Source organism: Tursiops truncatus, chromosome 6 (genome assembly GCF_011762595.2).
Source record: "Tursiops truncatus isolate mTurTru1 chromosome 6, mTurTru1.mat.Y, whole genome shotgun sequence".
NCBI classification, from domain to species: domain Eukaryota; kingdom Metazoa; phylum Chordata; class Mammalia; order Artiodactyla; family Delphinidae; genus Tursiops; species Tursiops truncatus.
In genome coordinates, this window is record NC_047039.1 from 2,580,482 (window position 1) to 2,815,855 (window position 235,374).

At 46.1% G+C, this 235,374-nt stretch overlaps 1 protein-coding gene, 1 long non-coding RNA gene and 1 other non-coding gene across 10 annotated transcripts; 1 reads left to right on the forward strand and 2 right to left on the reverse strand.

Annotated features, from left to right (window-relative positions):
* Positions 1-253: 253 nt before the first annotated feature.
* Positions 254-161,499, reverse strand: SH3RF1 (SH3 domain containing ring finger 1). 8 transcript variants are annotated; one of them, XM_033857515.2, is made up of 12 exons: positions 161,362-161,499; positions 159,537-160,011; positions 56,709-56,984; positions 55,799-55,894; positions 39,640-39,942; positions 34,820-34,930; positions 27,011-27,153; positions 25,815-25,985; positions 23,271-23,527; positions 22,192-22,496; positions 12,813-13,123; positions 254-4,896 (listed from the first exon to the last, which is right to left on the reverse strand). In XM_033857515.2, the coding sequence occupies exons 2-12, from the start codon at positions 159,927-159,929 to the stop codon at positions 4,728-4,730; spliced, it is 2,535 nt and encodes an 844-aa protein (XP_033713406.1). In that variant the 5' UTR covers positions 159,930-160,011; positions 161,362-161,499; the 3' UTR covers positions 254-4,727. The 8 variants fall into 8 exon arrangements, with proteins under 8 accessions (XP_033713406.1, XP_019787897.2, XP_033713408.1 ...); XM_019932338.3 differs by having other exon boundaries at positions 2,920-4,896; positions 161,411-161,492; XM_033857517.2 differs by lacking the exon at positions 161,362-161,499 and adding an exon at positions 160,344-160,716 and having other exon boundaries at positions 2,920-4,896.
* Positions 161,500-171,853: 10,354 nt separating this feature from the next.
* Positions 171,854-171,960, forward strand: LOC117312869 (U6 spliceosomal RNA). The gene has a single exon (XR_004527273.1). It is a non-coding gene; the product is annotated as a U6 spliceosomal RNA (small nuclear RNA).
* A 30,317-nt stretch (positions 171,961-202,277) lies between these two features.
* LOC141278854 (uncharacterized) lies at positions 202,278-203,639 on the reverse strand. The gene is made up of 2 exons (XR_012332244.1): positions 203,514-203,639; positions 202,278-202,466 (listed from the first exon to the last, which is right to left on the reverse strand). It is a non-coding gene; the product is annotated as an uncharacterized lncRNA (long non-coding RNA).
* Between the last annotated feature and the right edge of the window lie 31,735 nt (positions 203,640-235,374).

Genomic DNA, 235,374 nt, shown 5'->3' on the forward strand with positions numbered 1-235,374 from the left:
AGAGCCCCACCGATGGACACTTAGGCTGTTGCCGGTATTTTGCTGTGATAAACAACACTGCAATGGATAAGGTACGGGCATTTTACACCTGATGAATAAGTGCCTCTGGAAGACAGATTCTTAGAATGGGTGAATGCATTTGCAATTTTGATATTTTCTAGAATGCTCTCCCTAGATGTTTTATCAAATCACGTTCTCATCAGTAAAATAAGTGCTCCTAATTTCTAATTTTTAAAATTTATTATTTTATTTATTTTCTTTTTTTTGGCTGCGTTGGGTCTTAGTTGTGGCACACGGGATCTTTCGTTGCGGCGAGTGGGTTTCTCTCTAGTTGCGGTGGGCAGGTTTTCTCTTCTCTAGTGGCGCACAGGCTGCGGGGTGTGTGGGCCCTGTAGTTTGCGGCATGCGGGCTCTCTCACTGAGGCGTGCGGGTTTAGTTGCCCTGCAGCATGTGGGATCTTAGTTCCCCAACCAGGAATCGAACCCATGTTCCCTGCATTGGAAGGCGGATTCCCTTTCTAACTTTTTTTAAAGTTTCCAACTTTATAGGTGAAAAATATTTCACAGTTATTAAGTGCATCTACATTAGAAATATGGTAGAACACCTTTTAATATATTGGCATTTCTTTTTTGAGGAACTGCCAGTTAATACTGGCATCAGGTTGGTGTGGGTGAGAGAGCAGACTACAGTCAAGGGGTTTATTCTCACACAGATCATGTCTGGAGACGAGTAGTTCAGGCCGGCATGAAGGCTGCAAGGTTATCAGGGTCTCAAGCTCCTCGTTTCTTTCCCCCCATCATATTAAAATGTGGCTTTGGTCTTAAAGGTCACCTAGGCTCAAGATAGCTGCTGGAGTACCAGCTAACGTGTCTACACTGTCTACACTGCAGGCTACAAGAAGGAAAAAGAAAACGGCCACAGGGTGTGTGCCTCCTTCCTTTTAAGAAGCCTCACAGAAGCCCCCTTTGACATTTAGCTTCTGTTTCAGCAACAACTCAGTAACGTGGCTGTGTCTGAAGGAAACTGGAAAATGGGGCTTTTTAACTGAGGGCGTTGCCCGGGAATCAGTTAATAAGGGAGAAGAGGGCACTGGGTATTGGGAGGGCACTGGCAGTTTCTGTCCCATATTCTTGGTCAGTTTTACTTTTGGATTTTCATTCTTACTCTTATTGAGTCCCAGGAGCTCTTTATATATGAAGGAAATTCTCCTTGCCTGTCACAGGAGTTACAAAAATTTTTTCTATTATTTTCTTTTGACTTTGATTAAGGTCTTTTGTCACGTAGGTATTTTTTCTGTAGTTGAAGGTATCCGTGTTTTCCTTTTTACGGCTTCTGGTTTTTGAGTCACATATAGGAAGGTCTCTCCTGGTTCCTTCTGGGACTTTTACAAAGGTCTCATACCCGGAAAGATTCAACTCAAGGTCAAAGCCTTCTGGAACCGAATTTCCTCTCTACGTTGTGGGCCATAGCAGTGGCAGCTGGCTCACTGACCATTCTGCTACCTCTGGAGACTTAAGGACATCACTCAAGTAGTCTGACCTGTAACCATAGTATGGTGACTTGAAGACCACTGCCACATGCAGGTCTTTCCATCAAGGTTCCTGGGGTCTGGGTGGCTGCAGAGCAACAAGAATTTGCATTCAGTGAGATTAAGGTGCTGTTTAGGATGGAAATTTAAATAGCCAAGTCAGAAAGTTATTACAAGTTATTAACAGAAAGACAAGAGAAATGAGAGAAACATTCCTCTGTAAAAGAGGGAGGGTATTTTAAGGCATTTGTAGTTCACACAGGCCACCCCAACAGTTCCTTCTGGTCTCTGGTGAGAATCACTTACCACCAAGAACAGAGCCGGGCGTTCACAGGAGTCAGGGAAGGGCCAGCCTGTGCTCAGCTGGACACGGCGAGTCTTGTGTGACACCCCCTCTGTCACTGCGGTTGGTTGGCATATTCTTTTTCTTGGAAAAAAGCAATTCAAATAGGATGCTACCTCGCTAAGAACATAGCTTAACTGGTTCAAAACAGTTTTTAAAAAGTTCACATGGATACACACAACAAGTTGTACAACTTAGTCTAACCTCTACTAAAAGCGCTTTCCAAACTTGTATCCTAATGTGTGGAGCTCTGGATTGAAATGTTCACCTGAGCTTCTCTGGAGGCAGGAAAACACTGTCCTGTTCTCATTAGGAATAGAAAATTACATGCACCGCAGTTGGAAACACCACCTTAACTTGTCCTTTCTAAATCTGATTAGACACAGCAAAGGCTCGTGCATACACCCCAGGAGAGTGTAGTGAAACATCTGAAAGCAGAGGTGAAAATAGTGCACGTGTTAAAATAGCGCTTTTCACAGGGGGAAACTAAATGATCACCGACTTGCCCAGGTGGTTACAAAGGTAGCTTCCGGCAAAAGCTCTCATACAACCTACAATTCCTGATTCTTAATTCTGACAATTTGATAGCAACTAAAAGTTAAATTAGGAAAATACTTTTTTAACCCGATAGACGCAATCTTTTTAAACTTACGACTTGCTGGCTTTCCGTGGGGGTTAAAATCACAGCGAGTGTGAAGATGATGGGCCCACGCCTTGCGAGACCTGCAGGCTACGGCACGGCTGGTTTAGGTCTGGTACTCCCTTCTGTGGCCAAGAAGAAACTTCCAGAGTCACCGGACGGTTTAGCCACCGTGAAGGGGGAAAGCAGTGCAGCCCCTGGTTGAGACTCCACACGCTCTCCTTTAAGACTGTAAACTCTCTGGGGAAACCTTAATAAACAAGGTTTGTTGGCTGGAGAGGTAAACTGTGGATTATTGTAGATGCCATCTGTCTGAGGAACATGCAAAGAATTTTTATGCCGTAGAAACTATGCCATGTTTAAAACAAAAAAAGAAAAACTTTAAGGATGGACACAATGGATGCATAAAGGCTGAACATCAAATTTTAATCTTGAACCTTTTCTCCAGTCTTCAAATGATTAACATGAAAAGGAACAATAAATTGCAATTTTATCATTACCTCAATCGCCGTGTAACAAGCCCTTGTTACAAAATCTCCATCTACAGTGCCCCAAAAACCAACAGAAAACCCATACATTATATTATCTAAGTGATCTATTAACAGATGAAATTTTAACCAACTTCATACCAGGAAACTATTAACAGAGGTACTTCAATCACATAGCTTAAAATATGGAGAAAAGACAGGTAAAAAAATGATCTTATCCTGGAGTAGTAGTCTTCTTACTTTTTAAAATTTTTATAAAATACACTAATTTCCCAAAATAAAGAATATTATGACACATTGGTGTCAACTTACACAGATGAAAGCTGATGGCAGCTTTGTTTCTAGCTAAATTTCATTTCACCAAAACTTTATATATTACATGAATATCCCAGTAAAGTATTTTTTAAAAAAATTCAATACACAGGAACATAATATACAGTGTCTTATAAAAACAAATGGTTAATTTAGGAATGATTTCGTTTCAACCACGTAATGGATCTCTTTAAGATCATGAAGCCGCTAGCTACTGCGAGAAGACGCGCAGGCCATGTTTTGATTCCCCAGCTGCAATTCTTAAAAGTAAAAAATGAAAAAGGGTTTTGCGTCTGCTTGTTCATGAGAAAACTGTGGCCACGGTCTCTGACATCGCCAAGCCCAATTCCCTGGTTCTGTTTGGAGGGCGGCCCTGACCCAGGCTGCGGGGCCCGACAGGGTGAAGGTGGGCTGTCAGGGCGGGGCTGCAGGATGCGGGCTCTGCCCACCTGCACCCACCACCCTGCAAGGGGGGCGCCGCCCTGAGGCCCCGCCTGCAGCCACCTGGAGGGACAGGGAGCCCGGGTCACAGCCGGAGAGGGCCTGGTTTGGGGCAGAGGAGGGGCTGCCCAGTCCAGCCCAGGCGCGTGGGCATCACCCGTGGCCTCTGTGCGGGGGGTCCACCACCCTCGGGGGCGGGGGTGTGGGAAGCGCCACACGGACGCCTGGGCCGCCTCGCAGGGTCCCTCCTGCATGACTGCACAGGCAGGTCCCCAGGGTGACAGCGCGATGACATTCAGAGCCATCCTCAGACAGCTGGCAACCTCGGTTCTTCAACTTCCAGCCACCGAGCTGAGCTGCTCCGTTATGAAACTAAATCTATTTCTGAACACATGCTGTCCAAGGGCTGTGCTTTATTCTTCCTTATTCTAGGGAATCAGAGACCTTCAAGGTTAAACTGAGGACCAGGTCTTGGAGTGATTCCCGACCCCAACCAGAGAGAGAGGCTCCTGCCTCGCTACCCCGGGGTCCCTCAGCGACACGGACTCACTTGCGTGTCCTGGTTTCCCAAAGAGACAACCAAACCCGAGAACGGGCATCTCTGACTCTAAGAAGCCGAGGTGAAGCCCGGGGGGGCAGGGGCTGCCTCTGCGTCAAGGACACGCTTTTGCTCCCGACAGGGGATCCTCCAGCTTCTCCTTGGCTATCATTTCATAAATTAATAATTTCTTAAAATCATAATCCAAAGAATTTATCTATTACAAGAAAAATTCAAGTTTAAAAAAGCAAATAAATTAGTTAAGCCTTGTAAACAGGTGTCTGTCTCAGCTAGATATCTCTTTAGGAAAGGTTCCTCTGTGGAGTGAATCGGACAGGACCAGGCACACGGCACGCACCCTGGTCCTGCCGCCCCGGGGCCCTGTGGGCCTTGTGACGGATGCCGTGATAGGCCAGGTCCAGCCCCCGGCGGCTCCTCAGATGTTTTCCACGAAGCTCCCGGGGAAAAGGCCCGTCTTCCCGTTCCGCTGCAGCGTGCCCTTGAACCAGCCGTCCTCCCGCTTCCTGTGCACAAACACGATGTCGCCCTCCTTGAGTTCCAGTTCTGCCTCACTCTGCGGGGGGTAGGAAACCACCACCCGGTGCCTGCAAGAGAGGGGGGGGAGTGAGGGAGAAAGAGATGGAGCGGGGAAGAGAGATGGGGGGGAGAGAGAGATGGGAGGAGATGGGGGGGAGAGAGAGAGAGAGATGGGGGGGAGATGGGGGAGAAAGAGAGAGATGGGGGAGAGAGAGGAGAAGGAGGGAGGGGAAGCAAGGAGGAGTGGGGGGAGAGACAGAGTGGGCTTAGTCACAGCTGCTCAGAGTTGAGCAAAGCCAGGGCACACGCCTGAGACGCTGACGGAACAGGACGGAGCACAAGTCTGCCTATAATGTTGGTAAAATGACTCAAAATGCCACCGTCCCCTGTTGAGTAGAGACTTGGCATGAACAATGTTTGGATGTGCATAATGGTCCACAACTGCCCAGGGGCTGATTGAGGAAATCCTGCCCTAAACACCCCAATTCTCCCTGGGGCAGGTTGTCTCAAGGTCCACACAGGGAGGGGAGGACGGAGACCACCAGTTCAATCCACCACCACCGGCAAGGAGGCCGGCATTCAGAACTCAGTTGGTCTGACATCTGTGTCTGTTTCTCCACTGGTCTCAACTCAGGTATCAGTGGAAAAATATGTAGTTATTACGGAAAGATTCCAGAAGCCTTGCTGGTTTAAGGTCATCTACCCCCTGCTTCCATGCTTCTTCGTATCCTTCTGCAAAATTATGGTTAAGAGCCAGGGAAGCCAGAGGGAGGTGAGCTGTTTTTCACAGTCTGTGTGGTCTCCGCCCACCTGTGTGACCAACAGAATCCCGTGAAAATGATGGTCTCTGGTCCTGAGGTGAGGTCCTAACGGGCGTGCGGCTCCCACCCCGCTGTCTCCCGGGAAACCAGTCCCACACTGTCAGCTGACTCATCACCCTGTGGACAGGACCACACGCCGGGTAACAGACGTCTCTTCCCATAAGCCAGCGGGACCACCTTGAAAGGGGTCTTCCAGCCCCAGTCAAACCTTTACACAACTGCAGCTCAGGCTGCCATCTGGACACTCATCCTAACACACAGCGTAAGCCAGAATCACCCAGGCAAGCTATCCCCAAATTCTCAACCCACAGCACCATGAAATAATACATACTTACAGTTATTCTAAGCCACTGAGTTTAGGGGGTAACGTGTTATACAGCAAAAGATAACGAATCATCTCTCCCTGTCTCACGCTAATTAGTCAGTCTTCAGCTACAAAAGTGGTTGGGTTTCTACTCTCCTTTGGGCCTCAAAGTCAGAAAATGAATTTAGAGCCTCACAGGAATTACTCTTAACGGCAAGTAGAGAACGTCATGGGTGAAGAGTTGGTCCTCAGAACCGATTCTACAGAACTGCCCCAAACTCATGAAAGCCATCTGAGCCCGGGCCTTTTGAAAGATTGCTAGTTTCACCAGCCTCCATTCCATAAAACCCAGAATCCACTCATGTTAAGACCTGAGGAAGAGCCCCAGGCTATGACTCTATTAAAAAAAGGCATCTCTGCAAAGGCCCAGGGGCCACCCACCCCATTTCCGAGCAACCCTGGGCTCGGGAGCCAAACCATCCTCCAGGGTCTGGAGCAGAAGCGTGGCATGGAGGCTGCCCAATCATCTCCAAGAAAGGTGCAGAGAACTGCAACGTGAGTACCGACAGGCTTCAGTCAAGCTTGGAGGAGGTGGGAGAGGCCTGGCCCCGTGGGAGAAGTGGGCCTGGGGTCCACGCAGCCTTTGAGGCCCCTCGGAGCAGCCTCACCGCGGGCGGCCATCTCCGCGTGGGCCTCGGTGCTCTCATCTGTGGACTAGGGCCGCAGGGGCCAGAGCAGGTGGCATCAGGTGATGCATGGAGAACACAGGTGGGACGCACCCAGGATGGTGTCTGTCACAGAGCTGACACCCCAAGTGCCAGCCCGCAGCACGATCGTGGGGCTCCGGCTAGGGCGGGCGGGGGCCTGGCGCTGCAAGGAGGCGACCGACAGCCGCCTCCACCCAGGAACGACTCAGACCACACCCTGAAGGAGAACGTCCTGACAACACACTGACAAACTTTAGAACGGCAGAGTTAGGGCTCTGGAACCCCTTCTCTGACAGCTTCCCACTGTGGACTAACCTGAAGGAAGGAACCCAGATGAGAAGACTTCTCAACTCTGATGCCAACAGGCTGAAGATCCACGTGAAAGCTCATGCCGCCGGGACTTCCCTGGCGGCCCAGTGGTTAAGACTCTGCCCTTCCAGGGCAGGGGACGCGGGTTCGATCCCTGGTCGGGGAACTAAGATCCCACGTGCCGTGGAGCAACTAAGCCCGCGCGCCACAACTACTGAGCTTGTGTGCTCTGGAGCTCTGGAACCCGCGCACCACAGCGAGAGAGGAGCCTGCACGACACAACGAAGAGCTCGTGTGCCGCAACTAAGACCCGATGCAGCCAAATAAATAAATATTTAAAAAAATTAAAAAAATCCAAGCTGCCACTTGGGGCAAGTTGAAATTTGAGCAAAGCTTTATAATTATGGAAAGTAGCGTACAAGTGACTCAAATCATATTCACAGTAGCTCTCTGATGAAACGTATCCCCACCGGTCCTCTGCCAGCTGCCTTACAGGTGAAATGGAACAAAAACATTTCTTGAAAAAAGTGAATAGTTCCAATATGTGCATTTTAAAAACGGTACTAAACCAATTTTGTCAAACGTTTCCTGAACTAGAATCGCTGCTAGGCTAAGACCACGATCTTCCTGCCAAGCCCCCAGGGCAGTGGATTTTCACCGCTAAGGGACGGGCCTCCAGGGCTGATATGAGTGGGAACTGCGACCTCGGGGTGTAGGGAGACCAGCCGGTGCAGCGGAGACTCTGCTCAGATGCTGGATGTGCCTCGAGGGTGTCTGCACCAGGTTTCCAATGCAGCCGCTCAAGGCCAACAATGGGCCCAGCCGGCCACCGTCTCAGGTGTGGAGGAGCTTTGCCAAGTGGACGTTCAGCAACCCCCGGCAGATGAGAGCACAGCCGTCGGGCCCCCGGATGACGCTCGGCTGGATCTGAGCAGGGACGCTGGGCAGCCCTGAGCCTCAGGGGCCACACTTCTTTCCCGTGGCCGCCGCGGGACCTGGGGTCCACCTGCAAGTCTGCACTCCGGCCACGCCGCTGCGTCCCCTCCCACCTGACCAAACAGCCTGCCTGTCCTCCCGCCTCAATCTCCTCCTGTCCCCATTCCATTTTGCAAAGAAGCGAAATACTAACTTTAACTGCCAGCTCTATTTGTAGCTATTTCTGGCTCAAAACTCCTTTCGGCTTCCCAGCGCCTCTCAGTTAGGTTATTCCTCAGCCTGGTGTGTGAAGCCCTCAGTGACCGGCCTCAGTCTCTCTTTATAGCTACAGCTACTATTATCCCCACAAATGTGCCAAGCACGCCTCCACACGGGGACACTCCCCCAGGCGTGGCCTCTCTCCCCACCCCATGTCTTGGCTCATGTGGTCCCCTGGGGACTCTCTCAGACAACCTCCGCGCCCGCCCACGCCTGACAGGCCTCTCAAAGCCTGGCTCCCACCTGCCCCGCGGCTGCAGGTAACTTCACACCTGACCAGATTCCAGAAGCCTCGGCACTTCGCACTGGCATCCCGGCCTCATGCATTCGGCCAAAACATGAGCTGCTTCAGGGGCGAAGTGATGGTAAACTCACCGTATACACCTCATACCACCGAACACAGTACATACACATGGTCATTCTTTTTTTTTTTTTTTTTTTTTTTTTGCTGTACGCGGGCCTCTCATTGTTGTGGCTTCTCCCGTTGCGGAGCACAGGCTCCGGACGCGCAGGCTCAGCGGCCATGGCTCACGGGCCCAGCCGCTCCGCGGCATGTGGGATCTTCCCGGACCGGGGCACGAACCCGTGTGCCCTGCATCGGCAGGCGGACTCCTAACCACTGCGCCACCAGGCAAGCCCCATATGGTCATTCTTAATAAGCATGCCGAATGACAAAAATAAAAGTCCTGATCGTATAGGAAGACTACTTTTTAAATGGACAAAGCTCCTCAAAAAGGAATGAAATTCTGACATTCAGAGGTTACAACGTGGATGAATCTTAAAAACATTATGCTAAGTGAAATAAGCCGCACGCAAAGGAACAAATATACGATTTCACTTGTGAGGTTTGCAGAACAAACTCATGCAGTCAGAAAGTAGAATGGGGGCTGTCAGGGGCCGAGAGAGGAGGGAACGGGGAGTTAGTGCTGAATGGGATGATGGATAGTGGTGATGGTTCTACAACAATGTGAACGTACTTAACGCTACTGAATTGTACACTTGGAAAAAATGGTAAAAATGGTATTTGATCACAATTTAAAAATTAAGATAAGTGAATTTAAAACTTAATGGAAAGATGAAAGAAAGCAAAGAAAGAAAGAAAAGGAAGGAAGGAAGGAAGGGAGGGTGGAACGGAGGAAGGGAAAGGGAGAGAGAAAGCAAGAAAGGAAAGCGAGAAAGAGGAAAAACCACCCAAACCTGCACAGTGCTTGGCTGCGGGGACGCATCTCCTGCCCCCTCTGGACAGAGCCCTGGGGTCACTGCGGGACGTACAGAGTGGCTCACAGACCTGGCCCTGAATAGGCCTCGGCCTCTTGGTGGCTGTGTGACACTAAATGAATTTTTGGTGATAATGACCAGGGTGGAATTTGAGAAAAAGACGCTTGCTGTATCAAGAAGCTTCGCTGACATCCCAAGGGCAGTCCTCCCGCTCTGGGCTAAGGCATCTGGCTTCTGACTAGATGAGCACTTGCAGTCTTTTAGTAGCACGAATTTTCTATTTCCTTAATTTTTCTGGTCTCTCTCGTGTTCTCTGTAGTTGGTGCATTTTTGTTCCTAACCTCTCCTGGTTTAGCCCAAATTGCACCCCGTGACTCTGGGAAGCACCCTGTCCAGCTCCCTGGCCTGGGGGTGTCCTTCACTGCTTTCTGCCAGTTGCGACAGCAAACTGCTCTCCAATTAAGTACTTCGCTGGCAAAACCAAACTCACTCGCTTTGTAGTTTGCTTGAAGTCCGAGTGAATTATGTCCATTGCTTCACCCAGTGGATTCACTGTCACGGGCTCAAATTAATCATGCTGTTTAAGCCCGACTGCCTTTCTGTAAATCTCTCTCTACCCAATTTGTATGTTTCTAACCATTCTAGCAAAATCCCTCATCAAAGATCAGAGGTTCTTTGCCAATTCAGCAGATGGGCTTATAGGTATGTGGTTTTATCAGTTTAATTCCTAAACTTAAAAATATACAGAGATGACCTGCTGTGTCTCCTTAAGCCCTTTATCTGTAATTTTTCTTTTTAGTAGGAAAAAAAACTGTCACATGCCCTTTCTTTTATTTGTCGTCCCTTCTGAAATATTTTATTTCTGCTTTCTCTTTGCCATTTCCTAATTATATTTTTCCCAGTCCCTCCAAAAGAGAGCCTAAAACATCTGTTCTATTATTTCCACTGTCATCGATTCTATTCTGCCTCCAGGATATAACATTTCTTGCTTGTTTTCTTCAGTCTCTCCAACAAACACTGAAGAATCCTTTTGTTCCTCAGAGAACAGTCTCAGCTGACACCAAGATCTGTCAACACACCTCCAGGCTCCTCCTTCCTTATTGTGAGATGCTTATGTCTTTCTCTCCTGAGAACGCTTCTTCCGCCTGACAGCACTGGGCACCCTGGTCCCATTCTTTCATTTGAGATTTATGGGGCAGGGTCATGGTTTGAGAGGAAATTTTATTCCTGTTCTCATTCTCATCCGTAGATGAATTCTATCTCATACTGGACCGATGTTAGACACTGACAAATATTTCAGTGAAATTCTACCAGGAAAAATTCTACCAAAAGAACCTCAGGCTTCTGCGCTTTGTGGGGGCTGGAGTCGTGAGTTTTTAGATTGTGAATCGAGGACTCTGAGATCATGAAATGCTTCCTGAATTAGACTAATGTGATAGTTAATCTTCCCTGCATTTTTAGCATGAAGTACTTTTTATGATGTTGAAAGTTCTGAAATACTGAAACAGGCAATCCCTAAATGATGTCCTCGGTAGCTTCTGAGTAACCAAAAAATTTCATTCCCAGTGGACAACAGGATAATAGACTGTTTTCCTCTTCTGCTTGTTTCCGCACATTTTCCTGTTGTTTTTATAGTCAGGCAGAGCTAAGAATCCAAGTCAGATTCATAACATCAGCCGCGCTGTATGAACACAGAAGGGCTGGGAGAAGTCGGTCAGGCTGGCTATTACATTCAATATTCCAGTGAATACATGGATTATAAAAATATAAACGCGGGGCAGACATTCTCTCCCAAGAGCACTTTCCCACTTGTAAAGAGGGAAATGGTGCTATACAACACCCGGAAGAGGATTCCAGCACACCGTGCCCCCTCCGTCCCACCAGTAAATCCTCTCCGCTCCCCGTCTGAGGGGCAGCCTGCCCCTGAACCGCTGTCACCTGCCTGCACCGGCGGCCCCTCCTTTGCAGATGCTCTGGACAGCAGCATCCTGCTGTGAGCAAGGAGGAAGGAGCTGGGATGCAGAAGCTCACAGACTGGGCACATGTGGCATCTGGAAAGGAATGTGTGCTCGGGGAAGAAAAGTGTCACTTGGAACAGTCACGCCGCCACCACAAATGACAGGGGAGGGGAGAGGCTCACGGCTCGGAGGGAAACTGCACATCAGTGCCCGAGACTGAAAGAAAGCAAGCAAGCTGCCGGACTGGCACACAGGTGCGATCCCTGGAAAGCAGAGAAACACCGCAGAGAAGAGCGAGACTCTCGGAATAAAGGATGACGTGAATTTGGGGCAGGATTTCAAAGCTTTACTGAGAGCCCAACAGATGAGGGGAAAGACACAACGATTTTATTGGCGGGACAGAAACACTTTTTAGGGTGACGTCTCATTTCATAACTCGTTTCATAAGGGTCAGAAATACATGAAGTTATTTCACTTCACTGTAAAAGTACACAGTAAATTGTGTACCTTGTACTCAAGGCGTGTAGGTTGTTTGACGAATTCTTTCCCAGGTTATTTTTGAGTAATAAAGTGTGCCCCCCCGCAAGTTGTCTGAATGAAAGCCTCAGATTTTGGTGGGTACAAGTGTTCACCTGAAATAGAGTTAAGGTGAATTTAAGTCATTTGAAAGTATAACACTTTCTAGTAGTTTTTGAATGAGTAACAGAAAATGCTGCCCCAAAGGCAACACCTCCACAAACTAGAAATTTGCTTTATTTATGAGATGCAGGGACAGAGGGAATAAAGCTTACAGAGACAGATGGCACCTTTTAAAGCACGTATTTATATATTACTGCATTATGGGAAAACAGTCCTCTATTTTTAATGTACTGTGCCGTGTTTCTAATTCATACGATCCTAGTAGGTTTTTGTCTTATTTACTCGATTTTCTCTCCTAATGCGCCCCTAAGAGCCCCAGCAGCGGAATCAGAAAGGGTGGCTCCCGTGTGTAAATTACGGTGACTCAGGGCCACAGTCACGGAACGGGGCTCGTCGTCCTGCGGGTATTGGAACCCACTCAGCGGGTCAGGAGGGGGTCAGGCGGGGAGAACTCGGCCGCCCTCTGGCTCAGGAAGCACCCAAAGTGAGTGGGCAGATGCTCCAGGTGCTTCACAACTAGCAGGTGTGACGTGAACCTCTGATGAAAATGCCAAACATGAAATGAGGGCGGAGGGCTGGCCCTGAACGAGGAACGAGAAGGAGCGGCACCAGGGCGGCGGTGACCCACAGCCCCGTTGGGGACAGTGCTGGAGACACGGACGGAAAGGGGGTCACAGCCCCGCGGGGCGAGAACACAGAGCGAACGGCAGAGGGGGAGCCCGTCACCCCAGGGGGGCCAGGCTGGCCGTCAGCACGGACCCAGTGAAGGAGACGTGAGGCCCCTCGGACGCCACAGACCTGCCAGCTCCCCGGCAGCCGTGACCATGGACTCACCTTTCACAGACCGCAGGCCTCGCGTCACCGGCCGCCGGGCCCAGGGACGAGCAGGGCTGCCGCGGCGGTGGGGCCACCGGGGCCGAGTCCAGGGAGCAGGTCCGGCGCTGCGGGGCAGGGGCAGGGGCCGGGGCCGGGGCCGGGGTGTCGGCATCACAGGGCCCGGGGCAGGCGCAGGGGGCGCCAGGGGCCCCGGGCAGCAGCTCAGCCCCCGGCTCGACGTCCAGGGTGGGCGATGCCGGCGGCGACCCACGCGGCTTGCGCTTGGTGGAGGCCCCGGAGAGCAGCTTCAACAGCCCCTTTCTCTCTTTCTAGAAAAAAGAAAAAAGCACGAGAGTCGAAGACATGGTTCTGTTGCTGCAGTTTCAAGCTCTGATGTGAGCTTTCGAGGGGCGCCTGTGGGTGTCTGCGGACTCTCGGTCTGGATCCCGGGGGCGTGTGTTCACCTGCCCTTGGCCTCCCCCGCACCTGCCTGGGCATTTTCCCTAGTTCTGGACATTCCACTGCTCATCGGCATCCTCCACGGAGGAGGTAAGACAAGCAGAGAAAAATGATGTGAAACCCAAATCCCACCAATTCACCTCTCAGGCTTGGTGAAGGCAAAGTAGCACTTTGGGACAAAATGGAAATTTCAGATTATGGCTTTAATTTCCTGAAATTCTGCCTACCCTAGCTCTAATTCTTGTGTGCTGAATTAGCATAAACCTGTTCCCATTTCTACAGCCACAGACCTGACACTTATCATTTATAGGGGTGATGTCTGTTTTTTTTTGTCCGTGCCGCGCGGCACGCGGGATCTTAGTCCCCCAACTAGGGATCGAACTCGCGCCCCCTGCAGTGGAAGCGCGGAGTCTTAACCACCGGGCCGCCAGGGAAGTCCATGGAGGGGATGGGTGACGTTTTGATCGAAGTGTTCACTTGTCACCAGCTTGATGAAATTAAACAAACCAATAGTAACAGAAGTCAAACCATTTCTATTACGCAAGTACTTCCTTGATCAAAAAGCCAAAAACAAACTCCACAAAATTAGAAAAAAGCGCTTCAGTATAAGAAAAGCCATTGTTATGTCTCTTTTTTGCAAGCAACCATACAAGTAAGAACTTTTCCTAACCGTCTCACAGAAGCCGCCTCGTGGCTCGACAGCTTTGCTCTGCTAGGAAACCAGAGAGAGGGCTGGCTCTCCTCCGTGCCCAGACCCCAAGTGCCCGTGTTCTTCTGCTGCCCAAGCACAGGTTAACCATCATCACTTTAAACTGTTTTACTACGATGTCAACTACACCATCAGGTCCTCTGACTCAAAACATGGCCTGAGAATAAAACACTTCAGAGAAATGATTCTTTGGAACACTCTCCAGGCAAGCTGGGATTATTAAGGTCCACTAACAGGGAAGCAGAATTATGAGACAGAACACTGAGGAATTTTTCCTGAACACTGAGTTAGTTCAGACTCAGTAGAAGTCCCTTAGGGGGAGGCATAATAACACAGTTTCATTTGAGGCAGGCTGGCAGAAAGAGGAAGAAACAAAAGTAATCATGTATCAGATGAACAAGTGTCCCACGGGGTCTGCACCCCCAGGCCCCATTTAGCTATTGCTACCCACAGCACCTGTAACTCCCGGGGCAGGAATGAAGGGGGGAGGGGCAGGCTGTGCTGGACCATTTCTGTTTGTCGGGGGCTCAGGCTGCAGAGCTGGCGCATCAGCCCCCCAACCCTTCCCCTCCCTCCTGAGGAAGGTTCTCTTGCATCTTTAGTCAGGCCGGGCCTCAGCCACACCTCTCTGGCTTCTGCTTCACCCCTTCACCTTCCGTAGGGCCATGTGTGCACTGCAGTGAACGGTCCCACATTCCTTGGCCAGGTACCCGAGCCTGCATGTCCTACGGCGCCAGTGCCGAGAGCAGGACACAGATGAGCTGGCAGAGGACGGGGGATGGGAAGCAAGCTGGCCGGACCCAGGGCTGAGGAAGGAGAGGACAGTCTGCACTCCACAGGGCAGTGGTGATTCCATCTACACGGCAGCCTGTGAGGGGGAAGTACACACCTGCTGGCACATCTGCCCCTCCTCTGAGGGAGCCTGGGGTCTTGGGGCTGATACGTGAGCTGGGAAGAACGTCCAGCCTTGCAGGTCCTCAGCGGTTCCCGCTGGGACATCAGGAGGCACATGAGAGCCCCGGGGCCCCACAGGTCTACTGAGAACACAGTCTGGTGATAAACTCAATCTCAGGAAACCACGGCTAAAGACTCTTCCTAAAAGCTCAGTCCTCATGGCAGGAAAACAGTTAACTGGATGCCTCTCGGGGAACAGCCTCGAAAGTGATTAAGAAGAAAGATGACTCTGTTCCTCTAAAGGGTCACACACATGAAGTGCAGCTCCAGTGACTTCCAGGGGATATGTGGGGATGGGCTGGGGGATGGGGTGCGGATGGGGGTGGGGATGGGGGAGGGGAGGGGATGGGGTGGGGGTGGGGTGCGGATGGGGGAGGGGGAGGGGATGGGGTGGGGAGGGGATGGAGGTGGGGGTGAGGATGGGGGTGGGGTGGGGTGCGGATAGGGTGGGGGTGGGGAGGGGATGGGGATGGGGGAGGGGATGGGGTGGGGTGGGGATGGAGGTGGGGGTGAGGATGGGGGTGGGGTGGGGGGTGCGGATGGGGTGGGGGTGGGGAGGGGATGGGGAGGGGGAGGGGATGGGGAGGGGGAGGGGATGGGGTGGGGTGGGGCTGGGGCTGGGGATGGGGTGGGAGTGGGGATGGGGTGGGGGTGGGGATGCGAGGATTGGGATGGGGGGATGTGGGCAGGGATGGGGCACTGGCATGGAGGGTCCAGTAGCCAGGCTGTGAATACCATATTCCAGTGTTTCCATGTTAGCAGAACACTGAGCCCCTTGAGAGAATTTTGCAAACTCAGACATGTATCATTAAGGGCACCTTTGTTTCTCAAAACACAACAGCAGAAATGAAAACTACCGATGAATTAATAACAGATACACTTCAGCAAAGCAATTTTTAAAATGTCATGTTAGCATGCACGGAAAAGGGCATATCTTTTAACATAAATCTTAATAATTCTTCTCCTGTGGGTTTTTCCAAGAAACTATTCCTAGATGTATAATGTTTTTGCTGTCATAATTCCTCTTCAGAAGATTTCGTCATTTAAAATCACATCTCATATGAAAACAAAAAGCTATTTGGGTCAGGAAATCATCACCAGATAGCCAGAAAGAGTTTCACATATAAACATAATGTCTGAACATAAAGTCAGTAAGTCTGTATTAGTCACACAGCAGAGGCTGGGGACACTATGGAAACGCCACGTCAGAGCTCCTTCCCAAGCAGAAATGAATCGCACTTGAACTACCCACCATTACCCACACCCGAGCCTGTCTTCTTCTCTGGTCTGCTGTGCCCTGAGATGCACAGGGAACGTTGCAAGAGGGAGGCTTCTGGGCCTTTGGTATCAAAAATCTACGTCGTCAGGCTCCCAACGATAAGAGGTGCTGTTCACAGGAAAGCCACCTCCGACACTTAATTCACACCATCGTCTGATGATAATCACTCGTTTCTTAAGCGAGTATTTACTGAGCATCGAATACGATGCCTCAGTGCCCTGGGCTCTGGGATCACAGCAGTGAATCTGCAGCAAGAAGCTCACACCATCCGGCAGAGACGCAGCCCTGCGGGCACACAGGTGCTCACAGGAAACACAGCAGGGCCGGGGGAGGACGACGGGGTGCTGGCCCCAGTGGACGCGCGGCTCAAGAGGCATCGTGCATGGAGAGAGGGAAAGGCCACGTGAGATTCCAGATGTGGTTAAACACCAATGGGCTCAAGAACCTTGCTCAGTGCGTCCGCAAGTCTCCATGTTTGTTCCTGACACCAACCTGATGGAACAGGAATCAGTACTGTCCTCATCGCCTAAGGCTCATCAATGGTCATCACTGTCAGGGGTGACGTGGGCTTTCATCCGAGCCCACCCTCTGCTCTGAGCTCAGTGTGGCCACATCTCTGGAAGCACCTCTGCTCTGGGGACCGTCCACCAGGGCTGCAGGCCACAGAGGCCAGGGGGCCGAGCTCTGCGGACGGGTCTGGACCTTCCAGACCCGGCTCGGCAGGAACTTCTCCTTAAGACAACGAAACAGTTTCAGATGAAACTGTTTCAACGAAACAGCCAAGCCACAGACTCCCTTGTTTCTGACAGTGAAACACGAGCTGGGAGGAAGGAAGATCGCGGGGCAAAGGAAGCCATGAGCAGGGACTTCAGGATGAATGTTCAGGAGAGAAGGAAACGGGCACTTAAACCCCAGATGGATGCTCCAGTCAAGAAACCCAAGAATGGGCCTTCCCTGGTGGGCAAGTGGCTGAGACTCCGCGCTTCCAATGCAGGGGCCGTGGGTTTGATCCCTGGTCGGAGAACTAAGATCCAGAGGGCAAAACAAAAAATTTTAAAAAAGGAAAAAAAAAAAAAAAGAAACCCAAGAATAACAGCAAGGGTCCTCAAGCATCAGCCAGCACAGTGACAAAGAAGGGGACAGTCGTTAGGGATCTGGGGCACTGAAGTGGACGTGTAGGAAAGCCACCTTCCAGGAAGGTGTTCCAGGAGCCTGGGGCCCAGCACCACTCGGCTGGGGGGCTTGGGAACAAAGGACAATATGGGGACGATGCTCCCAGCGCCTGAGGGACTGGGGAGGTGGGCCGAAGAGGAGGGCGTCAGAGATGGATTCTTCTCTTCTCCTGTTGTGCGATCAGGACAGTTGAGTTAATTAAACCATCAGGCTTTAATCAGAGACCATTAGACAAGCTCTAAGCAAACCAGGCCTCCGCCTGCAGACGCCTCAGGGTTGAGAAATCCACACCCAGGACAACCAGTCACAGAGGGCTAACCCTCCCCAAATAAGGTGACACTTAACCTGTAGCCAATCACGTAATTTCCCTGCTTTGTTTCTGCATCTCCTCTATAAAAGCCTGGCGCTCAGCTCCTGGCTGGTGTCTCCCGGCCACTCCCACTTGTGGCACTGCCTGATTTGAACAAACTTTTGCTCAAATCAAACTGTTACATTTTTTAAATGCCTCAGTTATATTTCAACAGAACTCAGAGTTTATAAGAACAGCCGATTACATAATTGGTGCTAATGAAAAAGATTATATTTCTAGATGAACGCTTAATAGACCAAAATAATATTTGCTATATTTTGGTATCTAGGGGAAAAAAGCATGTATACACCACCATATTAGTGGTTTTCTTTGAAACCCTGGATCACATTTAGGTTTTAGATGTCTGGATCTTCTCTAACTTCTAAATAAATATGCAGAAGTTAAAAGAGTTTATAATTAGAAAACAATAAAAAATGTATATACGTGAGTATCTCATAAGGACTGAGAAATACATTTGCCTGGAGACGAGCTGATCAAATAATGAAGCCTTTAAATGGAGCATGAAGTTAGAAAAATGTCCAGAGAAGCGGTTAAACTGATAACCGTAAAAGCTATCAGAGGTCTTACAGAAAGAAGAAAAACAGTGGTAGAAACGCCCAGAGTTTCAAACAAGAAAAAACTGAGATGCTGTTTGGAAACCTATGACAGAGCTTCCAATACCTATTTCTCAAACCACACAACACCGTTACCGACAGCGTTAGCTAGAGATTTCACGTCGGGGCAAAAACACGTTTCTGAGAGTGGGTGAGCAAGGACTTCCAGACAAAATACTGTTCGAGAGGAACAGCTCTGAGCACACGTGGGAGTGACCCGCCACGTGGGGCAGCCTGGCAGCCCCCCAAAGGGCCCCCGTGTGCAGAGAGAAGGGCACGATGGCTGGGCCCTCACCTGGGGGACAGTTTATGTATATGGGGAATGCCGATCACAGAATGACAAGAAGACAGAAATAATGAGGGAATTGTCAAAAACCTAGATAGCGGCTGCAAGTCCCAACTAAAACCAGAATCTCTGACACACTTAGAATCTCGGATACACTTTTCCCTTGACCTGCTGATAATTTTTTTTTCATATTTATTTATTTATGTATTTGGCCGCGTCGGGTCTTAGTTGCAGCACTCGGGATCTTCTGTTGTGGTGGGCGGGCTCTTCATCGTGGAGCACGGGCTCTCTCGGTAGTTGCGGCGCTTGGGCTTAGCTGGCCCGCGGCATGGGGGATCTTAGTTGACCGACCAGGGATCGAACCCACATCGCCTGCACTGGAAGGCGGATTCTTAACCACTGGACCACCAGGGAAGTCCATGACTTGCCGATAATTTAATCTCACAGGAAGCCGAGCTAACTGCAACGTAGGGTCTAACTCTGATCACCTGGGGGAAGGGCAGAGCCCAGGGGCAGGGATGTCCAGCGGGTGAGGACTCCGAAGTGCGTGCCCACGAGACAGACTGCCCGTGGTCAGGCTTGAACTCCGAAGTGTAAAAGAACTGGTTTTAAAAGTTCCCAGAGAATATATGCACGACCGGAAACTCAAAAGGAAAGATGCTTCAAGAGCAGTGGGAGGGCTTTCCAGAATGAGGTTCTAAGGACACAAATGCGAACTACCTCAGCGGATGAAAATGCAGAGCCACCTGAAGGCACTGATGTGATGCCCCAGGAAGCGGCCAGAAGGACTCCACAAAAGGATCGGGAGAAGGGCCCTAAGAAGAACATATCACGGCCGTGGCAATTCAAGACGCTGAAGACCAGAATGAGCTTAAATTACACTGGCAAAGATGCTAACGACCAAAAACAAAGTGTGTGCGTGTAGGGAGTGCTGCCTCAAGTTACGCTCGAGAAAGGAAGAACGAGAGAGACGCGGAGCCGCCGTTTGGGTGGATGGAGGTCCTCAGACACAGGAAGAAAGGGAAGGGCCACCTTCCGACGGGAAAGGAAGAACAAAGCCCCTTGACAGAAGGGAAACGGCGGAGGAGACTGGGATTTAGAGATCAAACCACTCCTCCCCACAGGCTGAACCCACCCCAGCGGACAGAGGAAATGCAACCAATAATCTGACAGATCGGGCTTCCCTGGTGGCGCAGTGGTTGAGAGTCCACCTGCCGATGCAGGGGACACGGGTTCGTGCCCCGGTCCGGGAGGATCCCACATGCTGCGGAGCGGCTGGGCCCGTGAGCCGTGGCCGCTGAGCCTGCGCGTCCGGAGCCTGTGCTCCGCAGCGGGAGAGGCCACGGCAGTAAGAGGCCTGCGTACCGCAAAAAAAGAAAAAAATCTGACAGATCCTGGTGAACCTGGGATCAGGGTCAACTCAACAGGCCAAAGAAGGGCACATCTAGTCCTCATTTTCATAAAGAACACAGCAACACGCCTTGCAGACCATCTGGAAAATCCTAGAACAGTGTATTCGATGAAAGGCTGACTTAGGAGAGGAAGTGAGACCGAGGAAGAGTCTCTTCCAGGAGATGCTGGCTATAGTCAGTTACAGCAGAGATGATGGGGCAGCCGGGGAACAGTCTGGATGGAGGAATGAGAGACGCTCAGATCTCATCTGGCATCCGTCAAGCTCCCCCTGGATGTCCTGGGCAACAGGATGGAGCGATGGGGGCAGCGTGACACTCGTGCGAATCATGGGATCACTGAGTTTAGAGTGATTGGGACAGTCTCTTTAGTGAGCTGGGAACATTAAATGAGGTGGCAGACTTAGAAAGGGACATCTGAAATCTGTGACATGAGGAATAGGAAAAAAAAAAACACCATAGAGCGTAGCCTTTCAAAAAAGAAGATAACCCTGAACTACCTCCCGGGGTCATGTAGAAAGGAGACCGTCAATTTTCTTTCTTTCTTTTTTTTTTTCCCTGCTGCACAGCTTGTGGGATCTTCGTTCCCGGACCAGAGATTGAACACAGGCCCTTGGCATTGAGAGTGTGGAATCCTAACCACTGGACCACCAAGGAACTGAGATCATCATTTTCTACATAGCCCCTCAAAACACGGAGTGAGGGTCTGAAGTCACAGAAGACAGGTGTGTGCTGAAGCGACTTTCTCCGAGTCGGAGGTGCCTGAAGACAGCAAGGACACTGTGGAGCCAGGGCACAGGGGCCACAGGGGTCCAAGCAGGGGCCAGTGGCCACTCGTCAAGGATGGGGACTCAGCAGGATAAACGTAAGGGCCTTATCAGTTGCTGCTGTAACCAATCACCCCAAACTTCACGGCAAAAACCCGGTGTCAGCAGGGCTGGGTCCTCCTGGAGGCACCGGGGGAGAGCGTTTCCTCACTGCTGCCCGGTTCCAGGAGCTGCTTGCATTTCCTGGCTTGCGGTCCCCTCCTCAGGTCACTCTGTTCCCTGGTTCCGACCCCACGTCTCCTCGGGCCCTGATCCTCTTCCCTCCCTTATATGAAGATCCTTGTGATTATACTGGGCCCATCCGGATAATTCAAACACCTTTCAACCTTTAATTGAATCCCATCCAGAAGACCCCCTTTGCAATGTAAGGAAACGTATTCTCAGACTTCAGGGATCAGGAAATGGACATCCTTGGGGAGCCATTATTCTGTCTAGCACAGGCGTACTTCAGCCGCAGAGATTCCGTGAATGCTTCCCTGGGAGGCCTGCGGCTGAAGAGTCTGTCCTCCCCTGTGACAATGGCCCTGACACACCGTCCCGGAACCTTCAGATCTAAACTGTAAAATAATTCTTCCGAAGATACTGACAAAGTTGACCATGTCAGCTTGAGTACAAGTTTAACGTAGTTAATTATATATAAACAAGGAACAGATACCAATCTTTTGCAAAAACACTCATGTTAACTCAACAATTAAATATTAACTTTTTAGTAGCCTGTAAAGTTTATTTCCTTGCAAACCCCTGCTTACGGGCTTCCTTAACCATTTAAACAGAGCGACATACATGACCACGGAAGCTGGTGATGACCCTAGAGCTGCAGGCCAGCTCTGGGGAAAAGGCACGAACGCTGGGGGGAAAGTCGTGATTACAATACAATTGCGCAGAATTTGCTGTCACTCTGCTCTTTCTGTGCACGTTTAATCACCAGGCATTTCCCTTGTCTCCAAACGCAACCAGAAGTTAGTCTTTCAAACACAGCTTCCCACTTATATCTCCTTTCAAATTCAGGCCCAAAGGAGAGGTTTTAAAAAGGTCTATCAAATTAGAAAATAATTTCCCCCCTGTATCTCAAGTCAAGAGAAAACCTATCCACACAGATTATAATCAAACACAGTGTAGGAACGATAAAGCCACAAGTAACACTTCTGATCAACCGTTTCTAGCCTTTAGTATATTAAGTGCATTTCTGCAGGACTGTTAACCAGAAGCAAAGCTCACTAAACAGGTCAGCGAGGGGGTGGGGTGGAAGCCCCCGGACGCAGACCCCAGCTCCCCACACCAGGGCCTAACTGCAGAGAGCCGGGCCCCGGTCGCCTGGCAGGCCCTTGGGGTGGTCACCTTGCTGTCCTTGTCTGGCTTGGCCGCTGAGCTGCTGTCGGGAGAGGTGGGCGGCCCGGGGAGCACGGTCACTGGGCGACCGCCAGGCTCAGTCTCCAGGGAGGCGGCGGGGAGGCTCGGCGGGGCCGCAGCGCAGGCCAGCGGGGCGCCGACCCGGCCCAGGCTGCCAGCAGCCACGTGGGCAGGGGGACCCATAGGGCCGGGGGGCTGGGGCGAGGCCAGGGGGTGATGGGGCAGCCCCGCAGCGCTCTGAACCTGGATGGGCGTCACGGCCGCCGTGGGGCGCTCCTGGCTGTGTGCCGAGACTGGAGAACGGGAGAGAAGAGCAGAGTGTGACTTGGCTGCGTGCCGCTCACCAACCCCGCGCCAGACCAGCGCGCCTGTCACAATGGTTAAGAAACCACGGTGGTTTAGGAGCGCTTACTTGGTCTTGGCGGGGCCCCCGGACACCACCCTTCCAGATCCCGGGATCAGCCCCCTGTCTGCCGAGTGCCTGCGAGCCCACTCCACCCAGGGACCCAGCGACACCCCTACAGGGTCAGGTCAGGCTGGCCCCAGAGCGTTTTTATTATCACTGTTCTCCCTTTTCTCAGTAACCATTTTCCTTCCTTTGGTTATTCTGACAGAACTGAACAGTGTTCTCCACCACTGTTACCTAAGACTCTTGGGAGGTTTTCAGTGCTGTAGAAAGAAGACAGCTATTGAAGGTCCGGCTGGGTCTGAAGCAGAGCTGTGATGAAGCTCATACCAGACACTCGGCACGGCGATCCTCAGGGCGCCACGCCGCTGCAGCAGTGGGAGTCGGGGTCACCTGATCTCGAGCACAAAAGTCACATTTTCAAGTACTATGGACATCGCTAGGGTCCACCTAATTTCCTTCAGACTCTCCACCTGTAGATCAGGCTTGAATTCACGAGCCATGCAGGCGGAGTCGAGTGGCTGTGACTAGACTGTGCCTGCCTGTCTCCTAACGCTCTTCATTGATTTTAAAGTTCCGTCTGTCCTTCTCAGCATCTGTTGTAAAAGGTCTGATGTCGGTCGGGGCCCCCTTCCTGGTGCCACCGGCCCGGCCCCCCTACCTGTCCTCACAGCGCTGCGCGCCTGGTTGACGGTCATCTGTCCGGACATGTGCAGCAGGACCTTGGCCTGGGGACTGGTCTGGATGTGAGCTGCTGACACCACGGCGGTGGGGACCCCGGGACCGCCGGCCATGCCGTTCCCCGGGGGCTTCTGGGCAGGCGCTCCTGCAGGGGAAGTGCTGGCCGGTCCCCCACCTCGACTTGTCTGGCCGGCGGTCGACATGGGGACTTTACCCTGGGAGGCGCTGGTCGCTGCCCTGCCGAGACAGAAGCCCAGTCCATCAGCAAGACGTGAGACAGAACAAGTAACGACCAGAAAAACGACGCAGAGCTTACAAACAGAACACGTTAGGAAGTGAATGGAACTATCTGCCCAAGGGTAAGAAGAGCAGATTCAAAGAACGACGGCCCTGAGGCAGAGAACGGTCTGGAAACTGCGTCGGGGAAAATCACACAAAATCACACGTCACTCTGCTCAGGGACATACAGTTCCTGGTCTCAGCTCCCACCTGAAGCTAAACATCCCCACCAGCTTCCAGGCCCTGGAGAAGTCGCTCTGTTAGACGACAGGGTCTATGTTGTCACGGCTGTATCCACGTGCCCTGCCCTCCTCCTTATCTGCCCCGTGTACACGTGCGTGTGCGCACACACTTTGCAACGTCCCCTCTGGCTTCCTTCGAACTACCTTAATCTCATTCATTTTTCAATCCTGTCATTCCCAGCAGCCTGGCCGAAGGCTCAGGCCTAAGACCTCGGGATTCTACTCTGTTTCAGGTGGATTTCTTCCTTCTGTGACCCTTGATTACAAAGCACGATGGGTTATTTTTTTAGTAAATTCCTTATTAAATACTCCTGACTCAGTAAAAGTTCCCTGAAAGCAGGGCCACGTGCAACGGTTCTTTTCCATTCCTCTTATACATGCACCGTTATAGGGGTACAGCCAGCTATCAACAAATGTTTACTGGTTGAATTTAACTAAATTAGGTTCACTGTAGCTTTACGTGACGTATTTTTTTAATATCCTAAATTCATTTAAATAACAATTCTATAGTAACTTTCTACCAAGCAGGATACTTCATTAACTTGAACCTCCTTATTTACCATGAGGAGTAACAGAGAATTTACTGTCAGTAAGCATCTCTCCAGAGCCTTTTGGATAATTTGTATTTGAATCTTATGAAAATGTTTTCCTTCGCTAACTTGATTTTTTGTTGTTGCTTTGGTTTCTCTCCCTCAGTTGTTGTGGCTTTTTGTTTGTTTTCTTCCCACCAGGGAAGGCCTAGCTGCCATCTTCTGGATGTGAGCGTAGATTTTAACATATACCGAGGAGAAGGTTTATAGTGATGAAAAATCTGCAAGTCAAATGAAAGCTAACATGCTGTCACCTTCTGCAAAGAGAATGATTGTCATCTGATTAGGCTGCTGGCCAGCCTCTGAATCAAGGCCAACAGCTGACAACATGTCAGTTCATTCAACTATTTACTTAAAATCAGGGACTTTGAGAAATGATTTAACACAGTGAAGCTGGCCCATTTATGAAGAGCCAGGTGGCCCAAAACTGGGGCTTCCTCAATGATGATGCCGTTATAGGTCACTGCATTCGTTCCAGAGCCACTTTCCTCAGTGCCCAGAAAGGGGACTACCTTTAAATAAAGTGAAGACTATACATCTATACACCTAAAGGTCTTGCTTTCTACTGTCCTCAAACACGGTTTCTCAACCTTGGTGACACTTGGGGCCAGAGAGCTCCTTTCTGCGCAGGCGGTGCCGTGCCCTGCAGGTGTCCCGTGCGTCCCTGGTCTCTGTGCCCTGGAGACCAGTAGCGCTCCCACTCCGCATCGTGACAATCAAAAATGTGTCCAGCCATTGCCAAATTCCCCTGGGGAGCCAAACTGCCCTCATTTGAGAAGGGTGAAGGAGCTATGTCATATTGAAGGAATTCTGTTTCTGTGTTACAGAAAATAATTGTGAGAATTCAGAGGTGACCGCCAAGCTACTGGAATGGCTGGCTGGCTTTCAGCCCCTCTTCACCAGGTGACCTCAGACAAGTTGCTTAACCTCTCCACCCCTATGGGCTCGACGGCTGAGTGGGGATCGCGACAGCACATACATCATCAGGGATCTGTTTAAGGACGTGGCGTTAACGCGTGTAACGCGTTTAGAAATCTGCGTGTCTCGCATCTCGTAAGCATCACGTAAACACTGGAGTATTAATAATACCGCTTTTATTTATATTAAATGCTACCTTTTTAATTTTCTGGCAGAAAAATATTGAAAATGGTGTCGCTGAGTCTTCTCACATGTAACTTAAAGCAAATAATTAAAAACCCAGTATGTTTATTGGTAGAAACGTACAATTTCACATACACCCACGTGAAGAGTAAGCTAAAATTTGGAGAATCAGAAGGGATTTCGGCAAATACAGACAGGGATCTTTAAAATGCCGGCTGTGTAACAAGCAACTGTAGTGGGAGGAGGAATCCTGGACAGGCTGAAAACCATGGGAAAGGACCAAGCTTCTCTGTTTAGAACTCAGAGCCCTACCTTGTGACGGGGGCCACATAATTGCCAGGGAAGACCCCTATCTTGCTGGTGTGCATGGACGTGCCCTTGAACCAGCCGTCCTGGCAGCGCTCAAACACGAGAAACATCTCCCCCTTCCTCAGCTCCAGCTCATCCTCTTTCCGGGGGGTGTAGGGATAAATGGCAACATACCTAGAAGAGGAAAAAACAGTTGATTTCCAGCTGAGTAACAGACAGACCACAAGATGCTCCAAACTCTTCTTTGGCACAAAGCCTTGGATGTTTCATACAAAAGTAAACAGAAAATACGATCCTTTAAGCTGTGGGCAGCCTTGGTCACTGTCCACTGAACTGCCACCTACATAGAAAAGACAGAAGCCTCCTGACTCAGAACTGCACAGCTGGTCCTCCCGGTGTGAAGGCGATGATCCCTCCAAACGGTACTCGTGGGTGCGAAGGAATTACTACAGCTTCCCAGGGTGCAAGCCTGCTGTGGGGCGTCAGGTGCCCACGGGGAAAACTGAGCCCTTCAGATGGCCCTGGTCAGACTTAGGAAGCAGCCCCGGCAGGAACATACGGTCCGAAACCCCGCTGGGAAGCTCGGCACATGGCTGAACCCGAAGGCCGGCCGCACCCGCGTCTGTGCGCTCAGCCAGGGAAGACATGGAATTTGCAAGAGTCAAAGGCAAGGCGAGGGCAGATCGCAGAGAGCCCCCGACAGCTCCTCCGTGCGCGGGACTGTGCCCCAACACATGGAGCCCGCGGATCGGCGGGCCACGTGAACCAGGCTCCGAGCGTCTCCTGGGTCAGTCCACATAGGGGAAAAGACGCCAATGAGAGCTGCATTCGGCCACGGGGAGCCCCTGGACGGGATAATGTCCAGACTTTTCACTGTAGGGGACCTGCAGCTTTTCACGCGCTCGCTCTGCTAGGTCTGGCCTCTGCCCAGCCCCTCCCTGTTCCCGGGCATCCTTACGCAGGGGATGAAGGTGGGGACAAAGCCCCGGCAGGAGCGGCAGAGGAAGGCCGGGAAGACCCGCACTCAGCAGGCCGGCTGCCCGGCGGCCCATCCTCAGACCCACTTAGTTTCTGTTTCCTAATGAACGACACGCACGACCAAGCATACGACACCACCCTGGCACCAGCGGCCCCCAGAAAGCCGTTCCCCGCGTCCCTGCTCGGGCTCCGTCCGTGGCCAGAAGGGACGCTGCACTTACACGCTGGGGCGCGTCTGCGGCCGTGAGTGTGTGGTCTGGTCAGCGGGTCCGGCCACGGGTCTGGAGCCCATCCCGGGAGCAGCAACGGCGCCCATGGGGGTGGCCTCCTGGAGCGGGGGCGGGGGGAGAGGAGGATTCATAGTCTGGAGAGAGAGACAAAAAAGAAGAAACAAATGATTAATGCACATCTTTCACAGCAAAGAGGAGGGAAGAGGAATCAGAAACCCATGAAAAAAGACATCGGTGGAATCCACGCAGAGCAGAAGCAGCTGCCCTGTGCAAAAGGCTCCTTGGAGAAGAGTCCTCTTTGTTACCCTTTAAGATCTCAGAGCCACAGCGACCCCTTCCCCAAACAGGTAAGCCATCACACCTGGGAGAAGGGAAAGAAAAAAATGACACAACTGCGTGTAATTTCAAGATTGATGGCTGCAAACCAGGACCAGGATCCAAATGCCTTTCAAGGGGGCGGCTATAATGTCACCCTGCTTGCTAGGGATTAATTTGTGATTGTTTCTGCAACCCGAAACTTAAAACACCACGGAAAACAATTTAGCTGCACTGTATGGCAAACCGTCCCCGCAAAAGAAAATCTCCTTTGATGCCTGGTTTCCCAAAACCACACACAATAGCAAGCCACAATCACTGGGCCATTGCTGTTACTTTTGTTTATTCTCTTCTTAGCTCTGCCAGCTTTTGAAATTGAGGACTATCGAGGCTGGTAATCTTTAACAAGTACACCGTGAGCAGCTGCTGGTTCCTTTATGGGCTCTGCCTACAGGACTCCGTGCCTTTTCAGAATCAATGGAGCAATTGTTACCTTCTGATCTATACACCCCGGATAATTCTTTAGGGTCTGGGTACCGAAACTCCTGGGAAAACAGGCACACAAAGACCTGCCCAAACCCCTACCTCGCCTGCCCTCCCCAAATCTTTGAACCGTTCCACGTAAACACCGAATCAAAGGAGAAATAAGGAGGCTGAAGGCTGCCCCTTGGGAGGTGTGCGTGGCGTCTCCACATCAGCTTAAAAGAAGAAAAACCCACGGTTTCTAAACATAGGGAACAGCAATTTGTTTCTATTTTTTTGGAAAAAAATTTAATCTCATCAACGTGTCCTCCATCTGCCTATTAATGTACACAGTTCCAGAAACAAAAGCAACTGAGTAGAAAAGGATATCAAATTTCCAGACACATGCTGCACCCATTTCACACATTATATTTAATTTTTCGACCTCGGAGAAGGCTTTTTCCACCCTGCAGCCGCGGCAGGACACCCAGTGCAGGATAAACGGCGCATTGCAGTCCCAGGGTGGCTGGGGTCCTGGCGACACTCACAGAGCAGGCCGCCCTGCGCCTCGGGGGCAGCTCCGGGGAGGCACACACGGGCCTGCAGCCTTTACCACCTTTAACCAGGAAAGGTTGAGCACTCATGCTGTTGGTCTCAGAGACAAAGTGGACACAAATCGAGATAATCCTGGTAGAAGACTCAGTGCACGTGACCCAGGCGGGTCCTGGGCAAGGACACTGAACAGAACAGCAGCCGGAGGGCGTGAAATCACCCCCAAGTTGTCTCCTCCAGTCTCCCCAGGCCTCACCTCAGAGCCGTGGAGCCGTGGGGGGCAGGTGACACAGGGGACAAAAGGAGCCCAGGCCACCCACCCCTGGAATCACTCAGAGCAGAGCCAAGGGCCCACTCGGCTGAGTAGAATTCCACTGACAAACGGAGGAGAGGAAAACTGTCTGCTGCATCTTCACGTCAGTGACACAGAGGCTGTACTAAACTGGCCCTATGCGGAAAGAGACGAAATAAAAAAAGGAAAGACAATCTAGGGACCTGATAAAAACACAGGCCACGCTGGTGGTGACAGAATGTAAGAACACATCACCTCTTAGAGTTAAAGAATGCAGTAAGGGAATGTCTGGTGTAGGTTGACTTTTACAAAGAGCGAGTCAGGAGGCATCTGAGACCTGGCACGAGAGAGGAGGGTCTCGAAGATCCCAAAGGTGGTGCTGCGGCAGAACGCAGCTCGCTCTCTCACGGGTGGTGCTGGTCAAACTGGGCAGACTTCTCCCCATCGCTGGGCTGCGTATCTTCGGAGACATGTGCACATGTGTGTGCGTGTTCGTGGGGGGATAAGCGCACAGAAAGACTAGCAATTACTCAGGCTCCCCAGCGTGGCTGCCCCCTGGGGCCGGTCAGATGCCAGGGCCCCAGCGTGTCCAGGACTGGGCCGGCCAGGAGGTCCCATGGGCCGCTTGGTGAAGACCCCACGCCGAGAGAATCTGGGGACGTGGACGCGCGGGAGCGACCGCGTCCTCCCGTCACTGCACGGCTGGGCGCCGGGGGCCAGGACACACCCTCCTGCCGCAGCAAAGGCACCTGCGGGCTGCTGGGAGTGCAGGACACCTCTGGTCACGACAGCGTTCAGAAGCCAACACCACGCTTGTCACTGCCGTCACCAGACACTGATCTAAAGCAGCGGGGCTGGGAAGCGCGCCCGTGCTGAGCCGCAGGGAGGAGCTGAGGGCCAGGGGAGCAGGGCCAGGCCTCCGGGGTCCAACGCAGGGGACCAGATGTTGGCCACGCTGTCGCTGAAGCGGGCCTCTGCTTGTGCTTCTGCAGATCCAGACCCTCTCCTACCCTCTCCAGGGGGCGATGGTCTGAGGCCAGAACGACAGCCTCTGAATAATACTTTGCTTAAAACCAGGGCTCGGGGGGCAGGGTCTGTGGTGGGAAATGGTCACGTCTGCCCTGCCCAGGTTCTGTCCCCGACCCACTGATCTCTCGGAAGAGATAGCTTTACACCGTGGAGGATGCCTAGGGTTTGGGGTCAGAAACGTAGATCCTAGCTAGCGCCGGCTCAGCCTTTGAGGGCCGCCCTCGGGCTCCGTCCAAGAAATGTCCTGTATGAGTGACCAGTTCCAGGCCACCGACGGGCCACATCTGCTAGTGGACGGAGAGAGTTCAAGGCCAGACTGTGGCCCCCTCCTCTCTCCCCTCCCTACACCCAGCCCCAAGGTGCCTGGGGGCCGAGCTCCACGAGGTCCTCACCCTGGGCGAGGGCTGCAGGCCGCTGACCAGGAAAGCGCTTTGCCTGGATGGAGCCTGGGGTTCTGACGGTAAAAGGTCCATGTTCTTTCCGACCGTCCTTCACGTGTGTCTGCCCTCACGTGTGCCCCTCCCTCTTCTCCAGGGTAGAAAAGTGGCCGGTGGCACAGACTATGGGCATTTCTGATCCTCTGAGCAAAGACCATTTAATATCCCCCAATCCCGTCATCCTTTCTTCCTGAACATCCAATTCCAATGAACCCACTTTCAACCTCTCTCCAGGGTCTTCTTGTGTCGTGAACTCACGCAGGTGCTTGGCCACCCAGGGGACAGCAGGAGGGGCGGCTGGTCATCCCTTCTCGGGGCAGCAGTGCCACCAACTCCCACAGCATCACCGCCTGCACACGGCCACACGCGTGCAGACACCTGAGTGTTACAATGAGTAGGAAACAGAAAAATGGAAGCACTTATAACCAGCGATTCAAAAGAAACACTCAGGTGTCAGAATTCAGTAAGATTAAGAAGGTGGAAAAGTGAGTTTTTCATCTCATCTGGACACTCCCAGGAACTCAGTCAGTCACTCGTGGGCACAGTTATGAAGAAAAGAAAAAAAAATTAGAGTATATTTAAAAATGCCAGAGACAGATGCTTGGAAGATGATGTCGGAAGGGGAGATGTAATTAAGAATTTGGTAGATTAAAAAAACCTCTCTGGGAATGGACTTTCTCTCACCAATTGCCTTTGACATGTGAGGAGACACACCCACACCGTTCACTGACTTTGCAGAAATGCAGCAGCAGGTCAGGGAAGCGGCCCTGGCGGCGCCCCGGGCACATTGGAGGCTCAGGATGGAGGCTGCTGTTAGAGTCAGACACCGTCTCACTGTCCTCGTGTCCCCATCACCCAGCTCTGTCCACGGGAGGTAACAGACCCTCAGCGAGGGCTTCGCGAACGAGAAAGCATCCCGTGCGCCTGCCGCCCTCAGGGCAGTCTCATATGGATCAAGGGCCTTGGTTCCTGCGACGCCAGGGTCCTTCTCTGTGGTGACTGTGGAGGTTCTGTCCACATCCTGTCCCCCTTCTGGTCGTCAGAACTGCTGCCGATTCCAAACGCTTAACTTCTGCTTCTCACGCTGCCAAGCTGGGCGGTCCCGTCCCTACGTCCAGAATCCTGCCCTGACCCTCCAGACCCTCCCACCACGGGCGACAATGGACTCAGCACGTCTTGGCTATCCTGAGAACATGACATCATTTAATTTTGTTTCTTTAAGTGTATACACACACACACACGCACACACACACACACACGCACACGCACACACACACGCGCACGCACACACACATGCACACACACACACTCACACACACACATGCACACACACGCGCGCGCGCACACACACACACACACGCACACATGCACACGCACACGCACACGCACACACACACACACATGCACACGCTTGTTTTAGTTATGGTTACACACTGTTGGGTGCAATCTGATTTCAACATGGCCATGGACTGTATCTGGCCTTTTCTGACCTGGCTACCTTGTGACATCTTGTAGCTAAACACCTCTCAGCTGGTCCAGAGGGTCAGGGATCAGCCATCACTTGTTTCACAAGTTCACACTGTGCACAGGACACGAGAGCAAGCTCTTCATCCACCTCCCCTCACAGGATTAGCTGGGAAAAAACCCTCCGTGCCATGAACAGTCTGATGTCTGAATGCGATAGATGTAATACCAGTTTTGCTTCTATTATTAGATAGTTAACATTTTAACTGTTACTTGTGAGAGGTACAGGACAATATGCTCATAATCCCACTCTGAATAAAAGATTAAAAAGTCTCAACTTATGAAAAAGGTGCTGGAAATAATGTTCACGTCCTAGTCCAGCAGAGGTGCTTATCACCAAAAATCCACACCGGCAGACTTCCCTGGTGGTCCAGTGGGTAAGACTCCACGCTCCCGATGCAGGGGGCCCGGGTTTGATACCTAGTCGGGGAACTAGATCCTGCATGCACGCCGCAACTAAGACCCGGTGCAGCCAACACAAATAAATAAATAAATAAAATAAATAAATAGGGGGCTTCCCTGGTGGCGCAGTGGTTGAGAGTCCGCCTGCCGATGCAGGGGACACGGGTTCGTGCCCCGGTCCGGGAGGATCCCACATGCCGCGGAGCGGCTGGGCCTGTGAGCCACGGCCACCGAGCCTGCGCGTCCGGAGCCTGTGCTCCGCAACGGGAGAGGCCACAACAGTGAGAGGCCCCGCGTACCGCAAAAAAAAATAAAAAATAAAAAATAAAAATAAATAAATAAATAAAATAAAATGCACACCAGGAAAAGCCTGGTTTCCTTCCCACCATGCCGCCTACGCTTGCTGTGATCGCACTCAAAGTCTTGGGAAAGGTTTCACATTTTAAACAGGATACTTGCCAGGTTGATGGAAGACACAGAGGGTACATGTTACCGAGATTTTTCCACTTAAGCCTGACATAGTAAATCCAAAGCATTCCTGCCAGCCGACCAGGGACTCTGAGATCTAGACATCTCCCGGGGTGACAGGCAACAGATCTGCTTATAATTAGTTTTCCATTAAATGGAATTGGCATAGACGCAGCATTAATAAACCGTCCTCTTGCTGGACATGCAGGCTCTCTTGTATAATCCTGGGATAAAATGGCTGAATGTAAATTAGTTTTCGTGTGTTCATGCTCTCTCGTGACCTGTCGCATCTATATGCCCTAGAGTGCGCCCAGTTAAGATCAACTGGTAATTTACTGTATCGTAAAATTGTCGGCCCACAAGGGCTGAAACTCAGACAGCGCTTCGTCTTTTCCACTAATTAATTTTTGTAAGATAGAAAAGTCAGTCTCTTTTCCCTTAAGAAATGAAATCAGAATTTTTCCACGTGAAGTAGTCATCTGGAGATGGAAATTCCAACAGGTTGTGAATGCCCTGGGGTGGGAAGGAGAAGAAAGGGAGGGAGGGAGGGAGGGACGGAGGGAGGGAGGGAAGGGAGGAAAGGGTCTTCTCTGGAGATGAGAGGGCACGAAGATTGGGCAACTCGGCTCTGCTCAAAACACCCAGGGCCAAGAGAACCTCAGGGGAACCACCTTTTCATAAAAATTACCTGACTTTCACCTTCTCCCTACAGGAATCAATGCAACTTCTCCCACCCCAAACAGCTGTACTATCAAGGAAGCTGTCATTGTTCCAGAAATATTAACAAAAAACTTTAACTGGAACTTATTAACGTCCATTTAAATTCAGGAACACGCTTAACTCTATGAAAAGCTTTCCAAAGTCTACATCAAGCTAGGTACTATACATCCCACCTTATTTCAAAGTCGGCTTTCAGTTATTCCTAAAATGCATCAAGACAAAAGAAATATAACGTAAGAAAACGAGGCAAAAGGTCAATGAGGGGGATGGGACCAGATGGAGGCAACAATCTGACTAACGTGCAGTGAGGTCCTTGCTGGGGGGTGAGGGGAGGTGCACATCTGTCTCTGAGCAGCTGAGGAGAGAGAAACAGAATTGGCAACATATACAAAGTCCACAGCCTGAAAACAAACCCGCGCGGAGAAGCCTCCCTGTTCCCGGTACAGACAGCGGAGAAAACCCCAGCAACGAGCCAGACCGACCCCGGGGCTCTGAGGAAACCAGCGAGCATGCTGCACCCGCCGTGGCCCTCAGCAGAGGCGGATGCTCTCTCACGGTCACCTCCCTGAGTTCCAGGCAGTGCCGCCTCCCCGAAGCAGACACGACTCTCACGTTATACGCGAGGGCCAGAGGCTCAGAGAGGCTGAGTGACCTCACTGCCGTATCACAAAGGAGAGGCTGGGCTGGACCCCAATCACCGACCACACTGTTGCCTCTGAGAGCATCACAACTGGGAGAGATTCTGTAAAGCAAGCTAAGGGCTGGGGTCCACTGGGGAGAAGGATTTAGTGACCTTTTCTATCCTCATTCAACTCAGCACTGGAAGAAACAGTCTGAAAGTGTAGCGAGGCAGCGGCCGGGACGAGAGAGGCTGGTTCCTAGCAGCTCCCCTGCAGGTTTAGGAAACATGGATTTAAGCCACCGTGCCGCTGCTTCCCGAGGTTGAATTTCTTGTTTCTTCCTTTTCAGTTTTCTCCCCACAGAGTTCTTCTTCGTATCAGCTTCCCTCGACTGCCCTCACTCTTCCTGTTAATTTCCCCGTTAGGCTGTCTGAAAGCACTCAGCGGTTTTGTTCAGACTGTCTGCAGGCGGCGGGGCTTTCTGGAGAATCATACATCTGATAACCTCCAGGGAGGCCAGTCACACAGACCAACAAAAGACCAGGAACCCAAAAGGGGAACTGTAATCGGAGACAGGAATCCGTGCGTCGCGTGACCCGAGGCAAACCATACGGCCTCTAGGATCCCAGCTCCCTCAGTCCTTCGATAAATACGCCTGGTCTAGAAACCCAAAAGAAGCAAAGGTTAAGCCTTCAGAAAATCAGGCTGACCTTTAATGAAAATTAAAAGTTCTCCCCGGAGCTCTTCCTGTAGCCTCAGGCCACCGACCCTTGCCATTAAAATAAAGTGCTGGCTATCGGCCTGAGACTTTGTGATTTTTTGCTAAAATGAATAGAGAGAGGATGAGAGATGGAGACCCCACCCTCACCAAGCATCATGGTGAGCTGTGGTGTCAGGAGGGCGGCAGCCAGCCCACAGGGCTGCGCACCTGTAAGCGGCAGGCACGGGGGTCCGGCGGGAGGCGGTGGTGCACACTCACCGAAAGGGCGGCCGGGTAGGGGGCCTCTGGCGGGACCGTGCACGAGGGGCCGGTGGTCACTGGGCTGCTCGGGGGCGGGGTCACAATCAACCCGGTGGTACTTATGTGGACCTGCCAAAGAAAGAAGAGTGAATAAAAGAGGACGCACGCACAACAGATGAGACCAGCTAAGCCCCGGGCACCGAGTCACAGCTCAACATTCAAGACGCGCACAGCTCCCGTCACTGGGGGAAGGCAGAATCCCCTTCGGGTTATCCAGCCCAAACGTAGAGGCCCTAATGTGTGTTAGATGCCGGGGAGCCACTTGACGAACACTGGTCACGATTTCACATACAGGATCCACGGCTGCTGGCCTTCCCAACAGCCGCTGCCTCACGTGAGTGCTGCCGGGACCTGCCTGGCCTGCAACTAGCCCGTTAACACCTGCCCAAGGATCCTGTTCCGGTGGGTTGTCCTGAATGCTCGCCAGCCCACCAACTCATGAAATCTACACGACACGCTTAAGGGATCGTGCCACCTTCAGGATCATTTCCCGTGACGTGTACCCTTCCATGGGGATGCGTCATTAAAATGCAGCTGCCCGGACCGCCGATCGCAGGCAACTAAAACCTTTCAGGGAACAGGGTCAAGCCAAACTAGCTGTTTTCAAAGGTGTCTTATCGGGACTTCCCCGGCGGTCCAGTGGTGAAGACTTTGCCTTCCAATGCAGGGGGTGCAGGTTCGGTCCCTGGCCAGGGAGCTAGGATCTCACGAGCCTCGGGTCCAAGAAACCAAAAACATAAAAAGCAGAAGCAATATTGTAACAAATTCAATAAAGGCAAAAAAAAAGAAGGTCCACATCAAAAAAAAAAACGTCTTTAAAGAAAAAAAAAGAATGGGTGTGTTAGCCATAACACTACCCAAGATTAACTGATTAGTTACTCAGGTCATTTCATGGCAGGCGTTCGGCTACCTGACCAGTTTCGCTCCCGCTGCACCCTGGGTGTGACTACAGACCGCGGGCGTGGGTTCCTGCACAAACAGGAAGCCTTTCCTCCACTATTAAAGGAATGTGGCTGGCTGCTACCTCGTCTCCCCAGGAAACAATGTTCCACCAAAATTGCTGGGCTTTTTGTAACAAAAACTTAACCCCAAACCTAGTTTCCCCAATCCCAATAATTAGGAAAAAGATTATCAAGACAAAGAGAGGCTTAGAGATCAGTTCCCAGACGGCCTGAAGGACTTTCATTTCCTCCCAGGCAAGGAAAACCAGCATGCTAGCACACAGCTGATTTTCACAGGTCAAGTCTGAGCTACGTGGAATCCACATTCTTGTAAAGCTACACCTGTACCTGGCAGCTCATACACTGACTGAACCTAGGCAGAGCCAAGGGGCACCTCCACAAAGGCTCCCCGCCAAACCTCAGTTTCGGTCTCTCCTGTGAACCAAAGTCTATTTCCATTCAATTTCTAATGAGACGCACATGGATTTTTCATCCTAGGATAAAACCTAGCGGCCTCTAGCTATCCTATTCAAGAAACCCGTTTGTGTACGTACTCTCAGGACAAGTACGTACTCTGATGCAAGTTGGCATCACAGGAAACACGAGTCTTTCTTCAAAGATAAATGAGGCTCCGTTCAAAGTGCACGCTGTTACCTAGGAACCTTCGGGCTGGGAAAAACTTGCCAAAACTCAGCTTCCAGGGCCTGACCCTACAAGCCGCGGAGGAAGTCCTCACTAGTGTCTGACGTCTTGCCAAGAGCCCCAGACCGGGAGGCAGGGTGATGAGCTCGAACGAGCCCGTGAACTTGGACAGTCACGTTGTGAGGGCGTGGGGTAGACCACAGGCCGCCTGGGGTCTCTGCCCGCACGGCCCTGGACGTGGAGGACCCTGCAGGCCCCAGTTCCACGCAGGTAAAGGAAGAGACAGAGTCACCAAAGGATGACTAAAGGCAGAAGCAAGCGGCAGGAGTGACCAGGCCGAGCGGGGCAGGTCTCCAGAACGAATGCCCTGAGCAGGGAGGGCAGCCTGGCTTTCCACTGTGCTCACTCCTTCCCGTGGGGCTGCACACTGGCTTGGCTTCCTCCCCGGGAAAGGGCTACGTGGAGAGCGGGGAAAGCAAAGAGGAAAGAGTGGGTGGACCTTCTTGCTTCCCCTGAAGCTGCTGGCAACACAAAAATGCTACAAAGCACTGAACATCACGAATCACTCCTGCAGCTAGCAGAGGGCACAAACATTGAGGGCGCGGCCGGAAGAGCAGACAGACGCCTACCTGCTTGTGACACCACGTGCTTCACAGACGCCCATCACAGACATCTGTGCACACCTGTGCTGGGGACCTGCCTGACAGCACAGCCTACAAACGACCTTCCAATTCACGCATTTGACGGTGCCAGAGTCACCGATACGATAACAAGCAAGCTGTCTGCTCCCTTCTGTCCTGCAGGATTTCGACGTGACAGCGTGATCTCTAAGTGCCATCCGGAAACACGAGGACGAGCCCGGACAGGGGAGCTGACCCGGAGGCGACATCACAGTGGCCTGACCCCCTCCACGTGGCTTTCGTTCAGGTGCGAGGGGATGAATGTTCACTGCTGCAGGCCCCGTGCTTTGGATTTTCTCATCAAAGCAACCAAACCGCGTGAAGCAAAAGCAAGAAGGACACGAGGCCCAAAGCAGGAGACACATCCAGCCTAGGGCCCGTCACGTCTACAACAGGTCCGTCCTGGGTTGGGCTGGGCTGGTCCTGCTTCACTGTGGCCCACAGTGCCCGGTGATGGGCCCAGGACCTGGGGCCGGGCGTGCGTGCCGTAGCCGAGGCTGGAGAACCCAGGCAGCGCTGCAAACCTCTCCCATCTCTTCTAGAAATAACTTCTCCCTGAGGCAACATGTTAGCACTGAGAACAGAACCTGTTAGAACACGGGGAGGCCGTCTTCATGGAAACAGAGAGGAGAGCCCGTTTCCCCAGTTACTGCACCCAAGACACAAACAGCCCCGCCCTCCCGTGCCCACGCCCAGCGCCATGCCCGACACCGGGGTCTCTCGGACAGACGCTGGGTGACCCGCCTTCCCCTCCACCTTCTCCACGGCCACAGGCGGCTGTCCACACTTCCAAATCTGTGCCCTGCTGAGCCGCCCCGAGTCCCAGCAGAGGCTCACCTTTTATTTCAAGAAAACGTCACTGTGGATGCTGCTAAGGTCACGAAATGAAAAACAGTACCGCGACCCGATTTTCCATAGGGAAGAAGAGCCCTCGTCACCAGCCCCTCCGTCAGAGCCTCCCTCAGAAAGGGACCTGCAGCTTTGACCCCTCCAGGGGTCACCCCCCTTGTACTCCTTGCTCAGACCTGGAACGGGTCTATTTCCACAGGCTTGACCCCTTCCTGGTTCTCCTCTATACACTGTCCAAGTGACTCACTCACTCAACACGTGTTTATGTTGCTTACTGTCTGCCTGACGCTTGGGAACAGCAGTGAACACACAAAGCCCTCTGCCCTCTGCCCTCTGCCCTCTTCCGTGTGTGTGTGTGTGTGTGTGTCCATGGTGTATCTGTGTGTGCGTGCCGGTGTCCTACTCCCCCTGCAGGGTCACGTGCCACGGCCACACGACCTAAAAAAACGCTGCTGAGCCACAATCCCATTCAGAAACTACGAGATCGTGTGGACCTGCAGGACGGGGTCAGGTGGCATTGCGCTAACCTTGCTAAGGAAGGCCACACGCTGCGCTGTACATTTTTATCCCGTGGTCCAAAACAGGCATGCATCAACCTGTGTAGTATATGTTTGTTTTTACAAAGCACAGTGGAATGTATATAAAACCTGCATGAATTTTAAGATGAAACACAAGACTTGAAAGCCGTGTCTCCCGCTGCGGCAGGCTGCTCAGGACCCGGCTCTCTGGCCTCTGGTGGTAGAGGACACAGCTGTTCTCTGCCTGGGTAACTGTAGCTGCCTGTGACCTGGGTGGCCCCCCGGCCCGGGGCTCAGTCTGCCCACAACTAGGGTCTGACGCACAGAAGCCTATGTCTTCTCCATCCTGGGTCCACGGTGCATGCACGGCGCCCAGAGCATCTGTAAGAAGGCACTCGAGACCTGTTTGCCAGATGAATTACCAACATTCCCAATCATCGTGTGTATTTTTATTAACACAAGAATAACATGTAGCTATGTCTTAAGGCCATGCAAAGTCTTGATGGACTAACGAGTTAAAAAAAAAGGGGGCTTCCCTGGTGGCGCAGTGGTTGAGAGTCCGCCTGCCGATGCAGGGGACACGGGTTCGTGCCCCGGTCCGGGAAGATCCCACATGCCGCGGAGCGGCTGGGCCCGTGAGCCATGGCCGCTGAGCCTGCGCGTCCGGAGCCTGTGCTCCGCAAGGGAAGAGGCCACAACAGTGAGAGGCCCGCGTACCGCAAAAAAAAACAAAAAACAAAAAAACGCTAGGCCAATTTCTAGTTTAAACTAAATGTTTCTTCCCGTCCTCTCCCTGTAACCCTGACTGGAAGCCTAGACACCACGGTGAGTGACACAGACGCAGGCAGCTGCACACCCCACACTGTGACTACGGGACCTCCAGTTTGGGTGGAGATGAGGTTTCAGGGGGCGAGAAGGCTCCGTCCCGCTGAATGGGGACCTGGTGGGGAAAGCACTCAGCGTGACTGGAGTCATCTTGTAATTGCCGCTCTGCCCTTTGGAGGTGACTGAGCCGACCTGGGGATGTCCAGGCTGTCCCCCCCCCCCCGCCATTTCCACCCACAAATGCAGAGGGCTTTGCCCTGGGAGAGCTGCTGTCCCCCGAAGGCTGACACCACGGTGGCCCTGGGGCGGGGCAGTGCAGGTACCTGGGAGGGGGCGCTGCACGAGAGCCCGGCCAGCTCGCCGATGCGCGCGGCGGCCGTGGGGTTGCTGGAGCTGATAAGGACCGGGGGGCTGATCTCCACGGAGTGGCGCTGCTGGGTGGCCTGCGACGCCCTGCCGGCCGTGGTCAGGGAGGTGAACGAGTGCCGCTTCTTCGTGTTCTTCTTGGCTTCGGGCTGCCTGGGGGCCGCGCTGCTCGGGGCAGCGGCCGGGGCGCCCTCCGCAGTGCCAACGCCCCCCGCGGGAGGCTGGTCCCACTCGATCAGCTGCTTGGCCGCCGAGTTAAACTGCAAACCAGCAGAGGACACGAGAAGGTCAGATGACAGGGATTCTCGACACCCTTGTATCTAAAGCTGAGCATCATCACTTTAAAGTTTGCGGGTGCAAGTACACCTTTCCTCCCACGTGAGATGTCTTTTCTCTCGATACGTACATCACAGAGAGATGCTAAGCCGAGGACAAACAATTCCAATGCAACACCAGCAAGACTAAGAACATTTTTCTCCCCCAAGAATCTTCAGAATGTCTAATGTTAAACGTTGCCAGTTAACAAATGAAGATTTATTTCGGCCCCCGAGGAAATGCAGGGAACAGTGGGGAGCAGGGTGTGTGGTCTCAGGGCAGCCTCTACTGCTTGGTAACAGCTGGGCTCTGCTGCCGGCGGTGACTGCGGGCAGGACCGCCACCATGAACCTGGCACACTTCCACGGGAATTACCGCCCCCTACGTCCCTGTCCTGTGCGGGCCCTCACAGAAGTGTCGGCAGAAACTCCTGATGACTTTTACTTTTGAAAATCACGTGCCCGCGATTTTCCTGAGCTTAAATTTTGAATCATAACACGTTGAGACCTGAAATCCAAGTCCTGCTGCCAAGTGAACTTGGCCTGTTTGAAAAGTTGTCTGAGTGTAAAGTTGGGGCCCGACGGTTTGTCAAAAGCTGCCCACGGCGTTGGGAACGCCAGCAAGAAAGAACACAGGGTGTTTCTGTTCCCTGAGGTCAAATGCAACATTTCTAGAAAGCTTGCATGACAAGCAGCCGCACATGTACTTACCCAGACAGTACAGTCACAGGAAACATCAGGCACAGTTTAACCTCTTAACAACCATGAAGATGAAAAACAATAAGCTCCTCGAAGAGAACTGGGGAAACAGTAAGGATGGTGGGGATTTTCCCATCCCAGCACTTTGCACATGCCTCTTTCATCAAATGCTCTTTTCGCACCTAACTGGTTTAGAACTGTGTCTCCCCAACCGTGGACGAGGACGTCCTCCCAGAAGGATGGAAATCCTGTCGTGATACTGAAAGATGTGAACTTGCTCTGGCACCGGCGGCTCAGGAAGTTGGTGACTGAGCTCTGAAGCCAGTGCTTCCAGGTGAAAACCGACTCAGAGGGTTCCTGTGGACCCGCCATCACGTGGCCTGACAGCTTTTCTATCACAAGCCTACCCCTCCTTCAGACCACAGAGATTCTATCCACGTAAAAACTTTCAAGACCCGCAGGCAGTAACGCCCCAGGAATGCTGGGCGATGCCCGAGTGCCAGGGGCAGGGGGAGGGGAATCATGACTCCAGCGGGTGTTAGGGACTAAGGGTGGGCTGCTGGGAAGGGGCGGCATTTGGCCCAGAGACCCCGTGTTCACAATGCTGCCTTGGTCCCAAGAGAATCATATGCCCCAGGAAGCAAGGCCATGGCTCTGTTTTCATGGCAGGAGTGGCCCAGACCTCGGGACAGAGCGGCAGACTGTGTGGGGTGAGGGTCCTTGTTCCTGCACAGGCTGGGGACGAGGGTCTGAAATTGGAGCAGACAGACCAGTCCCTTCATTGCCCTCACCCCAAACCCATCACCCAGTGAGACGGAAGAGCAGGACTGCGATGCCAGAGCTCAGGGGTCTGGGCATGCCTCCTTCCAGGGTGAGCTCACCTCGACGGGAAAGCAAGGACCCGACGGCTTTTCACGGAATTTCGAGGAACTCTGTATGAGCTACAGTGTGGCTTTCTTTCCACGACCTTCTCTAGCCACAACACCTAAGTTCACTGTCCCCCCGCAAAACAAATCTGTGCCCTAAAACACCTTCCTCCCAGCCCTGGGTGAGAACTAGCTGGTAAGATTCAGGGTGGACACCAGGTAATTCAGTAGCTGAGGCACAAAGCAGGGAGCCGCAGGATTTGCTGATCTTAAAATGGTAAATGTCCCTTTCTGGGACACCCTGAAATTTAGAAGGAATTAGTCTTTGAGAACTTTCGGAAGCATAAACAAACACGAGGAAGGAAATACTGACATAATAATAGTAATAACAGCAGTCATAACAAGGCAATTTAAGAAACATCAAGATATTTTCTGTGTGCAGCTGGCCTCTTTGCTAAAGAGAATACAGTTTTTTTTAAAATACAGCACTTAGGGCTTCCCTGGTGGCGCAGTGGTTAAGAGTCCCCCTGCTGATGCAGGGGACGCGGGTTCGAGCCCCGGTCCAGGAAGATCCCACATGCCGCGGAGCGGCTGGGCCCGTGAGCCATGGCCGCTGAGCCTGCGCATCCGGAGCCTGTGCTCCACAACGGGAGAGGCCGCAGCAGTGAGAGGCCCGCGTACCGCAAAAAAAAAAAAAAATAAATAAATAAAATACAGTACTTAAATTTTTCTAAAAGAGAGCAAAAAAATTTAATGAGAGCTAAGTTGAATAGTCACGGTTTTATATAAAGCTTTGCAGAGGAATCGGCCTCTAGGTTCTGAGCATCAGAGGCTACACACAGCAGGTCTGTGCAGAGGGACCTTTTCTAATTCATAACCCACTAGGGTGTCTGTTCCTCAACATGATGGTTTTTCAATAAAAGGCAAATAAAGACTTTAAAATATATATTACAAAAGTAATACATGTTCATTACTTTGAACAGGAAATAGTGTAGATTTACGGTGAGTAAAAAGTGACGGGCCTCAGCCAGGTTCTGCCTCTGTCTCCCCCGCCGACCTGTTTCCCAGTTCCCTCACACTCGACAGTTTAGAACATACCCTTCCATGTACTTTCTATGTAGATGTTGTTCACTAAGCACCTGCTTGATTAATTTTAACACAAATGCAGCCAAGCAGCACATACATTCTCTCCTCTCACAGCATCTCATGAAAAGCCCTTCCTGCGAACAGAGCAGGCTGGTCGCATGGTACCCGCTGCATCCCCCTCTTGTGCACCCTGCCCGAACAACCATATCTGCAAGGCAGACTCCCAAAAGGGAAGCTGTCAGGTCCAAGTGTAGCCTAAAGCATGTTTGGAAGGATAGTGCCTAATTGCACTCCAAAAATGTGTCGTTTTCATCATCTCTGAGGGCGAATAAAACGCCCCTGTTCCCCACATTGTTAAGTGTTAGGTGTTACCATTTTAAAAAATCTCTACCAGTTACAGTATTAGGTGTTCTCAATCATTTAAAAAAATCTCTATCAGTTGCAGTATTAGGTGTTACCTCTATCAGTTACGGTATTACACGTTATCAATCATTTTTTAAAATCTCTAGGTGTTATCAACCGTTTTTAAAGAACTCTATCAGTTGAAGAGGCAATTTGTATTTTCTTTTAATTTGTATTTCTCTATTAATGAGATTAAGCGTCTTTTTTCTTTTCCTAGGATTTCCTTATTCCCACACTTTATCCATTTTTCGACTGAGTTGTATTTTTCTTATAGATTTATAAGTGCTCTCTACAAAGTACAAAACTCATTCTTTAATATACTATGTATGCATGTATGTATATGAATGTGTATATATCTCCATTAAGTTAGAAACATTGTTCCAATTTGTTTTTTAACTTGATATGTTTGTCATATATACATTTCTCTTGGATGGGCAAATTTATTCACCTTTTCCATTATGGCATCTCAAGCTAACATCATGCTTTAAAAATCTTTTTTCTACAATCATTTTTAAAAATAAGATCACTTTTCTCCTAGTATATTTATGGTTCCTCCCTTTGTCCGTGTCTTTGAACCACGAGGATGTGTGAAGACTGAAGCAGAGACAGTGCGTTCTTTCTTCCGGTGGCCCAGCAGCTTGTAGGGCGCCCATCCCCTCCTGCCAGCTCTGAAAAGCCACCTTCACAAGCCGGGGCAAAGGGAGAACCCTCTGCTGCACTGCCAGGCCCAGTGCCCGGTCCCCAGGGACGATGCTACTGGGTGGAAATTCATGCCACTACCCCTTCAAAGCAGAAATGAGTGTCTGCCTCACGTCACAGTCCTCTGCAAACTGTTTTTACACAACGGCAACGGGGAATTTGCTTTTCCGTCCCTGCAATTTGGGTAACAAGCCTTTTGTTTTGGGATGATCTAAATACAAAAGCAAGCTTAGTCTTCATTCATAAAAGGAGACTTCCCCACAGCAGAGGAATAAACGGAGAGACTGAAGGGCGTAGTCAGAAGTCTCTTTAATGGATCCGGAAGCCTCCCCCAGGTAGCAGCTCCATTTAGGCGTCTGTAGAGATGTGCTGAACGGATAAAGACATAGACATGCTGGCCTCTCAGAACCATTGAGGGAAGGGAGCACTGCCTCAAGACCAGCACTGTCCCACCGAAGTAGAAAGAGAGCCACAAGTGTGATGTGAAATTTTCCAGTAGCCACATTTTAAAACATAAAAAGCAGCAGGTAAAATTAATAACGTATCTTACTGAACATACGGAAGATGTCATCCCTTCGGCATGTAATCAGTATAAAGTTACGGAGACAGGTACGCCCTCTGTTTGGTATGAGTTTTGCCATCCGCTGGGCACTGGCCTCCCGCCTGCATCCCAGCTGGGACAAGGCACAGCGAGAGTGTCCCCGGAGGCGCATCAGCAGCTCACGGCACGCGGGTGGGTGGGGTGGGGTGGGGCCCGTCTCCTGAGTTCATCTCTCCTGAGCTCATCGAGCGCAAGGACACCGACGTGCGCCTCCATGCCGCGTCTCTGCAGCGTCCTGGGCCCGAACGGCTGGCCAGGAACACGGCACTGCCAGCCCCACGCTCGGAGGAGCTGCTTCGCTGACCAGTCCCTTACCTTCCCCTCCGGTGGCCCCGGTGACTGGAAAATAAATACGCTAGCATGTTCTTTTCCGGGTTTCTGACTATGAAATGTAAGGGATGAAGGGAGGGAGCACGTCATCGAAAGCCTGAAAGAAGTTTGCTTCAGGGGAGCTGAGGAAAGGACCATCGAGCCTGGAGGTGAAAGGCCCAGGCGGCCTCAGGCCCCCATCCTAGCCGGCTGAGGAACAGCGGGGCCATTCGAATGCCCTGGCTTCAGGCTGACACACCAGGACGGGAACCTCTGTCCTGTGCACCAGGGGGCGTGGGGACAGGCCTGTCACCTGCGATGCGCCACACGAATGTGGTTTACTCTCACCATCACTCGAGGCCCAGCCTGCCCTTCACTTGCCCCGTCGCCTGGGGGGATGCGGGTGCGTGTCTCCTGTTTCTCAGACGTCACATGAGGCTGCCCTTTGCGATCTAGAAAGTCTTATGCCCATACAAGGGACAAATGCCTTTTCTCAACACCAAACAGAAAGACCCCCTTCACAGTAGGCAGAGGCCGAGACCTTGGGTCCACGGTGACCGGAGTTAAAGCTCGGGGACACCTTCCCTCACCCCTACTTTCTCTGAGCGACTGTTATAAGCGGGGCGCAGTGCCGGGCGGGGAGAGAGAAACATCCCCTCGACTCGGGAGAGAAGAGGTCCAGGGAAGCGGCACCTGGGTTTCTAGCAGTAATCGGGGGCTGTGCCATCATGTGTCTGCAGAGCTGGGGCAGGAGAGGTCAGGGGATGCCGGCAGCAATGGTGGAGCTTCAGCGACCTAGGGAGGGTCTCTCTCTCTCTCTCCTCTCCCCCCCCCCTCCTCTCTTCTCCTCTCTCTCCCTCTCTCTCCTCTCTCTCTCTCTCTCCCTCTCCCCCTCTCTTCCCATCTCTCTCCCTCTCCCTCTCTCTCCCTCTCCCTCTCTCTCTCTTTCGCTCTCTCTCTTCCACCTCTTCCCATCTCTCTCCCTCTCCCTCTCCCTCTCTCTTCTCTCTCTTTCACTCTCTCTCTCCCCCTCTTCCCATCTCTCTCTCTGCTCTCTCTCGCTCTCCCTCCCTCTCTCTCTCTCCCTCTCTCCTTCGCTCTCTCTCTCCCCCCTCTTCCCATCTCTCTCTCTTCTCTCTCCCCCTCTCTTCCCATCTCTCTCTTCTCTCTCCCCCTCTCTTCCCATCTCTCTCTCTCTCTGCTCTCTCTCCCTCCCTCTCTCTCTCTCTCTCCCTCCCTCTCTCTCTCTCTCTCCCTCTCTTCCTCTCTCCTTCGCTCTCTCTCCCCCTCTCTTCCCTTCTCTCTCTCTCCCCCTCTCTCTTCTCTCTTTCGCTCTCTCTCCCCCTCTCTCTCTCTCCCTCTCTCTCTCTCTCTCCCCTCTCTCCTTCGCTCTCTCTCTCCCCCTCTCTCTTCCCATCTCTCTCTCTCTCTCTCTCTCTCTCTCTCTCTCTCTGCAGCTGCTGCCAGTGTCAGCTGATTCTTTTTTAAAGGAAAGCTAGACATTTAAGCCTATGTAAAATCTCCTGATTTTCCATCTGAACAACGAATTAAAACGAAAGCACCCTGCAAGCCAAGCGTGGAAGTCCTAAAGGCCATGCCAGCCGCGGGCTCTGACAGGGCAGGAAGCGTGAAGAACATGCAGGGCCAGGAGGGGGCGACGGCGCCCAGGACCGCCGGCTAGGAGGAGACCAGGGGGGCGGGGCCGGCCGGGGCCGGGGCCGGCCGGGGGCGGGGGCGGGGCGGGGGCCGGGGGGCTTTTGCAGGGAAAGGAAGAAGCAAGCATCACGGCTGGGGTCCCCATCGCGGGAGGGTAAAGCACGACAGCAGCTGGCCGGCAGCCCGGAGGGCGATGACCGCAGGGACAGCCAGTGACCCTGGGGATTCTGGCAGGAGAGGAGGAGGGAAGTGGCACCGTCACTGAGGGGCGTGCAGACAGCGTACAGCCCGAAGACGGCGAGAGGCTGACCCTCCTCCAACAGGAAGGGGAGCCTGGGCGAGCAAACACTGGAAATGGAAACAGCAAAGGTGCGCGGATGCAGCCCTGTCTGGGGGAGCAGGTGCGGAGGGGCAGCCCTGACCCCAGGACGACAGAGACGCCAACAGTGACCACGCAGGGAGGGCGGGGGGAGCTGGACCCCGAAGGTCAAGGCTGAAGGGCAGGCCCACCATTACCTCGGCAGCGACAGATCAATCGCGGTACCCAGGAGAGCGCCCAATGGATGACTTAAAACCTGGGCCAGCTCACTGCCCTGTGCTCCTGGATCTGACAAGACACCAGGTTTGGGGTGTGTTTCTCTCTCACCAAACACACACAGTAAACAAGAAACGTCTGGTAACCTAAAGGATACGATCAACAACACATTCCATCTTCAAGGACCTCGTGAGTAGATGCAGGAAGAAGTATACACACATCCATCTCAGGAGGTTAAGAATATGGAACTGCCATTAAATTCTAAGCAAGCATTTGTTGATGTGACAGGACACACGGACAGAAATCCCACGTTGATACGTAATCAGTTAATAAACCGGTGAACGATATTTCGCCCCCCTCCCCTGGAACCCAAAGTGTTGGGGGCAGCGGGTAGGAAACAGAGAGACCGCCAGGAAGGAGTCGGCACAGAAGAGGCCATGCGGCGACCCCGCACAGGGGTTTGGGACCTTCCTCCCCCTTCCCGCCTGCAGAGATGCCTGCTCACACACCCGAAAGGCCCGGGGGACAGGCCACTCCACTGTCACCAGGGCAGCTGCTCCACACCACCTCCCGACACCCTTCCTGAAACACGTCTACTTCACTACAGGGAAGCTTCTTCCCAGGAGCTTCATCAAGGTGCCACAGATGCACACAAATATGCAGGACACTCATTCTGTCTCTTCCAGGACACAAGACAACCCTCGCTTAATTAAACGGCACCTACTTCACTGCTTTTATTTTGGGGGTGGGGGGTGGGGCTGCATTGGGTCTTCGTTGCTGTGTGCGGGCTTTCTCTAGTTGCAGCGAACGGGGGTTACTCTTCATTCTGGTGCGCGGGCTTCTCATTACGGTGACTTCTCTCTGTTGTGGAGCACGGGCTCTAGGCGCACGGGCTTCAGTAGTTGTGACACGCGGGCTCAGCAGTTGTGGCTCATGGGCTTAGTTGCTCCACGGCATGTGGGATCTTCCCGGACCAGGGATCGAACCCCTGTCCCCTAGATTGGCGGGCAGATTCTCAACCACTGCGCCACCAGGGAAGTCCCTACTTCACTTCTTTAAAAAACCTTAGTTACTACTGAATTTAGGGTGTATAAAGCAATGTGATAAAAATTTCAAATAATAAAATTTAAGACCTTAAAATATTGTGGTTTTAATGAACGTGTGATTTTTTTCTTAAAAAAGGCAACCTCAGTTCTTTGAAATTGTTGAATGGTTCATCATTTCTGAAAATTAACCTTCTGCGTGTTCAAACCTGACAAGTTGTCCCTAGTCTTGATGAAAAATCAAAATGAACTAAACACTTCTTAAGCGAAGCTTGGTAATAGCAGTGATTCTGTACCAACCTTAGGAAGACCAGCCATCATCACATATCCTCAGAGGCAACTGCAGGGCAGGGGTCTAGGGCAGACACAGGCTGTCTGAGAAAGACCACAATTCACCTCTCAATTACTGGCTGGGTGTCCCTGAACAAGACACTTGTTTAAAAAATGGAAAAATAATTGACTAAATTACAGTTTAGCTCCTAAAACGTTTATTATGCAGTCACAAAAACTGATGGTTAGTAGCACTATAATAGTGTAGAGAAAGGCAAAATCATATGTGTGGTCTCATTAAATAAAGCACAGGGAGAAAGAATGGAAGGATATTTACCAAAATGATATGTGATGGGCCTAAGGGTTCTTTCTTTCCTTTCCAACTCTTCTGGAATGTGATTATACCATAGACATAAAATCATTAAAAATGTTTTTTTATCTACGAAGTGGCTCCCAGGAAAACACTGAATCCTATACACACGTAACTACACTCCTGGCACGCGCCAGGCTTTAAGAACGGACAAGCTGCATACGACGGAAGTTTGACACAAGGACAGGGCTGCTCTGTTTTGTTTCTGCAAAGGAGGATCAGGGAAGAATGGCTTCATGAGAAATGACAGTTTTCATCAGGACCCTGAAGAAAGGGTGAGCTTTCCACAGACACGTGGACCAAGAAACATTCCCGATGAGCTGTAAAGGTATGGAAAATTCCCAGGTACGGAATTTTCCAGGAACAATCATCAGACCAATTTAGTGAGGGCCCAGGGGAATACGGCCAGGCTAAAGAATTTGAGGACTCCTAGGGGAAAGCGCTGCGGACATTAGACACCAACTAGTCATTACCCTTGGCCTCTGCTCCAGGCTCCACGGGACGCCTGCAGGTTTATGTTCTATGAAACTACCCAGAGTGCTGGAAACTGCCTGCTCGTGAAGCGAGAAGTCGATGAACATTAACCCATCTTTGGAATCTCAGCTCCCAGAGTGTGTTCCTGATGGAAAACAAAAGGAAACTCTTAAATTGTAAAGAGGCTGCTGCAGAACAGATGGGGTGCAAACTGCCCTAAATAAATCCTTTCCTAATCTACAGGGCTCCTTTTCCGATTGGGTCTGGCCAGGTTGCCTCGAGCTGTCCGCAGCGAGCAGGGGTTTTTCCTCGAGTCCAGAGACCTGCCTCTGCCCTGAGAAATTCGGAATCCAGAGATCCTCTCCCCTTCCGTCATTGTGGCAAAACAAAATGCAACTATTACTTGCACCAAGCTGACAGCTCTCAGAGGATACGAGCGCAGCGCAGGACAGAGCCCATGGGGCTGAAAGCCCTACTCAAAGCAGGGCCGGTGTAGACGTGGAGGTGAACGAATGTATTACACTGGGCACGGGGTAAGTCTCCGTCACCGGTTCCTCAACAGCAACTCGATTTCATTTATAGACATTAATTTACCTCCCTCACCAGTTCCTCAACAGCAGCTCTAGATTTCATTTATAGAAATTAATTTACCTCAAAAATGGAGGGAGAAAGTTAGTGCGGCAAGCAACTGCCTTCCTGACTTGCCAACAATGTCTCTAAATGTATTTTATAAAAATTACTTCACTTCAGAATTGAAGGGGTATTTGGAAGCCAAGCAATATCATAATTCTCTTTCCAACTGGCCCCCAATTTTCCTACATTTCTCGTTTAAAAAGAAAAGATTTCAGTGAATTGAACATTTCACTTTTGCATTTAAAAGGAAAAGAATACATCCCAAAATACGAATGACAGAATATCTTTTTACATTGTTCCATCCGCTCTCTCTGATGAAGAGATCAAAGATGACGATTTTGATCCTCGGTTCTCATTACTCTCCAGAACAGGGGGCCCCAACTGGCTGAATGTTAGGAAGCAGGCTGCACAGCAGAAGGTGAGCAGCGGGCCAGCAAGCGAAGCTCCATCTGTACTTACAGCCGCTCCCCATTGCTCCCGTTACCGCCTGAGCTCCGCCTCCTGTCAGATCAGCGGTGGCACTAGATTCTCACAGGAGCGCGAACCCTACTGTGAACCGTGCACGCGGGGGATGTAGGTTGCGCGCTCCTTATGAGAATCTAATGCCTGATGATCTGAGGTGGAGCTGAGGCGGTGATGCTAGCGCTGGGGAGCGGCTGCAAATACAGATTATCCTTAGCAGAGAGGTCCGACGGCACAGAGACCGTCATAAATCAACTGCAGACTCAGGTCACAACCTTATCAGTGAGTGGCAAGTGAAAACAAGCTCAGGACTCCCAATGATTCTTCATTATGGTGAGTTGCATAATTATTTCATCATATATTACAATGTAATAATAACAGAAATAAAGTGCACAATCAATGTAACACGCTTGAACCATCCCCAAACAATTCCCACCCCACCGCCAGTCCATGGAAAAATTGTCTTCCACGAAACCAGTCCCTGGTGCCGAAAAGGTTAGGGACCACTGTTCTAGCACAAAGACTCTAAGAAGTAAAGTGAACAAGGCTCTTCTTAGCTCCTTCAAGGGGCACCTTGACAACTTCAAACCCGATACCTAAACCTGCACCTGTAATTCCCTGAAACACAGATGACATCTCCCAAGTCCCCATGTCCACAGAAAAGGAAGCTATCATCCCCCTGAAGGCCGCTGGTGCTCCGGGAGACGCACACACGTGACTTTCCACAGTTAAAGTTGATGACACCGTTCTGTTCCCTGGGCACAGAAATATCTCCCAAGATTTGTCTGATTCTGAAAGTTGAAAACAGCAAACCTCTTTACACTTTAAATATGTGCAGTTTATTATATGTCACTGATAACTCCATAAAGTTATTTTAAAAGAATGAGTATCCTTAACAATTAGGCCACCCTACGTCTGCTCAAAGTGAGCCAAAGGAATAGTGTCAAGCAGGTGAAAATTCATGTCAGCACGTATCGAGGAGATCATCCGTAGAGGCTCCAGGATCTAATCCACAGAGTATGGCCACCGTTATTTGAGTCTGGAAATTTCTGGAAATATTTTAGTCTGGAAAATTCTAAACTAGGCATAACCAAAGATTCACCCAGCTTCATTAGAAAACAATCTCCCTAAAGTCACCGGAGAGACCTTGTGCTTTGAGGATGGTGGGGTCCGGATGTATCACCAAGATGAACCGATGAGAAAATACATGGCTGGGTAGCGAATGCTGGGCGTTCTGGCTGAAAAATGTCCAAGTTGGCCACCTCTGAAACCAGTTCATTCCTGATGTCGGCTCAAAAGGTCCTTGGGTTGCTCACTCACTCATTCAACCCATGTTTACTGAGGGTCAACCAGGGGGAGGTGACACGCGGGGACCTCGGGAGAGCGGGTGAACCAGACAAGATGCTGACCCTGGGAGCTCACGTTCCACGCAGGGCGGACACTGGGAGACAGTAGCATCCACAGATGAGACAACTACAGGTGACAAGATGCGGTGGAGTGATTACGATGACAGCGGTGGTGACGGCCACAGTCCCCCCTACACACCTCTCACTAGCTGCAGGCAGCGCACAGCACCGCTGGACGACCTCACCCTGAGGGCTCTACCATTTTACACATGAGGAGACCAGTCACGCCACAATCACCGGTCCAGCCAAGACTGGAATCCAGGCCGCCTGGGCTCCAAGCCCAAAGTTTTCCAGGATCACAGCACCTGGTGGGTGAGGCAAAGCAGGTGGAAGAGGAAGGACCTCTTTAGACGAGGTGGTGAGGGCAGGCGTGCCCACAGAGGTGACATCGGGGCAGCGATCTAACCCGAGGATGCAGCCCTTCCTTCCGGCAGTTAACTACAGAGCCAGACAGCTGCCTACCAGGCCACACCCACCTCACGCCACCTGCACACGAGGAGTGGTCACTTTCACATTCTATCTGCAGCAGAGTTGCTAACCAATTTTTTTTGTTGAAAAAACTGGGTGATAGTTTATATGAATGACTAAGAATCAAAATATTGTACGACACATTTAATAAAAATGTATAGCTCATAAGCCTACAATACACAACAATGTTTGAAATTCATCCAAAATGCCATATTCAGCACTTACTTCATTCAAACTTTGGGCTTGCTAGGAATTACATCATCTTTGTCCAAATGACCAGGAAATGTGAATGAGTCAGCTCTGAATTAATGAGGGTGTTAAAATCGTTCGGTTTTGGAGAAGCCCGATATTTCTGAACAAAACAAAGAGCAAGCTACCGATTCCTTTTTAAAAGCGCACTCACTCCTCGACAAATACACCCCTTTACACATATCCTGACACGCTGTCTCCAAGAGGCCCCTGGGTTTCCCCAAGAAACATCTACCTTCCCTACAGAACAGAACCCACAGCCTTGGGGCTCTGATGGGAGAGTGTCCAGGGGAGCATGATGGTGATCAAGGCAGGAGACCCCTCACCTTTACAGAGACCCGAGGGGCAGAATTCAAGGACATTCACGTGGCCATTCTCTCCCTAGTCACCCCCAGCCAGACTCTCCTTCTCTGCTCAAACTCTGCAGAATCTGGTACTTTAATCGGAGGTCATTTGTCGGCAGGTCACCGTTTTCTCACCTCCTGTGATACAGGTGGGGAGCCCGGTGCACAGTCCTGGTGCTGGAGGGGAAGGCGGAAGGGAGGTGGGGAGCAGGGATGGGAAGGGCACAGCACCCCACCATTGCCTCTCATGCCCTGGGTCCCCCGACTCAGCTCTCTGCTCAGCCACCACTGACACTCAGCTCCCAACTCGACCCCAGAGGTCCTGCTCCAGGCCTGCATCCCACCCCCTAGCCCATCCTGCTCAGAGTTTCTGCCCCAGGCAAGTTCCACGGGCATCTCCACGAACCAGCCACCCAGCAGGAGTCGGGGTTCCAGCTTCCGCTGTGACAAGCCCAGATGCCACTCTGCAGACTCAGTTCTGAACTCACTTCCTCACAAGACGTGGTGCTGAGATTCTCTTATAGGACCACTGCTGTCCTCTGGGTCACGGTCCGATCTGAGCTCCAAACCATGGTGCACAGGACACAGCAGGGCCAGGCCCTCTGAGACACACCATCACACACAACCTTCTCACACCTTGGGGGGTAACAGTCTGGGGGAGCAGCACCGTGAAAAAAGCAAAAGCGGGGCTTCCCTGGTGGCGCAGTGGTTGAGAGTCCGCCTAACGATGCAGGGGACACGGGTTTGTGCCCCGGTCTGGGAGGATCCCACGTGCCGCGGAGCGGCTGCGCCCGTGAGCCATGGCCACTGAGCCTGCGCGTCCGGAGTCTGTGCTGCGCAATGGGAGCGGCCACAGCAGTGAGAGGCCCGCGTACCGCAAAAAAAAAAAAAAAAAAAAGCAAAAGCACCTGACACTGGTGGAAACCTAAATGTATATCTACAAGGGATAAGAAAATAACTTGCAAGTGGATTTTTGTAACACAGTCTGTTTTTACAGTGAGGTATGGTCTGGACCCTAAAAGGGTTTACAGAGCAAGAGAAAGACATTATTCAGGAAAAAGCCCCAGTTTTTGATTCCCATGGTTAGCTGGCTTCGCTCCATGTGAGGCTGCCCTGTAAGACAGTCTACGCTTTACATGAATGGCTGAATTTCGGTAGGTTGCTACTGAAATCTGCCACCCCTTCTTCCCCTAAAGGCTGAATCCCCATGCTAATCCCCAGGTGCCAGAAACTTCCATCCTATGGCCTTACATCAAAGGGAAGCTCACGGTCTCCCCGGGAGAGATGATTCGTTCACCTCGTCTCAACTGGCAAAACTGTGGTTCAAATGAGGAAAATACTCTTGTGAAAGAAAAGAGGCAGAAGAATGAAAGTATTTTCCACTTGGGCAGAAGTTTATCTTTCCAACCGAAGTCAGAGTAAATAATCCTCATGACTCAGGTGACTCTCGGTGACTCTGGGTTTGCCGTTGGTGGATCTGTTATGCCTATCACGCAACTCTACACCTGCCCAGTAACAAAAGCACAGCAATCCTCTTCCACGCCTCACACGCCAAGTGCTAGCAAGTAGTATTGCTAATACCCAGCAAGCGAAGACAGGCTCTCACGACTAAGCTTGCGGTACCCACACTCCTCACTGTACCGATTCAGATGCTTGGGAACGCGTGTAACTTTTTGTGACCGCAGTGAGAATATGTAAATAACGTGCAGGAAGGATGACCTGAGAGCTAAGAATTATTTTTCTACTGTTTACTTTCAAAGGAGGAAAAAATATTTTAATAAACAGGAACACCTGAAGGATACGGATAAACTTCAAGGCTTTTACATGGTCTGAATTACCTTTCCACAGACTCACGGTAGTCCAAGGGAGTTCTACTAGGAAAACGCTGGCCATCTCACAGTCTGTGGGGAGACTGAACGCTGGCTACGATGACACAATTTGTCATTTTTGTCCTCAGAACCATGCCAAAATAAATGCCTCAGATGAAAAGACGGGAACACAAGTGGTGTGGGTTTTCTTTTTTTACATCTTAAGATCCATGCTTTGATATCTTAAACAAGAGAATTACTCTCAGTTTCCCGATCTGTGCTGTCTCTTACTTTCCGGCCTGTGCACACGCTGGTTGTGCGGCACGGGTGTCCTTTCTGCCATAACAATGCACCTTTTCCATGCACATTTACCCAGGACACAGACATCACTAAGAAATCGCTTCTTCCCAGAAGCCTTCTGTGACCTCAGCTAACCTTGTACGGTTGTTTGGGCTGGTCTTTCATTCTTTGAAAATCCCTTCAAATTGTGTTTTTGAAGTGAAAGTCTCATGACTAAAGGACATGAAAGTTTATGATAGGTATAACTGATTCACTTTGTTATACAGCAGAAACTAACACACCATAGTAAAGCAATTATACTCCAATAAAGATGTAAAAAAAAAAAAGAAAGTTTATGATATATGATGTAATAAGGCAGAACGTAACTTCCTAGTTCATTCTTAATTTGTGTTATTCTTTAAAACAATACATGTTACTTTACACATATTCCTAAAAAGCCTTCGCTGAAGACTTCGCTGAATTGGGTTGGCCATGCCTTTCCGAGTAAAGCTGGTTAAAGGGGGCAGCGTGGCTAGTTATTGCTGGGATGGGGTGAAGGCGGTTCACTGCTTATTTAACGTTTTCTGGAGGCTACCGTGCAAATCACTGTCGCAGCTCTGAGACGTGGGGCACGTGGAAGAACGCGTCAACAGACAGAAACACGCATCTCTCACCTTAGTCGGGGACCTTCGCCAGCCTCTGACCACACAGCTGCCGACAGAAAAGAGTGGCTGCAGACAGCACAGGGGCCGGCAGGCAGCCCAGGGTCCCACTCAACAGACACACCGATGCCCTTAGCAGGGGACAAAGTTCAGAGTTCAAACGTTTCACAGGAATTGTAGGGCAGGGTAGAGGAATTCCATCCCAGGATTTAGAACAGGTGCGTGCCTGGGGCTTTGTGCTATGAGGGCTTTTTTTTTTAAATTAATCGATTAGGTTTTCGTCTTTCTTTTTTTCCCCCTAGTTTTATTGAGACATAATGGACATGTAACACTGTATCAGTTCAAGGTGTGCAACAACGATGCGATGCAGGTACACACTGGAAAGTGATCCTGAGGATTTCTGAATACTCAGATTGCACACTGAAGACTGATTTGCTAAGCAGAACACGAACGCAACTGACGTTTCTACAGACGGACTTACCTCAACATACGAAATTGGAAATATTCCTATTTTGTCTGCCAGCATGCCTTCAGCCCAGTTTTCGTCCACTCTGCGGATCACAGTCAGAACGTCATCCTGAAGAAACAAGGAACGTTACTCTACCTCATCCCAGGAAGCTCGCCACCTAATTTTCTTTTCAATATGGGACTCAAGTCGTAAGAGTGCATGAGTAAAAGTTCCATGACGTGTCTTCAGGATGTGAATGGAAGAAGCTGATGAACTGAATGGTAATTAGCAGTCAGCTTGGCATCCCCCATCAGAACAGACAGCTGTAAACTACCAGCCCCTCCACCGAGGGGCTGAGGGCTGAATTTGTTTAGACCCACAAATTGCAACCTCAAATCCCACCCAGGCCCCCTGAACCCCTGGTCCAGATTAATTTTCAGGCTCTTTTCACTTTTTCTCTGATAATACACCAAATACCCATTTAAGTGTACACCCTACTGTTCTTCTTTACCAAAAAAACACAACATTCTGCTCAAAATCCCAAAGCATTTTATCAATTCAGTAGATATAGTCTTGTGTGCTTTGCAGCAAAGAAATTTTCATATAAAATAAGGAAGTAATGACGTTTCACTTTGTTATCCATAATTCAGGGAATTAAAATCCCCGAATGGCGCACACACACCCCGAAACGTAGCTCAGAATTACATTTAGGCCCTAAATACGAAAATGATACCACACAGCACATCAACCAAAATTATCTTTCACAGAGAACAGTCTGTGCACAAAATTACTGTCTTTGTGACTCTGAGAAGCCTGCTTCCAGATATTTTTAGAAGCACAGTGAGATAGTTCACATGAAACTATCATATGTTTTTGCACAAGGAAACAGAAGCCCTAGTCTATGCAGCCAGGTACAGAGAAGGCAATGCTGTTCTCACTTTACCTTTGCGAACGGAAGGCAATCTTTGTCGGCTTCCTTGTCTTTAACTTCAAAGTCATAAAGTGCTTTGCACTGAGGCGGGGGCTGAGGTAACGGTTTGATGATCTGCACGAAGTTGGTGGGGAAAAAGCCATGGACCCCGTTGACCTCCCCGTGGTACCAATTTTCATCCACTTGTCGCCGCAAAATGATGATGTCACCTTTGCTGAATTTAAGGTCCCCGGGCTCTTTGCCTTCATAGTTGTATAATGCTTTGGCACATGGTAACTGAGGTATTCCCTAAAGGAAAGAGAAGAGTTTTAATGAAAGGACGGTCCCCAAATGTCTGAAAATCCAACTGGATTATCATGGTTGTTAAGTCAAGGTCAACTCCACACTTTGCCCTACAAAGAAAACCTCACATTAAAAAGCTGTATACGGGGCTTCCCTGGTGGCGCAGTGGTTGAGAGTCCGCCTGCCAATGCAGGGGACACGGGTTCGCGCCCCGGTCCGGGAAGATCCCACATGCCGCGGAGCAGCTGGGCCCGTGAGCCGTGGCCACTGAGCCTGCGCGTCCAGAGCCTGTGCTCCACAACGGGAGAGGCCACAACAGTGAGAGGCCCGCGTACCGAAAAAAAAAAACAAAAACTGTATACGTACGTGTCACCAAGAGCAAACAAAACAAACAGGAGACCGTCCCCGGCCCCTGAGCTGGCATTCTGTTCCTAAGGCTAATTTAGTGAGGCTTTTGCCTTATTTGGGGTTTTTAGTACATGGAAGTGCTGCTGTGTCTGGCTTCCTGGCGTAAAACTCAAAAACTCATAAAAAACTTAATTTCCGCTATTAACTACTTTACTCAGCAGGATAAATGATAAGCACCAAAAAAAAAAGAAGGGGAGGAAAAACTCAGAACAATTCATTCATTTACTAACTGCTCTTAAGCTTGACAGATAAGCATCAGAGTTTGGCTTTTGGGGAAAACTTTTCCCACGGCATTCACTGTGGGCAGCAGCTCCTTCTCCTTCGTGGACTCAGGGATGAGCTGGGGCCAACTCTGTGCCGGGGTCTGGAACGGCCGTGAGGAGGTGAGGCACCGCTGCCGGCCGCTCAGAGGTCGTAACCCGTGATCATGCACACAGAGCCTTTACAACCTACATACGACCACTCCCCCTTTGCTCTTTCCTGCCTAGAGAGCACCGTCAGGCTGAGATGCTAACAGACGGGGTTTTGGATGTGACCACACTGCATTATGGTTTTAAGTGACGGTTTTAACACGTGCGTGTGCCCCCAGGCAATCTAATCACCAAATGGACTGGATACGATACTCCCTCTCCGGTGGCACTGGAGGTGCCCTTCCTGAGCATCAGGTGTCACTTTAAGACGACTTCTGGCCTCTCCGGGTCATGGCTGCCTACCCCTGATTCAGAGGATAAACGGCACGTCAAACAGCCAAAGTAATTCACTGAAGGAGATTCCTGAGCTCCTGCTTTTTCCGTACTTACTCATTTATTCATCATCCGGAAAACATTTATCAAGCTTTCCCTTCTTCCCAGGTGGTGTGCGAGTGCTGAGGACTGAAAGAGGGACAGGCACAGCCGTTCCCCTTAAGGGACAAGGCTCTAGAAGTCGTTAGGCCAGAGGGCAGGGACTGAGTGACCCGGGGACACAGGGACCGAGCTGTGACAGCAGCAGAGGGCAGAGGTCTTGGGGTGGAGTGGGTGGGAAATTGAAACACTTCCTGGAGGAAGGGACACACGAGCCACATCTTCAAGGAGACAAGAGGAGCCAGCAGGAAAGCTGGAAAAGAAGAAAGAAAGAGAAACGCAGGGGCGCTGGGGGCAGCACCCCCAAAGGCAAGGAGCACGCGGGGCAGAGGGACCGGCTTGACGGAGAACGCGATGCTCAGGAGGGAGCAGGCATGCGAGTGCACACAGGTGGGCAGGCAGCTTACAGGGGCCCCAAGTGACAGGCTGGAGCGTCTCAACTGCTGTGTCCTTCAGGCAGCGCCAGGCGGGAAGAACCCTGCCAGGAGGGAGAGTCCGGCCGGGGGGGGATGGGGGGGGTGGGGGGGAGAGAATGGCAGGGGGCGGGCAGGCAGGGGGACGGCGATAGTTTCTTTTTTAAGCTATTTTAAAGTCTCTCCCTGCCCCCGCCCCCTCCAAAGAAGTGGATCAAACCCTGATGGCAACAGAACTTCCTAACATAGTTTTGCATAATTAGTTTAGCTTCCAGTCAGAGATTCAGCGTCTGGCCCAGCTTTGCTTGGTGAGGTATTCTTGCTTGGCGTCAGAGGAAGAGCCGGCTGCTGCTGTCGACTGCCGCGGGCGGGGGGCCTGGCCAGCCTCGCCCGTGGCCTGCTGGGTTTGCTTAACAGGAGCTGCTCCGGAGGACACCGGAGCCCAGCCTTCCAGAAGTCCTTGGACCCTGCAAAGGCCCTCTGACCTTCGGACCCTGCTTCTAACGACACGACCCCCGTCACCCAGGCCTGACCGAACCCCATCGACTACTCCAATGCGCCCTTCGGTTTCCCCTGCGGGACGCTGATGCCGCCCGGTCCTTGCTTTGGCTTTTTTTTTTTTTTTTTTTTTTGCGATACGCGGGCCTCTCACTGTTGTGGCCTCTCCCATTGCGGAGCACAGGCTTCGGACGTGCAGGCTCAGCGGCCACGGCTCATGGGCCTAGCCACTCCACGGCACGTGGGATCTTCCCGGACCGGGGCACGAACCCGTGTCCCCTGCGTCGGCAGGCGGACTCTCAACCACTGCGCCACCAGGGAAGCCCCGCCCAGTCCTTTGAACCGGGGTTGCAGTCTTGCCGTGCTGGCTTCAGGGAAGGGTCGTAGGTCCCGTCCCCTCTCACAGAAGGGCCTCGCCACGTCCTCTACTTTACCGTGTGTTTCTGGAAGTCTGGTAGTCACAGTTCAACAATACTTCCTAAGACACACTGAAGGAAATGACAGTAAATAAACAAGCAGTACACAGCGCTCTGAGCGACACGGCCGGAGGAGCGAACTGGCGCTCGGAACACAGCCCTGGCGACATGACTGGTAGCCCTGCGGCCGGGATCCCAGCCCAGCTGCTCACCTGCTGTGTGATCCTGAGCAGGTGAGCCTCTCCGGGCCTAATTTCACCTTCAGGGTGCCATGAGGACCAAGAGAAGCAAAGCGTGTGAACCACTGCAAGCGGCCGGTGGGCAGACGCGCATCACTGCCGCCGCCCAGCAGGAAGGGCGGGTCAGCAGGGACTCAGGGCACCTGAAGACACGTCCGTCTCTGCAGCCGTATACGCCTCCTTTTGCACGAATTCACACAGCACTGGCATTTCCAGAGCACACTCACTGTGCAGCAACCCAAAGCCTGCTCCTCCTAGGGAGGCGTCGGGACTTCACGGGGGGCGTTTCTGAAGCTCACGTTCGTTTTCATCTTCTGGGTGAACAGAAGAAATTACAGACGCGCCGACACGCCCTGTCTAGTAGGGGGTGGCGTTCTGTGCGAGGCTGTATCTCACCCTGGCAGGGCCAGTGCAGGAGCTGGAAGGCTGTGTGAATTAACTGAAGATCCTATTACTGGCTCGGTGACGGAGAGCTCTGTGCACCATTAGGGCCTGTCCTCTCGGTTTTCTCTCCACCTCGATTAGTTCTGTTTGGCCAGCCAAACGCAGCACCGAGACCCAGATCCGGCATTCAGGACCGCTTGGACTGCTCCCTGGGGAGACCTGTCAGCTCCCCAGTGACCCACAGGACGGCTCTTTTCTCATGTGCTGGTGTGGGAGGGAAGGAATGTATTTCTCCGTAGATCATTTCCACGCACCGGCGGCCTGATGGACTTACTAACATTCCCATCAAAGCAATTCTACTAAGTGTTCCTAAAATCATCCAACATTCTTAACACATGAGCAGCAAGAATAAAACTTCAGGCAACAGTGATGTGCGTTACGGTCAGCCCGGTTACATCCCTGACTGCCACCGGAAACGCACCAACTCACACTGATTTGTGAATCGGTTTCTCCCAGTGACCGGGAGCCACAGAGAAGCAATCCCGAGGTCAAGGGCCACCTAACCCACCAGCGGACACCCGGGCACCCGGCCCTGTCCTTCTCTGCTGTGCTTTTCCAATTAAATTCCAAGAGGCTGAAAATCCAATTGTGTCAGACTTCCCCAAAGAAGGCTTCCTGTATGAAATAAAACGAACCCCACCCTGATTTCAAATCCAGTGAAGTGCACTGATCTTTTAAAAGACTGATCGCCACACAGATTGTGGAAGGTGAAGGAGAAACGGTTAAGCGACTGAAGAGCAATAAAGACTGCATATTCCTCACGCAGCGTCTGAAGGATGAAGCCAAAACCACCGCCTGAGAGAGCCCAGGCCTGGGCTCGCAGGGAAACGTGCCTGGAACCTCAGAGCCCCTCGGCCACTGCCCTGCAAAGGCCTGGGAGTCGTGGCCTCGCCCGGCCCCTGGCCTCCTGGCCCTCGGCAGCCTTTCCAAGCTGCTGCCCGGCCAAGGCCGCAGCATCTGCAGAGCTCACGTTTCACTTGGCTACACATGAAAGGGAGGCTCAGAAGCCAAGAGGCTGCAGAGAGCCCGGCACTGCGGCCAACCTCGCCCTGCAGCTGCCACTCAGGCCTCGGCAAAGAGCTGGGCAGTTTAGGCAATTTGAGGTGTGATAACGTTTCGGTAAACAGTGACTATTTCGCTCGTGTACAAAAGAGTACTATGCCAGTGCGCCCGTTTCTACTTTTCCAATAATTTTTGCTTCCCCATTACATACACAGGTATTTTACAGGGCATTAAAATCCTCATGAGACCGGCACGCAAATACTTCTGATTCACTGCTTTCCACTCCGTTTCCGTACCATCGACTGTATTCCAATATCTCTGGCAGAGCGCTGCTTGATGATCTAGCTGAGATCCTAAGAGGTAAATAAAACATTCACTGCCAATTGATTTTACAGACGCTAAATGCCAGCGCCCAGATACACATGCAAGACAGCCTCTCTAAATTCAAATTCCTTCATGCGTTTCTTACTGCTCCATTAAGTAAAAAAAGATTCAAAGACCTACTAAAAAGAACATCTAGAAGATATGCTTGTCACCGGAAAGCCATAAAATGTGTATAATTTAATAGTTTAGCTGTATTTCAATTGGCATAGACTCTGGCTGGTTGCAACTTGACTTTCAAAAACTTTCCAGAAAGAACTGAGGCCCAAAGAGATAACCAGATAGGAAGCACTAAGCACTGCACACAGAGTAACAGGTAGCAAAATGGTTTAGGAAAAGACTGTTTAAATGTTCCTTGTACACAAAATACATGTTGGCTTTTCCCTACCCCCCACAAAGTGAAGTATCTCTCTGGACATAACAGCATTTCATTAAAATACTGATTCTTTAATAATGAATAAGTCTTAAGTGCTGTTCTCAGAATCTCTGGGTTGGATTACCACTCAAATACGACTTGATCAGAACTTGAAATGTTTCCACTTCAATATAACAAACATCCAAGATGCATATTACGAGGTATTTTTCCAAGGCAACAGCAGAAGGGGCTGTGAATGCGATAATCCCACGAAAGCCCATCATTTTACTTGCTCTTTCCTTTAATATTTCTATGTGGACAGCACTCTGCCGGGGCATTTTGATCTGATCACTTTCTTAAGCCTCCACCTCCATTTGCCACATAACATTTTCTCATCAGACTGACTTCAACCGTATCTACCAGCACTTGGAGGACAGCCGCTGCGTATAGACAGAAATGAAGAAAACCATGTTTTTTTCACTCGCGTTTATTCTTTGTTTGTCCTTATTCTGCTGGGCCAGTGTCCCCTTCCCTGCCTCCAACCGTCTCCTCTGCCCAGACCTGGCCCCTCCACCCACCATGGAACAGGGCTGCCCAGGCTAGCCTGCCTGCTTCTGTGGCACGCGGCCGCCCCTCCTCCTACCACCCTCCCCCTTCCTCTTCCTCACACCCCTCCCGCGTTCCCACACTCCTCTCCTCCCAGAGCATCTCCTGAGCAAGCAAGCAGCTGGGGACACTTTCCAGCCTTGTTTTAGTGGCATTAACGTTGTAGGGAAGGGTCGGGGAGAGAGAGAGAGAGAGAGAGACGGAAAAAAAAAAAATAAACTAAAGGTAAAAAGAGAGGAGATGAAGCAGCAGCTTTCTCACCAATTTCCCTGGACTGCACTCTCGCTGCTACAGACTCGAATGATGATACATAACTGGCGACTTAACCAGTACTTAACTAAATGTAGAGACATAACAAAGTTAGTTCGAGTCAAGTAATTATGTTCAAACATCCGGGGAGAAAGTGAAGAGAAGAGTTCTCCAAACTTAAGAAGAACTGATATGAGACTCTGCTAACTGTTTCTCCAGGAATCATAATACTGAGGATCAATAAATACATCTGTGTGGGGTGCAGTCAGGCCCACCCCCCCGTCCCCTCTCCTACTTGTCCAGGAGAGCCCTGTCCAGAGCACAGTGTCATAGGCAGTGCTATAGGGAAGACGGAGGCCAAAGGGAAAGACCTGTATTTAGGGGATTAAAAACCCTAAGAGGGCTTCCCTGGTGGCGCAGTGGTTTAGAGTCTGCCTGCCGATGCAGGGGACACGGCTTGGTGTCCTGGTCTGGGAGGATCCCACATGCTGTGGAGCGGCTGGGCCCGTGGGCCCTGGCCGCTGAGCCTGCACGTCCGGAGCCTGTGCTCCGCAACGGGAGAGGCCGCAGCAGTGAGAGGCCTGTGTACTGCAAAAAAAAATAAAAATAAAGAATAAATAAATAAAAATTAAAACCCTAAGAATTAGAGAGGGGACAAGAGAACCAAAGGGCCACAACAGCAGCAGCGGGAGCAGTTCTGGAAGCGTGGGCCTGGCCACACCGCCTGTGTCTCTGGAATCTGAAGATGATCCCGGTTACCCTCTTCAATCAGATTAACATGCTACACCATGACTTTCACGGACCTCCTTTTGGATGCTTTCACGTCATCTTTTCCACCCTCAGCAAGCGAAGCAGTCTGCTTTCATCACCTCCGGCCTCGAACGTGCCACGCCTCCTGGCTACTGTCTGCCTGTCTGCGTCCCCCCAAAGGTGACGGTGTAGAGGCGATGGTGTAGAGGTCATGGTGTAGAGGTGGGTGCTTAGGTCAAGAGGGTGGAGCCCTCGAGAGTGGGATCAGTGCCCTAATGAAAGAGGCCCAGAGAAATCCCTCATCCCTTTTGCCCTGTGAGGACACAGTGAGAGGTACCAGCTGTGGACCCAGGAGGGGGCCTCCACCAGACACCTGATCCTGGACTTCCCAGCCGCTGGAACAGCGAGAAATCATTTCTGTTGTTTACAAGCTGCCCGGTCTGTGGTATTTTATGAGAGCGGCCCGAACGGACTGAGACAGCCCTCCACCGAAGGCCACAGGGCAGCCCCCCTCAACCCCACCTTCCTACCCGGAGGGCCCCCAGCCCCTGGACACGTGCTTAGTTGACAAGGAGGTCGGGTTTCTCCCACTTACAGTTTTCTGTCTGGGACGGATGCCTCTGTTGTTTGGAATCAGATGTAAATAAGACCAAGTTCAGGGTGCAGGTCAACAGGACAGACCGTTTCCCAGACGCAGAAGCCACGCCTGCTTTAGGACCAGAGCGGGTGCGGCCTCCGTGGGGAGGACACCCCCCGCCCCTCGTCTGGAGAAGGGGCTGCTCATCCCGCGCCTGGGCACACGGTTCTCACATCCACCCATCACTCGGCTCACAGCCTGGTCCCCACGAGAGCGCAACACCTGTGCACCTGAGCTGCATGGCCATCTCTCATCATGAGCACCCGCCTCAGTGCCTGCGATGACATCCCTGCTGGACGAATACATGAACAAATGAACGTCATCGCTAGCGGGCTGAGTGCTGCAGTGTGGACGGCAAAGTGGGAAAAACCACAGCCAAAGGGAAAGCCGCTTAATAAGGCGATTCTACAGTGGGTCGGGCTCACCAGCTGTGAACACACGGACCACACGCCTCCACGCGTGCGTCGTGTTGCTTGGGACAGCTACCCACCCTTGCGGACTGTTCTTAGCACCTCCTCTGGGGCACAGTGCGAGGTAGATACAGGGGAACAGCAGGAGGAAGGAGGCTTGTCACTCCCCGTCCCCTGGGGCTGCCGGGGAGCCTGGCACACCGAGGTGCACGCGGAGAACCTGGAGAAGCGTGAGCCGCTGCCGCTCACTGGTGTCCACTTCAGCGCGTGATAGAAACATGGCTAAAAACGCGATATGCCCTGGAAGAGGGCAGCTGAGGGCTTTGGACTGAGTGAATTGCTGGCATTTGAAAAACGTGAAGCAAAGTCTGCAGCACACCACAGCAAACAAGTATCTTCCTTACAGACTCTTTTGGTGGTTACAAGCAAACAGTCACACAGCTGATACACAGCTTCTTTTTCTTGGGTGGCCTTTAAACCGGGAGTGTACAACTGACAGACAAACCATTAAAGAAAACAAATCTTATGGATGTTTCCAAGGGCAGAGAGCTCTTGAGAATACAGTCACTGAACTAAAATGCAGGAAATTCATGTCGCTCATTGCTCTGAATATCAGTTTCTCTGTTTCATCACATTTAATAATTATGACAATATTTTGCAGAGAGCAGGAAAATTTACTGGGAAAATTTGCTGCAGTAACTTGAGCTGCCATCTTGAGGATTCATGGCAGGATGAGGGACACTTCCCGGTAAAAAGTCAACTTTCTATCTATTTGGAAGACAGCTAGATTCCTGGCAAGGCCCGTGCCCCAGCCCTGCCTGAACCTCCCACCTGCCACTGGAGTCATGGGGAAGAACGGTCCTGCATGATGGGCTCTGCAGAGCCCCCACCCAACCCTCACAGAAACCCAGGGAGGTAGGGAGAGCCAGAAACATAGCAGGGCGGGGGTAGGAGCAGGTTTTCATACTAAACGGGAAGGTCAGGTGAGACCTCTAGTTCAGCTGCCTGGTTTAGATGTTTGTGTCCAATGTTTTCATTGATGCAGTGGAGAGAGATGCTCACATAATTTAAACATGACATCAAATGTGAAAGACAGTTCATAGTTTCAGAACTGAAACAACACTGGAATAGAGCCACGCATATATGGACAATTAGACAAAAGTGTCAAGGCAATTCAACTGGGGAAAAGCAAGTCTTTTCAACAATGGATCTGGAACACTTAGCAGCCCGTGGAGGAAAAAGGCATCTTGACCCCTACCTCACATCACATACAAAAAATAACTTGAGATGGATCCCAGAATCAAATGTAAAATCTAAAACTGTATCAGTTTTCTAGGAGAACACACAGGACACTACCTTAGTGATGAGGCAGACCTCCCTCACCTCCCCCCACAAATCTTAACTAACCATAAAACTTTATAAATTGAACTTCATCAAAACCGAAAAATTCTGTTCATCAAAAAAGACAATTCAGAAAATAAAAATGCATGCTACATATAGGGGGAAATATTTATAATACATATACATGACAAAGGACCTCAATTCGGAAATATAAAGAACTGCAAATAAACAACAACCAACAAACCCAATTGAAAAACAGGCAAAAGATTTGAGCAGACACGTCGAAAAGGAAGTAGACAGGCACTCAACATCCTTAGTCATCCGGGAAATATAAAATAAAACTAGAAGGAGATCGTATTTCACACCCATCAGAGCGATTAAAATGAAAAAGACTGACAACAGAAAATGCTGTCAATATCACAGAATGAACAACTCACACAGGTTGAGTCTAAAATGGTACAACCACTCCGGAAAACTGCTCGACCGCTTCTTATAAAGTTACAAACGCACCTACTCACAACCCAACAATTCCAGTGCTGGGTGTTAATGCAAGAAATGAAGACATGTCCACATACAGAGCCACACAGAAATGCTCCCTGCGGAACTATTCACAACACCCCAAACCGAAAACCCAAACGTCCATCTGCGGGAGATGGGCACTGGACTCCTCAGCTATTTAAAGTAGATAAATAAAGAACAACGTACTGATGTGTACACGTGGGAAATCAGAATAAACATGTATCAGAATAAACATATACAAATTACATCTACATGACTTCCACAACAGGTAAAGCTCATGTACTGGAAATAAATCCTCACAGGGCATGAGGAAATCCCTGAGATTACAGATGTATTCTATATAACTTGACAGGGATGCTGGTTATCCAGGCGTGGACATGTGTTACAACTCAGTAATTCCACACTTAAGGGTTTCCACACTGTAATCCACATAATGTAAATTTTACCTCAATATTAAAATGTTTAAAAAATAACCAGTGGCGGCACTGAGGGAAGACCTTAGAGATGACCACACATGCCAGATACGTGGCGATGTACGCACGTGGAGGAAAAACCACACTAGCGTCACAGTGAGTGACAAGCCACCCCGGCCATCAAGAGAATGGCAAAACTGGGAAAACAAGAAACCCGGTTCAGAAACGGAGATCGGGGCCCAGCGGGAAGGAAACCCATCACCAAGGCACGGAAGTAAGTGTCCACTGTCATCTGATCCCACACCAGCACTGGGGGCCTCTCACCAGACGGCTAGGAACCCATCAACTAGGGATCCAGCCTGAATCCCACAAACAAAAGGAACACACAACTGCAGGGTTCTCGGTGGGGAGAGACAGATACAGATGATTTTGCCTACATCTCAACTATTCTTCTTTTTTTTCCCTATAAATTTACTTATTTTATTCGTTTATTTGTGGCTGCGTTGGGTCTTCGTTGCTGTGCGTGGGCTTTCTCTCGTTGCGGCGAGCGGGGGCTACTCTTCGTTGCAGTGCGCGGGCTTCTCATTACGGCGGCTTCTCTTGTTGTGGAGCACGGGCTCTAGGTGCGTGGGCTCAGTAGTGGCTCACGGGCTCTAGAGCGCAGGCTCAGTAGTTGTGACAACAGGGCTCAGTAGTTGTGACACATGGGCTTAGTTGCAACGCGGCATGTGGGATCTTCCCGGACCAGGGATCGAACCTGTGTCCCCTGCATTGGCAGGAGGATTCTTAACCACTGCGCCACCAGGGAAGTCCCTCAACTATTCTCTATACATAATATTTGAAAATACTATAACAGACGAGCTGCAGAAGCTGAGATGTATCCATGGGGCAGTCGGTCTTCCAATACAACGGAAAAGTCTCACGCAGGGAGAGTAAGTCAGCTCCGTATTCACTGAAGAAAACACACAGGCTAACACAGATGCATGCATTATTTAAGTGGGATGAAAGAGTGTCCTGACAGCGAGGGCCGTTAAATATTGCAATGGGTTATGACACCTCTGTCACTGGAGACTCTGAAAACTCCGACCTTCTCACGAGGTGGGTTCTGCCCAAAGGCAACGGAAGAGATGATGACTTAGGATCTCTACGACTTCTGAGCCACCAGGTCATTCGAAAGGCTGCTTTTATTCCTGAAGTTTCTGTCTCTGTTTGTTTTTTAGGGGCGGAATCTCCGGGATGAGGAGGGAGATGAGCTGCAGGAGGGTGACACCGAGGACACATGTGGAAAGAAGACATCTGGGAATGTGAAGGAGCTGCAGGACCCAAGTGCAGGGGCCTCAACGCCCCAGGGTCCAGGTCACAGGAAAGCAGAGGCGGCTCGGCCGTGGGCCGCAACACGTAACCTGCGTGTCTCCGTCGCTGCTCTCCAAAGGACCGCTCTGATGGCCGATGCAGCGTAAAGACGGCTGTAATCACAGAGCACGGACACCCTCTCACTAGGAAATCATCTATTATCAGGACAGAGGGCTGACCCTGCGAACCCAGAGAGTGCAGTCAAGGTCTTTAAACAGCAAACACACAGACCCTACCTAGGCGCATACGCTTCGGGATTCTGGCTTTCAAAGAGCATTAAAAGTACAACCTTACAGCCCTTTCCGCTAAGCTCTTTCACCTTTGACTAAGTCTGTTGTAAAAAGATGCTTGAAAAATACTTGAGGATGTTCTGTGAGTAAAATGAGTGTTACTGAAAAACAGTAACTGCCTTTATTCCCTACTTTCTCCAAATACCTAACTATGTAAGAGGAAAAGAAATATCCAGAACAAGCAATTTTACTGACGCTCCCTCAAAAAAAGAAGAAAAAAACCCCCCCAGTAATCCAATTCAAGTATATTGATCTCCAAAAATAAGAAATAAGAGAAACCTAAGGGGAAAGACTTACTAACTAAGACACTCCTGACAAGCCCAAATCTAACTCTTCTTTTTCTGAATAACTAAACAGTAGGATATGAATTACAGGTATTTTTAACCAAAATGAACCATTAATCAATAGATATATAATTTTTTATATTTCTAGATGATTAAACATCTAGCAGTGAATATAAAATTAAGCAAGACTCCTTGTAATAAGCATTTAATATATATGGCATAAAAACATAACAGATCATTCTAACTGCGTTCATAAAAATAGATAATTTAAGATGATGAGAAAATTGATCATTAGAGATGGCTATGGCGACAGATTAATTATAGTTAAAAATCTATTAATGTAATATACTACATTTGTATGTTTTTCTAATTTATCTTAGTGACGCATAGTTGATTTTTACTGTATAGCAGAGTGATTAACTTCTATATATATATATAGTGTGTGTGTGTATATATATATATATATATATATATATACACACACACACACACAATCTATTTTATACATCTATATGCTCTTTCAAAAGTTGTTTAACTAAATGTTTCTTTGGGCAAAGCAACCAGGTTTTCACGTCCACCAGGCCACGAGCCCCTTGAGGTCGGGGCCAGGTCTCACCTTCACATCGGCTGCCCCAAATTAACCCGTTATATTTCACTCCATCCTACAGAGATCCACCAGATTAATTGTCTTAAAGAATAGCTTTTATCAGATTACCTGTCTGATCAGCCTTTTTCTAATTCCCTTTCTAGCAAACTCAGTTCAAACCCCTCTCTTTGGCACTTGAGACCCCAAACGATTATCTCAAATACCTCACCCTCCTTCTCAACAAGTATCCAGTATTCTAACCAAACTAGAGACCCTCTAGTTCCCCTAATATGGTCTCTCTTTCCCAAGCCCTGGGACTTTTTTCCAACATTCTCTCCACCTAAGGAGCTCTCTTCCACAGACCACTTGTCAGAAGCCTATGCACCTTGCAACACACAACTCAAATACCACACTGTCCAACCTCTTCCTTATTCCTTAATACAGATGTATATTCTCCGTCCAGACCCCACAGGGTTTTCCCTATAGTTCTCTATTGGCTTTACTGCACCTTTAAAATATGCATTTGAGATCTTAACTGATAACAGTACAGAGACTGAAAACGCCTTGAGGGTAGGGATGGTCTCTGATGCCTTCCTGAGTCACCTGCAGGGTCCAGCACTGGGCCCTATTCACAGTAAGCGTATTTACTGAAATGACTAGGTCCCTCCCTCCTCCAGGCACCCCTTCCCACCTGCCACACAAACCTAAGAGAGAAGAGGACGTTCCCTCACCTGCCGCCACCCCGCACACTGTGTCCAAGGCGGCAGCGTGCGTCGGGTGTCCTACAACCAGGAACTCTGCGGTGGAAGTTAGTGGGACAGCCTGGGTGGTATCTGCCGATACGTACCAACCAAACAAAAGGTCAGGGCAGCGAGACGGGCGCCTGCTTGTACTCGTGGTTAATTTACCTGATCCAGGCAAGGAAGAGACGTCGTAAATCAGTGGTGTGCAGTGGTGGCTAAACACATGCATTTAGTTGCCTTACTGGCCTCCCACCAAGGTCATACTGAATTTACTAAGAGCTGTTTTTCTTTAAATAAACTATAGCAGTGCTAAAAAAAGAGGGAGAACATCCATTAGCATACCAGAAAATTTTAGGAACTTCGAGAAGAATGAAAGCAAGTGATATCAGAAAAGTTTCACTGGCTGGAGTGAAAAATGCATACGGCAGGGCTAACAGCCAAGATGACGGCCCTCCTTGTGGAGTCAAGGCTATGTCCCCAGACAAAGGGAGGGGGGCTAGGAGAGATGAAAGGGAGCTCTACAAAGCCCCGTATCCGCAAAGAAGGAAGACAGGCAATAAGGGGAAGGAGCATCAGGAAAGAAATACAGGAATGGAAAAAATTTTTTCATGCACTGAAGACACCCAAGATCTCAGCTACAACAGTTTCACAAAGTACCGAGCACGATTAGTAAGGGTAACGAAGATTCATACTCAGGGCTTCCCTGGTGGCACAGTGGTTGAGAGTCCGCCTGCCGATGCAGGGGATACGGGTTCGTGCCCCGGTCCGGGAAGATCCCACATGCCGCGGAGCGGCTGGGCCCGTGAGCCATGGCCGCTGAGCCTGCGCATCCGGAGCCTGGGCTCCGCAACCGGAGAGGCCACAGCAGTGAGAGGCCCGTGTACCGCAAAAAAAAAAAAAAAAAAAAAAAAGAAAGAAAGAAAGAAAAAGATTCATACTCAGACACAGCTTATAGCACTTCAGGACTTCAAAGATACGGAAAAAATTCTAAAAGACTCAGGGCAAAAGAGTTTATCGTGGCAGAACTAAAGTCTGACTTCCTGGCAGCAGTACTGGATAAAAGAGGACAGCAGAGCAATGCCTTTCAACTTCTAAGGGAACATGATTTAGAAAATCTCAGCGAGCTAACCTGTTACTTGTATGTGTGGACAAAACAGAGACATCTTTGAACACACAAAATCTCAGAAGGTTTATGCCCTGTGCATTTGAAATGAAAAAAAAAAAATTACTGGAAGAGGTACCTCCCATCCGACCCCTCGGATCCACCGTCCAACAGAAGACTCCTAAGAGATGACATGTGATGCAAGAAACGTGACAGCCCCGTAGGACCAAAGATGGAAAACAAATGTAAAGAGGACCCACCGGACTCAGGAGCTGGACCCATCCCACCGCGGTGGGGCAGGACACCTGACACAGGTTTCGTGTCCTCCCTCACGGATTCAGACCCACGGCCGTGATGAATGGTTATATAATCGCAATACCGCAAATGCTGTTGTTTTGTAATCCATCTCCAGACACAGCAAAGAAGAATTAATTATAGCTACAGAAGGGAACGTTATAAACTCTGATAATACAAGAAGTCATATGCTGAACAAAAACCAGGAGTTCTGGAAGAGGAGGTGGGAGGTGGAAGAAGAAATCTAAATTTTATCACTGGGTATCTGGAATTGATACTAAGGCTAAGCAATCGAGAAATGGAAACATTATCTGAGGTTGTAAAGGTAACCAGCAAAAGCACTACAGAAGGGCTTCCCTGGTGGCGCAGTGGTTGAGCGTCCGCCTGCCGACGCAGGGGACACGGGTTCGTGCCCCGGTCCGGGAAGATCCCACATGCCGCGGAGCGGTTGGGCCCGTGAGCCATGGCCGCTGAGCCTGCGCATCCAGAGCCTGTGCTCTGCAACGGGAGAGGCCACAACGGTGAGAGGCCCGCATATCGCCAAAAAAAAAGCACCACAGAAGAGAAAACAGTGTATGCACCTACCTCTTGGAAGCTGGACTAGCTATGAAAGGACAGACACTTGTATTTTTTATTTTAGACTCTTCTGTGTGGTTGCCTATTTTCTACCATGAATAAAAAAATAAAAGGCATAAGAAAAAGGAATGCAGTGTGCCCCTGTATTTTTCTTCACCAACACATGTAGCCTTTAAAAGGAAATGAAAAGAAGAAAAGCTATGTAAACCCTAAATACCCCCAGCCGCCCCCACTGCCGGCCCCAGGCCCGCCCCTCACTGGTAAGGATATTCAGTCGCATAAATAATCGACTCTCATACTTCAATGCAGTATCAGCAGAGCATCAGTAACGTCCCCACTCTGCCCCCTTGTCGTTCAGGCTCTATGTCATGACAAATACAGACTTGTTGGTTTGCTGGGCTAAGTTCCTTTACGAATACAAGAAAGGAGTAAATGTATACAGTAAGTCCAATAGTTTAGAAGAAGGGGGAGGGGCCCTAAATTATCTCCAGAACCACGCTCACTTCTTTACAAGAACTTTGATGCGCTAATCAGCGTGATTTCGCCCCGAGAATGTGTCTAGTTGATGGTGACCCTGAGATGCAGCAGAGTTAAACATGTCAGCTTTGGAGAAAATGAAAACCTAAATATCCATACCTTCCCTCCAATGAAAAAGGGTCAGTTTACTGAACCGGAGAAATACGTGGCGGTCACCTGACGTGTCACCTTCAAAAATACCTACTTCTTGTGTGAACCTAAGAAATCAAACTGTGTTCCTGACGACCGGGTATCTACTCACTGACAAGCTACTTTCAAACAGCGGGGTTGGGGTGGGGGGCGCGGTGGTTAGCAAGCTGACAGAGTAAGAATTCTTAGAACCACCGTCACAAACACTTGATTCACCAGAGAGACGAGATTTCTCTATGTTTAAAATAAAGCCATTATTTTCTCACAAAGCCTTCTGGACACGTAAGAGCAGTCCTAGCCCACCATCATCACTGATCTGACTGCAAGGACACGCATCACACTTCATTTTAATCTCTCCTGGGTCTCAGGGTGAAATCACACTGATAAGTGCACTCAAGTTCTTGTAAAGAAGCAAGGAGCAGGGCTGCGGATACAGTTTAGGTCCTTTTCTTTCCTTAAACAATTGGACTTACGGTATACATGTGCTCCTTTTTTATACCCATCAAGGAACTTAGGACAGCAAACTAAAAAGTCTGTATTTATTATGAGACATAGAGCCTGAATGACGAGGGGGCAAAGTGGGAATGTTACTGATATGCTGTGTACACTTATATATATACACATATATGAGTATGCGTATGTGTATATACGCATATATATACAGAGAGAGAAAGACAGACACAGAGACAGAGCAATGGGGCCCGGGCTCATACCCGATAACACAATAAATAAAACCTGGTGCTTTGCAGACGTTAGCGAGCACCCCCCTGGCTCGGCCGTCACCGAGCGCTGCTGTCACTCTGGCTGCATGGGGCTGGCAGCTCCCAGGCGGTGCTGGGCTGCAGGTCCAGGAACGATGCTCCCCACGGGGCGGGGGAATCCGGGTCAGGCTCCTTCCCAGCCTCCTGTGCTGCTTCTCCTTCCTCAGCTGCTCCGAGCCCAATCTTTTCTAAGTTCACCCCAAGGTGATCTCACCCGTTGCCTTCTAAAACCACGTATTATCTGCTGTTACCAACCAACCTTGACCGTATATTAGGATCAAGTAGAAAGTTCTTTTCCTTCTTTTAAAGTTGCTTAAGGTCCCATCCCAAACCAATTTAATAAAAATCTCCAGGACTGGGTCCGAAGTGTCGGTTCTTTTAAAGCTCCATAATGGTTCTCACGTAGATGGCCAAGACCTGCTGGTTTATACACTGATGTCTCCCCAACGCGACCTCAGCCACAACCTCTCCCTGGGCGCCCGCCTCTCCCGTCTCCCTGCTGAGTGTCTAACGGGTGCGCCCAGGTTTGCAGGGAGACCCCTTGCTCTCCGCCTGCTTCCAACACCTGATCCCACCAGTGTTTCCCGCCTGGGCTCCCTGAGCTGCTCGGGCCCAAAGATGCTTCACCACGATGCCTCTGCTCCTGTCCCCGACAGCCCACTCATCAGCAAGCCTGGGGCTCTGCCCTCAGACTCCATCCCAGGCCGGTGTGCTCGGCACCGCTCCCAGGGCCACCGGCCTGAGCCAAGACGACCCTCGCTCTAACGGCCACCCCCGAACCCCTGGAGCCTGCGGCCCAGGCTGTCCTGCCTGGTGGCCTCCCCGAGGTTTCCCTCCCTCCCGCTGAAAACAACATACAAACTCCTTCCCACCAGGACGCTTTCCACGCCCGGCCCTGCTCACCTCTCTGGCTCTCCCCAGCTCCCTCCGGCTCCGGCCTGACACCTCCCAGGCTCTTCTGCCCCGCCTCCTGAGTGCCTGCATCTTCCCCCGGCCCACCCCAGACCATCTGGGTCTCCCACAGGGCACTGCAGGGTAGCCCTCCTGCCCCCATCTCCCCTGGCTCCTTCCACCTGCCCCGCATTCATCACGCCTCAAGCTGCACTGCTTAGTCACCTACCGGCTAGTAAGCTCTAAAGACAGCACGTTGTCTTGTTCGAGGTAGGATGGCAGGCCTGTGTCCGTACCAGGCAAGCTGTGGGCACTTGGTGCACGCTGGCTTTTGTGAACAAAACGCTTGTATCCTCCTCAAAATTCATGTGCTGAAGCCCTCATGCCCAGTGTGATGGTATCTGGAGGAGGGGCCTTTGGGAGGTGACAGGTTTGGATGAGGTCACAAGGGTGGAGTTCCCGCGATGGGATTAGTGCTCTTATAAGAGGAGATGCCAGAGAGCCTGCCTCCTTTTCCTCTCCCCACACGTGGGCACCAAGAAGGTCACGTGAGCAGCACGAAGGCAGCCATCTGCAAGCCAGGAAGACTCTGTTCCCGCCAAGGATGGAATCTACCAGAACCCCCAGCCTCCAGAATTGCTCTGGAAGCCACCCAGTCTGTGGTACTTCGTTACAGCAGCCCGAACAGAGGAAGACACTGGTGAAATGAACGAATGAGTCGTCAGAAAGAAACCTGGATGGAGAATGCTGAGGTGTGCCCCAGAGCCCTGTACCTGCCCATCCTTTGGGGTGGCCAGCATCTGTATCGACGCTCTGAATGGAGGTGCTGAGTGTGTGATGGATCTGTTGCAACACACACTAGCAGGGAGGGCCAGCCAATACGCTACGACAGAAAGATTTTCACCGATGATCGATATGGGCCAAACCAAGCAACTGTTTTTACTAGAACGAACGTAAATTTGTGTATTTCATCGTTTAAAACCACTTGCACAGGTACAGGAAACTACAGAAGACCTGCCTGAACAGCAGACTGAATGAAAAAGACTCAAGGGCTTTGCTGTCAGCAAGTTCAAAATAAGCCACCAGTACCATGAAGATGCTAATCAGGACATTAGTCTGCATGAGTGCGATGCTGGTGACAACCGGGGAGGGACAGTCCTTCCACGACTGACTCAGCGATGGCACGGGGGACCTTGCTGGTTCTGTGTATCCTGGTTTAACGGGAATATTAGGAACATGATCTCTAACACACAAGAATGGTCTAGAAATCATGTTAGAAGGACTTAACTAGGGGAAAACAAGTAGAAAGGGGAGATGACAACAGGAGTAGTTGAGCACTGACAACGTGCGGTGCACACACTCACCCGCACAACAGCCAGCGAGGCAGGAATCACTACTACTCTCGCTGAATGGCTGCAGAAACCAAGGCCGCACCCTGGTGACTGGTGCGGTTCGACCTCAAAGCTCACGCTCACATCAGGACGGAGCTTTTAAAAACTCGACCATTTGATGCAACAGAGCAATATTATTCTTTTTTTTTTTTTTTTTTTTTGCGGTACGCGGGCCTCTCACTGTTGTGGCCTCTCCCGCTGCGGAGCACAGGCTCCGGACGTGCAGGCTCAGCGGCCATGGCTCACGGGCCCAGCCGCTCCGCGGCGTGTGGGATCTTCCTGGACCGGGGCACGAACCCGTGTCCCCTGCATCGGCAGGTGGACCCTCAACCACTGCGCCACCAGGGAAGCCCTAGACTTATTCTTTATAATAAGATATTCCTTATAGTTCCCAGGCCTAAAACTAGAACAACAAAGGGACATCACGATGGGCCAAGCTCACGGGCAGTGGAAGGAAGGATATTCTCAGCAGCGGCTCCCGGTCAGCAGCAAGGACGCAGGTGAGGGCTCAGGTGGAGGCTGCCCGCTCGTCAGCATCCCGCCCTGAATGCGCTCTGGGCCCCTCGCAGCACTATTCTTCAACAAGACACGCCTCCTTTTCCATCCAAACATCTACTCCAAGCCCACAAAAAAGAACACTGGTCATTTTTCCAACCCTTCACAGTGGTGTGAGCCAGGTACACTGGAAAGGACAACAAGCCACGTCTAAGTACAGCGCGCGTCTCTCGTTTAGTTATTGTGAGACAGGGGATGTCAGCCGTCCTCTGTCACCCTGCACCAGCCACCTGGTGGACGCAGGTGTTCCCATAAGGCGCATTTGCTCACCTCTTTTTCCTCCCATTTCACATTCTTTTGGAAAACAGATCTTTCATTAAAGATTTCCTCAGCCTGCACGCTACAGATCTTTATAAACACCTATTTCGACCAAGGAGACATTTTTCATCCTCTAATTAAATAAGGAGATATAAACAAAACAAAAGACAGCATTTGCAAGAACAGAAACAGAGTCATCAAATCAAGCACTGCAAGATCTCCACACTGATCTTAACGAACAATAAATCTGTAAATGCAAGGAAAGTTTATGAAATAAACATGAAAGAACATTCATAAGCCACTGTATATGTCCATATCACTAAGAGGATTACTCCAATATAAGCTATTGTACATGCTAACAATTTTATAATGAGGCACATTTTAACTGTGTTAACTGTGTAATCTACTATTTTAAAAATATTCAAATGTTTTAAAATAACTCTGTATTTTCAAGTTGCTTACATACATGGAGACTGGTTTCCACGGAGGTGAGGGGTGGGAAGACAGAGGAAAAACCCTAAACATATAGTTCACGGATACAGTTCGCTGCGTGACTGAATAGAAGGCATTCCGTGTGTACGTATGGGCTGAACACACATCCAGACAGATACTCAGTGGCTACGTAAAGGTGCTAAGGCTCACGGACGGGGTCCCTGAGAGTTAAACGAATTTTAGAGACACTGAGCCTGACCCCTGTTTTGAGACACAGAATCACAGGGTGCTGGGGCTGGAAGGAACCTGCAAGATTATTTAGCCCATCTCTGGCACGTCAAGACAAAAAAGGTGACGCTCATCTCAACATCACGCAGCTGATCAGTGCCAAAGCCAGGACCCTAAAACCCAAGAAGATGTGATTTTATGGGGCCAAAGACACTTGGCAAGTGTGATGCAGTTAAGAGCCTTCAGACGGGGTGCTTAATCCTGGACTGAGCGGGCTGAATGTAATCACAGGGTACTTAGAATCAGAAGCACCCCGGCTGCGATGGGAGTCAGAGGCAGCCGTGCTCAGGGTGAGCCCTGACGCTGTGGACGCCGATGTACAGGCTGCCCCGTCGCGAGCTGGGAAGGTGGAGGAGGGTCCCGGTCCAGGCCCACGTGGCCTCCAGACAGTGGAAGCGGCAGGAAACTCTCTGGGAGCATCCGGAGAGCGCCCAGCCTTGCCGCCGCTGCAGTGTCGGCCCAGGGAGACTCACGGGGCCTCGGACCTACCAAACTGTAAGAACATCCATCTGTGTTGCTTTAAGCCACTAGGTCTGTGGTGATTTGTTACAGGAGCCCTAGGAAACTAACTCACCACGCGAATCCAGAGCCACCACTCGCATCCCCGGGCCAGTCCGAGGTCCAAGGCCACAGGGGACAGGCCCGGCCTCACATCACGTCCGTCTGTGCGGAACTTCCCGTCTGTGCTCGGGTCCCACGAGGATAACGGGGCAGCACTGCACGGCTCGGGCCGGGAGAGCAGACTGCAGGGGGCCCAGGCCAAAGACAGCCCCGCACAGACGCTGGGCAAGGCCATTCCCTGTTTGCTTGAGCTCATTCTTGGAACTACATTTGCTTCCAAGTGAAATACAATTTACTCTGAATAGATTTTACAGTGTTCTACTTGAAACAGCTGGTTGGACTTTCCAAAAAGCATCTTGTCAGAACTCTGTATTTTTTCCTAAAACATATTCCTCCCGCTGAGTCACATCAGAAGCCTTGGTGGTGACTACAGATCACCTCTTGAAGGCAAAGCCCTTCGACTCCAGTCTGCAATCGGCGTCTCAGAGGACGGCGCGGCTCCAGGAGACACGTCACCGGCACGCAGAGACAGCCTGCACACCCCCTGGCCACAGCCCCTGCACGGCCGGCCGAGCAGAACGCCCAGGTGGCCACAAGTGGTCCTTTCCTTTCAACATCCAACCCAGTGCAGCTCGGTCTGGGACGGGGTTGTCCACGAAGAATAAAGCAGGGGGAGGAAAAGAATCAAACTGAACACCTGCGGAGGAGAAAAGCATGCCAACCAGACCTCCAAAGGCTCGAGTCCCAAATCCCGCTCGTGTAAATACTGAGCCTCCACCGCTGAGCTGTGGGCATCGCCCAACCAGCCAGCACCCGTGCAGGGCGCTCCACACACCGCACAACTGGGGACGCTACCAACCACTGCCCAGGTCAGAGCCTCCAAGCAGAGTCAGAGGGCGCCAGGTGGCTTGGGGCTCTTTTGACCCACATGGTGCAGCCCCCAGCCTCTCCCCGACCCGTTTTGTTTTTATTTACTTGGTTCAGCCTTTGGTTGTTGCCTACTCAAGTGAATAAGATTCAGCACAAGCACCTCAAATACACTGTGCGATCGTGAAAAATACTAATTTACATCAGATTCGTGCGCATTCGAAGCAAACTCAGACACGTGACTCTTCCCCTCAGTAACTTTTAACATAACCACTGCCCCCTCCCCCAAAACAACTGAAACCCAATGCTTTCAGGCACTTTTATTCCTCAATTTCTTAATCTCTAATCTCAACAAACAAACAATTTAAACAAATCTTCCAATGACTCGGGCACCCATGGGCATTCTCCTCACCAGCTCGAGTCTCACCTGCCCACAACCCTGCCTCTGTCCTTAATCACACGCTCACTCCAGGAAACAGAGGAAGCTGCGCTCTTTCCCGGGTGAAGTCAATCAAGTCTGAAAGGAGCCCACCCAAGGGGCTCAGGGAAAGCACACCCTGTGCAGGAGGCCTCAGTCCTCCCACGGGGACGCGGGGTGCTTCTTTACAGCTGTCTGGGACCATGGTCCCTACCTCTCTTATCTGGAAGGGGGTTCAGAGATCACCTCTTCTACGCCTCTTGTTTCACAGAAGAAACACAAGTGCAGTGTCTTTCCTACCCTGCTGCAATTCAGCCACAAACCCCTACTACGTGGAGCCTTCCAGGCTGGGCCAGACCCTCCTGAGTTGCTCCAGGCCAAGGGCAGAAACAGCGCTGTGGCCCGGGCTCCATCCTGGGAGCCACAATGAAAATAATGGCCTTTCTGGGAAATTCATCCTCTTTCTTTCCCCCCTGATTTGCCTGGTACACCGTCTTCTCCCTGCTCCCTACCTGTGTCCCACATCCAAAATTCTTTTCACAAGCATTCCCTTTAGACAAACCTTTTAATAGAGAACTCATTAATCAAGATTAATGAGATCTTTTACGTACCAAAGAAGTTAAACTAATGGTGAAATCTGAGGCACCCTGACGATGTCTGAGTGTGTAAGAGTCCTCGTCCCAGCTCTCTTCCATCTATAGCATGTGGACAACTATCTACCATACTCTCGTAAATTTAACTACTTATGTCATTCAATTTTTATTCTTTTTTTAAACAGAGATCTCAAGTTGATGATTTTCATTTTATTTTATTTTTTTTGGCCGTGCCGCACAGCTTGCAGGATCTTAATTCCCCAACCAGGGATCGAACCCCAGTCCTGGAAGTTAAAGCACCGAGTCCTAACCACTGGACCACCAGGGAATTCCCCCAATTTTTGTTCTTAATTTCATTTTATCGTGGTAGGACAACTTCACATGAGATCTACCCTGTTAACACACTTTCAAGCACACACTGCAGTCCTGATAACAAAGGGCACAGTCTGTTTAGCAGCTCCAGAACCATCATCCTTCCTGCATTACTGAAACCGTGCGCCCTTACACCCACGCCCTTGCCCACTCGGTCCTTTCAAAACTCTGCAGCTGTGGTCCACCCACTCCCATTCTTCTATGACTGTGGTGCTGAAGAAGAGGGGACGGAGACCAGCACGAGACCACGACCCTGGGGACCTCAAGGTCACCCAGCTGGTCGGCCCTTCCTGCAAGTGGCCTTGGGGCCTGACTGAGGCCATCTCTCCATTCAGCTCTCTAGCCATCTTCCTGACCAAGTTTTTCAAACTCAAAATTAAGCTCCACGGTCTCACAAAATTGGTCTGATATTTACACCCCCACCACTCTCCAAATCCTCTTACTGGGCCTCAATTTTCTCTACGGTACTCACATTCCACCGCATGTCTATCTATACACCTACGATACTCTGTGACATACCTATTTTTGCTGTCTACTGTGCCTCGCCTATTAAAAGAAGGAGGAGAGGGACCATATTTGTTTTATCTATCACTGTATCCCCAGTCCAGAGCTGTGCCTGGCATGATGCAAATATTCAAACCATTTTTGTTGAATGAATAAATGGAGTTTCTGTGGGAGAATGAAATAGAATATTTGAAATGGAGACTATTCCAGAAAATCCAAACATCTGCCACATTTACACTACACATCCTTTTTAAAGTTTTTTTTGGAAGTATAGTTGATTTGCAATGTTGTGTTAGTTTCAGGTATACAGCAAAGTGATTCAGTTATACACATTATATATATTCTTTTTTCAGGTTCTTTTCCCATTATAGGTTATTACAAGATATTGAATATACTTCCCTGTGCTATGCAGTAGGTCCTTGTTGGTTACCTATTTTAGGTATAGTAAGTGTGTATATGTTAATCCCCAAATCCTAATTTAGCCCTCCCCCCCTTTTCCTTTGGTAACCAGAAGTCTGTTTATGTCTGTGAGTCTATTTCTGTTTTGTAAATAAGTTCATTTGTATCATTTTCTTTTAGATTCCACATACAAGTGATATCATATGACATTTGTCTTTCTCTGTCTGACTTCACTTAGTATGATAACCTCTAGATCCATGTATGTTGCCGCAAATGGCATTTCATTCTTTTTTATGGCTGAGTGATATTCCATGGTATATATGTACCACAGCTTCTTTATTCATTCCTCTGTCGATGGACATTTAGGTTGCTTCCATGTCCTAGCTACTATAAATACTGCTGCAATGAACACTGGGGTGCGTGTATCTTTTCGAATTATGGTTTTCTCCAGATATATGCACAGGAGTGGGATGGCTGGGTCATATGGTAACTCTATTTTTAGTTTTTAAGGAACCTCCATACTGTTCTCCATAGTGACTGTACCAACAGACATTCCCACCAACAGTGCAAGAGGGTTCCTTTTTCCCCACACCCTCTCCAGCATTTGTTATTTAAAGACTTTTTACTGATGACCATTCTGACCAGTGTGAGGTGATACCTCATTGTAGTTTTGATTTGCATTTCTCTAATAATTAGTGATGTTGAGCATCCTTTTCATGTGCTTGTTGGCCATCTATATGTCTTCTTCAGAGAAGTGTCTATTTAGGTCTTCTGTCCATTTTTGATTGGGTTGTTTGTTTGTTTTTCAGTTGTATGAGATGTTTGTATATTTTGGAAATTAATCCCTTGTTCGTCGTATCATTTGCAAATATTCCTCCCATTCCAACCCATTCTTCGGGTTGTCTTTTCATTTTGTTTACGGTTTCCTGCAGAGGCAAAAGACCCATACTCCAAAAACTATAAGTTGCTGATGAACAAAACCGAAGATCACACAAAAAGATGGAAAGATACACTGTGTTCTTGGATTGGAAGAATCAATATTGTTAAAATGACCATACTATCCAAGGCAATCTACAGATTCAATGCAATCCCTATCAAATTACCAATGGCATTCTTCACAGAACTAGAACAAATAATTTTAAAATTTGTATGGAAACACAGAAGACCCCGAATAGCAAAAACAATCTTGAGAAAGAAGAATGGAGCTGGAGGAATCACACTCCCTGACTTCAGACTATACTACAAAACTACAGTAATCAAAACAGTATGGTACTGGCACAAAAACAGACACATAGATCAATGGAACAGGATAGAAAGCCCAGAAATAAACCCACAAACCTATGGTCAATTAATCTACGACAAAGGAGGCAAGAATATACAATGGAGAAAAGACAATTTCTTCAATAAGTGGCACTGGGAAAACTGGATAGCTACATGTAAAAGAATGAAATTAGAACAATCTCTAACATCAAATACAAAAATAAACTCAAAATGGCTTACAGACCTAAATGTGAGACCCAATACTGTAAAACTCTTAGAGGAAAACATAGGCAGAACACTCTGACATAAACTGAAGCAATATTGTTTTGGATCCACCTCCTAGAGTAATGGAAACAAAAGCAAGTACACAAACGGGACCTAATTAAACTTAAAAGCTTTTGCACAGCAAAGGAAACCATATACACTACATATCCTTGACTGAATACAATCAATTTAATAATTTTAAAGTTACTTGTGCATTGCTCTATCAATTAAAAGAAAGATAATACGTTATTACAACTGATTTGTTAGATACAGCTGATTTTCATGTTCAAATCAGGTAAAACACAATCATTTACAAAAGAGGCTGACCAAGAAAATCACTTCTGGAGCAAGTGCTTAGACATGAGGACCCATGTAGCATGACCATGTTTCAACACACAGATAATTAAGAATGCCAAAACATTCTCTCTTCCAAAGTATTCTTAATTTCCTAACATTACCTTAAAGTTCAACATTCCTCAAAAATACGATGACGGAGACTTTGAGAGAATGGAAACTAACATAACAGAAAAACCAACCTCCACAGTTTGCAATATAGGAGACACTTTATTAGTTTCTATTACAGATTCATTTGGGATCTTTAGGTGCAGTCCTGGTCTAACATGACTTACAAAGGACTTACGGGAAAGGTTTCTCCTGAACACAAGTGACTGATTTGGGTCCCCGTTAACAACCCCACTCCTTTCTTGCTTCAGAAGGACGGAGAAGAGGCAGTGATCCAGACCTCTGATGGCCCGTCCACCTCCTTAAAGACATCACACTGCGACACAGGTCAGTAGGCAAGGCACTGCTTTTTTCTACCATAAAAGGAAAGGAGAAAGGTGACTTTTAGCAGGGTTTTTCGAGACTTTCTAATAACTGCGGAAAGTTTTTTTTGACGTCAACAAGAAACAAATGAGTTAGGACATGACTGTGTGTTGGAAGCCTTGGCCAAGAGAAGAGGTACGTAGAAAAGGGATGTTTCGTTTCTGTAAAATCACCAATTTATGAGTGTACAAACCTCAAGCTGACGGGTTTTCTCCATTAGCAGGGCTCACAGAAAGGGTTGTTTGTTGTTAAAAGCAGTATTAACAACCCGATCCAAAAATGGGCAGAAGACCTAAATAGACATTTCTCCAAAGAAGATATACAGATTGCCAACAGACACATGAAAGGATGCTCAACATCATTAATCATTAGGGAAATGCAAATCAAAACTACAATGAGATATCATCTCACACCAGTCAGAATGGCCATCATCAAAAAATATACAAAAATTAAATGCTGGAGACGTCGTGTAGAAAAGGGAACCCTCTTGCACTGCTGGTGGGAATGTGAATTGATACAGCCACTATGGAGAACAGTATGGAGGTTCCTTAAAAAACTACAAATAGAACTACCATATGACCCAGCAGTCCCACTACTGGGCATATACCCTGAGAAAACCGTAATTCAAAAAGAGTCATGTACCAAAATGTTCATTGCAGCTCTATGTACAACAGCCAGGACATGAAAGCAACCTACGTGTCCAGCATCGGATGAATGGATAAAGAAGATGTGGCACATATATACATTGGAATATTACTCAGCCATAAAAAGAAACGAAATTGAGTTATTTGTAGTGAGGTGAATGGACCTAGAATCTGTCATACAGAGTGAAGTAAGTACGAAAGAGAAAAACAAATACCATATGCTAACACATATATATGGAATCTAAGAAAAAGAATGTCATGAAGAACCTAGGGGTAAGACGGGAATAAAGACACAGACCTACTGGAAACGGACTTGAGGATATGGGGAGGGGGGAAGGGTAAGTTAGGACGAAGTGAGAGAGTGGCATGGACATATACACACTACCAAATGTAAAACAGATAGCTAGTGGGAAGCAGCCGCAAAGCACGGGGAGATCAGCTCAGTGCTTTGTGACCACCTAGAGGGGTGGGATAGGGAGGGTGGGAGAGAGGGAGATGCAAGAGGGAGGAGATATGGGAACGTATGTATATGTATAACTGATTCACTTTGTTATAAAGCAGAAACTAACACACCATTGTAAAGCAATTATACTCCAATAAAGATGTTAAAAAATAAAGAAAGAAAGAAAGAAATGACAAGGCAAGTTAATGCACTGAGGAAAGTTATTAATAAATATGTGGATTTTTTCATTCACTTAAAATACTTCTCAGCATGTCCAAATAAAAAAAAAATTCATTCAGAAAGCAGTATTAGCTCCTGTCACTCCTTCTGCCCAAATCTGAGACCTGAGGTGTGGGGTGAGGGGCCCAAAGCCCGAGCACAGCCCTTGGTGACACACGGAAAGCCACTCCCGGAGGCCCCAGACCCGGGAGCCCCACGAGCAGGTGGACCGTCACCCCCAGCCCGCCTCCCAGACCCACGTGCTGGAGCAGGGGCTCTCCCGCAGGCCACCTGCGTCTTCCCAGCAACTGTCTGCTGGACGCGTCACAGCAACGCACTGCATTCAACCCTAGATTTTAACGTGTTTCCAGCTCCATCGGCACCTCACACGTGCACATACCGACACAGGTCTGACCTGGAAGATTCTAGAAAACCAGACAGTGAGGCCTGTAGGGGAACCCACGCAGGCTGCGAGTGGTGGGTGTTAGACCTGGGCTTCACCCCCATCACAACTTCTTCACCTCCCTGGCCTCACACAAGGGAGCTCTTCTTCTCCTTTTGAGCCATTCATTCAACTTTAACACCATGAGGCCATCCTGAAGAGAGCGAAGGTTCCCGACCTTCACCATCAATCCACAGCCACCACTCATGACCTGTGGGCCACTGAGGAGGAGATGCCTATCTCTGGATGATGAGGCTGGTCCAGAAAGGATCCCTAACTTCCCGATCACCCGGGCTGGGAGGCCATTCTATTTTTCACACGCTGGCTCCACAGGGAATATGCCAAGACAGGGTCTGTGTCCCGGGGTGTGCACTAAATTACAGCTCGGAGAGCACCTCCTCCAACTAAACCAGCAGAAAACGCACAGCGGTGGACAAGATCACACACGCGAGGGATTATCTTCAAGATAAAGGCTTTTACTTCCTGACTCAACATCTTGGTGGCTCCTAGTTTTTAAACAGCAATGTTGCAGGACCACCAAGATAAAAGCCTCCCTATTCCAAACATTTTTTAAGTGCATTTTGTGTTATCTGCTTCCTACGATGATGTTTCAACTGAAAGGGACAAGCCTGGGTAGGAATTTCAAGACTTCCTTTCCTACATATAAAGAAACTGTACTTTCATATTTCTCACTCATCCCGCAAGTGTTCACTGGGTCCCAGCCTCATGCTGAACTCTGCAGATAAAATGATGAATGAAGAAGACATGGCCTCGGGCTTCCCTGGTGGCGCAGTGGTTGAGAGTCCGCCTGCCGATGCAGGGGACACGGATTCGTGCCCCAGTCCGGGAAGATCCCACATGCCGCGGAGCGGCTGGGCCTGTGAGCCATGGCCGCTGAGCCTGTGCTCCGCAACAGGAGAGGCCGCAGCAGTGAGAGGCCTGCGTACCGAAAAAAAAAAAAAAAAAAAAAAAAAAAGAAGACACGGCCTCTCCAGGTGGGAGCCCACAGCTGGGGAGCAACAAATCCCAGGAGAGATAGGGCCGGGAGGAAATGGAACCTTTCGACTCCAGACATTCTCAAACAGTTGAAATATTCTAGATATGCTGGAGAGAAAGAATTCTAAAAATTTTAAAGTGAGTTATAGTCTCAGCTGACCTCTTTAGAGGCACAGAAATGAACTATGACTCTCAGGGAGCATCATTTCTTCTAGGAAAATTAACTGAAAGGTGATTACTACCCGCTGACCCCCATTCTCCAAGCTGGTGTGGAAAGGAAACAAGAGGGATGAATAAAGAGCTGGCATCCACATAGCGGTCAGAGGACGCAGGCCAGGCGCTGCTCACCCCGGGGGGTGGGGTGGGGGACTGGGGTAGGGAGGGCAGGACGAGGCCCAGAGTTAGGGAAGGACGGGTCAAGGTGGGGATCAGGGGGGGAATGAGTCCAACACCAGGGTCACAGCCTCCAGCTCGAGGTTCCAGGAGTCTGTTCTAAGCTGGCTTCCAACTCAGCCTCCTGTATCCCCGAGCCCTCAGCAGAGTCTGTTACACAACAGCTCTGGGACAAGTGGTACTTTGGGAAGGAAGGAGAGGGGATGCTTTCCCCTGCTTGAGGCAGTGTGGCTGAGAGAGGGCCGCCGGCACGGCTGGGGAGACGGAGACGGGACAAGACAGTCAGGGCCAAACGGGAGCAGGGGTCCAAGGCCACAGAGGCCAGAGAAGGGCCACACGGGCCCTCCACCCACCTACTCCCCGGAGCCTCAGAAACGAGTCACATACTGGGCTGCCCAAACTCCATGGGATGGGGACTCCAGCCGTTTTCTGTAACTAGGAAGGAAAGAGCACAGAGCTGAGAGATGTCGGGATCTGGAGGTTATACAGAAAACTTAGTGCAAATAAAGCAACGATTCCCCCTTCCAGCACGGGTCCTGATGGCCCTATTTCCCGAGTGCTTACCCTAAGAGAGAGCGCTGGGAATGCCCGACTCACTGCGAGGCATCTGTGCAGTTTATAAAGAGGTATCTCTCTTTATAACACTGAACTTATTTCTTCTCAAAGACTGACTATGAAATGACTGTGTATATCATATTCTATTTTCTTTCTCATTCTATTATCAAGTATCCTGTTCCTTTAGGCTGAAGAAATAATGAAAACTGCACTTACAATTTTAAAAGGAACCCTTTATCTTTATATATTCCAAAACATGCTTTGGAAAATACCAATGTTACTAATAAAAACAGTATTTCCACAGGTACGTTTTCTTGACTATTAAAATATGCTCTCCTATCAATAAATAATCTGTTCTTTACATCTGGTTTATACACCCTCTCCACTCCAGGGTAAATTAAGATTCCCTTTAAAATCTCAAGGTCTCTCTTTTACATTAAAGGATTCTTTTCGGTATTTCTTTAACTATGAGAACTACTAGCAACTACTGTTCTAGTTTCTGGTTAAAGTTTAAATTAGCTTGTTTCACACAGTTTTATTTTCTTTATGACAATCTCTTTCGCTCTCTCTTCTGGTTGACAAGCAATATGTTTAAGCTTATTTCCTTTTTCATGAGAATACATTTCATATACTGTATCCAGTAATAACAAAGTAGTCAAGATCTTACTGAAAACTAATCATCTAAAGAAGATGGGATACATACATATGATGGAATATTACGCAGCCATAAAAAAGAATGAGATAATGCTATTTGCAACAACATGGATGGACCTAGAGATGGTCATGCTTAGTCAAGCAGGTCAGACAGAAAAAGATAAAGATCATATGATATCACTTATATGTAGAATCTAAAAAAAATGGTACAAATGAACTTATTTACAAAACAGAGTCACAGATGTAGAAAACCAACTTATGGTTGCCATGGGGGGAAGCGGGCGGGGGGGAGGGCTGGGAATAAACTGGGAGACTGGGATGGACACATACACACACTAGTGTGTGCATCAATCTTTCAGCAAGGAGTGTGAAACACACGCTATTTTCTCCTCCAATATTTTGGTGGCTGCATCAGTAGGGAAATACTTTATTGATGTATCACTTGTAACTGACTTTTTCAATGGAATTATGCAGCTACCTTGACATTTTCAACAAATTACAAACTGTAGAAAAGAAAAAAAATTATACATACACACACAAATGAAAACTTCTGGGAAGACATTGAAACTGCTTCATTCTCATAAAGACAGCTTTGGCTTAAGGAGTTATTCTGAAGAGACTCTTATCGGTTCAAGTGGAAGCTCTGCCAACCGTCTAAGCACTCTGTGCTTTTCTCAGTTCTGTTTCCACTGATGCAACACTCAAGGGCCCTCAGAATCAAGTGACCACTGATCACAACAATGAACGCAACGCCCTCCACAAACCACTTAAATCAACTCAGGAGAGGCTCTCTGCAATCAGGTACATGGTAGAGCAGCGCGGCCTGGAGCACCCGGTGCTGATACTCTGCTGGTATTCAGTCCCACGAAAGCCTCTCCTTTACAGAGCTGGTCCCCACATGGGGCCAAGCGGGCAGAGCCAGGGATCCAGCATGAGCTCCCCGCCCATCACAGCTCCGGCTGCAAAGCCAGACAAGGCAGCATCCGGGCAGGGGGAGGACTCGGTCACGGCATGTACACTACGGCTCCCCTACCAGCCTCTCTTCTACGGACCTTTCGAGTCACAGATTTTCTGTTTCAAGGGCCATGAGCACAATACCCCAGGTTAAAAATAAAACCAGTATCTCCCTGTACCTTCAGAGAAAGTGGGGCGCGTAGAGGAAGAACGAGCCGTGGACCCCCTCCACCAAGCTTAGTTAGCTGTTTGCTCTCAGACAAACCGCTCAACCTCTCTGAGCTTCTTCGCTCGTGTTGTTAGGCTGAAGCAAGGACGAACGTGCAAAGCACCCGAGGCTACGGATTGCCGCTGTGCTCCCCCAGCCGCATTCAGGTTTAAGTTTCAGCAGGAACACGGTGTCAGCCTCCAGCAGACCAAACACGAGGACTCCTCCCCCAGGAATATCTTTTCTTTTCACATAAGGAAAGCTATTCCAGAGCTGCTAGGTTCCGCTTCAGTATACAGAAATATTAAGTCTGCAAGTTAAAGCTGTCATTCAGAACTGTTCCCTCTGGGACAGACAGACTTTGCCCCGCTACTAAGGGTGCTGTGCCTGCGGTGTGGCTGAGTGATCATTACAGCGTGGGCCCTGTCAGCGAGCACATCCTGCCGTGCACACGGGGAGGTGGAAAGGTCTCCCCACGGCCTGCCCGTCACCGGAAGAGAAGGTTCCTGGGCCTGGGGACTGGACGGAGGACAAGGTCTCTGTTTAGAAGTTAACAGACACCCGCTCGGTGATGGAAGAGGACAGCCCACAAGCTTTGGGAATAAATCAGCTGCTGCAGGATTGGAAATCTGAATGAAAGAGTCTTTTCCAGGTTTATGTTCCTTTGATGTTACTGGGTTTTTTATTTTCCTGCCCTCTCCTCCCTGGATGTTTGGTAAAATCCTCTTTTTAAAAATCTTTATCTGCTGTGCTAAGGCAACCTAAGGGATGTGCATTTTGTTCATATTCAGGCCAGAGCTGTAAAGGGGACCAGGGGACAGGCCGACTCCTGGCAGCGAGCACAAGAGCCCCTGAAAACCTGTCCCAAGAGAATCTCCAAAATATTAAAAGAAAGACAGACACACTCGGAGAAAATGAAATCAAGACAGTCCTCCATCTAAAATATTTTCTGTATAATTCAAGTATGACTGAGTGTGTATTTTAACCGTTTTGTTGTGAAAGAAATCATCCGCAGAAACATGTGCAAAACAAGAGATGCAGTTCAAAGATTTACCACAAAGGGAAACACTCACAGAGCACCACCAGGTCAAGTGACAGACCCTGTCAGGACTGGAAGCCTCCCCCTGATCCTAGTAACAACCAGCTCCCCCCTCTTTCCTAAAGGCATCCACCATCCTGCCTCTTACCTAAGTCTGCATCCTTAAACACGATGGCTCTGTGGTGCTTTTAAAAATGTTACTTAGGGGCTTCCCTGATGGCGCAGTGGTTGAGAGTCCGCCTGCCGATGCAGGGGACACGGGTTCATGCCCCGGTCCGGGAAGATCCCACATGCCGCGGAGCGGCTGGGCCCGTGAGCCATGGCCGCTGAGCCTGCGCGTCCGGAGCCTGTGCTCCGCAACGGGAGAGGCCACACAGTGAGAGGCCCGCGAACCGCAAAAAAAAAAAAAAAAGACAAACTAACCTCTGAGTCTTTTGGGTTATCGTAATTTGCAGTTCTGGAGTTTTCATTTGGTTCTTATTTATGCTTTCCAGTTCCCCTGAATTCTTTTCTTTCCTCGAAAATAGTGAACGTAATAATTTTGAAGTCTGTTTCTCACGACACCAATTTGTGACGCTTCTCTGCATCTTTCCACTGCTATTGTTTTCCTGTGTTGTGCTAATGTTTCCTTCCTCATCCAGTGTTTATTTCTGATTGTCAGATGTTGTTTTTGGCAAATTGTTAGTAGAAATAATTTGAGGGTTAGGGTAATATTATATTCTTCCAGAGGGGATTTAAGCTTGTTTTTGCTGGACACCTATGGGACTAGTACTCTGGAATCACCTCCATCTCATTTCAGGGAAAGAGGTCATTTGAAGCTGGGCCTCCATCCTCCCTGATCCTGGCCCCATAATTCTTCACTATCTTATAACCTCCCCAATGCCTCTAAGTAGAATACTTTTTTAATTTAAAGACAATTTTTCAAAAGAGAAGTTTTAGGTTCACACCAAGATTGAGAGGAAGGTACAGAGAATTCCCAAATGCCCTCCACCCCTACACACGTATACAGCCTCCCCATGATCAACGTCCCGCACCAGAGTGATACGTGTTACAACTGATGAATCTAGGTGAACACGTCATAATCATGCAAGGTCCACAGTCTACATTAAGGTTCAGTCTTGGTGCTGTATATTCTGTGGGCTTGGATAAACGTACAATGACGTGTATCCACCATCATACTATCATACAGACTATTTTCACTGCCTGAAAAATCCTCTGTGCTCCACCTATCCTTTCCCCACCCTCACCCCCTGACAAACACTGATCTCTATACTCTCTCCATAGTTTTGCCTTTTCTAGAGTGTCATAGACTTGAAATCATACAGTAAGTAGCTTTTTCAGATTGGCTTCTTTCATGTAGCTATATGCATTTAAGATTCCTCTCTGTCTTTTCATGGCTTGAGAGCCTGTTCCTTTTCAGCACAGAACAATATTCTTAACACCTGCAGTACCAGAGTTTATTTCTCCATGCACCTACTGAAAGACATCTTGCTGCTCCAACAACAAGTTATATTTTAATTTGCTTTCCTAGTCTTCCTTAGCAAGAGGGTTAACCCAACTTACCCAGCCCACTGCCCTAGACCTGTGTTTTATTTTAACAAGCTGATCCTTTACTATATCTCCTCAAAGCCAACCCATACATTCACCCATGAATTTGCCTACGATTGCTTTAGTTCTATCTAACAAGATATTTATTCTCAACTGTAGTTTTATCCAACTTTAGTCTTACTCAACAAGACGTTATTATCAACTATTTAAAGTCCTTAAAATAGTTTCCACCATTTTATTCTAAAAGTACTGAAAAAGAAACACTCAAAAGTAAACAAAAGTCAAGTAAAAGAAGACACAGAGGGCTTCCCTCGTGGCGCAGTGGTTGGGAGTCCGCCTGCCGATGCAGGGGACGCGGGTTCGTGCCCCGGTCCGGGAGGATCCCACATGCCGCGGAGCGGCTGGGCTCGTGAGCCATGGCCGCTGAGCCTGCGCGTCCGGAGCCTGTGCTCCGCAACGGGAGAGGCCACAGCAGTGAGAGGCCCGAGTACCGCAAAAAAAATAAGAAGACACAGAGGGGAAGACCACGTGAAGGCCATGAAAGGTGGCACCCACAAGCCAAGGAGAGCGGCTCTCAGGAAACCAACGCTGCCCACACCTTGACCTGGGACTTTTAGTCTCCAGAACCAAGAAAGTAAAAAACAAAAAAAGAAAAACAACAAAAGGAAAAGAAAAAATCATCTGTAATTCTGTAACTTTTGCTTTTAATTACACGAAGGCCCACTGCATAATAACTGTGCTTGTATTTATGTTTTATAAAACAAACTGAATTTGGAATGGCATAATAATCCTTTAAATATAAATGAAATTATTAACATTTTATATTAAAATCACAGACTTGGTACTCTTTCCACAAATAAATGATGAAACTTTTCTAGCACCTCTTGGTTAGAATAGTATTATATCCTTTTAAAATATGAATAAAAGTTAACTCCTGACTATAGGACACCGAGGAAGAGAAAAATATTAAAAGTTCCAACAGTTTTCTTTGCTGTGTAAGAAAACTACAGCTGATTTGCCTGCTGGAACTGCTAAATAGAAACTGACACCTCAAAATGAGAAAGTTCTCCTTTGAAGGAAAAATAAAAATGTTCCATAATAGTGGTTTAGAAAAATCAAATGGCCCAAAGTTACTGCATCAGATAAGATTTTCCACTCTTTCTGGCAATATTTTTGAACTGGAGAAAAAGTTAAATTACCTAATGGAAAGGTTAAAAACAAGGTCCTCTGTCCCCCGCTTTCATTTGCTTTCTATAATCAAAAATTGTCAAGTTTTCATCACTTTAAACCACAAATGAAAGGCCTCATTTTTAGACCACCAGCAAATGAATACTTTTATACATATGTAACATCCTTAGTTATATTAATATTAGTGTTCTCCTTCTGCAATGCATATATGTCTACAAATAGCAGAATATTAAAACACCAAGTTCTTAACTCTTTATATGCTGTAATTTTCCATAGGGCTGGTCAATATAAATGTGTATTTAAAATTACACACCTTTGTACATGTCCCCAAAATACATGTATTTGTTTTTGCCCCTACTTTTAATATCATATTCAATGTAATATATATATACACACACACATATATACATACCAACACATGCAACCTGATTTGTACAATATTTGGAAAGAAATCTGTGTTATTAGAAATAATGCATTCCCTATGGAAAGAAATTTTAAATTGACCTTTTTTAGATCATCCAATTTGTATAAATCTTTATAAATAAATATAGAGTATGCAAAAATGAATATTAAAGAGAATAAGTAGGATTGGAAGAATTAATACTGTTAAAATGTCAATACTACCAAAAGCCACTTATAGATTCAATGCAATCTCTATCAAGATTCCAATGCCATTTTTTACAGAAGTAGAAAAAAATTCCTAAAGTTTATATGGAATCCCAAAAGACCCCAAAGACAAAGAAACCCTGAGAAAGAGGAACAAACCAGGAGGCATCATACTTCCCGATTTCAAGTTACAGTATAAAGCTAGTCATCAAACAATATGCTACTGGCATAAAAAGAGAGAAATAGACCAAGGGAACAGAATTAGGAGCCCAGACATAAGCCTAATCGTACCCAGTCAACTGATATTTGACAAAAGAGCCAAGAACATTCAATAGAGAAAAGACAATCTCTCCAACAAATGGTGCTAGGATAATTAGATATTCACATATAAAAGAATGAAGCGGGACTCATTATCTTACACCACTCACAAAAATTAACTCAAAATAGATTAAAGATGAAAATGTAAGACTGTCACCATGAAACTCATAAGCTCCTTGACATGGGTCTTGGTGATTTTTTGGATACAACACCTAAAGCACAAGCAACAAAATAAAAAATGAACACGTGGAACTATAGCAAACTAAAAAGCTTCTGCACAGCAAAAGAAACCATCAGCACAGTGAAAAACCAACCTATAGAATGGGAAGAAAATACTTGCAAGCTATGTATCTGACATGGAGTTAATATCTAGAATATATAAAGAAAACATAAAACAATAGCCAAAATCATACAACCCAATTTTAAAATGGGCAATGGACCTAAACAGACATTTCTCCAAAGAAGATATATGAAAGGCCAATAGCTACATGAAAAGATGCTCACTGCCACTAATAATTACGGAAGTGCAAATTAAAACCACAATGAGGTATCACCTAACCTGTTAAAATGGCCATCATTTTAAAAGCTGGTGAGGGCTTGGAGAAAAGGGAATCCTTATGCACTACTGGTGGGATTGTAAACTGGTGCAGTCACTATGGAAAACAGTATAGAGGATCCTCGAAAAATTAAATATAGAATTATCGTATGATCCAGAAATTCCACTTCTGGACATAAACCCAAAGGAAACAAAAACCTGAACTCTAGAAGACAGCTGAACCCTAAGGTTCATTTCAGCATGGTTTACAATAGCCAAGACATGGAAACAACCTAAGAGTTCCTTGATTGATGTGTAGATAAATAAGTTATGAGAACTCATACACACGCACACAGAGTAGTATTATTCAGCCATAAAAAAATGAGGAAATCCTACCCTAAGCTACAACATGGATGGAGCCTGAAGGCATTATGCTCATATAAGTGAAATAAGTCAAAGACAAATACTACACGGTCTCACTTATATGTGGAATTAAAAACAAAAACCAAACTCCTAGAAAAAGATATCTGACATGTGGTTACCAAAGGTGGAGACTTGGGGGTGGGGGAAGACTGCAATTTGAGGAAGGTCACCAAAAGGTAAAAACTTCCAGTTATAACATAAATAATTGCTAGAGATTAATGTACAACGTGATGACTATAGCCATCACTGTCAGACGATAAACAGGAAAGTTGTTAAGAGAGTAAATCCTATGAGTTCTCATCACAAAGATATATTTTTTCCTTTTTAAATTCCTTATTTCTTTTCATTGAAATAAAAGAACAGGATAAATAAAAAGAAATCACGCCTAGACACATTATAATGAAATTGGAGAACATCAAACACAAGATAAGATTTAAAAGTGAAAAAAAGGTAGAACATATAACAAAGGAATAACAACAATTAGGCTGAAAACAAATTTCCACCCAAACAGAAACAATGGAGACCAAAAGTTAGTGGAAATATCTTTAAAGTGCTAAAAAAAAAAAAAAAAAAAAAGGAAGAAAGAAAAAAAAAGCCGTCAACCCACACTTCAAACCTAGAATTAAAAGTATAAGAGAAACAAAAGACACAGTCACACAGACAAAATGTGAGATTATTTATGACTAGTAGAGTTCTATCCACTAGAGCTTCTAAAGGAGGCACTTCAAGAAAAAAAAAATGTTCCCAGAAAGCAAGTCTGATACGTAACTGACCTACTGAACGCACAGAAATAAACAAAGGCAAAATGAGGAGAAAGAGGAGTATTTCCAAAGGAAGGAACAAGACAAAACCCTTGAAAAACAACTAAACAAAGAGAAGAAATCTACCTTATAAAGAGTTCAAGGTAATAATCACAAAATGCTCAACAAACACAAGAGGAGAATGGATGAACACAGTGAGAAATTTAATAAAAAATTAAAAAATATAAATAAGAACCAAACAGAGCTGAAGAATACAATAACTGAAATAAAAAATACACTGGAAAGAATCAACAGTAGACTAGATGATACAGAGGAACAGATCAGCAAACTGTAAGACAAGAGTAGTGGAAATCACCCAAGCTGAAGAGAAAAAAGAAAAAAGATCTTCTTTAAACAATGATAGTTTAAGAGACCTCTAGGACAACATCATTCATACTAACATCTGCATTATAGTGGTCCCAGAAAGAGAAGACAGACAGAAAAGGGCAGAGAACTTTTTTGAAAAAATAATAGCTAAAAACTTCCATAACCTGGGAAAGGAAAGAGACATCCAGGTCCAAGAAGCACAGAGAATCTCAAACAAGATGAATCCAAAGAGGACCACACCAAGACACACTATAATAAAAATTGCAAAAATTAGACACAGACTCTTAAAAGCAACAAGTGAAAAGCAACTAGTTACGTACAAGCAAACTCCCATAAGACCATCAGCTGACTTTTCAGCAGAAACTTTGCAGACCAGAAGTTTGCAGTTCTATCTGGCAAGGCGATCATTCAGATTTGAAGGAGAGAGAAGGAGTTTTACAGACAAGCAAAAGCTAAAAGAGTTCAGTGCCACTAAATCAGCTTTCCAAGAAATGTTAAAGGGACTTCTCTAAGTAGAAAAGAACTACAAATATGACTTCTCTAAGTAGGAAAGAATTACAATAGGGAAAAAAAATCTATTGGTAAAGACAAACATACAGTAAAGGTAGTAGCTCAGCCAATATAAAGCTAGTAGGAAGGTTAAAGACAAAAACAGTAAAATCATCTATATCCACAATAAGTAGTTAAGGGATATACAAAACAAAAAGATGGAAAATGTGATGTCAAAAACATGGGTAGGGGAAGTAAAATGCAGTACTGTTACAATGTGTTCAAACGTAAGAGATCATCAACTTAAATTTATGTATATGTTGTTTTATATGAATCTCATGGTAACCTCAAACCAAAAACCTATAATAGATACAGGTAGAAAAAAGAGTAAGGAATCCAAACATAACACTAATGACTGTCTGCAAATCATAAGTGAAAAGAACAAAATAAGAAAGGAACAAAAAATTATAAGAACAACCAAAAAAGAATCAATGAAATTGCAATAAGTACATACCTATCAATAATTATTTTAAATGTAAATGGACTAAATGTTGCAATTAAAAGACACAGCATATATGCAGCCTACAAGAGACTCACTTCAGAGCTAAAGACAAACACAGACTGAAAGTCCGGGGATGGAAAAAGGTATTCCATGCAAATGGAAACAAAAAGAAAACTGGGGTAGCTTACTTATAGCAGACAAAATAGACTTTAAAACAAAGACTGCAAAGGGACTTCCCTGGTGGTCCAGTGGTTAAGACTCTGCGCTTCCACTGCAGTGGGCACAGGTTTGATCCTGGTCAGAGAACTTAGATCCCATCCCACATGCCACTTGGTGAGGCCAAACACCCCCGCCAAAAAACCCTCAAAGACTGTAAAAAGATAAAGAAGAACATTACATAATGATAAAGAGATCGATTCAACAATATATAGCAATTACAAATATATATATGCACCCAACATAGGAGCACCTAAATACACAAATCAAATATTAACAAACATAAAGGGAGAAACTGACAGAATCACAACAATAGTAGGGGATTTTAACACCCAACTTCCATCAGTGGATAGGTCATCCAGACAGAAAATCAGTAAGGAAAGACTGGCCTTAAATGACATATTACATCAGATCAGCTTAATGGATATATATAGAACATTCCATCCAAAAGCAGAAGAACGCACATTCTTTTCAAGCGCACATGGAACAATCTCCAGGATAGATCACATGCTGGGCCACAATACAAGCCTCAATAAATTTAAGGAAATTGAAACCATATCAAGAATCTTTTCCCACCACAAATGCCATGAGACTAGAAATCAAATGCAAGAAGAAAACTGCAAAAAACACAAACACCTGGAGGCTAAACAACATCCTACTAAACACCAGTTGGTCACCAAAGAAATCTAAGAGGAAATTTTCAAAAACCTGGAAACACAACGTTCTAAACTCTGTGGGTTGCAGTGAAAACAGTTCTAAGAGGGAACCTTTTAGTGACATAAGCCAACTCAGGAAACGAGAAATATCTCAAGTAAACAATCTAACCTTACAACTAAAGGAATCAGAAGAAGACCAACAACAATAAACCACCAAAGTTAGTGGAAGCAAAGAAATAATCAAGATCAGAGTGGAAATAAGTAAAATGGAGATGTTTTAAAAAGGAAAGACTGATGAAGCTAAGAGCTGCTTCTTTGAAAAGATAAACAAAAATAATATACCTTTAGTGTATATCAGAAAAAGAGAGAGGGCTCAGATCAATAAAACCAGAAATGAAAAAGGAGGAGCTACAACTAATACCACAGAAATACAGAGTATCATAAAAGACTATTAGAACAATCATACACCCCAGAAAATGAGTAACAGAAAAGGATGAATTCCTAGAAACATATAATCTCCCAAGAAAGAATCAGGAAGAAATAGAAAAGATGAACAAACCACCAGTAATGAAACTAAATCAGTAGTATAAAAAACAAAATAAAACAAACAAAACTCCCAACAAACAAAAGTGCAGATGGCTTCACAGGTGAATTCTACCAAACATTTAAGGAAGAGTTAACATCTATCCTTCTGAAACTATTCCAAAAAATTGCAGAGGAAGGAACACTTCTGAAATCATTCCATAAGGCCAGCAACACCATGATAACGAATCCAGACAAAGTCCCCACAAAAAAAGAAAATTACAGGCCAATATCACTGATGAATATAGATGCAAAAATCCTCAAAAAATTACTAGCAAACCGAATCCAACAAAACATTAAAAGGATCATACAATTAAGTGTCATTTATCCCAGGGATGCAAGGTTGGTTCAGTACTGGCAAATCAATCAAGGTGATATACCACATTAACAAATTGAAGAATAAAAACTATGATTATGTAAATACATGTGGAAAAAGCATTTGACAAAATTCAACATCCATTTATGACAAAAACTCTCAACAAAGTGGGGTAGAGGGAACATACCTCAACATAATAAAGGCCATATATGACAAACCCACAGCTTACATCATACTCAATAGTGAAAAGCTGGAAGTATTTCCTCTAAGATGGGGAACAAGACAAGGATGCCCCACTCTCACCACTTCTATTTAACATAGTATTGGAGGTCCTAGCCACAGCAATCAGACAAAAACTAAAACAAAATTAAAAAATAAAAGGAATCCAAATTGAAAAGGAAGAAGTAAAACTGTCACTTTTTAGATGACATGATACTATATAAAGACCTCAAGATGCCACCAAAAAAACTATTAGAATAAATGAGTTCAGTAAAGTTGCAGGACACAAAATAAATATACAGAAGTCAGCTGTTTCTATATACTAACAACAAATTATCAGAGAGAAATTAAGAAAACAATCCCATTTACAACTGCATCAAAAAGAATAAAATACCTAGGAATAAATCTAACCAAGGAGGTAAAAAGAAAAAAACTTGTACTCAGAAATCTTTAAGATTTTGTTGAAAGGAACCAAAGATGACACAAACAGATGGAATGATATACTGTGTTCATGGATCGAAAGAAATAATATTGTTAAAATGTCCATACTACCCAATGCATTCTGCAGATTCAATGCCATCCCCACCAAAACACCCATGGCATTTCGCAAAGAACTAGAACAAATAATTCTAATACCTGTATGGAAACACAAAAGACTGCAAATAGCCAAAACAATCTTGAAAAAGAACAAAGCTGGAGGTATCATACTCCCTGATTTCAAATTATACTACAAACGTACAGAAATCAAAACAGTATGGTACTGGCAAAAAACAGACACATAGATCAATGGAACAGAATAGAGAGCCCAGAAATAAATCCATACACAAATGGTCAATTAATCTGTGACAAAGTAGGTGAGAATATACAATGGGGAAAAGACAACCTCTTTAATAAATGGTGTTGGAAAAACTGGACAACTACACACAAAAGAATCAGTCTGAACTACTTTCTCACACCAAACACAAAAATAAACTGAATATGGATGAAAGACTTAAATGTAAGACCTGAAACCATGAAACTCCTAGAAGAAAACATAGGCAGCATTCTCTCTGACATTGGTCTTAGCAATATTTTTTTGAATATGTCTCCTCAGGCAAGGGAAACAAAAGCAAAAATAAACAAATGGGACTAAATCAACCTAAAAAGCTTTTGCACAGCAAAGGAAACCATGAACAGGAAAAAAAAAGGCTGCCTACTAAACAGGAGAAGATATTTGCAACTGATATACCTGATGAGGGGTTAATATCCAGAATGTACAAAACTCATACAACTCAACATCCAAAAACAAACAACCCAATTGAAAAATTGGCTGAGACCCTGAATATACATCTTCCCAGAGAAAAGACAAACAGCCAACAGACACATGCAAAGATGCCCCACATCACTAATCGTCAGGGAACTGCAAATCAAAACCACACTGAGACATCACACCTGTCAAAATGCTATCATCAAAAACACAAGTGCTGGAGAGGGTGTGGAGAAAAGGGAACCCTCCTGCACTGTTGGTGGGGATGTAAATTGGTGCAGCCACTGTGGAGAACAGTATGGAGGTTCCTCAAGAAATTCAAAACAGAACTACTATATGAGCCAGCAATTTCACTCCTGGCACAGATGTGAAAAAAACAAAAACATTAATTTGAAAAGATACATGTACCCCAATGTTCATAGCAGCACTATTTACAATAGCCAAGATATGGAAACAACCCAAGTGTCCATCAACAGACGAATGGATAAAGAAGTTGTGGAGAGATATACATATACGTATGTATGTGTATATAAATATAACATGAAATACTACTCAGCCATAAGAGAGAATTAAATTTTGCTACAGGCAGCAACATGGATGGACTTGGAGGGCATTATACTAAGTGAAATAAGTCAGACAGAGAAGGACAAATACTGTGTGATTTCACTTACATGTGGAAACTAAAAAACAAAAATGAACAAACATACAAAACAGAAACAGACTCATAGATACGGAAAACAAACATCCCATCTGGTTGCCAGATGGGATGAGTGGCGGGGGATGAGTGAAACAGGTGAGTAAGATTAAGAGGTACAAACTTTCAGTTATAAAATAAGTTAAGTCATGGGGATGTAATATACAGCATGGGGAATACAGTCAATAATATTGTCGTAGTTTTGTGTGGTGACAGATGGTAACTAGACTTATCATGGTGATCATTTTGTAATGTATAAAAATAACGAATCACTATGTTGTACATCTGAAACTAATGTAATATTGTAAGTCAATCATACTTCAATAAAAAAAGAGAGCCTCTACATAATGGCAAAAAATTAACTGGAAGGTATAACAAATCTATGTATTGTATATTTATTAAAGTTGCCTCAATTATGTAGATATAAAATTTAATAAAAACACAGGAGAAACTAATAAACCCATCATTGGGTAGGAGATCCCAAGACATGTTCAATGTAGTAAACACAGGTAGTACACTCAATAATAAGAGTACACATTATTTTCACATAAACGTTTTCAAAAACTTTGTATGTGCCAAGCCACAGAACAACTCTCAAGATTAGTTGATTTCAAGATTAGTTATTATACAGACCATGTCCCCTAATCACAAACCAATTAAGTTAGAAGTCAGTAATACATGGATACATTTGAAATACCTATACTTGGAAAAAATTTTTACCATTTCTAACTAACCCATAAGTGAAAACTAAAGACTGGAAAGGAAATTTATAGATTAGTGAGAATGAACCGCAGTTCACAACAACATGGATGAATAAGAAACACAATATTGAGTGAAAAAAACACATTATGACTAGTGTATTTCCATTTCTTCGAAACTACTTGTACTAATTTGGTCTTTACCAAATTGTGTACTGAATTTTACACAACTCTATTTTTACAAGACGAGTGAATAATAAACACAACCTGGTAGAGGAATGGGGCAGTGAAAGAACACACATCACCTCTCACTCGTACTGGTCACACACTCTGACAATTCAACAGAGGAGGTTCATCATATACGCAAGTTTCATAACACATACACCTTAAGGTCTCTCCTGGGTATCATGTGTTACCATCATCTGATAACAGGCACTTACACCTGTGACCAATTCAACTCTCTACGTACTTCTTTCTTTCGTCATTTTAAATCCTCTTTTATTTAAAAGAAAGCTCCACTTCTACTCACTAGTCTCTTCCTAATCAGAGATTACGAAAACACTTCAGATCCCAGAACAGACTAGGGAGAAAGATACTTCTGATCCCACACGAATTTGTGGTACGAACGCAAGTCAGTCAGCTGACAAGCTTCTAGAGCTTCAGGGGCCAGAACCACGGTAAGGCTCCCGTCCCAGTAAAAGGGCAGCAGAAGAGAACAGACATCTCCAGGGTGCCCTGCAGCCAGGCAGACACAGGGCCGGTTAGAGACAGAGCACGCGAGGATTCCAAACACACACAAAGTAGGCGGTGAACTCTCGCCACCTCCAATTCCCAGCGATCCAAAAAACTTTTCTATGACAAGATTTAAGGCGTATGACCAATGTTTCTGAAAGAAGCATTTTCTGGAAAGGATTACATTTACTGAACAGCGACAGGAACATCGGAATTTGGAATTCAAGTTTCTACTGGGAAACGAATGTTTTCTTTAATGAACCTCCTCCCTCCAATTGCCAGAATCAGCATTAGCAATTAACAAATACCCACGCTAACTTACTCCACAGGGAATTAGGTGATGCAAAACCCAGGATGAATTGGGAGATGGGGATTGACATGTATACACTGATGTGTATAAAATGGATGACTAATAAGAACCTGCTGTATAAAAAAATTAATTTAATTTTTAAAAAATTAAAAAAATAACTCCAGGAAACAGTTTATCTCCACTGGGCATATCTTCAAGAAGGGATTAGAGGGGGCTGGGCAGGAAGGATCCAAAAAAAAAAAAAAAAAAAAGCACCAGTATCTGCTAAACTAAAAACAACATACGCACACATGGGAATTATTTTACTTTCATCAAGTTCTGAAAGTAGTAACAAAACCAGGGAGAGCGAAAAGAATCATTTCACACGGGTGTTTCAGGAAAGCTGAAAGCAGCAACCATTTAGACCTCATGTTGCTGAATTTGTTTGCTTTTCCTCAGCCTCTGTCTCCTTAGATTGCTAATTTCCCGCTCGAGGTTATAGTTCTGCATTCATAACACCATCATCGTTGCCATGGTAACTTCCTGCGACGTCACAGAGAAAACACAGCTGAGTCCCTCCGGCAGCCCCGACTCCCCCGCTCCCCCGACCCCCGTCAAATCCTACGTTGATTTTACTCCTTCCAATGTAAATACGAGGGTTACTATTGAAAGTTCTAGGGAGAAGGTCTTAACACCGAAACCCCACCTACCATCCCCATCGAAGCAAGAAGAAACCCAGCAGCCCAGAACCCTGGTGAAGTTGTAAGCAGAAGAAGCCAGCTCCTGGATTTGTACCCGAGCTCCCCAGGCTCTGAGACACGGGCCTCGGGCACAGCATCCAATGGTCTCCAGCCTCCGTTTACCCATCTGTAAAATGGCCAAGGACCTCATCGGATTGCTCTGAGAATTAAATGAGATGATATAAATGAGACACAGCACAGCGCCTGGCAAATGTCCACTTAAGTCAGAGGCCACCTTGAGCTCCCCGGAACTTTCAGTGATCTCTGACCTCCAGATACAGAATTAAACAGGAAGCTACGGGTTCAGTCACTCAGGAGATATCCATTGTGTGCCTGGTCTGCACCACCCAGTGCCCAGGGGCCGGGAAGGGGGAGGGCCGTGCGTGTGCTGTGGCCACAACAAAGGCTGTTTTCCCCCCAACTTCTTCAGTTTAACGTGCACCTCTTCGGCAGGAGGCTGGCTCCTGGGATGAGATCAACCTTGGTTCTGGGCCCCATCTTCTCCTGTGTCCACACATCCAGGCAAATAGAGCACAGGTTTATAACTGAAACAGTGAGCCTCTGTGTGGACGAGAATGGAGTCCAGGGTGGACAGGACTATTTCAATTTACCATCTCCTCTGAAGGAGGGGATGTGGTTCTTTTCGGAAGGGAATTTAAATTGAACAAAAGTCTTCAGCTTGCAGCCAGCTTATAATTATTATTTGGGTTTGAGGCACAGGGACAACTGTCTGAACCTCTGAAAACACAATGGAAGTAAATATCTACCTTTAGAAACCAAAGTATCAGTTAATTCCAGGCCTGTGGAAGTGCCTATTTCTAAAGAAATAACATCATAATTTTACCAGGCAACTTCATGACAAGTGGAGAAGCAGTTTACGTTTCTTAGATACATTTGTCATCAGATACTTAATCTGTGCACCTAAAGTAAAGCTTAATAAATTTACCATTAGAAACGCGGGGGAAAGACAAATACCATATGATATTGCTTATATGTGGAATCAAAAGAAAAGTGATAAAAATGAACTTATTTACAAAACAGATGCAGAGTCACAGACACAGAAAACAAACCTATGGTTACCTGGGGGAAGGGAGGGGAGGGATAAACTGGGAGACTGGGATTGACATATACGCACCAGTATATATAAAACAGAGAGCTAATAAGGACCTACTGTACAGCACAGGGAACTCTACTCAAATACTCTGTAAAGACCTATATGGGAAAAGAATCTTTAAACAAGTGGATGTATGTATATGGATAACTGATTCACTTTGCTGTACACCTGCAACTAACACAACATTGTAAATCAACTACACTCCAAGAAAAATTTAAAAATTAGAAACACTGAGGTGGTCTTCAATAAAAAGAACTTTGAAAGACACAATTGTGTGCCTTCTGAGCAGGGAAGGAAAAAAAAAAACTACAGGAGGAAAACATAGCATTCTGTATCTAGACAGTAATGTGAGTTCTCCTGAACACTGTTTGGGCTAGAAACTCTTAGAAAAAAAGGGTTGGGCTTCCCTGGTGGTGCAGTGGTTGGGAGTCCGCCTGCCGATGCAGGGGACACGGGTTCGTGCCCCGGTCCAGGAAGATCCCACATGCCGCAGAGCGGCTGGGCCCGTGAGCCATGGCCGCTGAGCCTGTGCGTCCGGAGCCTGTGCTCCGCAACGGGAGAGGCCACAACAGTGAGAGGCTCGCGTACTGCAAAAAAAAAAAGAAAGAAAGAAAAAAAGGGTTCATGGTCAAATAAGCTTGGCAATACTGCGTGAGACTGACAATCCACATGAGCGTATTAAGGGCTCGGATACGTTCTGCAGTAAAGAAACTATTTGTATTTGACCAAATACCCACAGAACACACCTGAAGGAATGCTGTGGTTGAATACTTTCCAATACCACATAGTAACACAGTTACTGGACACAGAAAGTGCAACACAGGGTATTAACTCAACACTCAAAACATTCTGCTGTTTGTAGTTCCCTCAAAATAAAAACATCCTAGTGCTGTTCTCTAGTTGTTTAACAACCTCCACCAGAGATAAGAATTATGGTCTAAAAATGTGTAAATCGTAGCTAAATGATATAAAAGAACGGAAGCCTGTTTGGTTGAGGATACACCTAGAACGGTATCTGGCATATAAAAATACGTGTTGAATGAATGACTGAATAATCCTCTTTCTTCTTCTTCTCATTCTAGTCAAGAGATAGCTCTTCTGATTTGCCCTCCAAACTCCCTAAGAGGAAGCAGGGACCAGCGATGCTATGAAATCACACACTTACGAGCACATGACAGAAGAAAGAACACAGACCTGGTGCAAAACAGGGCTGTGTGACCTCGAGCACTTACTTTTTGCAAAACAGGAATTAAAACTGTTTTTATCCCAACAGGCTACTATGAAGAAAGTGCCTGGCATGATCGTGGCACAGAGAAGGATTCAAAAAATACCAATCCCTTCTCTCTCCCTCATTCTGACTGACTTTTCCCTAATTTAAACCCCCGAGGAAACAGCAACTCAAAGGTAAGTAAAACGTCCTGGGGGACTGTTGAGCGAGCTGAATAAGCCAAAATAAATCCCACATCAAATTTGAGACAAGAAGGAATTCGCTTCCAAAGACTGTAACACTGCTCCCCGTTCGCCTTCCTAAAGGTCTTGAGTGCTGGAGCGTCTTTTAATCTTGAGCTGTGCATCTTCTTTAATCACACTAATTCAACAAAACTCCGAGCACATCATCTCATTAAATCACCCTATTCTCTGTCGAAGCTTCACAACTCCAAAATCAAACCAGCCAGTTTTCACCATAAAACATTGTCTCTTTCTTCCAACAAATCCACACCTAAAAATGTACCCAAAGAAGCCAAGTTTAGCACTGCACATACGCTCACAACAATTCGAGTTTGAAGATGGGCATTGAGCACACACCTAACTTACCCAAATAAGACTGCATCTGGGGCCCGCCCTGGCGGTCCACTGGGGAAGACTCCGTGCTCCCAACGCAGGGGGCCCGGGTTCGATCCCCGGTCAGGGAACTAAGATTCCACATGCTGCTGCAACCGAGACCCGGCACAGCCAAATAAATAAATAATTTTTTTTTTTTTTAAAAAGACTGTATCTTGCCAAGCTGTCAGATATCAACCTCCCCCTTTGAAGAGTCTGGGCTCCATGCTTATCTCATTTCTGAAATCCGAAGTAATCTGTAATACTGAGAAGTTGATTTGATAATGAAAAGCCTTTATAACAGGGCTGGGTTTCCTTTCTCTGTGCCAATCAGGAATCAGGGAACGAAGGAGAGATGGGAATCACATATTAAAATGGAAATTCGTGCAGTTACCTGATATGCTGACAGAATAAGGGGGGAGTCGGGAGAAATTGCTTCATTAAATGCACTATTTACGTTCCAGTAAATCCTGCGTTTGAAAATGTTGACATTTGTTTTGAAACCAGATTCAAATTTAGTACACAGCATTTCTTTGTTGGCAAGAGCTGCAAGTGAATGCCAGTAAGTCCGGCTGTTTTACACACACTCTGTGTGGAGGGTATCAGAGGACCTATGAATCAGGTCAAAATTAACACCACATGGATGACCTTGGAGAAAAAGAAATGACTTGTCAGAGTCCTATCACAAAAACTAATTTATATTTTTGTGATCCCACTGATAAGGCAGTAAGAAGCATGGCTAACTCCCCCATGCGCTATCTGTTTTATATTAATAACTCTGATTTTGCAAAACTAAGATCAAATCACCCCAAAATGCAGGCCCATTTCCAGGCCTGTCAAATGTACTGCCCTGCACAGAGGGGCACACGGAGGCGCTGAGCACGTCCTTCTGGGGTTGTTGTTAAACCATCTGACCTCATTAAAGTGTTGACAAATACTCACCTGTCAGAAAAATCTCCCAGCATATTTTTTCACTTAGTAACACAGCCAGGAACCCTTGGAGGAGCCCGGTGGCATCCCTAACTGGACTCATAAATTTCGCTCTTCCCCCTTCTTGAAATTTGCCAACACACCACACTGACACTCAGCGAAAGTTTTCTGACTCAAGAAAAGGAAAGATAACACCAGGAATATGTGAAGAATTTCTTAACAAAACACACACACACACACACACACACACACACACGCACACACACACCCGACTTGGGAAAACAAGCAAACCACAGTCACAGGAGTTCTCAAATCCGCTTTGGCGAAAAAGCCCCTGAAAAAGCAATTCCAGCCCACTTGGGGCCTTTTACAACTGGGTCTTGCCCTCACCACCAACACAAGAACAATAAATAAATTTTTAATTCATGTTTCTAAATGGAATAAATAGTGACAGGACCTGGAAGGCAGCCAGTGCAGCAGCCTGAGAGGCACCGCGCCCGAACTCTCTCAGATCAATCAGTCCTTCCAGGCATTTGCAACAGCGGATCTGCAGAGGGCCCTGAATACCCCACTTGAAGAGAACGTGGAGGAAACATGACCAAACCTAGGAGACACTAACTGACGTTAAGTGACACCACACTTCCAGTTACCTGAAAATGATACCCTTTTGCATCACACATGATTCTGGCCACAAGGGACGCTGGAAGGTCCACTGGATTCATGACCGCTTGCAATAATTTCACAACCTGTCCTCACCCGAGGCCCGAGCAACACTGACCTAGAGTCTAATGTCCAAAAAGACTGCTCATAGGATTCAATCAAATTTAAAAAATGAAGTCAAAACACACCTGGGCCAAGCAATTGCCCTGCGCAGTGAAGGCAGGTCATACTGCGAACCCCCATCCCAAGCTCTCAGGACGCTGGGTGTGCAGCAGGAGACACACCGAGCTGCAGACACACACAGGGCAGGGACAAAGCGGACGGGCAGTAATCCAAAAAGACACGGCATCTGCTGGCTTCTGGGTATTACACCAGGGTTCCTACATTTTAAGCCAAGTCATCACGATACACTCCAACCTTTCAGGATCGCCTCTGGCCTTGGACCAATATGCGCCCAGGGAGGCTGAGAAGCTGGGGCTCTGTCCACACACGAGGTCATCGGAGCTCCTGCACAAGCCACCCTGGTGGAGGACGCCGCTTCAGACAGCTCCCCCTTCTTTAACTGCTCCTCTACCGCCAGGACCCACGGAGGCGCAGCAGAGGGCTGCTGACACGCATGCCACCCTCCAGAGGGATCCCCGGGAGCACCCAGCCTGTGTGGCTTGGACTCAGATCACAGACCTAGTGGCCACACCACGGGGGGGACCCTGCACCGGAGAGGAGCGGGCAGGCGTGGCAGGGCCCAAACCAAGCCGAGTGGCACCTCTGGCCTGCCAGCCGGGCCCTCCTGCACCACAGAGCAAGTGGCACCTTCTCCAGCAGAGGAAGCGGGTCTAGAAATGCCCAGACCGAGCTCAGACGTGCTAATTCAAGGCGTCCAGTTTGGGCTTTTCTCCTAAAAGGAAACCACCTTCCTTCACTAACCCTCCTTCACCCACGCCCCGCTGTCTGACCCCAAGTACTAGCAGTTTCTGCCCAGAGTTGAAATGACCTTTGCCTTCCCACCCACCCTGGCTTGGCCCGGAATTCCATCCATCCTTTGTGCCCATGGAGCCCACTGGGCCTCACTCTCCGCCCACTTTTACTGTATTCCTCAAGAAACTCTCTACCAAGGAAGCAGTTATCACTGGGCAGAGAAAAAAAGGACGAAAAAGCAATCTGCACAGCATAAAGCTATGCCTCTTTTTAGGAAGACAGACACAAAGGTTTCTAAAAAACATACACATGATGTATTTTATGTGAGTTTTAACAAAACTTGGGAAATGTTGCTATCAAGTCAAATGTTTCCTTCCTAATGATTCAGTAAACAATTATGTTTCATTCCTATTTAATACACACACCTGAAGACCCAGTAAATGACAATCGGCCACCTTAGCTACACCAAGTCCGCTGTGTCCTGACAACCCAAGGACAAAATGAGGTGACAGTCAGACTCGAATCAGTGTCAAACGTAGGGCCTGCAGCTGCGAGCCAGCTCCTAGAGGGCCCCGGACATTAGTTGTGAGTCACATGTAACTGCAGGGACAGAGCCCAGACGTAGGCTGTGAGCCCCACCGTGCACGAACCCCTAGGCGTGAATAACGGTATCAGAACTTCCATAAGACTCTGGTTTCTGTGGCTGGAAAATAAGGAGGAGTTGGAAAAAATAATGATAATAGAAATGGGGAAAGACGAAAACCACACCGAACAAAATAAAAATGAACTCCGAAGTGGAGAGCTGTCTTTGCCTTAGTCCTTCGGTTCTCAAAAAGAGGCCCCCTCCTCCAAGAAGTCTTCCCTGATGCCAGGTCTGTTTGAGGTGCTGCCACCCTGAACCCCCTCACGCACTCCCCTGTCTACAGCACGTATTGCCCTGCAGGTCACCGTGCAGTCACTAGTCCACCCTCCCCACTGGGATTCAAGCGGAGCGAGGACAGGGACCATGTGGCGCCTGTAATTGTAGTGGTTTCAATATCAAGCTTGGCCCATGATGAGTCAGCCACGATTACTAGAAAAAGGAAATCAGATGTGTTCAAACCCTGACTCAACACTGTGACGTGAAGTACTCAAATGTCCTTACCTGCAAAATGGAGACACTAAGGTAGATAAGATTGTATGTAACACACCGGGCTGGGGGGCGGGCAGGAGGGTTTCAGGCTTTCCCTGGGGCCTCTCTGCCTTTTTACCCTTCGCCTCCCTCTTCTTCCCCTTCCTGCTCCTCCGCCTGTGTTTGCCTTCGACCTTATTTCCATCTTCTTACCACAGAGGATCATTTGCATCTGAAAACTGCAAGCTTCACCTTCTAATTCACACTAAGGCAAAATGTTTTGTGTGACCGCTTCCCTCATTGTCTAGATACCTTTCAACCTATGATTATGCATAATATGAGGCAAATAATGAAGCAATGCTAATTTTATAAATGATAAAGAAACATTATGCAGAATTCAGTTTATTATTTCCAAAAAAGATGTAAGCCTAATAGGGTGTTTAAAAAAACTTTTTAAGCCTATTGAAATAAAACTGCATTTGCCTAAGTAGTTTATGAAAAACATTTCTTTTCATAATAACATGCACAACTTTGCATAATTATTATTTTATTTTTTATGCTGCTTCAATGTTACACTCTCAAAGAAAAAAAAAAGAAAAACCACCATGTTCATCAAAACAGAATTATTTTCACAAGACAATGCAAATAAGAACAAAAGACGAAAAACACTTACATCCTTATTCCTAAGCCCCATAAAAAGTCTCCACTAATCTAAAAACTACAAGCAGTGAATATAACAAAAAAGAAGCAGACTCACAGATACAGAGAACAAACTAGTGGTTACCAGTGGGGGGAGGGGCAAAATAAGGGTAGGGGATTATGAGATACAAGCTATTAGGTATAAAATAAGCTGCAAGGATATCCTGTACAACAAGGGGAATACAGCCAATACTTTACAATAACTGTAAATGGAGTATAACCTTTAAAAACTGTGAATCACTATATTGTACACCCGTAACTTATATAATATTGTACAGCAACTATACTTCAATTAAAAATAATTTTTCAAAGAAAAATTATTAAAATCTATGCATTGCTTAAAAAAAAGTCTCTACTACTGTCCATAATTGAGCAGGTTTGGTAAGTCAACCCATTCTCTAAGGAACTAAGTCCAAGGCCGCCATGCTGCCATCATTCACTGGAGAATCACAACAGGCTGGGTACCACATCAGCCGGGTCTGCGGCGGATGAGGAACTAGGTCAAACCCTTCTTAGCAAGCTACCTCGATTTCAATGTCGGCCTTGTGTGCGTCCACAGCATGTTTCATAGCTAAAGGCACAGAGAGAGCACCATGGACAGTTATAGGCTAGACAACGAATGTATAAACCTATCTGTGTGGCTGGTAGACAAAAGCGTTCAGAAGTTTTATTTCCATGTATATCAGAGAATCTGTCAGATGCTGAGGAAACGGGCACAAAATCGTGCTGACGCCACCCAAAGCCACCATCTGGATGGCTACCCCTCTGACTCCACTCACAGATGGGGCTTTTCAAAGTGGTATTAACTTACATTTTACATCCTAATGCCGAAAATGCAAGAAAAGTGGCAAAAATCCAGTTTTAGATACTTTTTCCCAAATGTAGCTAATTAATCTTTCCACCATTCATACCACGACATAGCCTTTTGCGAATAGCACTGCAGAGAAATAAATGTTTCTGTGATACCTTCATTATCTCGTTTCTAAAATAGCCTCTGAAATGTTTAATCATTACTGAAGAAAAAGGAAAAATTTCTAGTCTGATACAACAGAATGACACAATAAGTTCAGTACTCTTTTTAATATTTACGCAGATATCTTTTTTTTTTTCCATCATTTCCTTCTATTTTTTTCCTTTTAAATAGACTTCGCCTTTTAGAGCAGTTTTAGGTCCCCCAAAACAGTTAAGCCGAAGTATGAGAGTTCCCATATAACCCTGCCCCCCACACGCACAGCGCCCACTATCAACAACCCTGACCAGAGGGGTACACCTGTTACAATCAACGAACCTACAGTGACACACCTAGGTCACCCAAAGTCCAAAGTCTGCGTTAGTGTTCCGCCTTGTTGAGCGTCCTGTGGGTTCTGACAAATGTATAATGACACCCACTGTTACAGTCTCATGCAGAGTGTAGGTTCACTGCCCCAGAACTCCCTCCCCCCTCCCCCATAACTCCTGGCAACCACTGATCTTTTTACTGTCGCCATAGTTTTGCCTTTTCCAGAATGTCATATGGTTGGAATGATACAATATGCAGCTTTTTCAGATTGGCTTCTTTCCCTTAGTAATACGAATTTTAAGGTTCCTGCATGTCTTTTTATAGCTTGATAGCTCATTTCTTTTTAGTGCTGAATAATATTCCACTGTCTGGATGGACCACCATTTATCCAATCACCTACTGAAGGTTCCTTCCACGTTTTGGTAATTATAAATAAAGCTGCTATACACATCTGTGTGAAAATACGTTTTGACTCACCTGGAGCACAAGTGCTGGACCGCCTGCTAAGAGTATGTTTAGTTTTGTAAGCAGCTGCCAAAGTGTCTTCCAATGGCAGACATTCTGCATCCCCCCAGCACTGAATGGGAGTTCCTGTTGCTCCACTTCCTCAGTAGGTTATGGATGGTGTTGTCAGTGTTCCAGATTCTGGCCATTCTAATAGGTGTGTAGTGGTGTCTCGTTGTCTTAATTTGCATTTCCCTGCTGACATATGATGTGGAGCATTTTTTATATGCTTATTTGCCATCTGTGTATCTTCTTTAACGAGGTGTCTGTTCAGGTCTTTTGCCCAGTTTTAACAGGGTTTTCTTTTTTTTTATTGAGGTATCATTGGTTTAAAACATTATGTAAGTATCACATAAATTATATTTCAAATTTTGTGTACACTACAGCACGCTTGCCACCAAAAGTTGTTTTCATCTGTCACTATACACTTAACTCCCTTTACCCCTTGCTGTTTACTTTCTTATTGTTGAGTTTTAAGAGTTCTTGCAAATTTTGGATAACAGTCCTTTATCAGATACGTCTTTGCAAATATTAGCTCCCAGCCTGTGGTTTTTCTTCTTACTCTCTGGATAGTGTCTTTTGCAGAACAAATTTTAAACTTTAGTGAAGTCCAGCTTATCAGTTTTTCCTTCATGGGTCATGCCTTTGGTTTTGTACCTAAAAAACTCATCATCAGATCCAAGGTCACCTAGATTTTCTCCTATGTTATCTTCTAGGAGTTTTATAAATTTACATTTTATATTTAGGTCTATGATCCATTTTTAGTAAATTTTTATGAACAGTGTGAGGTCTGTGTCTAGGTTCATTTCACTGCCTGTTGTTGTCCAGTTATTCTAGCACCTTTTGTCAAAAAGACTATCTATCTTTTCTCCATTGTATTGTCCTTGCTCCTATGTCACAGAGCAGTTGACTATATTTATGTGGGTCTATTTCTGAGCCTTCCATTCTGTTCCATTGATCAATTTGTCTGTTCTTTTGTGAATACCACCCTGACTTGGTTATTGTAGCTTTATATTAAGTCTTGAAGTCAGGTAGCATCATTCCTTCAACCTTTTTGTTCTTCTACGTTGTGTTGGCTCTTCTGGATGCTTTTCCCTTTCATGCATACCTTGGAATCGGTTTGTTGATATCCACAAAATAACTTGGTGGGATTGTGAATGGGACTGCATTAAATTTAGAGATCAAGTTGGGAAGACCTGATATCTTGGCAATATTGAGTTTTCCTATCCATGAACATGGACTATCTCTCCATTTAAGTTCTTCTTTGATTTCTTTCATCAGAGTGTTGTAGTTTTCTTCAAATGGATCTTGCACATATTTTGTTAGATTTACACATATTTCATTTTTGGAGGTGATAATGTAAACAGTATCGTGTTTTTAATTTAAAATTCCACTTCTTGGTTGCTAGCATGTAGGAAAGCAACTGACTTCTGTAAATTAATTTTGTATTTGCAATCTTACTACAATTGCTTATTAGTTCTAGGAGTTTTTTCACCAATTCTTTAGAATTTTCTACATAAACCATCATGGCATCTGCAAACCAAGACAGTTTTATTTCTTCCTTCCCAATCTGTATACCTCTTATTTCCTTTTCTCGTCTTACTGCATTAGCAAGGACTTCCAGTATGATGTTGAAAAGGAGTGGTGAGAGAGCACATCCTTGCCTTGTACCTGAACTTAGTGGGAAAGATTTGAGTTTCTCACCATTAAGTATGATGTTAGCTGTAGGGGTTTTGTAGACAATTATCAAGTTGAAGACGTTTCTCACTATTCCTAGTTTAATAAGAGTTTTTATCATGAATGGGTATTGAATGTTGTCAAATGTTTTTGCTGCATATACTGATAATCATGGCATTTTTCTTTTCTTTAGCTTGTTGATGTGACAGATTACATTAATTCACTTTTGAATGTTGAACCAGACTTGCATACCTAGGATAAATCCCACTTGATCATGGTGTATAATTCATCCTATACACTTTTGGATTCAATATGCTAATATTGATATTCTGTTGAAGGTTTTTACATCTATGTTCATGAGAAATATTGGTCTGTAGTTTTCTTTTCTTGTAATGTCTTTGTCTGATTTGGATGTTAGGGTAGTTCTGGCCTTGTAGAATGAGTTAGAAAATATTCTATCTTCTTAAAGAGACTGTGGAGAGATCAGCTCAGTGCTTTGTGACCACCTAGCGGGGTGGGATAGGGAGGGTGGGAGGCAGACGCAAGAAGGAGGAGATATGCAGATATACGTATATGTATAGCTGATTTCACTCTGTTATAAAGCAGAAACTAACACACCATTGTAAAGCAATTATACTCCAATAAAGGTGTTAAAAAAAAGAAAAAGAGACTGTGGGGAGTTGATATTTCTTCCTTAAATATTTGGTAGAATTCGCCAGTCAACCCATCTGAGCATGCTGCTTTCTGTTTTGGAATGTTACTAATTACTGATTAAATTTCTTTAATAGATACAGCCCTATTCAGACTGCCTATTCAGTGACATCATTTTTGTTTGTTATGGAAGTTGCATTTTATTTCTCTCAGGAACACCAAATTCATAGATTTATGATTGAATATGCAGGATAATCACTTGTTTTCTAATAGTCAAGTAATGTAGTATATGTAGTGTAGGCTAACTATGTGTCTAAATCTTTATTTCTAAGCCAGGCAAATAACTAAAGAATCCTTTAAAAATCCATATTCTGTATAAGGTTTAGGAAAATTGGAAATTATACTGTTTAAAATTAAGAGGTTTAAGCATTTAAAAAGTTAGTTTAGCATTCCTCTCCACAATTCCTGAATTAAAGACATCCAGCTATTTTTAACTGCTTTCTCTCATTTTTGAAATATTATATTTTTTCATATAAATTTTTCTATAACTGTCCTTACTCATTTTGTTGTTGTTGAGTGTAAATAAGATCTATGCAATGACCATCATATCTGTTCAGAATCAAGAAATGCTTTCTCCTCATGTTTTCATATCAAAGAGTCATGTTACACTCTAATATATGAAGAATATGTCTTGAAGGCAAGTCATTTGAAAATTACATCTACATGTACAACACAGTATAACTGCCTAACTATTCCAAGCAAAATTTCTTTTCTCTCATCTACTAGATACACACACACGTAAACTAAATATAACAATTAAACAATTATTTGGGTGTAGTTAACTATTTCTTTAAAAGACTTACTAGTAAAGTAATTAAATCAACTTTGGAATAAAGTTTTTAAAATCTTAGAATAAAATTTTAATAAAAACTGTCTTGGGGTACTGTCACAGTGTAAAGGAGCTGGAATAGATTGGGAGGCCACGTGGAGAGGGGCCAGATGGGGGGGGGGGGTCATCGTGGACTTCCCAGCCCCAGCCAGGCTCCCAGCTGAATGCAGCCTACAGGGTGACGCCCACAGACAGCACACGGGGTATAGAACCACCCAGCCGAGCCCAGCCAACCCGAGAACCAGGAGAAATGATAAACTCTTGCTTTAAGACATCAGCTTTAGTGGTCGTTTGTTACACAGCAATAAACAGCAATACAGCAACATAGGAAAGTATCTTCATAACCTGGGTTAGTACAGATTTCTTCAGCACCTTGTCGAATTTCTTAATGGGAATAATTCTTCCATCGCTTTTGTATTATCCATTAATTGCTAACTCAAAAATTATTTTTAGAAAAGCAGTTCATCGTCTTCAGTACTTTTCCTGCTATTTAGATTTTTGGTAAATGAAATACATTTGGTATTCCATTTTTCAATGTTATATATTATGACACAGTGCCTTGAACAGTAGACTTCCCAGGGTCAAATTTTAAATCTGCCTGATGTCATTTCTTACATGGTCGGGAGGCCTTGGTCACCCACCATGAGCTGGGCAGGCAGGTCAGGACCAAGGCCAGTACAGGCAGCTGTAGGAAGAACAGAGCAGCCTGGGAGAAGTCTCAAAGCTGGAGGCAAACACCAACGCTAACTGCTGGGCAACAGAGAGATGACCCGACAAAGCGGCACCATCAGGAGTGTCCGTCACCAGGCGGTAAATCGGAAAGACAGGAGCAGGGTAGGTGATGGCTGATCGAGTCAGGAAGTCATCAGCGAAGGGGCCTAGACACTAGTCAGAGCTCAGGGGAGGCTGGAAGGAAAGCAGCACCGGAGACAGAAAGCGAACCCAGACCTGGAGGGCATCTGGTTGGGCACTAACCAGGGCTGTGCTGGATAAGACCGGATGTGATTGACAGTGAGGAATAAAACACTGACCTAGTAGCGGGGGGCAGGGGGCGGGGAGCAGGGGGTGACTGTTTGTGGGGAAGAGGAGTTCTGCAGACGGATACACAACACCGTGAATGGACTTAATGCGTGAGAACTCTACACTTAAAATGGTAAATTTTATGTTACATGTATTTTATTGCAATAAAAAGAAATGTTTCAAAACTGAGGGAAAAGAATGCTTTCTATCATCATTGGTCAAAAATACTGGGTCTTGGGACTTCCCTGGTGACGCAGTGGTTAAGAATCCGCCTGCCAATGCAGGAGACACGGGTTCAAGCCCTGGTCCGGGAAGATCCCACATGCCGCAGAGCAACTAAGCCCGTGCACCACAGCTACTGAGCCTGCACTCTAGAGCCTGCGAGCCACAACTACTGAGCCTGCGTGTCGCAACCCATGAGCCTAGAGCCTGTGCTCCACAACAAGAGAAGCCACCGCAGTGAGAAGCCCGCACACAGCAACGAAGGGTAGCCCCCGCTTGACGCAACTAGAAAAAGCCCGAGCACAGCAATGAAGACCCAACGTAGCCAATAAATAAATAAATTTAAAAAAAAAAAGAAAGAAAAATACTGGGTCTCTTCAATTACCCTGGGAAATTCCTATAATCCCTCAAATCACTGCAGTGCAAGAATAATCTGCAGACTGAACTTCCAACAAGAAATTAATTCAAGTATGAATGCCTTTACCCCTATGGAGAATACGCAGTAGCCAGGATTTGCATCAGAATCAAGTTTGATGCAGCCATCTTTACTTCAAATGTGTGTGTACATACATACTTATACATACACATACATATATGTATACATGATAAATATACATACACACATTTCTATAAAACACTTGCCCCTCCCCCCCATGAAATTCACCAGCCTGACCTGGAAACCCCTCACCATTTCCCTGGAGCTGGGACTGAGAGCCTGGGGATGTGGCTGCAGCCACTCTGACACAGGCAGGGACCAGAAAGGACCACCACCACCCACGACCAAAATGCAGAGAAAGCCCAGGTCACTTATTGTTCATCAGGATATTAGAGCAGCGTTAACTACCTAATGAGAGCTGGCTGAAGCCAATACTGGGATGTGTTTGTAGGCATGCAAAGTAGGTAGTAGAGTGCCTAATAAATACATAAATTTATTAATGGGAGGAATTATGTAAGAATAAAAGGTGTAAGTAATCTAGTAGATTTTGCTCAGGCTAATTAGGGGTTAACTGTTCTTCCAAGGTGCCTTAAAAAAAGTACACAGTAATTTAGAGCATTTAGAAATCAGACTTTGGACAGATCCACCCTGCAACACACAGCCTTGAGCACAGAAGTGTGATTCCTCCACCCAAAGAGCACACACCACAGAGCCACAGACCCACACTCCTTCATAACCTTCCTTACGCAGCAGAGAACTCACAGTAAACCCAGCTACCTGATTTCTCAACGCATACAAGATTAGAAGCCATATCTGACAGGTGCAAGGATAACAACGTGGAAGAGGTGACAGAGTCCGAGCTGGGTGGAGGCCTGGAGCCACAGTGAGCACAGGGCGGGGTCCCAAACCCTCGGGGGAGGGCCTTCCACGCTGTGCAGTTTTTGTCCAACCAGTGAAGGGAGAGCATGATGCGTTTAAGGAAAGACTTCATAAAAATTACAAAAAGAAAAAGGGTTCTGTTACCTGACGTCATAAACAACACTCTGACAAATATTCATCCATGAAGATACCTTCTTTCTCACCAATGTCAAGCAGAGGAGCCACTGCCTGAGTTCAAGGCTACCCAACACTGCCTGCTAAAAACGAACCTATTCTCCCCGGACAGCCCTCGCCAAGTACTGGAAGGATGTGAGCAAGGGCAGCTTGCGTTCCCTCCCCTGTGTCCACTGTCTTCTGCTCCCTGTGGCCACTGCGGGCGGGGGACCCGGGACACAGCTGCCCCCCTGACCCAGAGCCAGGTCCCTGCATTTCCTGCTGCGGAAACCAGGGGCTTATAAGCGTTGAAGGTGGGAATATTTCTTCGTTTGTGCTCCTCTATGTTCTCTTATCAAGCCAGCAATCACCAGAATCAATGATTTACTTGTCACCCTGTGTAAAAGCATTCCGCTCACCTAAATGTCATGCTTTTTATTCCGAGATTTTAATTGTGTCTCAGTGACAAAAATGATACTGGGATAGTTTTGTTTTTTTTTTTTTAAACAATAAACACCCGAGCAATCAATTCAAATCAGCTTGTGCTAATCTAAACTCGGGGAAAAGCAGAAGGGAGGAAAGGAAAAAGAGGAACTTTTCATTAATACATTAAAGAGATACCAAAATTACCTCAACTCCGAGTGAACCGTCCGTCTGCCAGTATGCCTCCCTGCCTGTCTACAACTAGAGAAACCTAAGCCACGAAACAGCTTGTGTTCTAGACTGCACATGATTTTGACTGTTTTAATAATGAGACTGAAATTGACACAATTTTCTGTCTTTACTATGAACTCCTTGTAACGGGAAGAAGAACGCCCAGAGCTGGCTGCCTCTTCACAGGAAGACTTTCATTCTGAATACGTGTCGCTTGACAAGTTCTGGGAGTAAACATTTATACGAGCTTTCCTTGGTCAGCCATGAATGGGCCCAATGAACTTCTGTGTGATCCTCTCTTCCACAAGATAAATTTCCTTTTTCTAGTGCTTCTGGAACGCACGTTTTGGCAGGGGTGGCTGGAGGAACGGGGGACACCTGCTCGGCTTCAAGAGCAGCCACTGTCTGGCCTTTGGAGATTTTAGCAATTCAAGGTCTGGCCCACCTGGGCACCCAGCTGCAGGGCGAGTCGCTTCCACGACACTGGACTCCGCAGCCAGACTCCGAGCTCACCATCATGCACACCCGCCTGACCACGCTATCAGCCCCCTATCACGTAGGGGTGGGTGGCACACAGGCAACGTGACTTTCCGTGAAAATGCAACTGGAGAAACAGTCTACCATCCACACGCTTCACGAGGAAGTCACGGCAGAGGCTCATTATTGTGAAAATGAATGAGGTCGAAGGTCAGTCACATGTAAAAGGCGCCTTCAAGGCAGAAGTTTAACAGACAGACAATTCTGGTTCAGTTCAAAGTTTAGTTAAATTTGAACGTCACGTGTCAAAATGGTTTACACACAACTTAACTGTAATTCCAAAGGGCCCCGAGCGGTTCGTCAGAAATGAGAGGCATACGCTGCCTTTTACACAGCTTCCAACTTGCTGACAACACCCATTCCACGCCTCGGGGGACCTGGAGTGGCCGCAGTGGCATCAGGATGAGACAAGGGGCACCAAACCATACCAAGTCAAGACATGATTTTACTCCTTTTGTCATTTTTCTTTCGAGTGGAAGATTCCTAACTCTCTGCTCCTGGCAATGTTTATAAACAGAACTTTGAGAAGCCTCCAAACACACACAAAAAATCAGTCTTTTCAACAAAGTGTGATAAAGAGTGAACCAGCTGAGTCCTTACCCTGCAGACTCGGTGGAAGCCCCCTGAAGGCTTCAAAAACAAAAACAAAACTCAAAAGCTGCCCAGATTGCTGGTTTTGATCTCCATCAAAGAAAAATCATGTATAACTTAAGCTTTACCATAATCCATTATACTACCAACTCTGTTCTGGGGAAATTTAGAAAACGTTGACATTGGAAAAGAAGATTTGGCCCAATACATGCAGTAGGCTATAACCTTCTCCACAACGGCATTTCATTTCAGCCTAAAAAGACTATACTCTTGGTAAGGTACCTCACAATCTACAATTACGTCTTATAATAACAGAACGTAGCTGTTGGAGCATGGTGACCATTTTGAAATACCCATAAATATTGAATTACTATATTGTATACCTTGAACTAACAGAGTGTTATGGGTCAATTATACTTCAAAAACATATAAACAAACTCAGAAAAAGAGATCAGATTTGCTGTTATCAGAGGTGGAGGTGGAGGGAGGGGGGAATTGGATGAAGGTGGTCAAAAGGTATAAACTTTCAGTTACAAGAAGTACTAGGGATGTAATGTACCCCGTGATTAATATAATCAACACTGCTGTATGTTCTATATGAAAGTTGTTAAGAAAGTAAATCCTAAGAGTTCTCACAGAAGGGACAAAAAAAATTTTTTTTTAATCTATATGAGATGGGCATTCACTAAACTTACTGTGATAATCATTTCACGATGTATGTAAGTCAAATCATTATGCTGTACCCCTTAAACTTATACAGTGCTCTATGTGCCTTATATCTCAATGAAACTAGAATGAATAAATAGATAAATATTTTTTAAAAGAGCATAGCTGGGCTTCCCTGGTGGCGCAGTGGTTGAGAGTCCGCCTGCCGATGCAGGGGACGCGGGTTCGTGCCCCGGTCCGGGAAGATCCCACATGCCGCGGAGTAGCTGGGCCCGTGAGCCACGGCTGCTGAGCCTGTGCATCCGGAGCCTGTGCTCCGCAACGGGAGAGGCCACAACGGTGAGAGGCCCGTGTACCGCAAAAAAAAAAAAAAAAAAAAGAGCATAGTTGTTAAATCCAAGATGACATAACACTTCATTTTTTTCCTCCCTAAAATTTGCCATGAATTTTGTTTCGTCATGCACATAGTATCTACATTCCACAACTCCAATAGCTTTTTATTAGCGGGATCCTGAGTCTTTGTATAGCACATATACTAAATTGCTCAGCTAAAGCCTAACCACAGTGCTTACTGGATAATCAGACCACAATATAATAAACTGTACAATCCGTCCTTCTAAAAGTAAGCCTTCCTCCCTTCCTCCACCCAAAGGACACGCCACTAGCTCCTCCATGTAACGTTATGAAGTGTGATAATAACATATATCCGATCCATTTGTTTGGTGTTTAAGGCTGACTTGTTTCCCTCCCAGGCAAAACATTCTGCAACATAAGATCGGCGACGATTATTACCTGTTTTTAAATTATAAGTCGTTGGTTGTTCTGTATATTTTGACACCTTCCTAACGGGGACTTAAGATAATAGAGCTTAAATCCAAATTAAAAATATCGTTAGATAAATACCGGAACAAAATAAAAACAAAGTCTGCTTCAATAAAAGTGGAATCGTAATCTGAGGATAAAATTCGGTCCATTTACTGCTTCCCTTGTTAATCTTTCACCTTCTAAACTGCATTTTACAACTAAAAGTGAGAGAGAACTGGACTTAACAACTCTCTACTTCGCGACTCTTTACCTTTTACGGGTTAATTCCCCGAGATCCGTCCTGCTCCCCACCATACCCCTAACTCACAACCTCTGCTGAGAAAGCGGTCTGCACAGCAAGTTCTGCGCGGGTTGACCTAGAACCCGAATGGGCGGGACGGCGCCCCCGGATGCACGCGGTGTGGACGGCACCCCTGGTCCTGTGGGTGTGGGCGGCGCCCCTGGATGCACGCGGTGTGGACGGCACCCCTGGCCCTGTGGGTGTGGGCGGCGCCCCCGGATGCACGCGGTGTGGATGGCACCCCTGGTCCTGTGGGTGTGGACAGCGCCCCAGGACGCACGCGGTGTGGACGGCGCGCCCGACACGTGTGGGTTACCAGGTACCCCACGCGCCCGCCGGCCTGCGCAGCCGCAGCCCCCATGGGGGAGGCACCCACGACGTGGCCTCCTAGGTCCCTGCGGGTGGCCCGGGTCCCCCCCATATGCACACTTCCTGGCCCACACCTCAGGGGGGGCCTCTCCTCCAGGAAGACACGGAAGGGCACCTACTCAAGTGACGGGGGACGGGGTAGGCAGATAAAGGCCCAGGAGCGCTCTCAGGAGCCGCCAGATCGGACACGGCACAGCGGCAAGGGCCCCCGAAAGACGGCGGGAAGTGGAGGTGCGGACGGAGCGCCGGAACAGGTGCGGCCAGCAGGGGGCGAGAGCGGCCGCGTCCACGCCCGCCCCACAGCGCCCCTCTGGAAAGGACGCGTCAGTGCAGGTCACGGGCACTAGGCGGTCACGGCGCCTTCTGGCGGGGGACGGGGTGCACCACGAACTCGACCGGCAGGCACCGCGCTCACACGCTTGTTCTCCAGGGCAGGAGATGGGTAGACAGACCCGCGGGCAAACACAAAAGCTCACGACAGGTCGTGAGGGGTACCGAGAGGAAAGACAAAGCAGAGTAAAGGCGCAGTGATGCTGAGGGGGACTCTGCAAGAGGACCAAGGAGGAGGTGACACGTGAGCAGAGACCCAAACCAAGTGAAAGAAGTGACTCAGGCAGAGGAAGGAAGGATGGGAGAGCACGTGCAGAGGCCCGGAGCAGGAGGGCGGCAGGAGCCTCGGGGGACCCGGGAGGCTGGGGAAGAACAAGCGAAAGGACGGGAGACAGAAGCCACAGCAAAGGCAAGCAGAGGGGTGCGCTTTCCCAGCAAGGGCACTGCTGTCACTGGGGTAGGAGAGGGTGGTCCTGTCCCGCTCAGCATCGTGGGCCCTGAGGCATTGGAAGCCCACAGGACCATCCCTATAACCATCAGAGAACCACCCTCGTGCCAAACACCGCTGCAGGGACAGGAAGGGGCAGAGCCGCCCCTGAGAACCGACGGCCAGATCCCACGTGTCTCTGCCGTCATGAAGAGTCGGTGCGATTTCGTTCTGGGCATGACCGAGAGGCCTGCAGTGCTGGGAGCAGAGGAAAGAGCACACTGTCTGTCCTCTAGAGCTGTGGCCAGAAGCTTATCTTAGAAGACGTCTCTGTCTGCTGCTCGAGGACCTGACTCTGGGAGGAGAAAGCAGCCTGGGGTGACGGGGTTCAGGACACTGCAGTCATCAGGGGTTACGACAGCCTGGACAGGGTGGGCATGGCAGGGGTGCTGGAGAGTAGCAAGGGGCGGGGGGGATCATGAAGAAAGGGCCAGCAGAGACTGCCCGGGGCAGAGCGTTGAAGAGGGGACATCAAAGAGGAGGCTGGAGCCCTGAGTCCCTCGGGGCCGGCCTGGGCCACGTGGTGGCCTTCCGCAGGTGCCAGGGTAGATCACCCCCTCTCAGCAGAGACCCCAGCACAGTGCGCGCGCTGCGCAGGGACAAGGACAGACCGCAGAGGGAGCCCAGGTGCAGCAGACCCGGGGGGCTGGGGGCAAGATGTCACCTAGACAGGCCGTGGGGTGATGCCCGCCGCCCGAGGCTCCCCCGGGGACACAGGGTGACAGGCCACGAACTAGCCGACCCGGAGAAGGAGAAGAAGGGCAGCGCGTCCAGCTTCAGCCTCGGGCACCTTGGCCAGACGCCTCCCCAGCAGGAGAGTCAGCTGGATGTGGGCCCAGAGCCCAGGCAGAGGACAGGCTCACCGCTCGGCCATCAGCAAGGCGGCCCCCACTGAAGCCACAGACTGATGTCACCACCTGCGGGGGTCGGCAGAGAAAACCTGGGCTTGAAGGCTGTCACGGGAGGAGGCAGAGGAGCCTCAGGAAGCAAGCTGTGTGCCTGGAGGGGGACGCAGGTGAGGGACACCTGGAGGGGGACGCCGATGAGGGGCAGCGCTTGTCAAAGGAAGGGAGTAAGGGGCGGGAGTAGCTTGAGGGAGGGGCAGGGCGGGGAAGAGGTCATGTGAGAATGAACTCGAGGAGCTTAGAGGGAAGACCCCAGTGTTAAGGAGAGACGGACCCTCGGGGCGATGCATCTAAGGGACAAGACAAAGAAGACAGCCAGCAGCGTACTCTGAACGTCACCACCAAGCGGGGAGAGAGCATCCTGACGGCCACTATCCCAGTAACGACATCAGAACAGGCCAGGCTGGGACTCAACGCTTGTCTCGTTTTGTGCGTTTAATGCAAAGGAAAGAGGTGGGTGGTTAAATACCTGTGTTAAGTGAATGAAGAAGCAGCTTCCAGATAAGGCAGAACACGCTGAACATAAAAGAGTATATTTTGTTTCTGAAATTAAGTTAAACTCCTACTGGGTTTGTTTTTCACAATCACCTGACATTACAATTCAGCTTCAAATTCATAAATCAAAAGGATTCTGCTTTCCACCATAGTTGTCGTGTCTCTCAAGGTTTTTCCTGGTCACCAAAACACCCCCATTCCATAGCAGTGAGAAGCAAAAGCAAGAGAGAACAGAATACCTAGACGAATTAAGTACTTAATGAGATAATAAATCATAGCTCATGCTGGCTTCATTTAACCATCCTTCCCTCCCCAAAGGGAGGTACGGAAACAGCACAAAGCAACAACAAAAAGCTTTAGGTCAGAATCTTTCTAAATATTTGGCCATGACACACCATCAATTTAACAGGAAACTACTGCAGATAATGAAAGTGTATCTTCATAACTATATTTATTCAGTGCACCGAAACTGTCATGAAGGTAAAGCCTTATAATAACTGTGACTGGGTAACAAACTGAATGAGTTAAAATAGCATTAGTTACCCTTAATTCTAAATCTAAGTGGTACGCACCTCAATCACCAAACTGGTTTTACAAACACATAAAAAAAGAATTGGTAGTTCCATTAATTCCAATTACAAAATGTTAACAGGAATAGGAAGTTAAAAACTCACTAGACTAAAACATCGATCAATAATCTATTTTCAAAAAACTCAATGTATTAAACACTAAATAGATGTGAAATGGCACATGAGAAGCAAAGAACTATTCCCTATTTCACATAATTTAAAAATGTTCCTCTTGAATAAAATGTATCTGTCACCAAATATTCCATCTTTCACTGCTAGGTACACAGTAAAATGATTCAAGGAGACCACCAATGGGGACAAAAGTTAAGTGGGTTTCTTAACAGGTGTGTCAAGTTGGAATTTATGCTTTACGACTTGTAACGGAGCAGAGCAACACAGTGTTTCTTTTAAAATCCGAACGAGCACTTTATACTGTGAAACAACATTTGCCGGGGGTAGCTGGGGTCCTTGGGGGTCCCTCGGCATCTCTGCACTACTCATCTCGCTGTACCACACACTGATGGTAATTACTCTCCGCCGGTGGAAACACCTTGAGAGCAGAGACCTCGGATGCCCAGGCAGCAGAGCAGTGCCGTCAAGATAAACCCTGCCACTTTCAGGGGAATGTCAAAGGGCAAGGGTGGCTACAATGGAATTTCCCACAGGCAAACATAGCATCCAGGATTCTGGAGCAGAATCTCCCACATCCCCAAATGCTTCAATTCAGGCCACTCACAAGGAAAACTTTTTAAAAGGTATTTCACAAGAGGGAATGAAGGGAACTCTATAAATCCTGGAGTCATGAAGTGACTCTGAATCCCAAGCAGCTGATCTGAACTTTATCAAGGATTTTATTTCCTATGGAAATAACAGGATACATTTTCAATTCTTACTTTTCTTCAACAAGTCGTTACACTGCGTCACTTTTTAAGTGTTCCCAGGAGGAGTAAGCAGATCACCACTGAACACATATTCTAAATGCACATCTTCCGTAAGAACTAAAAAATCTGCACCAGAAAATACTGGCTGTAAAACCAGGTGATCTTCAAATACAGGGAGTCAACCTAAACAGATCACAGTTCGCATGCGTATTAGTTTCCTGGGGCTACGGTAACAAATTAATACAAACTTCATGGGTTAAAACCATCCAAATTGATCGTCTTAACAGTTCCGAGGTCAGAAGTCCAAACTGGGTCTTGCTGGGCTAAACTCAAGTGTGGACAGGACTGCACTCCTCTCTGAAGGCTCCAGGGAAGAACCATCCTCTGGCTTGTGCCCCCGTACGGAGGTCACCCATGTTCCTTGGTTTATGGGTCTTTCCTCCACCTCAAAGTTGCAGCAGAAGCTGAGCCCTTCTCACGCGGCATCACTCTGCCCTTCTCTGCTTCTCTCCTCCTTTGAAAGGCCCTTGGACCCCACCGGACCCATCTGGGCACTCCCAGGTCATCTCCTCACCTCAAGGTCAGCTGAGCAGCAACCTTAATCCCATCTGTGCCCTACTTCCCCTTTGCCATGTGACAGCATGCTCCCCAGTCCCAGGATTGAGGGGGAAGGGGGCCATCGCTCTGGCCCCCCACAATTTGTAATAATCTACTAGTACACATACCATTTTATTTTTTTCATAGAGACACACAGACATATTGCCCCACACACACACACACACACACACACTCCCCCCCCCCGAGATGTTCCTGCTCCAATTATGAGTTCTTGACCGACTCTGCTGAATAATTCTACAAACATCTGTAGAACTTGGTAGTGTTAAAGCTTTATTTTTTTAAAGAAATCTGTTCTTGAAAGAAATTTCAGATGGCTCCTAGAGTACAAACCAGAAACTACCTTTAAGTAAAAAATAATAAAAGCGACAAAGCCCCACCAAAGAGCTGTTTCAGGTTCCTGGAGAGTCTGATGCCTCCTATAAGCCCATTTCAAAGGGCTTATTCCAAAAGAGATCCAAAGGCTCCTGGAGGTATAATTCATTCTGCTACAGTCAGGCTGACCTATGGCTACACTCCTATTAAGTTAATTTTACTGTGTCTCAAAAGAGTGAGTTTTTCCAGAAACTCTCAAGGTCTCCATTCAGTTAACCAAAGATATCTGAACTCTGTCTCAACTGTCACTGCTTTCCAATAAAAATAAAACATGACATTTTAATTCCAACCTCAGTTGTGGGAACATGGACTCATCTTTACAATTCTCCTTTTTTTTTTTATGAAGTGAAGAGGCTTGCATAGAATAAATATGTGAATTTAATTAAGAATACTTTCGTCAAACTCAATTCAATTCTCAAATACTTCTGCTGGCCACTTTCTTTAAATAATGATCAGAGGAACAGTTTCTGAATCTTCTAAAGAGCAATTTTAATAATAATTTATTCTAAAATACATGACCTTTTTGTTCCCCAAATTGACTGTGTTCCTTGGAACACTTGGAAATATAAATTGGTATATCTCAAAAAACAACAAAACCCCCAAAAAACAAAAAAAAAACCTCTTCTGTGGTCACATGTGTTTGGGAAAGGATGTATACATTATCCTCTTTTAGAGGGTCACCAATGCACATTAACTGTTTAAAATTTACAAGTCCCAAAGCACTGAAAGCTCTAAGTGTTCAACCTCACTGTTCTCAGAAAGTTTTCCCAACGCCCCTGTGAACCTCCGGGGAATGAGAACATCTGCACAGGGCATCACTCACTGAGCACTCAGAGCAGCCTCATCACAAGTGGGAACAAAACCAGCCCCAGCTTAGCCCAAGAGTTTATGGGATCTATTTGCAAATATCAAATGTACAATCAATGACATATTGCAGCTAGGATTAAGATTTACTTGAGGGTTTCCCTGGTGGCACAGTGGTTAGGAATCCGCCTGCCAATGCAGGGGACATGTGTTCGAGCCCTGGTCCGGGAAGATCCCACATGCCGCGGAGCAACTAATCCCATGCATCACAACTACTGAAGCCTGCACGCCTAGAGCCCGTGCCTTGCAACGAGAGGCCACCGCAGTGAGAAGCCCGCAGACTGCAACGAAGAGTAGCCCCCACTCACCGCAACTAGAGAAAGCCCGCACACAACAATGAAGACCCAACACAGCCAAAAGTTTAAAATAAAAAAAAAAAAGGATTTACTTGAAACAACACAACTGTGAAAACGTACTGTAGCCTCTAATGGTATTTATATGCATGGGTCATTTAAAAGAAACAATGTTTAACTCAAAATGACTTTAAATGATCCCTGTCTAAACAAACCATACCATGTCTATAAATAGTCAAAATGTATCTTACTCAAAATGCTGGTCCTCAGATACAGCCATGGATGTTTCATCCACTATATATAAGCAACAGATTCGTAAAAGGCATTCCAAAGGTTTTCTTCTTCATCCACGGAGTTAGTCAAAAAGAATATTCGGGCTTCCCTGGTGGCACAGTGGTTGAGAGTCCGCCTGCCGATGCAGGAGACACGGGTTCGTGCCCCGGTCCGGGAAGATCCCACGTGCCGCGGAGCGGCTGGGCCCGTGAGCCATGGCCGCTGAGCCTGCGCGTCCAGAGCCTGTGCTCCGCAACGGGAGAGGCCACAACAGTGAGAGGCCCGCGTACCAGAAAAAAAAAAAAGAAAAGAATATTCAATTCAAATAAGCTGAGGTTAATTTTGAAGGGATGGGGAATTGCTTTTAAGTGGTTCTCACCGTTTTTCAATAAAAGTCTAGAAATATTTCAATCTAAACTAAAAATCTCACCTTTAATCTTAAACTATTAGCTGTTCAAATATTAGTGACTCTCCCTTTTTAAAAAATTCCATAAATGAGTTCTACTTCTTTAAGTTTATAGTCATTAAGTAGAAACAATACACTAGGCTCAACAGGTTAAAAAACACTGTCTTTGGTCAATGAGCGACCTGCTCTGAGAGATGCTAAGATACAGCATAAAGACCACAAGGTCGTGGCCTGGGCAGGATCCCAGCTCTGCACACAAGCTGCGTGCCCTGGGCTGCTCACCTTCCGGCATCCACGTTTCTTCACCAACAAACGGGAGAGGCAAGGGCCCTGGGTTAAAAGATGCAGATGCTGAGAACAGCACCAGCACACAGGCATTCAGCAAACGTGTCCTGTGATGACATTACTGCTGATTTCACGACACTCTGGCTGGCCATGCTTGTTGCCCCAAATTTGTTTGTTACTCGCAAACACAAAGGAAAATACATCTGTCCCCCACTCAAGATCCTAAATTGTGAAGATGAGCTTTTCCCCAAAGCCGTGACAGGATACTTCTCCTCCAATGACCCATAAGCACCGACTCCCACTTCTGTTCCCACCAGAGTCCTGAACAACTGATGGCTTTTTCCACTTCTGCCTGGACCATCTCTCTTCAATTACTGATTCCTTCAGCTATATTCACCAAATACCCAATACCTGTCGGGCACTGTTTGACACGAGAAATATAAAGATATATAAGTATCAGGTCCTGTCTTTAAAAACCTATTAGCATAGAAGGAGAAAAAAATGAAAAAAAATTTTTTCAACAGTTTAAAAAATTCTAGAATGGAAATATATCCGAAACATAGGACAGACTATTGGCCAAAAGGCAGGCCTGGCTACGCTGCTAGGGGGAGGGGCCCGAGGCCGGGGAGCTCGTCGGGTGGACAAGGGGAGGGAGGCTGCTGAGCATCTGTTCTAAGCGCTGGCCGGCTGGGGAGGGCACGAGTGAGGGCCAGCGAGGGGAGAAGGTAAGTGGACGGCAACCCTGCAGCCTGTGGACAGGGCCAACACGGTGAGGCTCTGTGCTCTACCCAGTAAAGGGCCTGAGAGATTCAAGCAGAGGCCTTAGTGCTCACGTTCGCGTTTGGAAAAGATCACTGTAGCAACGTGGACAGTAAAATAAAGGAAGTAGGAAAAATGGCAGACCAAGTCATAGAGCATCATGGTTTTCACAGGCTCCCATAGTGGTAGCCCTACTGGGCATCCTCACGCCCTTCAACGTGGGACACTGAGCCTCAGCTAGGTCACGGCCTCGCCCCAGGTCACACAAAATCACTGGAACAACGGCGGAGACGGCCCTGAATCCAGGTCTCCTCCTGCCACCGGCCCCTCCTCTGCACCCCTCGAAGGTCAGATCAAAGGCCACCTTTGGTCACATCTCGTCCCTGGCGTGACCAGGGCAAATGAACCGACCTGGGATCAGATGCCTTCTGATTGAAACAGCAGGGCACACACATCCCAGCTGCACCAAATGAAGCTGATGTGGTAAATCTGGGAGAACCGTGCTTGAGCCCTGAAAGCCGGCTGCTACTAGAGATTTTTACCCTTCTCCGGTGATGTGCTCAAACCCTCCAATAAGATTCAGGCCCATCAAATAATTAATGCAGGGGCTTCCCTGGTGGCGCAGTGGTTGGGAGTCTGCCTGCCGATGCAGGGGACGTGGGTTCGTGCCCCGGTCTGGGAGGATCCCACGTGCTGCGGAGCCGCTGGGCTCATAAGCCATGGCCACTGAGCCTGCGCGTCCGGAGCCTGTGCTCCGCAACGGGGGAGGCCACAACGGTGAGAGGCCCGCGTACAGCAAAAAAAAAAATAATAATTAACACAGGACTTCAACTCTTCCATCCCTGTTAAGTACCACCTGCTTACCCATCCCGTGCTCTGAGATATCCCTTGCCTGCCACCCTGATCCTAAGTGACCCCCAAACTGAAAAGGACTCCTGCTTGCTGCTGCTGCTGTTTTTCCGTTCTTACCTCACTCTGCCAAACCTGTCCACTTAGTCCACCTAAGCACCCCTGGAAAAGCAGCGTCCTCACCCAAAGCACTCCGGAACTGGGCCTCCACGGGGCGCGCTTCCAATGTTTTAGGTCCCTCCTGGTCAGGTGGAGGGGTTTGGGGAGGGGGCTGCTGCTGGCGTCTGGTGGGGAGGTTTCAGGGATGCTGCTAAGTAAGTACCCTACGATGCACAGAACAGACCCACCCAAAAGGACCCAAAATGCCAGCGGTTCGCAGTTGAGAAGCCCCGATCGAGAACGATCCCAGGCCAAGCAGTGCAAGCTTCGAGCTCTCACAGGGCGCAAACTACACACAACTCTCCCAGTACAGGGCCACAGCAGTCAGAGAGCGTGGGTTTGGGTGGAGAGCCTGTACTGCATCTAAACAGAGACATCCTGATCACCGCCTTCACGGAGGATGAATCAGCGCACTCCCGACAGCAGACTTCTCACGGACCAGCCTTGCTAGGACGAGCACCCAACGCATCTGGAGACGGACTCCTACTGTCTCCAGTAGGGGGTTCCAATGGCCTTGACTGCACGGGATCCCACCGGACCCGAGGGCTCTTCCTATGAAAGCCATCCACGTGAACAGACTTCTACCTCTCGGTCAGGTTTCTCATCCTTGGCATGGCTGGCATTTTAGGCTGAATAATCATCTAGGGCGGGGTCTTGTCCTGTGCATGGTAGGATGTTCAGCAGCATTTCTGGCCTCTACCCACTAGATGCCGGCCCCACGTCCCCCATCCAGGTCAACATAGGTCCAGACACTGCCGGACGTTGCTGGGGGTCGAGACCACTCCACTGATGACCTCGGCTCCAGAGCTTACACACCAGACTTCTCACTTAGGTTTACACATCTGCATTTTCATTCCCTGATTTGCTAGGTATAAATGTATTTAATAACTAAATCAACAAGTTCTTTAACGTTGATATTCTTGAAATAGGATACCACCTGTAACCCTACCGTGGGAAACACGATGCAGCAACACTTCGCTGATTCTTGATGAACACAAATGGAAATTTATGAACACTGTTGGCACCAAGCATCAGGACAACCTGGCTTTCATGACAACAGAGCGATACCCTGACAGACCAACCTGGCCATCTGTCTGTTTTGCTTAGAGTTACGTTTCTAGAGATGTCCTTTACTCTGCGGCACGACGAAATTCGCAGTTAAAGGTAGTAGCTGCCATTGACTCAATATTTACTATGAATTCCATACCTGCTATTCTAATAGCAATACCCACTCTGTTTTTTTTGTTTTTTGTTTTTTTTGCGGTACGCGGGCCTCTCACCGTTGTGGCCTCTCCCGTTGTGGAGCACAGGCTCCGGACGCGCAGGCTCAGCGGCCATGGCTCACGGGCCCAGCCGCTCCGCAGTATGTGGGATCTTCCCAGACCGGGGCACGAACCCTTGTCCCCTGCATCTGCAGGCAGACTCTCAACCACTGCGCCACCAGGGAAGCCCCCACTCTCTTATAAATGATACAGTAACTCTATTTGACAGGTGCTACTGCTATTCCCATTTTAACAGGAGGCAATCGAAGCACAGAGTGGTTAAGTAACTCACCCAAGCTCACACAGGAAATCCACAACAGAGCTGGCATTTCAGTCCTGAATCCACCCTCCTGCCTGTCCTGCTCCTCCGCCTCTCGTATAAAAGCATGCCATATTCATAACTACAAAACATATGATAATGAGCACACTGTAAGGGGATTTTACTTAATCTCTTTCAAAGACACGTCCTCTGCACCGTAAGCGACAGAACACCGCGGACACCACGCGCGTTAGGCCACCTGCCGTGCACTCCCCACGGCTGTGGCCACTGCACTGCGGCAGAGGCTGGGTCCCCAACCAGGCTCGTCCCGAGGCTGCTCACAGACCCCGCTGCTCCCTGCAGGATGCACCTCCCGCCTCCTTCAAACTGCGTCAGGGCCCAGCAAGGGTCTGCACAACGGAATGTGAGCAGGAGGGAAATGTGTCACTTCCAGGGGTCGGGTGGGAGACGCTTTGGAAGCCAGAGCCCGCCGGCCAGCCCCCTCCTGAAAGCAGAGCTGAGACGGAGCCTCCATGGTGCCGGGGCTCAGAGGACCGCACGCTGGGCACACGGCACAAGTGAGCACCGAGTGTGGGTCATGGGGGCCCCTCAGACTGCAGGGCCGTCTGTCACCAGCCACAGCTTAACCCGCCCTCAGTGACACATGCCCTCATCAGCTGAGGGACCCTTACCTGGCCACTCAACTCTCCGTGTCTACTTCCTTATCCCTGAAACCGAGATGTAACAGCGACCACCCCCCGGTGCTGCAGTGAGAATCACGCAGGCTCACACGCGTGAAGAGCCGGAACCTGCCCGGTGCGGTCGGCACCCGCTGTCCACCCTAACCCCTCCCGCACGCCGGCCACCTTGCCGCCAGGGTCGAGGGGCTTCACGCCACAAGGAAGGGATGGACAGATATACGTACTGCTCCCGACTATTCTAAGAAGGAAACGATAAATACACAGACTCAGACGCTAACAAGTAACTCACTGACCGTACAGAGTTTTCTCAAAACACTAGAACTGCCAAACAACCCAGCATTCCACTCCTGGGCATAGATCAGAAAAAAATGAAAACACTAATTAGAAAAGATACATGCATGCCCATGTTCACAGCAGCACTATCGACAGACGCCAAGATGTGGAAGCAACCTAAATGTCTATCAACAGAAGAATGGATAAAGAAGATGTGGTACATATATACACAATGGAATATTACTCAGCCATTAAAAAGGCAAAAATAATGCCACTTGCAGCAACATGGATGGGCCTGGAGGGCATTATGCTAAGTGAAATAAGTCAGACAGAGAAAGACAAATACTGTATGGTTTCACTTACATGTGGAATCTAAAAAATACAACTAGTGAATAAAGCAAAACGAAGCAGACTCAGAGATACTGAGAACAAACAAGTGGTTACCACTGGGGAGAGGGAATGGGGAGGGGCAGTACGGGAGTAGGGGATTAAGAGGTACAAACTATTATGTGTAAAATAAGCTACAAGGGGCCTCCCTGGTGGCGCAGTGGTTGAGAGTCTGCCTGCCGATGCAGGGGACACGGGTTCGTGCCCCGGTCCGGGAAGATCCCACATGCCGCAGAGCGGCTGGGCCCGTGAGCCATGGCCTCTGAGCCTGCGCGTCCGGAGCCTGTGCTCCGCAACGGGAGAGGCCACAGCAGTGAGAGGCCCGCGTACCGCAAAAAAAAAAAAAAGCTACAAGGATATACTGTACAACGTGGGGAATATAATCAATATTTTTAAAACTATAAGTGGAGTATGACCTTTAAAAATTGTGAATAACTATATTGTACACCTACCTGTAACTTACATAATGTACGTCAACTATACTTCAATTTTTTTAAAAAAGTAAATAAATAAACAACTAATAAAAAAGAAAAAAAACTAAATAATAACACCCATGATGTCCTCTGGTACAAAGTGATGGAAAAAGAAAGAAAGCAGAAGAGAGAGGACTGCATTTAACCAGCCCGACTGTGGCTCCTGCCTCACCCTCTGCCAATAACACGCATAGAAACAAACAGAAATACACACACATCCCCTTCTCAGTGAGCAGACAGTCCGCCGGCCAACTAGAGATTCAACAGGAGCCCGGAGTGTGGTGCCAGCTGGCTGTGTGGCACGCACAGTAATTAATGTCTCCTGAGGTCAAGGAGGCGGGGACAGAACCGGCAGACAGAGGAGGAGTGACGTGACGGGGAACCAGCAGCGGAGGTTCCTAGACACACAGGAAAGGTGACAGGCAGGGAGAGGATCGCGCTTACCATCAGCGATCCTTTCGAGGAGCATAATCTTCCAAAGGCCATTCTCACCAGGTGCTCTTTATTTACCTGGGAGAAGAGTAAAACTGCTTTCGAGGGCGGGAACCATTGTCCATGCCCACGGGAGGTCGCCCGCAGCAACCACCAGCTTGTTACAAACACAAGGTTCTGAAGGCTTTACGAGACACAATTTCGGTGAAGAAAACAGAGGGAGACTTTCTTAAACAGAGAGAAGAACCACATTTACATACTGAAAAGTATCTTACGCTACTGAAAACTAACCTAGTCAGGGGACTGGTGTGATAAAATGTGTATGTGGAGCTTTACATATTTTTTAAAAACTTTTCTTGGAGTCTAGTTGATTTATGATGTTGTGCTAGTTTCAGGTGTACAGCAAAGTGAACCAGTTATACATATACATGTATCTGCCCTTTTTTAGATTCTTTTCCCACATAGGCCATTGCAGAGTACTGAGTAGAGTCCCTTGTGCCGTACAGTAGGGCCTTATTAGTTATCTATTTTATACACAGTGGTGTGTATATGTCAGCCCAATCTCCCACTGTATTCCCCACCCCCCCGCACACATTGTTTAAGTGCAGATCTGGATGACAAGGCCCTGAATGTGGCTGGTGGGAGGTCCACCAGCTGAGTCACGGGCAGAGCCATGAAATCTGGGGAGCTCGCTGGTGGCGAGTTACAGATGGTGCTGGACAAATCAAGGGGAGAGGCTGGCCACAGGAAGAAGGTAGTGAGGACAAAGGTCAGATGTAGGCTTCGCCCTGTGAGGAATCAGTGCTGAGACCGCAAAGGGTGGGCACCCCGCAGCCTTACCCAGGGGACAGCAAGACCCGTGCACGGTCTGGCTGTGGAGCCCTGGGACAGCCCGGGGGAAGTTCAGGGGCCCTCTCTCCAGAAAAAAATACATTTTCATGGACACCCAGAATTTTAAATTTTGGTGGTTAGTCCATTAAAACGAAAAGTCTGTTCTGACCACATACATCTACAGACCAAGCCTGACTTTGGCCAGTTCCTAAACACAAGACCATACCAGAGACACCTGGCTCACCTCAGTAATGCTCTGATGATCTTTTGCCTACCTACTTCCCTCCTCAAGTGGAATTTTTGCCTTTTCAAACCATAGGTGGGTCGCTCTTTCGGCCACGACTCCACCAATAAGGAAGGTTAACCAATCGACCTGCTTTGTACAAAGGGATGTTTTTGTCGAGGTCACACATCTCTGTTCAACCATGAGGGGTATCCTGCAGGCCAGGTGTGCAAGCGACGTGCAGACGGAAGCTGATGCCCAAGGGGCAGGGCGTAGGGGAACGAACAGGAGGTTAGCAGGGTGAGCTCGGAGCCACACACGTTGTTCAGAACACAAAACAAAGAAGTGCCAGGAGCAGCCCTGGAGCCAGGCAACAGGCTAACGTGCACTTGCACCAAACAGCTGTTCACAGGCTTCTCGAAGAAATGAAACGGCGTCGTCTAAGGTTTAAAACTTTCAACCGCTCCAGCGTTAGCAACGTCTGCCTCGTTACCAAATATTTCTACCTCAATGAAATAAGTATAATCTTTTAAAATACTCGGGAGAACTGCAATTAATTAACTGCAAATCATAATATAACACGAGACCCATCAGTGAAAAACTTTTCTTTAAAAATAATGAAGGGGGGGCTTCCCTGGTGGCGCAGTGGTTGAGAGTCCGCCTCCCGATGCAGGGGACACGGGTTCGTGCCCCAGTCCGGGAAGACCCCACATGCCGCGGAGCGGCTGGGCCCGTGAGCCATGGCCGCTGAGCCTGTGCATCCGGAGCCTGTGCTCTGCAACAGGAGAGGCCACAACAGTGAGAGGCCCGTGTACCGTAAAAAAAAATAATAATAATAATAATGAAGGGGGGCTTCACTGGTGGCGCAGTGGTTGGGAGTCAGCCTGCCAATGCAGGGGACATGGGTTCAAGCCCTGGTCCGGGAAGATCCCACATGTCGCAAAGCAACTGGGCCCGTGAGCCATGGCCGCTGAGCCTGCGCGTCTGGAGCCTGTGCTCCGCGACGGGAGAGGCCGCAGCAGTGAGAGGCCCGCGTACCGCGATGAAGAGTGGCCCCCGCTTGCCACCACTAGAGAATGCCCTCGCACAGAAATGAAGACCCAACACAGCCATAAATAAATAATTTTAAAAAATAATAATAACGAAGGGACTTCCCTGGTGGTCCAGTAGTTAAGACTTCGCCTTCCAATGCAGGGGGTGTGGGTTCAATCCCTGGTCAGGGAGCTAAGATCCCACATGCCTTGCAGCCAAAAAACCAAAACATAAAACAGAAGCAATGTTGTAACAAATTCAATAAAGACTTTAAAAATGGTCCACATCAAAAAAAAAATTTTTTTCAATAAAAATTTAAAAAAATAAAAATAAAGAAGTCTGACAGTCAGCATCACAGAGCACAGACACTCCAAGTGGACACTGGGACACCTACTCTCGGAATCTTAAGATGGTCAACTTTCTGAAAGTCAATGAATACTTCTCAACATGCTTTACAATGAATTCAGTTTCACTCAAGTATTTAAGGAAGTGGTTTCAGAAACTGTCTCCAACTTGGGATGCCAACCTGCGTTATTCCTTTCCTGCCTACGCTGCCTGCGCACAGCGCTCGCTCGGTAAATGGTCCAGGCCTAACTGAACATTGCCCTAGCATCCTTCTCACTGCAGGGAGGCCTCAGAAGGGAGTGAAGCCCTTCCGAAATGTTTACTAGGGGCTAAAAAATTTAAAGCTATGCCAACGGCTCAAGTCTATGTGAAACGGACCTAAGTTTAAACCTTCCAATTAATATAGGAAGTGCAGGCTGGATACACCTAGAAGGGGCTTGAACAGATTTGCTTCGACAAACACGCCCTTCGGCACAGGCAGCGAACTTCAGCCCCACTTCTACGTAGGATCGTTTGGCCTTATCTTGTAGGGGTGCCGTTTGTGCTTTAGATTACCATCCCCTGCAGTAAGGGCCTCAGAGGTGAGGAAGGGTTCGAACGCACCTCAGCAAGGAGATGTGCTTTGGTGCAGGCCTGCCGCCCACATGGGCACCTGAGCTCCACGCACAGACACAGAGAAAGCCAGCAGGCCCCAGGGTGGGATCCAAGATCAGCGGCTCCAGAAATGCACCCAAACCAAAAGGAGAACATGGCTACCCTTCTAAAAGCTGGGGCCGAGACCCCACTGGAGTGTCATTCGGGCACCTGGACCGGGGACGTGAGGCCAGCTTCCCTCCGCAGGCCCTCGGCGCCCTGCAGAGCCAACCCGGTCCTCTGCCCTTATGGCCGCTCCCTAAACTCGCGACCGGGTAATTAAAACAGCAGAAGGCGTAGCATCAAAAAATGTTTTAAAAAAATATAAGATGACATTTCACTTCAATAGTTCCAATGAAATCTGAAAATTTTACATATAAACAATAATACTTATAGGCCCCAAATATTATAAATAGGCTCCTTTGGTGGGACAGGAAGGGATGTGATTCTTAATCAAGTATTTTTCTAGTTGAAGGACTTCCCTGGCAGTCTAGTGGTTAAGACTTTGCACTTCCACTGCAAGGGGCACAGGTTTGATCCCTAGCCAGGGAACTAAGATCCCACAAGCCATGCAGTGTGACCCAAAAAAAAAATTACATATATATGTATGTATACATATATTTATATATATTTTTTCTAGTTGAATTAGAAGACTTTTTTTTAAACACACGAGTAAAAATTATAATGATAAGTGACTCTGCCACTGTCCCCAAAGGGGAAATACTCTGCTGAAGCCATTTCGATCATTAATCTGATCTGTGATTTAGTCCCAAACATACAACTGCTTTCTATGAAAACTCTTCTCCCCACACAGACACCTCGCTCGTGCAGTGACCCAAGTTCTAGCCTCCGCATAATCATTTCTATCAAGCAATGTTTTTAGGATGCAATACCACTTCCAAAATTTTCCAAAGTTAAGAGAGATGTGAAAATATTCAATCCCTGTGTCTTAATAGCTAAGATCTGCGTTTACCTCTTGGAAGTGTTTTCCTCAACCATTAGCACAAGAACTTGTTCAAAATACAGATTCCCGAGGCCCGGCCCCAGGAAACCGAAACCAGTGGGTCTTGGGGGAGGAGGGGGGACTAGGAATCTGCATTTTTAATAAGCACCCTGGTGTTTCTGATGCAGGTGGTCTCGAAAAATAGCACCGCAGGGAAGACAATTCATTTCCATTAGAGCTGTCTGTCCAGGCTTCAACTCCGTGATTTTTTTTTTCATTTGACACTTCTTAAACACTTGGATGAGTGTTTTTCAAGGAAAATCTGTGAAATGTCATTTTCACCGCAACTACAGCACACCACCAGAAGGCAAGGCACAGCAGACAGAGTGAGGAATGCAGGAAAGCTCACCAAGGAATCATTTAAAATTACATCTGCATGCGATCTTGATCGTTCCAGGCTAAGTCTCTCATTTTCACCTTTAAACAATATTTTCAGCACTCCCCTGACTATTAATTTTGTTATCTCCATTCTCCAGTTACCTCATTCTGCTACAAAGTGAGAGGATGCCTGACATTTAAATCAGCCTCGGCAGCCTCTGCCCTGGGTTTTCAGGAAGTCTTGCTTTCATGTACCACGCTTTTCCTATTGGAACTCTTTAGAATCAGATTTTATTTCTGATCCTAGATGTCATTATTTTCCACAAGATGACTGAGAACCTACTGGAAATCTCCACCCAGCCACAAATGTAATTTGTTGCACCGAATACGGTCAACTCCTATTTTCAAATCACAAATTCAGATTTTCACTCAAATAACTGCAGACAAGGAGAGCTACCCTGGCGTTACCGGAGTTGACATGTGAAGTCTGTCTCCAGGGCAACAGAGTAGTAAGGGAGGTTCTGAACCGCACTCCTGCTCATCTGTGATTTAGCAACAGGCTTCTACACGCTCCCATCATGCTCTGGCCATCCCTTTGTCTGATCTCGAAATTACACGGAGTGACTTTTGGGTGCTTGTCCTACTATTTTGTTTTAGGACACTCTATTTCAAATTTTCTTGCTGTTTCCACGTATGTTACCTTTTTTTTTCCTTCGAATTTTCACTATCAAGTCATTACATGCAGCTGCTCTACACAAACACACAAACTGGACAGGAGCCACACCACCATTTTCAAAGTTTTCCATGTGAATTGAGGACTGTGTATTCAGTGGCTTAATTAGAAACCTGCAAACCCCTCCACACAATGGCCTAGTGCTGATTCAGTAAGAACTTCCTGCTGCTTTTGTAAAAGCTCTTCCCAGTTTTTTTTTTAAAGCCACTACACAGCCGATCTCTTTCTACCCAATTCTGCAGTTTCACAATACATCTTCTTTTTTGTGAATTCAAGAATTCAACTATACTCCCAATGCCAGAACGTCAATCAATCTAAATTCTCTCAGACCACAAGTTAATCATTTAAATTCATCTAACTATAACCAGAATGACTTGAAGGGGAAAGACAAACAACACCAAAATGCATATGGGAATATTTAAGACAATATTTAAGACAGAATATGGGAAGGCTGTCTAATAAAATAATACAGAGGACAAAATAATGATTTTTTTTGAGTTGCACATATTTGACCAAGACACAATGGCAACCCCAGTGATAAGCTTTTCTAAACTTAACCCGTGGTTTTCAGTTCCGTTTTTATAACCTGCTAACTCCTTTAATGTCTTTAAATTGTACTATCATTTAACAGTTTATTAATAGGAAACAAAAAGGATAGTAAATAAGGCTGTGCATGAAAAAGGTACTGATATTATAACAGAGCAAAAATGTGAGTTACCCAGTGTTTATTAAAGGTTATACAAAACGCGGGATACACAGAGATGACTACGTAGACGTGTATACACGTATACAGAGATGACACAACACACAGAGGTGAATACGCTACCGTCAACAACCCGTATTCTGTGAGCAGATACTCCAGCATAATGACAGCGTGACTAGGCGTCGAACATCCGTTTAAAAGAACACATTTATCTTTTGCTTTACGACAAACCAAATTCCTAGACTGGCCTAGATTTTAAAGGAATGTGCTTATGCTTACCATGTTAAGAAGAGTGGTCTTGTTTCAAAGATTAAAGGAAGAATAAACTTCTCAAACAACAACACTCTGACAGAGTAACCTCCAAGAAGGAAGGAGAATGTAACTGTCACCTCCGAACGGATCCACTCAGAGTTAAGGCCTGTGTCTGGGGATGAACCATGAACAGAGGCCCTAATGCTCGCGCACAAGGCTCACTGCCCGATGCTCTACATAGTCAAATGTCCGTGTTAATGTCTCCATGTAAATTTGTCTATCGCTCACCTACATCCACTGCATTCTGACAGCCACAGAGGAAGTATGCTTGTCTTCTTACACCAGGATTAGCAAAAACAGTCAGAGAACAAAGGTCCAACTGGCCTAACACCATCAGCCATCTACCCTCAAGATCCCATTCTTGCAGGAGGAAACCTACATGGAGAAAACCGCACAATCCAGTCATAACTGGAGCAATGAGAGTCAAGCCCCAGTTTCTGCAACAAATAACACGGTCAGAAATACAGCAAATGCAGCTGAAAGGAAAAGCAAAATCGCTGTGGTAGGTCGGTAATAAAGACTGTAGTCTTGTAAGGAACGGCAGGATATCCTGTAAAACGAACGTGTAATTTACAAATCATTTTTAAAGCTACCAGAAACCAAAGGAAGGGCAATAGGGGAGGATTTACAGAAGACCACCTTCGATACTTCTTCCCATAAAACTGAATCTACGGAAGAGAAAAGCACTCCTGATAGCTTTTAATGAAAAGGCAGGGAAAACATCTCTGGTTCATTCTCCTGCGCAAACACCAACTGCTTATGTGGAAAAGAAAAACAGTTTTGTCGGGGGTGTCACATCCGTTGTAGCTGCACTAGTTGAAGACCTGGCGGGTATTAGAGGACTTCACAAGCCAGGTGGCCCCTCCCCTGGCCCCTCCCCCTGGCCTGCAGCTCTCTTTCATGCTAAGGGTAGGTTGTCAGGCAAGGTGCTACTTATTCAAGTTCTACTCTGAAACTCAAATCATTTCATTGTGTGCAGAACAGGACTCAGCTATAGTTTACTCCAAATTGGAGCATGAGAAAAATATTTCAGAGAGAGCTCAGCCTTCCAAAAATAAGATTTGGTTGGTGGGGGGCGGTAGCAGCTTGAGAACAAAAATGGTCCCCAGCACGGCTCAGTCTTCCCACCTAAGTGTGCTGGGCAGGTGTTATCGCGGAGCTGGGGGGGGGTCTGTGACCCTGCCCTTCTGCAGCCTGTCACTCTGTTATGCTCCACAGACTCTGACGAGGTCATGCTTAATGGCCAAAAAATCCACCACATGCCTAAAGGAGAAAGTAGAAAAAGATAGGCAGGCCTGCGGGTGTGACGTCTGTTGAGGCATGCAACTGTTATTTTAAACATAATTAGACTAATTGCCTCGCCATCTCCACTGATGCAACTGCACACGCAATTAATTAGAACTGATTTTAAAAGCCCTGTTTGGAATCCTTTGTTCCCCACTTCCTACAGATCAAATTATCAAGGAACAAATTCAATTTTTCAACTTTTATTTTAAGAGAGGCACACACGTGCATTAACTGGGTCTGATCCACTAATGCAAGTCATTTAACCAGCAATTACTCTACTCTGAAACTAAAAGCCAATTCAAATTTTGAACACTATTATAAAATAATTCCCTGGGAAGTATGACCATCTTGCAAGACTGCTGGTGAAAAACATGAATAATCTCATAGCTCTCCACCTAGAAAGGAAGGTGAAAGAAGACAAAGTTCTAGGACCTCCCTGGTGGCACAGTGGTTAAGAGTCCACCTGCCAATGCAGGGGACCAGGGTTCGAGCCCTGGTCCGGGAAGATCCCACATGTCATGGAGCAACTAAGCCCATGCACGACAATTACTGAGCCTGTGCTCTAGAGCCTGCACGCCACAACTACTGAGCCCATGTGCCACAACTACTGCAGCCCGCACGCCTAGAGCCTGTGCTCCACAACAAGAGAAGCCACTGCAATGAGAAGCCCAAACACTGCAACGAAAAGTAGCTCCCACTCGCCGCAACTAGAGAAAGCCCGCGCACAGCAATGAAGACCCAACGCAGCCATAATAAATTAAATAAATAAATAAATAAGACAAAGTTCCATTTCACAGGAAAATTAAAGTATCAGGAAAGCTGCCTCTTACCACGTGCTTTATTCTTCAGATTTTTCTACCCCCAGTCAAAAGTAGTTCACTTTAAAAAAGACATTAAGGAAAACACAACGAAGTAGTGAATATAACAAAAAAGAAGCAGACTCACAGACATAGAGGACAAACCAGCGGTTTACCAGTGGGAGTGGGGAAGGGCTATGTAGGGGGAGGGGAGGTACAAACTACTGGGTGTAAGACAGGCTCAAGGATGTATGTACAAAATGGGGAATAGAGCCAATACTCTGTGATTACTATAAATTGAAAGTAACCTTTAAAAATAGTACAAAACATTTTTTTTAATCTAAAAAGAAAAAAAGGACTCCAAGGGCCATTTAACAGAGTCGGGTGCGATGGGCTGGCTGATTGGGAAAATTGTGAAAAGGTGATGACTGAGGACAAAGGCTGAGATACTGGAGCTGGAGATCGCAAGATGGAAAAGAGAAAAAGCAAGCTTGACGGCTGCGGGAAGGAGAGGTGGTGGGACCAGCTGGGGGTTCCTCCCGAATCAGCATCTGTGAAGGGACTGATGCCGGAGGGCAGCGTCCACAGCCATGCCGGAGGTGCGCCTGGCCAGCCGCAGTGACCACCAGTGACCAGCCCCGCACGGCAGGCCTGAAGGTGGGAGCGGTCACAGCTCACCTGATCTGCGCTGAAGTCTAAGCTCCCGAGGCGACCGCACTCCGACAAAGGACGGCGATCCACGCGGGGCACAGCACGGGCTGTCACTACAGAGGGGCTTCTGCCCACGGGATCTGAGGCCAACGAGGCTCACGCCCTTGCTGCGGGTTCCGCAGACCCTGCAGCTGACCACGGGAGCGGGAACGGGACAGAGAGCCAGCCACGCACCCAGCAGGGGCCGCGGTCCCCTGGATGGGACACCAACGGTCCCCCCAGCGTGACCTGCTGCCGCCTCACAGTGACCTTAGAGAACCGCCTGGAACCGTTTCTGGACATCCTTGAAATCTATGTGGAGACGGACCGTGCGCCAATACGTGGGAAAGCAAAGAATTCTCCGGGAGTCAGAAGTACAAAGACCTGTTCCCCTGCTGGGAGCGCCTGGGCAGCGACGGGAAAAATCGGTTTCCAGCAGGCGGCGACCTCCCGGGCGGCGAGCCGAGGAAGCACGTGGGGTCTGGTGTGGTCCCTGGTGACACACGAGGGACCACGGGGGATGCCCCGGTGAGTCCTGCGTGTAACAAACACAGCCACGACCAGATTCTGAACAGGAAAGGGGCTCCTGACAGGAACTGACAGGCACCAACGCCCCGTTCAGCTGGGGTATTCTGTAAAGGAAAGTACAGGCTATCTTAGAACGAATTTGCATCCCCACTGCATCACAGGAGGGATATATATGCCGGAGTCACGACACAGCCGAGATGACTAGGTGTTTCCACCCACTCCTTAAACAGCTGTAGGTACAGAAAACAATGTCACTCCTCCTCGCAAGAGTATGTGAAGCCCAGGATTTGCAGAAATATATGAAAAAGACCATGTTCCTCTCTGTGCTCTCATTATTCTGGGAGCTTCAACAGAAGGAGTGCTGAAGCGCTCTGTCAGTGATACAGGGCGCGTGTTCATTTCCAAAAGCTAAAAGCAGAGGCGCCGCTCTAGTCTGAAATCACGTTGCTCACCTCTTGGGTTGAACAAAAGGGCTCACAGCAAGATTATTTTTAAACCGTTCCACATTTATCCTCATAAAACAGAACAATGCAAAATGAACGGCCAAATAAGCAAACATGACACTTTAATGTACTCATCTGTAGAAGTTCTCGGTTCCAACTTAAAACATCTCAATGATTCACGATCATTTTCCCATGTGCCACATTTTTTCAGCATGACGTCTGCGGAGTGGTGGAGACCAACATACTTCAAGTAAAACTCATTCGCCAAGTTCTTAATTTAACAGATTCTTTACCGAGGGCCTATTATGCGCCAGGCAGCGTTCTAGCTGCCGGGGATACAGACAGAAATAAAATGAATCAAAGTCCTGGCCCTCACGGAGCTTACTGTCTATTTAAGAGAAAGAACAAACAAGTAAGTAATCCATGATTTTAAACGGACCTAAGTGCCACAAAGAAAAATTAAGCAGGGCAAAGCCAGCAGAGTGACAGGAGGAGGCCAAGGGGCTTTGGGGGATACGGCGGTCAGAGAGGACCTTCTGAGGAAGACAGCAAACTGCAGAAAGGGAGCGGGCCAGGCTGAGATGCAGGTGAAGGCAGCCCTGCCCTCCAGGGAGGGCAAAGAGCAGGTGACAAGGCCCCAGGCCTTGGTGATGTAATAAACGGCAAGAAAGCAAGCTTGCGTGGCTGGAGCGAAGTAAGCGGCAAAGACAACGTGGCCGGAAGGACGGGGCTCGGGTACGCGGCTTCCGTGTAACCATCCTGCAGTTCTGAACAACAGGCGTCACATCACGCTGACGGAAACACCAGGGACCCCAGGGGACCCGGCGGGGCAGGAGGGCGAGTTAGGAGGCGATTTCAACAGTTAGAGCTTCATCTGACGCTCTAAACGCTTTCACCCTCAGATCTCGCAGGGGGTGGCAACCCACTTCTTCAATTCACCTCTTGCTAAAGAAACAAGACGTGGAGACGTATTAGCACACATGCCTCGGCGACTTTATTCGTCTGAAAAACTGACAACTGTTGTTTCAAACAGTCTCAGTGGAGCAGCCTCAAAATCAAGCACAAAACACAAGGACCATCCTCCCCTCCTTCACTGTAACTACGTGAAAGTCATGTAGGAGTGAATAGCTCTTTTGTCCTTAAACAGGCTATTTGAAAAACAGAAGCACACTGTCTTTTATTGTCCATTCATGGTTCACATAGCCCCTGGGGTTGGCTTTCGTCCTTCAAAAGCCTTTCATGGACAGGTACACGTAAGCCTTGCTCTGTAGACTGTGAGAGCTGGAAGGCGTGGGGAGGGCCCACGGCTCCCCTGCGTGCCTGAAAGGAAAGGGGTATCAGGTACGCAGGGTGACCTCACCTGTAAGGTATGCGCCAGGGACTCAGAACAAAGGTGGCTTCCTTCCTTCATAAGGAAACACAATCTGTCCAGAAAACTGCTTCATTGCTCTTGAATGATTTAGGGCTGCACAGTCTACTAGAAACAGCTCCAGTCTTTAACCTCTGTTTATTTTATTAACAAAACTGTGTGTTACATCATTCTTTGTTCAAACCTTAGAAGAAAGCCCAGCATATTCATTAATCAAAACTATATATTATTGTTCAGGTCACCTTTGATCATGTGTTTGTGCCAGGTAAGTGTATTTATCAGTCAGAGACTGTAACAGACACACTGTATGTCTCCAGGGTCAGGACTCTGGCTTCCTGTCCACGTGAAATGTGGAAGGAGGGCAATTAAGCCGGCAATTAACTTCCACGCATTGTAGTTAAATATCTGACACATGCACAATCACAGGGACTCATCCTTGCAGGTATCTGAACCAGAGCCGGCTTAGGATTCGAGAACTGGAAAGTGTCCCCTGGGGCTACTTTATTCTTCTAACTGCCCCTTTCTGCTTCATTTTCAGGAATTTTAATTTAATTTTGACCGTGCATGATGCCTCTCGTGGGATTTAGGGTGTGGAGGTGCCGCTCCTTGCTACCCACATCGTCACCTGTGCTTCCTGCCATCCGCAGGAGTGCCGACCACAGGAATTACTCGGTATCTCCATCACCTGCACCAAAACCGAGGCCTTGATTACAGGTAACATTTTCACTCCAACAGCAGACTTGCAAGCAGAGCAATCAGAAGGTGTTTGGTACTTCAGCATGTGCTGTTAGGAAGCTGGACAGCCACATGTAACTCAGTGAAGTTAGAACACTCCCTCACACCGTGCGCAAAAATAAACTCAAAATGGCTTAAAGATTTAAACAGAAGACAAGATACCATGAAACCCCTAGAAGAGAACAAAGGCAAAACATTCTCTGACATAAATCATACCAACGTTTTCCTAGGTCAGCCTCCAAAGGCAACAGAAATAAAAGCAAAAATAAACAAATGGGGCCTCACCAAATTTATAAGCTGTTGCACAGCAAAGGAAACCATAAGCAAAAGAAAAAGACAACTCTATGGACTGGGAGAAAATATGTACAAATGATGCGACCCACAAGGGCTGAATTTCCAAAATATACAAACAGCCCATACAATTCAATAACAAAAAACAAACAAAGAATCCAATCGAAAAATGGGCAGGAGACCTAAATAGACATTTCTCCAAAGAAGACGTACAGATGGCCAAAAGGCACATGAAAAGATGCTCAACATCGATAATTATTGGAGAAATGCAAATCAAACCTACAGTGAGGGGCTTCCCTGGTGGCACAGTGGTTCGGAATCTGCCTGCCGATGCAGGGGACACGGGTTCGTGCCCCGGTCTGGGAAGATCCCACGTACCGCGGAGCGGCTGGGCCCGTGAGCCATGGTCGCTGAGCCTGCACATCTGGAGCCTGTGCTCCGCCACGGGAGAGGCCACAGCAGTGAGAGGCCCGTGTACCGCAAAAAAAAAAAAAAAAAAAAACAACTACAGTGAGGTATCACCTCACACCAGTCAGAATCACCGTCATCAAAATGTCTACAAATAACAAATGCTGGAGAGGGTGTGGAGAAAAGGGAGCCCTCCTACACTGTTGGTGGGAATGTAAGTTGGTGCAGTTACTATGGAGAACAGTATGGAGTTTCCTCAAAAAACTAAAAATAGAGTTGCCATATGACCCAGCAATCCCACCCTTGGGTATATAACCAGACAAAACTATCATTCTAAAAGATACACGTACCCTATGTTCACAGCAGCACTATTTACAACAGCCAAGACATGAAAGCAACCTAAGTATCCACTGACAGATGAATGGATAAAGAAGATGTGGTCCATATATACGCTGGAATATTACTCAGCCATAAAAAAGAATGAAATAATGCCATTTGCAGCAACATGGATGGACCTAGAGATTATCATACTAATCAAAGTCAGAAAAAGACAAATACCATATGATATCACTTAAACGTGGCATCTAAAGTACGACACAAATGAACTTATCTACAAAACAGAAACAGACTCACAGACATAGAGTACAGACCTGTGGTTGCCAAGGGGGAGGGATGGTGGGGGAGGGATGGACTGGGAGTTTGGGATTAGCAGATGCAAACTATAACATATAGGATGGATAAACAACAAAGTCCCACTGTAGAGCACAGGGAACTATATCCAATATCCTGTGATAAACCATAATGGGAAAGAATATGAAAAAGAATGTATATATGTATAACTAAATCACTCTGCTGTACAGCAGAAATTAACACATTATAAATCAACTATACTTCAATAAAATTTAAAAAAAAATAAAGAAGGTGTTTGGTGAAGATTAACACCATCATTGCTAGCTAATTCCTATTAGATCCACTTCCTTTTCCTCTGTGTCAGAGTGACAATGTGTCGGGGGTGAGAGATAACAGATCACATATTTTAACTTTCATAAGACTTTTGATTCAATTCAGCAGAACATTCTTTCTAAAAAACTAGGAAACATTATTTCTAGACCACCATGGTGGGGGTGACGCAAACGTTGCGAGGGCCACCTTCCACAGAGGACCTGATGACAGTGAAGTTTCCCCAACCTCTGGTAACACTCATAGCTGTCTTAGATCATGGAGAATGAACACAATTCAGGGCACCAGAGGGATACGTGTGGTGAGGTCTTTCTCTTATGAAGACAAAAGGGTCGGTCCAGTGGACCTGGGGTCCTGGAATCTGAACTGTCAAGCCCATCAAGATGTAGTTCCTGAAATGAACACCCACTACGTTTTCAACCGTAAAGGACAGAAAAGAGACACAAGACACAAGATTCCCGCTCTCAAGTAACGTACAACTTGGTACAGGAGACAAAGCTAAAATAAAATCATGAGTTAGAGAACAAATACCAAATGAGAGCAGAGAATCCTCCAAATAAATGGAATAAACAAGTTAAGTATGTGTTTAAGATCAAGGGTCCACATATGATAATTCTCTATTACAGAAACAGCATTTGGGATGGACAGGTTTCAGTTCCCATGGATGGTTCCTGACTCCACCGTGAGGATTACAGAAACAAGAGGTGGTTTAATTAGGAAGGTACTCAAAACTAAGGGCTCAAATAAGAGATGGGAGAAAACCGAACTTTCAGGAAGAAAAAATCTGAGGGTCCAGGCGAAGCATGAATCAGCAACGCAGTGAGTTATTTTTAAAGATATACAAGGAGCACTGCACTCAGGAGGGTCACGTGATAGTCCTTCCACAGCGCGAGGCTCTATTCTACCCAGAACTTCTTGACCAGGCTCAGGGCTCCTCTGGACCGGAACCCAAGCACGAGCAGAAGCTGGCGGGCATCCAAAGAAGAGCGACTAAAACGATCAAAACATTAGGAAACAGGTCCTAAGAGGACACGTAAAGGAAGTGCAGTATTTAGGCCAGATAAGGGATGGTTAGGAGCACTTCTTTCCCATTAGGGACGGGACGAGAGGAATGGGATTAAACTGCAACGACAGGGATTTGTATTTGATACAAAAAAAAGAAAAAAGAACTTCCTGGCTACGAAGAGTGTGCGTCTGGAGTAAGTTGTCAACAAGGTTTGAAATGTCCTTCTCCAGAGACTTTAAAATACAGTACATGATCATCTTCATAAAATGTTCACTCAGTGTCCTTTCTTACCCTACAAAGGCAGGAAGTGAATATTTTAACTATAAATAGAAGCTCCATTTAAAAAAAAAAAATCCAGACTTATTAAAAGTGGAAGCACTGCAAGGCTCTTCACTGTTGCTGCATTTTCAAAATTCATCAGAAAGTTACCAGCTACACAACTGTACTTATTTAGCCAGAGATGGGTCTAGTCACATAAACAAGTGATCAGCTGCTCTAGGTAGGAGATATAAAAAGAACCAAAACATGGACAGATTAACCAGAGTGTCTATCTAAAAACATCACGGGGGTGCTCTGGAAGGAGGGGAGGGCAAGGGTGAGAGGGGTAAACAAAAATCGGCCACAAGGAATAAAACACACATTCTACATCCAGCATCCAAAAGGACCCTTGTGAGGCCATTGTAATCTTTCCTAACACCAGTTTTTAAAAATTAGAACCAAACTACAAAGCACACCTAGTCTTTCTTACAGAAGTCTTAGGAATCTAAGACTTTTCAAAACCATGCCAAAGAACAAAGTCAAAAGATAAGTATTTTAAATTATTTCAGCTATTATTTTCCCCACATCATCAAAAAGAGAGATAGGGAGGGAGGGAGAGGAAACAGTCACGGCTGGCCAGCACACAAGGAATTCCACGGCCGCTGGGGCCACAGAAGCAGGAGGAGGGACATGAGGGCCCCAGCTCCTTTCACAGCCCAGGCCCAGGGTCACACCCAGCCAGTGGCAGAACCTGGACGAAACCAGATTTGGCATCACTCGCAGTCACTAACTCACGAACAGCTTGTGCACCTAAAGTTTAAGCTGCCTGTTTAAAACAGAACAAAATGCCTGATGACGTGCACATTACAAATGTGGGTTGATTAAATCACCAGACTCCACCAGCATGCACGCGCGCGTGCACACAAGGTTGACTGCACCACGTAACTGACAGAGGGCACTCCAAGCTCTCACTTCTGGAAAGAGGACCGGCATCTGAGCGTCCCAGGGCCCAGGCACTGCAGGGCGGACCCTCACGGCTCCACGAATAACGTTGGGCTAAGGAAGGTGCAGAGCCTCGCAGGTAGCAAGGAGCAGAGGGGAGTCGGCCTGGTGCCAAACCCCCTGCCTGTTCTGCCCCATGGTCTGCTCTCCAGCGCTCAGAAAGGAGCTCTCGTTCAGAGGAAGACTCAGCTCCCGAGTCCCCCCTGACCCGTCCGAAGGAGCCTCCGTTTTCTGGGACATCTCCCCACCCCGGATGAAGCCCCCGCTGCCCCAGACGGTCCCCGATGCTTCCCGTGGACTCTGCAAACTATCAACAGCATCCCTCCCCACTCCCACCCCACGTGTCCCTGTGTGCAGGACCCAGTCCACAGTCACCGCCCTCCTCTGCCCAGGCTTGTGCGACCCCAGAGAAGCTCAGCTGCTTCCCACCCGCATTCAGCAAAAATACGCCGCCCGCCAGCTGCCGGTCAGAGTGGGACAGCACGGCGGTGAGATGGGCTCAGGCCCCTCGAAAGGGCAGCATCCCTGGACATGGGGACACCCTGTCCCCAGCTGTAGGGGGCCTCAGGCAGCGGGATGACACTGCGGGCGGAACAGGGGGAGGTCGTTCCGCCCAGGAGGCCCAGCGAGCAAACCAGCCCCAAGTCGGGCTCTTAGCTGCCCCCACCTTCCTGCTGAAAGCCTGGCCGTCCGTCTGAAGGTCCCTGTGGCAGGCAGGGCCTCCAGGGGACACCGAGGAGATGCCGGTGTCCCGGGGTGACTCAGAGGCACATCACAGGTCACCGCACCCAGACGATACCCAGACACCAGCCTCAGTCCGTCCTAAAAGCTCACGGCCGGAGCTGGCCCTGGCTTGGGCGATCGTGCCAGAATTTTCAGGGCCGCACAGGAACTCAGATACAGAAATCCCTCGTTTTAGAGAAGGGGAAACGCCTGCCTATGGAACAGAAATCATTGGCTGCAAGTCACCAGGCCAGGACTAACACCAAGGCTCCATCGCTTCACCACCACGCAAGTGGTCCTCAAGTCACACTTCCTACATTCTCGCACCTCGTTCAGCGAGACCAGAGATTTTGGTGCCACAGCTGGGCTTTCTTGGGCAAATATTTCACACTGTCACCTAATGACGACCTTCAACCAACACTTCGGTTTCAACAAAATCACTACCTTTGTATGACAAGAGTTTGGGGTTTCCGTATCTTCTAATATTATGGACTTGTCATAAAAATAAGTAGAAAACAGAAAAATGAAAATGCTAATGGTATTACATACTATGGAATACGTAATACGGAATGAAAGTAATTAGACTGACCAAATGTGGTAACGTATTTAGCCTGAAAGACTTACGCACTTCAATTGTGCTCAGCTGCGGGGGAGAAAAGGTTAAAAACATATGAAATGCCGGAAATAATATATCAAAGAGTGTGTTTAAAAGACAAACTCAACCATGGGAGAAAAAAACTGAGACGTCCGCTAACTAAATGTCCCTTCAAATGAGCTGACAAATAAAAATGTAAGCTCTGAGGTTTCATTTATTACATACATTGTTTAATCCATGTGTTTAACGTGTTAAAGAACTTTTTAAAAGTTCTTTAAAGATATATGTTTAAAAACCAAGCAGTTATATAATGAAGAGTGTTAGAAGATTTCTTAGCTCTACAGGAATTTAATCCCCTCGTAAGAAATCTAATGTTCATCCTTGGTGTCCAAACACCCTTCCAGGAAACTTACACCGATGCTAGGGCTGCTGGTACCCACACTGAGGCTCTGCTCCGTCGCTGCTGGATTATTTGTGGGGAAGGAGGGGCGTCCTTCACATGAATTACACCCAGGGATGGAGTCCCTACAGCAAACCCGCATTTCATCCTGGGCAGTTCTCACTACATTTTAAAATAATGAAAAGTCACCCCTGTTCATTCATTGCTGAATTATAAACAGTGAACACAGAGTGTTTCGAAAGGATTTCTGTCCTTGCAAAAAATACTTGGAGGAATTTTTACTTCCTTAGGCTAAGAGAAGAAAGTGCAAACTTGGCAGGCCTTGCCTTTCTGCGCTATGTTTACTGCAACGTAATTCACTTGCACAGCCTGCTTACTGCTACCTTCTTCCACGTTCCACAAGACAAATCATCTACTCCTTAACTGCTACCGCCAACCACATGGACTGGCACCTCCATCCCCTTCCCCACTACCAGGAGGAGCCCACTCACGGGCCGTCCTTGATGCAGCTGTGTCTGCAGCTGCATGTCTGCCAGTCTTCAAGAGGCCAGCACTCCATCCTCCGGACAGGGCACAGGCTCGGCCAAGGGCAAGCATGGCGGGGCCGCGCACAGGGTGCTTGGAGCTCACGGGTTCTCTCTTTAGCATCACTGCTCTCAGAAGTCTCGAAGGTTAGAAAAAAATGAGGAGATATACGCAGTCTTTATGACAAAAGCTCGGGAGGATGAAGCCTGAGTTCCACAGTGAGGGTGCCTCAGCAGCAAGGCTGCTTCGAGGGTAAGGTGTGCACCCCAGGACGCTGTGCTGCTGCGCAGAGCCCGCCTGACCCACGCCCGAGTGGCACCCGAGTCCTCGCCATCCTGGGCGCGGCGTGCAGTGGCTCCACCAGGGGCGCACGGGACCCCCAATACCGTGCACCCCGCGCCCGCCCGGCTGTGGGGGGAGATGGGGACGCAGACACACGGGCAGAAGGCCCTGTGAAGAGGAGACAGGGACAGGAGGGGTGCGTCCACAAGCCGAGGACAGCGGGGTGTGCCGGGAGCCCCCAGAAGCCAGCGGAGGCCACAGCTCTGCCGACACCTGGATTTCAGACTCTGGCCCCAGAACTTCTGTTGTTCTCAACCACCGGCCGGGGGCGCTTCGTTACAGCGACCACAGAAAACTAATACACGTTCAACAAACCTCTCCTGAGTGTGTCCTATGGGCCAGGCACCACAAAGTTCTTAAGAGTCACGGGTGAACCAAACTCAGCAATCCTGGCCCCGGGCCCCGCGTGGAGCCTCGGGCCCTCCAGTTCTGCGTTCCTGTGAAGAAACGGAGCCCAAGGCTTCCCTGGTGGCACAGTGGTTGAGAGTCCGCCTGCCGATGCAGGGGACACGGGTTCGTGCCCCGGTCTGGGAAGATCCCACATGCCGCGGAGCGGCTGGGCCCGTGAGCCATGGCCGCTGAGCCTGCGCGTCCGGAGCCTGTGCTCCGCAAAGGGAGAGGCCACAACAGTGAGAGGCCCGCGTGGCGTGGGGGGGGGGGGGGGGGGTGGGAAACGGAGCCCAGAGCAGCCGAGCAGCGGCCAACACAACCCGGACCTCCACACCTCCCAGCGTGCCAGCCACACCGGGGAAGGGCTGGGCCCACCTACCTCCATGGCATGGGGGCCGCCTGCCCCTTTTTATCAGAACAAAACAGGCACCAGGGACGGTGGCTGTAACTAGCCCCGCTAGTTACACTGAGGAAAGCTTCCAGGGCCGCAGCAGCGCGAGGACGAGAGGGACACGGTTAAGGGGGCAAAGCAGGGAGCAGACAGGCCTGGGGTGGTGGCCGGCTCCATCCTGACAGCGGGGGGCCTTGCACGAGTTTCTAGGCCTTTCCAGCTACCCTTCCCTCATCCATAAAACGAGGATACCTTCCTGACCAGCAACGAGAGCAGACGGGAAGCTCTGAGAGAGACGCCATTTCAGAGAAAACCTCAAATTGCAGAATAGCACGTATAACACGATCCTATTTCTATTCAGTTTTTTCCTGGGGGGGGGGGGGAACACACAAAAAAACCTCTGCACAGTGCTCACCTCTGGAGATTAGGGACAGACAGATTAGAAGCCTTGATTTTCCCCTTTACATCCTTCTCTACCACAAATTTCTTACTATGAGCACATATTACCTTTAATTTTTTTAATGGAGAGAAAAACAGTATACACTCATTTAAAAAGCATGGAGCATGATAATTCAGTGAGTTGTACACTCACAATTCGTGCACTCTTCCGTAGGTATAGTATACCTCAATAAACAGGTGTTTTCTTTTTAACGAGGTAGGTGGATGTGCTGAGCCATGACAAGATTTCCCAGATATATTCTAGTCATCAGATATGCAGAGTACGGAATCCCACTTATGTCAGGAATCAAAACAACCAGATGCATACACATATAAACACATGAGAAGAGACACAGAAGGACACACATTATACTTCCAAAGTGGCGAACGTTTTTACAGCCAGAATGTTTTTAGGAACTCATTTTGCAATTTACATTTTGAACATTTTTTAAATAACAATACTCCTTAGCTGCGGAGGGTTGTCTGAGATTTACACGGTAACAGTCACAAGATACAAATGTGATACAAAGAAAACTCATTCAGCATTTTCCTGTTGTACACAGGCTCCCTGCCCATCCCAGCCCTGAGCCTCGATGCAGGCCTGACTCAGGAACAAGGGAGCGGCCAGGGTTGAGGTGGACAGGAGGACTGAGCAGGGGTCAAGGATGACACGATGAATAAATAAGAAGAGGTCAAGAATGTCTGCAACACAGTGTTTGGCAAAAACAAACACCTTTTTCTATTTAGACTCGGCCACTGGGAAACATCAAAACCTCTCCCTCGGTCCAAACCACTACCTGGAAGTCTTGCTTCCTGGGTCCAGGAGGGATGGTTCCCGCTGTGCCCTGACAGCCACCCCCTGGCCAGGGGAAGCGGGTCCTGCCCACTCTCGCCCACCTCCTCCACGACCCTCATCACAGGCACGATCCTGTATCTCACCGCACAGTTCGGGGCCTCCCCACCTACTGCCTTGCTTGCTGTTTCTTGCGTGCTCGCCCACTCTCCCCGACGCGCACGCTCGACCGCGGCCCCGCCCCACGGCGTTAGCCCCTCCCCCCTCCCCCATTCCCCGCCCTCCTCCGGCTCCTGGACCCCGCCAGTCCAGCCGGCCAGGCTCCACCAGTGGGGCTGGCAGGGGCTGAAGGTCCACTCGAGGCGACTCAGCATCCAAGGGCGCAGAGGCCTGACCCCGCCCTCCCACAGGCCTGTAGGCCCAGCCCTGCCAGCGCGCAGGGGACCAAGGGGACCGAAGCCACGCGGGGCTGACCCGCAGGAGCCCATCCACGGGCGGCACTGGGGCTCCACAGGCCGGCCGACTGAACAACAGGCGTTTATCTCATCATTCTGGAGGCTGCGCGCCTGAGACCGAGATGTCGACGGGGCTGGCTACCCCCGAGGCCTCTCTCCTCGGCGTGCAGAGGGCTGGCCGTGTCCCCTCTACCCGGCTCTGCGTCCTGATCTCCTCTTAGGAGGACGCCAGACTGTGGATTAGGACGCACCCGCGTAAGCTGCCTTCACCTTAAGCACCTCTTCGAAGGTGCCACTCCTGAGCGCAGCCTCACACTAAAGACCTGGGGGCCAGGACTTCAACCTATGAGCCTGGGGGGACACGTTTCAGCCCCTAACAGTCAGCTGCAGGGAGAGAGGGCGCTGGCACTATGGATAAATGAAAGCAGCAGGGAGGAAAGCTCCCCTGTGCCCCTCTTCTTTCCCCGTCCCCCAGGCCTCTGAGGCACGCTCCAGGCATGTCCTGAGCCCGATGGCCATCTCGGTCCCAAGGACCCTTCCTTCCGGCCCCAAGGGCAGGGCACTGACCAGTATGGCCACGCGGTCCTGGGTGGCTCCCGGCCCAGCGCTGCACCAGAGGCCTCCTCTTAGGTCACTAGCCCCTCCCTCGCTTTGTTCTCACTCACTGTCCTTGTTTTTTCCTGGGAGCTCTGCCGCATCCGGCCGTAGGTCAGGACCTCTGGAATACTCTGTCCCTTTCCCCGCCAACCCCTCTCAACTAATTAATACCATTTCACCCTTAAGACCTCAGTTCAGATGCCCCGGCCTGAAGAAGCTTTTGAAGACACACAGACAGACACACACGCACTAAACCAGGCCCTCGCCTATCATCTCCCCAGCTCCCAGCCTAACACTTAGCACCTGTAATGACCTACCTGTACTGTTATCATGCTATTACAGGTGTGTCTCTCCCACCAGACACACAGGTTCATAAGCAGAATCTGCGTCTGGTTTGCCCAGCACTATCTATCCAGCAGCTAGGGCAGTACCTGGTACCTAGTAAGTGCTTGATAAATATTTGCTAGATAAAGGAAAGAATACAAGTGCAAGTCAGTGTAAATCAGGGGTCATGTGATCAGTGTTTGCTGAATATGCTCGCTCTGAGGGAGCGGCAGTGTGAAATCATTAAGTATCAGCACCTAGACAGACAGATACACGCACAGGTGTCAGACCTGGAACCAGTGGAGCCACAACTAGAAAGCAGAAATTTATTCCACTAGGTCACAATTCTATAGGGATTAATCAAACATGTCCACATCGAACTCTGTACATACTTATATATATATAAAATCCACCTTCTGCAGGTATTTTTCAGCCCATGGAAGCAAGTATCTGCAGCCACCCGCTCCCTGCTCCTCGTCCCACTGGTCCACTTTGGCGCCAAACCAGCAGGGATTCTTTACTTGGCGTAAAGAGCTGGTGGTTTCCAGTGGTGACGCCGACCCAACACTCTTCCATTTCTTCCTTCCTATGAGGCAGGAAACACTAAAATTCTGGGAACAAGATGTGTGTCACACGTTGGAAATGTTCGTATCTGCTGATAACACCCAGTCTCCCTGAGGTACACGCATGAGGAAGCCACATGGCCACGATCTAATGGAACGCAGAACATAACCAATAACCAAACAGCATCCTACGTGGTATCAGCAGTGGCTTCCACCACACGTGGGAACAGGCTCTCACACCCCCGGGTCGAGTCAGAACAGCTGAGGATCTAGGATTTATGATGTCATTCACCCAGGGGACACCTCAGGGGCTAGCTGACAACTCCACAGGTCTCACTTTTAAAAGAAGCATTTTCTAGTTTGGGATTCGCAGATGCAAACTATTATATATAGAATGGATAAACAAGGAGGTCCTACTGTAGAGCACAGGGAACTAATTCAATATCCTGGGATAAACCATAATGGAAAAGAATCTGAAAAAGCATGTGTGTGTATATATATATATATATATATATAAAATATATATATATATGTATGTATAACTGAATCACTTTGCTGTACACCTGAAACTAACACAACATTGTAAATCAACCATACTTCGATAAAATAAATTTTAAAAATAAAATAAAGTAAAAACTAAGAGGAGCGTTTTCTGAAATGTATATATCTTTCAGGTCCTTGGGCTGTTTGCGTAGCCCTGGTTGTTTTGAATATTTCAAAGTAGAAGGTACCAGTAATTGCTAATGAGAAATTATTTTAGACTTGGGGGGAAAAGAAGTGCTTTTGACAAGAATTACAGCATCTGCATCAACCCACATTACTGAATAATTTTGTCTGTTCATTGTCTTGTCCTCCACTCTCTGTGCCCCCCGCCCCCCCAAAGTAACAGACATGATCATCTCCTGCTTTTACTGGCCTCAACTACTTTATCCAAATTTTAAGGCTCAAGCTCAACTGAGCTTCTTGGCAAGTAATTTTTCTCATGCCAAAGAAGAAACATAAAGTAAATCAGGAAAATCATATCAGCCAGAAAAATAATACTGACATCATCAAAATCATAGAATAATGTACCTAAGAAATGTGAAGCTCAACCTTGGGAGATTAGCAGTTCAAATAAATGAACATTCCAACATCACACTGTCAGTTTCCACATCAGAAAGAAAACTTAAAATCCAAAGGACACTGAGCTGAATGCTTGAGCCCTCTTCTTAAATTCCTTTTTATCAGTAATCAAACATTCACCACATTCCTCACAACAGGTAAGGCAACGTGTCAACAACTGAGACACTTTTATTCACAGCCAGAAGCTGGGCCTCTCCAGTCTAATTAACAAGGAAACAAAATCCCTCCAAGGAAGCAAATCTACCCCCTAATTAAGCGAAGCAGACCTAGGTCGGGTGTCTCAGAAACCATGGTTCTGAGGTTGAAATATTCATGAGGCCACAGATACTAATCGTGTAAACGCCATTAAAAGAAGGCAATCTAAGAAAACGCTGTAAGCAGACCAATTTCAAAACTAGGGGGCTTCAAATAAGCAAAGAAAACCTCCAGAACCCAAAGTTCTCACTAACTTTAAAAAAAAAAAATTAAATATGACCCAAAAGAAACCTGAGAGCCTGGGGATAAAACTGTTTTCCAGCAATTAAAACACTTTGCGTACTCTGCATCTAGTGATATAAATACATCATTTGTAAAAGATAAACTTGAGAAGAAAGGAAAGGAATGGTTAGAAGGTAGTCATTCCCTACAGCTCCCAGAGGGCCACATCTGTGAATTTACACTGGTTAATGCCATCCCAAAGGGTTATTCCTACCTCACATGAAAAAAGCCGGTTTTGAGTGTTTACAACGAATATTTGAAAAAAGAATTCTCATCCAGATTAACTGTTCTTTAAAAATGGATTCTCTCAGTTTGGCCAATTATCAAGATTGTTTCTTCCGACAAAATTGAAACTGCTTTAATTATCGAATGTCCACAACTACTTTTCAGGTTTACAAAAATGAGAAAAGCATGCCTTCACGGGGTGCCGTCACCGGCAACATAATTTACATTTCTTCAAAAGACCTTACCTTCTAGAAATTTCAGTCGTGGTAACTGCCCAGATATTTAGCCTCACTTCAAATTATTTCAGCCCAAACCCAAAACCCAAGAAAAATCTTTCTGATGGAAACATTTCGTTTCACTCCCTCTAAAACCCAACATAAAGCTACATCCTCTGCTGTCTTAGCATGGCTCTCAATGACGTTTTGTTGCTACAGCAACAAAACTCTGCTACCTGTGGCCATGATTTGTTAAGAACTCCTCCAACCAGAAAATTCTGTGCTGTGCATTCATAAAACCAACAGAATGGCTCCAAGCCACTTAAAAATTAAAGCTCGATGTCCTACTTGTGATCTACCCACACACATATTTATAACATGTCTACATACACGCGCACATACATACATACTCGTGGCTCTCCCAACGCCATCGAAAAGGTAAAACCGCACCAAATGTCCATTTTAAACTCGGCATAAAAAACTTCTGTATTTTAGATTTCATTGAATAATTGCTACTGTTTCCCAAGGTTTATCTTAAAACGTAATAGAGGCCCACCATCTGGGAGAGAATTTTAAAAACAAGAAAAATTATTTATATCCAATCTCATTCCTCCTATCTGTTCCAGTAACGTGACTCCTTTAGCCATGAGCTGATTTAGAAAACATCCAAAGACTAAAGAACACACACCGGCCATCAGCACCGTCACCCACCGCACTGCCTCTTCAGGCTACTCACCCTCACCGGGGGGCTCCAGGCTTGCGCCCGAGGCTGCTGTCCACCCTGGGGGCAAGGTGGATCTTTCGAGCTACAATTGGCCACAGCGCTGCTCTGAGCCCTCGAGGCGTTGGTGCAGTTGGTGCCACTGCCCCCCGCAGGGCCGGGTTTCCAAGGCCTCTGCTTGATGCCATCCAGCAGTCTGACCAGCAGGATGTTGCTTGGAAGCTGCTCCACGCCCGCGCCAACCAGAGTCCGGCACTCGGGGCATCTGAGTTCGTTGCGGGAACCGACGATGCCCAGCAGACACCGTTTGCAGAACGTGTGCTGACAAGGCAGGACCCTGGCAGAGACGTCGAGCCGCTCCAGACACACGGGACACTCCAGAAGGTCCAGAAGGGCCGACTCATCCATCTTCCTCTAGTTCACCGAGGGAGACGCTCCACGCGACGCGACCCTGAGAGTGGCTCATGTAACATCCATGTCAGACGCTGCTCTGGGGGCACCGGGGCAGAGGAAGAAAAGACAGAAAAGTGTGATCGTCTGGGGGAAAGGTGCAGAGGAGAGCCAGGAACCAAAAAGCACACAAAAGTACTGCCTCTGAAGAGCGTAGCCTTGCTCTGGAACATGGGGCCTGAACTCCAGCGTCGAAATAGGCTTTCTAAGAAATTCAAAATGAGTCCGTAAAGGTATCTAGTTCAGCGTGCAGAAAGAGCTACCAAGTACTATTCAGGACTCTTCCCATAAATAGGATTTATGAAACGTAATAAGAACATAATTTCTTCGGCTCTCAAAGTGAAATCTGCTGCCTTAGTAAACTCAACTCACCTGAGAAGGTGAAAGTGGCAAAGGAACGTTTCCTCCACCTGAAATCCCTTTCCAATCCCAAGTTCCCAGTATTTAAGCCACTCTGGTGGTTAAGAAACCGCACCTCATGTGATTTCTGTGGCACATGGTCCCAATATTAAATGCATATGTTTCTTCGCTGCTCTTAAAAATAGAACTGTTTAATCCTGCCCAACCAAAACGAGACGAAGGTTCACAATTCTAAACAACACGCTAAAGACGGTCCTGAAAGCAGCTCAAATACAACAGCACCCATCAGGGCAGCGGTTGCCAAACTCAGAAACGATTTCTGAACGGCCTGTGTTAATCCCATTCAGAAAATCTGGCAAAATTATCACCCAAAGAATTTGAGAATGGAATGCTGGACTGAGAACCGAGGGCTTAATATGAAAATGGGGCCATTCAGGAAAAGAGCGTTCAAACCAGAGCCTGCACCGCTCTCCCCTACCCCCAGTTCAGTGCGGACGTGTCCAGGGGAACCGGGTGGCGTTGTGGAGGTCGGCAGGAACTGCTGCCCCTGACGGCGGGGCGGGGTCAGACCGCCCCTCTGCTCGCCGCAGGTACTGCGGGCCCGCGTGGACGCCGGTCCAGGTGCCTGGCCGTCGGGGTAGACGCGCCCGCAGCCAGGGGCGGGGGCCGCCCGCGCAGACACGCCGGGGCTGGTGCCGGGAGCCGCCCGCGCAGACACCCCGGGGCTGGTGCCGGGAGCCGCCCGCGTAGACGCTCGCCGGGGCTGGTGCAGGGGGCCGTCCGCCTAGACCCCGGGCCAGGGCCGGCAGGGCCGGGTGGGTCCCCCCGCCGCCTGGCCGCCGCCCCGCGCCCACGGGAAGTTTCGGGAGCTCAGGACCGCCCGCAGCCAGCGTCGCCAGGTCCTCCCGCCGCGCGACCGGGCGCGCGCCGCCGCCGCAGTGACCCGGGCCGGGCCGGGCCGCCCAGCTCCGCTCTAACCCGGCCCCGGGGGGCGGGGGCCCGGGGACTCGGGGCCGGGGGCAGGTCCTACCTCCGCGCGGCGCCCTCTTTGTCCGCACGCCCCGCGCTCTCCCGCTCACCGGCCTCAGACGCCGCGGCCGCACCGAGCTCCGCTCGCTGCCTGCGCGCTCCCGCCGCCGCCTGCCGGGCCCGAGGGAGGAGGAGGGGAGGGGCGAGGAGGGAGGGGCAAGGAGGGAGGGGATGGGAGGGGCGAGGAGGGAGGGGAGGGGAGGGGAAAGGAGGGGGAGGGGAAAGGAGGGGAGGGGAGGGGAGGGGGAGGAGCAGGGGAGGAGGAGGAGGGCGGAGAGCAGAGACTGAGCAGGAGGAGGACGGGCTGGGGAGGCCGGCCGCCCGCCTCCCGCGCCCGGGCGCTGCCGGGGTCCAGGGTAGGTCCCGGGGGCACGGGGGAGGGGACCTGAGAGGCCGCCGCCGAGGCTGGGAGCGCGGCCGAGTGGGGACGCGCTGCCCGCATAGGAGCGGGTGCCACCAGGTACCCCGGACACAGACCCGGGCGCGAGCCTCGGGACCCGGCCCAGGACCCGGAAGGCGGGGTCGACGGGACGCCCAGCCCAGAGGCCCGTCCTACCCGCCCGGGACCCGGGGGTCAGCCTGGCCCGGGGCCCGTGTGGCCCGAACCAGCCCCGCGGCCTCTGGGGGGCCCCCGCACACACCTGTAAAGCCCGGCACACACCTGTAAACCGAAAGGTCCTTTGGAAAAACACGTTGTCCACAGGTTTGGGGGTTTGTTTCTCAGCCTCAGTTTAGAGGTAAAACAAGTTAAAAATTTGTCATTGATCTAAAAATTGTCATTTTATTTGCATTTGCCATCCACATAACAAAAAGTTTTCCCAAATACCCTCCTCAAAGGTGTGCAGAAAATAAGGAGAAAGGGTGACAGATACGCCTTTTCGAGAAACCAATGGCCGACCTCTAACCAGCCTGACCATTTGAAGGGAGTTGATGAGCGTCTAGTCTCCAGCCAGGGCCACAGCGAAACCAGTGCAGACAAAGGAGAATCACCTGAGTAAGGACCCGCTGTGACACTACAGCTATCTCTCCCTCACTGTGTGCAGTCACCTGCTCAACGCTGGAGATGCGGTCATCTAGTCCCCACTGCAACTCTGTCCATCTTCCCTCTTTAGCTTTGTGCTAATGGATGACTATGTGCACAGCCCTACTGTATGAGTACCAGAAAGGATAGCCCACTTCCCCTCCATTAGAAGTGAGCAAATACATATAGAGAGAATGGATAAACAACAAGGTCCTACTGTATAGCACAGAGAACTATATTCAATATCCTGTGATAAACCAGAATGGAAAGGAATATGAAAAAAGAATATATATGTATAACTGAATCACTTTACTGTACAGGAGAATTAACACCACGTTGTAAATCAACTATACTCCAATTTAAAAACATTGATTAAAAAAAGCAGTGAGCAAATACACATGCATTTGAGTTGAGAAAGACAAAGGAAGAAATGATCAGAATAGAGCATTTTTAATCCAGTAATCCACCAACAAGTCACTCTGAAAGTGACTGCTTAGCCCATAAACTTCTGCACCTGCAACTGCACGCCTGAAGGGGAGGCTGATTGGAAGGTCACGGTCAGTAAACAGATAAACATTAAACAGATAACCATTATTCTATGCCATTTACACTTATTAAAACCAAAACTCAAATAGGTTCACTCATCACAGTAAGCCACGTTGGACCAAGACTCAGCCTCATGTCTGGATTCCAAGTCCAGTTTTCTCCCCACCATCCCAAGGACCTCTTTCACAGGTCACCTCAAGCAAACCTGAATGTTCTTTGTGTCCTCCAAGGGAAAGCTGACAGTTAACCAGGTAATGACTCTGGAGACCAAGGGACAATTTTACTTTATTTTGGTCTTATTTTGGTTGCTTGTTTGTATGTAGAGAAGAGTACACAAGGTCCTGGGTGGAATGGTCCAGCTTTTGAAACTCCAGACCAGAAAAAGCCTAGTCGCGCACCCATTATCAAAGACCTGGAGACTGCGTCCAGGGTTCCAGGATGGGAGAAGCTCTGACGAATGTCACCTGGGACATGGCTCAGTTCTTTCAACATCCCCGCTGCTCATTCACTCTATTTTTTAGAATGCAGCTCTTTGATTAGCTTTAATTACTCCAACTGTACAGTGAAGTTTTAGGCAAATTACTTGAACTTCTTGAGTCATCTTTCCTCTGTCAAATGGTGAAAAAAAATCATACCTTTCTTAGACTGTTGTTGAGGATTCTATGAGACAGTGCACTTGTTCTTTGTAACCTGTACATCTCTTTTAAAGGAAGGTATCATCATTATCTCTATCAGCCAAGAATTACCTGGGAAAAGTTATACTGGGCCAAATTCTTTCTTCCCAGGGTCTTTAAAAAGTTTTCAACAACACTAATAACTGCAGAATACTGTCGAGAGAATACTACAGCCGAAGGGAGAGTTGGGGAAAGAAAAACATGTTCACCTGATCATTTCTGGGAACTGAACCTGAAGGAAAGAATGTACACATGATATATTCATGGCCCCTGTGACTTTGAGCAGATACATGAAAAATAAACACACCCTGACATGATAATGGTAGCTTGGATTTATACAGTTCTTGTCCAACCAAGACTTCAAAGTGCTTCCCTAAACGCTATCTCATTTATCTTCTCAGCAACCCTCTGAAGCGGTGAAGACAGATATAATCATCCCCATGTTGCAGACGGGAAATAATGAGGTGTCGAGAAGTTATTGCTCGTAGTGATGACGTTCTGACACAAATCAGACTTTTCAGTTCCCAGTCCAGAGTGCTTTTTGGTAAGCTCTGGTACCGTGCTTGCACATACGTATACATACGTGTGTCTGATGATGAGCTACCTTCAAAACTAATTCCTCCTCCAACCCTCCTACACTGTTGGTGGGAATGTAAAATGGTGTAGCCGCTGTGGCAAACAGTATGGAGGTTTCTCAAAACACTAAAAATAGAAATACCATATGACCCAGCAATTCCATGCGTGGGTATTTATCCAAAAAAAATGGTAAAAATGAAAACCCTAATTAGAAAAGTTTCATGCACCCCAATGTTCATAGCAGCACTATTTACAATAGCCAAGACATGGAGGCAACCTAAGTGTCCACTGACAGATGAATGGATAAAGAGGATGTGATATATATATGTATATATATATATATATAAAATGGAATATTAATCTAATATATTATAACATATATTATACATTGTATATAATGGAATATTAATCTAATATTATATATTACAATATATATAGGAATATATATATAATGGAATATTACTCAGCCATAAAAAGAATGAAATAATGCCATCTGCAGCAACATGGATGGACTTGGAGAGCATTATGCTAAGTGAAATAAGTCAGACAAAGACAAATACTGCATGATATCACTTATATGTGGAATCTAAAAAATACAACAAACTAGTGGATATAATGAAAAAGAAACAGACTCGCTGACACAGAGAACAAACTAGTGGTTACCCGTGGGGAGAGTGAAGCAGAGAGAGGCAAGACAGGGGTAGGGGATTAAGAGGTACAAACTATTAGGTATAAAATAAGCTGCAAGGATACCTTGTACAACACAGGGAATATACCCAGTATTTTATAATAACTATAAATGGAGTATAACCTTTAAAAACTGTGAATCACTATATTGTACACCTGTAACTTATGTTGCACATCAATTATACTTCAATAAAAATATTAGAAGCCTCAACTTATAACCAGCCTTCTTTAAAATTAAAATGAATGAAAATTCAATGATGTGTGATGAGAAACATTAAAAAGGCATAAACTAATTCTTCCAACATAAATACATTAAGAAATCAAGAATTGTGTACCATTAGTTACCACCTCAGAAAGTTAAACAAAAGAAAGTTATAAAACATTTTTGTTTCAGTAATTCCACAAGAACCTAATAACCAAAGAGACACTTTGGAAAGCATCCAGGTGAGGCAAAGCTGTACTTGACCTGTTTATTATTACTGTGTTAACAATTCTTATCTATGTTTATTGATATTTAATGACAAATTGAAAAAACTACATAACTTTTTCAACAACAAATATTTGTGCAATTTCCCAGCAATTGCACACTTGATTTTAAGTTTTGTGGTTAAACAAAAAGCTCGTAGGGACTTCCCTGGTGGTCCAGTGGTTAAGAATCCTCTTTCCAATGCAGGGGACACGGGTTCGATCACTGGTCCGGGAATTAAGATCCCACATGCCGTGGGGCAACTAAGCTCCTGTGCCACAAATACTGAGCACGTGAGCCACAACTAGAGAGAAGCCCGCACGCCACAATGAAAGATCCCGTGTGCCACAACTAAGATCCGATGCAGCCAAAAATAAACAAATATTTAAAAAAAGAAAAGCTTGTAAGAAGTATTTGTTAAAAGTAACTTGATTTGATTCATAATAAATATTTATTACAGAAAAAAAAAACTAATTCAAAAAAAAAAAAGGGCTTCCCTGGTGGCGCAGTAGTTGAGAGTCTGCCTGCCGATGAAGGGGACACAGGTTCGTGCCCCGGTCTGGGAAGATCCCACATGCCACGGAGCAGCTAGGCCCGTGAGCCATGGCTGCTGAGCCTGCGCGTCCAGAGCCTGTGCTCCGCAACAGGAGAGGCCACAACAGTGAGACGCCCACGTACCGCAAAAAAAAAAAAAAAAAAAAGGGCTTCCCTGGTGGCGCAGTAGTTGAGAGTCCGCCTGCCGATGCAGGGAACACGGGTTCGTGCCCCGGTCCGGGAAGATCCCCCGTGCCGCGGAGCAGCTGGGCCCGTGAGTCATGGCCGCTGAGCCTGCACGTCCGGAGCCTGTGCTCCGCAACGGGAGAAGCCACAACAGTGACAGGCCCGCGTACCGCAAAAAAAAGAAAGAACAACTAATTCCTCGTCCAGTTGCCACAATATTGGTAAAAGCAGCACGATTTATTTATCCAGCGTTTACACCAGGAACCCAGGGGTCATCGTGATTTCTCCCTTTTCCTCTCCACCACTCTCCATCAACAAGTCTGCCTGCTACACCCCCAGATATATTTCAGTTTCTACCCACTTACTTTGTCATCTCTGCACGTTTCTTTCAGCTGTCACCGACCTTGGCCTCTGCCCCTCCTCACCAGCCTCTCTGCCTCCAATCCCACCTTCACAGCCTGCCCTGGATATAGTGACATTCAGAGGAAGCTGCAAAACGTGCACAACATCCCGTCAGCGCCTCGCTGAAAACTCCTCAATTGCTTCCCATCACACGTGGAGTAAACCTCAGACGCCTTTCACGTCTGACAAGTCCCCACGTCACCCGGCCCCTGGGCTAGCAAGTTCCGTACCACGTCACCCCCGTTATCTGTATAGTACTTTTCACAGGCTAAGCTTTCATTCCTTTCTTATTGCCTATCTCCCTCACCTGAACACAAGCTCCCTGAAGAGGACCGGGGCTGTCTTCGTCACCATGGGATCCTTGACAGCAACTCCTGGTGGCGGCCAGAGGATAATTCTCAACTACGAGTGAATCGAGTAAGGGATTGTATGTACTGCCATCCCAAAGCTACAAATACGCTTACTACTTCACGGCCCTGTGGATAGGAAATCAGGCAGACAGTGCTCCAGATTCCACTGAGTGGTTCTTATCATCGATCAGTCAATACATTTTTAGGTAGAAAATGAGGACAGGTGATTCTTCTTCTTATGTTTCACAGGGAAGCTGCAGAAGTAGCCAAATGCCAGCTATGTAACCCAGAACATAAATGTGATGCTGGTTTATCTTTGTTCTGGGTCTCAGCTCATGGTGTCACCATTGACTTAGTTCCCCGAGGAGGCAAGAAAAGGGAGCGCTGTCTTCACTCCTCCCCACACCTCCCATCCAGACAGGTGATCCAGAGATCGTCAGAAGGGGTTCCCAGATCTGTCCCTTCCTCCCAATCATTGTTTCAGGTCTGTTGATCTCCTATCCGGGCAATAACTACCTTCCCTGATTACTTGATTCTGGATAGACCACTAGAGTCAGGGCTCCCCCATCTACTAACAGGGTGTCCCCAGGCAAGTTTCTGTGCCTGCGTCCCCCGGAAAAGGGGGCATAATACTCCTCCCTACCTCAAGGTTTTTGTGGCAGCATTACATAAGTTAGTAAAAATACAGTGCTTGGAACTATGCCCAACACATGGTAAGTGCTTCATAAATGATAGCTAATATTGTTCTTTTCTTTAGAACCTGGATTCCACCCTGGATCTACTACCTGTTAACTGAACAACTTTGCAAAGTTCTTTAATTTTCTGAGTTTCGACTTCTGTATCTGTAACAAATGGATATGATGCCATCCTTCGAAAGTTTGTTGCAAAAAAAATATTGATGACAAAACTGGTTGAAAATCTAGCACAGCACATTTCTAGCACGTTGTGAGGACTCAGAATTTTGTTCCCTGCTTCTTTTTCTGTGTATCTGTTTGCATCTGTTCCACATAACCATGGAGTAGATTAGATTATCTCTAAGGTTCTTTCCAGCATTAAACATTTATCTCCATCCTAATTGCATAAAGGACATCTAAGGGCAGTGGAATCCCCATGGAAAAAGGCAAGTGGTCCTGGGGCACTGGAGTTGTCAGAAACAGGGCTCTTAGCAGCTCAAGGAAGGCAAGCCCAGAGGAGGTATTTTGGTCTCAGTAGTGGGAAGGTGGTGCAAACTCCACTGTCTGGCAAAAAGTCTGAGCAGATGGAATATTTATAGGCCCTCCCTGGGGACTTCAGCTCAATCAGAGTGGGTGCTGGGGAGCAAGACCGAGGCGTGGGTGTAGAACCGCATCTTCCTCCATCATCCCTGAAACAGGGTTGCACGTCTGAGGAGGCGCTTGACAGCCAAATACCTGGGGGAGCTGGGGCTCTCTAAGTGCCTCTGATTCTAACCCAGCCTTCAGGGAGTGGGTCCTGAGGTGTAGTGCGGCCAGAATCACCTGCAGAGCTCATTAAAAATGCAGATGTCCCAGCCCTGTACCTAGAGACACTCCCTCGGTAGGTCCAGCATGGGTTCAGGAATCAGGTGATTCTCACATAGTGATGCTGGGACCACCATTTAGTAAAGGCTAACCTAGTCGCCCAGAGCTGACTAGAGAAGCTAGTCCATCGAGGGCCATCTGGGCTTTCGTTAAAAAAACCAAGGAAGGATGTGGGAGCTCCAGCCATTGCTGGTTTGCTGGGGCAACAGGAGAGACCCTGCGTGTTGCAACCTTCCTTCATTCTGGTTGGCCCCCACTTCCTGCCCACCCCACCATCCGGGGCTCAGCCTCTCCTCTTAATAAACACTGCACAGATTTATAAAGAATACCAGTTTAGGGACTTCCCTGGTGGCGCAGTGGTTAAGAATCCGCCTGCCAATGCAGGGGACACGGGTTCCAGCCCTGGTCTGGGAAGATCCCACATGCCGCGGAGCAACTAAGCCCGTGCACCACAACTACTGAGCCTGTGCTCTAGAGCCCACGATCCACAACTACTGAGCCTGCATGCCACAACTAATGAAGCCCGCGCGCCTAGAGCCCGTGCTCTGCAACAAGAGAAGCCACCGCAATGAGAAGCCCATGCACCACAACGAAGAGCAGCCCCTGCTCGCCGCAACTAGAGAAAGCCCGTGCGCAGCAACGAAGACCCAACACAGCCAAAAATAAATAAATAAAAATTTAAAAAAAAAGAATATCAGTTTAAAAGGGAGCCAGAGGATTAGCTTTCCCAGAGAAATACACATGGCTGGCCCCGAGTTACCCCAGGACCCAAATGTGGACCAGGGTCACCCATATCAAGCCTCAGGAGGTCCTGCTGCCTATACTTGTATGAAAGCACATAGGAGCACTGGGTGCTCTAATATGCTGCTGACCCAAGTTCAAAGATAAACGTAACCTCTGTGAAGAAAATGTAATGGGATGTCTTCCTCTCTATGAAAAATACTTTCTCTTGTCAAGCTCCATTCTCATTTTAAAAGTTTAAACCTTGAAGTGGTCCTTTTGCTTCTAAGCAGTCTTTGCCCAGCCCAAACCAGTAGAGAATATGCATCACTTTATCTCACCATCTCCAGGAAATGAAATCCCATCATCTTTCTTGGCAACCCATCTTTATATATTAAAGGTTGTTTATCAATTTTCAGACTTCTTTTTCTCTGTTCAAAGTAAATATAAATGTTGACTTTTCTAATGGCATTTAAATAGGCCAGCTTAAACACACACACACACACACACACACAAGCATGAATTCACGGGAGATTCATAATGTATGACCCATGTTTCTGTTTTCATTATAATATTGGGTGAAAGATGGGCCTTTCTCCATTTACTCTCCCTAATTCACCTGTACACTCAGACACAGCCTATATTCTGTGATCTCGAAATGAGCGGAAATGATCCCATCATAACATTTTCTTTTGTCTACAGCTAACACGTCACCTTCCCTCTTTCTTGCCGCTAAATAAACGTGTTTAGTCATGTTCTTTTTAATTTATTTATTAATTAATTTATTTTTGGCTGTGTTGAGTCTTCATTGCTGCGCGCAGGCTTACTCTAGGTGCGGTGAGCGGGGGCTACTCATTGTTGGGGTGCGTGGGCTTCTCATTGCGGTGGCTTCTCTCGTTACGGAGCACGGGCTCTAGGCGCGCAGGCTTCAGTAGTTGTGGCGCACAGGCTTAGTCGTTCTGAGGCATGTGGGATCTTCCCGCACCAGGGCTCAAACCCGTGTCCCCCGCATTGGCAGGCGGATTCTTAACCACTGCGCCACCAGGGAAGCCCTATTCGTGTTCTTGAAAGCATAACCATCATGACACCAGATACTAATGGTGCTACGCATCAAACCTGTTCTTCTGAAAACTTGCCTGAATTCAGTAAGTGATTTTCCTCCTTTCGCTGAAATCAGATTCCTCGCTAATTTTCTGTGCCTCAGTCCCCTCGACCTACAGTGCCAGAATTTTCACCCCAACATTTCACGTTGCTCCTTAGAACTTCTGTCCTCATAGCGTCTTGTACACGTTCTTCCTTTTTTTAAAATTCTGGGTCATGTGTGAATCAGGCAAGCATATAAAGTTTATAAAGTTTAAAAGGGCAATGGGAAAATCTTTTTTTAAAGTAATAAACACAATTTTAAAAATTAACTTTCCATCATCCTTTAATGCCACATAGGTTAATCTGATGAAATACCTAATAAATTTATTACAAACACTGCCCATGTAAATTATTATGTAATGTATAATAAAAGTACTGAATTACGCATCTGAAATGTATTAAGGGTTGATATTAATGAATTAGACCTAAGCATGGCAAGACAGAAGATGTTCTTAATCATCTCACTCAATTTAATCTCTTTTCCTTGTGATTCAAAACGAGTGGCTCCAATAAATAAATAAATAAATAAGAAAAAATGAGTGGCTGCAGAGCTTTTTAAAAAATAGGACAGCAAGAGGGTGTCAGTCCACTTGACATTCTCTCTCTTTGACAAGATTGTGGAAGACTAAAGATTAACATAATTTCCCTGTTTTCCATGATGCTTTTATGCAAAAATGACGATTTGCATAATTTCTTTTCAGTGTCAATTGAATTTCTGAAGCTCTTTTTCAAGCAAACTTCCACATGTCTCCAGCGTACACCATCTGTCTCATCTCTCTTTCTCTCTTTTTTTTAAGTATTACAATTATCTTGTAACAGTAGCTGTCAAATCTTTATTCCCCAAGGATTCTTTCTTTTGATAAATGAAAAGGAACTGTATACACTGTTACGTGTGGTTGTACGAATGTGCCACGGGTTCAGGAAAGGTTAGATGTTCACAGCAGTTACCGCTACACTGACATATTGGGGGAAATGTGATCAGGTAAGCTGACTAGAGATTTTCAGTCAGATTCTTTACTCCAGGAAAATGAAGCAATGTTTAGTCAAAAGGTGGGGAGGTCTTAAAGCAAGAAAGAATTTGAACATAGTCTTTCCAAGAGTTCTGTGGCCCATACTCCAAGCATTAGAAAAAATATGGAAAAAGGAGGATGGCCTTACTCAGAGGCTGCAAATTGCTTATAAAACCTATTGGCATTTGCAGATGGTTGACGCTTTTACTGGGAAATCAAGTTCTATGTTTATACAGTGAGTGTACTCAGTAGGAACTTCCAGGAAATCTCACGGATTGCCAAGAAAAAGTCCATATTGAAGTATGATTTTGAAAAAAGATTCTGCCAAAAACATTTAAAAGCCTTTTTAAAATTGACGTGTGTGAGGAAATGCAATAGATAGAACTTACATAGGACTCAGAATTTACAACCAATATATCTTATAGCATTTCATAAAAATGTTACTTCCAACTTGATTGCAACCAATTTGTACAGATGTAATTACTGAAATTTTGTAAGAAGCTGCAAAGTACAGTTAAAGCTTCAGCTATCCAGAATTCTGGAAAAATGGGTCACTCTGGAAAACCAACTTTTATCTGGAAGAAAATATCTGAGAGATACTATACCTTTCCCTGATTTTTGAAATAAAAAACATCAGAGAGTGCTTGCTTCGTCAGCGCATATACTAAAATTAGAACGATACGGAGAAGATTAGCATGGCCCCTGCGCAAGGATGACACGCAAATTCGTGAAGCGTTCCATATTTTTCTACCAAATGTAAAACAGATAGCTAGTGGGAAGCAGTCGCATAGCACAGGGAGATCAGCTCCGTGCTGTGTGACCAGCTAGAGGGGTGGGATAGGGAGGGTGGGAGGGAGGGAGACGCAAGAGGGAAGAGATATGGGGACATATGTATACGTATAGCTGATTCACTTCGTTATAAAGCAGAAACTAACACACCATTGTGAAGTAATTATACTCCAATAAAAACGTTAAAAAAAAAATCAGAGATTAACATTTACAGATGACTCCAGGCCGTCACTACAAATATCAGTAATTGTACACACAGAATAGTTAGGACCGTGGCCTCAGACAGACTTGGATTCGAGGGCTTTGGAAATGTTTACTTATGTGACTTCAAGGAAGTTCTTTAGCCTCTGTCAGAGTTAGTTTCATCATCTGGAAAATGGAGATAACGGTACCGACCTGGCAGGTTGCTGTGAAGCTTAAAAGACAGAAGACATTTGAAGCACCTGGTGTACTTACGCGGCACTTAGTAAGAGCTCAGTAACGCTTCAGCAGTCTTATCAGTAGTAATACTGTTGACATGATTATTCTATTTTTTTAATTTATTTTTTATTATAGAAGTATAGTTGATTTCCAGTGTTGTGTTGGTTTCTGGTGTGCAGGGAAGTGGTTCAGTTACATAAATATATACTATATTTGTATGTGTGTATATATACATATTTATATATACTTCTTCATATTTTTTCCCATTGTAATTACAGGGTATTGAATATAGTTCCATGTACTGTATGGTAGGACTTACTGTTTATCTATTTTATATACAGTAGCGTGTATCTGTTAATCCCAAACTCCTGATTTATCCCTCCCCACCCTTCCCCTTTGGTAACCACAGCTTTGTTTTCTAGTCTGTTTCTGTTCTGTAATTAAGTTCCTTTGTATCATTTTTTTAGATTCCACATATGAGTGATATCATATGGTATTTGTCTTTCTCTGTCTGACTTTCTTCACTTAGTGTGATCATCTCTAGGTCCTTCCATGTAGCTGCAAATGGCATTATTTCATTCTTTTTAATGGCTGAGTAGTATTCCACTGTATATATGTGCCACATCTTCTTTATCCATTCCTCTGTCAGTGCACATTTAGGTTGTTTCCATGTCTTGGCTGTTGTGAATACTGCTGCAGTGAACATTGGCGAGCATGTGCCTTTTCAAGTTTTGGTTTTCTCTGGGTAGATGTCCAGGAGTGGGATGGCTGGGTCAGAGGGTAGCTCCGTTTTTGGTTTTGACATGATTGTTTTACACTGAGGTGTTTAGGAGCACTTTTTCTTAACAACATCAGAATTCTATGTTTTAAGTCTTGCGTCTACCTTTTTTGTTTTTGTCTTTCTTCTCTTTCTCTTGGCGCCAGAAGCTGCCCAAACCTCTCATGGTGAGGGTTGGAAGTCGGAGGGGTTAGGGGACGGGGAGAGGGGGACGATCCACAGCCCTGCTCTGTCGGCGCCCTTCCTGCTCTGAGCTCCAGACCCGTCTCCCAGGACCCGATTCTTTGCTGAGAGCCACCCCTGAGTCTGAGCGTCCTTGACCTCCGATGCTGGCCTCTCACACCCGACTCTCCCCGCCCTGCTCCCCAGCCCCTCACCTGCCTTTGGTAAATAAGCGTCACCTGTGGATGTCGTCTTACGCTTCCCTTGGACCTCTGTCTGCACAGATACCTTCCCGAACGTGCTTGTCACCCGTCCTGCCTGCTGCTGCTGGTTCCGGCCCGGCCTCCTCAGCTGGGGCAGTGGATATACAGACTCTTACCTCTCACTGTCTCCCAGTAGCCATCTTTCTCGATTAATTTATCTAAACAGCTGGCGCCTCAGCAGTCAATTAACCCAGATTGTAATGACTGTGTGCAGAGCAATAGAAATGAGTCAGAGTGGAGCAGTACCACCAAAACTCATCTTCTCCTTCTTATCTGTATCCACCCGTCCCCCAAACCAATGTATGGTGTTGTAACCACGTGCGTGAGCATCCCTATCTTTCTACCTGCTCATGTAACCGTACATAAAATGGCTCTATGTGTTGGGAAGTTAGCTTTGTTGAAAAAATAGGATTGTATCTTACATATTTCTCTGCATCTTGCCTTTTTTCCCCGCTATAAATATATTGTAGGAATCCCTTTTAGTCAGCTGGCAAAGAGCTTACATTCTTTATCATGGTTATAATAGCTTTCCACAGGATGCTTGTATCCCAATCATCTTCCTGTTAATAATCATTTACTGTTCTGTTTTTGCTACTAAAAACAAAGCCACGATGAAGATTCTTGTCTCTATATCCTGATTTACAGAATAGATTCTCCAGGATGGAATTTCTGGGTCAAGGGAAATGCATTAAATAATTTTTTTAATTGAGATATAATTGATATATAATATTGTGTAAGTGTGAGGTGTACAACGTGTTGGTTTGATACACGTGTATATCGCGATATGACTCTCACAGTGGCGTTAGCTAACACCTCTGTCATGTCACGTAATCATCATTTTTGCTTTGTGTGGAGAACAATTAAGACCTAGTCTCAGTAACTGTGAAGTTTATAATACAGTGTTATTGACTAGGATCACTGTGCATTAAATCTGCAGAACTTATTTCTCTATTAGCTGTGATGGAATACCCATTTTTAACAGATATTGCCAGATTTCACTCCACAAAAACTAAACAATCTAGATTTCTACCATCAAAGGATGAAAATACTCCACATCTCCAAGTCACACTTTCTGGCTGCCACTTTTTCAAATTTGTGTCATTATGATAGGCGCCTTATGACAGGTGGCCAATATTTTAATTGCTTGTCCCTGACAACGATGAGGTAAGCTCTTCTTGTTTGTTTGTTGTCCCCTTGCCATGTGGGTTTCCTCTTATTTCCTCTTTATCTTATCAGTTTAATCAGAGCCCCTAGTATGTTAAAATATTAGCTCTTCTGTAGGTTGGTGCTGCCCAGAGTTTCCCCAATTGCTAGTCTTTTCACTTTCTATATAACTTTTCAATTTTGTTTAATTTTGAAACAATCTCAAATTTACAGAAAAGTTGCACGTGCAAGATAAAGAACTTCCACTTTCCTGAACCATCTGAGAGTGAGCTGCCAATATGATGCCCCATCACCACACAGACGTCCTCCTACGAACCACAGCACAGCCATCAAGATGGGGACATTGGCTTTCAGACATCACCACCAGTGAGTTTGGTCGACAGTTAATAAGAAGAAGGAGGAGGAGGAGAAGGGGGAGGAGAAGCCTGCCCAGCCATGTCCTTTGGAGCAGAAATCCGTCTAGTTCAGCGTCACACTTTGCACACAGCTAGCACACCTCTTTACTCCCCTTCAGCTTGGAAATCATTCTCATTCTTGAATCCTTGAATTCTTGAATTCTCTTGAAGGTTACAGGCCAGATACTTTATAGAACTGGGGTTTGAAATGATGCCTCATCATTAGAGTCGGGCTATGCCCCTTTGGAAGAAAATTCACGGTAGAGATGCTGTGTTCCTGCCCAGGCGTCCACCAGGGGCACACGAGGTGGGTTGGGTGATGTGCAGTGAGACAGCTTGTTTCAGATGGTGTCACCCGTGCTCTCCACTGCAAAGTTACATGTTCTCTCTCTAGTATTTTCTTAGGAAGTATTTTGAGATGAAAATAGGCTCTTACTTCTCAACCTTGATGTGTATATATACACACACTCTCGTGGGTTTCAGTTGCCTCCAGAGGCTTATAGGCATGTCTATCATTAGCTATTTTGATGCTTAATTTGTCCCCGATCTGTGGGCATCCTGCATGCTGGCTTCTGTGTCTCTGAGTTTCGGGACATGTCTTTGCTTTCTGGCACTGCAAGGCACTCCAGGCTCCTCGTGGACTCACTGTGCCTCAGCCTCGGAATCGCATTTCTCCCAGGAGCCCTGGCTCCTTTCAGTGGTGAATGGTTTTCAGAAACCAAGATCCTAATACTGCTGTGCTCATTGCTTTTGGAGTATCTCGGGCTCAGGCCACCTCAGCGGACCAAGGAGGAACACAGACACACACACACATATTTATTTCTATATCTGTACGTATGGAAATCCATGAGCTCAGGATACTTGCAATTCCAATCAGTACCACAGGGCTGATTCTATTTTCCCTCCTGTATGTATACCTCCCTCCACCCGACCCCCATTTTCCTCAGCATGGGTACTTCTTTGATTAGTCCTCCCATGTGTCACCATCCCCGTGCCCTAGGCTGGCCCTGCCTCTTTGAGGATGCCCTCTCCCTGCCTCAGCTCTGGACCCCTGCTCTCCACACTGGACACCCTCCCTGCCTGGCCCAGCCTCGGGCCAGACCACCCTCTGACACCTGCACCAGGATGCCCTCCTCCGCAGACCCCCTCACCTTGCCTGGGCCCTGACGTCTCCGGTGTGAACCCTTCATCCAGACACTTTCCCTGCTCATCTCTGACACTCACACCTGATTGCCCGCGCCCCCCCTCACCGACGGATACCTTCTCTGCCCTGGGCTGCCCTCCTGACACCTACTCCAGCCTGCTACTCTGTTGGGACAGCAGCACCGTCATCACCCCAGGCTCTGTTGCCTTGGCTGGGACACTCCTCTCCGCCCACGCCATCCTCAGGCTGCGATAGCCCCAACCCATGGACACCTACCTCGCTCAGTTTCATCTAAAGCCCCTGGGACCGAATTGTTCAGGAAGGGAAGGGAGGGGGGAAGGGGAGGGAAGAGGAAAGAGTGCTTTATGGTTTTTCTATATTCAGATATGTCAGTTGTTTTATTTACAGCCTCTAGGTTTTCTTCTTACTTAAAAGGTGTCCCCAAATTCTGGGTCACAGTCCCCCTAAATCATCATCTCCTTCTTCTCCTTCCTCTCTACACTGAAGCCTTCACTCCAGCTGGAGCTTATTCATCTTTCATGACGGCATGTGGTTCACCGTTCTATTCCAGATGGATGGCCGTTCGTGCAGCATCGCTCAACTCCACATCCCCTCCAGGCGATAAAGGAGAGGATTAGACTTCAGACGTGGGATCGAAGACAGTCAGTGCAGAGCTGCCAGCCCAGGTGGGAGTGCAGAGGGTGCTGAGTCCCCACCTCCCCTGCGAGTCTGCTGAAGCCAAGCTTCAGGAAATACACTCGTAGTGGTGGACACTTGATGGAAAAGGATCCTGGCGTTTCTCCCCCTGGCTGTGGGACCGGGCACGCATCTTGAAGCTCCAGGGTCTCTTGTGAATACAGCACTAGAGCTTGTCTAGTGCTGAGGGGTCTTCAGGGGGCAGGTGGGCTGGAGCAAGCCCTCCAACGGCCAGTGGGAGAGGCTATAGCAGCAGAATAAGGAGCGTTTTCACCATCCGACAGTGAAAGGATGCTTCTGCTTTTTTCATAGACCCCTTAGTAGCAGGGCTCGGGTCATCTTGCAATGATTCCTTGAGAGACAGCTGCTTGCCAAGGTGAACTGAATTCCAAAAAGACCCACAAAACAAAAGGTAAAAGGCAGGGATGAGGGATGGCTGGGTTGCCTCAGAGGTGGGCGGGTGAGTGCATCAGCTGCGCCAGGGAAAGATGCAGGTGTGGTGATCTCCTCGGGCATCTCCCAAGACTCCGCACACCGGAGAGAGAACCAGAACTTGAGAGCGTGTGTCAGGAGAGAGCAAGGGCAAAGCCCAAGTGGTGCCGGCTCCACGGCTCACAGCCCCAGCTCTGGGGGGCCTGGGGGCCTGGGGGGCAGGGCACAGGCGCAGTGGGCAGTCACGCCCCTCCCCCAGCCCTGGTCCAGAGGGCAGTGAAGGGCCTGCCCCAGGAAGAGGGCAAAGCGTGGACCTAATGAGATAGGTTTTCACTCAGGTGGGATCAAACCGCCAAGTCCCTAAAGATGGGACTGTTTTTAGAAGACAAGTGGGTGAAAAGCCATGGGAGCTACCAGAAATGTCACCAAAAGCCAGGCAACGTTTCCCACAAAAACGCGGAGGCAGTGGTGGGAGAGAGGGAAGCAGCTTCCTGACCGCGGCCCTCGGGCCAGCAGCTCAGATCGCGGTCCTTTCACGGGTTTTCGTGACTTCTGATTTCCCTCATCAGGCTGGGAGCTCGTCTACTCAGGGGGTCTTTCTCAAGAGATCAGCTCTTAGATGGACTTACCTTTTCTACTTGTGTTGTTTTCTATTCATTAATTTCTACTTTATTCTCTTTTCCAATTTTTTGGGGGCGTTCATTTTGTTGTGCTCGTTCTAATTTAGACTGAGCTCTAAGTTTATTTTTCTTCTTTCTTTAATAATAAGGCATTTAAGGCTATAAATTCCCAGTTGGAATAGTTTGAGCTGTGTCATGTATGTGTTGGTATGAAGTTTCCCCCATCGTTGCTTTGTACAATAGGGGATTTGTAACTTCAGTTTTATTTACCCTTTGATGAAGGGTGATTTAGGATATTGGTTCTTAATTTCTAAGTAATTAGAGAATTTTGGAAGGGATGGGAGTTCCTTTTCATTATTTATTCCTTTTTGAAAAATTACAATCAGGTGGGCTTCCCTGTTGGCACAGTGGTTGGGAATCCGCCTGCCAGTGCAGGGGACACGGGTTCGAGCCCTGGTTTGGGAAGATCCCACATACCGCGGAGTGGCTGGGCCCGTGTGCCACAACTACTGAGCCTGCGAGTCACAACTGCTGAAGCCCATGCGCTGTAGGGCCCACGTGCTGCAACTACTGAAGCTCGCGCGCCTAGAGCCCGTGCTCCTCAATGGGAGAGGTCACCACAATGAGAGGCCCGTGTGCTGTACCGAAGAGTGGCCCGCTCACCACAACTAGAGAAGGCCCACGCAGCACTGAAGACCCAATGAAGCCAAAAAATAAACTTAAAAAACAAATTATAATCAGGGAATGTGGATTATAAAATCTCTACTTTTGTGAATGAGCTCATATATCTTAGATATTATTTGGGACCAAAGACAAAATTAATTTTTATACGTGCTCCATTAAAATACAAAAGGCAGGTGGAATTAAGAAGGCAAAGTAGGAAGACCTCCTCCCATGGCTGCACCAAAACTACAACTACATATAAAACAACCCTTTCTGAGAACACCCTGAAGACAAACAGAGAGGTTCTCCTACAATTAAGGATGTAAAAAAAAACCCACATCAAGACAGGTGGAGGGGCAGAGACATGATCCAGTCAGGACCCCACAGCCCCACGGATGACCCAGAAGCAGAAGGTGATATCACAAACTCTGAGGTCCTCCCTAAGGAATGAGGGGTTCAAGCAGCACATTGGGTACCCCAGCCCTGGTGACCAGCACTGGGAAGATGATCCCCCTGATGGGTTTTGAAAACCAGCAGGGCTTACCACTGGGAGAACCGGAGGGCTGTAGGAAACAGAGACTCTAGGCTTAAAGAGGCGTGTACACAAACTAACTCACTAGTCCCCGCACAGAGGCAGCAGACGGAGAAGCACCTGGTGCTCTAGCCAGGCTGCCAGCTCTGGCTCCAGCTCTAGCCCACCCTCCACAGGCCCCAGGAGAAGCCCCACCCCACCCTGGGCTACAGCTGCAGCCCCACCCTGCAAAGGCAGTGGCCCCCGGGACACCCTAGGAAAAGCCCCAACTTGTTCCCATTCAGTTCCAGCTCCTCCACCAAAGCCATCAGGCACACAGAGTCTGCAGAGTCACTCCCACACAAGGACACACCTTCAAGACCAAGAGGCGTAACTGTTTTACCTAATTCATAGAGACAAACACAGAAAATCAAACGGAATGAGAAGACAGAAGAATATGTTCCAAATTAAAGAACAAGATAACTCCAGAAAAAAGGGACTTCCCTGGTGGTGCAGTGGTTAAGAATCCGCCTGCCAATGCAGGGAACACGGGTTCTGAGCCCTGGTCAGGGAAGATCCCACATGCCGCGGAGCAACTAAGCCCATACACCACAACTACTGAGCCTGCACTCTAGAGGCCGTGAGTCACAACTACTGAGCCTGTATGCCACAACTACTGAAGCCCACGCACCTAGAACCTGTGCTCCACAACAAAAGAAGTCACTGCAATGAGAAGTCTGCACACCACAACGAAGGGTAGCCCCCGCTTGCTGCAACTAAAGTAAGACCGCATGCAGCAACAAAGACCCGACACAGCCAAAAATAAATAAATAAATAAATAAATTTTTTAAAAAAGGAAAGGCTTTAAAAAAAAAGAACTCCAGAAAAAAATCTAATGAAATGGTGATATAAAATTTACCTGATAAAGAGTTAAAGGAATGGTCATAAAACTGCCCACTGACTTTGGAAAAAATAGAGGTCATGGTGAGAAACTGAATAAAGAATTAGAAAATACAAAAGAAGACTCGATCAGAGCTGAAGAATAAAATAACTGAAATGAAAAATACACTAGAGGGGATCAATAGAATATTAGATGATACAGAAGAACACTTAAATGATATGAAATACAGAATAGTGGAAATCATCCAGTCAGAACAGCAAAACAGAAAAATAAATTTTAAAAAATGGGGATAGCTTAAGGGACCTTTGGGACATCAGGTGTACCAACATTCATATTACAGGGGTTGCAGAGGAGAACAGAGAGAGAAAAGGGCACAACATGTATTTGATAAAACAATGGCTGAAAATTTCCCTAACCTGGGGCAGGAAACAGATACCCAGGTCCAGAAAGCACAGAGTTTCAAATATGATGGACCCAAAGAGATCCACACAAAGACATACTATAATTAAAATGACAAAAGTAAAGAGAGAATTTTAAAGGCAGCAAGAGAAAAGTAAAGAGTCATATACAACAGAATCCTCCATAAGTCTATCAGCTGATTTTTCAGCAGTAACTTAGCAGGCCAGAAGGGAGTGGCATGATATATTTAAGTTGCCGAAAGGGAAAAACCTACAATCGAGGATACTCTACTTGGCAAGGTTATTCAGAATTGAAGGAGATATAAACAGTTTCCCATACAAGCAAAAACTAAAACAGTTTATTGTCACTAAACCAGCCTTACAAGAAATGCTAAAGGGTCATGTTTAAGCAAAAAAGAAAAGGCCATAATAAGACACAAGAAAATATATGAAAGAAAAAAATCTCATTGGAAAAGGCAAATATATAGTAAAAGCAGTTGATCAACCACTTAAAAAGCCAGTATCAAGTTGAGAGACAAAAGTTATAAAATCGGGACTTCCTTGGTGGCGCAGTGGTTAACAATCTGCCTGCCAATGCAGGAGACGCGGGTTCCATCCCTGGTCCGGGAAGATCCCACGTGCCATAGAGCAACTAAGCCGTGTGCCACAACTACTGAGCCTGCGCTCCAGAACCCGCGAGCCACAACTCCTGAAGCCTGCGAGCCACAACTACTGAAGCCCACGTGCCTAGAGCCTGTGCTCTGCAACAAGAGAAGCCACCGCAATGAGAAGCCTGTGCACCGCAATGAAGAGTAGCCCCCACTCACTGCAACTAGAGAAAGCCCACGTGCAGTAACGAAGACCCAATGCAGCCAAAAATAAATAAATAAAATAAAGAATAATTTTTTAAAAAGTTATAAAATCAACTATAATAAGTAATAAAGGGATACACAAAAGGATATAAAATATGATGTTCAAAACATGAAATGTTGGGGGAGAGTTAAAAATGTACAGCTTTTAGAATGTGTTTGAACTTAAGTGACTCTAAGCCTAAAACAAATACAATATCCTAAAATTTGTATGGAGCCACAAAAGATCCCTAATAGCCAAAGCAATCTTAAGAAAGAAGAACAAAGCAGGAGAAGAATAGCAGAAGTTAGTTTCCCTAACTTCAAACTATACTACAAAACCACAGCAATCAAAACAGTATGGTACTGGCTCAAAAACAGACATATAGATCAATGGAGCAGAATAGAGAGCTCAGAAATAAATCCATGCATCTATGATCAATTAATCTACAACAAAGGAGACAAGAATATACAATGGAGAAAAGACAGTCTCTCCAATAACTGGTGCTGGGAAAACTGGACAGCTATATGTAAAAGAAATGAAATTAGAACACTCCCTAACACCATACACAAAAATAAACTCAAAATGGTTTAAAGACCTAAATGTAAGACCTGAAACCACAAAACTCCTAGAAGAAAACATTGACATTGGTCTTAGCCATATTTTTTTCAGATCTGTCTCCTCAGGCAAGGGAAACAAAAGCAACAATAAACAAATGGGACTACATCAAACTAAAAAGCTTTTGTACAACAGAGGAAACCATCAACAAAACAAAAAGGCCAACTACTGAATGGGAGAAAATATTTGCAACAATATGTTCAATTAGGGGTAAATACCCCAAATATATAGAGAACCCATATAACCCAACAGCAACCCCAAACAATCCAATTTAAAATATGGACAGATGATCTGAACAGATATTTTCCCGAAGAAAACATACTGATGGCCCACACGCACATGAGAAGATGCTCAACATCACTAAGCTTCAGGGAAATGCAAATCAAAACCACAATGAGCTATCACCTCACACCTGTCAGAATGGCTATTATCAAAAAGACAAGAAACAATATGTGTTGTTGGAGAAGGGGAGAGAAGGGAACGCTTGTGCACTGTTGGTGGGAATGTATATTGGTGCAGCCAGTGTGGAAATCAGTACAGTGGTTCCTCAAAAAATTAAAAATAGAACTACCATATCATCTTGCAATTCCTTTTCTGGGTATTTATTTGAAGAAAACAAAAACATTAATTCAAAAAGATATATATTCCCCTATGTTCATAGCAGCACTATTTACAGTACCTAAGATATGGAAGCAACTTAAGTGCCCACCAATAGATGAATGGATACAGAAATGGTACATATACACAATGGAATACGACTTGGCCATAAAAAAGAATGAGATCTTGCCATCTGCGACAACATGGATGGACCTAGAGAGTATTATGCTTAGTGAAATAAGTCAGACAGAGAAAGACAAATACACTTGACCCTTGAATAACACAGAGGTTAAGAGTGCCAACTCTCTGGCAGTGGAAAACTCACATATAACTTTTGACTCTCAAAACCTTAACTATGAATAGGCTACGGTTGACCAGAAGCCTTACCAATAACATAAATAGTCAATTAATACATACTTGTATGGTATATGTATTAGACGTTATATTCTTACAATAAAATAGAGACAAAAGTGTTATTAAGGAAATCATAAGGGAGAGAAAATTCATTTACAGTACTGTACTGTGTTTATGATACCATAAGTTTATGGTGTCTGTTTACAAGGTGACTTGTCTTTCACTACCAATGTCAATGTTGTCTTATATGATACAAAACACTGTCGATTCTACTTGTACCACTAACACTAAACATCAAAAATGAAAAGATAAGGTGAAAAAGAAATTCATATTTATTTACAGGTAAAATGATTCATGCATTGATAATGAAGAAGCAGCAATATGGTTTTTATGGTAGACTAACCTATATACTAATGAATCAATTGTTACAGTAATTTTATGACATGCAGTATTACGGTCATATTTATAATACTGTACCAGAAATAACTGTTTTACATTTTCTAAAAAAAAAACCACTCTCCTGTGATGGTAGGCTGATATTCACTTTCTGCAGTTACAAGAGAGAAAGAGAGACAGACAGACAGACATACTGTATGGTAATGAAGTCATTGAAAGTTATAAAACAGTAAGAAAACTAATACATTACTAATTATATATTAAACAACACCTACACCTGTGTAAGGACAGACTAGTATCTATATATATTTTATGCATTCATGACATACCTAACTTTTTCTTAATGCTTTTGTTATTTCTAGTCTATCTGGTTCATCTGTGAGTTTTTTCAAATTGTCACAGATCTCCAAAATTTTTTCCAATATTTTATTGAAAAATACCCATATTGAAAACAATCCTTATGTAAGTGCACCTGTGCAGTTCCATCCCCTATTGTTCAAGGGTCAGACACACAGATGCAGAGAACAAACTGGTGGCTGCCAGAGGGGAGGAGGTGGGGGATGGGTGAAATAGGTGAGGGGATTAAGAGCTACAAACCTCCAGTTATAAAATAGGGAAGTCACAGAGATACAACGTACAGCACAGGGAATATAGTCAATAATATTGCAACAACCTTGTATGATGCATAATCTATAAAAATATCAAATCACTGTGTTGTACACCTGAAACTATTATAAGTCAACTCTACTTCAATAAAAAATAATACAAAAGAAGTATACTTATGAGATGTAGAAGTCCCATACATCTTCCAAATCAAATCTGTTGGTTGTTTTATTCCATTCCTTTGTTTCTTTCCTTTTTTTGTTTTTGGTCTAAATTTGTCTGATCCTGAGAAATGTGAACTAAAATCCCCTATTATAATTGCGTTTTTACTACATTCTCTGAATAGTTTTTGCTTTCTATATTTAGCTACGATACTGATTGGTGAACATGGTTTATGGTTGTTATACCTATTTTATACATTTGTCCTTTATCATTACATAATATCAATCTTTATCCTGTTTGTTCCCATAGCAATGGCCAGACTTGGCTTCTTTGGGTTTATATTTATCTGATGGCATCTCTTTACATCCTCTGATTTTCAACCTCTCTCGCTTGTTTAAAGTGGGTTTCTTAAGTAACATGTGGCTGGGTTTTGCTTTTTTACCCACACTGACAGTTGTCAGTAGATATTACCCTGCTGCCCTCTGATTTCAGAGTTGCAGACAGAACTCTAAAGCCAGCCTTACCCTTCTGCGTCAATAACTTGTTTTTCCTGTCTGGGAGACTGTGGAACTTTATCATTATCCTGGAATGAGGACATTTTACTGCACTCTATCTTGAGTGTCCTTTTTTTTTTCGTGCTCCTTCCTTGGAACTCAAAGAATCCTTTCTATCTGAAGATTCAAATGTTTCTTTAGCTCTAGAAGAGCTCTTCACCTATTTGCTTAAATATAGCTCTTCACCTATTTGCTTAAATATTGCCTCTCCTCCCTCGCTTGCTTTTTCTCCTTCTGAAATTCCTACTTACGTGTACATTACAACTTCTGCATTTACCCTCTGGTCCTCTTATATTTGCTCTGTGGTTACTGTCCTTACACGTTTGCTGCTTTGAGAGATTTTTTCCGCTTGTTTTTCCAGGCCTCTGTTCATTTCTCAACAGTGGCCGTACCCTTTTTCAGCACATCTGCTGCTTTTTGAAAGCTGAAGCTCGTGTTGCTGAGTGCCGGTGATGGAGGTTGAACGCTCTCTTTGGAAATCAGTGCCCTCCTCCAGCCTCTGCTCTGCTGGCAGCTGCCCACCCAGGGAGCTCTGCTTATCCTCCCCTACCTGCAGTGCTGTTCACCCTGCAGCCACATCTCAAGGAACAGCGATCCTATGACTTATGGGAGGCTCGGTGGTCTCTGCCCACCCTAGACAGACACGGTATCAGCTGGAAAATTCTCAATTTCTCATCCCAGCTTCTCTGCCCGCCCCGCTCCAGGTTCCTCAGCTACAAAGCTTAGTTTTCTTACAGCCTTGAAGATACAGGGGCTTCAGCTCACCTGTTAACTCCCAGCCACTCTGTGAGGGCCAGCGAGACCAGCAGGTCCTTAAGGGATGCCAGATAAAATGGATTCCATGGGAAACATTTACGCTCAGAGAAGTATTCATTATTTACCTGAAATACAAATTTAACCGGACGTTCTGTATTTCTCTCTCTCTCTGGATAAATCTGGCCTTCCTATCCACCTGGGTGGTTCTCTTCTAATCCTTCCTCTTATCTATGGATTCCAGGGCCCAAGCTCTCTCCAACTTTGGGACTCTGACCCTTGTATCCAACGATTAGATCATTCCGGGATGTTCACTCAGAGTTGATCCTACTCAGATTCTTACCCTCAGGGGCTAGTCTCAATCAAACCAGTATCTGAAGGATGAGATAGGATGTTTGTTAAAAAGCAATCAATCCTGCTCAAATTCAGATTTCTGAGATTTCAAAAGAATTCATTTCAAACCTTGAGTTCCCACGTTTGTCCTGCTTCCACCCATTCTAGCTAAAGAAAAATAGACTAAGAAGCATACTTGTGGTTCTGGTCTGGCATGTCAGGAGCTTGGAAGTTGCCACTCCATTCTAACAGGGTAAAAAGCTGAACACACTTGAGAACTAAGATGTTGCAGCCATCAAGCCATCACATTCCAGCAGCCTGGATGGCGAGTCCTGAGGGAACTCAGGATGGAGACAGGCTGCTCCACCATCAAGCCCTCAGCCACTGCAGCCCCCGCAGTGGTGCACCTGAGGACACTCAGGATGGGAAAGCACAGGATGCTGGCCCCAGAGAGCTGAGGTGCAGATCAAAGGAATGATTTCAGTGAGCCCAGCCTTTGCATCTTCCCATACACAGAAAAGCTCTAAATGCATTAACTTGAGAGGTCTAGCTTTCTTTAATTAACGGTAAGCTTTTGATGTTCCGCTACCTGGTCTTTGTTGCAAAAACTCTTGTATATCCTGGCTCCCCTCATCACCTCCTCAGAGCAGTCTCTCAGAGTTATCTGAGATGCTGTCTCCTGGGCCTGAAGTCCTAAGCAGGTCCACCTCATAGAACATAACTCTCAACGTTTAGGTTGTGCATTTTTTTTTAGTTGACACATGAAAATCAACTCTCCTGAGATCTGTCAGAGAAGGGAGGGAGCAGAGCAAACCACTGTCACCAAAACTGGAGACAGACAGATGGATACAGAGGATTGGTAGTGACTGGGGACTGGTGCACATATCCACAGCTGAAACGTCTGCAGGAACAAGTGGCCGGGTAGGGAACCCTGCACTGTAGCTGACACGTTGCTGGAGGCCCGTATGGACAATGGGCATGGGGTACAGTTGTGTGAGTTTCCCCTGTTGGAGCTCTACCAGCTTCTCACAAAATGTCAGAGAGAATCCCCTCTGCTTCTGTCAGGGGAGGGAAACACATAGGGCCTTCTGTTCTTAACAAGGTGTCTGTCCTCAGGTGAAGCTAGTCAACCAGAGCCTAACCTGCTGGGTTTTATCAGAGGCTAACTGACCTGGGGGAAGGGAAAAACCAGGCCCCTCTAGCTGCCCCGTCCCACCTGTGGTGCGGGGGTGGGGGGATGCCTGAGAAGTACAGGTGAAGCTCACAGTCCAGAGGCACAGGTCACAAAACACTCAGACCCAATCGAGGACCACAGAACGCTTCCCCTCCCCTGCACCGCAGCACCTCATTACTAAGAGCCCACTTACAGAAGTCGCTTCTGGCCAGCACATCACATCCAGCTATCAAGAAAAATGACAAGACATACTAAAGACAGAGCAAGCATCAGAACCAGGCTCACATACGTCAAAGATGATGGGATTATAAGACGTGGAATATAAAACAACTATCATTAATATGCTTAGGGCACTAATGGATAAAGACATTAGTCCTTATTAGACAACATACAAGAACAGATGGGAAAGGTAAGCAGAGAGATGAAAATTCTGTGAAAGAACCAAAAAGAAATGCTAGAGATCAAAAACACTCCTAAAAAAAAAAAAAGAACAGTATATCCAAGAACTCTGGGACAACTACAAAAGGTACAAATACATGAACTAGGAATACTAAAAAGAGAAGAGACAAAGGAACAGGAGAAATGTTTGAAAAATAATGACTGAGAATTTCCCCCCAATTAATGTCAGACACTAAACTACAGGTCCATGCAGCTCAGAGAACACCAAGCAAGATAAGTGCCCCAAAACTACACTATGCATATCATTTTCAAACTACAAAAAAATCAAAGATAAATGAAAAATCCTGAAAAAAGCCAGAGGCGGGGAAAAAAACCCTCACTTCTACAGGATCAAAAATAAGAATTACATCTAGCTTCTCCTCAGAACTATGCAAGCAGGAAGAGAGTAGAAAAGTAAAGTATAAAGTATTTGAGGTGCTGAGAGAAAAAAACCCCACCAACCTAGAATTCTATACCCTGTGGAGTTCTCCTTCAAAAATGAAGCAGAGGACTTCACTGGTGGCGCAGTGGTTAAGAATTGGCCTGCCAATGCAGGGGACACAGGTTTGAGCCCTGATCCAGGAATATCCCACATGCCACGGAGCAACTAAGCCCATGTGCCACAACTACTGAGCCTGGGCTCTAGAGCCTGCCAGCCACAACTACTGAGCCCACATGCCACAATTACTGAAGCCTGCATGCATGGAGCCTGTGCTCTGCAACAAGAGAAGCCACCATAATGAGAAGCCCGTGCACCGCAATGAAGAGTAGCCCCCACTTGCCGCAACTAGAGAAAGCCCACGCACAGCAACAAAGACCCAACACAGCCAAAAATAAATAAATAAATTTATTTTTAAAAAATGAAGGAGAAATAAAAGCTTTTTCAGACAAAACAAAAATTGAGGGAATGCATTGCCAGTGACCTGCCTTGCAAGACATATTAAAAGAAGTTCTTTAGAGAAAAGAAACATGATATAGGTCAGAAACCTGGATCTACATGAAGAAAGGAAGCACAACAGAGAAAGAATAAACACTTTCATTTTTCTTATTCTTAATTGATCTAACAGATAACAGTTTGTTCCAAATAATAATATCAACAACAGATTATGTATGTGTATATATATATGTGTGTGTGTGTGTGTGTGTATATATATATATGTAAAATGCTGATGTGTGCTAATGTATAAGTGGAATGAATGACAGCAACAATACACGGACAGGAGGGGGAAATTAGGATTATTTATCATATAAGTTACACACACTACCTGTGAAGTAGTATAGTGTTATTTGAAAGTGGACTTGGATTAGGTGTAAATGTATAGTGCAAACTCTAGAGCACCCACTAAAAAAGTAAGAAAGAAGAAGCATAAATGATGTGCTGAGAAGGGGGAGAAAATAAAATCATGTAGAATGCTCAATGAAAACCACAAAAGGCAAAAAAAGACATGGAAGCAACCTAAACGTCCGTCAACAGAGGAATGGATAAAGAAGATGTGGTACACATATACTATGGAATATTACTCAGCCATGAAAAAGAACAAAATAATGTCATTAGCAGCAACATGGATGGACCTAGAGATTATCATATTAAGTGAAGTAAGTCAGATACAGAAAGACAAATATATGATATTGCTTATATGTGGAATCTAAATAAAGGTTACAAATGAACTTATTTAAAAAAGAGAAGCAGAGTCACAGACGTAGAAAACAAACTTATGGTTACCAGGGGTTAAGGGGGAGAGGGGTAAATTGGGAGATTTTCTGGAACTGACATATACACACTACTGTATATAAAATAGATGACTAATAAGAATCTACTGTAAAGCACAGGAAACTCTACTCAATACTCTGAAATGGCCTATATGGGAAAAGAAGCTAAATAAGAGTGGTTATATGTATATGTATAACTGATTCACTTTGCTGTACACCTGAAACTAACACAACATTGTAAATCAACTACACTTCAATAAAAATTTTTAAAAAATAAATAAAACCACAAAAGGCAAAAAAAAAAAAAAAAAGACTAGAAGACAGAAATAGGAACAAAGAAGAAGGGCATAAGTAGAATACAGTAACAAATATGATAGACATCAGTTCAACTATATCAATAACCACTTTGAAAGTCAGTGGTCCAAAGTGTACCAATTAAAAGATGGAACTTATCAAAGTGGATCAAAAAACAAGACCCAACTATATGTTGTCTACAAGAAACCAACTTTAAATATACAGAAACATGTAGACTAGAAGTAAAAGGATGGAGAAAGATGTATCATGTAAACATGAATAAAAAGAAATCAGGAGTAACTGTAATAATTTCAGACTGCGCAGACTTCAAACTAAGGCAAGTTATCAGAGATTAAAAAAGGGCATTACATAATGATAAAGGGGTCATTTCTCTAAGAAACATAACAATCCATGATGTATATGCACTTAACAATGTTTCAAAATATGAGGCAAAAACTTATACAGATGAATCTACTATTACAGGTGGAGACTTTATTTCTATCAGAAATAGACAGCTCCAGCAGGCAGAAAATCGGTACGGACAGAGTTGAAATCAATCATCTAGATATAATGGACATTTATAGACTATTTCATCCAGCAACAGTAGAATACACATTCTTTTCAAGCTGACCTGGAACATTCACCAAGATAGACCACATTGTCAACCATAAAACATACCTTCACAAATTTAAAAGAATAGAAATAATACAATGTCTGTTCCCAGACCACAATGGAAATAAGTTAGAAATCAAAAACTGAAACATAGCTGGAAAATCTCCAAATACTTGGATTTCAAACAACAAACTCCTAAATAACACATGTATCAAAGAAAAAAATTCAGATAAATTTAAAATATTTTAAACTAAATTAAAATATAACTTATCCAACTTTGTGGGATGCGGCAAAAGCAGTGCTTAGAAAGGAATTTACAACACTGAATGCACATATTAGAAAAGAAGAACTATCTAAAATCAATCATCTAAACTTCTACCTAAGAAAACCAGAAAAAAGAAAACAAATTAAATCACAAGTAAACAGAAAAAAAGAAATAATAAGAATTAGTGCAGAATCAATGAAATTGAAAACAGGAAATTAATAGAGAAAGTAAATGAAATCAAAAGCTGTTTCTTTGAAAAGATGGATAAAATCAACAGACCTCTAACCAGGCTAATTAAGAAAGAAAGAGAGAGTACACAAATTAGTAATATCAGAAATAAAAGAAGGGACATCCCTGCAGAGCCCATAAACATTAAGGGATAATCAAAGAGGAGATTGGTTCAAGATGGCAGAGTAGAAGGATGTGCCCTCACTCCCTCTTGCGAGAGCACCAGAATTACAACTAACTGCTGAACAGTCATCGACAGGAAGACACTGGAACTCACCAAAAAAGATATTCCACATCCAAAGACAAAGGAGAAGGTGCAATGAGATGGTAGAAGGGATGCAATCACAATCAAATCAAATCCCATAACCACTGGGTGGGTGACTCACAAACTAGACAACATTTATACCACAGAGGTCCACCCACTGGAGTGAAGGTTCTGAGCCCCACATCATGCTTCCCAACCTGGGAGGCTGGCAGTGGGAGGAGGAATTCCTAGAGAATCAGATTTTGAAGGCTAGCGGGATTTGATTGCAGGACTTCGACAGGACTGGAGGAAACAGAGACTCCACTCTTGGAGGGCACACTCAAAGTAGTGTGCACATCGGGACCCAGGAAAGGAGCAGTGATCCCATAGGAGACTGAACCAGACCTACCTGCTAGTGTCGGAGGGTCTCCTGCAGAGGAGGGGGGTGGCTGTGGCTCACCGTGGGGACAAGGACACTGGCAGCAGAAGTTCTGGGAAGTACTCCTTGGTGTGAGCCCTCCAGAGTCTGCCATTAGCCCCACCAAAGAGCCCAGGTAGGTGCCAGTGTTGGGTCGCCTCAGGCCAAACAACCAACAGGGAGGGAACCCAGCCCAACCCATCAGCAGACAAGAAGATTAAAGTTTTACTGAGCTCTGCCCAACAGAGCAACACCCACCACCAGTCCCTCCCATCATGAAGCTTGCACAAGCCTCTGAGATACCTTCACCCAACAGAGGGCAGATAGCAGAAGGAAGAAGAATGACAATTCTGCAACCTGTGGAAGGAAAACCACATTCACAGAAAGATAAACAAGATGAAAAGGCAGAGGGCTATGTACCAGATGAAGGAGCAAGATAAAACCCCAGAAAAACAACTAAATGAAGTGGAGATAGGCAAATTTCCAGAAAAAGAATTCAGAATAATGATACTGAAGATGATCCAGGACCTCAGAAAAAGAATGGAGGCAAAGATCCAGAAGATGGAAGAACTGTTTAACAAAGATCTAGAAGAATTAAAGAACTAGCACCTAGAAGAATTAAAGAACAAACAGAGATGAACAATACAATAACTGAAATGAAAAATACACTAGAAGGAATCAATAGCAGAATAACTGAGGCAGAAGAACAGATAAGTGACCTGGAAGACAGACTGGTGGAATTCACTGCCGTGGAACAGAATAAAGAAAAAAGAATGAGAAGAAATGAAGACAGCCTAAGATACCTCTGGGAGAGCATTAAACGCAACAACATTCTCATTATAGGGGTCCCAGAAGGAGAAGAGAGAAAGAAAGGACCTGAGAAAATATTTGGAGAGATTATAGTTGAAAACTTCCCTAACATGGGAAAGGAAACAGCCACCCAAGTTCAGGAAGCACAGAGAGTCCCAGGTAGGATAAACCCAAGGAGAAACATGCTGAGACATATAGTAATCAAATTGACAAAAATTAAAGACAAAGGAAAATTATTGAAAGCAACAAGGGGAAAATGACAAATAACATACAAGGGAACTCCCATAAGGTTACAGCTGATTTCTCAGCAGAAACTCTAAAAGCCAGAAGGGACTGCCACGATATGTTTAAAGTGATGAAAGGGAAGAAGCTACAACCAAGATTACTCTACCCAGCAAGCATCTCATTCAGATTTGACAGGGAAATCAAAAGCTTTATGGACAAGCAAAAGCTAAGAGAATTCAGCACCAGCAAACCAGCCCTACAACAAATGCTAAAGGAACTTCTCTAAGTGGGAAACACAAGAGAAGAAAAGGACCTAAAAAATCAAACCCAAAACAATTAAGAAAATGGTCATAGGAACATACATGTTGATAATCACCTTAAACGTGAATGGATTAAATGCTCCAACCAAAAGACACAGGCTCGCTGAATGGATACAAAAACAAGACCTATATATATGCTGTCTACAAGAGACCCACTTCAGACCTAGGGACACATACAGACTGAAAGTGAGGGGATGGAAAAAGATATTCCATGCAAATGGAAATCAAAAGAAAGCTGGGGTAGCAATACTCATATAATATAAAATAGACTATAAAAGAAGGAATGTTACAAGAGACAAGGAAGGACACTACATAATGATCAAGGGATCAATCCAAGAAGAAGATATAACAATTATAAATATATATGCACCCAACATAGGAGCACCTCAATACACAAGCCAACTGCTAACAGCTATAAAAGAGGAAATCGACAGTAACACGATAATAGTGGGGGAGTTTAACACCTCACTTACACCAATGGACCGATCATCCAGACAGAAAATTAATAAGGAAACACAAGCTTTAAATGACACAATAGACCAGAGAGATTTGATTGATATTTATAGGACATTCCACCCCAAAACAGCAGATTACACTTTCTTCTCAATTGCACATGGAACATTCTCGAGGACAGATCACATCTTGGGTCACGAATCAAGCCTCAGTAAATTTAAGAAAACTGAAATCATATCAAGCATTTTTTTCTGACCACAACACTATGAGATTAGAAATCAATTACAGGGGAAAACTGTAAAAAACACAAACACACGAAGGCTAAACAATACGTTACTAAATAACCAAGAGATCACTGAAGAAATCAAAGAGGAAATCAAAAAATACCTAGAGACAAATGACAACAAAAACACGATGATCCAAAACCTATGGGATGCAGCAAAAGCAGTTCTAAGAGGGAGGTTTATAGCAATACAAGCCTACCTCAACAAACCAGAAAAATCTCAAATAAACAATCTAACTTTACACCTAAAGGAACTAGAGAAAGAAGAATAAACAAAACCCAAAGTTAGCAGAAAGAAAGAAATCACCAAGATGAGAGCAGAAATATATGAAACAGAAACAAAGAAAACAATATCAAAGATCAAAAAAACTAAAAGCTGGTTCTTTGAAAAGATAAACAAAATTGATAAACCATTAGCCAGACTCATCAAGAAAAAGAGGGAGAAGACTCAAATCAATAAAATTGGAAATGAAAAAGAAGTAACAACTGACACCGTAGAAATACAAAGCATCCTACTACTACAAGCACCTCTATCCCAATAAAATGGACAATCTGGAAGAAACGGAAATGAAATGAAAAAGGAGAAGTAACAACTGACACCGTAGAAATACAAAGCATCCTACTACTACAAGCAACTCTATCCCAATAAAATGGACAATCTGGAAGAAACGGACAAATTCTTAGACAGCTATAACCTTCCAAGACTGAACCAGGAAGAAATAGAAAATATGAACAGACCAATCACAAGTAATGAAATTGAAACTGTGATTAAAAATCTTCCAACAAACAAAAGTCCAGGACCAGATGGCTTCACAGGTGAATTCTATCAAACATTTAGAGAAGAGCTAACACCCATCCTTCTCAAACTCTTCCAAAACTTGCAGAGGAAGGAATACTCCCAAACTCATTCTATGAGGCAACTGCCACCCTGATACTAAAACCAGACAGAGATACTACAAGAAAAAGAAAATTACAGACCAATATCACTGATGAACATAGATGTAAAAATCCTCAACAAAATATTAGCAAACAGAATCCAACAAAACGTTAAAAGGATCATACACTATGATCAAGTGGGATTTATCTCAGGGATGCAAAGATTCTTCATTATATGCAGATCAATCAATGTGATACACCATATTAACAAACTGAAGGAGAAAAACCATATGATCATCTCAATAGATGCAGAAAAAGCTTTTTACAAAAGTCAACACCCATTTATCATAAAAACTCTCCAGAAAGTGGGCATACAGGGAACCTACCTCAACATAATAAAGCCCATATATGACAAACCCACAGCAAACATCATTCTCAATGGTGAAAAACTGAAAGCATTTCCTCTAAGATCAGGAACAAGACAAGGATGTCCACTCTCACCACTATTATTCAACATAGTTTTGGAAGTCCTAGCCATGGCAATCAGAGAAGAAAAAGAAATAAAAGGAATACAAATTGGAAGAGAAGAAGTAAAACTGTCACTGTTTGCAGATGACATGATACTATACGTAAAGAATCCTAAAGATATCACCAGAAAACTACTAGAGCTCATCAATGAATTTGGTAAAGTTGCAGGATACAAAATTAATGCACAGAAATCTCTTGCACTGCTGTACATTAATGATGAAAAATCTGAAAGAGAAATTAAGGAAACACTCCCATTTACCATTGCAAGAAAAAGAATAAAATACCTAGGAATAAACCTACCTAGGGAGACAAAAGACCTGTATGCAGAAAACTATAAGACACTGAAGAAAGAAATGAAAGATGATACAAACAGATGGAGAGTTATACCATGTTCTTAGATTGGAAGAACCAATATTGTGAAAATGACTATACTACCCAAAGCAATCTACAGGTTCACTGCAATCCCTCCCTATCAAATTATCAATAGCAGTTTTTACAGAATTAGAACAAAAAATCTTAAAATTTGTATGGAGACACAAAAGACCCCGAATAGCCAAAGCAGTGTGAGGGAAAAACACAGAGCTGGAGGAATCAGACTCCTTGACTTCAGACTATACTACAAAGCTACAGTAATCAAGACAATATGGTACTGGCACAAAAACAGAAATATAGATCAATGGAACAGGATAGAAAGCCCAGAGATAAACCCACACACCTATGGTCAACTAATCTATGACAAAGGAGGCAAGGATATACAATGCAGAAAAGACAGTCTCTTCAATAAGTGGTGCTGGGAAAACTGGACAGCTACAGTTTACATTTACAGTTTCATTACAGAATGAAATTAGAACACTCCCTAACACCATGCACAAAAATAAACTCAAAATGGATTAGAGACCTAAATGTAAGCCTGAACACTATAAAACAGAGGAAAACATAGGAAGAACACTCTTTGCCATAAATCACAGCAAGATCTTTTTTGATCTACCTCCTAGAGTAATGGAAATAAAAACAAAAATAAACAAATGGGACCTAATGAAACTTAAAAGCTTTTGCAAGGCAAAGGAAACCATAAACAAGACAAAAAAGACAACCCTCAGAATGGGAGAAAATATTTGCAAATGAATCAATGGACAAACGATTAATCTCCAAAATATATAAACAACACGTGCAGCTCAATATTGAAGAGAGAAACAACCCAATCTAAAAATGGGCAGGAGACCTAAATAGACATTTCTCCAAAGACATACAGATGGCCAAGAAGTACATGAAAAGCTGCTCAACATCACTAATTATTAGATAAATGCAAATCAAAACTACAGTGAGGTATCACCTCACACCAGTTAGAATGGGCATCATCAGAAAATCTATAAACATCAAACACTGGAGAGGGTGTGGAGAAAAGGGAATCCTCTTGCACTGTTGGTGGGAATGTAAATTGATACAGCCTCAATGGAGAACAGTATGGAGGTACCTTAAAAAACTAAAAATAGAATTACCATATGACCCAGCAATCCACTACTGGGCATATACCCAGAGAAAACCATAATTCAAAGAGACACATGCACACCAATGTTCATTGCAGCAGTATTTACAATAGCGGGACATGGAAGCAACCTAAATGCCCATCGACAGACGAATGGATAAAGAAGGTGTGGTACATATATACAGTGGAATATTTCTCAGCCATAAAAGGAACGAAATTGGGTCATTTGTAGAGATGTGGATGGATCTAGAGACTGTCATACAGAGTGAAGTAAGTCAGAAAGAGAAAAACAAATATCATATATTAACGCATATATGGGGAACCTAGAAAAATGGTAGAGATGAACTGGTTTGCAAGGCAGAAATAGAGACACAGGTATAGAGAACAAACGTATGGACACCAAGCGGGGAAAGCGGGAGAAGGATGGTGGTGGTGGCGTGAATTGGGAGATTGGGATTGACATATACACAGTAATACGTATAAAATGGATAACTAGTAAGAACATGCTGTATAAAAAAAGAAATAAAATTAAATTTAAAAAAAAAAGATTTATGTCCACAATGTTCTATGATAATTTCTTCAGAAATTAAGACAGTATTAAGCGAGCGTATTAAGTAAAACAAAAATCAGTTCCTAAGAGCTAGACATAAACTGAATAATACTCTCATGTAACAAAACATTTACCAAGGGCCACTCTACTTGAGCTGGGCCTTGTTCGGGAGTCGCCGTAACCATCAGGACTCCCTTCCGCCCTCAGCTCGCTGCGGCCTGTGGCACCACAGACAGGCTGGACCTGTGAGCAGTGTCCCCCCGGTTCTCCATGTCGTGGGTTGAACTGTGTCCCCCAAGAGATTGTATGTTCAAGTCCTAAGCCCTGGAGCCTGGGGGGGCGACCTAATAGGGCAACAGGGTTTTTGGCAGATGCCAAAGATGCAGTCACCCTGGATCTGAGTGGCCCAAAGTCCAGTATCTGGCATCCTTAGAAGAAAAGGGAAGTTTGGCTGCAGAGACACAGACACATAGGGGTGGAGGCTATGGGAGGACAGAGACAGAGGCTGGAGTGTTGCTTCTACAAACCAGGAAAGCCAAGGATTGCAGACAGCCATGTGCTACATGAGGTAAGGAAGGCATCTTCCCCAAGCCCCTGGAACCTTCTTCTCTAGGCCCTTTGGGGGAGCAGGGCCCTGCCAGCAGGGATCTTGGACCTGTAGCCTCCAAAACTGTGAGGGAATAAATCTCTGTTCTAAGCCACTGAGTTATGGCGGCCCTGGGAAACTTACACACCTCTCTCCCCAAAAAGCCTCTGAGCTCTGCCCTAGGGAACCACTAATCTACTTCTTGTCTCTAGAGATGAATGTATTCTGGATATTTCACAGAATGAAATTGAATTACACAGTATGTGATCTTTCTTTCATTGAGTGTAAAGTTTTCACTTAGTATAAGGTTCATCCGCGTCGTAGCAGGTATCACAGTACTTCACTCCTTTTTACTGCGAAAGAATATTCCATCAGATGGGTGACCTAACCACGTTTTCCTTATCCATTCGTCAGTTGAGGGACATCTGGGTTGTTTCCACGGCTGGCTCTTTTGAATAACGCTGCTATGAAGATTCATGTGCAAGTTTTTCTGTGGACGTGTTTTCACTTCTCCTGAGTACATAGCTAGGAGTGGGCTTGCTGAGTCATAGGGTGACTCTATACTTCACCTTGCCAGGAAATGCCACGCCATCTTCCAAAGTCACTGCACCATGTTACGTTCCCATCAGCAGGGTCTGAGGGTACCAATTTATCCACATCCTTTCTGACATGTGTTATTATCTGTCTTTTAATCACAGCCATTCTCATGGATGGGAGGTGTATCTCACTGTGATTTGGGTTTGTGTTTCTCTGATGGCCAGTGAAACTGAGCATCTTTTCACATGCTTCCTGGCATCTTCTTTTCAGAAACGTCTATTCGGATCTATTGCCCATTTAAAAAAAATTGGGCTGTCTTTCTTTTTGTTGTTGGGTTGTAGGAGTTCTTTATATATTCTGGATAATTGGTTGTCTCTTGCTTACTGTGCTTTTTGTATATTTTATGGCGTTTAGCTATTCCTTGCCGTTCTCAGTACACTGAGAGCAGGATGGGGAGTATGTCTGTCTCTTGCGCATCACTGGTGTTCAGAAAGGATCATGTGGTTTTCATTTTATGCTTAACGAACAGGCTGGAATAAACATCTTCCAGAGCTGCTGGGTCACAGGTTGGGGTAAAGAAAGGAACATAATCTTTACTGACTGCCCACCAATGCAGGTGTTGCTACCGGGTGACCCTCACAAGAAACTAAGGAGATTCCGTGTCATTATCCCCAAGAAACAGGTGAGCCCAAGGGAATTACTTCCCAGACATCACACAGTTGATAAGCAGTAGAGCTGCTTTTGTCCCTAAAGCCTGTGCTTTTTAAACACCCTGCCCCTTTGTCCGTTCATGATGTGGTAAAGCAAAGAGACATCAAAGCAGAAGGACCCTCCCCCGGGCCTCTGACGCATGTACACGTCACCTCCCGATTTCACATCTCACCCGAGAAGTATAAACAGTTTACATGGTTTTCCAGCTCATAAATGCAGAAAGTCTGTGCAGATGCTTCTCTTGCAGTGAAGTATAGGAATATCTGTATTGTGCCAATTCTTCTGTTAAAACTGAATCCCAGGATGGGAATATGTGGAAATTCACTGAGCAGTAGAAGAAGGAGCCTGTGATTCTGGAGTTCCAGCAGGGAGCACGTGAGTCCAGCAGAGGCTCCCTGACGGGCCTGCGACAATGAACTTCTGCGACATTTCCCAGGGGCTCCGAAGTGCACATGGCTCCTGCAGCTCGTGGTTCTGGCTCCAGGCCAGCAGCGCGCCTGCTGGACCTGCAGCCAAAGGCCACGGGCTCTCTGCCGAGCACGTGACCGGCGTGCTTCTGCCACAGAGTGTGCCCTCCTGGAGACCCGCTGACACCCGGTTCTCAGGGATCCAATTTCAGTTTTATGGACAAGTGTCTTCACACTTCCAACCCTAAAAATAGAGGTGAGACGAAAACTAGGAGTGATAGTTGGGAGGGTCTATAAAGTCCCCCAAACCTTTCAAATCCTCGGTCATCTCTGGGAAACAGTGTATCTGATTATCTTCATTTATAGCCTATTCTGGAAATTTCTCTCCTGGGAAAAAAGCCATCTGCAAGCTATTCTTTTTTTTTTTTTTTTTTTGCAAGCTATTCTTGTTTGTAAATGAATTATTTTCTTAAATGTCAAAGGAAGACATCAGAAAGTAGAAAAATAATTACAAGTGGAATAATTTCCTGAAATTACCCTAGTTGATTATGGGCAAGACAACCCATAGGTCTCAGGAAAAATGAGAATGAGATTAATACGGCCATGTCAATAGTTTGACTTATTTTCCAGGGCTTTCCAAGCAGAGAGAAAGAAATTATTTTGCAATGAGATAAGGCTAAGCCCACCCCTGCAAAAGGGAATCCCCAGAAAGATTGCTGCTAATGCAAGATCATGTCTTTGGGATTTTCTCACATGGCCTGTGCCTGTGTACTTCTGTCCCGTGGGGACCTGCTTCCTGCTTGAATGCCCCCAGGACACCATTCCTGCCAGAATTCTAGAGATAGTGGACGATGGAATTTTGCCTTCCTGGTCTGAGAAAAGGGCTGAGAAATGTTAGATTTCCCCAAAGGCCAGTTGAAGAGTGAAGCCCAGCGCTGGCCCTTCCCCCTGCACCACTGGTCCTCTGTCTCCCTCCATGGCTGCGGCCTCCCGGGGCCTTGGAGGTGCCTGACAGCTGCAGCTGGAGTGATACTTTCTTATCCCAAGGTGGCAAGTGGCTTCTGCAGGTTCTGAGACCCCCACCAACAGTCTGCATGTTCGAACGCGTGAGACCTAATTTTAACATCACTTTGAAGAAGCATTTTGTATTTATTTACACAGTGAGTGTATCTTTTTTATTCTGTACTTCCCCGGGAATGCGTTAATTGAAGGTCACGCATCCTAGGTCTGGAAGGGATGAGGATGACGAATAAGTTTCCTCTGGTCGCCAACTCTCCACTTTTCCTCCCCTGCAGCTTTGCTGAGTATTATCCGTCTCATCTGAACACCTAGTTTGAACTAAACATGGCTTGAGAGGAGTAACGGCTGAAAGGATGCAGTTTTCTCTTAGATCACTTACTCAGCAGGTGCTACAGATCTGGGGGACTTCTTGCCTTGATTGACAAGTTGGCCTTTCCTTGGGTTAAATCCAGTGGATATCTGAAAGAATTACATAGACTAGGCCCAGAAAATTGTCCAGTATATGTAAAACATGATTTTAAATGTAAATCTATACTCCTCCTTCCCCAAAAAGCCAGTCGTACTGGTGACAATAATGTATTTTTGCATATTTTTGGAAAATACAGAATCACAGGCAAATCACTACAGCACCTCTGGAATCACAGAACTGATTTACTGAGCACCCACTATGGGGGAAGGCCAGTCACTTTATGAATGTGATTTCTAATCACCACACGGTGGATATCATTACTTGCAATTTACAGATGAGAACTGAGGTTCAGAGAGAAGTCGTTTGTCCGAGGTCTGAGCCTCACGGGATCAAACCCACAGTCCACCAGGATCGAGCAGACCACATGGGTCTGAGGTCCTAAAGCTGAGCTCAGTAAAGGACACGGTCACTGTGGACAAATGGGAAATGCACGGGATGCCAGGACACACGATCCTTTAGACTACAGTGCACCCTCTCGAGAGTGCACGCAGCACCGCCTCCGTCTGGAAGTACTCTGTGTGCAGGGGTTGGGGCAGTGCAGTGGGGTACGGGGGGCGCTTCGTAGGGGAGTGGAGGGTGAGGAGGTGGCACTGACAGTTAGTCTCAGGCAAGCTGTTCAAGGACCTAAGTGCCAGGAAAGGGGCCTGACCTTGCCCTGCGGGCCGGGCCACAGCGCCGCTAACTCTGCCTGCTGATGCACAAGTGCTTCACCCCTGTTATTCCACTTGACACTGAGAGGGTGACAGCTGGTTCACCCAGAGCAGTCGGGGGACTCTCCCAAGACCACTGAACTGCTGAGCAATGCGGGTCCCCGTTTCTGCAAAGCCTGGGCTCTCCCCGCTTTTTCATACCACTCGCTAGCCTCCAAGCCATGCAGTCCTTCGGGATTACAAACTGCCATGAGAAACCACTGAGAAAAAGTGAAATGTTTCACGTGGGAGAATAGCACATGGCCAAGCCATTTTTCCGTGAGCAGGGCTCGCAGCGGTTCTCCTGGAAGGGAACGAAGTCCTAGGGGTGGATGTTAGGAGTGAGGAAAGGGTGCGTCATCACCTTGCCTTGATTATGAAAGCAGTAAATACTCTATAGAAGACTGGGAAATAGAGGCTGTCATGCAGAACACAAAAGTCCCTGATAATTTCACAGCTAAGAGACAACTTTACCATTCTGGTACTTTTCCTTCCAGCCTTCAGCACACGCTGGCCAGAAACATGAGTGTCCTTCTTCCCTTTACACTTCGCGTCCATCCGACCCCTCCCGGCCTCTCTTGTACAGGCCGCCCTCACCCCCCCTCGCCTGGATCTTTCCCTGGAGCATATCCCACCCAGTCTCCGGGGCTCCAGCCCAGCACAGCCCTCCCCGGCACACATCACCCAACACACTCCACCCAGGGCAGTTTTCTAATATGCAACCTGCCGGAAGGCCGAGGACGGCTTCCACTGCCCCTGGGGTAAGGCTCGAAGCACTCACCCCGGCTTCCAAGGCCTTCACCTCGGCGCTGGCGCCTCACCTGCGTCTCCCGCACCCAGCTCCACACACCTGGGCGCGCCCCACGGGAGCCGCCGCTTGCGGCTCAGGCCCTCGGGAAGATTTATTGGCCCCCTCCCTCCCTTTGCACCGGGTCAGAGGCTCCTGCCACAGTCTGATTTCTCCCTTGTAATAATCACTGCGTCATCATCGTCCTGTTTAACTGCCTGCCGCCTCCTCGTGGTGGGCTGGGAAGGGGGTCTGCATCCCCGTGCTCACTGCCCCACAGTCTGCATGGAGCTCAGTCCTGGACGAGGGAGGGCTGGGCCGCTACTCACTTACCGCACAGCGCATCCCGACGTGAAACGTACAGTTGCCCAAACTCAGATGCCCAAACATCTTAGTCATCTTGCCGCGGGTTCTCCTGGGTCTTCTATGTAGAAAATAATGTCATCTCTGAATGACAGTTGGGCATCTTCCTTCTGGGCCCGATCCCTTCTGTTGTTTTCCTCGTCTTGCTGTGCAGCTAAGAAGGAGACCTTCAAGGCAACGTGGAATAGATGTGCTGATTGTTGGCCCATTTGTACCTGATTTACAAAAGGAAAGATTTACCATTTCAACATTAAGTATCATGTGCGATGTAGATTTTTGACTGTCACTCTTTGTCATTTTAAAGTAATTCCCTTCTACTCTTAGTTTACGAAATTTCTCTTTGCATAAATGACAATGAACGCCAAATTGTATCTAGTGCGTTGCCTGCTCCACTGAGACGGTTTACCTTCTTTAATCTGCTGACGTACTGAATTATATTAGACTTTCTAATGTTCAAACGTGCCACATCCTTGCACTGGTCGTGATGTATTATTATTTTATACCCTGCTGGATTTGATTTGCTCAAAGTTTATGGAGAATTTTTAAAATCTATGTTTATTAGTAAAATTGGCCAGTAATTTTCTTTTCTATTCTTATTCTTGTCTAGTTGTGACATTGAGAATCTTTGTAGTCTCATGAGTTGGGGAAACTCTCGCTTTCTTCTATTCTCCCAGACAATATATGTACGCATAATAGAGACTCCTTAAACGTTTGGAAGAACTCATTTGTAAAGCTCCTGGACCTGGTGCGGGTTTATGCATCTCTCCATTAACTGAAGTTTGTTAATTGTCTTGTTCAAGTCATCTGTGTCCTTCGATCTCGTGCTTCTCGTTTTTGGAAAGATTCTTAAATTTGTGTTACGTTTCAAATTCAGTTTTCAACACTGTCAATTCTGCTCTGTATTGCCTTTACAAGCATTTTAATTTTGTTTTATTCTTTTAATCCAGGGCTGTCTTTGTCTCAGGCTGCATCCTTACCCGTTGCTCTTTTGTAGCTTCCATACCGTTCTGTAAAGTTAGTATTTTCACGTAGTTGTTTGAGATCACCAACAAGCTGGTTTCCAAGGCTGGCATCCACTTTTGCTGTAGTAAATCTCCTCTAAAGTATAAACTTACTCTTCTTCTTAGGGCCATGCTCTTCATACTTTAAAATTTTTATGGCCCCTATATTGTTGTGGTTTCCGTTCATTCATCCGTAAACATGAAAATCTGGAAATGCCTATGTACACTGACTGTTAGAAAATATTCAACGGTACCTATTACCTTGAATACGTGGCTGTATCTAGAAGGTTCCATATCATTCTAACGTGCGTTTTTCACACGACGCCTTGGTAAGAGAGTCTTGTCCACAAGGCTTAGCCCCTGTCACATCCTCCGAGGAGCACAGGCCCATACTGCTTTTTCACCTGGTGTAGTCTACATGCAGTTGACCACTGGAAACTTCACGCAGGTCCTCCATCTGCGGACAGAGGCGTAATAGAAGGAGGGCATCAGTAACCAACAGCACAGCACGGGGATAACACGTGGGCCTCATCTCAGCACCCTCATGACACACCAGGGAGTGACTCCCTGGATAGCTTTGTCCGGGAAGATTCTGAGGCCCCCTCTGGCTTGGTGGGAAAGAGTGCATTGATTCATTAGTGATATCTACCAGGGGCGCGAGAGTGGGAAAAGGCAGAATGAAGCCGCTGTCTGCTGGCCCGTTCTAAGGGCTGTTGACAGCTGTGGCCAAAGATACAGGAATCTAGACTTGGCTTAAAGGGCCCTCGCCTCCCTGAAGCTTACAAGGGAGTCCGTTCCACAGGACTCAGCACTACTGGACAGTGGAACGTGCTTGCCCCAGACGCTAGTGACCAGAAATTGGCCAAAACCCCATCCAATAGCAGACTCAACCCAGGCCCGCCGTGTGGTTCATTAAGTGCAGAACCGCCCAGGCTGCCGTCGGTCTGGCTGTGGAAGCACCTGGCTGTTCACGGCCACCGCAGAGCTGGGTCTGCACTGGCCTTGGAAGGGGCGTCTCCCGTTACGTCTGTGAGGACCTGCGCCCCACACTCTCCCTCTCGCCTACAAAAGAGCCGGCCACCAGTGGGCGCTCAGCCCTCCTCATCCAGGTAGCACGTGAGGCCACCCTGGCACAGGCCTGGACCCCCAGATGAGGGGTGACCCAGGCTGGGACAGAGCCCTTGTCTTGGATCTTATGGCTGAGCAGTGGGATGCTGAGCAGGGATGCAGACGCCGGGTGCTCTCCCCACAGGGACACGGACGTGTACAGAGGAGGAGAGGCAGCTGCCCTGACATCAGAGGGGTCTCCCGAGCCTGTGATGTACACTCCACCCCCAGACTTTGCTTGTTGACGCTGTAAGTCCACGTTTCATTCGGGTTTCTGCCCCTTATGACTGGAAGAGTCTTGATGAGCAGCACGGGGACTCCTTTCCCGAGACGCCAGAGACGTTGGTCCGTCTCCGTCGTGGAAGGACTGATGGGCAGAGGCTTCCCTCGCTGGCACCGCCTCCACTACCCTGGAGGCTTTCCCGAGGCCCGGGTGCCCTCGCCTCCTCCACTGAGGGGAGGGTCCTGCGGCTGGAGCAGCTGCCGCTCTGGGTCCACAACCCCCCAACCCCAAAGTGGGGGAAGGCACAGGGCAATCCGGAAAGCAACCTTCTCCCACTGACATTTATGTCTCAGTTCAGCCCGTCTACGCTGGGGTCCCAGCCTGCGGCATGTGGCTTTCAGGCTGTGCTGCTGCCGCGGGGGCCTCCCGGGCTCTCCAGGCAGGAAGCAAGAAAGGAGGTTAGGGGCTGGCGAGCCAGGGAGAGCCTGGCCGACGTGCTGGGCAGGAAGGATGGTGCGCAGAGCAGCCTCCGGTCCACACTGCCTGCAGCCTGCCCTTGCCAACGACCCCATCCTCCTTGCCCTTCCTCTCGCCCGGTGCTGCATGACGACAGCGCTGCTGATAGGATGGGTTTATGACGTTTAACCACACAGGGCGCCAATTAGTCATTTCATAAAGCTCAACGTGCACCGATATGATTCCTTATCTGAGCTCTCCGGGGAGGGCGGGGGGATCGGGAGAGGAATGCGTGTCTCTCGCCTACAGAGGAGCTGTCAACAAATCAGCTCCCCATCTAATTCGAGGGGACAAGCAGGGATGATTTGTCCTCACGAGAGCACTCTTGAGTCCACGTGACTTTGTGAATATAACACGTGTTCATGTTCCTGCGTGCCCCGTCTCTACTCCTCGACTCAGCAGAGTTTTAAAAGCAAAAATTTCCCTCTTCTCTACTCCCCTTCCCTGACCAACAGATATACAATGTTATAATAAATCGACTTCTTTACAATTGTTCTGCTTCTCTGACAAGTGACTCGTTCACACGTTTTAGAGAATTTCAAGGGAGGGGATGGAATTAAGTGAGGCATGTGCAGAGCGTGGAGGCAGAGCTAGAATGGTGCCCACAGCCTGATGACAGAAGATTCAAGAATGGTGTCTGTCAGTAACTGGGAGGAGGCCGAGATTTAACCTACCATCAAACCCACAGGTAAATCTGCAGCTTCCTGGATGCTGGTAGGAGATACGAGACTCCTGGGGTCAGAGACGTCGTATCACTCACAGGAATGGCAGAGCCCAGGTGTCAGCATTCCGCACGGCCCCCAAGCCCCAAACCCCACAGGTGATGGAGGCGGGCCAGATGATGCCTGAACACGCAGTGGGCTGCACTTCAGGGAAGCCCTGTATATGGGGAACCCAAACCTGTTACCAGGGGCAGTAGTTGTCCTGCCCTTGGCTCTGAAGGGAGATACTGTCTCCAAGGCTGATCCTTGAAAAGATGATCCAGGACAAAGGGCGGCCAGTGCCTTCCTTGTAAGACACACAAAAATGAGAACATGGAAGCAAACTACTAAGTGTCCATCGACAGATGAATGGATAAAGAAGATGTGGCACATATATACAATGGAATGTTACTCAGCCTTAAAATGAATGGAATAATGCCATTTGCAGCAACACAGATGGACCCAGAGATGATCACACTAAGTGAAGTCAGACAAATATCATTAAGATACCGCGTAGGGCTTCCCTGGTGGCGCAGTGTTTGAGAGTCCGCCTGCCAATGCAGGGGACACGGGTTCGTGCCCTGGTCCGGGAAGATCCCACATGACACGGAGCGGCTGGGCCCGTGAGCCATGGCCGCTGAGCCTGCGCGTCTGGAGCCTGTGCTCCGCAATGGGAGAGGCCACAACGGTGAGAGGCCCGCGTACCGCAAAAAAAAAAAAAAAAAAAAAAAAAAAAAAGATACCACTTATATGTGGACTCTTAAAAAACAAAAACAAATGATACAAATGAACTTATTTACAAAACAGACTCACAGACATAGAAAACACACTTACGGTTACCAAAGGGCAAAGGGGTGCAGGAGCAATAAATTAGGAGTTTGGGATTAGCAGATACAGTTGAAACTTCAAGTCTTCAAATTCACACTACTCTATATAAAATAGATATAACCACAAGGCCCTACTCTGGAGCACAGGGAACTCTACTCAATACCTTGCAATAAACCATAATGGAAAAGAATATATATGTACAACTGAATCACTTTGCTGTACACCTGAAACTAACACAACACCGTCAATCAACTATATTTCACTGTAAAAAAAATGAGATACTCATGGAAAATTTTCTTCCAGCGATAGCCAATCCTCATTTCAACACGGTTGTATCAGTTTCCTGAAAGCCCCAGAGCCAATGACCACAGATTAGGGGGCTCAAAACAACATAAACTTATTCCCACACAGAGGCCTGGAGTCTGGAATCTTTCGTCATATATATATGACAAGATGACAAATTATATATATATATTTGTCTGTGTCTCTTATACTCTTCCCTAGGATTTCAGACAGCTTACAAATACATATCAAGATCACAGTAATTACATATCGGTAAAAATATGTTGCAACGTGGAAAAATTGATAGATAACGTAGAACTAGGAGTGAATTGACGCAAGAACATATACTTCTAAAGTTTAAGCAACAAATTTGATTCTAAGTTTTCTGCCAGCCAACAGAAAGAGAAAAATGTGATCAATTACACAATTCAAGGTTCAGAAAACCCACAAACTAGTTGCTGTGTTACCGAATCAGGTTCGTTTTGCCCGTCTCACAGCAGAGGTTCACAGCAGAGGGTTTATTCTCCAGGCAGGCAAGTGAAGACATGGAAGAGTAGACCTCATACCTGCCCCCAAGGCAAGGGGCCAGTGGTATTTATAGGATAAAGAAGCAGGGAGGTCTGAGGCTGGGGAGCCTGGGGAAAGGGGATTGGAAACAGGTGCACAGTCTTCAGGGCAGGTGTACCTGGACTACAGGCCCATGCAAGTCCTAAAGGTCACCGAGTGGACACGGGCACTGGCTAAGTCGGAGGGTCTGGGGTCCCATCCAGTCTCAACCAGCTCAGCTCGAATTCGACACAGCTGATTCCAAGTTTCTGGAAAACAACTCAAGCAAACATCTTATTGTTTAGGCTCCATGCTGCCTGGAGGAACTGCAAGTCTTAAAATGACCGATTAGTGACGGCAGGTGAAAAGGATTTGACTAATAATTACACATGGTTTCACTTGTGAGAAGCATGTCTATTTCTAATATTAAGTCTGAATCATAAATTTTCCCCAAGGGTCTTTAACTAATAGGGTATAATGTAACAAAATGGGCACAAATCTCAACAAAAAGGAGTTGTAGGGTATTTTTAGCGCAGTAAGCAGCTCTACCTGCAGTGCTGAGTTAGGGACGATCTTTCGGTCTGTTTTGTTCATGTAGCTGCAACCACGTCACACTGGCTTTGGGACTGTTCAAGACAAAACGTGAAAGAAGAAAGAGGAAGCCCGTGTGTATTTATTGGGTGCTCACCAAGGGCCAGACACGTTTTATGCGCCTCTCTCAATGAAGCATTTTATATGATATTTCACTCAGCAGGACTTTGAGGCCGCTCCATTTTACAGAGGTGCAGACTGAGAGGTGACTGACCTAGGTCACCAGACTAGAAATCACTTCTTTCTGGAACAAATTTCATCAGTCAAAGTGACTTCCTCAGCGTCTATTACTGTTTTATGTTTGGGACCTAAAGAAGCCTCTCATTTGTGTTAACTGCCCCAAGAATATTAACAAAACGTCCATTCAATGAATTTCTGAAGCTCCATGCTGGACACCCCAGGGAAACCAAGGGGAACCAAGTACAGTCCCTTTCCCAACTATGGAACTCACAACTGAGTGAGCTGTTCCTGGTGACACACTCTGAGTAGGTAAGTCATATTTCAAACAAACCTGAGACTTTTGTTACAAATTTCTGTGGCCACAGTTGAAGTCTTTCAAGTTACTTAAAAGATGGTATTATTGTATTTTGTAATGGCCTTTGACTAAAATCGGGAATGAGTTAACTCTTTAAATTTTAAGTCTTCAAAGCTAAAAGCTCTACTTTGGAATTTCCCAGGAAGAGGAACGAAGAAGGGAATAAGAATTGAAATACTCGGCAATCATTCAGGGAGCCCCTTCAAAGCAAATGCTCTCTCCTGTGATTCCAGCTCCCCCGCCCCCACCCGCCTTCCAGTCCACAATGGGGCATAAAATCCACACAGAGTATCTTTAACTGAAGACAATTTAAGAAAGAGCGACCATTAACCGATTTACATAGATACAAACGACAGATTCCAAACTGACTAGCGTTTCCTCGGAAAACAAAAGCGTGGTCGGACGCCTAGACCCTCTTGAGGGCGGGGTGGGGCTCGAGCACGCAAGGGGCAGAGGGAAGATGCCCTGTTCAGAGAAAAAGGGCCTGAAGACAGATTCCACTTTTGTGAGAAGCCACAGTGGACACCATGGCTGATATATTGTTGGGAAACGGGAGTTGAAGGGGGAGAAGCTAAGATCTGAGAAACAGATCTTTTTTTCCACGTCTAGTCTGTAGAAAAAGCCAAAAGTATTCATCCTATCCTATCCCAGCAACTTTTTTCCGGCTCTTCTGATTATCTACAGGTCACCCTTAAGGAGGTACATTCCACTGTAACTCTCCTAAGTTTCAGTATTCTAAGAAGCATTTTTGTGCCCTTGGGGAAAAAAAATCAACTCATTTTTTATAAGGTCCCTGTGATTCCATCAGACGGCCCCACTTGGAGCTTGGAAGCAATAATGGCGACCAGCTTATGCAGCTAATTAGCTGGTGATCTCTTCCAGAATGATGTCAGGGAAGGGCCTGACCCGCCGTGAACACTGCCTTTGGCAGTGCAAGCAGCCGTGACTGCCAAAAGGTGCTATCTGTTGGAGCGTGAAACCAAACCAGGGCAGGATAAAAGGAGCTTAGTCCTTATAAAAATAGTATTGTTTTTCGTTAATGAGCTCTTTCTAATCAAGTGCTCTTAATCAGGAATGCTTTTCTTAACTGAAGTGTTGAGTTTCCATTTTCAGGTAAGAAGTTTTGTGTGCCCCATGTAAAGGTTATCTGATGAGGCTCAGTCACTTTTATTGGCCAGCTACAGGACTTCGTCATTTTCATTGCTTTTGTCTAATTAATACTACGCAAACTTTATACCGAAGATAAAATTTATTTTCTAGAATTTCCACAGGCTGTAAGGGATTTCTGTATTCATCCATTCAACAAACATTCACTGAATCCCTACTCTCGGCCAGGCATGGGGCCAGACATCAGAAATGCAAAGACAAGTAAGACAGTCATTGCTGTTAAGAACCTTGCAAAGCCTTTCGGGAAGGAATACTCAATCGATAATTGTTCTGCAATGTAGGAAGTGCAAAGCTTTGCGGTCTGCGTGGTGTCAATGTTTCCACAGAGGAAGGAGGAATTTGCAGTGTCTGAAGCAGCAGAACGTCAAAGAAGACGGAAGGGGCCACCCCCAGATGGCATCTCGGCTCCTAAATGGAGCCTGTAAGTGAGAACAGGCACCAAACCAGCCTCGCCCCTTCAGGAATCTTCATGCCAACCTAGTTGTTTTCACCTTATGTAACATTTATGCCACTACTTACTGGAACTTATTCCCCTGAATGACTCACTTCGAAGATTACACTCAGTCTGCGACGTGCTCTGACATTTCTGTAACCGTGCTTGTAAGTGACCGGGTTGGCCTGGGTCACTGTCCACCACTTTGCGCGTCCCGAGGCCTCCTGTACTTTTGCTACCAACAGTCAACACTTGGGACATTCCTTCAGGCCACTGGAGCACTGCAGCTTCTTTTATCTATATATTTAAATTGGGTTTCCCTTAGGCAGGCATAGACTTGGCCTTATTATTTTTTTTAATCCAAACTGACAATTTCTGCTTTTCAGTTGGGGTACTTAACACATTTGCACATAATGCGATTATCGATATGGCTGGGTTTAAATCTGTCCTCTTGTGATTTGTTCTTGATTTGTCCCACTTCTCATTCGTTTCCCTTGTCCTCTTTCTCTCTTTTTTTTCTTGATTAACTGAATTACTGTTATAATTTCATGTTATCTCTTGTTGGTTTATTATATATAACTCTTTGTTTTCTTTCTTTTGGTGGATGTTTTAGAGTTTATAGTATACAACTTTGCTACATACCATGTAAAATTACAGTACAATTTTTTTTTTTTTTTTTTTTTTTGCGGTACGCGGGCCTCTCACCGCTGTGGCCTCTCCCGTTGCGGAGCACAGGCTCCGGACGCGCAGGCTCAGCGGCCATGGCTCACGGGCCCAGCCGCTCCGCAGCACGTGGGATCCTCCTGGACCGGGGCACGAACCCGTGTCCCCTGCATCGGCAGGTGGACTCTCAACCACTGCACCACCAGGGAAGCCCTACAGTATACATTTTTGATGTCAAATATATGTAAAAATGGAGAAGAGCATCTGAAAAATTTCTCCTCCATAAAAGCAATGATAAAATTCGCAAAAATGGTCAAGTTCAACTTTTTCAGAGCTCTGGAAATTAACCAAAAGCTTTCAGAAATCCAGGGAGCATTTATTTAATAAAAATGACAACCTCGTTAAGAGCAGTGAGATTCGTGGCACTTGAACTTGCCCTACTCTCCTCTCCCTTTCTCTGGCTCTGAGGTAGCCTGGAAAACGAACATCTCTTAATCCTAATGAAAAGCAGCCGCCTGGCAGCCACCAGAGGGCGCAAATTTGGATTGGAACTCCTTCAAACCCTCATTCCCAGAGAACTCCGATTATATAACCTCTTTGCTGGTTCCCTGGAAGACCCCACTGCCAAGGCTGTTTTAGTTAACCTGACTTAGAACTCACTAAGTACAAAACCCTCTTCTCCAAAAGATCTGTTGAAAATAATCAGAGGCACTTGTTGAATATCATGGCTGCCTCAGGCAGTGGCTAACAGTTGGGACAATCAATAAGCTAACCAAAAAACTTAAAAGGAAAAATCTGGGGACTGAGACCCCATAGGGACTTTGAAATGCTCTGACATATTCCTGGGTAATTAGAAGGCTATGTGCTTGCACAGGGCTGTGAACATGCTCAGGAAAGACCTGAGAAGGCCCTAAGCTCTCACCCTTGCAAACAGCTTGTTCTTTTTGAGGCTTACATGCAAGGTGGCCCTGTTAGGAACGGTCAGAACAGCCTTGGGTCTAGGAAGAATTCTGCGCTCCTACTGAGGCGATCTCTTTCTGAGTAGCCTACCCAACGCCCCGTGCATTGTCAGGTTTTCCCACTCCAGCCAGTGCGGACATGAACGCTTCCTGGCCATCTCTTTGCTCTAAAGATTGTTCCACCTGCTCTGTTCCATTAGTGCCTTCCCAGAGTTTCCTTACACACACGCTAATTGGGACTGACTGAGGCGAGGACTTGGGGGAAGCCTTCTGCTGGTTTCAGCTTGTCACGTGCAGCTCTCTCCTGTCCAGGGCTTTATTCTGCGAGTTTTAGCCGTCTTGGTGTCCTCAAATTCTCAACTCTGTTTCCTCATCCAAGGGAGACCAACACGGTCTTGTTTGCCTTCCTCTCCCTGTGCTGTATCCTCACAGCGTTTTCTAGGCAGTAAGCTGGGCAATGATAAGATTTCACTCAGAGATCATTGTTCTGTAGGGCTTTGTGTCCAATGTCTGAAAACTGTATTTTGTCTGTTTTTGAAGTCGTTTAAGGTAGGAGGGTGTGATGATTAATTTTACGTATCTACTAGATGAGGGCTTCTGTATGAGATGAACATTTAAATCGGTGAACTCTGAGTGTAGCGGACTGCTGTCCATAAATGTGATGGGCCTCATCCAATCAGCTGAAGGCTTGAAAAGAACAAAGAGACTGGTCTCCCCGAGCAAAAGAAAACTTCTCCAGCAAACAGTCTTCAGATTCCACCTGCACCACCAGCTTTTCTGGGTGTCTGTCTGCCAGTCTTTGCACCGTCGACCCTCCCCAGTCTCCAGGCTAGTGGCCTTAGAACTAGACCTGCCCGGTGTCTCTCCTGGATCTTGGGCCTGGTCCACACTGCAGATTTTCTATTTCCTGACTCTATAATTATGTGAGACAGTTTCTTATGATAAACATGCATCCTATTCATTCTGTTTCTCTGGAAAGCCCTGAAATTGACAGAGGGTAAGTCTGTTCCATATTATTCCATCATGATGCAATTCTAAAGCTGTAATAATTAAGACAGTTTGGCATTTATGCACTGCAAAGAAAATAAGATAGTGAACTAAAATAGAGAGCCCTGAAACAGATCCACAAGTACACGGATACTTGACATATACTGGGATTGCATATTTCTGGGGAAAGGATGGGCGTATAATTATTTTTGCTGGGGCATATGTTTATCTATGTGAAAAATGAAAAAAAAATGATTGCATTATAACCAAAAATCCATTTTAGAAGAATTAAAGAATCTAATGAAAACTTTTGGTAAGTAACAATGTAAAGTATATTAATAACCTCTGAGTATGAAAAAAAAAGAAACATTTTCAACAATGCCCCAAAAGTACAAATTATAAAGGGATTACATTTTTAAAAAGTGAAAATCAACCTATAAATTTGGAGTAGATATATGTAGTACATACAGCAATCAAATATGAATATTCAGAAAGTATTTAATCTTTAAAGTCAACAAGATAAAAAACGCAACTTTAAAAAGTAAGCAAGGTATTTTAACAGGCATTTGCCAGAAGAGAAAACCTATCTGGCTAATGGAACAATCAAAACGGGCTCAGCTCAGGGAAATTCAAATGGAAACCACTGTGGGACACAACTTCACACCCACGAGCCTGACTGGCGTTAAAAGGATGACAATAATAAGTGTTGGTGAAGTGCTGGAATAGGAGGGCAGACCATGGATAAATGTAAGAACTGGGACAAACACTTTGGAATATGATCTCCCCTCGTAAATCTGAGCTGTGCTTCTAACTCAGTAATTCTTTTCCTACAGAGTAGGAATTCTTGACACTCGCACGTATCAGGAGACATGTGTAAGAGCGCCACTGTCTGTAACAGGAGGAAAAAAACTGGAAATACTCCAAATATCCTTTGATGGGACAGTGGAAAACTAAACTGTGATATAGTCACGCATTTGAATCCTTTCTAGCAGCTTAAATGAACGAACTTCAGCTATTGTCAACAACATGGATGAACCTCATTATGAAAATAATGTTAACATTTTTAAAACAAGTTAGAGGAGAATAATACCATACAACTATGTATACAACATTCACACACAAGAAAAACTATCCAATATATATTTTAGGTAAAAATATATAAGCAGCAAACCCCAAAGATGATAAAACTTAGCAGGATGTTATCTCTGCAGGGGAGAAAGGAGCTGTGTTCAGGGAAGGGCCCAGTGGGTTTCATGACAATATTTTGTTTCTTAAGCTGGGTATATGGGCATTTATCTCATCGTTATGCTTATAAAGTATGTAAATCATATATATTCCATATTTATCAGGTATTTCATAAATTTTAAGAAGTTAAAGAGGGAAAATGGAAAAAGAAATTGAAGGATGGAGAAGCAAGAAGGCAATCACAAGAAAACAGTTGAGAGAATCGGGATCAATCAAAACAGGGAATGAGATCAGAGCTGATCACGAGAGGCACTTCCCTAATTGCGCAGTGGTTAAGATTCTACGCTCCCGATGCAGGGGGCCCAGGTTTGATCCCTGGTCAGGGAACTAGATCCCGCATGCCACACCTAAGAGTATGCATGCCGCAACTAAAGATCCCACACGCCGCAACTAAAAATCCCGCATGCTGCAACTAAGACCCAGTGCAGTCAAAAAAAATAATAAATAAAAATAAGAGAGAGATGATAATGAGAAATGTGCATCCCTAGAAATCCCAGAAAGTGCCAGCTGAGTATCCCACAGTGCTTGAAATGAGGACTCAAGCCATTTTATTTAAGTATTAAAAGAAGGGATTTATTGAGGACCTATTATATCCAGGCCCTGTATCCAACGCTGATAATGAGCCTCATTTCTCAATGTTGGTCTTTTAAATACTGGTTCTATTTTAAAAATTATTTTGTTGATCCCAATTTACTTAGATATCTTTATTAGCCTGGTTCTGATTTCACTTTAGAAAGATGGTAATGATGAGTAGAAAAGTACCCTCTTGGAATTCTATGCCACCCCAAATAAATAGATACAAATATCATCATGGTAAAGTACCAAATAAGAGAATTAGCATCCTTGAGAGGACCCACATGTAACCTTAAGAAACAGGTGGTCCACCTAGTAGTCTCTTGCTTGACATGAATTAAGAACTAATAGATGGTTTTGTATTAACAGGTCACTTTCTGGGAGGTGTGGTTCTGCAAGCCTAATTCGTTTGAAATTTGTTATAAACGTACCCTGGTCTGGAGTCACAGATAACAGAGACTTGTATCCTAGTAAGAAATTTCAGTGATTTACCTTAAAGTAATGTTGGTAATGGCTGTGAGATTTGAATGTTTAAAGCTGTATGGGAAATGGAGGAAGATGATTTCAGTCCCAAATGAAGTAAACTGTACTCGTGAAAGAGTCCTGCGTTCCTTTAAAATGAGAAAAAATGTTCCAGCGCTAATTGTGAGGCTTTGATAAATGAAACTGTGTTGGCTACTCCATCCCTGGACACATTCAAGGATTAGAAGTTCCACAAGTAAGGAACCAAGTGCAAAAGCATGTTTACTTTAGACGGTAAGACATGCCCGTAATCTTCTTGTTGAGTCATGACTCAGCACACAAAACCAACATTTTCATGTTCTCTAGAATGTTTTCTGTTGAATAATTTACAAAATTACTATAATTGTCATAAAAAGCAGTCTCATTATGCTTGATTTCCTTTCTAATTATTGGGGACGCTGATTTAAGTATAATTAAATAATTATAACTGAGTGTTTTTATTATTTATTTATTTTGTGGTACGTGGGCCTCTCCCGTTGCGGAGCGCAGGCTCAGCGGCCATGGCTCACGGGTCCAGCCGCTCCGCTGCATGTGGGATCTTCCCGGACTGGGGCACGAACCCGTGTCCCCTGCCTCGGCAAGCGGACTCTCAACCACTGCGCCACCAGGGAAGCCCAACTGAGTGTTTTTAACTCATTAAATGTACATTTCAGAATCTTGATAAATAACATTAGACGCTATTTTCAAAAACTGTCTTGCATTACATTTATTTTTACCATGTAAATAGAACCTACAATATACCCCCCTGGAGATGGAATTCTTATATTCTTATAACTCTATAATTGGTTGTGAAGGTGCAGTTAATGCTCCAAGGAGTCTGTCTCAATGTGTGACACCAACTCCTAATAGAACATTTTTAGAAAGACAGCATTCCTCGTAGTTCTGGCTGGGAACAGTGTTTCTCTAAACCCTCAAAATCTCAGTTTTACACCTAGAGAACTATTTTAAATGGGAACAAAGCAAATGTCTTCAGTAAATTTTTCAAAATTTTGAAACAGATAAATTTGCTAACATTTTCAGTGAGCTATAGTTTATGAAATATTCCCACAGACAATTTCTCCTTTGATAAAACCACTCACTTTGCACTTGAGAGAATGGGATCCTGACTACTGGACCTCAGGGAGAGCATCACTTGGCAGGTGAATAACAGACTTGTCAAGTAAGTTAATCAGGCAGCCGAACCAAGCCTGGGAATCGGGTCTTCTCACTACATTCCCAGAAAGAAAATTGAATACGCATACACAAGCACTCATGCTGCATTTTGGCACATTATGGGGATGGGCACAAACATGTATCCCAAATCTGGCAGCCTGGGTCACTTGCCTAGAATGGTTCAGAGTGGCCAGAAACGACCATCCCACCACCGGCCCTGGGTCTCCTTCTAATTACAACCCCTCCTCCCTTTTATGATAATTTATTTCCTTGTTTTTCTCTGTCATTTTACCCTTTAGGATTGTTTCCCTAAGCCTACTTCTTTGAGGCTCTGAGTAGGTGGAATCCCGTTGGGTACATTCTGTTATCTTGCTTAATTCACACAAAACTCTTAAAGACTCATTCATGCTTTTGAATGTGGTATAATATTCCTTCATACAGACAGCTTAGCTATCATCCCTTTTAATGTTGATGGACATTTGGGATTCTTCCAATCTGGAGCTTCTAAAAACGATGCTGCAATAGGCATTCTTGGGCATGAATTCTCGTAAACATGGGCACATATTTCTGTTGGTTATATACCTCGAACTGGAATACTGGTTATCAGATCTGCATATCTTCAACAATCTACAAGACGATGTCAAATCATTTCCAAAATAGTTGTACAAATTTACACTTCCATCACAACACGTGAGAGTTTACTTTGCCCCACAAAATTAGTATTGGATTAGTATTGGATTCATCTCATCTTTGCTAATCTGATGGGTGTTTAATGGCTTTGCATTGTGGTTAATTTGCATTTCCTTTTTTAACGATAAGATTGAACATCTTATCAACTTTTTTTTGGCCATAAGGCTTTTTATATATTCTAAATACTAGTCAAAATTTTTACTCCGTGGCTTGTCTTTTCAATTTCATTATGGTATCTTTTGAGGAATGGAAATTCTTTGTTTTTCTTTTCTATTATGGTTTATTACAGGATACTGAATATAGTTCCCTGTGCTATACAACAGGATCTCATTGTTTATCCATCTTAAATACAATAGTTTGCATCTGCTAGTCCCAAACCCCCAATCCAACCCTCCACCGCCCCCTGCCCTTGGCAACCACAAATCTGTTCTCTATGTCAGTGAGTTTGTTTCATAAATAGGTTCATTTGTGTCATATTTTAGTTTCCACATATAAGTGATATTATTTGGTATTTGCCTTTCTGATTTATTTCACTGAGTATGATAATCTCTAGGTCCATCCATATTGCTGCAAATGGCATTATTTCATCCTTTTTTATTGCTGAATAGTATTCCACTGTATATACGTACCACTTCTTCTTTATCCATTCATCTATTGATGGATATTTAGGATGTTTCCATGTCCTGGCTCTTGTAAATAGGCTGCTATGAATATTGAGGTGCATGTATCTTTTAGAATTATGGTATTCTCTGGATATATGCCCAGGAATGAGATTGCTGGATCATATGGTAGCTCTATTTTGTTTTCTGAGGAACCTCCATACTGTTTTCCATAGTGGCTGCACCAATTTACATTCCCACCAACAGTGTAGGAGGGTTCCCTTTCTTCCACATCCTCTCCAATGCATATTATTTTTAGACTTTTTGATGATGGCCATTCTGACTGGTGTGAGGTGGTACCTCACTGTAGTTTTGATTTGCATTTCTCTAATACTGAGCAATGTTGAGCAGCTTTTCATGTGCTCTTGGCCATCTGTATGTCTTCTTTGGAGAAATGTCTACTTAGGTCTTCTGCCCATTTTTCGATTGGGTTGTCTGTTTTTTTTTGTCATTGAGTTGTATGAGCTGTTTGTGCATTTGGGAAATTAAGCCCTTGTCAGTCACATCATTTGCAAATATTTCCCCCCATTTTGTAGGTTTGTTCATTTTGTTTATGGTTTCTTTTGCTGTGCAAAAGCTTATTAGTTTGATTAGGTCCCATTTGTTTACCTTTGCTGTTTTTCTATGGCCTTGAGAGACTAACCTAAGAAAACATTGGTATGATTTATGTTAGAGAGTGTTTTGCCTATGTTCTCTTCTAGGAGTTTTATGGTATCATGTCTTCTATTTAAGTCTTTAAGCCATTTTGAGTTTATTTTTGTGTATGGTGTGAGGGTGTGTTCTAACTTCATTGAGTTACATGTGGCTGTCCAAATTCCCCAACACCACTTGTTGAAGAGACTTTTTTCTCTATTGTGTATTCTTGCCTCCTTTGTTGTAGATTGACTGTAGCTGTGTGGGTTTATTTCTGGGCTCTCTATTCTGTTCCATTGACCCATGTGTCTGTTTTTGTGCCAATACCATGCTGTTTTGATTACTATAGCTTTGTAGTATTGTCTGAAATCTGGGAGGGTTATGCCTCCAGCTTTTTTCCCTTCAGGATTGCTCTGGCAATTCTGGGTCTTCTGTGTGTCCATATAAATTTTAGTATTATTTGTTCTAGTTCTGTGAATGATGTCATGGGTAATTTGATAGGGATCACATTAAACCTGTAGATTGCTTTGGTTAGTATAGTCATTTTTTAAAATATTAATTTTTCCAATCGAAAAGCACGGGATATCTTTCCATTTCTTTGAATCATCTTTGATCATTTATCAGTGTTTTACAGTTCTCACCTTAGTAGTTTTTCACCTCCTTGGTCAGGTTTATTTCTGAGTATTTTTTTTTTTAAGTGATTTTAAAAGGGATTTTTTTTTTTTTTTTTTTGCGGTAGGTGGGCCTCTCACTGCTGTGGCCTCTCCCATTGCAGAGCACAGGCTCCGGATGCACAGGCTCAGCGGCCATGGCTCACGGGCCCAGCCGCTCCGTGGCATGTGGGATCTTCCCAGACCAGGGCACGAACCCATGTCCCTTTCATCGGCAGGCAGACTCTCAACCACTGCGCCACCAGGGAAGCCCCCAGGATTGTTTCTTTACTTTCCTTTTCTGATAGTTCATTGTTAGTATAAAGAAATGCAACCAATTTCTGTATGTTAATCTTATATACTGCTATCTTGCTGAATTCATGTATCAGTTCTATTAGTTTTTGTGCAGTCTCTAAGGTTTTCTATATACAGCATTATGTCATCTGTGTATAATGAAAATTTCACCTCTTCCCTTCCAATATGTATACCTTTTATTTCTTTTTCTTGTCTGATTGATGTGACTAGCACTTGAGGAATGGAAATTCTTAACTTTGATGTAGTTGAATTTATCAATCTTTCCTTTATGGTTAATATTTTAGAGTTGCTTAAGAAATTCTTCTCTACAGTAAAGTCCAGAAGATATTTGCTTCTGAAAGATTTTTTCACATTAATATTTTGTCTGGAATTGATTTTTGCATGGAGTAGTCTAGGTCCAGTGTCCTCCCTCCCTTCTTTCCTTCCGTCCCTCCCTTTCCCTCCTTCTTGTCTTTTTTCCTATGGAGATATGCTACTGTCCCAGCACCATTTGTTTAAGAGACTCTTTTCTCCACACCCCAGAAGTGCTACTTCTATGAAACATCCACATATGGATGAATATGTTTCTGGGAAGTCTACTCTGTTCCACTGGCATACTCATTTTTCTCTGCACTATTATATCTTAATTGCTATAGTTTTATAATAATTCTTGATACCTGGAACAGGTATCAAGAATTATTTTTATTTCTACCCTTTTATTTCTAGAAGTCTCTTCACTGTCTCCACCTTTTGATTTCTAAAAGTCTCTTCACTATATCCTGCCTTTTCTATTGGGTTGGCCAAAATGTGCCTTCGATTTTTAAGTAAAAATAAAAGACCCATTTTTCATTTTCACCAAGGACTTTACTGAACAAACTATTCACCCTTTTGTTCTATTACCTTCTGCCATTTTTCAGGCAACTTCATAATTCCATCTTCCAGAAACTTTTTATCTTTTTGAGAAAAGAACTGTTCCAGGTGACTTTTACAGTTTTTCACGGAATTGAAATTTTTTCCATTAAAAGAATTTTGTAAAGACCTAAATAAATGGAAATCCGAAGATGCAAAGCCTGGTGAATATGGCTGATAAATCAGAACTTCCCAGCCAAGCTGTAACAGTTTTTTCCCGGTCATCAAAGAAACATACGATCTTGCATTATCCAGATGGCAGATTATGTGTTTTCTGTTGACTAATTCTGGACGCTTTTTGTTGAGGGCTGCTTTCAGTTGGACTAATTGGGAGCAGTACTTTTTGGAATTAATCGTTTGGTTTTCCGGAAGGAGCTCAAAATAGAGGACACCCTTCCAATCCCACCATATACACATCACCTTCTTTAGATGAAGACCGGCCTTTGGTGTGGTTGGTGGTGGTTCATTTCACTTGCCCCACGATCTCTTCTGTTCTACATTATTATACAGTATCCACTTTTCATCACCTGTCACAATTTGTTTTAAAAACGGAACATCTTCATTACGTTTAAGCAGAGAATCACACGCGGAAATACGGTCTAAGTTTTTTTCACTTAACTTATGTGGAACCCAAACATTGAAGTGATTGACATAACCAAGCTGGTGCAAATGATTTTCAGTGCTTGATTTGGATATTTTGAGTATGTCAGCTATCCCCCGCATGGTATAACGTTGATTGTTCTTAGTTAATGTCTCCATTTGATCACTATCAACTTCAACTGGTCTACCCGACCGTGGAGCCTCGTCCAGCAAGACACTTTGCAAACCACTTCTGACAAGTTCGATCAGTCACAGCACCTTCTCCATACACTGCACAAATCATTTTTGCATCTTGGTTACGTTTTTACCTTTCCTGAAATAATAAAGCATAATACGCCGAAAATGTTTTCTTCCATCTTCAGTGTTAAAATGGCTACACAAAAATTCACCAATTTTTGGGCTTCCCTGGTGGTGCGGTGGTTGAGAGTCCACCTGCCGATGTAGGGGACGCGGGTTCGTGCCCTGGTCCAGGAGTATCCCACATGCTGCGGAGGGGCTGGGCCCGTGAGCCACGGCCGCTGAGCCTGCACGTCCAGAGCCTGTGCTCCACAATGGGAGAGGCCACAACAGTGAGAGGCCCGCATATCGCCAAAAAAAAAACAAAAAAACCCCCAAAACACACCAATTTTGATGTCTTTTTTAAAATGCATGCTAATATGACAGCTGTCACATACAATCTAAAAAAACTGTTTTGAATGAAGTTAAAGACAACTAAGTGCTACTAGAGCCATCTTATGGAAAAAAAACCAAATGAACATTTTGGCCAACCCAATATTTTCATATAAATTTAAGAATGAGCTTATCAAATGAAGATTTAGATTTTGATTGCACTAAACCAATATATCAATTTGGTAGGAACTGACATTTTTATACTGTTGAGTCTTCTAATTCATGAATATGGTACTCCATTAATTTAGGCTTTCCTTTATGACTCTTAATAATGTTTTAAAATTTTCCCCTTGGAGGACTGCACACCTTTTGTTACTTAATATTTTTGATGCTATTATAAATAGGACCTTTTATTTTCTATACGTTTCTTGCTGATATACAGAAATATAATTTGCTTTTATATATTGACTTTTTATCTAGGAAACTGACTAAAATCATTTATTAATTCTAAAACTTTGAGTTGGGAGGTTTTCTATGCACATAATGGTTTTATCTGTGAATAATGATTTTCTTTCTGTTCAAAACGTACAATTTTCTTATATTATTGCACTAAGATCTCCAGTACAATGTTGAATAAAAATGAGAGTAGTCAGCATCCACAACTTATCTCTCCATTTATTTATGTCTTTTAAAATTTCTCTCAAAAGACATTTTGTACTTTTCAGTATATAAAGCTGTTCAGATATTTTGTCAGATGTATCCCTAAGTATTTAAAATAATTTATGCGATTTCATTGGGAGATTTAAAAATGCAATTTCTGACTGTTGCTAGCATACAGGAAAACAGTTGATTTTTGTATATTCAGCTTGGATCCTGCAATATTTCTAAATTCATTTATTAGTTCTACTAACTATTTTGTAGATTCTATCATGTTTTCTAAATGTAGAATCTTATTGTCTGTAAAAAAGGACAGTTCTACCTCTTTGCAATCTGGATCACTTCTATTTTCTTTACTTGTCTTATTGTACTAAGTGGAACTTGCAGTACAATGTCAAATGGGAAGAAACATTACAATTTTCATCATTAAGTATCATTTTAGCTGTGACTTTTTCATAAATGTCCTTTATCAACTTAAGGAAATTCCCTTGTATTCCTAGTTGCTTAGATACTTTTTGCAACATGTGGTGCATTTTCTCAAAGAATTTTCCTGTGAATATGCAGATAATCATTAACTATTTCCTTTTAGTTTTGTGTCTTTATATGTTCCGTGGTGTACCTTTCTTCATGTTTCTTGTGCATGAGATTTGTTGCGTTTCTTGAATCTTTGTATTTATAGTTTTAACTAAACTTGGGAAAATTTCAGTCATTATTTCTTCAAATATTTTTTAATGTCTCCTCCCTTTCTCTTCTTCAGAGATTCCAATTAGACATAATTAGGCCACTTGGATTTGTTCCAAAGCTCACTGTTGCTGTTCTATTATTACTATTATTATTTTGTTTTATTATTAGAAATCTAGTTTCTACTGTTATGTTTCCAAGCGCGATAATCTTTTCTTTTGCAATGTCTATTCTGCCATTAATCCTCTTCAGGGTATTTTTCATCTCACACATTGTGGGTTTCATCTTTAAGTGTTTCATTGGATCTTTTATTTCTTCCATGTTTATTTTTTTGAACTTATGTAATATAGCCATAATAACTATTTCTAATTGAAATCTTTATTGAGATAACTGTAGTTCACATGCAGTTGAAAGAAATTATAGAGACACACTTCATTCAGTTTCACCAGATGTTAACATTTTGCAAAACTAGTACAAATCACAACCAGGATATTGGCATTGATATAATCCATCTCTAATTCATACTTCCCCAGCTTCTCTTGTACCAACATGTGTATGTGTGTATGTATGTCGTTCTACAATTTTATCACATATGTGTTTATTGATCCATCACCAGAGTCGAGATAAAGAACAGCTCCATCGAGGCAGAGGGGAAGATGGCGGAAAAGTAAGACGTGGAGATCACCTTCCTCCCCACAGATACACCAGAAATACATCTACACGTGGAGCAACTCCTACAAACACCTACTGAATGCTGGCAGGGGACCTCAGACCTCCCAAAAGGCAAGAAACTCCCCAAGTACCTGGGTAGGGCAAAAGAAAAAAAGAAAAAACAGAGACAAAAGAATTGGGACGGGACCTGCACCAGAGGGAGGGAGCTGTGAAGGAGGAAAGGTTTCCACACACTAGGAAGCCCCTTCGCGGGCGGAGACTGCGGGAGGCGGAGGGGGTAGCTTCAGAGCCGTGGAGGAGAGCACAGCAACAGGGGTGCGGGGGGCAAGGAAGAGAGATTGCCACACAGAGGATCAGGGCCGACCGGCACTCACCAGCCCGAGAGGCTTGTCTGCTCACCCGCCGGGGTGGGCGGGGCTGGGAGCTGAGGCTTGGGCTTTCCTCGGAGCGCAGGGAGAGGACTGGGGTTGGCTGCTTGAACATAGCCTGAAGGGGTTAGTGCACCACGGCTAGCCGGGAGGGAGTCCGGGGAAAAGTCTGGACCTGCTGAAGAGGCAAGAGACTTATTCTTGCCTCTTTGTTTCCTGGTGCGTGAGGAGAGGGGCTTAAGAGCGCTGCTTAAAGGAGCTCCAGAGACGGGTGTGAGCCGCGGCTAAAAGTGCGGACCCCAGAGACAGGCGCGAGCCGCGGCTAAAAGCGCGGACCCCAGAGACAGGAGGGAGACGCTAAGGCTGCTGCTGCCACCACCGAGGGGCCTGTGTGTGAGCACAGGTCACTATCCACACCCCCCTTCTGGGGAGCCTGTGCAGCCCGCCACTGCCAGGGTCCCGGGATCCAGGGACAACTTCCCCGGGAGAACGCACGGCGGGCCTCAGGCTGGTGCAACGTCATGCTGGCCTCTGCCACCGCAAGCTCGCCCCGCACTCCACGCCCCTCCCTCCCCCTGGCCTGAGTGAGCGAGAGCCCCCGAATCAGCGGCTCCTTTAACCCCGTCCTGTCTGAACAAAAAACAGACGCACTCCAGTGACCTACACGCAGAGGCGAGGCCAAATCCAAGGCTGAGCCCCTTGGAGCGGTGTGAACAGAGAAGAGAAAGGGAAATCTATCCCAGCAGCCTCAGGAGCAGCGGATTAAAGCTCCACAATCAACTTGATGTACCCTGCATCTGTGGAATACCTGAATAGACAACGAATCATCCCAAATTGAGGAGGGGGACTTTGGGAGCAACTATATATATTTTCCTTTTTCTCATTTTCTGAGTATGTATGCATATGCTTCTGTGTGTGATTTTGTCTGTATAGTTTTGCTTCCACCATTTGTCCAAGGGTTCTATCTGTCCGTTTTTATAAAAATTTTTTTCTTAATAATTAATTTTAATAACATTATTTTACTTTACCTGCTTTCTTTCTTTCTCTCTCTCTCCCTCTTCCTCAATCTCTCTCTCTCTTTCCTTCCTTCCTTCCTTCCTTCCCTCCTTTAGACAACGAATCATCCCAAATTGAGGAGGTGTACTTTGAGAGCAAGATTTATGATATTTTCCCCTTTTCCTCTTTTTGTGAGGGTGTATGTGTATGCTTCTGTGTGAGATTTTGTCTGTATAGCTTTGCTTCCACCATTTGTCCTAAAGTTCTATCTGTCCCTTTTTTTTCTAAATAATTAATTTTTAATTTAATAACTTTATTATATTTGACTTTATATTTTACGTTATCTTTTTTCTTTCCTTCCTTCCTTTCTTTTCTTTCTTCCTTCCTTCCTTCCCTCCTTTCTTTCTTTCTTTCTTTCTTCCTACTTCTACTAATTGTTTCTCTCTACTTTTTCTCCCTTTTATTCTGAGCTGTGTGAATGAAAGGTTCTTGGTGCTGCAGCCAGGAGTCAGTGCTGTGCCTCTGAGGTGGGAGAGCCAACATCAGGACACTGGTCCACAAGAGACCTCCCAGCTCCACATAATATCAAATGGCGAAAACGCCCAGAGATCTCCATCTCAACACCAGCACCCAGCTTCACTCAACGACCAGCAAGCTACAGTGCTGGACACCCTATGCCAAACAACTAGCAAAACAGGAACACAACCGCACATGTTAGCAGAGAGCCTGCCTAAAATCGTAATAAGTCCACAGACACCCCCAAACACACCACCATATGTGGACCTGCCCACCAGAAAGACAAGATCCAGCCTCATCCACCAGAACACAGGCACTAGTCCCATCCACCAGGAAGTCTACACAACCCACTGAACCAACCTTAGCCACTGGGGACAGACACCAAAAACAACGGGAACTACGAACCTGCAGCCTGTGAAAGGAGACCCCAAACACAGTAAGATAAGAAGAATGAGACGACAGAAAAACACACAGCAGATGAAGGAGCAAGATAAAAACCCACCAAACCAAACAAACGAAGAGGAAATAGGCAGTCTACCTGAAAAAGAATTCATAATAATGATACTAAAGATGACCCAAAATCTTGGAAATAGAATGGACAAAATGCAAGAAACAGTTAACAAGGACCTAGAAGAACTAAAGATGAAACAAGCAATGAGGAACAACACAATAAATGAAATTAAAAATACTGTAGATGGGATGAATAGCAGAATAACTGAGGCAGAAGAACGGATAAGTGACCTGGAAGATAAAATAGTGGAAATAACTACTGCAGAGCAGAATAAAGAAAAAGAATGAAAAGAACTGAGGACAGTCTCAGAGATCTCTGGGACAACATCAAACGCACCAACATTCGAATTATAGGGGTTCCAGAAGAAGAAGAGAAAAAGAAAGGGACTGAAAAAATACTTGAAGAGATTATAGTTGAAAACTTCCCTAATATGGGAAAGGAAATAGTTAATCAAGTCCAGGAAGCATAGAGAGTCCCATACAGGATAAATCCAAGGAGAAATACGCCAAGACACATATTAATCAAACTGTCAAAAATTAAATACAAAGAAAGCATATTAAAAGCAGCAAGGGAAAAACAACAAATAACACACAAGGGAATCCCCTTAAGGTTAACAGCTGATCTCTCAGCAGAAACTCTGCAAGCCAGAAGGGAGTGGCAGGACATACTGAAAGTGATGAAGGAGAAAAACTTGCAACCAAGATTACTCTACCCAGTAAGGATCTCATTCAGATTTGATGGAGAAATTAAATCCTTTACAGACAAGCAAAAGCTGAGAGAGTTCAGCACCACCAAACCAGCTTTACAGCAAATGCTAAAGGAACTTCTCTAGGCAAGAAACACAAGATAAGGAAAAGACCTATAATAAGTGAACCCAAAACAACTTAGAAAATGGGAATAGGAACATACATATCGATAATTACCTTAAATGTAAATGGACTAAATGCTCCCACCAAATGGACTAAATGCTCCCAGCCAATCCACACAGATTGGCTGAATGGATACAAAAACAAGACCCATATATATGCTGTCTACAAGAGATCCACTTCAGACCTAGAGACACATACAGACTGAAAGTAAGGGGATGGAAAAAGATACTCCATGCAAGTGGAAACCAAAAGAAAGCTGGAGTAGCAATTCTCATATCCGACAAAATAGACTTTAAAATAAAGACTATTAGAAGAGACAAAGAAGGACACTACATAATGATCAAGGGATCGATCCAAGAAGAAGATATAACAATTGTAAATATTTATGCACCCAACATAGGAGCACCTCAGTAAATAAGGCAAATACTAACAGCCATAAAAGGGGAAATCGACAGCACACATTCATAGCAGGGGACTTTAACTCCCCACTTTCAGCAATGGACAGATCATCCAAAATGAAAATAAGTAAGGAAACACAAGCTTTAAACGATACATTAAACAAGATGGACTTAATTGATATTTATAGGACACTCCATCCAAAAACAACAGAATACACATTTTTCTGAAGTGCTCACGGAACATTCTCCAGGATAGACCATATCTTGGGTCACAAATCAAACATTGGTAAATTTAAGAAAATCGAAATTGTATCAAGTATCTTTTCAAACCACAACACCATGAGACTAGATATCAATTACAGGAAAAGATCTGTAAAAAATACAAACACATGGAGGCTAAACAATACACTACTTAATAACGAAGAGATCACTGAAGAAATCAAAGAAGAAATAAAAAAATACCTAGAAACAAATGACAATGGAGACACGACGATCGAAAACCTATGGGATGCAGCAAAAGCAGTTCTAGGAGGGAAGTTTATAGCAATACAAGCCCACCTTAAGAAACAGGAAACATCTCGAGTAAACAACCTAACCTTGCACCTCAAGCAATTAGAGAAAGAAGAACAAAAAAACCCCAAAGCTAGCAGAAGGAAAGAAATAATAAAAATCAGATCAGAAAGAAATGAAAAAGAAATTAAGGAAACGATATCAAAGATCAATAAAACTAAAAGCTGGTTATTTGAGAAGATAAACAAAATAGATAAACCACTAGCCAGACTCATCAAGAAAAAAAGGGAGAAGACTCAAATCAATAGAATTAGAAATGAAAAAGGAGAAGTAACAACAGACACTGCAGAAATAAAAAAGATCATGAGAGATTACTACAAGCAACTGTATGCCAATAAAATGGACAACCTGGAAGAAATGGACAAATTCTTAGAAATGCACAACTTGCCAAGACTGAATCAGGAAGAAACAGAAAATATGAACAGAGCAATCACAAGCACTGAAATTGAAACTGTGATTAAAAATCTTCCAAGAAACAAAAGCCCAGGACCAGATGGCTTCACAGGCGAATTCTATCAAACATTTAGAGAAGAGCTAACACCTATCCTTCTCAAACTCTTCCAAAATATAGCAGAGGGAGGAACACTCCGAAACTCATTCTACGAGGCCACCATCACCTTGATACCAAAACCAGACAAGGATGTCACAAAGAAAGAAAACTACAGGCCAATATCACTGATGAACATAGATGCAAAAATCCTCAACAAAATACTAGCAAACAGAATCCAACAGCACATTAAAAGGATCATACACCATGATCAATTGGGGTTTATTCCAGGAATGCAAGGATTCTTCAATATAGGAAAATCTATCAATGTGATAAACCATATTAACAAATTGAAGGAGAAAAACCATATGATCATCTCAATAGATGCAGAGAAAGCTTTTGACAAAATTCAACACCCATTTATGATACAAACCCTGCAGGAAGTAGGCATAGAGGGAACTTTCCTCAACATAATAAAGGCCATATATGACAAACGCACAGCCAACATCATCCTCAGCGGTGAAAAACTGAAAGCATTTCCACTAAGATCAGGAACAAGACAAGGTTGCCCACTCTCACCACTCTTATTCAATATAATTTTGGAAGTTTTAGCCACAGCAATCAGAGAAGAAAAGGAAATAAAAGGAATCCAAATCGGAAAAGAAGAAGTAAAGCTGTCACTGTTTGCAGATGACATGATACTAAACATAGAGAATCCTAAAGATGCTACCAGAAAACTCCTAGAGCTAATCAATGAATTTGGTAAAGTTGCAGGATACAAAATTAATGCACAAAAATCGCTTGCATTCCTATACACTAATGATGAAAAATCTGAAAGTGAAATCAAGAAAACACCCCCATTTACCATTGCAACAAAAAGAATAAAATATCTAAGAATAAACCTACTTAAGGAGACAAAAGACCTGTATGCAGAAAGTTATAAGACACTGATGAAAGAAATGAAAGATGATACAAATAGATGGAGAGATATACCATGTTCTTGGATTGGAAGAATCAACATTGTGAAAATGACTCTAGTACCCAAAGCAATCTACAGATTCAATGCAATCCCTATCAAACTACCACTGGCATTTTTCACAGAACTAGAACAAAAAACTTCACAATTTGTATAGAAACACAAAAGGCCCCAAATAGCCAAAGCAATCTTGAGAACGAAACACGGAGCTGGAGGAATCAGGCTCCCTGACTTCAGACTATATTACAAAGCTACAGTAATCAAGACAGTATGGTTTTGGCACAAAGAGAGACATACAGATCAATGGAACAGGATAGAAAGCCCAGAGATAAACCCATGCATATATGGTCACCTTATCTTTGATATAAGAGGCAGGAATGTACAGTGGAGAAAGGACAGCCTCTTCAATAAGTGGTGCTGGGAAAACTGGACAGGTACATGTAAAAGTATGATTAGGTCACTCCCTAACACCATACACAAAAATAAGCTCAAAATGGATTAAAGACCTAAATGTAAGGCCAGAAAGTATCAAACTCTTAGAGGAAAACATAGGCAGAACACTCTATGACATAAATCACAGCAAGATCCTTTTTGACCCATCTGCTACAGAAATGGAAATAAAAACAAAAATAAACAAATGGGACCTAATGAAACTTCAAATCTTTTGCACAGCAAAGGAAACCATAAACAATACCTAAAGACAACCCTCAGAATGGGAGAAAGTACTTGCAAATGAAGCAACTGACAAAGGATTAATTTCCAAAATTTACAAGCAGCTCATGCAGCTCAATAACAAAAAAACAAACAACCCAATCCAAAAATGTGCAGAAGACCTAAATAGACATTTCTCCAAAGAAGATATACAGACTGCCAACAAGCACATGAAAGAATGCTCAACATCATTAATCATTAGAGAAATGCAAACCAAAACTACAATGAGATATCATCTCACACCAGTCAGAATGGCCATCATCAAAAAATCTAGAAACAATAAATGCTGGAGAGGGTGTGGAGAAAAGGGAACACTCTTGCACTGCTTTTGGGAATGTGAATTGGTTCAGCCACTATGGAGAACAGTATGGAAGTTCCCTAAAAAACTACAAATAGAACTACCATATGACCCAGCAGTTCTACTACTGGGCATATACCCTGAGAAAATCAAAATTCAAAAAGAGTCATGTACCAAAATATTCATTGCAGCTCTATTTACGATAGCCCGGAGATGGAAACAACCTAAGTGCCTATCATCGGATGAATGGATAAAGATGTGGCACATATACTCAGCCATAAAAAGAAACGAAATTGAGCTATTTGTAATGAGGTGGATAGACCTAGAGTCTGTCATAGTGAAGTAAGTCAGAAAGAGAAAGACAAATAGCATATGCCAACACATATATATGGAATTTAAGAAAAAAAATGTCATGAAGAACCGAGGGGTAAGACAGGAATAAAGACACAGACCTACTGGAAACGGACTTGAGGATACGGGGAGGGGGCAGGGTGAGCTGTGACAAAGCGAGAGAGGGGCATGGACATATATACACTAACAAACGTAAGGTAGATAGCTAGTGGGAAGCAGCCGCATAGCACAGGGATATCAGCTCGGTGCTTTGTGACTGCCTAGAGGGGTGGGATAGGGAGGGTGGGAGGGAGGGAGACGCAAGAGAGAAGAGACATGGGAACATATGTATAACTGATTCACTTTGTTATAAAGCAGAAACTAACACACCATTGTAAAGCAATTATACCCCAATAAAGATGTTAAAAAAAAAAAAAAAAGAACAGCTCCATCACCACAAGTATCCCTCAAGTTGCCTTTTTGTAAACACACCCATTCCCTCCTCCTGGCCCGTTCCTACCCGCTGACAAACACTGACGACCTGTTTACTAATTCTAAGTTTTTATCATTTTGAAAATGTTATGTAAATGTATTCATACAGTATCTAACCTTTTGAGATATGCTTTTTAAAAAAAGTATAATTCTCTGGAGAGTCATCCAAGTTGTTACATGTAACAACAGCATACTACTATACTACTATTGCTAAGTAGTATTCCATGGTATGGGTGTACCACTTTATTTAACGATTCACCTGCTGAAGACACTCAGGGTTGTTTACAGCTTTTGGCTATAGCAAATAAATCTGCTATGAACATTCCTGTACATGTTTTTGTGAAAATGTAAGTTTTAATGGTTCCCTAAATAAATGCCTGAGATAGTTAGATCAGTTGTGTTGTAGTTGCACGTAGCTTCATAAGAAACTGCCCAACTGTTTCCAAAGTGGCTGCATCACTTTACATTCCCTTCAACAGTATATACACAATCTGGTTTCTATGCACATCCATCAGCTTTTGGTGGTGTCTCTGTTTTTAATTTCAGTTATTCTGATAGGTGTGTCATATCTCATTGTAGTTTAATTTATATTTCCAACTGCTCAAGATCTTAAGCATTTTTCATGTGTATATTTGCTATCTGTATATTCTCTCTGGTGAAATATATGTTCATGTCTTTTACCCATTTTTAGATAGATTTTAATGTTGAGTTTTGAGACTTCTTTATATACTCTAGATATTAATCCTGTTGGATATGTAGATTGTAAATATTTTCCCCAGTCCATGTCTTCTCATCCATTTCACATGATCTTTTGCAGAGCAAAAGTTTTAACTTTTGATCAGGTTCAATTAATATATTTTCTTTTTATGGATCATTCTTTTGGTGCCAAATATAAGAATTATTTTCTTATACCTAAATCTCAAAGATTTTCTTCTATTCGTTCTAAAAGTTCTATAGTTTTATGTTTTACATTTAAGTCCATGGTGTATTTTGAGTTAATTTCTTTCACAGGTTGTGACATTTAGGTTGTTTCATTTTTTTTTCCTATAGATGTCCATTTGCTCCAACACAATTTGGAAAAAAGGCTATCTTTCCACCATTGAAATGCTGTTGCATCTTTGTCAAAATCAGTTGTACAGGGCTTCCCTGGTGGCACAGTGGTTGAGAGTCCACCTGCTGATGCAGGGGATATGGGGTCATGGCCTGGTCCAGGAAGATCCCATATGCCGCGGAGTGGCTAGGCCCGTGAGCCATGGACGCTGAGCCTGTGCGTCCTGAGCCTGTTGATCCACAACGGGAGAGGCCACAAAAGTGAGAGGCCCGCGTACCGCAAAAAAAAAAAAAAAAAAAATCAGTTCTACATATATGTATGGGTCTATTACTTGCTTCTTCATTCTGTTCCATTAATCTATATGTCTATTCCTGCACCAGTACTACACTGCCTAATTTACTATAGCAATCTAGTGAGCCTTAATTTGTGTAGGGCTAGTCCTCCCACATTATTCTTCTTTGACAAGATTGTTTTAGCTATTCTAGGGCTGTACCTTTCCATATTAGTTTTATAATAAGCTTGTCTGTTTCCAAAAACCCTTATTGGGATTTCAATAAAAATCTCATTGAACCTATAGATCAATTTGGGGAAAACTGAAATAATTACTATGCTAGATTTATAGATTCACAAAGTCAGTATGATTCTCCATTTACACAAGTCTTCTTTGATTTCCATCATCTGCCTTTTGTAATTTTCATCATATAGACCATATTGATTCTGTATACGGTTTGGGAAGTACTTCATTCGCTTTAAAGTGACTATGTATGGCATTGTGTTTTAACTTCAGTTATGGCATGTTCATTGTTTATAGAAATGAGAATAATTTTTTATATTGATCTTGTATCCTGCATGTTTGCTGAACACACTTATTAGTTCCAGGAATTTTGTTTCTGTATTTCTTCCTTTCCCATTCACATGTCTGTTATTTCTTTTCCTTTCCTTATTATGGTGGCAAGAATTTCCAATTCTAGGTTAAATAAGATTACAGAGAGTGGGCATTAGAGAGTGTTGGCTCTGATCTTCAGGTAAAAGACGGTAGTGGTTCCCCATTAAGCATGATGTTAGTTGTAGAATTTTTTGTAGAGGTTGTTTATCAAGATGAGGTAGTTTCCTCTCTAACTTGCTAAGAGATTTTTATTATGAATTAATACTTTTCTTAGCCTGTTGACATAGATTACACTGTCTGAATTTTCAATGTTGAGCCAGGTTTGCATACCCAAATAAATCCCATTTTGTCTTGACACATAACTCTTTTTTAACAAAATTTTTTGGGGCAGATAGCATTGATTGATTGATCGATCTATCTTAATCCAACAGCCCTAACTTTCCGTCCCTCCTTCCCTTTCCCCTTTGATAACCACTAGTTTGTTTTCTCTATTTCTGAGTCTGTTTCTGTTTTGCTACATATATTTTTTTTGTGTTATTTTTTAGGTTCCACATATAAGTGATATCATATGGTATCTGTCTATTTTTTTTTTTTTTTTTGCGGTACGTGGGCCTCTCACTGTTGTGGCCCCTCGCGCCGTAGAGCACAGGCTCCGGATGCGCAGGCCCAGTGGCCAAGGCTCACGGGCCCAGCCGCTCCGTGGCATGTGGGATCCTCCCAGACCGGGGCACGAACCCGTGTCCCCTGCATCGGCAGCCAGACTCCCAACCACTGCGCCACCAGGGAAGCCCTGTCTTTCTATTTTTGACTTCCGTCATGTACTATGATAATCTATCCATGTCTATCCATGTTGCTGCAAATGGCAGAAATCCATTATTTTTTTATGTCTGAGTAATATTCATATATACACATATATACACATATATACACACACACACATCTTCTTTATCCATTTATCTGTTGATGGGAACTTGGATTGCTTCCCTATCTTAGCTATTGTAAATAGAGATGCTATGAACATTAGGGTGCATGTATCTTTTCAAATTAGTGGGGTTTTTTCCCCCCCAGATACTTACCCAGGAGTGGAATTGCTGGATCATATGAGTTTCATTTTTACTTTTTTGCATAACCTCCATAATGTTTTCCATAGTGGCTGCAACAATTTACATTCCCACCAATAGTGTAGGAGGGTACCCTTTTCTACACATCCTCACCAATATTTGTTATTTGTAGACTGTTTAATGATAGCCCCACTGACAGGTGTGAGGTGATATTTGATTGTAGTTTTGACTTGCATTTCTGTAATAATTAGCAATGTTAAGAATCTTTTCACATGCCTGTTGGCCATCTCTATGTCTTCTTTGGGAAAATGTCTATTCAGGTCTTCTGTCCTTTCTTTGAGTGGGTTTTTTTGTTTGTTTGTTTTTAAGTTGAATGAACTATTTATATATTTTGGATTAACCACTTGTAACTTGTATCATTTGTAAATATTTTTCTCCCATTCTGAATGTTATCTGTTCATTTTGTTAATGGTCTTTGCTGTGCAAAAGCTTTTAAGTTTAATAAGGTTCCATTTGTTTATTTTTGCTTTTATTTCTTCTGCCTTAGGAAACAGATCTGAAAAAATACTGCTGTGATTTACATCGAGTGTTCTCTTCTAGAAATCTTATAGTTTCAGGTTTTACATTTAGGTCTTTAATTCATTTTGAGTTTATTTTTGTATATGGTGTGAGGAAATGTTCCAATCTCAATGTTTTCCATGCAGTTCTCCATTTTTCCCAGCACCACTTATTGAACAGTCTTTTCTTCATTGTACAGTCTTGCCTCTTTTGTTGTAGATTAACTGACCATTTATACATTGGTTTATTTCTGGGCTCTCTGTTCTGTTTCATTGATCTGTGCCTGTTTTTGTGCCAGTACCATACTGTTTTGATTACTGCAGCTTTGTAGTATAGTCTGAAGTCTGGGAGGGTGATCTCCAGCTTTGTTCTTTTTTAACAAGTTTCCTTTGGCAATTTGGGGCCTTCTGTGGTTCCATGTGAATCATAGGGTTATTTGTTCCAGTTGTGGGGAAAATGTCAAGGGTATTTTGATGGGGAATGCATTAAATCTGAAGATTGCTTGGCCTAGTATGGCCACTTAACAATATTAATTCTTCCAATTTAAGAACACATATCTTTCCATCTTTCTATCATCTTCCATTTCCTTCATGAATGTTTTATAATTTTCAGAGTAGAGATATTTCACCTCCTTCAATAAGTTTATTCCTATGTTTCATTCCTTTTGATGTGATTTTTAAAGGGATTTTAAAACTCTGATAGTTCACTATTGGTGTACAGAAAAGCAACAGATTTCTGTATATCAATCTTGTATCCCATGCCTTTGCTGAATTCATTTATTAGTCTAATAGTTTTGGGGGTAGAGACTTTGTAGTTTTCTATATAAATTATCACATTATCTGCAGATAGTGAAAATTTTACTTTTCTTTTTCTTGTGTGATTGTTGTTGTTAGGGCTTTTAACACTATGTAAACATAAGTGCAAGAGTGGGCATCCACGTCCTGTTCCTGAATTTAGAGG

Bases quoted from the DNA above. Each gene is read 5' to 3' on its own strand.
- SH3RF1 (XM_033857515.2), bottom strand. From the start codon at position 159,929: ATGGATGAGTCGGCCCTTCTGGACCTTCTGGAGTGTCCCGTGTGTCTG. The intron at 34,931-39,639 runs GTACCTGCACTG...TTTCTTTGGCAG, and splicing joins CGTGCAGCGCCCCCTCCCAG to GTCCACATAAGTACCACCGG. The intron at 13,124-22,191 runs GTGACCACCCCA...TCTTTTTTCTAG, and splicing joins AGCCAGACAAGGACAGCAAG to AAAGAGAGAAAGGGGCTGTT.